This window comes from Triticum urartu, chromosome 4A (assembly GCF_056163025.1).
Source record: "Triticum urartu cultivar PI428250 chromosome 4A, HENAU_Tu73, whole genome shotgun sequence".
In the NCBI taxonomy this organism is placed as follows: Eukaryota; Viridiplantae; Streptophyta; class Magnoliopsida; order Poales; family Poaceae; genus Triticum; species Triticum urartu.
The window spans coordinates 376908174-377196531 of record NC_141876.1 but is presented as its reverse complement, the minus strand read 5'-3'; the positions used below and the strand labels follow the sequence as shown (position 1 = coordinate 377196531).

At 44.6% G+C, this 288358-nt stretch overlaps 1 long non-coding RNA gene across 1 annotated transcript; it reads right to left on the bottom strand.

Annotated features, from left to right (window-relative positions):
- Positions 1 to 240082: 240082 nt before the first annotated feature.
- LOC147975896 (uncharacterized) lies at positions 240083 to 243544 on the bottom strand. Its single transcript, XR_015602088.1, has 3 exons — positions 241504 to 243544; positions 241158 to 241392; positions 240083 to 240476 (listed from the first exon to the last, which is right to left on the bottom strand). It is a non-coding gene; the product is annotated as an uncharacterized LOC147975896 (long non-coding RNA).
- Between the last annotated feature and the right edge of the window lie 44814 nt (positions 243545 to 288358).

The following is a 288358-nucleotide window of genomic DNA, read 5'->3' as shown; positions in this document are numbered from 1 at the left end:
CTATCTACTTCAATGTTTTGGGGTGAAGTTTAGCGGTTCTTGAAACGCTTTTTGGAAAGACGTGTCTCTTGGAAGAATTGTCCTTCATATGTATCTGGGTTAATGTGAGGTTCATAATCCTCTTCCTTTGGGGGAGAAAGTCTAGCACGTGGCGGCACTTCATAAACAACATCCCAACCTTTCAGATTTGGATTAGTTTGGCAGGCCCATGGTAGATAGAATACTTGGGTCGCCTGTTGAGCCATAATATAAACATCAGGAACATCTAAATGGGTGCTTTGGTTGATTTCAACTAGCCCTATATGTTCATGAGTCCTTCTAGTCTCCTTCGGCTGAAACCAATAACATTTGAAGACTACGACATTCGGTGGGTTTTCACCATAGACAGAAGTTCATAAATTGCTTCAACTCTCCCATAATACTCGGTACCTCCTTCGCAAATAGTAGATACACAACAATTTGTAGACTTTCGGTCAACCATAGATAGCTCTTTGCCATAGGTACGAAAGCGATACCCGTTGATGTCGTACTTGTCAAATGAACGGACCTTATAGTCAAAACCATTAGCGACTTGTCTCAATTCGGCGTCCATAGACTCTGAATTAGCCTAAAAGTTTAATATGAAAGGATTGTTGCATTACGCACAAATTAGCGAATGAAATAAAATTGTCTAATATAAATTACCGTTTGTTTGAACCAAGAGATGAAACCGGGATAGCCGCCTCCTTGCTTTGCGAGAAGCTCATACTCTTCGACGAAATCCTTTTGGATCTCCGCTCCATACGAGAATATGGCAACGTATCGACTGTATGACATATCCAGGAATAAGAGCAGTTCAAAGGAAATAGAAGTTGCGAAACAATGTACCGAGAACTTACTCGATGTACGGCCGCACTTCTATCATGTTGTTGAAGATATACAACGAAATGGTCCTCCATTCTTCGTTATCCAGAGATACTGGATGTGAAACACTAGCTGGTGCGAGATTCCCTTTGAATAGCATGAGGTTGGATCCACCCTTTTTAGGGTCGTCGGCATTGTACCGAGGCTTCGGATTATGCAAATGACGATTTTTGGCTTCGTAGTGCGCTGTTACGAAGTTTGCCGCCTCCTCTGTGATGAATGCCTCAGCCATCGATGCTTCAATTCTACGTTTATTTTTACATTTTTCTCGAAGCGTCTTCTGCATCCCCTCAGTTGGGTAGCACCAACGATTTTGCACGGGCCCCCCAATCTTGCCTCGGTCGGGAGATGCAAAATCAAATGCTGCATTGGATTAAAGAAGCCCGGTGGAAAGATCTTCTCTAACTTGCAGATCAACTCCGGCGCCAACTCTTCCATTTCTTCTAGCACGCCAAGCGATAGTTCTTTCGCACAAAGAACACGGAAGAAATAGCTGAGTTCTGCCAGTACTAGCCATTCATCCTCAGGGATGAAGCCACGCAACATCACCGGCATTACCCGCTCAATCCATATGTGCCAATCATGACTCTTGAGACCAAATATCTTCAGTTTATCAAGATTCGCTCCCCTCTTTAGATTCACTCCATACCCATCGGGGAACATCAACTGCTGTTGCACCCACAAGATAATTTCCCTCATAGCTGGCCTTCCAAGATTGAACCATGCCTTTGGCTTCGTCCAGTTCTGCTTCCTTTCGGTTCTTTCATGTTTTGTAACGGCCTATCACACAGCGCCTCCAGATCGACTCTATCCTTAGTATTATCCTTTGACTTCCCATCTATGCCGAACAATGTACCAAAAAGTGCCTCGGCGATATTCTTCTCAGTGTGCATCACGTCGATGTTGTGTGGGCAAAGGAGGTCTTTGAAGTAAGACAGATCCCATAAGCATGTTTTGTGAGTCCACGCGTGCTTAGTATTATACCCCTTGAAGTACCCTGGACGTTGTGGATCTGGCTCGAGAGCGTTTAACTGATCCAGGGTCTGTTGGCCTGTCAATGCAGGTGGTGCAGAGTTTTTGACAACTCTACCCCTGATGAAGTTCTTCTTGTCTTTCCTGAACTTATGGCGAGGATCCAGGAACTGTCTATGCATGTCGAAGCAAGAAAACTTGCGACCGGCCTGAAGCCAACGAAACTCTAGAGCTCCCTTGCATGTGGGGCACGGGAACCTTCCATGCACACACCAGCCAACGAATAGCGCATACGCCGGCAAGTCATGCGTAGAGTACATGTACCAGACACGCATTATGAAGTTCCGTTTGCTAAAGGCGTCGTATGTCTTGAACCCATTATTCCAGGCTTCTTGCAATTCGTCCTTAAGCGGTTGCATGTACACATTCATATTTTCCCCGGATAGTTGGGCCCTGGAATTATCAACGTCAGGAAAATGTTCTTTCTTTGCATAATCTGTCCGGGGGGGAGATTGAGTGGAAAGACAAATACGGGCCAACAACTGTATTGGGCTGCCGTCATACCAAACACACTGAACCCATCCGTGCTGATGCCGACTCGAGGATGCCTCGGATCTGCCGCTTTGTCAGCATGTAATTCATCAAACTTTTTCCACGCAACACCATCCGATGTGTGTACCATCATCATATTCCCATCTGCATCTAGTTCGGTTCTTTTGCCTGTTTTGTGCCATGTCATCTGTCTGGCTGTCTCTTCAACCATGAAAATACGTTGAAGTCTTGGTACGATTGGCATATACCGAAGAACACTAATGGGGATTTTGGTCTGTGTCTTCTCACCCATACCGTTGTCTACCACAATATACCTGGAAGACTTGCAAATGGGACAATAGTTCAAGTCCGCATAGTCAAGCCTAAATAAGGCACATCCTTTCTCACAGGCATGTATCTTCTCATAGGGCATCTTCAGTGCACGGAGGATTTTGTCCGACTGGTATAGGTTTGCAGGCATTACATGGCCTTTGGGTAGAAAGCGTCCAAATACTGTCATAATTGCGTCATAGCATTCTCTGCCCAAGTTGAACTGAGCCTTCAGAGCCATTACTTGTGAGATGGCATCCAACTGACAAAGCTCAGTGTGCTCGTGGAGAGGACGTTTTGAAGACTCCAACATTTCATTGAAGGCCTTTGCAGATTCCTCCATCTCCTCGTCCGGATCCCGAGCATCATCATAGTCTTGCACCATGTTTTCCATCCCGGTACCATGCTCGTCGGTGCAACGACGATCCACCTCAGCTCGGTCACGTTGGGCAGACTCACCATGAAATGTCCACACCGTATAATCGGGCGTAAAACCACTCTTCTGCAGGTGTTTGCCCATTTCAGCCTCTGTCTTCTTTTCCCAATTGCCGCACCGGAAACAGGGGCACCAGGTTTTCTTCTGGCCATTTGCAAATGCGGCTTGCACAAACCCCTTGGTTTTTGTGAACCATTCAACGCTCCATTTGTTCTGACCAGTGTGACCGGTATACATCCACGCACGGTCACTCATCTTGACTTTCAGAGCTACTGGACACACAACAATTATATATGTAATTCACCATGTATATATTCATCAGTTGATCTACTTTGTCAATTTTATTACGTCCATGCAACCTACACTCTAATAGGTAATGATAGGTCCTAATCCCACTAGTGTATGTGTAGATTGGGTTCATTTTCCCATGCTATGCTCCGGATCCGACGCAAAATTTCGGCAGCACCTCCCCGCTGTTCTCCTGATACACATCTCTGCAATAAACAGAGAGGATGTGTACCCGGAGAACAACAGGGGAGGCACTGACGAAATTTATGCGTCGGATCCAGAGCAAAGCATATGGGAAAACGAACCCAATCTACACATACTCGGGCTGTCCATGGATAGCGTTGGACAATTCGAAAGAATCAAGGTTATAAATATGCAAATGCATGCATATTTATAACTATGATGCTTTCGAACGGGAGACACATATTGGTTACGCATACTGATGATTCGACACATATATAGCTAGCTATCAAGTTTCATCGGAATAGATCAAATAATTAATGGGGGAGGAGGACATGTCATTTGTGCTCACCCATGAACGAAGGGGCAGATCTCGTCAAACGCACGGCGAGGTCGTCGAACACCAAACCTCGCAGCAATGAAATAACTGCACATTTAAAACTACCCGATCAACACAATTAGATATGATGTTTTTCATAACAAAATCGAAAAATATATGACCTAACTAATAATTCACAAATATATGACCCCGTCGGCCTCTGCAAGGCCAAAGAACACCTTTTTGGGAGGTGTCGGGGGTCGGGGTGTCGTGTCGGTGTCGGGGTACCGTGTCGGGGTCGGGGTGCTGTTTCGGGGTCGGGGGGTCAGGGTGTCGTGTTGGTGTCGGGGTAGTGCCGTGTCGGGGTCGGGGTGCTGTTTCGGGGTCGGGGTGTGGTGTCGGGGTCGGGGTGTCGGGTCAGGCTCGGGGTCGATCGGGGTGTCGGGGTCGGGGTCTCGGGGTCGGGGTGTCGGGTCGGGGTGCCGGGTCGGGGTCGGGGTGCCGTGTCGGTGTCGGGGTCGGGGTGTCGGGTCAGGCTCGGGGTCGGGGTCGGGTTCTCGGGGTCAGGGTGTCGGGTCTCGGGGTGCCGGGTCGGGGTCGGGGTGCCGTGTCGGTGTCGGGGTCGGGGTGTCGGGTCAGGCTCGGGGTCGGGGTGTCGGGGTCGGGGTCGGGGTCGGGGTGTTGGGGTCGGGGTCTCGTGTCGGGGTGCCGGGTCGGGGTCGGGGTACCGTGTCGGGTCGGGTTTTCCCCCTCTTTTTTCCTTTTCTTCTTATTCCTTTTCTTCCTTTTTTTTCCTTCTTCTTCTTCTTCTTCCTCCTTTCCTTTTTCCTCTTCTTCTTCTCCTCCTCTCCTCTTTTTTCTTCTTCTTCTTCCTCTTCTTCTTTTTTCTTCTCCTCCTCCTCTTCTTCTTCCTTTCCGTTTTCCTATTCTTCTTCTCCTCCTCTCCTCTTTTTCTCTTCTTCTTCTTTCCTAAAACTAAACTAAACCTAAACCTAAAACAAAAAAAAACAAAAAAAAGGAAAAAACTAAATCTAAACCTAAACCTAAACTAAAACTAAACCTATAAACCTAAAACTAAACCTAAAACTAAAACTAAATCTAAACTAAACATATACCTAAAACTAAAAAAAACAGAAAAAAGGAGGCAGAGCTCACCTGGGGTGGAGGAGGGGGGCGGGGCGGCCTGGGGTGGCGGAGGAGGGGGGCGGGGCGGCCTGGGGCGGCGGCGCCGGGTGGCAGTGGCGACGGGGCCGAGCCCAGCCGGGGTGGTGGGGCGCGGGGGGCCGGGGCGCCGGGGCGCGGCGGCGCCCAGACGGCAGGGCGGCGGGGGCGACGGGGCGGGGGGCCGGTGGGGCGCTGGGCGGTAGTGGCGACGGGGCGGTGGGGCGGCGTGCGGGGTGGTGGGGCGACGGGGCGGCGGTGAGTGCTGGGGGCGGCGGCGCGCGTGTGAAGAAGAGAAAGAGAGAGAGAGAGAGAGAGGAGGGCGGGGTGGGGCGCGGCCGTTAACGTTAGTGGGGCCCCTCCCTCTTTGCCGTCCGCCCCCCTTTGCCGTCCACTTATTTTCTCTTTGCCGTCTGCTAGCGGACGGCAAAGAGGGGGGGCCGTTAGGTTTTTTAAGCAGCTTGTCAGTGGGGCCCCCTCCCTCTTTGCCGTCCGCTAGCAGACGGCAAAGAACTGGCTGATGGCAAATTAGGTCTTTGCCATCAGCCAGTTCTTTGCCGTCTGCTTTTTGGCAGCTGATGGCAAAGAGCTTCTTTGCCGTCCGCTAGCTGACGGCAAAGAGCTGGCAGATGGCAAAGTACCTAACTCAAGTAGTGGTTGTCTCCCAACAAGCACTTTTCTTTAATGCCTTTTAGCTAGGCATGATGATTTCAATGATGCTCGCATAAAAGATAAGAATTGAAACATAAAGAGAGCATCATGAAGCATATTACTAACACATTTAAGTCGAACCCACTTCCTATGCATAGGGATCTTGTGAGAAAACAACTTATGGGAACAATAATCAACTAGCATAGGAAGGCAAAACAAGCATAACTTCAAAACTTTTAACACATAGAGAGGAAACTTGATATTATTGCAATTCCTACAAGCATATATTCCCCCCTCATAATAATTTTTAGTAGCATCATGAATGAATTCAACAATAGAACCATAACATAAAGCATTCTTTTCATGATCTACAAGCATAGAATTTTTATTACTCTCCACATAAGCAAATTTCTTGTCATGAATAGTAGTGGGAGCAAACTCAACAAAATAACTATCATGTGAGGCATAATCCAATTGAAAGATAAAATCATGATGACAAGTTTCATGGATATCATTATTCTTTATAGCATATATGTCATCACAATAATCATCATAGATAGGAGGGATGCTTTCATCATAATAAATTTGCTCATCAAAACTTGGGGGACAAAAATATCATCTTCATCAAACATAGCATCCCCAAGCTTGTGACTTTGCATATCATTAGCATCATGGGTATTCAAAGAATTCATACTAACAACATTGCAATCATGATCATCATTCAAAGATTTAGTGCCAAACATTTTAATGCATTCTTCTTCTAACACTTTGGCACAATTATCGGAATCCTTATTTTCACGAAAGACATTAAAAAGATGAAGCATATGAGGCACCATCAATTCCATTTTTTTGTAGTTTTCTTTTATAGACTAAACTAGTGATAAAACAAAAAAAATATTCGATTGCAAGATCTAAAGATATACCTTCAAGCACTCGCCTCCCCTGCAACGACGCCATAAAAGAGCTTGACGTCTACTACACAACCTTCTTCTTATAGACGTTGTTGGGCCTCCAAGTGCAGAGGTTTGTAGGACAGTAGAAAATTTCCCTCAAGTGGATGACCTAAGGTTTATCAATCTGTGGGAGGCATAGGATGAAGATGGTCTCTCTCAAATAACCCTACAACTAAATAGCAAAGAGTCTCTTGTGTCCCCAACACACCCAATACAATGGTAAATTGTATAGGTGCACTAGTTCGGTGAAGAGATGGTGATACAAGTGCAATATGGATGGTAGATATAGGTTTTTGTAATCTTAAAAATATAAAAACAACAAGGTAACTAATGATAAAAGTGAGCACAAACGGTATTGCAATGCTTCGAAACAAGGCCTAGGGTTCATACTTTCACTGGTGCAAGTTCTCTCAACAATACTAACATAATTGGATCATAAAATTATCCCTCAACATGCAACAAAGAGTCACTCCAAAGTCACTAATAGCGGAGAACAAACAGAGAGATTATTGTAGGGTACGAAACCACCTCAAAGTTACTCTTTCCGATCAATCCATTGGGCTATTCCTATAAGTGTCACAAACAGCCCTAGAGTTCGTAGTAAAATAACACCATAAGACACAAATCAACCAAAACCCTAATGTCACCTAGATACTCCAATGTCACCTCAAGTATCCACGGGTATGATTATACGATATGCATCACACAATCTCAGATTCATCTATTCAACCAACACAAATAACTTCAAAGAGTGCCCCAAAGTTTCTACCGGAGAGTCAAGACGAAAACGTGTGCCAACCCCTATGCATAAGTTCACAAGGTCACAGAACTCGCAAGTTGACCACCAAAACATACATCAAGTGGATCACGTGAATATCCCATTGTCACCACAGATAAGCACATGCAAGACATACATCAAGTGTTCTCAAATCCTTAAAGACTCAATCTGATAAGATAACTTCAAAGGGAAAACTCAATCCATCACAAGGAGATAGAGGGGGAGAAACATCATAAGATCCAACTATAATAGCAAAGCTCGCGGTACATCAGGATCGTGCCGTATCAAGAACACGAGAGAGAGAGAGAGAGAGAGATCAAACACATAGCTACTAGTACATACCCTCAGCCTCGAGGGTGAACTACTCCCTCCTCATTATGGAGAGCGCCGGGATGATGAAGATGGCCACCGGTGATGATTCCTCCATCCGACAGGGTGCCAGAACGGGTCTAGATTGGTTTTCGGTGGCTATGGAGGCTTGCGACGACAGAACTACCGATCTAGGTTATTTTCCTGAGGTTTCTGTATTTATAGGAATTTTTGGCGTAGGTCTCACGTCAGGGGGGGGGTCTTCGAGTCGTCCACGAGATAGGGGGACGCGCCCAGGGGGTAGTGCGCGCCCTCCACCCTCGTGGACGGCTCGGGACTCTTCTGGCCCAACTCTTTTACTCCGGGGCTTCTTTTGGTCCATAAAAAATCATCAAAAATTGGCACGTCAATTGGACTCCGTTTGGTATTCTTTTTCTATAAAACTAAAAAACAAGGAAAAACAGAAACTGGCACTGGGCTCTAGGTTAATAGGCTAGTCCCAAAAATCATATAAAATAGCATATAAATGCATATAAAACATCCAAGATGGATAATATAATAGCATGGAACAATAAAAAATTATAGCTATGTTGGAGACGTATCACCCTACGAGCCGCCGAATAGGGTCGCGATCTTCATGGCTAGTACACAGCCGGCGTGTGGGGACCTCCACTCATAAGTCGAGATCACCGAATGCACGTGTATAGTGATCCCAGAGATCAATCCTCACTGTGCACACAGAAGCTGAATAACAAGAGTCTTACATCCATTCATACCATCTTACACAAATTATGACCATTATTGTCAAGTCTTACATATATAAAGCCACAGGGGTTGGACATCAAATAAACTCAAGCAGCGGAAATCTTCGTTCATAAGTAGAACCCATGCCATCTGCCTTAACCCTATAGGCATTCTAACTAGGAAACGTCCTAGTTCGCATGTTCATCACCAAAGAACTCTTCCTCGAACTCCTTCTCTTCCATGCCTGGCCAATTAAATAACCAGTGGCAAGCGAATGAGTACTTTGAATGTACTCGCAAGCAACCCATGTTTTGGATCAAGGTATAACGAGGCATGGCATAGGTAAGTTTTTGCGGAAAGCTAGTTTTGAGTGCTATGACATGTTCAACAATTTGTAAAGCATGCATCATAAGTATTCAAGTAACCATGAGGACATGTTACAGATATCAACATAAATAGAGTTGGAACCAACCCATCTTATTTATCATGTCATGTCTTTTGACTTGACCCAAGTAGTTCTTTCCATTTTCCCGTACACACTCACCGGTTTCATAAACATGTGGACGTAGCCCAAGAGTGGTTACCCAACTGTCCTTGACCGTGGACACGGCTATTCGAATAGTTTGACACTCTGCAGAGGTTGCACACTTGACCCACAAGACTCGGGGAACTTCCGTGTCAAGCCACGACTCGTTGTATATTACATACCCGAGGTAAGCACCCGAACATTATCTTTCCCTTGACAACACTAACAAAGAGTCCACTCGTTGGCCCTTGTCCTCGCGACGTACATCATACGAGACTCACTCGAGATCGTACCATCCGAGAGGGGACACAACGGTGTGCCCGGTGTTTGTAAGAACAACCATTGTCGCCCTACCTGGCACGACTCCGTATTGAGAGGGTAACTCATACTCTCCCGCCACTAATAATGCGGGCCCCCTGCTAGTATTGACCAAAGTAATCAACAAAGCCCCGTCCCATAAGGGGTATTGTGGTTGTACATGTCAGGTTGGAATAACGGTCGCAACTTAAACCAATCCATTTTCGAAAATCACACCCACACAACTTGCTCCGGTACAACACTTCTTTATCAAGTGGTTACCTAGCTCATTATCATCATCTCCCTTAGGCATTAGTGACACCCAATGGGTTTTCTGAAAAGTCCTTGAAAACAAACTTGCCTCCATCACCATGCATATACCCGTCCCCTTTGCGTAGCACTACTTAGCATTCTAGCCAATCCCACTCGCATGACCCTCATAGAAAGGTAGGGTCATGCACCATGCAAGTATCAACGGGGAAAATAACAAGGGCAATCCCACCCAAGTGGTCACCACATCATCATGACTCCGTTGCAACCAATATAAATGCCATATGACATGCATGAAAAGGGTTTCATAGACATTGTCAAAGGGTTGCTTGCCTGGCTCAGCAAAGTCTTTGGGGTCTTCAAAGTCTTCTGGTCTAACTCCTTCATTAACAACGCAATCTATCGTCGCGAAATAACAATGAGAAAAATAAGGCAATAACAAAACATAAAAAATAAAAGTGCTCTTAAAAATGTTCACTGATTTCTTATAAATATTAGGATGAAAACTAAGAATGTAAAAATTATTATTTTTGGATTTGGAGTTATAGAATAATAGAAATGGATTTTCTGAGGGGAATATAAATGCTCAAATTTGAATTTAAATTTGAATAGTACATAAAATTTTGATGGATTTGCCTCAATGTTATACCATTAAATAAGTGGGTTTTTTAGGGGAATATAGGAGTTGGAATTATTACATTTGGATACGTATTTTATCCTGTGGAATTTTTAGAAAACAGACAAAAAAGAAAAAGGGAAATGGCACTGTGCCACTGGGCCATAAAGGCCATAGTGCAGCAGGCCCAGAGGAGATTCAGCCTGCGCGAGGCTGCCACGTCGATGGCGTATTTGGGAAATGCGCTTCCAGCCGACGGGCGAACCGGTACGCATGAGTGTGTGTGTTTAAACCTGACGGGTGGGTGCCACCCGTCATTACGTGAGGCCGACGGACAGGGCCCACGGTCGTCGTCTACCTCCGTCCAGAGGCGACGGCGAGCTCGCTGGTGATGATATAGGGTGCGGATGGAGGCGTGGTGTGACACCCCAAGACCAGCGCTTCAGATGCCTTCCATGGATTTCGAGATTCGTCATGCGATTTCTTTTGTTCATTGCATTCATCATTGCACCTGTTGCATTGCATCATGTCATCATTACCAACTTAAATGTATTCTCATAAATAAATTGCATGGATCTCTTATCCATTTCAATCGAGGGATATTCACAATGGTGATTTCTCTTTATAACATATACAAAGTCTCCCGATATTATTAAGGAGCTATAATAAAATATTCCATTAATTTGAAATTAACCACAACACACTTGCATTTTAATTCCATGCCTTCCCTATTTCAGTTTTGGCCTCCAACTTTGCCCTAAATTCTTTCATCATTTTCCCGAGCTCCACCAAATTCTCAACATTTTTGGACACTTCTAATTCCTAGTCCTTGTTCAAACCATTTGAATTAAATTCAAATGACTTTGAATTTAGTTCTTGCAATCATGTCCACTCCTATTTTTCATGGACCGTGCACATTTTTGTGAGTCCAGGAAAATAATCCCCATGCCCAAGTTCTTTCCTAACCCTCTCTTTCTTTTCTTCTCTCTATTTCCTTTTCTGCTAAAGAATAAATGAGAAGGGAATAAAAGAGAGAGAAAGCCAGCCCAATTGGGCCTCCCAACCTCCCACGCCGGCCCACCTAGGCCATCTGGACCTAAAGCCTAGCCGGCGCCCCCACCAGCTCTAACCCTAGTCGCCAGGGAGCCCGTTCCCCATCTCTCGATCTCTCCCCTCGTTCCCTCATAGCGCCGCCACCCTTCGTCTTGATCCCCATCGCCACACCATCTCTCGCCCGATCCCCTTCACACCCACGCGGCCCCGCGCCTCCCCGTTGACCACATCGCCTCTGCACCTCCAGCTGGCCTCCGGAGCCCACCGCCGCCGCCGGATGAGGCTGCGCTTCGCCGGGGTCCTCCCCTGCCGCCGCCTCGGCCCTGCTGGAGCACATCTGCCCGTGATGAACAGGAGCTCCTTGCCCGAACGCCGCCGCCGGCCTTCGCCTCGCCGCGCTGCCCCAGGACGTCGCTCCCTCCTCCTCGCCCCCTGCCGTCTCCGGTGCCGCGCTGGTGAGCGCCATCGCCGGAGCTTCTCCTTTTGCCGAGCGCCAGCCCGAGCCCCAAGCGTCGCCCCTGCCTCATCGTCTGCTTCACCTTTGTGCCCGCCTTGCACTGAGCTCCACCACCGTTCGGTCTCCACCTCGCCATGGACGAGGCTGTCCCCAGCGGCCAGTTGTCTCCCTCACCTCCTGCGCCCTTGGGCCACCGCAGCACCTCCTTCCTCCGCGCCAAGTTCGCCGTTGCCGCTTCCACGCTACCTCCAGGCGCCGCCCACAGCTCCCCTGCATCGACCAACAACAGGTCGATCGCTGTGTGTCGACCAGATCCAAGTCGCTATGTAAGGCCTCCTCTGCCTCGCTGGCCTCCAGCGTTGACCAAGCACCCGTGCAACCGCATGCTTGGGCTGCTTCTGCTGCCAAGACCCCACCTCTATGATTTCTTTTCGCCAAGTACCATGAGATACGGCACCCGAACGACCACCGCACCGAACGCCAAGTACAACATGACCCGCGAAGCCCCTGGACACCATGTACCACAACCGTTGCGTTCCGTTTCATCTTTGTCAAGTACCCATGGACGCCAAGTACCACAATGTCGATGCCCCTTAAGTTCGGCTACATGGAAACGCCAAGTACCACTACGCGCGAAGACGCCAAGACCGTTTCAGGATTCACCAAGTACCGCTATCGATGACTCGAACATCTACGAAAATGTGTACCACTATCGTCGCCGAGATCGCGAGAACCTTTACCGATGACCCTGGAGCATGCGAAAACCTCTACCGACGACCTCAGAGCGTGTACGACGATCGTTGTCGAAGACCCGTACCTCTACCACTTCCCGAACATGATAGACTACTTCCACTACGACCGTCTCGAGAACGTCTACTTCCTCTACACCGCTCCGAACTTGCTCCATTCCGATAATGCACGCTTCAAAGGTATAACGTCGAGACGACGCCCGTGGACCGTATGCATGTGATGTGTTGTATGAGATGCCCATGTTTGCACCATGTTCGTATCGCCGCTTGCTCGTTCCTCGTTTTCCATGCCATCGACGTGTGGGAACCCGGTATCCGGGATCACCCCACCATCCTTGCTTAACACGCTCCCGCCACACTTCCTTTTGCACCGGTATCTCCATGAGCTACCGGAACTGATATGTTGCCGTGGTATCATTTCCGTTGTATTTGCTGTGGCACCCTTTTTGTTCCGCCACGGTGACAAATGCTTCATAACATGCTCAGGTCAATGTTTTCTTAAAAATTGCATAAAATTTGAATATGTCATCCGCATCATGATAACAACATTTAAAATGGTTAAAATTGTTGTTTGCATTAAAGTGCTATATGCACATGAGGATTTACCGAAATTGTTGTTTGATGTTTCCGTCCTCATTTAAACTTGCCTAGATAGGTAGTTTTATTATGCTTCACCTCTTGCCATGTCAACCAACATTTAATCTCGTCTTGTTCTTAAACAAGAGCAAACTAAATAAATGAATGTGGTGTTTCGTCAATATGCAACTCGTTGCATATTGAGCTCCACTTAATTTGTAGTATTGTTTGTTGCACTTTGCCATGCCATGAATCATTAAACCGGACATGCATCATACTTGATTGTGCATCATGCCATGTTTATGTGATGGTTGTTTACTATGATGTTTTCTTCTTCCCGGCTGCGCTTCGCCTTGATAGTTTCGGTTATGTTGCGATTGTGAGATTCGTTCGACTATGACCGTTCATCTTCTTCATGGACTCAGTCTTCTTCCTAGCGGGATATCAGGCAAGATGACCGTCACCTTGGATCTCACTACTATCTTTGCTATGCTAGTTGTCTTGATGCTATCGCCATGTCGCGCTACCTACCACTTGTTTATCAAGCCTCCCAAATTACCATGATAGCCTCTAACCTTTTCACCCTACCTAGCAAACCGTTGTTTGGCTATGTTACCGCTTTGCTCAGCCCCTCTTATAACGTTGCTAGTTGCAGGTGCAGCTGCATGTTGTGCCATGTTGGGACATGGATATCATGGGATATCACAATACCTCTTATTTAATTAATGCATCTATATACTTGGTAAAGGGTGGAAGGCTCGACCTTATGCCTGGTGTTTTGTTCTACTCTTGCCGCCGTAGTTTCCGTCATACTGGTGTTATGTTCCTTAATTTTGCGTCCCTAACATGATGAGGGTTTATGGGCCCCTCTTGATAGTTTGCTTTGAATAAAACTCTTCCAGCAAGACCCAACATTGGTTTTAACATTTGCCATAATAATACTTGAACCTACTGATTAATTGGCATAGGGCGTCATGAACCCGAGGATTTTCTACATACAAGGGGGGCCAGTGCTGATGGAACTCAATTAAAATACACCAACCGCGTGCGTAGCCCTGACTATCTCTTTTCGGGTACGTTCAAGAAGAGAATATGGTTGGGTTATGTTTGAACGTAAGTAGTTCAGGATCAATTTTTGATTATTACTAGTTCGCGACCGTTGTGTAGTTTTTCATCTTACTCTTGTACTCGTGAGTTAGCCACCATACATTGCTTAGTCGCTGATGCAACCTCACCACCTTACCCTTTCCTTACCCATTAAGCTTTGCTAGTCTTGATACCCATGGTAATGGGATTGCTGAGTCCTCGTGGCTCACAGATTACTACACCAACAGTTGCAGGTACAGGTAATGCGATGATCATGACGTGAGAGCGACGGTTGCTTGTGTTGGAGTTCTTCTTCTGCTTCTTCTTTGTTCAGGGGATAGGTTCCTAGTCGGCAACCTTGGCTAGCAGGGTGGGTGTCGTTTGAGTTTCTATTTGTGTTTCATCTGTAGTCGGATGTTGTTCTATTTATGATGTATTGTTGTATTCTTGTGGCATTGTATGCCTTTTGTATGTATCCCAAATATTATGTAATGGTATGATGTAATGATATCCACCTTGCAAAAGCGTGTCAATATGCGCTTCTATCCTTGGTGGGACCTTTGAGTTCCTTTAGGATAGAGTCACATATTGGGTGTGACAAGTTGGTATCAGAGCCTCGACCAACCATAGGAGCCCCCTTGATTGATCGCTGGCGTTGCTGAGTCTAGAACAAAACTGATTTGAGTCTTAGGATTATATATATCAGAGAGTACGATTCTTTTTACTCCTCAGCCCCCTTCGTCGCTCTAGAGAGGTCTCCTAACGTAGATGTTTTGACTTTCCTCCCCTCATTTTCACTAAATTTTTTTAGGATCACGCGGGTATCTTAGGATTGTTCGGATATTCTTGTGACGAGAACATTGTTCTTGGTGCCTCCTGACATTTAGCGGTTGTCGCAGTGTCCCGGGGAGTTGAGCTCCGACGTGTTGTCGTCATAATTTTATCGTTGCAGTTTCGGTATACCTGAGTTTTCGCCGACATTGAAATTCTCTTATATGCAGTTAGTAGTGAGATAACCTCGACGCCACCTAGTACTGGGCGGGAGTTCGGGAGTATTGCCACAACTCATATATCAGATGCTTTTCGAAGGTTGAGGTACACGATTTCCGAAGTTTTCTTGGTTATGTGTTGACGGATGGATACAGTGGAGCGTAGGGCTTGCTAGTTGTGTGATATATATTGTGCCTCCCTGTATCCGCAACACCTGATTGCATAACCAAAAATTTCGGGAGTTCTTAGGTGGGAATTCAAGTATCACGTAGGATATCTTTCCAACAGACACATGATACGATATGGGGTCTATCATATGTTTATTCCGGCTTATTCTGCAAGCCAAATCCTTTGTTTTATTTTGTGTTGTGGTATTCGAGTTGCTTCGAAGTCAAATGTGGATTCCATACCTTTTCTAAATGGTGTTCTCATATTTCTATGTGGATGCTAATACTTCTTGTTTATCGGGATTGTCATGTCAATTCTTTTCCAACCGGTTCGCTTCTCGTCAAGATGATCCTATCTTTTTCCCCATTCGCAAGATCACCTCTCAGTTCTCCCAACATTGTTCGTTTCATCCGTCCTCAAGTTGCCTTTATTTTCCCGTCCTCCCACCCTTTTTCTTCAAAGATTCAGAGATATCAAATCAACTATCCATTTTATTCATGTGAAGTCTCTTCATTCTTTTCTTTCAATGTTTTACCCGGTGTTTCTTATGAAGATGCTAAGGGAGCTTCAAGTTCATCATTCTTCACTCGTTTTCTTCTCTGGTGGATTAATTTCAAGCTTCAGTGTCGATCATATCTCTTCCTTTTGTTTCACATATTTTCCCATGTGAATTTCTTATCCAAGGCTCTCTTATTTATTCACCTCTCCCAATTCATATCCGGAGTGTTGAAGATATCTCGGAAGATTCGCATTTCCATTCTCAATTCATTCATTTATTTTGAGGGTGTTATCTCATTCAAGTCATTTAATTCAATGGGTGCAATCTCTCTTCAAAATCAGTTCAACGGTGTTTCTTTTGAGTGGGCCCTAACCCACAAGTCTTTTCCCAGGATCTTACCTGACTCTTCTAATTTAGCCGGAGTGATTCCAAAATTCTTTTCTAAAGTGTGACATAAGAATGAATTATCGTCAGCCATGTGTCTTACTCTAAGATCTTCAAAATTCTTTTCATCTTTGGTTCAACCTTTCTATTCTTCATTGTTTTGGAGTGCCTCAACAATTCATGGTGGTGTTTTGTAACATCCCAAACTTTCAATTTGGAATGTTATACATCAGATCATCATGCATATCATATTTTATTTTGCATTTTGGTTGATCCTAGAAATTCTACGCAACTCAATGACCCACGGAGAGAGTTGGGGATTTCGTTATTTTCATATTTGAGTTTTCTCAAATTTTGAGAATAGGATCATTTGATTTTATTTATTTTATCATCAATTATTTCTACTACAAAAATATGAGAGAGGGAATAAAATGACTTTCCCAAAATAAAGAAATATTGAGGATTTAATAATAAAATCAAATAAGATTTTATTTCGGAGTTTTTCGGTGTTTTATTTGAATTTAGGAAAAATGTGCGTTTTTCAAAATTGCATTTAGGGCCCAAATAAATGTTCACCTTGTGCGACCTGATTTTAGAAGCCCGTGAAAATTTATTTCAAAATTTTTGAAGTCCGTTTAGTATTTATTTTTATTTTTCTTCCGAGCGGAATAATAAAAAAAAACGAACCGACTTCGGGCCGTACCCGAGCGGGACACTGCCCGGGGGCAGCCTTTAAATAGCGCCGCCCCGAGCCGCCCCAGCCCATCAGCCCCACCTCGATCCGCGCACGCCGCCGGAGCCGCCGCCGCCACCGCCGATGATCCCGCCGCCCGAGGTTCGTCGCGCCTCGTTTTCCATGCCGAAAAAGAGAGAAAAAAATTCGGCGTTCGTCGTTTTTCTTTTTCTCGGATTAAATCCGCGATTTTTCTGATCGCGATTCCTAATCCGATTTTCGTTTTAGTATAACTTTTCGCTCGTTTATCCGAATCAGGCGATTCAAGCGCCTAGGGATTCGTCTCGAAACCCTCTATCCGTTTAACCAACTTAAACAAGATTTTGCTACTGTAAAATTTGCCCTAGATCCAGATTACTAGAACGAAGTTGTTTTCTTTCGCTGTTTGTTTTTCGTTGCTTCGTTCGATTTGATTCTTTTTGCAAACCGGAGTTCTTAAGTTGAACCTTCTGGTTAGATCTCTTATTTGAGTTTTACCTGTGCATTAGATGAGTACTTATTGTATGCTTGTTTGTTTGTTTGCGATAGAGTATCCGGAGTGCGCCGCCTGTTACTTCGAATTGCTAGTTTTCACGGATCATCAGCAAGGCAAGTAACACTTTGATCATACCTTTTCTACTACCCAGTTTTATTGCATTAGATCAATCCTCACACATTGCATGATTAGGATCTAATTAAATTATGGGATGGGAAGTAGTTGAGGTAGTACCTATTACCTGTTATTATCAAACCTTTGGGAGTTACTTCTACGTTTGGTTATTATGCCATGCTATGCTAGTAGACGTGGATTGGGTGAGTGATATCCATGACAGATGTGAGATTCTTAATTAATGGTTTATCTAAGGTGGCAACTTAAACACACATCTGGGTGGATTGAGGCACTTGGGTATTCCAGGACTTGCCTGTTTTCTTTTGGACCGCCACCCAGGCTCAAAGGGATCATGAGACTATTCATACTAGAAACTTCCGTGTGCAGCCACAAGCTATTATGGGCTCTAGCATAGTTGACTAAGTCATGCGAACTCTTACAGTGGTAGACTAGCAGATGTAGGGGATGTAGGTGGTACGGTCTACCCGATCGTAAGGTGCTAGCGCTTCTGAAAGACTATGTCTCGGTCATCCGTCTTCTCAAACACCATGTAGTGCGAGAAACCAAACAGGGGTGATCGAGTCTTGTGGGGAAAAGTGCGCAAACCTCTGCAGAGTGTAATAAACTAATCATGGTTAGCCGTGTCCCCGGTTATGGATATCTTGAGTATCTAGTACTTGGATTTTCATGTGAATCTCAACATGTTACTCTAAATTAATTTTGTTGGGTTATGTTTAATGATGATGCTTAATTGGGATTGAGAATGCTGTCAACCATTCTCAATGTTTAACAACCACCATGATAGTTAAATAAATTTATTCCTTTGAAGTAGGGAAAAATTGGCTTTACGCAAAACTGTAACCATAGAGCTTTCCACCAGCCAAATATGCATATAGTAAAGCTGTTTCATTCCATTACTCTCTACGTGTTACATTGCCAGCATATTCCATGTGCTGACCCATTTTCGGGCTGCAACGTTAATGTTGCAGAATTTTCAGACGATGATTAAGGAGTTTTTAGGTCGTGGTTCTATACTCAGTGATGTCGTTGGAGTTGATGGACTCACTTATCTTCCAAGCCTTCCGCTGTTATCGTTATTAGATGGCCTTAAGCCATATTTATTGTAATAAGCTCTCTTTTGAGACACTCGATGTAATAAGTGTGTGATTGCTACTCTGTTATAAATCCTCCGAGTACTGTGTGGTGTCAGCATTACTGATCCAGGGATGACACCGGAGCATAGAGGTCAGACTATTTGAGGTCTGGTCGCTACAGAGATGGTATCAGAGCACACGCTGACTGTAGGACACGACCACTAAGCTAAAGACCTATATCACTATTCACTCTCTTCTCTTCTGACCTCTCATCTTTTCTACTCTTTAGGATGGCGGATGCAAGGAACAAGTTCACGCAACCGGATGAAGATACACCCTTTGGACGCCACTTGATGGAAGTCACTAGATACCTGAACATAGGAGTACCAAGCTTCACGGAAACCTACAACGCCACTTTACCTGAAGAAGAGCGCTGGATGATTCAAGTTCAAGTTCCAGGAAGGACGTTCATGCCAGTCACTGAGCACATAGAATTTTCTTTTGATGCACCAACTTGGAGTCTAGGAAAGAGCATGGCAGCTCACATCGCCATGGGACGCATTGGAGAAGTCTACCGCAAGGACCTCAAGGATACTATCTACCAGATTTGTGGGCGTCGAGATGAACACTGGGAGATGATCAGCACCAGGAAGGATAGATCAATCGCAGCTTTTATCTAGGAGTTAAACCAGCACATTCGACGACAGGAGAACCAGATGTGCGCCGACATGATAGATCTGAAGAAGGCAAAGACTAGAATCAAGGAACTGGAGGAAGAACTCAAGGCTACACGTGAAGATTATGAAGAGGAAATTGAAGTATTGGTGGAGAAGAATGATGACCTGATCAAGAAGATTGGGATATTTATGGGAGACCCTACGCCAGTAGATGAATACGAAGAACCCCAGGAAATTAGCCCGGAAGACTACATCATCATCGACGGCACCGACTCGGAAGCAGATAGTAGCGATGATGACTATGTTGATGAAGCTGGAGCAGATATTATGGAGTCAACAACCGAAGAATATTTCTAGTAGACCACCTCATCAGTAGTAGTAGTCCACCATGTAAATATAGTAGTCCGAGCACTTTTGCGATAGTTAGATTGATTGTATGCCTTTGTTTGATTGAATGAAGTGAATTGTTTGCTTTTGCCTCATGTGCATATGGGTAGTGTTTTCTCTTTAGACCCCCTCTATTCTTATATCTCATCTTTTCTAAACCCTAAGATGCCTCCAAGACGTGACCCCGGATTTGCCTTTCCACCGGAGCTCACCCAGTTGATCCAGCAGCAGAACACATTGATGCAGTTGCTAGTCCAGAATCAGAATCAGGGGAACAACAACAACAACCCACCACCACCACCCCCACCTGTTGACCACTTAGCCTGTTTTCTTAGGCTGAATCCGCCGGTGTTTTCCAGTAGCACCGAGCCGATAGTAGCAGATGATTGGCTCCGCAAGACAGCTAGGGAGTTGACCACAGCAGGATGCACAAATGCGGAGAAGGTGAAGTTTGCCGCACATCAGTTAGAAGGACCCGCAGCATCATGGTGGGAGAATTTCACAGCCACTTTCCCAGTTGACACTGTCACATGGGACCAGTTTCAGCAGGCTTTTCGTACTGCACACGTTTCAGCAGGAGCTATGGCCATGAAGAAGCGTGAGTTTCACAACTTGCGCCAAGGAGGAAGGACAGTTGTCCAGTATGTGGAGGAATTTAGTAAGCTAGCACATTATGCCCCAGATGACGTCGCTACGGATGCAGCTAAGCATGAGAAGTTTCTAGAAGGACTGAATGATGAGTTGAGCATGCAATTGATGGTAGCCACCTTCAACAACCACCAGGAGTTGGTAGATCGTGCTCTTATGATTGAAGGAAAGCAGTAGCAAATTGAGAATCGCAAGAGGAAGTATGGACAAGGAAAGTACAATTCAGGAGCTCAGCAGAAGCCACGTTTTACCCCTAGACCGGGAGGACATTTTCAGCATACCCATGGAGGAGGTAGCTCGCACAATCACAATGGCACCAAGAATGGTAATGGCAATGGAGGAAGCAACGGCCAGAACCGCACCAACCCATCAACCCCAGCCAAGAAGGATCTAAGCCAAGTCACTTACTTTAAATGTCAGAAGACCGGACATTATGCCAATGAATGTCCTGAATTACAAAATGGAAATAGCAATGGAAGTTCTGGGAAGAAGCCGAACCCTTTTAACAGGGGACAGGTGAACCACGTTAGCATGGAGGAGGTTGAAGCTCAGCCCGATGCAGTAATAGGTAAGTTTTTGGTTAAGTCATTTACTGCACTCGTTCTTTTTGATACTGGCGCATCACATTCATGCATCTCAAGGGGATTTGTGGATAAGTATAACCTACCAACCCAAGCCCTTAGGTCACCCATGTTAGTAACCTCGCCCGGAGCAGAGTATGTGGCTAGTCTATGGTGTGATCGGTTACCATTAAGGATTGGTAACTATGTTTTTCCCTCAGACCTAATAGTATTGGAATCTCAAGGATTGGATGTGATATTAGGCATGGATTGGTTATCAAAGTATGAAGGGAATATTGAGTGTGCTAGTAAGACAATTTTGCTTACCACCCCAGAAGGGAGAAGGATCAAGTATGTATCCCGGCATGTGCCAAAGAGGACTCAAGTAAATTGCCTAACAGGAGTTGTGCAGGAGGAAGTACCAGTGGTAAGGGATTTCCCTGATGTATTTCCAGAGGAGTTGCCAGGCATGCCACCGGATAGAGATATTGAGTTTTTGATTGAGCTATTTCCAGGCACAGGTCCAATATCAAAGAGACCATATAGGATGCCAACAAAGGATTTGGTGGAAATTAAGAAGCAGATTAAGGAGTTACTGGATAAAGGATATATTCGCCCAAGTTCTTTGCCTTGGGGATCGCCAATACTTCTAGTGGAGAAGAAGGATGGATCTTTAAGGATGGTTGTTGATTATCGAGGATTGAACGGAGTAACGATTAAGAACAAGTACCCACTACCAATGATCAATGATCTGTTTGATCGATTGCAAGGAGCTAAGGTATTTTCCAAGATCGATCTGCGATCAGGATACCACCAGTTGAAGATTCAAGAATAGGATATTCCTAAGATAGCTTTTACTACCAGGTATGGGCTGTACGATTATACCGTTGTGTCATTTGGTCTGACTAACGCACCTGCCTATTTTATGAACATGATGAACAAAGTATTTATGGATTTTTTGGATAAGTTCGTCGTAGTGTTCATTGATGATATCCTGGTTTATTCGAAGAATGAAGAGGAGCATAAGGAGCATTTGCGTTTGTTACTTGGAAAGCTCAGAGAACATCAATTATATGCCAAGTTCAGCAAATGTGAGTTTTGGTTGAAGGAAGTAGGATTCCTCAGACACGTTATATCAGGAGAAGGTATAGCAGTAGATCCCGCTAAAGTTGAAACCGTGACCAAGTGGGAAGCCCCAACAACAGTTGGAGAGATCCGGAGTTTTCTTGGACTCGCAGGATACTACCGGAGATTTATTGAGAATTTCTCAAAGAATGCGAAACCTATGACTGAGTTGTTGAAGAAAGATACCAAGTTCATATGGACAGAGGAATGTGAGGCTAGTTTCCAGGAATTGAAGAAACATTTGGTTACCTCACCAGTGTTGATTTTGCCAGACCAGACCAAAGATTATGAGGTGTATTGTGACGCTTCACGTCGAGGACTTGGAGCAGTGCTTATGCAGGAAGGAGAGTTGTTTCATATGCCTCAAGACAACTGAAGCCTCATGAGTTGAATTATGCCACGCATGATTTGGAGTTAGCAGCCGTAGTGCATGCTTTGAAAACATGGAGACATTTCCTCATTGGAAACCATTGTGAGGTGTACACGGATCATAAGAGTTTGAAATACATTTTCACACAGAAGGAGTTAAACCTCAGACAAAGGAGATGGTTGGAGCTTATCAAGGATTATGATATGAAATTGCATTATCACCCCGGAAAGGCTAATGTAGTAGCTGACGCATTAAGCCGTAAGAGCCATGTCAATACATTAATGACGGGAGGAATACCAAGGGAGTTAGCCGAAAATCTTCATGAACTATGTTTGGAAATAGTTCTGAGAGGCTATGTAGCAGCATTGGAGATTCACTCAACCTTGATGGATAAAATCAGGGAAGCTCAGAAAGCTGACAAAGAGATTGCCGCTATAAAGGAGAAACTAAGCAAAGGAAAAGCTAAAGGATTTCGTGAGGATGAGCACGACACCTTATGGTTTGAAGACCGCGTTTATGTGCCCAATGACCCGGAGATCAGGAAGTTGATTTTGCAAGAGGCACACGACTCACCGTATTCAATTCACCCAGGAAATACCAAGATGTATTTGGATTTGAAGGATATTTTCTGGTGGACCGGAATGAAGAAGGATATTGCGGAGTATGTAGCAGTTTGTGATGTATGTCAGAGAGTAAAGGCAGAGCATCAGAAGCCAGCAGGATTGTTACAACCATTGCCGATACCCGAATGGAAGTGGGATAAGCTAGGCATGGATTTTATCACGGATTACCCAGGACTCGTTCAGGCTATAACTCGATTTGGGTTGTAGTTGATCGATTGACGAAAGTAGCTCATTTCATCCCAGTAAAGACCACTTACACCAGTGCTAAGTTGGCAAAGATATACATGACCAGGATCGTATGTTTGCATGGAGTTCCAAGGAGTATCGTATCGGATAGAGGAACCCAGTTTACCTCAAAGTTCTGGAAGCAGTTGCACGAAACTTTGGGAACCAAGCTAGAATTCAGTACAGCTTTTCATCCACAGACAGATGGACAGACCGAGAGAGTCAATCAGATTTTGGAGGATATGCTGAGAGCTTGTGCGCTAGATTACGGATCTAGTTGGGACGATAATTTGCCATATGCAGAGTTCTCTTACAACAACAGTTATCAAACTAGTTTAAAGATGGCCCCTTTAGAAGCTTTGTACGGAAGGAGGTGCAGGACACCATTGTCATGGGACGAAGTTGGAGACCGCCAGTTGTTTGGTCCTGACTTGATTAAAGAGTCTGAACAGAAGGTGAAGCTGATTCGCGATAGGCTCAAGGTAGCCCAGTCCAGACAGAAAAGTTATGCAGATTCTAAACACAAGGAGAGAGTTTACGAAGTCGGAGACAGAGCTTATCTTCTAGTATCTCCACTTCGGGGAACAAAGCGTTTTGGAGTTAAAGGGAAGTTAGCACCACGATTTGTAGGACCCTATCGAGTTTTGGAGCGTATGGGAGAAGTGGCCTACAAGTTGGAATTGCCCGAAGGATTGTCAGGAGTTCATGATGTGTTCCACGTTTCTCAGTTAAAGAAATGTCACGCGGAGATGGCTCACATACCGTTGAGAGACACAGTACCCTTAGAAACTATTCAGTTGGACAACGATTTGACCTACGAGGAGAAACCAGTTAAGATTCTCGAGTTTGCCAGCCGAGTTACTCGCAGCAAGGTTATTAAGTTTTGCAAAGTTCAGTGGAGCCACCACACGAAGGATGAAGCCACCTGGGAATGAGAGGAAGATTTGCTCAAAGACCACCCTCACCTATTTTCTAGCCAACCCGAATCTCGAGGGCGAGATTCATCTTAAGGGGGGTAGGTTTGTAACATCCCAAATTTTCAATTTGGAATGATATACATCAGATCATCATGCATATCATATTTTATTTTGCATTTTTGGTTGATCCTAGAAATTCTACGCAACTCAATGACCCACGGAGAGAGTTGGGGATTTCGTTATTTTCATATTTGAGTTTTCTCAAATTTTGAGAATAGGATCATTTGATTTGATTTATTTTATCATCAATTATTTCTACTACAAAAATATGAGAGAGGGAATAAAATGACTTTCCCAAAATAAAGAAATATTGAGGATTTAATAATAAAATCAAATAAGATTTTATTTCGGAGTTTTTCGGTGTTTTATTTGAATTTAGGAAAAATGTGTGTTTTTCAAAATTGCATTTAGGGCCCAAATAAATGTTCACCTTCTGCGGCTTGATTTTAGAAGCCCGCGAAAATTTATTTCGGAATTTTTGGAGTCCATTTAGTATTTCTTTTTATTTTTCTTCCAAGCGGAATAATTAAAAAAATGAGCCAATTTCGGGCCGTACCCGAGCGGGACACCGCCCAGGGGCAGCCTTTAAATAGCGCCGCCCCGAGCCGCCCCGAGCCGCCCCAGCCCATCAGCCCCGCCTCGATCCACGCGCGCCGCCGGAGCCGCCGCCGCGGACGATCCCGCCGCCAGAGGTTCGTCGCGCCTCGTTTTCCGTGTCGAAAAAAAGAGAGAGAAAAAAATTCGGCGTTCGTCGTTTTTCTTTTTCTCGGATTAAATCCGCGATTTTTCTGATCGCGATTCCTGATCCGATTTTCGTTTTAGTATAACTTTTCGCTCGTTTATCGGAATCAGGCGATTCAAGCGCCTAGGGATTCGTCTCGAAACCCTCTATCCGTTTAACCAACTTAAACATGATTTTGCTACTGTAAAATTTGCCCTAGATCCAGATTACTAGAACGAAGTTGTTTTCTTTCGCCGTTTGTTTTTCGTTGCTTCGTTCGATTTGATTCTTTTTGCAAACTGGAGTTCTTAAGTTGAACCTTCTGGTTAGATCTCTTATTCGAGTTTTACCTGTGCATTAGATGAGTACTTATTGTATGCTTGTTTGTTTGTTTGCGATAGAGTATCCGGAGTGCGCCGCCTGTTACTTCGAATCGCTAGTTTTCGTGGATCATCAGCAAGGCAAGTAACACTTTGATCATACCTTTTCTACTACCCAGTTTTATTGCATTAGATCAATCCTCACACATTGCATGATTAGGATCTAATTAAATTGTGGGATGGGAAGTAGTTGAGGTAGTACCTATTACCTGTTATTATCAAACCTTTGGGAGTTACTTCTACGTTTGCTTATTATGCCATGCTATGCTAGTAGACGTGGATTGGGTGAGTGATATCCATGACATATGTGAGATTGTTAATTAATGGTTTATCTAAGGTGGCAACTTAAACACACATCTGGGTGGATTGAGGCACCTGGGTATTCCAGGACTTGCCTGTTTTATTTTGGACCGCCACCCAGGCTCAAAGGGATCCTGAGACTATTCATACTAGAAACTTCCGTGTGCAGCCACAAGCTATTATGGGCTCTAGCATAGTTGACTAAGTCATGCGAACTCTTATAGTGGTAGACTAGCAGATGTAGGGGATGTAGGTGGTACGGTCTACCCGATCGTAAGGTGCTAGCGCTTCTGAAAGACTATGTCTTGGTCATCCGTCTTCTCAAACACCATGTAGTGCGAGAAACCAAACAGAGGTGATCGAGTCTTGTGGGGAGAAGTGCGCAAACCTCTGCAGAGTGTAATAAACTAATCATGGTTAGACGTGTCCCCGGTTATGGATATCTTGAGTATCTAGCACTTGGATTTTCATGTGAATCTCAACATGTTACTCTAAATTAATTTTGTTGGGTTATGTCTAATGATGATGCTTAATTGGGATTGAGAATGCTGTCAACCATTCTCAATGTTTAACAACCACCATGATAGTTAAATAAATTTATTCCTTTGAAGTAGGGAAAAATTGGCTTTACGCAAAACTGTAACCATAGAGCTTTCCACCAGCCAAATATGCATATAGTATAGCTGTTTCATTCCATTACTCTCTATGTGTTACATTGCCAGCATATTCCATGTGCTGACCCGTTTTCGGGCTGCAACGTTAATGTTGTAGACTTTTCAGACGACGATTAAGGAGTTTTTAGGTCGTGGTTCTATACTCAGTGATGCCGTTGGAGTTGATGGATTCACTTATCTTCCAAGCCTTCCGCTGTTATCGTTATTAGATGGCCTTAAGCCATATTTATTGTAATAAGCTCTCTTTTGAGACACTCGATGTAATAAGTGTGTGATTGCTACTCTGTTATAAATCTTCCGAGTACTGTGTGGTGTTAGGATTACTGATCCAGGGATGACACCGGAGCACAGAGATCAGTCTGTTTGAGGTCTGGTCACTACATGTTTCTCATCGTCATTCTCAAATTTCGAAGACCGAAGAAGAGTTTCTATTAAATCCTTACCCGTTCTTCCAAATATTCATGGTTCTAGCTTTATTCCATCCTCTCATAATTGTTTTCAATTGTGAGAATTCTTTTCACCCATCTGGAGAAATTCAGGAGTCTTTTCAGTTTGATTTTCCGAAGCCCATCATCTCAGAATTATTCATTCTCAGCTTTCAGCTTTCGTTCTCCAAATCTTACCGGTACATCGCTCAAGTATTCTCTAGTCAGCTCGTGATCTCTCCATTCTCTTGGTGATACGTCTCCAACGTATCTATAATTTTTGATTGCTCCATGCTATATTATCTACAGTTTTGGAAATTATTGGGCTTTATTATCCACTTTTATATTATTTTTGGGACTAACCTATTAACCGAAGGCCCAGCCCAGAATTGCTGTTTTTTGCCTGTTTTAGGGTTTCGAAGAAAAGGAATATCAAACGAAGTCCAAACGGAATGAAACCTTCGGGAACGTGATTTTCTCAACGAACAAGACCCAGGAGACTTGGACCCTATGTCAAGACACAAAAGAGGAGGCCACGAGGTAGGGGGGTGCGCCTACCCCCCAGGCGCGCCCTCCACCCTCGTGGGCCCCCTGTTGCTCCACCGACGTACTCCTTCCTCCTATATATACCTACGTACCCCCAAATGATCATATACGGAGCCAAAACCCTAATTCCACCACTGTAACTTTCTGTATCCACGAGATCCCATCTTGGGGCCTGTTCCGGAGCTCCGTTGGAGGGGGCATCGATCACGGAGGGCTTCTACATCAACACCATAGCCCCTCCGATGAAGTGCGAGTAGTTCAACTCAGACCTACGGGTCCATAGTTAGTAGCTAGATGGCTTCTTCTCTCTTTTTGGATCTCAATACAATGTTCTCGTCCTCTCTTGTGGAGATCTATTCGATGTAATCTTCTTTTTGCGGTGTGTTTGTTGAGACCGATGAATTGTGGGTTTATGATCAAGTCTATCTATGAACAATATTTGAATCTTCTCTGAATTCTTTTATGTATGATTGGTTATCTTTGCAAGTCTCTTCGAATTATCAGTTTGGTTTGGCCTACTAGATTGATCTTTCTTGCAATGGGAGAAGTGCTTAGCTTTGGGTTCAATCTTGCGATGTCCTTTCCCAGTGACAGTAGGGGCAGCAAGGCACGTATTGTATTGTTGCCATCGAGGATAACAAGATGGGGTTTTCATCATATTGCATGAGTTTATCCCTCTACATAATGTCATCTTGCTTAAGGCGTTACTCTGTTTTCATTAACTTAATACTCTAGATGCATGCTGGATAGCGGTCGATGAGTGGAGTAATAGTAGTAGATGCAGGCAGGAGTCGGTCTAGTTGTCTCGGACGTGATGCCTATATGCATGATCATACTTAGATATTCTCATAACTATGCTCAATTCTGTCAATTGCTCAACAGTAATTTGTTCACCCATTGTAGAATACTTATGCTCTCGAGAGAAGCCACTAGTGAAACCTATGGCCCCCGGGTATATCTTCATCATATTAATCTCCCAATACTTAGTTATTTCCTTTGCTTTTACTTTGCTTTTATTTTACTTTGCATCTTTATCATAAAAATACCAAAAATATTATCTTATCATATCTATCAGATCTCACTCTCGTAAGTGACCGTGTAGGGATTGACAACCCCTTATCGCGTTGGTTGCGAGGATTTATTTGTTTTGTGCAGGTACGAGTGACTGACGCGTAGCCTCCTACTGGATTGATACATTGGTTCTCAAAAACCGAGGGAAATACTTACGCTACTTTGCTGCATCACCCCTTCCTCTTCAGGAAAAACCAACACAGTGCTCAAGAGGTAGCAAGAAGGATTTCTGGCGCCGTTGCCAGGGTGGTCTACACAAAAGTCAATATACCAAGTACCCATCTCATACCCTTATCTCCCGCATTACATTATTTGCCATTTACCTCTCGTTTTCCTCTCCCCCACTTCACCCTTGCCGTTTTATTCGTCCTCTCTCTCTATCCTCCCTTTCTTTCTCTATTTGCCTCTTTTTGCCTGCTTGCTTTTTGTTTGCTTGTGTGTTAGTTTGCTTGCTTGTCACGATGGCTCAAGATAACACTAAATTGTGTGACTTCACCAATACCAACAATAATGATTTTATTAGCACTCCGATTGCTCCTCTTACCGATGTTGAATCTTGTGAAATTAATACTGCTTTGCTGAATCTTGTCATGAAAGATCCATTTTCTGGCCCTCCTAGTGAAGATGCCGCTACCCATCTAAATAGCTTCGTTGATTTGTGTGATATGCAAAAGAAGAAAGATGTGGATAATGATATTGTTAAATTGAAGCTATTCCTTTTTTCTCTTAGAGATCGTGCTAAAGCTTGGTTTTCGTCTTTGCCTAAAAATAGTATTGATTCATGGAACAAGTGCAAAGATGCTTTTATCTCTAAGTATTTTCCTCCCGCTAAGATCATCTCTCTTAGAAACGATATTATGAATTTTAAGCAACTTGATAATGAACATGTTGCACTAGCTTGGGAGAGAATGAAACTAATGATACGTAATTGCCCTACTCATGGTTTAAATTTGTGGATGATTATACAAATTTTTTATGCCGGATTGAATTTTGCTTATAGAAATCTTTTAGATTCGGCCGCGGGAGGCACTTTTATGGAAATCACTTTAGGAGAAGCTACTAAACTACTAGATAATATTATGGTTAATTATTCTCAATGGCATACTGAAAGATCTACTAATAAAAAGGTGCATGCGATAGAAGAAATTAATGTTTTGAGTGGAAAGATGGATGAACTTATGAAAGTATTTGCTAGTAAGAGTGTTTCTTCTGATCCTAATGATACGCCCTTGTCTACTTTGATTGAGAATAATAATGAGTCTATGGATGTGAATTTTGTTGGTAGGAACAATTTTGGTAACAACGCGTATAGAGGAAATTTTAATCCTAGGCCTTATCCTTGTAATCCCTCTAATAATTATGGTAATTCCTACAACAATTCTTATGGAAATTATAATAAGATGCCCTCTGATTTTGAATCTAATATAAAGAATTTATTACTTCGCAAAAGAATTTCAATGCTTTGATTGAAGAAAAATTACTTAAGATTGATGAGTTGGCTAGGAACATTGATATAATTTCTCTTGATGTTGATTCTTTGAAACTTAGATCTATTCTACCTAAGCATGATATCAATGAGTCTCTCAAACCCATGAGAATTTCCATTGATGAGTGCAAAGAAAGAACCGCTAGGATGCGTGCTAAGAAAGATGCCTTTATAAGAGCGTGTTCTTCTAGTTCCTATGAAAATAAAGATCAAGTTCTAAAAGTTATTGATGTGTCCCCTATTAAATCTTTGTTTTGCAATATGAATCTTGATAATGATCGGACTGAATATGATCCACCTTTACCTAGAAGGCGTTCCAAGAATTCGGAATTTTTTGATCTTGATGCTAAAATTGATAAAAGTGGGATTGAAGAAATTAAAACCCTAGATGTTGCTAAACCCACTATTATGGATTTCAAGGAATTTAACTATGAAAATTTCTCTTTGATTGATTGTATTTCCTTGTTGCAATCCGTGCTAAATTCTCCTCACGCTTATAGTAAAAAATAAAGCGTTTACTAAACATATCGTTGATGCCTTGATGCAATCTTATGAGGAAAAACTTGAATTGGAAGTTTCTATCCCTAGAAAACTCTATGATGAGCGGGAAGCAACTATTGGAATTAAAATTAAAGATCATAAATGCTATGCTTTATGTGATTTGGGTGCTAGTGTTTCCACGATTTTCAAAGACTTTGTGTGATTTGTTAGGTTTCCGTGATTTTGATGATTGCTCTCTAAACTTGCACCTTGCGGATTCCACTATTAAGAAGACAATGGGAAGGATTAATGATTTTCTTATTTTTGCAAATAGGAATTATGTGCCTGTAGATTTTATTGTTCTTGACATAGATTGCAATCCTTCATGTCCTATTATTCTTGGTAGACCTTTCCTTAAAACGATTGGTGCAATTATTGATATGAAGGAAGGAAATATTAGATTGCAATTTCCATTAAGGAAAGGCATGGAACACTTTCCTATAAAGAAAATTGAATTACCTTATGAATCTATTATGAGAGCCACTTATCGATTGCCTACCAAATATGGCAATACCTAGATCTATCCTTGCTTGTTATGCCTAGCTAGGGGCGTTAAACGATAGCGCTTGTTGGGAGGCAACCGAATTTTATTTTTATTCCTTGCTTTTTGCTCCTGTTTAGTAATAAATAAATTATCCATCCTCTGTTTTGGTTGTGTTTTTTGTGTTTAATTAGTGTTTGTGCCAAGTAGAACCGTTGGGAAGACTTGGGGAAAGTCTTGTTACACTTGCTGTAAAAAACAGAAACTTTAGCGCTCACGAGAACTGCTGCCATTTTTATTTGGAAAGTTCTATTTAGTTAATTATTTTTGCAGATGATTAATATATAAATTCCTCACGTCCAGAAATTTATTTTAGAATTTTTGGTGTTCCAGATCTTGCGCTAGCTACAGATTACTACAGACTGTTCTGTTTTTGACAGATTCTGTTTTTCGTGTGTTGTTTGCTTATTTTGATGAATGTATGGCTAGTAAAATAGTTTATAAACCATAGAGAAGTTGGAATACATTAGGTTTAAGACCAATATAAATAAATAATGAGTTCATTACAGTACCTTGAAGTGGTCTTTTGTTTTCTTTCGCTAATGGAGCTCACGAGATTTTCTACTTTGAGTTTTGTGTTGTGATGTTTTGAAGTTTTGGGTAAAGATTTGATGGATTATGGAACAAGGAGTGGAAAGAGCCTAAGATTAGGGATGCCCATGGAACCCCCAAGATAATCTAAGGATACCTAAAAGCCTAAGCTTGGGGATGCCCTGGAAGGCATCCCCTCTTTCGTCTACTTCTATCGGTAACTTTACTTGGAGCTATATTTTTATTCGCCACATGATATGTGTTTTGCTTGGAGTGTCTTGTATGATTTGAATCTTTAATTTTTAGTTTACCACAATCATCCTTGCTGTACACACCTTTTGAGAGAGCCATACATGATTTGGAATTTGTTAGAATACTCTATGTGGCTCGCTTATATCTTTTGAGTTATATAGTTTTGCTCTAGTACTTCACTTATATCTTTTAGAGCACGGTGGTGGATTTGTTTTATAGAAACTATTGATCTATCATGCTTCACTTAGATTATTTTGAGAGTCTTAAATAGCATGGTAATTTGCTTAAAATCCTAATATGCTAGGTATTCAATATTAGTAAATTTTTTCTTATGAGTGTTTTGAATACTAAGAGAAGTTTGATGCTTGATGAATGTTTTGAGATATGGAGGTAATAATATCAAAGTCGTGCTAGTTGAGTAGTTGTGAAATTAAGAAATGCTTGTGTTGAAGTTTGCAAGTCCCGTAGCATGCACGTATGGTAAACGTTATGTAACAAATTTGAAACATGAGGTGTTATTTGATTGTCCTCCTTATGAGTGGCGGTTGGGGACGAGCGATGGTCTTTTCCTACCAATCTATCCCCCTAGGAGCATGCGCGTAGTGCCGAGGTTTTTGATGACTTGTAGATTTTTGCAATAAGTATGTGAGTTCTTTATGACTAATGTTGAGTCCATGGATTATACGCACTCTCACCCTTCCATCCTTGCTAGCCTCTTCGGTACCGTGCATTGCCCTTTCTCACATTGAGAGTTGGCGCAAACTTCACCGGTGCATCCAAACCCCGTGATATGATACACTCTTTCACACATAAACCTCCTTATATCTTCCTCAAAACATCCACCATACCTACCTATTATGGCATTTCCATAGCCATTCCAAGATATATTGCCATGCAACTTTCCACCATTCTGTTTATCATGACACATTCATTATTGTCATATTTCTTAGCATGATCATGTAGGTGACATAGTATTTGTGGCAAAGCCACCGTTCATAATTCTTTTATACATATCACTCTTGGTCCACTACATATCCCAGTACACCGCGGAGGCATTCATATAGAGTCATCTTTTCTTCTAGTATCGAGTTGTAATCATTGAGTTGTAAATAAATAGAAGTGTGATGATCATCATTTTCTAGAGCATTGTCCCAAGTGAGGAATTAAAAAAAAGAGAAAGGCCATAAAAGAGAAGGCCAAAAAAATGAGAGAAAAAGAGAGAAGGGACAATGTTACTATCCTTTGCCACACTTGTGCTTCAAAGTAGCACCATAATCTTCATGATAGAGAGTCTCTTGTTTTGTCACTTTCATATACTAATGGGAATTTTCATTATAGAACATGGCTTGTATATTCCAACAATGGGCCTCCTCAAGTGCCCTAGGTCTTTGTGAGCAAGCAGGTTGGATGCACACCCACTTAGTTTCTTTTGTTGAGCTTTCATACATTTATAGCTCTAGTGCATCCGTTGCATGGCAATCCCTACTCCTTGCATTAGCATCAATCGGTTGGCATCTCCATAGCCCATTGATTAGCCTCGTTGATGTGAGACTTTCTCCTTTTTGTCTTCTCCACATAAGCCCCCTCATTATATTCTATTCCACCCATAGTGCTATGTCCATGGCTCGCGCTCATATATTGCGTGAAAGTTTATAGGTTTGAGATTACTAAAGTATGAAACAATTGCTTGGCTTGTCATCGGGGTTGTGCATGATGAGAGCATTCTTGTGTGACGAAAATGGAGCATGACTAAACTATATGATTTTGTAGGGATGAACTTTCTTTGTCCATGTTATTTTGAGAAGACGTAATTGCTTAGTTAGTATGCTTGAAGTATTATTATTTTTATGTCAATATGAACTTTTGTCTTGAATCTTTCGGATCTGAATATTCGTACCACAATTAAGAAGAATTCCATTAAAATTATGCCAAGTAGGACTCCGCATCAAAAATTCTGTTTTTATCATTTACCTACTCGAGGACGAGCAAGAATTAAGCTTGGGGATGCTTGATACGTCTCCAACGTATCTATAATTTTTGATTGCTCCATGCTATATTATCTACTGTTTTGGACATTATTGGGCTTTATTATCCACTTTTATATTATTTTTGGGACTAACCTATTAACCGGAGGCCCAGCCCAGAATTGCTGTTTTTTGCCTGTTTTAGGGTTTCGAAGAAAAGGAATATCAAACGGAGTCCAAACGGAATGAAACCTTCGGGAACGTGATTTTATCAACGAACAAGACCCAGGAGACTTGGACCCTACGTCAAGACACAAAAGAGGAGGCCACGAGGTAGGGGGGCGCGCCTACCCCCCCAGGTGCGCCCTCCACCCTCGTGGCCCCCCTATTGCTCCACCGACGTACTCCTTCCTACTATATATACCTACGTACCCCCAAACGATCAGATACGGAGCCAAAACCCTAATTCCACCGCCGTAACTTTCTGTATCCATGAGATCCCATCTTGGGGCCTGTTCCGGAGCTCCGCCGGAGGGGGCATCTATCACGGAGGGCTTCTACATCAATACCATAGCCCCTCCGATGAAGTGTGAGTAGTTCACCTCAGACCTACGGGTCCATAGTTAGTAGCTAGATGGCTTCTTCTCTCTTTTTGGATCTCAATACAATGTTCTCCCCCTCTCTTGTGGAGATCTATTCGATGTAATCTTCTTTTTGCGGTGTGTTTGTTGAGACCGATGAATTGTGGGTTTATGATCAAGTCTACCTATGAACAATATTTTAATCTCCTCTGAATTCTTTTATGTATGATTGGTTATCTTTGCAAGTCTCTTCGAATTTTCAGTTTGGTTTGGCCTACTAGATTGATCTTTCTTGCATTGGGAGAAGTGCTTAGCTTTGGGTTCAATCTTGCGGTGTCCTTTCCCAGTGACAATAGGGGCAGCAAGGCACGTATTGTATTGTTGCCATCGAGGATAACAAGATGGGGTTTTCATCATATTGCATGAGTTTATCCCTCTACATCATGTCATCTTGCTTAAGGTGTTACTCTGTTTTTATTAACTTAATACTCTAGATGCATGCTAGATAGCGGTCGATGAGTGGAGTAATAGTAGTAGATGCAGGCAGGAGTCGGTCTACTTGTGTCGGACGTGATGCCTATATACATGATCATACCTAGATATTCTCATAACTATGCTCAATTCTGTCAATTGCTCAACAGTAATTTGTTCACCCACCGTAGAATACTTATGCTCTCGAGAGAAGCCACTAGTGAAACCTATGGCCCCCGGGTCTATCTTCATCATATTAATCTCCCAATACTTAGTTATTTCCTTTGCTTTTACTTTGCTTTTATTTTACTTTGCATCTTTATCATAAAAATACCAAAAATATTATCTTATCATATCTATCAGATCTCACTCTCATAAGTGGCCGTGTAGGGATTGACAACCCCTTATCGCGTTGGTTGCAAGGATTTATTTGTTTTGTCCAGGTACGAGGGATTGGCACGTAGCCTCCTACTGGATTGATACCTTGGTTCTCAAAAACCGAGGGAAATACTTACGCTACTTTGCTGCATCATCCCTTCCTCTTCGGGGAAAACCAACGCAGTGCTCAAGAGGTAGCACTTGGTTCTAAATTTTCCCAAGCATCTTCGTTCGTTTTCTAATTCTTGTCGGTGATTCATTCTGTTTTCTTCAATCGTTTTCAATTCTTACGGTGGTTTGTTCAAGATTTCTCTTCCTAAGTTCTCATATTGATTTATTCGTTGTTTCAATCCTACCGGTGGTTCATTGAAGACCTTCCAAAGTTTGGCTATATCTCTTCAATCTTTTCAAGAAGAATAAGTAGTATGCAAAATCCGTTGCCTGTCATCAATTTAAGTTGATGAAGGATAAACATACAGTAAATCTTACTCCTGTTTCCTTGAGGTGATTCAATTCTTTTCTTCCAGAGTTCGTTCATGATATCAATTTGTCAGTGCTAAGTTGTTCATCTTTTGTTTCCAGAGTTCCAAGATCTCTCAGTAAACTCGCCGCGAAGCTCCATCTAAATCATTTCAAGGCTTCATCTTATTGTTTTCAAGCTTCTTGTCTTTGCGACCATCTTTTTATCTATCCGGAGTTCTTTGAGAGTTTCTACATGGTGGTTCATCAAAGATTTAATCCATTCCCAAAGTGTTCTTCAAGATTCTTGTTGGAGCTCAAGTATTCTTCATCTTGCATTCCAAAGTGCAATTCTTTTACATTATCTTTTGAGGTGGTGTTATGTCATTTTTGACAATTCCTTCTTGTTTCATGATTCAAAAGTTGTCAGGAATAAGATATTTAAACCCTTGGAGTTATCTTGGTATAGATTTCACCTAAAGCCTTCCATTGGGAATGTTACCATTCCGGTGCTTATCTATGACCCAATTTCCGCTTCTCGTCTCGATGAAGGAGTTTTCATCTCCTTGTTGATCTTAATCCAATTGATTGATTCCGTTAGTGGCTGGTCTTCACCTCGTAATTTGGGGATGTTTTCCTTAATACCATTGGAAATCATATCTTTGCTTGTTGATTTCCAACAACTCCGTTCAACCCTTCATAAGAGTGCTCTCTCAAATTCAGTTATGAGAGATGTTGGTTTTCTCATCTCCGTTCTTTTCATTATATTCTTCGTTCGTTCCGCAGGCAGTGTGATGTTTCTCTCTTTGACCCATCATCTTATCTTGTCAAGATCATGTTCTTTTCATCATATTAAGTCTTGCATCTCTTTTCAACCGGAGTGCTATTCGAGTTTGTTCTTCCTTGTTCCTCGGTTATCTCGTTACAACTAGAGTGGTTTCAATTCCTTCTTGTCCATTGTGCTCATCATTCATAGCTTTGCATCCTACGAGGTTCACATGGTGTTCCTTGTTTCTCTTTTCTACCAGAGTGCTCTCCATTTCGTTCAACTCTGTTGTGTTCTGTCTTTTAAGTTTTCAACCTCTCAAGGTTCATTGATTTCACTCATTTGTCAACGAAGCAACTTTGTTTTACCTCTTCCTCTTCCGTTTCTCCCCGGTGCCATCCTTAGATCTCGGGTCGAGATCTCTTGTAAGTGGAGGAGAGTTGTGACGCCCCAAGACCGGCGCTCCAGATGCCTTCCATGGATTCCGAGATTCGTCGTGTGAATTGTTTGGTTCGTTGCATTCATCATCGCATCATTTGCATTGCATCATGTCATCTTGCATCCTTTTTTTAAAACTCTGCTAAATAAATTGCATAGATATTTTGATCTTTTTAAACCGAGGGAACTCACATGGTGATTTCTCTTTATAACATATCCTCCCAATATTAGGGAGCTATTATCAAATATTCCATTTTTCGGAATCACCCATAAACACACTTGCAAATTTTCCCCATGTCTTTTCTACTTCAAGTTTGACTTCAAAACCTTGCCCACAATTCTCTTCCCATTTACCAAGGTTCCTCCAAAAATTTCAAAAATTTTAGACACTTCAATAAACCAAGTCCTTGTTCAAACCTTTTGAAATAAATTCAAATGACTTTGAATTTAATTGTTGCAATCCTGCCCACTCCATTTTTCTGGGATCAAGCTCAATTTTGCGAGTCCAGGAAAATAATCCAAATGTCCAAATTATTTGTCCATCCATTTCCGTTCTCTCCTTCTTTCTTTGCTTTTCTGTTATGCCATTAGTTTTAAAAGAGAAGGGAGGGAGAGAGAGCATGCAGCCCAGCCGGCCTCCAAGCCCATTGGTCAGGCCGGCCAGTTTTCCCAAGGCCGACCTAGGCCCAGCCGCACTTACCCTAGCCCGCACCCAACACTCTATCTCTCCCGATCGACCCCCTCCTCTCAATCTCTTCCCCTACCACCGCCTCTTGCTCGATTGTAACAACCTGGATTTTGGCCCGTTTCTATTTCTTTTTGATTTATTTGTTTTTGCTCTATTTTTCTTTTTGGAGTGGTTCTGTGGCCTTGTCACCTGGGAAATCATCTCAATTTCCTCTCCCAAGTGGCTCATCACCCTAAAAACCTTTCCAAGATCATGTCACTTCATTCCTTGACCAAACCCTAAAATCTTTTTCTAGGAAATATTATTTTTTCTATTAAAGGAATAATCCTATCTGCCCTAGGTTGTGAAACAACCCATATTTTTGCCCATCCAAAAATCCCCAAATAATTCTTATAAATTGTCTGGGTCATATCTTCCTCAAATATGACAAAATATTTCATTGGCCATATTTCTCATCATGCTTAATAAATTCATTTCCTATTCTGTCCTAAATGGCACATTGTGAAGCAAGTGCTATTTATCTTTGCCCATTTTCCCCAAAAATTTTTGGGCATGATATATCATCCAAATAATTGACCCGTCCCAAAATTCAACTTTATTTTCCTAGAGGAACTTCCTCAGTGATTTTTCAAAGTTCCTGTTTGAGGGAAGCCTTTGTGAAGGAAGTGCTAGCTATGGTTATCCAAACGAGTTGAAATTTTGCATGCCTCTTATTGTGCTCATATTAACTCACTCCTACAAGTTTCAGCTCCATCCCTTTATCTATGTGAGCACAACATCAAATCTTTGATTCTGTCAATATTTTCAGGTTGTGAAGCAAGTATATTTTACATTGCTTAATTTTGCCTGAAAATTTATCAGAGCATTCTCCTACCCAAATAACTTCTCTCCACCAAATTTGGCATCAATTAATCTATCAAATATTTCTCCAGAATGTTTGCAAGATTCTGGACAGAGGGAATAGCTGTGAAGAAAGTACCATTTTGTTAAAACCAATTGGTATGAAATTTTTACAGCACCTTTATCTGGCCAAATCACTAAGCCCTGCCAAATTTTATCTCAAGTGGTTACTCTATGTGAGTGAACCATCATGATCTTGATTCTGGACCCATAATGTGAGTTAAAAAGCAACTATATTAGTTTGTGCTCCATTATGCCCCAAACCTCCAGGATCATAGTCCTTCTTAAGCTAATCATCTCAGACAAATCCATTTAGCCTAAGCACTTCCCTGTTGATCACCAGTGCCCGGTCAAATTTACTGCAGTAAACTTCAGACGACGATTACCCTTTAACCAGAGCCCTTTTCACCGAGCTACCACCGCAGTTGAGGCCTACCCTGGATGAACTACGCACTAGAAAACATGGTCAAGCCCCTCTCCCCCACTACATGCCAGTGCATGTGGTGACCGCACAGCTGGCATGCACATTTACGCGCTCTGTGTGCTGTGGCATGTCCAGAGCACCGTTTGTGCTTTGGCACTGCTCCCTCTCGTCGTCTTAGAGCTCGTGAGCATGTCCAGTGTCTGCATCTCGTCGTCGCCGTTCCCCTGGACCCCTCTCCCCCTCTGTCCGCTTCCTCACCGACGCAAGCCGCCGCGCGTCCACGGGCGAACAGTGGCGTCTTGGCTCGGTTCGTCGCCGTCGTCACCCCCCCGTGCTCCCTTGGCCGCCTCTACCCCGTGAGAGCGTCCACCGTGCCTCCCTCATCGCCTGCCTCCGAGCTCATGCACGTGGGCACGCGTCCGCGGTGACGCTAGCTCGGCCTCCTCGCCCCACGACTATATAAGACCACCCCACGGCCTCCCGAGCATCTCATCAGCCTCGCCTCACTCCCAGAAACCTCCCCAACCTCTCCTCCGAGCTTGAGATGGTCTAGAGCCCTACCATGGCCGCCTTGGCCATCGCCGGTCCCCAGCTAAATTCACTCAAAGCTTACTCCCTCACTCCGTCCCTCCACCACCCGTCTTGATGTTGAACTCTAGCGGAGCCTCTCAACTCTTTCCCTCGACTGCCGCCGACCTCTTGTCCCCTGTCCATCCATGGCCGAAGCCTCTGTCCGCCATGGCCTTGCTCCTGCTCGCTCCGGGCTTCCTCGTCGCCCGTGCACCACCGGGGCGGGTGCGCGGCGTCATCCCGAGCCCACTGGTGGTCCGAGCTCCACCAGGGGTAGCCCGAGGCGGACGATCAAGGCGGGAGGAGAGAGAAGAGATGTCGTGGCCCCCACCCATCAGCGACCCAGAGGCCGGCCCTGCACTCTGCTGACATGGAGTAAGTGGACACGTATTCCTTCTGATACGTTTTCCTTTTAGGAAAGCGCATTTTCATCTTCTTCGAGTTAAAATGCGTTTCCTTAGTTCTGAAAGTGCATTCGCTGAAATACGTTTTCTGTTTTGTCCTCCATGGGCCTGTTTGTAGAAATCTTTTTACAGAATGGTTCCTGAACTTCGTCGGGCTATAACTTTTTACCCCTAGCTCCAAATCAGGTGAATCCAAAGCCCACTTCTTCGTGTCGTCGAGTCCGTTCTGCTGTTATCATTTTCACCATGTGTTAACATTCTGAAAATGACAATTTTGCCCCTGCCCTTATTCAGCCTCTCTAAGAGAGAAAGATTTTCGATGATTCTTTCCGCGAGCTCCTCGCACTTCTTCTCGGTGATTTTTTCCACCCCAGGAAAGCCACACCCTCCATTTGCATGATTGCAAAGAAGTGACATGGTTTAAGTTAGTTGAACTTGTTTAAAATATTGCATTAGTTGTGTATGATTTGTTCATGGCATTTCTCGGAGTATTGCTTTGAAGTTGATGTTTCCACGATATTGCTTGGAGTTCTAGGACTCATATTTTAGTGATTATGTGGATGACATGTTGCCTTTGGATTCTTAGTGGCTAGTATGATTATTGTCATGATGGTATCTGTTATTATCTTGGAGCGTTACCTTGGATATCATGTGCCTTTGGATTCTTAGTGGCTAGTATGATTATTGTCATGATGGTATCCGTTATTATCTTGGAGCATTACTTTGGATATCATGTTGCCTTTGGATTATTAGTGGCTAGTGTTATTTTCATCATGATGCTAGATAATATTATGTTTTGGAGTATGATGTTGGAAATGATGCTTGCATGTGGATCATGGTTGGATAGATAGTTCTTGATATTTGAGTAGTAGTCTTATCATTCTTGGATTCATCATGATAGTAATTTTAGACCGTCCTTGGAGTATTTTGATATGACGATATTAAGCTTTGGATTATTTGTTGGATATTCTATGACTTGGATTATAGGTTGATAGATGATATCAGAGTATCAGTCATTACTATTATATTTTGGGGATAAATTCCATCATTAAGTTGGTCAGGTGCCACCGAACCAGGCTTTTTTCCAGTGTAACCACATTTTCCTTTATGGGAAGGCCCTAATGCGTCTATTGTCGTGCCTCTCGCCGGTGCCTCCAATGAGGGAATGTTATGGGCGTGCGGTACCTTGGCCCGGTAAGTAGACATAACCTTGTGTGCCCGTTGTTGTTGTTATGGATCCGGTCCCCGTGAGGGACGTTTTGGCCACGACAGTGGTCGTTGTGTCTTTGGTAGGCACGGGGCCACCCAGGACTAGCCCAGTGGGGAGTGAGTCGGAGTGGCCGGGAGAGTGTCATGGCAGTAGATCGGTTTTATCGGAACACCGTTGGTCCACCCGAATGGGAGTGCGAGGCCATGGGTTCCGTGGTGTGGGTAAAGTGCGCTACCTCTACAGAGAGTGTATTTAAACTATCGATAGCTGCGTCCTTAGTCATGGGCATGGGTTCGTACTAGGTCACACCGTTCGATCAACACTCACATGACGGAATGACTTATAGGTGATTTATATGTTGATATGTTGAGCAGTACAGATGGGCAGGATGTTGATGATGATAGACAAAGTGTTGGTCGTGGTAGTGATCGCCGGAAGGATCACCGTTTGAGACCAAGTGTTGGTCGTGGTAGTGATCACCGGAAGGATCACCGTTTGAGACCAAGTGTTGGTCATGGTTGTGATCGCCGGAATGATCACCGTTTGGTTTTGATCACGAGGTGATCGAGAGGGTATATTGCTTGGCCGGTTAGCCAAGAGAGATATGGTTATGGAGATCCGAGATGGTGATTTATTAGTATTGTATCAGTTTCACACCATGCTTAGTAGTTGTTTCATCATAATAGTTGTTAATTTAATTAACTTGTTAAATGCTATGTTATTGTCTTGCCTTGATGTTTATGGTTGTTGTGAGCTTGCAAGTACATTCAATGTACTGACCTGGCGTGTCATGCCAGATTGCAGGCGATGCCATGATTGCTTGATTTCTTGTCGATGGTTGCCGTGCGTGCGAGCTAGATCGTGTCCCAGCTAGAGTCCCTGCGGAGTGGAGTTCACCACTGAGGGAGTCCTGGATTAGGGGGTGTTCGGGTAGCCGGACTATACCTTTAGCTGGTCTCCTGGACTATGAAGATACAAGATTGAAGACTTCGTCCCGTGTCCGGATGGGACTTTCCTTGGCGTGGAAGGCAAGCTTGGCGATGCGGATATTCAAGATCTCCTACCATTGTAACCGACTCTATGTAACCCTAACCCTATCCGGTGTCTATATAAACCAAAGGGTTGTAGTCCATAGGCAATCAAGTCCATATACAACAATCATGCCATAGGCTAGCTTCTAGGGTTTAGCCTCCTTGATCTCGTGGTAGATCTACTCTTGTACTACCCATATCATCAATATTAATCAAGCAGGACGTAGGGTTTTACCTCCATCAAGAGGGCCCGAACCTGGGTAAAACATCGTGTTCCCTGCCTCCTGTTACCATCCGGCCTAGACGCACAGTTCGGGACCCACTACCCGAGATCCGCCGGTTTTGACACCGACATTGGTGCTTTCATTGAGAGTTCCTCTGTGTCGTCGCCTTTAGGCCCGATGGCTCCTTTGATCATCAACAACGATATGGTCCAGGGTGAGACTTTTCTCCCCGGACAGATCTTCGTCTTCGGCGGCTTCGCTCTGCGGGCCAATTCGCTCGGCCACCTGGAGCAGATCGAAAGCTACGCCCCTGGCCATCAAGTCAGGTTTGGAAGCTTAAACTACATGGCTGACATCCGCGGAGACTTGATCTTCGACGGGTTCGAGCCACGGCCAAGTGCACCGCACTATCTCGAGGGGCATGATCTAGCTCTGCCTCCACACAGTGTCCTGGAGGCCGCACACGCATCGGTTCCGACCCCTAACTCGGAGCCTATTGTGCCAATCGAGGATGAGCGGTTGGACGTCACCTCAGGGGCTTCGATCTCAAAGGCGATCAAGCCGAACGCTAGCCCCGCACTCTGCATGATCCGTGACTCCGAGGATCCGGACTCCTTTCCGGACTCCGAACCCCCCGCGCCCCTGCCAATCGATAATGGAGTTCATGGAGTTCACCGCCGCAGACATCTTTCAGCATTCGCCTTTCAGCGACATCCTGAATTCTCTTAAGTCTCTCTCTTTATCAGGAGAGCCCTGGCCGGACTACGGTCAGCGAGGGTGGGATACGGACGATGAGGAAATTCAAAGCCCACCCACCACCCACTTTGTAGCCACTGTCGACGATCTAACCGACATGCTTGACTTCGGCTCCGAAGACATCGACGGCATGGACGACGATGTAGGAGACGAACAGGAACCAGCACCTGTAGGGCGCTGGAAGGCCACCTCGTCATATGACATATATATGGTGGATACTCCAAAAGATGGAGATGGCGATGGAACAGTGGGGGATGACGCCCCCAAGAAACAGCCAAAGCGCCGGCGTCAGCGGCGCCGCTCTAAATCCCGCCAAAGCAAAAACGGTGATTTCGGCACGGGAGATAATACTACCCCGGATAGCGCCGAAGAACACCCACCTCAGCAAGATTCAGCACAGGAAGATGGAGAAGCCAGCCCTCATGAGAGAGCGGCAGACCGAGAGGTCGAGGATGATAACTATATGCCTCCCTCCGAAGACGAGGCAAGCCTCGATGACGAAGAATTCGTCATACCATCAGACCCCGCCGAACAAGAGCGTTTTAAACGCAGGCTTTTAGCCACGGCAAGCAGCCTCAAGAAAAAGCAGCAACAACTTAGAGCTGCCCAAGATTTGCTAGCTGACAGATGGACTGAAGTCCTTGCGGCCGAAGAGTATGAACTCGAACACCCCTCCAAGAGTTACCCAAAGCGCAGGCCGCTACCCCGATCAGAGGAGGAAGTACCTACATCACCAGCGCATGACACGGAAGACCGGCCACCTCACGGCCGCGACAGAGAGGCCTCTCGGCCCTCCACCCAAGCCATGCCCCGACGCCGCTCAACTAAGGCACGGGAAAATGCGCCAGACCTGCGAGACATACTGGAGGATAAGGCAAGACAAACAAGATCGATCTACGGATCGCGCAGGCGCCCTACGGCATGTGACAATAATCTTCACTCCGGATACAACAAATCCGGCCGGTCCGAACACAACAGACATAGCTCTTTTGAGCTGCGTCGTGATATAGCCCAGTACAGAGGCGCCGCACACCCGCTATGCTTCACGAATGAAGTAATGGATCATAAAATCCCAGAGGGTTTCAAACCCGTAAACATCGAATCATACGATGGCACAACAGATCCGGCGGTATGGATCAAGGATTATCTCCTTCACATCCACATGGCACGCGGCGATGATCTACACGCCATCAAATACCTCCCGCTCAAACTTAAAGGACCGGCCCGACATTGGCTTAACAGCTTGCCAGCAGACTCAATCGGTTCTTGGGAGGACCTGGAAGCCGCATTCCTCGACAACTTCCAGGGCACTTATGTGCGACCACTGGATGCCGACGACTTAAGCCACATAATTCAGCAGCCAGAGGAATCGGCCAGACAATTCTGGACACGGTTCCTAACAAAGAAAAACCAGATAGTCGACTGTCTGGACGCAGAGGCCCTAGCAGCCTTCAAGCATAACATCCGCGACGAATGGCTTGCCCGGCACCTGGGACAGGAAAAGCCGAAATCTATGGTAGCCCTCACGACACTCATGACCCGCTTTTGCGCGGGAGAAGACAGCTGGCTAGCTCGCAGTAACAACTTATCAAAGAACCCTGGTAATTCGGATACCAAGGACAAAAGTGGCAGGACACGTCGGAATAAGAAAAAACGCCGCGTTAGCAGCGACAGCAATGAAGACACGACAGTCAATGCCGGATTCAAAGGCTATAAATCCGGTCAGCGGAAAAAGCCATTCAAAAAGAATACTCAGGGCCCGTCCAGTTTGGACCGAATACTCGATCGCTTGTGCCATATACATGGCACCCCCGAAAGGCCAGCCAATCACACTAACAGGGATTGTTGGGTGTTCAAGCAGGCAGGCAAGTTAAGGGCCGAAAACAGAGACAAGGGGCTGCACAGCGACGACGAGGAGCCCAAGCCACCGAACAACAATGGACAGAAGGGCTTTCCCCCACAAGTGCGGACGATGAACATGATATACGCAACCCACATTCCCAAGCGGGAGCAGAAGCGTGCGCTACGGGACGTATACGCGATGGAGCCAGTTGCCCCAAAGTTCAACCCATGGTCCTCCTGCCCGATCACTTTTGATCAAAGGGACCATCCCACTAGCATCTATCATGGCGGCTTCGCCGCATTGGTTCTCGACCCAATTATCGACGGATTTCATCTCACAAGAGTCCTCATGGATGGCGGCAGTAGCCTGAACCTGCTTTATCAGGATACAGTGCGGAAAATGGGCATAGATCCCTCAAGGATTAAGCCCACAAGAACGACCTTTAAAGGCGTTATACCAGGTGTAGAAGCCAACTGTACAGGCTCAGTAACACTTGACGTGGTCTTCGGATCCCCGGACAATTTCCGAAGCGAAGAGTTAATCTTCGATATAGTCCCGTTTCGCAGTGGCTATCACGCCCTGCTCGGACGAACCGCATTCGCAAAGTTTAATGCGGTGCCGCACTATGCATATCTCAAGCTCAAGATGCCAGGCCCTCGAGGAGTAATCACGATCAACGGAAACACCGAACGCTCCCTCCGTACGGAGGAGCACACGGCGGATCTCGCAGCGGAGGTACAAAGTAGCCTTCTCAGGCAATTCTCCAGTCCGGCCATTAAAAAGCCAGACACTGCCAAGCGCGCCCGGAGTAACCCACAGCAGGACCGCCTGGCACACTCTGAGCAAGCGTAGCAATGCGGCCCCAACCCCAGCTCTCACGACATATCAAAACCAGTACCTCGCGTACATAACTTCGCCCTTGAAATACCATGGGCACAATAACGGCACGCCCAAAATACGGCTTAAAACGTACTAGGGGCTGCCAGATTCTTTTTTTAATTTTTTTCTTACTTTCAGGACTCCATACTTCGGACGACCTGTTCGGCAATTCGACTGCCGCACAAATGATGCAAGCTCCAGGGAGGCAGACAAGCCATGCCGCATTATGGAACTCCCAGGTGGTCTCTGTCACGAGCGGTATACCTGTTTTAAATACAATTCCGCGGCCTGCCCCTAGTCAAGACATACTAAATAGTCCAATATCTTTTGCTTACCGCACTATTTGTATCGTTCGGCTTTGATAAATAGCCTCTCTATAAACAATGCTTAGCTTCTTGTCTATTTTTTGCATTATCTTCTTTTCACATTTATGTTTATTAAATGGCATGATTGCACCCGTACACCATGGTACGGCAAACACGCCAGGGGCTTCAGTACCCCTCATAATGGTGTGAGAAGTCCGTACACTTTCACAAGTGCGGCACCCCGAACTTATAGCACTATATGCATCGGCTCCGAATCATGATTTGGGTCAATAGTTGGGTTTGCCCGGCTCCTATGTTTTGGTGCCTTACGTTCCGCTCTATCGGCTAAGGTAGCACTAGGAGAACCACTGCGATTGTGCCCCGGTTCAGCTGGGTTAAGCACCTCAGTGGAGAAAGCTAAAACTGACTGTCATGATGTGGCGAGAGACCGGTCGCTGTTCGAGAGGTTTTTCGAGTCCCTAAAGGCTTATGCCGCTTCGAGCGAGGAGCAGGCTTTGTCCGGCCAAGGCGTGGATAGCGCCCCGAACTCGGTCTTCCGAACTAGGGGCTTCGCCAAAATTTAAAATTATAGAGTTCTATGGCTAAGTGAGAGTGTTCAAGCATTATAGTCCGATTGCCTGGTTCGTTGTGCTGAGCGCCTCCCTTGAAGGACCCAACTATGGGAAAAAGAGCGCTCAGGTTTATCCCGAACACCCCAGCACTAGTGGCATGGGGGCAGAAGCCAATGACTGGCCATCTCTCAATTTTTGATAAACGGCCGCACAGAAAGTAATATTTTAAATTCAATAAGCATTGCTTAGCGCATATGAACAAGTTTTCAGCGCACAGGATAAACGCGAGCGAGTTCACTCAAAAATCACATCCTTGGTACATTCATCCGCCACAAGGCGGGCACCTGCAAGAACATCCTTGTAGTAGTTCTCGGGCTTGCGATGCTCCTTCCCCGGTGGCGGCCCGTCCTTCACAAGCTTCTCACCATCCAGCTTACCCCAGTGCACCTTTGCACGAGCAAGGGCCCGACGGGTACCTTCGATGCAGACAGAGCGCTTGATGACTTCGAGCCTCGGACAGGCCTCCACCAGCCGCCGCACCAGCCCGAAATAGCTCCCAGGCAGGGCCTCTCCGGGCCACAGCAGAACTATGAAGCCCTTCATGGCCTGCTCGGCCGCCTTGTGGAGCTTGACCAGCTGTTTCAGCCGGTCACTCAAGGGCACAGGGTGTCCGGCCTCAGAATACTAAGACCAGAACACCTTCTCCGTCGAGCTACCCTCTTCAGCTCGGTAGAATGCGGCGGTGTCGGATACGCTGCGGGGAAGATCTGCAAATGCCCCTGGAGAGCTCCGGATTCGGGTAAGTAACAGGTAGTTCACTTTTATATTTCTGCTTTGCATAAAGAATGCCTTACCCACTGCTATCTTCCTCATCTCCTCCAACTCTTGGAGGGCCTTTTGGGCTTCGGCCTTGGCAAACTTGGCAGCCTCTAGGGCCGTTGCAAGCTCGGATGCTTGCACCTTCGACTCCAGCTCCAAACTCTCATGTTTTTCCATGAGAGCCTGAAGCTCTTGCTGCACCTCGCCGACCTGAGCCCCAAGTCTGTCTCGCTCGGTGCGCTCCGCGGCCGTTTTCTTTTCGGCCTCAGACAACGCCTGCTTAAGGGTCGCAACCTCAATCGTGGCCCCTACAATAAGCAGTACAATCCTGTTACTCTTTTTGCAATCAAGCCTTTTTATAGGCACTTTTTCTGTGAGGTATTTCTTACCTTCTTCCTCCTCGAGCCGCCGCTTGGCAAGGCCGAGCTCTTGCTTGGTCCGCTCGAGGTCCTGCTTCAGGACACCCACCTCCGCAGTCAGTGCGGCGGTGGATAGTAGCGAAGCCTGCATACGCATATTGACTCTTTTTTAGACTCCTGCGAAATTTAATAGATCCTCTATTCGGCTTTTCTTTCCGAACGCCAAACAGAGCATCAGGGGCTACTGTCTATGCGGTAATATTTTTACAGATTTTTACTTACCTCGAAGCCTGTTAGAAGGCTAGCGCAAGCTTCAGTCAGTCCGCTCTTGGCGGACTGAACCTTCTGGATCACCGTACTCATAATAGTACGGTGCCCCTCATCGATGGAGGCGTCGTCAAGCACCTCCAGCAGATTATCCGGCACCTCCGGTTGGACGGAGGCCGCCGGCTCAGAAGGCTTGCTCCTCTTGGAAGGAGTTCGCCTACCGCGGTCCGGAACTAATTCTGGCGCGGTGTCCGGCACAAAGCCGGACTTAGAGCCCTGGGGAGCCTTATCCCCTTCACTCCTGGAGTCCGGGAGGTTGCCTTGCGGCTCCTCCGGGACCACCTCGGCATCACGGTGTCCTGCCCCGGAGCTTGTCGCGACGCCACTTCGGCATCGCCTGCAGTGCGGGGGGAGACAGTGGGCGGAACTGAGTTCACGTCCGATGAGTCCAGGGAGCCGCCCGACGATTCGTCGAATTCGGCCCGGGGCGGACTGCATAATTACATTCGACATTAGGGAAAGTTGTGCAACAAAGGAACATCATGAGTTACTCTGATATCCGAACTTACGATTTCGCCGGACGCTTGGCCCTGTTTGGCCACTCCTCTTTGCCCTCTTCGGCGTTGGGGGCGTAGTCCGACGGAGGGGTCTTCCTTTTCCTAGACCCCTTGGCCTCCCCCGTTGGGGCGTCTTTCCTCTTCTCTCCTCCCTCCGCTGGGGGGGAGAGTTTTCTTCTTCCTCCTCCTCGTTTTCGTGGGAGGAGGGCGTCTCGGACTCGTCAGATGACGAGTCCGACACCACCATGTTGTGGGCACTCTTTCGAGTCCCCGTGGTCTTCTTCTTCTTGGCCTTCTTCTCCGGCACCACATAAGGCGCCGAAACCAGCAGCTTCACTAGTAGAGCTGGGGCTGGGTCTTCGGGCAGCGGAGCCGGATAGTTAATCGGTCCGGATATCGCCCGCCAAGCCTGTCAAAGGTAAGGGAGTTTAGATCCCGCATAGAGTCAAACTATGAAAAAAGCTTAACATCCTGTAAAAGGTGTAGATGGCTTACCTCGCTAGCGTGACGCTGCGAGCTGTATCCGCGGTCCTCGGAAGCAAATGCGGGAGCCTCGGCGCCCTTGAATAGCATCTTCCAGGCGTCTTCGTACGTCATGTCGAAGAGCCTGCTGAGGGTTTGATGCTGCGCCGGGTCGAACTCCCATAGATTAAAATCCCGTTGTTGGCACGGGAGGATCCAGCGGACGAGCATAACCTAGATTACATTAACAAGCTGGACTGGCTTGCTCACCAGGGACTGGATGCATGTTTGCAATCCGGCCACCTCTTTTTTGTCACCCCACGACAGGCCCGTCTCTTTCCAGGACATAAGCCGCGTGGGGGGTCCGGATCGGAACTCGGGGGCTGTGGTCCATTTCGGATCGCGTGGCTCGGTGATATAAAACCACCCGGATTGCCATCCCTTTAGGGTCTCCACGAAAGAGCCCTCGAACCATAGGACGTTGGCCATCTTGCCCGCCATGGCGCCTCCGCACTCCGCCTGGCTGCCGCGCACCACCTTGGGCTTGACGTTGAAGGTCTTGAGCCAGAGGCCGAAATGAGGGCGGACGCGGAGAAAAGCCTCGCACACGACGATAAACGCCGAGATGTTGAGGATGAAGTTCGGGGCCAGATCGTGGAAATCCAGGCCATCGTAGAACATGAGCCCCCGGACAAATGGGTGGAGTGGAAAACCCAGTCCGCGGAGGAAGTGGGGGAGAAATACTACCCTCTCATGGGGCCTTGGGGTGGGGAGAACCTGCCCCTTTTCGGGAAGCCGGTGCGCGATGTCCTTGGACAGGTATCCGGCCTTCCTTAGCTTCTTGACTTGGCCCTCCGTGGCAGAGGAGACCATCCACTTGCCTCCCGCTCCGGACATTGCTGGAGAAGGTTGAGGTGGGAAGTGCCGGCTTGGGCGCTGGAGCTCGGGTGCGCAGGAGATGGATAGGCAAAGGAGGAAGAAGGTGTAGGTAAAAAGGTGGATCCTTGTCCCCTTATATGGGCGGATGCGGTTGTGCGTCCCCACCTGCCTAGTAAAACTCGCTTGCCTCCCAAGCGCCATGATAAGTGGCGCGGTTGGGTTACCCACGTCCGTATTGATGAGAATCCCGTAAAAGGGGGGCACACGATCTCTGCTTTGACAAGACGTGCCAAGGAAACCGCCTCGCAAAACACGCTGAGGTGGAAAAGTGAAAACGATTCAAGTAAAGGACTTGGCTGTAGTGTGATGACGCACTGCGGAATACGTCAGCAGATTTGATTTGTGTTAATATTATTCTCTCTATGGCAATATGTGGAAGCTTATTTTGCAGAGCCGGACACTACTCTTGGTGTTTACAATCTTCTATGAAGGACTTGGAGGAGGAACCCGCCTTGCAATACCGAAGACAATTTGCGTGCCGGACTCGTCGTCATTGAAGCCTGGTCCAGGGGCTACTGAGGGAGTCATGGATTAGGGGGTGTTCTGGTAGCCGGACTATACCTTCAGCCGGACTCCTGGACTATGAAGATACAAGATTGAAGACTTCATCCCGTGTCCGGATGGGACTTTCCTTGGCGTGGAAGGCAAGCTTGGCGATGCGGATATTCAAGATCTCCTACCATTGTAACCGACTCTATGTAACCCTAACCCTATCCAGTGTCTATATAAACCGGAGGGTTGTAGTCCGTAGGCAATCAACTCCATATACAACAATCATACCATAGGCTAGCTTCTAGGGTTTAGCCTCTTTGATCTCGTGGTAGATCTACTCTTGTACTACCCATATCTTCAATATTAATCAAGCAGGACATAGGGTTTTACCTCCATCAAGAGGGCCCGAACCTGGGTAAAACATCGTGTTCCCTGCCTCCTGTTACCATCCGGCCTAGACGCACAGTTTGGGACCCACTACCCGAGATCCGCCGGTTTTGACACCGACAACCACCTTCATCGTTGTTCCGCTACTAGAAGTATTCCGCTGCTACAAGTTGTTTCACTGCTAGCATAGAGCAAGTGTAGTACCGCAGGCGTAGTGTCGCCGTGCTGATGTGCTTCTTTGTAACATCAGACCCTTGTATTATTATGCTTGTAATAAGAGCTGATTTGTTCTATGTCAAGCAGTGCCGTATTTTAGAGACTTTTCCTTGATCTCTGGGCTGGAATACGGGGCGTTCTGGTTTCTCTCAGACGGGGTGCCACAGGCTTGGTATTAGAGCAAGTTTGGCTGTAGGACACCCTAGTCAGTGCGAGCGGTAGAAACCGATAGAAATCGGTAGAATAGAGTTTGGCTTGTTTATTGCATATGGTTGCTGCATTTGTTTGTTGCCAAACATGCATATAGCCTTATTATTTTGCTACTGACGATTTATCTGGTGAATGTAGATGGCATCGGTTCAGATCCACTACAGCTCAGCCTTTGCCTTTCTCCAGTTTTCTTTTCTTGCTCGTTCTTCGGTGTTCGGTGTCATTTATGCCCTAGCAGAGTGATGCCAAGTGATCCTGACACAGTTTGCAGAAATGGTGCTCAGTTATCGCGCCGAATTCCTTCCTTCGGCCCCATTTTGTTTCGGTGGTGGACATGCTTCTACCCCGGATCGTCCTTTTTTCTTGTCATGATGGCAACCCTTAATGGTCTTAGTGAGCAAGAAAGGGAATGCTAGAAGACTCAGTTTCCCCTCTATCCTTTTTTGTTAGACGAGTACTAATACATCTCCGTCGTATCTATAATTTTTGATTGTTCCATGCCAATATTATTCAACTTTCATATACTTTTTGGCAACTTTTTATATTATTTTTGGGACTAACATATTGATCCAGTGCCGAGTACCAGTTCCTGTCTGTTGCATGTTTTTGGTTTCGCACAATACCCATATCAAACAGAGTCCAAACGGGATAAAAACGGACGGAGCTTATTTTGGGAAAATATGGAAAATTCGGAAGGAAAATCAACGCGAACCAGTGCACGAGGTGGTCACGAGGCAGGGGGCGCCCCCCTTAGGGCGCGCCCCCTACCCTCGTGAGCCCACTGTAAGGCGGTTGACGCTCTTCTTTTGCCGCAAGAAAGCTAATATTCGGAAAAAATCATGGCGAAGGTTTCAGGCCAATCGGAGTTACGGATCTCCATATATATACGAAATGGTGAAACAGAGCCAGAGGAGAACGCAGAAACAAAGAGAGACAGAGAGACAGATCCAATCTCGGAGGGGCTCTCGCCCCTCCCATGCCATGGAGGCCATGGACCAGAGGGGAAACCCTTCTCCCATATAGGGAGGAGGTCAAGGAATAAGAAGAAGGAGGGGGCTCTCTCCCCCTCGCTTCCGGTGGCACCGGAGTGCCACCAGGGGCCATCATCATCACCGCGATCTTCACCAACAACTTCACCGCCATCATCACCAACTCTTCCCCCCTCTATGCAGCGGTGTAACCTCTCTCTTACCCACTGTAATCTCTACTTAAACATGGTGCTCAATGCTATATATTATTTCCCAATGATGTATGGCTATCCTATGATGTTTGAGTAGATATGGTTTGTCCTAATGGCTATTTGATGATCGTGATTGGTTTGAGTTGTATGTTTTATTATTGGTGTTGTCCTATGGTGCTCTCCGTGTCGCGCAAGCGTGAGGGATTACCGCTGTAGGGTTTGCAATATGTTTATGATTTTCTTATGGTGGGTGGCATGAGTGACAGAAGCACAGACCCGAGTAAGTAGGTTGTTTGCGTATGGGATAAAGGGGACTTGATGCTTTAATTCTATGGTTGGGTTTTTACCCTTAATGATCTTTAGTAGTTGCAGATGCTTGCTAGAGTTCCAATCATAAGTGCATATGATCCAAGTAGAGAAAGTATGTTAGCTTATGCCTCTCCCTCAAATAAAATTGCAATAATGATTACCGGTCTAGTTATCGATTGCCTAGGGACAAATAACTTTCTCGTAACAAAAAGCTCTCTACTAAAACTAATTTAGTTGTGTCTTTACCTAAACAGCCCCTAGCTTTTATTTACTCGCTCTTTACTTTCTTGCAAGCTTACCCAAAAAACTCCTACAAAGTACTTCTAGTTTCATACTTGTTTCCGGTAAAGCAAACGTCAAGTGTGCGTAGAGTTGTATCGGTGGTTGATAGAACTTGAGGGAATATTTGTTCTACCTTTAGCTCCTCGTTGGGTTCGACACTCTTACTTATCGAAAGAGGCTACAATTGATCCCCTATACTTGTGGGTTATCAAGACCTTTTTCTAGCGCCGTTGCCGGGGAGCAATAGCGTGGGGTGAATATTCTTGTTTGTGCTTGTTTGCTTTATCACTAAGTAATTTTTATTTTCTGTTCTAAGTTGTTTTCTATCTTTAGTTATGGATATGGAACGCAAAATACCAAAAAAATTAGATGTACTCGCTACTCATGGAGATGGGGTAACTCCTAAAACCCTCGATTCTCATTATGTGAAAGATATTAAGTACTACTTTGATAATCCTGAGAAAACACCATTCAACTTTATAATGGGAGACACGTTGGATCAACGTGAATACTTTAGGGATTATCGTTTGACACAAAAAGGGAAACTATTATGGGACCAATTTATTATGTTCCGTTGGTATGCTTGGCAACTATGCTTGAGATATGATATTACTTGTTGCTCTAGGATGAAGGCTCCACACCTTCCCTTTTCATGCAAATTTAATGTTAATGAAACCTTAGCTTCTTATGCTAATGGTATATATGATTACTATGATGTGTAACAAATAGAAGAATTTCTTGCTTTCAAGGCTGCTTATGAAATTGAATCTTTGTTTGAAAAGTATGAAGCTTTAGATGATGATGTTTATAGGCCTGAAAATCTTGCTGTACTTAGATATTGCTATGAAAATTATGAATACAATTACTATATTAATGCATTTATTGAGAAAGTCTCCGCTGTCCAAGAAGAGACTAATATTTTGCAGGAAGCTATGGAAGAAGAAATTGATGAAACTGTGAGCTCATTGGATGAAAAAGATGATGAGGAGAGTGAAGAACAAAAGGAGGAAGAGCGGATTGATCACCCGTTCCCACCTTCTAATGAGAGTAACTCTTCAACTCATACATTGTTTAATTCCCCTTCATGCTTACCGAAGGACGATTGCTATGATGATTGTTATGATCCCATTGATTCTCTTGAAATATCCCTTTTTGATGATTCTTGCTATGCTTGTGGCCAAGATGCCAATATGAATTATGCTTATGGAGATGAACTTGCTATAGTTCCTTATGTTAAACATGAAATTGTTGCTATTGCACCCACGCATGATAGTCCTATTATATTTTTGAGTTCTCCAAACTACACTATATCGGAGAAGTTTGCACTTATTAAGGATTACATTGATGGGTTGCCTTTTACCGATGCACATGATGATTTTGATGAGTATAATATGCATGTGCTTGCTGCTCCTACTTGCAATTATTATGAGAGAGGAACTATATCTCCACCTCTCTATGTTTCCAATATGATAGAATTGCAAGAAACTGTTTATACTATGCATTGGCCTTTACTATGTGTGCATGAATTGTTCTTTTATGACATGCCGATGCATAGGTAGAGAGTTAGAATTCGTCATTGCTTGATATATGTTACTTTGTGCTCACTACTAAATGCCAAATCATTGCTAATTAAAATTGGCTTTGATATACCTTGGGATCCGGGTGGATTCACAACTTGAGCACTATATGCCTAGCTTAACGGCTTTAAAGAAAGCGCTACCAGGGAGACAACCTGGAAGTTTTAGAGAGTCATTTATTTCTGTTGAGTGCTTTCATATAGTTTAAAAACAACAAAAATAAAGAGGGGAACCCAAAACTTTTTCAAAAAGGAAAGTGAAAGTGATAGAGACAAGCATTGTTGAAGTGGGAGCTAGCCTTGAACTTTGTTCATGCTCACGGCAACTTTGTGAATCTTGATTACAGAAACTTCTCAACAAAAATAATTACCCCCTTGTACAATTCCATTGTATTATAAAAATAATGTGCCAGGGTTTGCCTTTAGGATGTTTACGATGCTTGTTGGTTTGTGCGGTGCAGGACAGAAACTTTGGCTGTAGTGCGTGAATTTTAAATTTTTACTGGAACGTCAAATGGTTCTGATTCTTTTTGACCTGTCTTGCTGTACAAATTTTTTATTTTTCCTAAGTTTTGCAGAATTTTTCAAGTATCATAAGTATGATGAATGTTCAGATTGCTACAGACTGTTCTGTTTTAGACAGATTCTGTTTTTGATGCATAGTTTTCTTGTTTTGATGAAACTATCAATTTATATTAGTGGATTAAGCCATGAAAAGTTATATTACATTAGAAATAATGCAAAAACAAAATATGAATTGGTTTGAAATAGTACTTAGAGTAGTGATTTTCTTCATTATACTAACGGATCTTACCGAGTTTTCTGTTGAAGTTTTGTGTGGATGAAGTGTTCGATGATCGAGAAGGTCTCGATGTGAGAAGAAGGAAGAGAGGCAAGAGATCAAGCTTGGGGATGCCCGAGGCACCCCAAGTAAATATTCAAGGAGACTCAAGCGTCTAAGCTCGGGGATGCTGGGGAGGCATCCCCTCTTTCTTCAACAAATATCGGTATGTTTTCGGATTCGTTTCGTTCATGCGATATGTGCAAGTCTTGGAGCGTCTTTTGCATTTAGGTTTTTTTATGCACCATGCTAGTATGAGATGTTCCTCGGTTGATTTATAGAATGCTCTTTACACTTCACTTATATCTTTTGAGTATGGCTTTATAGAATGCTTCATGTGCTTCACTTATATCATTTGAAGTTTGGATTGCCTGTTTCTCTTCACTTAGACAACCGCCATTTGTAGAATGCTCTTTTGCTTCACTTATACTTGTTAGAGCGTGGGGATATCTTTTGTAGAAAGAATTAAACTCTCGTTCTTCACTTATATCTATTTAGAGAGATGACAGGAACTGGTCATTCACATGGTTAGTCATAAAATCGTACATAAACTTGTAGATCGCTGAATATGATATGTTTGATTCCTTGCAATAGTTTTGCGATATAAAGATGGTGATATTAGAGTCATGCTAGTCGAGTAATTGTGAAATTGAGAAATACTTGTGTTGAGATTTGCAAGTCCCGTAGCATGCACGTATGGTGAACCGTTATGTAGCGAAGTCGGAGCATGAGGTGTTTATTGATTGTCTTCCTTATGAGTGGCGGTCGGGGACGAGCGATGGTCTTTTCCTACCAATCTATCCCCCTAGGAGCATGCGCGTAGTACTTTGTTTCTATGACTAATAGATTTTTGCAATAAGTATGTGAGTTCTGTATGACTAATGTTGAGTCCATGGATTTTACGCACTCTCACCCTTCCATCATTGCTAGCCTCTTCGATACCGTGCATTGCCCTTTCTCACCTCGAGGGTTGGTGCAAACTTTTCCGGTGCATCCAAACCCCGTGATATGATACACTCTGTCACACATAAGCCTCATTATATGTTCCTCAAAACAGCCACCATACCTACCTATCATGGCATTTCCATAGCCATTCCGAGATATATTTCCATGCAACTTCCATCATCATCATATACGTGACTTGAGCATCATCGTCATATTGCTTTGCATGATCATAAGATAGCTAGCATGATGTTTTCATGGCTTGTCCGTTTTTTGATGTCATTGCTACGCTAGATCATTGCACATCCCGGTACACCGCCGGAGGAATTCATATAGAGTCATATCTTTGTTCTAGACATTGAGTTGTAATATTGAGTTGTAAGTAAATAAAAGTGTGATGATCATCATTATTAGAGCATTGCCCCAGTGAGGAAAGGATGATGGAGACTATGATTCCCCCATAAGTCGGGATGAGACTCCAGACTTTACAAAAAAATAAAAGAGGCCAAAGAAGCCCAAATAAAAAAAGAGGCCAAAGAAGCCCACCAAAAAAATAAAAAAAAAGAAAAGAAAAGAAAAAAATGAGAAAAAGAGAGAAGGGGCAGTGCTACTACCCTTTTCCCACACTTGTGCTTCAAAGTAGCACCATGTTCTTCATATAGAGAGTCTCTTGAGTTATCACTTTCATATACTAGTGGGAATTTTCATTATAGAACATGGCTTGTATATTCCAACGATGGGCTTCCTCAAATGCCCTAGGTCTTCATGAGCAAGCAAGTTGGATGCACACCCACTTAGTTTCAGTTTGAGCTTTCATATACTTATAGCTCTAGTGCATCCGTTGCATGGCAATCCCTACTCACTCACATTGATATCTATTAATGGGCATCTCCATAGCCCATTGATACGCCTAGTTGATGTGAGACTTTCTCCTTTTTTGTCTTCTCCACATAACCCCCATCATCATATTCTATTCCACCTATAAGTGCTATGTCCATGGCTCACGCTCACGTATTGCGTGAAAGTTGAAAAGGTTTGAGAACATCAAAAGTAGGAAACAATTGGTTGGCTTGTCATCAGGGTTGTGCATGATGTGAATGCTTTGTGTGATGAAGATGGAGCATAGCCAGACTATATGATTTTGTAGGGATGAGCTTTCTTTGGCTATGTTATTTCAATAAGGCATAATTGCTTGGTTGGTATGCTTGAAGTGTTATTATTTTTATGTCAAAGGATAGACTATTGCTTTGAATCACTCATGTCTTAATATTCATGCCATGATTAGACATATGATCAAGATTATGCTAGGTAGCATTCCACATCAAAAATTATCTTTTTTATCATTTACCTACTCGAGGACGAGCAGGAATTAAGCTTGGGGATGCTGATACGTCTCCATTGTATCTATAATTTTTGATTGTTCCATGCCAATATTTTTCAACTTTCATATACTTTTTGGCAACTTTTTATATTATTTTTGGGACTAACATATTGATCCAGTGCCCAGTGCCAGTTCCTGTCTGTTGCATGTTTTTGGTTTCGCAGAATACCCATATCAAACAGAGTCCAAACGGGATAAAAACGGACGGAGCTTATTTTTGGAAAATATGGAAAATTTGGAAGGAAAATCAATGCGAACCAGTGCCCGAGGTGGTCACGAGGCAGGGGGCGCCCCCCTTAGGGCGCGCCCCTACCCTCGTGAGCCCACCGTAAGGCGGTTGACGCTCTTCTTCTGCCGCAAGAAAGCTAATATTCGGAAAAAAATCACGGCGAAGGTTTCAGGCCAATCAGAGTTATGGATCTCAATATATATACGAAACGGTGAAACAGAGCCAAAGGAGAACACAGAAACAGAGAGACAGATCCAATCTCGGAGGGGCTCTCGCCCCTCCCATGCCATGGAGGCCATGGACCAGAGGGGAAACCCTTCTCCCATCTAGGGAGGAGGTCAAGGAAGAGGAAGAAGGAGGGGGGCTCTCTCCCACCGCTTCCGGTGGCACCGGAGTGCCACCAGGGGCCATCATCATCACCGCGATCCTCACCAACAACTTCACCGCCATCATCACCAACTCTTCCCCCTCTATGCAGAGGTGTAACCTCTCTCTTACCTGCTGTAATCTCTACTTAAACATGGTGCTCAATGCTATATATTATTTCCCAATGATGTATGGCTATCCTATGATGTTTGAGTAGATCTGTTTTGTCCTAATGGCTATTTGATGATCGTGATTGGTTTGAGTTGTATGTTTTATTATTGGTGTTGTCCTATGGTGCTCTCCGTGTCGCGCAAGAGTGAGGGATTCCTGCTGTAGGGTTTGCAATATGTTTATGATTTGCTTATGGTGGGTGGCGTGAGTGACAGAAGCACAGACCCGAGTAAGTAGGTTGTTTGCGTATGGGATAAAGGGGATTTGATGCTTTAATGCTATGGTTGGGTTTTTACCTTAATGATCTTTAGTAGTTGCGGATGCTTGCTAGAGTTACAATCATAAGTGCATATGATCCAAGTAGAGAAAGTATGTTAGTTTATGCCTCTCCCTCAAATAAAATTGCAATAATGATTACCGGTCTAGTTATCGATTGCCTAGGGACAAATAACTTTCTCATAACAAAAAGCTCTCTACTAAAACTAATTTAGTTGTGTCTTTACCTAAACAGCCCCTACCTTTTATTTACTCACTCTTTACTTTCTTGCAAGATTACCCAAAAAACTCCTACAAAGTACTTCTAGTTTCATACTTGTTTCCGGTAAAGCAAATGTCAAGTGTGCATAGAGTTGTATCGGTGGTCGATAGAACTTGAGGGAATATTTGTTCTACCTTTAGCTCCTCGTTGGGTTCGACACTCTTACTTATCGAAAGAGGCTACAATTGATCCCCTATACTTGTGGGTTATCAAGTACGGATATTTTCCGTCGCTTGATAATAATGTGGCAAAAATATTTGTGTCCTGCTACATGGTTACCAGGTACGTCCTCACCTCCGAGCTAGTCCAGGTTGCTACCTGACTAAGCTAGCACTTGGTGTAGCGCTTATTACATCAATTCTTCCACACATTTATTCGTCCTCGTGCACATCGTCACACATGCTAGATTGTAGAACCGGAGATTCCGCGAGATTTGTGTGCTTAAGTAGGCATGCATATTGTGTGACTAGCAGTAATATGTGACACTGATTGTGTGTGAATTGATTGTTCTTGCATGCTTGAGTTTCTTTTGCTTCTTTATTTTGGGCCCCAGTGTTACATTATTTCCCCCCTATAAAGAGTTGCTCATCAACCGACACCGGATCTGAAGAATCAACAAGGAGTTTTATTTTGAAGCTCAGCTAAACAGAATGGAATTCTCAGCCGACTGCAGTGAAATGGGGAATATCTGATCTTGAGGCTGATAATCAATTTTGCATTAGTGTGCACTCCTCACAACAGTACTGATAACTCAAGTCTGTATCAGTATAAAATCCTCACAACAGTAATGATCAGCAGTAAGACAAGTCAGGTACAAGATCCACGGTATATTTTCAGTCAAAGGTATGGAGCATATACAAAATTTTGGCTCAGCAAGGCATGATGTTTGAAATATATTGTCATCCGAAATAAAGTCAGAATGTGATATGCTCAAGGAAGACGGTTAAACGAATTTTCTCATGCAAATAATCAGCCACAAAATATTATGGGCGTGTGTGTAGATTTCATTCTACATATCAGCATGAAGTTTTGGATATAAGAAACGCAAAATTATTCCACACGCTATCGGAAGAAATTTATGAGGCAAGGCTTCTCAATTTTTCCTTAGCATGATTTGTGAACAATTTCCGGCCCATGATAACCGGTCTTACACAAGCCTGATACCTTAGTAAAAGCTTCTGACAAACGGAAATGAATTTTTCTCAACAAGCAAACCGGGGAGAAGCTTCTCAAGTATGGAAACCTGGCTTCTCCTACACAATAATCATGTCAAGCTTCATGTGTAAGCTATCAAGGCTTCTTCTGCATGCTACCCAGCCAAAGGCTTCGAGCAGAAGCTAACGAGCCTTCCTCGGGAAGCTGCATGAATGGCTTTTCTCTGAAGTGCAAGGATCATATTTGCAATAATTTTGTCAGAGATACAATGTAGTCAAAACATATGCCTACCGCAAGGATCGAGTGTTCGGTGGCATATTCTTCTTACACATATGGTGAGCATGCATCCCCAATCATATTAGTCATTCATACGAGGTACGGCAAGGATCCAATAGATATACCTAAGGAAGGTACGGATCCAACAACCTCATGAATCATGCAAAGGAAGATAAGCAGAGATACATCTCATGAATTACAAGGATCGATAAGATCTGGGGATGACATCACAGAATCACAGTGTTGACAATGGTCATCAAGGTCATTATTCCCGCACCAGACAAGGTGATATCAGAAAACCTTGTCACATTCTTGTATGATTGGCCTCAGCAATGAGCTCCGTACAGCTACAAACCCCGAGTATATGTCATATATGTGTGGACACAGGTCAGAAAAACAAGCACAAGGAATAATGTCAAAAATATTAATCACACCCATGGTCATACGAAGAATCAAGGACATGCGTGGCCAAGTTATTTCAGCAAGGTATCCTGACAAAGAAAATCATGACCGTTAAAAGGTGAGATCGACAACAAAGGTATGATGATTTTGCACGACCGTCAGGGTCCGGATACCCCAAGTCACTTGGAGGTCGTAATTACATATGGATCCACAAAGACATACTCTCAGCGGCCTACTCTGTTTTACAAGGATTTCATATCCCGATGGGAATGGTTAATATGGAAAATCCAAATAGGTACACCGACAAAATGAGAAAGTCAAAAGCTGAACAATCAGCTCAGACCCGGTATACTCACCGATGGAATCAAGTACATGGTCAGTCTGTCAGGAAAAACATTTGTCCGTTAGCCCCCTATCGGGCAAAGTCTCAAGATGTAAATATTTGAGGTATGACATAGCTATAACTCCATACACCGTTATATTGCTTCTGACAAAAGGTACTCAGATCTTTGGTACATATGTCACGCTCGAGCCAAAGAAATAAATCAAAATCAGTATCACCTTTGAGCAGTCAGATCCCGTCAGAAGATGGCCATGATTAATTCTAAGCATTTATTGAACCCAGAAGGCTTGCATTTATTTGAAGCAAGCCCATGACAGAAGTAAGAAGGTTTTCATGACCAAAAGAAAAATTAATGCTCAGACCCATTGTATATCACCGTAGGTATGAAAGAATCAACGTCAGCAAAAGGATTTGGTGTGTGAGCAAAAACCCGTCAGAATTTGTGAAAAGGTAGAGCAAACCACCCCGAGCAAAGGTAATCAAATCATATAAAATTCTTGGGGGAACAATAAATAAAGGAAAAAGGATACCCGAGCAAGAAACGGTATCCACAAGTCATACTTTTTCCTAGAGCAACTAAATCTCGAGGACGAGATTTCTTTAAGGGGGTAAGAGTTGTAACAGCCTGGATTTTGGCCCTTTTCTTTTTTCTTTTTGATTTATTGGTTTTTGCTCTGTTTTTCTTTTTGGAATGGTTATGTGGCCTTGTCACCTGGGAAATCATCTTCATTTCCTCTCCCAAGTGGCTCATCACCCTAAAAACCTTTCCAAGATCATGTCACTTCACTCCTTGACCAAACCCTAAAATCTTTTTCTAGGAAATATTCTTTTTTCTATTAAAGGAATAATCCTATCTGCCCTAGGTTGTGAAGCAACCCATATTTTTGCCCATCCGAAAATCCCCAAATAATTATTATAAATTGTTTGGGTCATATCTTCCTCAAATATGACAAAATATTTCATTGGCCATATTTCTCATCATGCTTAATAAATTCATTTCCTATTCTGTCCTAAATGGCACATTGTGAAGAAAGTGCTATTTATCTTTGCCCATTTGCCCCCAACCTTTTTGGGCATGATATATCATCCAAATAATTGACCTGTGCCAAAATTCAACTTTATTTGCCTAGCCAAACTTCCTCAGTGATTTTTCAAAGTTCCTGTCTGAGGGAAGCCTTTGTGAAGGAAGTGATAGCTAGGATTATCCAAATGAGTTGAAATTTTGCATGCCTCTTCTTGTGCTCATATTAACTCACTCCTACAAGTTTCAGCTCCATCCCTTGATCTATGTGAGCACAACATCTAATCTTTGATTTTGTCAATATTTCCAGGTTGTGAAGCAAGTATATTTTATATTGCTTCATTTTGCCTGAAAATTTACCAGAGCATTCTCCTACCCAAATAACTTCTCTCCACCAAATTTGGCATCAATTAATCTATCAAATATTTCTCTAGAATGTTTGCAAGATTCTGGACAGAGGGAATAGCTGTGAAGAAAGTACCATTTTGGTAAAACCAATTGGTATGAAATTTTTACGGCACCTTTATCTGGCCAAATCACTAAGCCCTGCCAAATTTTATCTCAAGTGGTTACTCTATGTGAGTGAACCATCATGATCTTGATTCTGGACCCATAATGTGAGTTAAAAAGCAACTATATTAGTTTGTGCTCCATTATGCCCCAAAACCTCCAGGATCATAGTCCTTCTTAAGCTAATCATTTCAGACAAATCCATTTGGCCTAAGCACATCCCAGTTGATCACCAGTGCCTGGTCAAATTTACTGCAGTAAACTTCACAGGACGATTAACCTTTAACCAAAGCCTTTTTCACCGAGCTACCACCGCAGTTGAGGCCTACGCACTAGACAACATGGTCAAGCCCCTCTCCCCCACTACATGCCAGTGTATGTGGTGACCGCGCAGCTGGCATGCACATTTACGCGCTTTGTGCGCTGTGGCGTGTCCAGAGCACCGTTTGTGCTTCGGCACCGCTCCCTCTCGTTGTCTTAGAGCTCGTGAGAATGTCTAGTGGCTGCATCTCGTCGTTGCCATTCCCCTGGACCCCTCTCCCCCTCCGTCCGCTTCCTCACCGACGCAAGCCACCACGCGTCCACGGGCGAACAGTGGTGTCTTGGCTCGGTTTGTCGCCATCGTCATCCCCCGTGCTCCCTTGGCCGCCTCTGCCCCGTGAGAGCCTCCACTCCGCCTCCCTCATGGCCTGCCTCTGAGCTCATGCGTGTGGGCACGCGTCGGCGGCGCCGGCCACGCATCCACGGCGACGCCAGCTTGGCCTCCTCGCTCCGCGGCTATATAAGACCACCCCGTGGCCTCCCGAGCATCTCATCAACCTCGCCTCACTCCCAGAAACCTCCCCAACCTCTCCTCCGAGCTCGAGATGGTCCAGAGCCCTCCCATGGCCGCCTCGGCCATCGCTGGTCCCCGGCTAAATTCACTCAAAGCTTACTCCCTCACTCCGTCCCTCCACCACCCAGCGAGATGTTGAACTCTAGCGGAGCCTCTCAACTCTTTCCCTCGACTGCCGACGACCTCTTGTCCCCTGTCCATCCATGGCCGAAGCCTCTGTCCACCATGGCCTTGCTCCTGCTCGCGCCGGGCTTCCTCGTTGCCTGTGCACCACCGGGGCGGGTGTGCGGCGTCATCCCGAGCCCACTGGTGGTCCGAGCTCCACCAGGGGTGGCCCGAGGCGCCGGGGCCAGCGCCGGACGCGCCCGGCATCGCCTTTCTGTCGCGACCGTCGTGAGGAGGACGATGAAGGCGGGAGGAGAGAGAAGAGATGCTATGGCCCCCACCCGTTAGCGACCCAGAGGCCGGCCCCGCACTCTACTGACGTGGAGTATGTGGACACGTATTCCTTCGGATACGTTTTCCTTTTAGGAAAGCACATTTTCATCTTCTTGGGGTTAAAATGCGTTTCCTCAGTTCCGAAAGCGCATTCGCTGAAATATGTTTTCTGTTTTGTCCTCCAGGGGCCTGTTTGTAGAAATCTTTCTACAGAATGGTCCCAGAATTTCGTCGGGCTATAACTTTTTACCCGTAGCTCCAAATCAGGTGAATCCAAAGCCCACTTGTTCGTGTCGTCGAGCCCGTTCTATTGGTATCATTTTCGCCATGTGTTAACATTCTGAAAATGGCCATTTCCCCTGCCCTTATTCAGCCCCTCCAAGAAAGATAGATTGCCTGCGATTCTTTCCGTGAGCTTCTCGCACTTCTTCTCGGTGATTTTTTCCACCCCAGGCAAGCCACACCTCTATTTGCATGATTGCAATGCAGTGAAGTTAGTTGAACTTGTTTAAAATATTGCATTAGCTATGTATGATTTGTTCATGGCATTTCTCGGAGTATTGCTTTGATGTTGATGTTGCCACGATATTGTTTGAAGTTCTAGGACTTATATTTTGATGATTATGTAGATGACATGTTGACTTTGGATTCTTAGTGGCTAGTATGATTATTGTCATGATGAAGATGGCCGCTCTCAAACAACACTGCAACCAAATAACAAAGAGTCTCTTATGCCCCCAACAACCCCATACAATGGTAAGTTGTATAGGTGCACTAGTTCGACAAAGAGATGGAAAAGCGTAGTATGAATGGTAGAAATATATTTTTATAATCTGAATAAATAAAAACAGCAATGTAACTAGTAACAAAAGTGAGCAAAAATGGTATTGCAATGCTTGAAAACAAGGCCTAGGGTTCATGCTTTCACTAGTGCAATCTCTCAACAATGATAACATAATTGTATCATATAACAATCCCTCAACATGTGATGACCCACAAGTATCGGGGATCTATCGTTGTCCTTTCTATAAGTAAGAGTGTCGAACCCAACGAGGAGCAGAAGGAAATGACAAGCAGTTTTCAGCAAGGTATTCTCTGCAAGCACTGAAATTATCGCTAACAGTTAGTTGTGTGATAAGATAATTCGTAACGGGTAACAAGTAACAAAAGTAACTAAGGTTCAGCAAGGTGGACCAATCCTTTTTATAGCAAACGACAAGCCTGGGCGAACTCTTATATAAAGCAAAGTGCTCCCTAGGACACATGGGAATTACTATCAAGCTAGTTTTCATCATGCTCATATGATTCGCGTTCATTACTTTGATAATTTGAAATATGGGTGGACCAGTGCTTGGGTGCTGTACTTTCTTAGACAAGCCTCCCACTTATGATTAACCCCTCTCACAAGCATCCACAACTACGAAAGAAGAATTAAGATAAATCTAATCATAGCATGAAACATATGGATCCAAATCAGCCCCTTACGAAGCAACACATAAACTAGGGTTTAAGCTTCTGTCACTCTAGCAACCCATCATCTACTTATTACTTCCCAATGCCTTCCCCTAGGCCCAAATAATGGTGAAGTGTCATGTAGTCGATGTTCACATAACACCACTAGAGGAGAGACAACATACATCTGCTACTTCTTGAGCTTGCATTGGTTTTTCCCTTGAAGAGGAAAGGGTGATGCAGCAAAGTAGAGATAAGTATTTCCCTTAGTTAAGAACCAAGGTATCAATCCAGTAGGAGACAAACGCGCAAATAACCAATACCTGCACAAACAAACAAACACTTGCACCAACACGATAAAGGGGTTGTCAATCCCTTCACGGTAACTTGCAAAGATGAGATGTGATAGAGATAGATAATTAAAACTAAATAAAAGATAAAATATTTTGGGTTTTTTTGGTTTATAGATCTGAAAATAAAAGATTGCAAAATAGTAGATCAAAAACAAATATGATGGAAAATAAACCCGGGGGCCATAGGTTTCACTAGAGGCTTCTCTCATTAAGGCAAATAATACGGTGTGTGAACAAATTACTGTCGAGCAATAGATAGAAAAGCGCAAAGTTATGACGATATCCAAGGCAATGATTATGTAATATAGGCATCATGTCCGTGTTAAGTAGACCAACTTCTGCCTGCATCTACTACTATTACTCCACACATCGACCGACTCCTACCTGCATCTAGAGTTTTAAGTTCATGAAGAACAGAGTAACGTTTTAACTAAGATGACATGATGTAGAGGAATAAACTCAAGCAATATGATGCAAACACCATATTTTTATCCTCGATGGCAACAATACAATACGTGCCTCGCTACCCCTACTTTGTCACTGGGTGAGGACACCGCAAGGTTGAACCCAAAGCGAAGCACTTCTCCCATTGCAAGAAAAACCAATCTAGTTGGCCAAACTAAACCGATAGTTCGAAGAGAATTACAAAGATATCAAATCATGCATATAAGAATTCAGAGAAGATTCAAATAATATTCATAGATAATCTGATCATAAATCCACAATTCATCAAATCTCAACAAACGCACCGCAAAAGAAGATTACATCGGATAGATCTCCAAGAACATCAAGGAAAACATTGTATTGAGAATCAAAGAGAGAGAAGAAGCCATCTAGATACTAGCTATGGCCCGTAGGTCTGAGGTAAACTACTCACGCTTCATCGAAAGGGCAATAGAGTTGATGTAGATTCCCTCCGTGATCGAATCCCCCTCTGGCAGGATGCCAGAAAAGGCCCCAAGATGGGATCTCCCAGGAATAGAAGGTTGCGGTGGTGGAAAAGTGTTTTCATGGATGCTTATGGAGGTTTGGGAATATATGTGAATATATAGGAGGAAGAACTAGGTCAGGGGGGTCACGAGGGGCCCACAAGGTAGCGAGCGCCCCCCTCCACGGCGCGCCCTCCACCCTTGTCGCCGCCTCGTGGCTCTTCTGACTTGAACTCCAAGTCTCCTGGGTGTCTTTTGGTCCAAGAAAAATCATCACAAAAGTTTTATTCCGTTTGGTCTCCATTTGATATTCCTTTTCCGCGAAGCTAAAAAACAAGGAAAAAACAAAACACTGGCACTGGGCTCTAGGTTAATAGGTTAGTCCCCAAAATAATATAAAATAGCATATTAATGCATATAAAACATCCAAAATAGATAATATAATAGCATGGAATAATAAAAAATTATAGATACATTGGAGACGTATCAAGCATCCCCAAGCTTAATTCCTGCTCATCCTTGAGTAGGTAAATGATAAAAACAGAATTTTTGATGTGGAATGCTACCTAACATATTTATCCATGTAATTTTCTTTATTTTGGCATGAATGTTTAGATCCATAAGATTGAAAACAAAAGTTTAATATTGACATAAAAACAATAATACTTCAAGCATACTAACAAGGCAATTATGTCTTCTGAAAATAACATGGCCAAATAAAGCTATCCTTATAAAATCATATAGATTTTCATCACACAAAATACTCAAATCATGCACAACCCCGATGACAAGCCAAGCAATTGTTTCATACTTTTGGTGTTCTCAAACCTTTTCAACTTTCACGCAATACATGAGCGTGAACCAAGGACATATCACTATAGGTGGAATAGAATATGGTGGTTGTGGAGAAGACAAAAAAGGGAGATAGTCTCACATCAACTAGGCGTATCAACGGGCTATGGAGATTCCCATTAATAGATATCAGTGTGAGTGAGTAGGTATTGCTGCCATGCAATGGATGCACTAGAGCTATAAGTGTATGAAAGCTCAAAAAGAAATTAAGTGGGTGTGCATACAACTTGCTTGCTCACGATGACCTAGGGAAATTTGAGGAAGCTCATCATTGGAATATACAAGCCAAGTTCTATAATGAAAAATTCCCACTAGTATATGAAAGTGACAACATAGGAGACTCTCGATCATGAAGATCATGGTGGTCCTTTCAAGCACAAGTGTGGAAAAAGGATAGTAACATTGCCCGTTCTCTCTTTTCTCTCATTTTTTGGGGGCTTCTTTGGCCTCTTTACTTTTTTGTAAAGTCTAGAGACTCATCCCAACTTGTGAGGGAATCATAGCTTCCATCATCCTTTCCACACATGGGACAAGGCTCTAGTAATGATGATCATCACACTTTTATTTACTTACAACTCAAGAATTACAACTCGATTCTAGAACAAAATATGACTCTATATGAATGACTCCGACAGTGTACCGGGATGTGCAATGACTCAAGAGCGACCTGTAAAGAAAAATGATGAATGGTGGCTTTTCTACAAATACGATGTCAACTACATGATCATGCAAAGCAATATGACAATGATGAAGTGTGTCATAATAAACTAAATGGTGGAAGTTGCATGGCAATATATCTTGGAATGGCTACGCGAATGCCATAATAGGTAGGTATGGTGGCTGTTTTGAGGAAGGTATATGGTGGGTTTAATGCACCGGCAAAAGTTGCGCGGTACTAGAGAGGCTAGCAATGGTGGAAGGGTGAGAGTGCATATAAGGACTCAACATTAGTCATAAAGAACTCACATACTTATTGCACAAACCTATTAGTTATAAAAAAAGTACTACACGCATGCTCCTAGGGGGATAGATTGGTAGGAGAAGACCATCGCTCATCCCCGACCGCCACTCATAAGGAAGACAATCACTAAATGAATCATGCTCCGACTTCATCACATAACTGTTCACCATACATGCATGCTACGGGAATCACAAACTTTAACACAAGTATTTCTACAATCCATAATTGCTCACTAGCATGACTCTAATATCACCATCTTTATATCTCAAAACAATCACAAGGAATCAAACTTCTCCTAGTATTCAATGCACTTTATATGGAAGTTTTATTATATCCCTCTTGGATGCCTATCATATTAGGACTAAATTCATAACCAAAGAAAATCACCATGCTGTTTAAAGAGCTCTCAAAATAATATAAGTGAAGCATGAGAGTTCAACAATTTCTATAAAATAAAACCACCGCTGTGCTCTGAAAAGATATAAGTGTAGTACTAGAGAAAAATTGCCTAGCTCAAAAGATATAAGTGAAGCACATAGAGTATTCTAATAAATCACGATTTATGCATGTCCCTCTCAAAAGGTGTGTACAACAAGGATGATTGTGGCAAACTAAAAAGCAAAGACTCATATCATACAAGATGCTCCAAGCAAAACACATATCATGTGGTGAATAAAAATATAGCCTCAAGTAAAGTTACCGATAGACGAAGACGAAAGAGGGGATTCCTTCCGGGGCATCCCCAAGATTAGGCTCTTGGTTTTCCTTGAATGTTACCTTGGAGTGCCTTGGGAATCCCCAAGCTTAGGCTCTTGCCACTCCTTATTCCACAGTCCATCAAATCTTTACCCAAAACATGAAAACTTCACAGCACAAAACTCAATAGACAATCTCATGAGACCCATTAGTATAAGAAAATAAATCACCACTTATGGTACTGCTGTGAACTCATTATTTATTTACATTGGTGTAATAATGTAATGCAAGAGATGAGAGTTTATGATGGGTACTTGGCGAGCTTGCCTTGGCGCAGATCTCCCCGAAAACAATGCCAGAAATTCTTCCTGGTACTACTTGAGCTTGCGTTGGTTCTTCCCTTGAAGAGGAAATGGCGATGCAGCCAAGTAGAGATAAGTATTTCCCAAGAACCAAGGTATCAATCTAGTAGGAGATGAATGCGCAAATCACCAATACCTGCACAAAGAAACAGACACTTGTCACGCCCAATATGCGACACTATCCTAAAGGGACTCGAAGGTCCCACCAAGGATAGAACCGTGTATTGACACACTCTTACATCAAACCATTACATATAGATGAGGATACAATCAAGGCATACAAATGCCGCAAGAATACATCAATACATCATACACAGAACAACATCCGACTACGGATGAAACACAAACAACAGGTCATACCACATCCACCTAGCTAGCCCAGGCCGTCGACCAGGAACCTATCCCTCGAACAAAGAATAAGCAGAACAAGAACAATAAACATCGCTCTCGCATCATGATCATCGCAGTACCTGCACCTGCAACTCTGGGTGTAGTAATCTATGAGCCACGAGGACTCAACAATCCCATTACCATGGGTATCAAGACTAGCAAAGTTTAAAGGGTATGAAAGGGGTGAAGTGATGAGGTTGCAGCAGCGACTAAGCAAAGTATGGTGGCTAACTTACGAATACAAGAGTAAGGTGAGAAACTACACAAACGGTTGCAAAACAAGTAACAATCAATAAGTGATCCTGAACTACTTACGTTCAAACATAACCCAACCGTGTTCTCTTCTCGAACATACCCGAAAAGAGACAGTCATGGCTACGCATGCGGTTGGTGTATTTTAACTGAGTTTACTTCATTTCCTCTACAACCGGATATTAACAAATTCCCATCTACCACATAACCGCGGGCACGACTCTCGAAAGTTTAAACCCTGCAGGGGTGTCCCAACTTAGCCCATGACAAGCTCACGATCCGCGGAGACAATCCTCCATGGTGGGACACCCGATCAGACTCAGAATCCTGGTGCACAAGACATTTGGACAATGGTAAAACAAAACCAGCAAGACCGCCCGAATGTGCTGACAAATCCCGATGGGAGCAGCACATATCTCGTTCTGAGGGCACACCGGATGAGACATCCTATGAGTAAAACCAACCCTCAAGTTTCCCCGAGGTGGCCCCGCAGTCTACTCGGTTCGGACTAACACTCAGAGGAGCACTGTCCCCGGGGGGGGGGGGGGCTAATAAAAATCCACGGGGGCCGGCAAGTCCCTATGCAAGTTTTAGGTGGTTTTAGGCAAATGGTAAAACCAATGTTGGGCCTTGCTAGAAGAGTTTTATTCAAAACAAACTGTCAAGAGGGTCCCATACCCCTCATCGTGTTAGGGACGCAATATCAAGGAACATAACACCGGTATGACGGAAACTAGGGCGGCAAGAGTGGAACAAAACACCAGGCATAAGGCCGAGCCTTCCACCCTTTACCAAGTATATAGATGCATTAATTAAATAAGAGATATTGTGATATCCCATGATATCCATGTGCCAGCATGGAACAACCTGCAACTGCATCTACAACTACCAACGCTATAAGAGGGGTTGAGCAAAGCGGTAACATAGCCAAACAACTGTTTGCTAGGGAGGTTGAAAAGGTTAGAGGTTTTCATGGCAATTTGGGAGGCTTGATAAACAAGTGGTAGGTAGCGCGACATAGTGATAACATCGAGACAGCTAGCATGGAAAAGATAGTAGTGAGATCCAAGGTGACGGTCATCTTGCCTGAAATCTCGCTAGGAAGAAGAACGAGTCCATGAAGAAGACGAAGCCATGTAGACGAACAAAGCATAGTCGATCGAATCCTCACAATCGCAATGAAACATGAACTAACGAGAAGGAGCACAACCAAAAAAAAGCTAACAACATGGTAAACACACAACACATAAACAAGACATAATGCTCAACCAAGTATGATGCATGACAATACCACATGATGCTACTCATGGCAAGAGATGATGCACACAAGAGCAACACATTCAAGCAAGTTTAAATGAGGTCGGAAACAACACATAACAATTCTGGTAAGTCCTCATATGAAAATTTCAAAATTGGTCCAGATATGATTACAACACAATGTTATAGCTGTTAAACATCAATTTAAAGTGCACCAAGATGATCTACACGGTTTTCTAGTCAAGTTACATATGACGTTTGTTTAATTCGGAGTTACGGCCTAGAAGATATGAGCAAAATAAGTTAAACATGACATTCATGCAAATGCAAGCAAAACAACATCACAAACACTCCAAAACATGATACAACAAGGTAACATGAAACTACATGCAAAACTAAGCAAGTTTCATATCAAGCTTGCTCAAAACGGAGCATCGGTTCAACACATACACTCAATACAAGATCCAAACACAATCTGCCCAAAACAGCAACTAAGCACTTAGCAACCAAGGAAACAACATGCTAAAAGAATCATATGGGCACAAGCTTGATGTGCACTCAAAGTACAAACAACATGCTTCAAAACATATTTAAGGTTCAGGTTCATAGGCATCAAGATTAATCTAAGATGATCAATGCAAACGGCAACTTAATAACACAGAAATAACAAGGTTCAGGTTCAGGTTCATAGGCATACATGTGAGCAAAAATAACATGTTGACATGTTGGAGGCATGAACCAATAACGATATAGTGCAAGAACATAACAAGAAAAAGCATGACATCAAAGTACATGTTAAACATGGCAAAACATTATTACTAAGCATCTCCATACAAGTCCTAGATCAATGGCAATCAACAAGACAAGATACAACAAGATATAAGATGATTCTCGGACTTAGAAGAAATCTGGGAATGCAAAACATAACATTATGATGCTGACTTTGGAGGCACATAACAACAAGCATATAAACTTAAATAATGATGAAAAATCCATGGACATATAATAGACATGATGTGCTTCAACTTAGTCCATGTGCACAAGTTCATACGAAGCATGGAGTAATCACAATGATTCATGCAAAAAGGAACATGTTGTTAACAGGATGACAGATTTAGCATGATGGCAACTTGAGAGCAAGAAAGAGGCAAGCTACAACAAGTTATAATGACAACCAAGGGCATGGCATCAAAGTACACATAACAAAGAGCAAATAACATCATATACATATCACTCATGGACTAGTGGGAACCATCAAGATAAGATTGCATATTATAATGGTTTCAACAAGTGTAAAACAACAACATCAACATAGCATGTTTGCAACATGGAACAGAGGTCATATGAAGTCCAAAATTAACAATATTGGCATTTGGACAAAGTACTCATAGCATACTTCAAAACATGTAATTGGATCAACTCCAAAAGAGGAAAAGATCAATCAATAACAAGCTCACAACATGGCATCATGAAGTTAACAGAAAACTGGAACATCATATAGGCATGTTCATGGCAATGAAAACATATGCTACCGGACATATATGAGGCATCCAAAGGCATGGCATGATAAAGAATAACATGGATATTAAAATTTGTGAACTAAACATCTCCAGATTATGCATGGAATTGATGGTAGCTTCAAGTTAACATAGCATCAGAATGTAATAGTTTCAGACTTGGTAAAAATCAGTAAGTCTCAGAAATCAGCAACATCAAGTAGCACACGTCACAATCTTGTGTTAGTCACCATAAGGCACATAAAAATACATGGATTGCACCACTATAAAAATGGCATGAATATGCTCCTAAAACATATAGACATGATGCACAAAGATGCACACACAAAATTCAACGAAAAAGACAAATCAGCAAATTATGACAAGTTTCAGCAGTTAACATCATATAGCACTCTTGCATCAGGGATTAACATGGCATAATGCATCCTAACATGCATGAAAATGACACTAATATGAAGAGCACTCTGAGATGAACATTTTTATATATCATATGCTCAATTTGGACACACATGCACACAATTATAGCAGTATCAAAATGCCTACATGATGCTGATGATGCCAGGGTCTTAGAAAAACAATGGGCCTCGGAGAGGAAGTGGATGGGGCGATGCGGGACAAGCCGGTGCAGGGCTCCCATTTGTTTGGCTGGCTCGGGGTGGATGAGCCAGATCCGAGACGAGGTGGTCCCGGCGGCGAGCTCGGGCTCCGACGAGCCCTCAGGGCACTAGCGAGGCGGAGCGAGGCGAGGGGGAGGCAGGCCCTCATCGGATCTGGGTGGACGAGAGCTCCTCCGGCAGGATCTCGCCGGAACAGGGCCGGAGCGGGCGCGGCGCGGGGTGGGACGAGCTGCAGGCGGCAGGGCGGTGGCGTTGGTGGCGCTGTGCAGCGGCGGCGCAGCCGGCGGAGCTGCATCGAGCAGCGCGGGAGGTGGCGGGCGGCGCGGGCGGCGGCACGGAGACGTGGTGGCGCTTGCGGCAGAGGCGGCGATGTGGGCGGGGCGGCGGTGCAGCGGAAGAGGCGGCGATGGCCAGAGCGCATCGCGTGGGTGGCGGGAGGCGGCGGGCCGGCGAGCGACGGAGGCGCACGGCAGGGTGGGGCGGGCCAGGCGATGGGCGCGGTCGGGCTCGCGCGGGCCCTCGGTGGGCTCGGCGGGCCACGGCCGCGGGGACGGCCGCGGGGCGACGTGGCGCGGTGGGATTGGACGAGGGGGCGGTGGCAGACATGTCCGGCTGCCGGGTGGACATGTCCAGCGGCGCGGGGAGTGGTGGATCTAGGGCTTCGCTCGAAATGGAGGGGAAGGGGACGTTTTTATAGGTAGAGGGAGCTAGGAGAGTCCAAATGAGGTGCGGTTTTCACCCACAGGATCGTGATCCAATGAAGAAGAGCATGGGGGGTAGGTGGGCTAGTGGGCTCTTATGAAGGATTGCTTGGCTGCAAAGAGAGAGGGGTTTCGCGATTACACGGTTAACCGTTGGGGCATCAAACGACCTCTAAATGGAACGAAATTTGACAGGCGTTCTACTAGTGATATACCATGGCCACTTGACAAATCTTGGCCCATTCCGAGAACGTTTGTCTCCCGCTCACGAAACGAGAACTGAGAGGTGCAACGGGTGCATGTGAGAGTGTCAGATTCTAAAACGGACAACGGAGAAAGTGATCGGATGCAAGTTTTGAAAAACATGATGTAGGATCGAAAGTATGTCTAGAGGGGGGGGTGATTAGACTACTTGACAAAATAAAAATCTAGCCTTTTCCCAATTTTAAGTCTTGGCAGATTTTAACAACTTAGCACGAGTCAAGCAATCAACCTACACATGCAAGTCTCAGAGTATAGCAGCGGAATGTAAACCATTGCACATGAAGGTAAAGGGAGGAGTTTGGAGGGAGCAAACGCAATGTAGACACAGAGATTTTTGGTGTGGTTCTATTAGGTGGTGCTATCGTACATCCACGTTGATGGAGACTTCAACCCATGAAGGGTAATGGTTGCGCGAGTGCACGGAGGGATCCACCCACTAAGGGTCCACGAAGAAGCAACCTTGTTTATCCCGCCATGGCCATCGCCCACGAAGGACTTGCCTCACTAGGGTAGATCTTCATGAAGTAGGTGATCTCCTTTCCTGTACAAACTCCTTGGTTCAACTCCACAATCTTGTTGGAGGCTCCCAAGTGACACCTAACCAATCCAGGAGACACCACTCTCCAAAAGGTAATAAATGGTGTGTTGATGATGAACTCCTTGCTCTTGTGCTTCAAATGATAGTCCCCCAACACTAAACTCTCTCTCACTGATTTGGATTTGGCGGAATGATGATTTGAGTGGAAAGCAACTTGGGGAAGGCTAGATATCAAGATTCATATGGTTGGAATGGAATATCTTGGTCTCAACACATGAGTAGGTGGTTCTCTCTCAGAAAATGAATGTTGGAAGTGTAGGCATGTTCTGATGGCTATATCCACAAGTGAAGAGTGGGTGGAGGGGTATTTATAGCCACCACACACAATCTAACCGTTACACATAATTCACCAATCTCGGTAGGACCAAATCAGAAAACTCGGTGGGACCGATTCAGTTCAAAATGTGAACGTTAGGCTTTTCGGTGGGACCGACATGTCAAATCGGTGGGACCATTTGATTAGGGTTAGGGCATAACGTAATCTCGTTGAGACCGATTACACAAACTCGGTGGGACCGATTTTGGTAATAAGCTAACCAGAGAATTGGTCAGGCTAACTCGGTGGGACCGAATCGCTCATTTTAGTGAGACCAAAACATTACGAAAGGGAAACAGAGAGTTTGCATTGTGAACTCAGTGGGACCGATCGCTCATCTCGGTTGAACCGAAATGTTACAAAGGGAAACAAAGAGTTTGCAATCCCATCTCAGTGAGACCGAGATCCCTATCGGTACGACCGATATGACTAGGGTTTCTGGCAGTGTCTATGTTAAGTGAACTCGTTGGCGCCGGATAGAACATTTCGGTGGGGCTGAGTTTGACTTTTGGTTTGGGACATATGTGGATATGAGAAAGTGGTTGAGGGTTTTTGGAGCATATCACTAAGCATTTTGAGCAAGTAAGCCATTAAGCAACACCTCATCCCCTTTTAATAGTATTGGCTTTTGCTATGGACTCAATGTGATCTTGGATCACTAAAATGAAAAAGGTAGAGTCTTGATCTTGAGCCAATATGTGTCCTTAGCATTTTGAGGGGTCGACATTCTTAATCCATGCCATGCCAATCATTGAACTTTCTAAAATGGTCATCCTAAAATAGTATTAGTTCAATGAGCTATATGTTGTTAATAATTACCAAAACCACCCAGGGATAGTTGCACTTTCAATCTCCCCCTTTTTGGTAACTGATGACAACATGTAGATCAAAGCTTCGACAAATGATAATAAGATTGAAATACATTGCCGCTTTGAGAAGTATGTGATAAGCAAGAGCTCCCCCTAAATTTGTGCACTATTTAAGATTTGCTTTAGAATGCAAATTCACAATCGATTAGGATCATGGGTCACTCTTCCATGTCACATACATCTTGGTGGAGCGCTCAAAATGATATGAATTAAAACATGCACTCATCACTAAGAAAAGTGAATGATCATATAAGGATATAAAAGATAATATCATCCAAGCAAGCATTAAGGTAGCATATGATCAAACACATGATCATACAAGTATCTCACACAAGGACATAGAGTATCAACCAAGCACACAATAAAGTTCAACCAAAAACAAGAGAGACAAAGAAGCAAAACACTCTCTCTCGAAGCTTATGATCTATACATTTCTCCCCCTTTGGCAACAAGTTACCAAAAAGACAAAAATGCATAGTGCTATGCATCTCTCAGGCTTGGTCTCCAGGATGTGGTGTAGAGCGAACTCCAAGGACGAAGGCATTAGTGGATGATATTGGAGCAGGTGGAGCAGGTGCTGGAGGTGGTACTGAAGCTGTCGCAGGTGCAGATGAAGTAGCTCTTGTATCTAATACTGGCACTGCAGCTGACCTCTGACTCCTTGGCACATGCTGAAAAGCATCCATAGTTGCCTTTCCTCTCCTCTCCTCAGCTTCCTCGTGGAGCTGCTCGACTGCCGTCTGTATCTCAGTCACCTTGAGGTCAAGATCATAGAACTTGGTTTCTACGATCCTCTCCAATCTCTCCTGATTTTGAGTCAGGGTGGCCAAGCCCTTCTCAATCCTCAATGTAGCTTGAATTAGATAACCCAATTGATCTTGTTTGCTCTTCAGGAACACCTGAGATGCTTCCTCAACAGTTGGCATCCTTGCAGCCTTTTCTGCCTTTGCCTTGGCTCTCTTCTCCTATGCTTGTGCCGATGAAGGTTCATTCTCATTCATTTCAACTTCATTATCTTCAAAATCTGGGTATAAGGCTAAATGCTCCTTATCCAACAAGTAAGTACATGTGCCCATCTTTGAGTTGATGAGCACCTGAATGTGTGGAGCATACCCACAAGATCTTTTCTGGTCAGCAGTTGTCCTCTTGATTGTCTCCAAAATCAGACTCATGACCTTGAATTTTTGTGGTACATCAAAGATTTGCAGCAAGTTGATGGAATGTCCCCTTATCATCTTGTGATCTCCAGATTTGGGTAACAGAGTATGCCTTAAGATGGTGTAGATAGTGGGCAGACCAGGCAACAAATAGTGCACATATCCAAGCTTGCGTGTCTCCAAAGATTTATCGGGGATCTCCTTGTACATATTTGCCATTGAGTTGTGGTCCTTCTTCTTCTTGGCATACACATCCAAATCATCCTCTTGCTCTTCTGTGGCATTGATCAACTTGGCCCATTCATCTACAATTGATTGGTACCTTGTATGTTCAGACATCCACACTATCCTCTCATCTGGATAGAAATGAGCAGTGGAGTAAAATTGCATGATTAGCTCATCATTCCATTTTGTGAGCTTCTGTTCAACAAACTTGTCAAATCCACAACCTTTGAAGCTTTCATGTACACCTGGGAAGTGATCCTCATTCTCATCAATAAATTCTCAATTGACCCATCTAATATCACTGACAATTGGCTTCTTGTCAAGCAGAATGGTCTCATAGAAGTCTTGTTGTTCTTTGGTGTGGAACCTATAGTCCACTGCAGTTCTCTTTCTTATAGCATATGGATCAGACTGCCTCCAAAGTCTCAATCCTGCATCCTTTCTGACGTTCATGTCCTCAGCTACTAGATGAACATCATTGTGATCTGGAATCTTGGGTTTTAGTTTTCTCAGCACTTGGGCTTCATCATCTTCTTCTTCAACTTCAGGCACTGGGCCTTGATCTTCTCGTCAGCAGGAATGTTTCTGGTGCTTCTCTTGGGCTTAGAAGGCTTTTGAGCTTGAGTTGTTGCTTTGGGAGCAGTTTTGGGCTTTGATGTTGCAGCCCCTGACTTGATTGCATCTCCCATGAGCTTCTAAGACTTGGGAGCTGGAGCAGCACCTCTTCGTCTTCATCTTCTTCTGGCTCTCTCATGATGGAGGATCTACCAAGCACTCTGGCAGTGGTCTTCTTGACCCTCTCCTTCCTCTTCTTGCCATCTCCAGCCTCTTTGGGTTCAAGAGTGAACTCCATAGTTTCTTGAGTGGAGGCTCTGGCCTTAGACATAGGAATCCTTTTTGTAGGTGCCTTCTTAAGTAACACTGGCTTGGTTGTTGTAGCAGTACCATACTCTTTCTTTAGCACCTTCTTCTTGGAGCTGACTTCCTCTTCAGTGGCCACATAGTCCTCATCTTCAGAATCTGAGGTTTTCTTCTTCCTTGACCTGGTGGCTGCCTTTGGCAAATTACTGGGAGTGCTCTTGCTGCCATCATCTAAGGTACTTGAGGGACTAGTGCCCTCACCCAATTGCACTTGCTCTTTAGATCTGTTTTGGCTGTCAATTTGGTCAGACATCTTGGCAAGCAAACTGACAGCAAACCCTATGAATAGATATAGGTGAGGTAGAATAGATGAGCATCACAAAGTGCAGAGTTTTTGGAAAACAAATGAGGCAAAAACTTAGTTTTAGTTATCCACAGAAAGCATTTCGGAGCTACCAATTTGTTAAACTCGATGATACCGAAGCAACTTTTGGACCCTAAACTAGTGAACTGGGTTAGATCGAGTCACAGTTCGGTGGCACCGAGATTGCTAGGGTTTCAAAGAGAGTCGAACTCATTCGCACTGATTTGCAATTTTCGGTCAGACCAAAAACACATGTGCAATGGCCTAAGCCAAATCGGTGAGACCGATTTCTACAACTCGGTCGGTCCGAGATGAGTTTGGTGGAAACCTAACCCTAAATTTTCAAATTAAATCTAACCTAAATGATGTTTTCTCTAGATAGATTGTTTTTATACATGGTAATGATCATGGCAAAGCAATGTGCTAGGAATCAGAGTAAGGAAATAGCACAGAGCATCGAACCCATACCCTAGTTCGGCGAGAGTTCACTATGGCTACAATGGCAGAGTAGAATTCCATTGACGATGACGGAAACCAGCGGCGGGAGGTCGTTGGCGGAGAGGAGACGATCCAGAGACCCCAAGGAGGTAGCGCAGGATATGCGCGGGTTGAGGAGGTTTTAAGAAATTTCCGAATTCTCACCCGTGGGTATATATATCCCGAGCCTGTCGGTGGGACCGAGTGGAACAACTCGGTGGCACCGAGATGCAGAATCGCAAGCGGTAACTGCAACTCGGTCTGACCGAAAAGTTCAAATCGGTTGCACCGAGATGGAAAACCTAGATCAACTTGGTGAACTCCGTGTGACCGAAGTGGATGACTCGGTCATACCGAAATGCACAAAGAGGTTTTGGAAGTTTAATCCTATGACGAATCGGGGACTCCGAGTGCTCCTCACACAGAGTGGTTCGAATCTGACTTGATCAAACTTTGTGATGTAGCATGAATAGAGTTTGAGACGAGAAAAGCATAGATAGCTAGAGGAGGTTCTTAGGCATTCTTGTCCATCCACTTGGCAAAAGAGAAAACGCCAAACAATCAAAACAACAAGTGGATGTCCTTGAATTAGTAAAATATGCAATCAACATGCTCACACAATAAAATGGCAAATGAAATATGTGGCAAAGCATGCACAAACACTCTAGCATCTATCAAGCAATTGGCGATGACTAGGTCATCTATATATGAGTATATTGACTGAGGAGTCAAATGAGAACATGTGATCGTAGGTCATACTCATCGTTTATGCACAAGTGGGGTTACTACTTTTACATAAAGCGTTGTTGTGCTCACACCTTTAGAGTTGCTTTAGCTCAATTGATTAGAGTAAAGCCCCCCTAGATGTGATATCCCCCCTAAGAGGGATGAACTAACCTTGGGTTTTGTCGATGACGACTTCATGTAGGTGTTGAAGATGTGGATGCTCTATGTTGATGTAGATCATTTGGAGCAACCCATTGGAGTGAGTTGCACTTTCAATACCTATACGGGTTAGTCCCACAAGGAACAAACAAGGATATCCATAGACATAGAGTGATGTATGATGACCCACAAGTATAGGGGATCTATCGTAGTCCTTTCGATAAGTAAGAGTGTCGAACACAACGAGGAGCAGAAGGAAATAATAAGTGGTTTCCAGCAAGGTATTCTCTCCAAGTACTGAAATAAGTGGTAACAGGTAGTTTTGTGATAGGATAATTTGTAACGAGCAACAAGCAACAAGCAACAAAAGTAAATAAAGTGCAGCAAGGTGGCCCAATCCCTTTTGTAGCAAAGGACAAGCCTGGACAAACTCTTATGTAGAGAAAAGTGCTCCCGAGGACACATGGGAATATCGTCAACCTAGTTTTCATCATGTTCATATGATTTGCATTCGGTACTTTGATAATTTGGTATGTGGGTGGACCGGTGCTTGGGTACTGTCCTTACTTGGACAAGCATCCCACTTATGATTAACCTCTATTGCAAGCATCCGCAACTACAACAAAAGTATTAAGGTAAACCTAACCATAGCATGAAACATATGGATCCAAATCAGCCCCTTACGAAGCAATGCATAAACTAGGGTTTAAGCTTCTGTCACTCTAGCAACCCATCATCTACTTATTACTTCCCAATGCCTTCCTCTAGGCCCAAATAATGGTGAAGTGTTATGTAGTTGACATTCACATAACACCACTAGAGGAGAGACAACATACATCTCATCAAAATATCGAACGAATACCAAATTCACATGACTAATAATAGCAAGACTTCTCCCATGTCCTCAGGAACAAATGTAACTACTCACCAAGCATAATCATGTTCATAATCAGAGGGGTATTAATATGCATATAGGATCTGAACATATGATCTTCCACCAAATAAACCAACTAGCATCAACTACAAGGAGTAATTAACACTACTAGCAACCTACTAACACCAATCCCAAACTTGAAGACAAGAATTGGATACAAGAGATGAACTAGGGTTCTGAGAGGAGATGGTGCTAATGAAGGTGTTGATGGAGATTGCCCTCTCTCGATGAGAGGAGCATTGTTGATGATTATGGCGATGATTTCCCCCTCCCGGTGGGAAGTTTCCCCGGTAGAACAGTTTTGCTAGAGCCCTAGATTGGTTCCGCCTCGTGGCGGCCGAGTTTCGTCCGAGGAGATGGCTTCTGATTTTTTTCTCATCGAAAGACTTCATATAGCAGAAGATGGACATCGGAGGGCCACCAGGGGGCCCACGAGGTGGGGGCGCGCCCCCACCCTCGTGGGCAGGGTGTGGCCCCTCTAGTGAACTTCTTGCGCTCAGTATTTTTTATATATTCTGAAAACATCTTCCGTGAAGTTTCAGGACTTTTGGAGCTGTGCAGAATAGGTCTCTAATATTTGCTCCTTTTCTAGCCCAGAATCCCAGTTGCCGGCATTCTCCCTCTTTATGTAAACCTTGTAAAATAAGAGAGAATAGGCATAAGTATTGTGACATAATGTGTAATAACAACCCATAATTAAATAAATATCGATATAAAAGCATGATGCAAAATGGACGTATCAACTCCCCCAAGCTTAGACCCCGCTTGTCCTCAAGCAAAAGCCGAAATCAAAAAATATGTCCACATGTTTAGAGATAGAGGTGTCGATAAAAATAAAATACGGACATGAGGGCATCATGATCATTCTTAGAACAACAACTTATATAATTCTTGTCATATGATTTCTTATGCTAGAGTAATAATTCAATCACAATTTCAAGTATGAATCATAAAATTCATTGAAAACTAACAAACTATAATCTCAGTCATTGGAGCAATTGCAATTTATCATAACATAGGAAAGAGTCAATGTATAAGAGCTTTTCAGCAGGTCCACATACTCAACTATCATATAGTCTTTCACAATTGCTGACACTCACGCAATACTTATGGGTATGGAGTTTTAATCGGACACAAAGAAAGATAGGGGCTTATAGTTTTGCCTCCCAACGTTTTACCTCAAGGGTAATGTCAACAATAATAGTTCATGAAAACTCACATCCAATTAGCCATATATACTAGGATCTTTCTAACATACTGTGCTTGCCAAAGGATAAAATGTAAAAAGGAAGGGTGAAGATCACCATGACTCTTATGCAAGGTAGGAGATAAAAGTAAAAGATAGGCCCTTCGCAGAGGGAAGCAGACATTGTCATGCGATTTTATGGTTGGATGCACAAAATCTTAATGCAAAAGAACGTCACTTTATATTGGCACTTGTGATATGGACCTTTATTATGCAGTCTGTCGCTTTTATTTCTTCCATATCTCGCGATCGTATAAAGCTTATTTTCTCCCACACTAATAAGTCATACATATTTAGAGAGCAATTTTTATTGCTTGCACCGATGACAACTTACTTGGAGGATTTTACTCAATCCATAGGTAGGTATGGTGGACTCTCACGGCAAAATTGGTTTAAGGGTATTTGGAAGCACAAGTAGTATCTCTACTTGGTGCGATGAATTTGGCTAGCATGAAGGGGAAAGGCAAACTCAACCATGTTGGATGATCCATGACAATATAATTTATCTCAGATGTAAGAAAACATAACCCATTACATTGTCTTCCTTGTCCAACGTCAACTCTTTAGCATGTCATATTTTAATGAGTGCTCACAATCATAAAAGATGTCCAAGATAGTATATTTATATGTGAAGACCTCTCTTTCTTTATTACTTCCTATTAATTGCAACGATGACCAAAACTATGTTTGTCAACTCTCAACAACTTTTATTCATCATACTTTTTCTATGTGAGCTCATTACTCTCCATAAGATTCACATGATCTCTTTGTTTCTTTTTATTTCTTTCTCTTTTCTTTTATTCCCTTAGGATCATGGAAAAATAATCAAGCCCTTGACTCAACACTAATCATTATTATATAGCTCACAGACTCGATTACATAGTAGGATCATAAAGCAAAACTCAAAACTAGATCATGCCGTAAACTTTATTCTACTAGATCAAGATATTACCAAAAGGACCGAGCTAAGAAAAATGGTAAAGATAAAAGTGATGGTGATAAGATACCGGGGCACTCCCCCAAGCTTGGCGGTTGCCAAGGGGAGTGCCCATACCAGATACTCAATTATTCTTTGTTGGTGGAGAAGGTGATGGTTTTGTTGATGGCGTAGGCTTGTCGTCCTTCTTCCAAGGCATAGGCTCACCATCATAGAAGGATGATCGAGTCTCCTGAAACCTCAAATCTACAGCCAAACTCATCCTCTTGAATCTATATTCATACTCACAATTTGATTTTGCAGGTCATAGATCTGGGCTTGGAGGTGCTCGTTTTTCTCATGAAGCTTGAAGATGGCATCCCCAATGTCCTTGACGTCCAACTTGTGGTTGTTGGTGAACTCCGTGAACTCCGTGATCATAATGTGTTTGGAATCAAGTCCACGCTCCACCATCTCCTGACACTTGAAAACTTCTTGCTCCAATGCGTCGAGCCTTGCCTCCGTGCTTCCGGTCTTCCTTGGTCCCTCAGCATCGCGGATGTGCAACAACCCCTCACGCATCTCAATGGTTTGAGGGTGTTGAAGCACTTCTGCGAGGTAGGGGTTGATGGCCTTCTCGAAGAACTAGTCCTTGGGGGCGCTTGAAGACAACATGATGACCTGGATCTATCAAAAAAACAGCTCGAAACAAAGACAGGAGATTTTTGCGTGATACGGTGGTCAAAACCTTCGGGAGGTTATATAATGAATTTTTACCGACCAAAATACGTGTCGTGTACGAAAATGGAGTCCGGAGAGCGCACGAGGTGCCCACGAGGTAGGGGGGCGTGCCCAGGGGGGTAGGGCGCGTCCTCCACCCTCGTGGATCCCTCGTGTCCTGCCCGGACTGCTTCTTATTTTTCTATTTTTCTAGATATTCCAAAACGGAGAAATATTGCCTTAAAAACTGTTTTGGAGTCGGTTTACTTACCGTACCACATACCTATTCCATTTCGGAGTCTGAAACGTTCCAAAAAGTGTCCCTTATGTATTCCTCCGGGGTTACGGTTTCAATAACATTGGTTTCAACATTTATGGGATTACCAGAGATATAATGCTTCATTCTTTGACCGTTCACCACCTTCGGATTTGTGCCTTCGAAGTTGTTGATTTTTATGGCACCGGAACGATAGACCTCCTCGATAACATAAGGACCTCCCCATTTAGAGAGAAGTTTTCCTGCAAAAAATCTTAAACGAGAGTTGTATAGCAATACATAATCACCTACATTAAACTCACGCTTTTGTATCCTTTTATCATGCCATCTTTTAACTTTTTCTTTAAACAACTTGGCATTTTCGTAGGCTTGGGTTCTCCATTCATCGAGTGAGCTAATATCAAATAACCTCTTCTCACCGTCAAGTTTAAAATCATAATTGAGCTCTTTAATAGCCCAATATGCCTTGTGTTCTAGTTCGAGAGGTAAGTGACATGCTTTTCCATAAACCATTTTATACGGAGACATACCCATAGGATTTTTATATGCAGTTCTATAGGCCCATAATGCATCATCAAGTTTCTTGGACCAATTCTTTCTAGATCTATTAACAGTCTTTTGCAAAATTAATTTGAGCTCTCTATTACTCAATTCTACTTGACCACTAGACTGAGGGTGATAAGGGGATGCAATTCTATGATTAACATCATACTTAGCAAGCATTTTACGGAAAGCACCATGAATAAAATGTGAACCACCATCAGTCATTAAATATCTAGGGACTCCAAATCTTGGAAAAATAACTTCTTTAAGCATTTTAATAGAAGTGTTATGATCAGCACTACTAGTTGGTATAGCTTCTACCCACTTAGTAACGTAATCAACAACAACTAAAATATGTATATATCCATTAGAGGAAGGAAAAGGTCCCATATAGTCAAAGCCCCAAACATCAAATGGTTCAATAACGAGTGAATAGTTCATAGGCATTTCTTGACGTCTACTAATATTACCAATTCTTTGACATTTATCACAAGATAAGACAAACTTACGAGCATCCTTGAAGAGAGTAGGCCAATAAAAACCAGATTGCAATACCTTATGTGCAGTTCTATCTCCAGCATAGTGTCCTCCATAAGCTTCGAAGTGACACTTGCGTAGGATCTGTTCCTGTTCATGCTCAGGTACACAACGTCTAATAACACCATCTACTCCTTTATAAAGATGTGGGTCATCCCAAAAGTAATGCCTCAAATCATAGAAGAACTTTTTCTTTTGCTGGTATGTGAAACTAGGTGGTATGAACTTAGCAACAATGTAATTAGCATAATCAGCATACCATGGAGCAGTATGAGAAGCATTTATGACATTTAGTTGCTCATCAGGAAAGCTATCATCAATAGGAAGTTGGTCATCAAGCACATTTTCTAACCTAGACAAGTTGTCTGCAATGGGGTTCTCTGCTCCCTTTCTATCAACAATATGCAAGTCAAATTATTGTAGCAAGAGAACCCATCTAATAAGTTTAGGTTTAGCATCTTTCTTTTCCATAAGATATTTAATAGAAGCATGATCAGTGTGAATAGTTACTTTAGAATCATCAATATAAGGTCTGAACTTATCACAAGCAAATACAACCGCTAAGAATTCTTTTTCAGTAGTAGCATAATTTCTTTGAGCATTGTCTAGGGTTTTACTAGCATATTGAATAACATTTAATTTCTTATCAACTCTTTGCCCTAGAACAACACCTACAGCACAATCACTAGCATCACAAATAATTTCAAAGGGTAAATTCCAATCAGGTGGATGAACAATAGGTGCAGAGATCAATGCTTTCTTAAGTATTTCAAATGCTTCTACACAATCATCATCAAAGACAAATGGTATATATTTTTGTAATAAATTAGTTAGAGGCCGAGAAATTTTTAAGAAGTCCTTAATGAACCTCCTATAAAATCTGGCATGACCAAGGAAACTTCTTATACCTTTGATGTCCTTGGGGCATGGCATCTTTTCAATAGCATCAACCTTGGCTTTATCAACTTCAATACCTCTTTCAGAAACTTTATGCCCCAAGACAATACCTTCATTAACCATAAAGTGGCACTTTTCCCAATTCAAGACAAGATTAGTTTCTTCACATCTCTCCAAAACTCGATCAAGGTTGCTCAAGCAATCATCAAAAGAAGATCCATAGACGGAGAAATCGTCCATGAAAACCTCACAAATCTTTTCACAAAAGTCAGAGAATATAGCCATCATGCATCTTTGAAGGTAGCAGGTGCATTACATAAACCAAAAGGCATACGTCTATAAGCAAAAGTACCAAAAGGGCAAGTAAAAGTAGTCTTTGATTGATCTTTGGCTGACACAGGTATTTGAGAGAAACCAGAATAACCATCTAGAAAGCAAAAATGTGTATGTTTGGATGATCTTTCTAGCATTTGATCGATAAAAGGTAAGGGGTAATGATCCTTTTTAGTGGCCTTATTTAATTTGCGGAAATCAATTACCATCCTATAACCTGTAATAATTCTTTGAGGAATCAGTTCATCTTTATCATTAGGAATGACAGTAATACCTCCCTTCTTAGGGACACAATGGACATGACTTACCCACTGACTATCAGCAATGGGATAAATTATACCTGCCTCAAGGAGCTTTAGTATTTCCTTTCTTACCACTTCCTTCATTTTAGGATTCAGCCGTCGTTGATGATCACGAACTGGTTTAGCATCTTCTTCCAAATTTATTTTATGTTGACATAGTGTGGGACTAATGCCCTTAAGATCATCAAGAGTATACCCAATAGCAGCACGGTGCTTCTTCAGAGTTTTCAATATTCTCTCTTCCTCATGCTCTGAAAGGTTAGCACTAATAATAACAGGATATATCTTTTTCTCATCAAGATAAGCATATTTAAGAGTATCAGGCAACAGTTTAAGCTCAAACACGGGATCACCCTTGGGTGGAGGAGGATCCTGTAGGATTTCAACAGGGAAATTGTGTTTCAGAATAGGTTCCTGTTTAAAGTATACTTCATCTATTTCCCTTCTTTCATTCATAAACATATCATTTTCATGGTCTAACAAATATTGTTCTAAAGGATCACTAGGAGGTACGTCAATAGAAGCAAGACCAATAATTTCATCCTTACTAGTAATTCTTCTTCACAGTGTTGTCTACTAAATTTAGAGAAATTAAATTCATGAGACATATCATCTAAACCGATGGTAACAACATCCTTTTTGCAATCTATCTTAGCATTAAAAGTGTTTAAGAAGGGTCTACCAAATATAATGGGACAAAAGCTATCTTGTGGGGAACCAAGAACAAGAAAATCAGCAGGATATTTAGTTTTCCCACACAAGACTTCAACATCTCTAACAATTCCCATTGGTGAAATAGTATATCTATTGGCAAGCTTAATTGTGACATCAATATCTTCTATCTCAACAGGTGCAATATAATGCATAATTTCTATGTATAAGGTGTAATGTATTGCACTAGCACTAGCACCCATATTACATAAGCCATGATAACAATGATCTCCTATTTTAACAGAAATAACAGGCATGCCTACCACATGTCTATTTTTATCTTTAGCACAAGGTTTAGCATTCTAGCAGTCTCGTCAAGGAAATGAATAACATGCCCATGAATATTATCAGACAAGAGATCTTTAACAATTGCAATATCAAGTTCAACTTTAATTTGCTCAGAAGGTGTATAAGTTTTAATATTGCTTTTACGAACCATAGTTGAAGCTTTAGCATGATCCTTTATCCTGACAGGGAAAGGTGGTTTCTCAACATAAGAAGTAGGAACAATAGGATCATTATAAGTGATAGTCTTTTCTTCAACTTTAATAGGTGCAACTACTTTTAATTCCATGGGAGGATGATATTTAAACCACTTCTCCTTGGGGAGATCAACATAAGTAGAAAAAGATTCATAGAAAGAAGCTACTATCTCAGAGTCAAGTCCATATTCAGTGCTAAATTTACGGAAAACATAGGTATCCATAAAAGATTTAACATAATCAAACCTAGGTGTCATACCTAACTCCTTACCTTTGTCGAGGTCCCAATCTTTAGAGTTGCGTTTAATTCTTTCCAATAAATCCCATTTGAATTCAATATTCTTCATCATAAAAGAGCCATCACAAGAAGTATCAAGCATGGTGCGATTGCTATCAGAAAGCCGAGCATAAATTTTTTGAATAATCATTTCTCTTGAGAGCTCATGATTGGGGCATGAATATAACATTGATTTAAGCCTCCCCAAGCTTGAGCGATGCTTTCTCCTTCACGAGGCCAAAGATTATATATATAATTGCGATCACGATGAACAAGATGCATAGGATAAAACTTCGGATGAAATTCCGATTTCAATTGTTTGTAATTCCATGACCCCGTATCATCACATAGCCTATACCATGTCGATGCATCTGCCTTCAAAGATAAAGGGAAGACCTTCGTCTTAACAACATCTCCGAGTACACCTGCAAGCTTAAATAATCCACAAACTTCATCCACATATATTAAGTGCTCATCAGGATGCTTTGTTCCATCTCCTACAAAAGGATTAGCTAGCAGTTTTTCTATCATACCCGAAGGAATTTCGAAGCAGACATTTTCATTTTCAGTAGGTTCAGTTGGTTGAGGAGCAACTCTTTGCTCTACTGGTCGGGGTGAAGATACTATATAAATTTTTCCTTACCAAATTCCACCCACCAAAGGCGCTTCACCCCCCGGCAACGGTGCCAGAAAAGAGTCTTGATGACCCACAAGTATAGGGGATCTATCTTAGTCCTTTTGATAAGTAATAGTGTCGAACCCAACGAGGAGCAGAAGGAAATAATAAGCGGTTTCCAGCAAGGTATTCTCTGCAAGTACTGAAATAAGTGGTAACAGGTAGTTTTGTGATAGGATAATTTGTAACGAGCAACAAGCAACAAAAGTAAATAAAGTGCAGCAAGGTGGCACAATCCCTTTTGTAGCAAAGCACAAGCCTGGACAAACTCTTATATAGAGAAAAGTGCTCCCGAGGACACATGGGAATATTGTCAAGCTAGTTTTCATCACGTTCATATGATTCGCGTTCGGTACTTTGATAATTTGGTATGTGGGTGGACCAGTGCTTGGGTACTGTCCTTACTTGGACAAGCATCCCACTTATGATTAACCTCTATTGCAAGCATCCGCAACTACAACAAAAGTATTAAGGTAAACCTAACCATAGCATGAAACATATGGATCCAAATCAGCCCCTTACGAAGCAACGCATAAACTAGGGTTTAAGCTTCCGTCACTCTAGCAATCCATCATCTACTTATTACTTCCCAATGCCTTCTTCTAGGCCCAAATAATGGTGAAGTGTTATGTAGTCGACGTTCACATAACACCACTAGAGGAGAGACAACATACATCTCATCAAAATATCGAACGAATACCAAATTCATATGACTACTAATAGCAAGAATTCTCCCGTGTCCTCAGGAACAAACGTAACTACTCACAAAGCATAATCATGTTCATAATCAGAGGGGTATTAATATGCATATAGGATCTGACCATATGATCTTCCACCAAATAAACCAACTAGCATCAACTAAAAGGAGTAATTAACACTACTAGCAACAATCTCGGACTTGAAGAAAAGAATTGGATACAAGAGATGAACTAGGATTTTGAGAGGAGATGGTGCTGATGAAGATGTTGAGGGAGATTGCCCTCTCCCGATGAGAGGAGCGTTGGTGATGACGATGGCGATGATTTCCCCCTCCTGGAGGGAAGTTTCCTCGGCAAAACAGCTCTGCCGAAGCCCTAGATTGGTTTCGCCAAGGTTCCGCCTCGTGGCGGTGGAGTTTCATCCGAGGAGATTGCTTCTGATTTTTTTCTCATTGAAAGACTTCATATACCAGAAGGTGGACATCGGAGGGCCACCAGGGGGGCCACGAGGTAGGGGGCACGCCCAGGGGGGTAGGGCTCCCCCACCCTCATGGGCAGGGTGTGGCCCCTCTAGCAAACTTCTTGCGCTCAATATTTTTTATATATTCTGTAAACGTCTTCCGTGAAGTTTCAGGACTTTTCGAGCTATGCAGAATAGGTCTCTAATATTTTCTCCTTTTCTATCCCAGAATCCCAGCTGCCGGCATTCTCCCTCTTTATGTAAACCTTGTAAAATAAGAGAGAATAGGCATAAGTATTGTGACATAATGTGTAATAACAGCCCATAATGCAATAAATAGCGATATAAAAGCATGATGCAAAATGGACGTATCAATGTACACACAAGATGAAGTCCATGAAAGTATTAGGTTACCTTGTCCCTTGTCTTACCAATAAATATGAGTGAAGTATGTTGGCGGAGTCACCCTCAATAACTCTCTAGTTCTTCTTCTTCTTCGGTATCCACATCATCTTGATGGGAATCCTTGGAGTTGTAGTCGTACTTGATGAAGTAGAACTTGATGTAGTCTTGGGAACCCACTTGACCAAGGCCTTAGGAGCTTCTTCAAATGCATCAATCTCCTCTTGAAGCTTGTCCTTCCCTTTTTGCTTTTGGTCTTGTGGTGGAAAATCATCTTGAGCTTGTGTCCCTTGCAAAGAAGTAGGATCATACTTCTATTGTTGAGGAACAAACTTCATCTTGGGGTATTGTTCTTCTTCCCACTCAACTCCATTGGCATTGAACTTTCATTCAAAACCAATACCTTGATTCTTCCGGTGCCTTCCTTGCTTGCGTACAATTTCCTCAAATTGCTTACTTCCGGCAAGACTCTTGTAGACACCTTTCTCTATAATTCCCTTCAATAAGCTATTTTCTTGCTCAAGTGTAACTTGGCTAAGAGAATCATTAGTGGAATCAAGAGAACTACTAGAAGCAACAATATTGGATTTAACAACATGATTGTTGTTACTACTAGAAGAAGAATCTTTCTTACTCTTATGGATAGATTTAACTTGTGTCATGTAAGTAGACAAGAGTAAACGCTTGGCAATGTAAGAAGAACTTTTCTTGCGAAGATCATCATTGATTGCCTTTAAGAAGCCATGCTCTTGCTCAAGGTTGAGCTTTTCAAAGCGTAACTTCTCATGAGTCTTTAAAAGTTCTCGATGATCTTCCAAGGTAGTTTCATGAGCTAACTTTAGAGTGTTTAGTTCTTTAGTTAGACGCTCAATCTCCTTCTTATCATGTCATTCGTTTTATCTTGATTAGCATGATTAATAGCAAGTTCATCATAGTTTTCATCACTAGAGTTGTCAACAAGTAAATCATCATCACCTAGAAAATCATCTTCATCACTATTGAAATCAACATACTCGGGGTGTGATACGTTTGGACCTTTAGCCATGAAGCATCTTCCAATTCCTTCATTTGGTGAGTCAAATATGTCGTAGGAGTTGGTTGACACAAGTGCTAGACCGACAACTCCTTCATTTTGAGTATATTCAGAGTCAGAGTGATAACTTATCTCTAAGTGATTGTCGGAGTCGGAGCCGGATACCCATTCACCAACATGAGATTGATGTCTTCATTTTGTGTAGCTCCTTGATGATTTGTCCTTCCTTTCCGAATCCTTGCTTCTTCGTGATGTTCTTCATTCATAATGGTCATCTCTACTCCTTCTCTCTCTTGGTGGTGATTCTTCTCTTCTACTTTTCCTTTTGGGTGAATCTTCTCTTCTTTTGTAGGGAGTCGTACACTCATTGGAGTAGTGTCCGGGTCTTCCACAATTGGAGAAATTACATTCACGACTCGAAGTTCTTTTGTCATTGTAGGACCTTGACTTGGAACTTCTTTCCTTGCCTCCACTACAAAAAAGACACTTCCGTGATGATACGTATTTGTCACAGTAGGTCACGTTTTCTGTCATGCATGTACATCCATGACAAATTTATGACAGAATCAAGATAGTCATACTTGTGCTATCGTAGAAGTGTTCCATGACATTACCAAAATTATCATCACGGAAGTGTCCACTTCCATGACGATAAATCACATGTCATAGAAGTGCTTTCGTCAAGGGTGACCGACACGTGGCATCCACCGTAATGGGGCGCCATTAAGCTATCAGGTCCGGTTTTGGATCCGATAACCCATTAACAACCTAGACCAATGTGAATTTTCCACGTGTAAAATTCTCATTGGCCGGAGGAAACACGTGTCCGCTCAACGTTGGGACAGATGCCATCCACTCATTGGACAGGAGGAGCCTATGATACGTTGACATGTGGCATGGCCTAACAGAGGCCCATTCCGGTGAAAAGGCCGGCCCATTTGACTTGGTCAAAAGGTAACGGGCCGGCCCATAGAAAGCCTATTAACGGCATGTTCGTATATAGCCCATTTACGACCCGCTTACTACCGGCCCGTTACGGCCTATCGGAATTAAGCCCAATAGCTTCATCTAGGCCGTCAAATATGATTCCAGCCTGTTGTAACTTTTGGCCCATGTATCGCCCATGATGTCTTTCGGCCCATATGAGGCCCTTTGTAACTCCCGGCCTATTAAAGGCCCGAGATGAAACTGGCCCATAATGAACAGTGTATCGCTTTATACCCATTAACGACCCATTATTCCATCGGCCATTTCTAGCCCGTGTTAACTTTCGGCCTTCTAAGGGCCCATTTATTCTTGGGCTCATTTCTAGAATTCGGTTAGATACGGTCCTTTACTGGCGTGTTCCGTTTGTGGGCCAAATACAGCCCGTGGTTACATTCGGCCCTATTGTGGCCCGTTAACCCGTTGGGTTGTTTTCATAGCGCTATCAAATACGGCCTATTAACGGCCCGTTATGGTCCACGAATAGTACGGCCCATGTCTGGCGAAATGATTATATGCCCCGTAGAAGGCCCATGGATCCTACGGCCCATAGAAGACCAATGGATCCTACGGCCCGTAGAAAGTCCATGGATCCTACGGCCCATAGAAGACCAATGGATCCTACGGCCCATAAAAGGCCCATGGATCATACGGCCCATAGGAAGTCCATGGATCCTACGGCCCGTAGAAGGCCCACGGATCCTACGGCCCGCAGGAGGCCCATGGTTACAACAGTCCATGTGTTGCCATGATTATTGTGGCCTAGTTACCAAAACTAGGTTATTGTGGCCACTAAAAAAGTGGAAAAAGAACTGCAGTGACTACAAGCAAACAACTAAACAAGACAATAAGGAAATAAATAAGCAAGCGACTAACGCTAGCCTATTACAACTATTACACATATTACATCCACTCGGCATCAAAGTTCACCACCAGTGCAAATATAGGGAACAAAGCAGCATATTACATACACTGGCCGTCAAACTTGGCCACCAGTGCAAATAAACGCAACAGCAAAACAAGTCCATAACTAAAACAGCTTCAGAAGAGCTCAAGAAATGTTATCCTGGATATCCACCATGCTGGCAATAATCTTAGCAAGCTTATTAGCTTTGTCCTGTTTGGCGCTAAAATCCTCCAATGCTTGCTGTTGCACCAGAAAGTATGCATCTGAATGCTCCAGGGATTTCCGCAGTCCTTCCACTTCTTGTCGCAGCACAACTGATCGATGTCTTTCAGCTTGTAGTTGAGACTGAAGAAACCGAACTAATTCAGACACTTAGTTTGAATAGCTTGTGCAAGCGGTAGTGGCCAGTAACTCGAACAATAAACCAAGACAGGACTTTGGGGTTGCCTCACTGTCTTCAAGATAGCTTTCCTTAGCTGTTTTATCAGCTTTGTTGGAGACCAAGAAGGATGTGTCACGATCCTGAACCTTATCTGCATTACTTTCTTTATCATTCCTTAATAAGGCACTCTTCCCAATATTCTGTCAGCATTCTAAAAGAAGAAACAAGCAGACACATAACATGTTTAGCATGTACTAGTATATGAAACTCATTTCGGTGAACCAGTTCATTAGTAAGGTGGACAAGATTAAACTACCAAGTCTTCTATTGCCAAGTAGTACATTATAAAAGCATCAAACAAACATATATCTATATCGTATGGTCACTGCATTGTCTTGCCAAATCAAAATAGAGACACGGTTCAAATCATATCTTTTGGGGATATGACTACCAAGTATGACCCGCCCAGGAGGGGCCGGGTCAATCACAATAGTGGGTTACTTAAAGGAAGCCCGAAGAGTATACAAGGTGACGGTTTACGATAAGGCTTGTAGTAGGCCCAAGCCCAGAGGCGGCTTAAGGCCCGTAAGTATAAACCGCCATGTATGAATAAGACTTGTAAAGTAAGGCATGTAAAAGATGTCACCGAGCCGGACACGTTGTATGAGCCAGCCGGGACTCTGTAGGCCGCAGGGCGTCAACCTGTGTATATAAGGGGACGACCCGACGGCGGCTTAGGGCAAGAAATAACCGATCGAGAGCCAAGCTAGCTTATTTTCGCTCCTTGGTCATCGAAACCTAGCAGTACCACATCAACTGGACTAGGCTTTACCTTCACCGCAAGGGGCCGAACCAGTATAAACCTCTCTTGTCCTTTGTCCCGATTAACCCCTTTAAGCTTCCTAGTTGCGATGGCTCCACAACTAAGTCTTTTCACTAGGACATCTGCCGTGATAATTCCACGACAGTTGGCGCCCACTGTGGGGCCAGCGCACGGTGGATTTGAGTTCTTGAAGGGCAGCATCGAAGGGCCCAAGGGATACGCTGTGGGTTGGATGACCAAGAGTCGTCGCGGCAAGCTCTACATCGACGACGCAGGCTGGGGCCCCGACGCCGGATCAATTGAGTATGGGTACCGGGTCCCCTTCGGCAGAATCCACGTCTTCATCGGTCGGATCGGCGAGCCGGGCCCTGAGCCGGACATCCGCACCGACCTCATCGAGATGGATCAGCGTGCGAGACCTGCCCGGACTCAGCCCGCCGTGAGGCGTGCCTTCCTGGGTTGCATCCATGGAGGGGAGTTCTCTGAAGGATCTGTGGATGGCGGTGAGACGGCTGTCTGCTCTGACGGCGAGTCGTCCACAGGTGAGACGGATTCATTGTATCAACTACAAGATGACGGGCTTGGGGGTTGTTCCGATGGCAGCAGTATTCCGGACCCATTTGAGCCGCCTAACAGAGCGGGGATCTTCATGACTGGTACACAGCCCATTCAAAACTCTACGGCTGCAGCAACAATAACCACTGGGTCGACAGCAGGTGGGTCAGGAGACCCCGCGCGACCACCGGCTCAGGTGCTGATGGATCTCATGGATAGGATGACGACCCTGTTGACCGCCGTGGTCGAACCGGCGGATAAGGCTCAACATGACGCGGAGGTGGCATAGTTACGTGGGGAGGTAGCACAAGCCAAGGAAAACTTGGTGGCCGAGGACGTCTGGATGGCTGCAGAGCGGGCGGCTTTGGATGCTCGGGCTCAGCAGCTTCAATCAGAGGCTTTTCAGCTTTCGATGAATCTGAACGCATCAAACGAGGTCATGAGGAGGAGGCACTAGAAGACTCAATCACGTCTGCCCATGATTTACGATCCTAGGAATCTCTTCCACACACCCGGGGCCGGTCCCAGTAATCCGCCAGAGGCAAACCAGATTGTAACACCCGGGGCTGGGGCGCCGGTTCAGCCGCGGGCAATGGAACCCCCTCGTGTGAATATTGCTCTGCCTCATTATACACCAACACCGTCGGGGCACTTTTCTAACCCTTTGGAGAATCTGATCGCTGCATCAGCACGCTTGGCGGCTCTCCCGATGGAAGGCGACTCTCCGATGGCGATCGAAACGCGAAGGGTCTGAGAACTTCTTCAGACGGCTCCTGCGTAGCAGGAGTCATACTCTTAAGTCGAGACAAGATTCATTCAACCCCTCGCCCAAGCCAGAGCCCCAGCTATAGCAGGCATATGGATTCAGCGGCCATGTCAAGCAATGCCCAGCGCCGTAACCAGCCGCGCAGGCATGACCCGGCGTGTGATGGAGCTCTTAACTTGGCTGACCAGGAGAGGATCTGCCAAGAGGCTGAGCGGGCGGTTCAACATGCAGCTAAGCAGGCAGTTCACCAACCTTTTCCGATTTATCCAACGACCTCTGTTGAAGCAGGTATGACCATGAGGACTGGAGGTGTCCCTTGCTTGGTGCCGGCTCTGCGTAATGAGTGCTTGCCAAAGGATTTTAAGGGGCCTCGTAAAGTGCCTAATTACACAGCTGACTTACAACCCGGGGCATGGATTGAAAGTTACGAGATGACCATGGAGTTATTGGAGGTCAGTGACGCAGCGATGGCCAAGTACATCACCATGATGTTGGACGGAACAGCTCGCACTTGGTTGAAGGGGTTGCCACCCAATTCCATCGGCTCATGGGCAGAGTTAAAAGCCCGGTTTATTGAGAACTTCAAAGATACATGCAAGCAACCCATGTCGATTGTGGACTTGACTAATTGCAAGCAAGAGGAAGGTGAATCCACGACCCATTGGGTGCACCGGGTGAAGGAAATAATACATTCATCTGATAAGATGGATGCCGGCTCCACGGTCTTAATGTTGGAGAAAAATTACCGTTTTGAACCAGCTGGGGAGGCTCAAGCGTGATTGCACTGACATGGGCCAGCTGATGGCGGCTCTGGTCAAATATGCCGACTCTGATAGTACCAAGGATCCCGCGTTTGACGAAGAGAAGACATGGAAGGGAAAGAAGAACGGCAACGGCAAAGGTCATCAACATAACCCAACAAAACAAGGAGGTAATAATAAACATAAGGCTGACGGTAGTCTGGAGTTTGTGGCTAACACCAACGCACAGGGAAACAATCAACGTCGTGAGGGGAGGCCACCTCCTCGGTTAGGCGGGTCAGGTCACACCCTCGAGCAGTTGCTAACTGAACCCTGTCCAAGACACGACACCTGGGAGAAGCCGGCCACCCATCTATGGAAAGATTGTACGATCATGAAGGCTTTCAAGAATTCTAACATGTTCGACGGTAATCATGGCCCGGGCGGCGGCTCAGGCGGTGGCGATTTTCAGGGACAAGGCCCTCAAGGCAATCAAGGCGGCTATAATAAGCAATCAGGCCAAGGTAGTCAGCAGTAGCAGCAATCCGGGTATCAGAGTAACCCAAAGCAGCTGAGCAGTGGGCAGTATCACGTATTCACCACCAGTTTATGCAAAAGGGACCAGAAACTTCATAAGAGAGCCGTGAATGCTGTTGAACCGGCGGTTCCACGTTATTTGAGATGGTCTGAGAAGCCTATTTTGTGGAGTACGGAAGATCACCCTCCCCAGGTTGATAATCCGGGTCACCTGGCCTTGGTGGTGGCCCCTCAGGTTGGTGGATATAAATTCACTAAAATACTCATGGACGGAGTCAGTAGCATCAACATCCTCTATTACGAGACATTCCATCGCATGGGGTTGACTGACAAAAGTCTTAAGCCATCCAACATTGTTTTCCATGGAGTAGTGCCTGGTAAGTCGGCATATCCAGTTGGTAAGATCAAGCTGGAAGTAGCCTTTGGAGATGAGCATGATTCTAGGGCGGAGAAGTTAACTTTTGAAGTGGTCAAAATCAAAAGCCCATATCACACCCTGTTTGGACGGCCGGCTTATGCAAAATTCATGGCACGGCCGTGTTATGTCTATCTGCAACTCAAGATGCCGGGTTATAAGGGCACTATCATAGTGCATGGAAGTCGGAAGATAGCTTTGGAATGTGAAGAAGGTGATGCCGCTTACGCCGAATCTGTTTGTGCGACAGAGGAGTTGATGTTTTACAAGGATAATGTTGACCCGGCGGACATGCCATCTTTGAAAAAGCCAACTATAGAGCATGAGCCAACGCTGAAGTTTAAGTCAGCTGACGATACCAAGATGATTGATTTTGTGCTTGGCGACTCATCCAAACAATTCATTGTCAATGCTAACTTGGATCCCAAATAGGAAGGCACGCTCATCGAGATCATCCGTGAGAACCGGGACATCTTTGCATGGAAGCCTTCTGACATGCCGGGTGTACCGAGAGAACTCGCTGAGGAAACTCTGAATATTGGTCCAAAGTTTAAGCCGGTCAGGCAGTTTCTTCGGCGGTTCAACGAGGAAAGGCGCAAGGCTATGGGAGAAGAGGTTCCCCGGCTCTTGGCGGCCGGGTTTATTGTTGAAGTTTTTCACCCAGAGTGGTTGGCTAACCCGGTGCTTGTGCTAAAAAAGAACGGCACTTGGCGTATGTGTGTGGATTACATAGATTTAAGCAAGGCTTGTCCGGCTGATCCTTTTGCTCTCCCTCGTATTGATCAAATCATTGATGCTACGGTGGTTTGTGAGTGTTTGAGTTTTCTGGAGGCTTATTCTAGCTATCATCAGATCAAGATGGCAGTAAAGGACCAGGAGAAGACGACTTTCATTACCCCGTTTGGAGCCTTCTGCTATGTATCTATGCCTTTTGGGCTTAAGTGTGCCCAGGCGACTTATCAGCGATGTGTGCAGAACTGTCTTCATAATCAGTTTGGGCGTAATGTTCATGCTTATGTAGATGATATAGTGGTGAAATCCAGAGAGAAGGAAACTCTGGTAGATGATCTGAAGGAAACCTTTGATAACCTCCGGGTCTACAAGATGATGCTTAACCCGGCCAATTGCGTTTTTGGAGTCCCAGCTGGAAAGCTTTTGGGTTTTTTTGGTGTCTAACAGGGGCATTGAAGCTAACCCAGAGAAAATTAAGGCGATTACATCTTTGGGTAAGCCGGCGTGCATCAATGACGTTCAGCGGGTGGCGGGTCGTGTCACAACTTTAAGCCGGTTCATAAGCTGGTTAGGTGAGAAGGCTATGCTGTTGTATCAAATGATGAAGAAGATGGATAATTTTGTCTGGAGTGGCGCTGCTAACTCTGCCTTTGAAGATCTGAAAAGATAGCTCGCCGAGCCGCCGGTTCTTGCTGCTCCCATTGGGAAGGAGCCACTGTTGTTATATGTGGCTGCTAACGCACGTGCTGTCAGTGCGGCCATTGTTGTAGAGCGCAAGGAGGCTGGCAAGGAACATCCGGTTCAACGGCCGGTTTATTACGTCAGTGAGGTGCTCATTGAGTCCAAGCAGAGATATCCACATTGGCAGAAGCTTGTTTATGGGGTGTTCATGGCAAGCCAGAAGCTTAAGCATTACTTTCAGGGTGATCCCATCACTGTGGTTAGCTCTGCTCCTTTAGGAGATATTATTCAAAATAGAGAAGCCACATGAAGAGTCGCCAAGTGGGCCATTGAACTTGAGTCTCATGGTTTAAAGTATGTGCCACATACTGCCATCAAATCTGAAGCACTGGTGGACTTCATTAATGATTGGACGGAGTTGCAGATACCTCAAGAGAAGCCAGACAACACATATTGGACGATTCATTTTGATGGGTCCAAACAATTGGAAGGCTCGGGGGCTGGAGTTGTTTTAACTTCTCCTCGAGGTGACAAGTTTTGTTATGTGTTTCGGTTGATGTTTCCTTGTACTAACAACACAGCTGAGTATGAGGCCGTACTCCATGGTCTTCGAATGGCTAAATAAATGACTTTAAGCCGGGTATGGTGCCTTGGCGACTCAGATTTGGTGGCTCAGCAAGTATCAGGCAAGTGGGATTCCAAGGATCCTCTCATGGCGGCTTATCACCGTGAGGTTGACGCTATTGCTGGACACTTCAAGGTTTATCAAGTGGAGCACATCGACCGCAGAAAGAACGAAGCGGCCGATGCTTTAAGCCGGTTGGGATCTCAATGTAAGCCGGTGCCGCCTAACACTTTTTTAGATGTTCTGCATAACCATTTTGTCAAGTTGCCTATAGAGGAAGATTTGGCTGTTCTAGACCCGGAGGCACAATTGGTGGCAGCTCTTCATGTCATTCCAGATTGGACAGCGCCGTATTTAGCTTATATGACCCAGGGTGAGTTGCCGGAGGATGAGACCTTGGCTAGAAAGATAACCCGGCGGTCTAAGTCAATGACAATTTCCAATGGTGAGTTGTATCATCGCAGTATCACTGGAGCATTTCAACGTTGTGTCTCTCCTGAAGAAGGTCAAGAAATTCTTCGTGAGATCCATGTAGGAGATTGTGGCCATCATGCCGGCTCAAAGTCTCTTGTGGCCAAAGCTTTCCGTCATGGTTTTTACTGGCTAACGGCTCACGCCGATGCAGAGGATATGGTCAGTAGGTGCGATGGGTGTCAAAAATTTGCACGACGAGCGCACATGCTGGCTCAAGAATTGCGGATGATTCCAATGACTTGGCCGTTTGTAGTTTGGGAGCTCGATATGGTTGGACCTTTCAAAAGATCCAAAGATAAAAAGACACATCTTTTGGTGGCCATTGACAAATTCACAAAATGGGTTGAGGCAGAGCCGGTTAGTAAGTGTGATGCAGCCATAGCGTTTCAGTTCATGAAAAAGGTGATCTTTCGTTTTGGCTTTCCACACAACATTATAACTAACAATGGTACTAATCTGTCCAAAGGTGCTATGGAGGAATTTTGTCAACGTGAGCACATCCGACTTGATGTTTCGTCAGTGGCTCACCCCCAATCTAATGGTCAAGCTGAGAGAGCAAATCAGGAAATCTTAAAAGGTCTCAAGCCCTGGCTTATGGTTCCTTTACAACGGACGCCAGGTTGTTGGGTGGAGGAGTTACCCTCGGCACTATGGAGCATCAATACCACCCCTAACAGGTCTACAGGTTATACGCCTTTCTTCATGGTTTATGGAGCAGAAGCAGTCCTGCCTAGTGACATCCGTCATGACTCACCCCGCGTGGCAGCTTACGTTGAAGCTGATAACGTGCAATCCCGACAGGATGCGCTTGACTTATTAGATGAGGAGCGAGACTTGGCAGCGGCCCGATCAGCAATTTACCAACAGGACTTGCGCCATTATCACAGCCGCCGGGTTATGTCGAGAACCTTTCAAGAAGGTGACCTGGTGCTCCAACTCATCCAGGATCAGTCTCATGCGCCCAAGCTATCCCCACCTTGGAAGGACGCTTTGTGGTCAGCAAGAACTTAAACAACGGGTCATATTACCTTATCGATGTTCGAGAGCACAAAGACTCACGTAAATCAGAGGAGGAGACCCGCCGGCCGAGGAATATAGCTCATCTTCGTCCTTACTACACTTGAGCCACTGGCTCTCATAATGTACATACTTTGCCGTTGTATATATTATGATAAGTAATAAAGCATGACCTCTGTCCTTTTCATATTCAATGGTCACATATCCTTATTATTCTAATTATTAAACGACCAGTTGGGGGCTGATCGTATTCGAATCTAGCTTAACCCTCTCGGTCCGGCTCATGATTGTATTTGAATCTAGCCGTTAAAACCTCATGGTCACCAGGGGGCTTCCTGTTCAAACATAGGTCGTATTCGAACCAAAGAGAACATAGCTGTCGTAACCCTCTTGATCGGCGCAAAGCCAAACTCTCTAGGGGGCTTCTTGATCGTATCCGAATCATAGCTTAACCCCTTTTGGGTCCGACTTGGATCGTATTCGAATCAGGGTCGTTGAAAACCTCTCAAGGTAATTTGGGGGCTTCCTGTTCAAACATAGGTCGTATTCGAACTAAAGAGAACATAGCTGTCGGTACCCTCTTGATCGGCGCAACGCCAAAACCACCGGGGGCTACATGATCGTATTCGACTCCTAGCTTAACCCCTTTGGTCCGGTTTACTGATCGTATTCGAATCAGAAGCCTCCAAATTTTTCTTAATGCTTGATTTACATTGTTTGAAAGATACTCTTTTGTTTTACTTATTTTTTGTTGTCTCGAATCTAACTGTAAATATGGTTTCAATTTAAACCGACTCAGTTATTTGACAATGAATGGCCAAGGTATAACAGTCATCAGGAATATGGAAGTATTGACTTCTAAAAAGATTGGGTTGTTACCCTTACTGTCCGGGTCACATAAACCGACAGTCCGGAATCAAAGAACACATGTATGACATTGTCGTATATAAACTGATTTATTTGTGTTTTTTCTTTAATCAAGGGCTTTCCGGCCTTATTTATCTTTACATCTAGCCCTGATTATTCCATTATGGTAATTTCATAGTTATGTATTGGATGTTTTGACCTGTCCAGCGACAAACCGCCAGGACAGTTTCTCATCTTTTACATACAGGAACAGGTTTAAATGCTACAGATATGATAAAGGATATAAAGCATATATTGACATGATGGATAAAAATAGTCGTACGCAGTATGATATGCACGATGGAATAGGCAGAACATGCAGTTTCAAGCTAGCCTATTACAAGGCATTGGGAGCCCAAAAGGTTAGAACTATTATTATCTTAAGCAGATGTTAAGCTAAGGTCGGTTCATTAAGTCTTGGCCGGATTATTTGGACGGTTATGACTCCTCCCTCGCTGGTTCATCTCCCTCCACTGGTTGGAAGCTAGGCTTGGACCAGTCAAAGCCATGAAGAGCAACGAACTTAGCTTCAACATCAATTAGACCAGCCGGGTCAATTTCTAGGGCAAAGGTGTGTTGGCGAACCAGCGGGATGAGATCTGTCACTTTATACGAAGGAGTCGCCATCTTTTTATTATCAACGTCAAGACCCGGCTGATACTTATCAATGTTGGTCTCGTCGCCAAGAATGGTAGCCTGAGGATGAAGTCCCTCACACAAGCAACAAAATCATCTTGGTCAAACGGAGTCCCTTCTTCCTTAAAGGGGGATACCCCTTAGCTACGTCCACTGGGTCTAGTTCCGGCACCCAGGCTTTGGAGCGGCTTAGAGCAGTTAGGGCTCCGGCTCTTGTACAAGACCGCTTGACCTCTTGGAATCTGGCGGGTAAGATAGATAACTTCTTCAAAACATCAATCAAGAGGTTTGGTCCTTGGTTGGCTAGGGAGATAATGGCAAGCGCACGTTGAGCTCCAGTGTATAGTTGCTCCACCAGGGTGTAAACCGCCTTGAGTTTTGTCAAGATGTTTTGGGTTAAGCAGGCGGCTTATATTTCTGGCAAAAATAGAGTTTCAATAAATAATACAATGACTCACCAAAGATTGCAGAGACCATCTGAGACACCTGGTTCTTTAAACCGGCGAGCTCCGTGGAAACCTCCTTGAGAGCCGCCTCGGCTGTTTCAGCATGCTGTATCAGCAAGGTTTTTTCATCGGCCCAAGATTTTTTCTATGCGTCAAAGCTAGTCTTCAGTTTTTCTTCTTTAGATATGCTCAACTGGAGTTTGGAGTCAGCATTTTTTGATCTCAGTCTCTTGAGCGCCAACCGGGTCTTTGCATCAGTCAGTTGAGAACCCAATTCAGTTATGGCGATCTACACACATGCACAGGTGTGTCAAAAGTTTATTTCCATAAATGTCATAGTGATTAAAATTCCCAAGCACTTTGCAAAGCAACACTACTTGGAACTTGGGGGCTAATGTCTGTCAAAGCAATTCTTAAAAGGCAGAAATAACTCTTTTAAGTACCAAGCATTTTTCAGGTAACAACGCTTGGCACATGGGGGCTAATGCATGATATTCAGAAAACTTTTTTCTCTTGAGCCAGATATAAATATTAGTTTGGACTAATTCAAGACGGCTATGAAGTTAAGTTAAGTACCGGCTCATTCATGAGGAATTAAGCCAGTCCTTGGGGACTATAGGTGCGAATTTATGCTAATCCATTGGACTTAGGGAAAATCTAAGACAAAGCATCAACCTATATCACAAGTCTATAGATCATTCATAATCCGGAGACTTGGGGGATGGTAGAGCATATGTAAACTAATGAATGCCGGAGAACATACCTCATATTTCAGTTGCAGCTACTAGACCATCTCAATTTCAGAGTCACGGCTGGAGTGCACATGACTGAGGTATCCATATAGCACGTCACTAACGCTTAGGTGAGCATAGTGAGAGACATCAAACCGCACTTTCTGCCTTTCCAAAACCTCTTGCTTAGCAGAATGACTGGCCAATACAGTTGGATTGCCCGGTTCAACAAATCTACTTCCAGTAATTAAAACATCACCATCATAAGTCGCCGACGGGTTAGCTGAGCTCGACGGTTCAATAGTAGACGGGTTGAGAGTAGTTTCATTAACAGACGGTTCAGGAGGATCTATTTGAACATTGACTGCAGGGTCTTCTGGTGCTTCAGGTTGTTCAGGAGCAGGAGTTGGTATTGCCGGTTCAGGAGCTGGGTCTTTCGGGTCTTCCGCCGGCTTAGCCACCCTGGCCTTCTTGGGCTTTGCTTCACCGCTAAGAAGAACTTTATGAGTTAGTATAATGATACAGACTTAAAGATGCAGAAGAAAGATAATTTGCTTTACCCAGGGGCAGTCTTGAAAGCCGAAAATTGAGTTTGAGAGGAATCACAAAAAGAACGAGAGACCCCCTGCAAAAGTGAAGTCACAATTCAAAAGAGCAAGGAAGTAGATTCATTGACAAAAGCAAAAATCAAAGGTGAAAGAAACATCATTCTGGCGTTTCCTAGGAGTTTTTGGTAAGCCGGAGGGCAGTTCATTATCGTCATTGGTCCGGGCCTGACGACGGCTCTCATGTTCCTGCTTTTCCAAAAGAAAATGAGGATCCAAATAAGCCAAAGGGTGTGAAAACCTTACTTTCCGGGTTACAAGTTGAGGTTTCTGTCTTGGCAAAGGTTCTGAGTCGGAGGAAATAGTTACCTCTTCTTCTACTGCATGGCTGGCCCCCGTGTCGTCCTGGCAGTAGTCAGTGTCAATAAGGTTGTTAAAAAACAGGCCAAGAGAGTCAAGGGCTACCTCCGACTTAGAGACATCATCCAGCTTGAACATATCAGAAGCAGTTCTTTTCTTCTTGGTTTTTTGGGTTGTCTTCTTGGCGGCTATGGTGGCGTCTCTAGCCTTCTTGGCAGCTTCATGATCATATTTGGCCTTCCAAAAGTCAGATTTGGCATGTAGGCCAATAATAGTTTAAAAGTCATGCAAGTACTTAACTACTGGAGGAAAAAGGGAGTCAAGGGGATTTACCTCTGGTGTCGGGTTAAGTTTGCAGAAAGGATTCAATCCGACATTACTGTAGTCCTCGTATTTACTATTTACGAGGCTGGTTGACATTTCAACAATGGCTTCTTCAGTCAGTTGTATAGAGCTATGATGCAAAGGGTCATCTGGTCCTCCGGCATAGTTATACATCAAGGAAGAGCGGCGGCTCAGAGTAATGACCCGCCATGCGATCCAACAACGGATCAAGTCAACTCCAGTTAGGCCATTTCCCAACAAGGCTTGAATCCTTTTTATGGATGGGAGGAGCTTCTTACGTTCAGCGGTAGTAAGCTTGTCAGGGAGCACAAACTGAGAGTCAAGACGCTCCGCGCGATAACCCGGCATTGGTTTTTCATAAGCTAGCGACATGTCTTTGCAATAAAACCAAGTTTGATTCCAATCCTTGGTATGGCTTGGTAAGACTACTAAGGGAAAGACAACACCCTGTCGGTGCTGAATCAAAATTCCACCAAGTTCCAAGATAAGGCCGTTGGTGCATTCATTTTGGCGGTTCAGATAGAAATACTCTCTAAAGAGTTCAATAGTAGGTTCTTCTTGAAGATAAACCTCACAGGGAAGTTGAAAACTATAGATATTGGCTACGGAGTTGGGTCCAAGATCTTGTGGATGAAGCTTGAAAAAATGCAGAACATCCCTGAAGAATTTTGAGCCGGGTGGTGAAAAACCCCGGTTCATATGATCAGTAAAGATGATGACTTCACCGTCTTTGGGCTGAGGTCGTTCTTCGGCCGGGTCAGGAGCACGATAGGACATAATTTTCTTCTCTGCTAAATATCCGATGGTGACAAAATCCTTCAAAGTGTCATCAGTGACGGTGGAAGGGACCCAGATGCAGACTGTTGGCGTCTTCGACGGCATAAAGAAAAATGACAAGCTGAAAAGAAAGTAATTTGCCGGTTCAAATTAATTGGTGGAATTACAGGTTAATGATTATAGTACAGATGAGTAATGGCGGCTTAAGTAAGGGCTAATGATATATGAAGGAAAAATGAGCCGACATGATAAGCCGCCATGGCTAAAGATATTTGAAGGTTGCCTGAGACAGAATTGGCTAAGTACTGAGATAAACAAGTTTCGCAGGCTGTTGCTACTATTTTAGATCAAGATGGTTCAAAAAAGAAAAATAAATCTAGACCTAAAAACCAGCACAGAGGAGTTCATTAGTTCTAAGGAGGCCTTTGTACAAGAAAAAGGGATCTGCTAGCATCTGGAATGGATGCAAATCAACTACCGCATGAGTTCCATACTTCTTTTAGATCAAAGGAGGATGCGGTGGAGAAACTACAAAGAATCCGTGATGAACAACGAAGAACACAGAAGGAACTCGCAAACCCTAATGCAGATCTAAGGTATGGGAAATCAAGGACTTACGGGCGCAGATCTACTGCGGAGGATCGCCGCCGTTTTCTCTGGACAAACATAGGTTGATGCAGCGGCCAAGGTTGAGGACGACGGTGAGTGCTGCGGCGGCGGTGGAGTTCGAGCGTCGAAAGTTGCGAGAGGAAGAAGACGATGAAAAGGGAGAGAATGAGAAGAAGACCGGTGACGGCTATTTATAAGGAAGGACTGATAAGTGAGCGTGAAAAACGAGGAGGCCGAAAACATGGTTATCCAGCTACCCAGGTGCCTCGATTCTCAGAAAGGCATTAAAGAAAAAGTTCCGTTAAAGATGACGTGGTGGCTGGTTTCCGAAAAATCTGGAGATGACATCATGGAGGGTTACAATTGTTGGAGATTGACAAGAACAAAGTTCAAATCAACCTGGGGCCTAATGTTGGGGATATGACTACCAGGTACGACCCGCCCAGGAGGGGCCGGGTCAATCACAATGGCGGATTACTTAAAGGAAGCCCGAAGAGTATACAAGGTGACGATTTACGATAAGGCTTGTAGTAGGCCCAAGCCCAGAGGCGGCTTAAGGCCCGTAAGTATAAACCACCATGTATGAATAAGACTTGTAAAGTAAGGCATGTAAAAGATGTCACTGAGCCGGACACGTTGTATGAGCTGGCCGGGACTCTGTAGGCTGCAGGGCGTCAACCCATGTATATAAGGGGACGACCCGGCGGCGGCTTAGGGAAAGAAACAACCGGTCGAGAGCCAAGCTAGCGTATTTCGCTCCTTGGTCATCGAAACCTAGCAATACCACATCAATTGGACTAGGATTTACCTTCACCGCAAGGGGCCGAACCAGTATAAACCTCTCATGTCATTTGTCCCGATTAACCCCTTTAAGCTTCCTAGTTGCGATGGATCCACGACTAAGTCCTTTCACTAGGACATCTGCCGTGACAATTCCATGACAATATCAGTTCAAGAGAAAGCAGCACTGAAATAATACAAAGCGTGGGAAACTAAACGACACAACAAGATTTCAGATGGGTATCACGGGTCTACATGTACAACAACACTATTGGCCCTGTTATGATGCTAGTAATGTGCATGATATAAGTAGTCAACTGTATACACAATTGAAATTGAAATCAACAGAGCTATTTATAAGAGCAAACCTATTAAAGAAACATGCGTAAACATACCTGTTGTGCCGTTGGAGTTTCCATTGGATAGTTCAATTTAAAAGTAAGCTTGTATGAGTAAATACAGTTATACAAGAGCAAAGCAGTATGCATGATAGCAATGGAATCTTAAATGAGAACAATTGTTCTCCAGGTTTAAGCACTTGTTCTACATGAACAGAGTACAGTAAGACGCAAGCATATAGTACTTAAAATAAAATGAGCTCATAGACCTTACCACATTCTTGGTTTGGGACCAGTAAACAACAAGGCGTTCCCAGTCATCGTCCAATAAATGTGTCTCAGGAGAACGTAAGGGAATTTGATGAGTTTCTTTGCCAGTGAAGTACGTTTTCTTCAGGTAATTCCGATACTGCCTCCAAGCATTCTTAAAGATAGCAGAGGTATTAACACAGGTTACCTCATCCTGAGTTTCCAAATCGGTCCTTCTCTATAGAGAAAAATGGAAATTTTTTTTGTATTATAACCATCATGGAGGTAGAATGTATGGGACAAAGCAAAGTAATTGCCATGAATAACATTACTTACACATAACTCCTGGACAAACACCTGCAACTGGCATTTTCCTTCATCTTTAGTATAATATTTCCATGATGGGAAGATACGCACATAGGATTTAACAACATCAAATGCGATAGATGCTAAACTATGAATGGCTGGTTGTGCTTCCTCCATAGGAATAGGTGTACTAACTGGTGGAGTTGGGGTTTGCCGTGGTAGTACTGGCGCTTTGGGTACTGGAGCTTCCTTACTAACTGCTCTTGTTTGGGAGCTCTGTGGTGGAGATTGTGCTGTGTCAAGAGGAACTGGGTTACTATCTACTAGGGTTGGGGTTAGATTGAGTGAAGCTGGTTCTGTGTCCATCGCAGTAGGGGTAAAATCTGCGAGAGTCTAGGTTATGTGTGGTAGGGCTGATTCTCGTGCATGTACAACCGGGATGCTATCTCCACCAAGAGGTAGCACTATTTTATTTGAAGACCGTGTTTTTACTACGCTAGATACTGCCATCACCCGCTCCAATTCAAATGGCTGATAAACAGGAAACATAATTGAATGTACATACATTGTATGAGAGACATATGCAATAGATAGTGTGGCAAAAAGAGGGCATTAAATAATTCGCGTGTATATTGTTTAACTAAAATGGATAGCATGACATAATTTCACATATATGATGTCTATCTATACTGGATAGCATAGCATAACATAATTCAAAGATATGATGACTAACTAAACAGGATCGCATGACATAATTCACATACATGTTATCTAAGTAACCATGATCGCATGATTTAATTCACATATGTGATTTATATTCTAAGCGGAGGGCATTCGCATATATGATGTCTGAACTAAGAACATGGTGTTGAATATTGTGTATATGATGTCTAAACTATGCAATGCAAGACACCATATGCATGATATGAGCAGTAGAACCGTACCAAGTTAGAGAATACACCTCGGTGGGGGAATAGGACTGGTCATGTCTCTCTGAATCCATCTCTGAGGAGCTATCGGGACCCAGCAAGAGATCTGATTCGACAGGTAGCACTGTCTGCTCTGAAGGCCTTGTTTTCACTCCAGATTTTTCCATAACCCACTCAAATGGCTGATTCACAGGAAGAGTAGTTTAATGTACAAACATTGTCGACAAATGGAAATTTAATGAAGAAAAGGATGGGCTAGATATCATTCAAATATATGATGCCTGGTTAAACAGGATGGCATTGCACATTTCACATATATTATGGCTGGCTAAAAGACATGAGACTGCATAATTCCCATATATATTGAAACTAAACAGGTGGCATTACAGAACATGTCTAAACTAAGCAGATGACATATATGATGTCGATAGTAGGCACTGCAAGGCAACATATGTATGATATGACTAACATCGCCATGCCAGGTTAGAGCAAAAACCTTGGGAGTTAATAGGAGTGGCCAACTACTTCTGAATCCGCCTCAGAACAGATATCTTCCTTTGTATTACAATCTGGAGAGGGGGGGAGGGTTTGCCATTGAACCCACCATGGAGCGATGTTTGCATGACATTGTATTGCCACGCCAAACTGTTCTCTTTTTCTCTACATGTTCAGCATGACTGTGTACAATATCTGACATGCATACAAAAAAACATAGTGAGATCATGTAAGGAGAGCATGCAGAAATCTAGAGTAATGGTAACAACCAGTGGATGGATCCAAAAATAATGATAGCAGGCTGATGATTGCTTTAATTTAATTAAAAGAAGATGATGATTGCTTTACTATTTGTTTCCCACCCAAGATGAACAACATAGGCATACCCTAGGTGAAGCAGATATTAGACATAGATACTATTCATTGCTGCCTTAATATGTGCCCCACAACTAATTTAGAACTCAAGTTTGAACATCAATTTGGACCTGACTTGGAGTCTAAGAGGTGAACAAGACAATAAAGTAGCAGGTAATATTAAGCAATGCATAACATAAGCAGAAACAAAAGAGTGCGACCTCTCTTGTGGACCCGTGTACTCCTCAGGTTCATTTGCTGAGTCGATGATGGTGATGCCGTTGCGGTGGGTGCCGACGGCACGGAGGGAGATCCGAGGCGGCAAAAGACGGTCATGAGTCATGATGTCTGGTTTTGTGGGTGCTTCTGTCGATGGAGCAACTCAGGTGAGGTGGACGACATCGCGGCAGAAGCAGGACAAACCACACAAAGTTTTCTTCGACACCTACCTGTAACTGAAGTAATTCTGTAAGGGCTCATTTGGCTTGCATGATTCTAAAAATGCAGGGATAGGAGGAAAAGAACCGGAATAGGATAGGAGTGCACCTGGGAAATAGAGCATTTGTGAACACAGGATTTCTGTCAACTTGGGTGTTTGGTTCACAGGAAAAGGAGGAGCAGAGGAATGCAAAGAAACATGGCCAAAATAAAGTGAAACCATATGAAAGCGTGTATAGTTAGAATGTTATTCTGCCACTAATGCACTTGGTCTTGTTTTCATGCATAGGATTTTGAAAAGTAGGTCCAGGTGGATGTTTTGCTCCATTCCTTTCAACAAAATGCATGAATAATTGAATAGTAGAGTGCCATAGGAAAATTTCCTATTGCTATGTTTTTCTGTTGAACCACAATAGCCCTAATGGATTGACATGAATGTAGAGTAATAAGTGGTGCGACAAGTGTACAACCTCTTTGTCGTAGCCGTGTCGACCTCAGCTTCATTGGGTTGGTTGCTGAAGAAGTTGAGGCAGAGGTGGCTGTCGGAGGTGTCCAGGGCACTGCTCTGTTGTGATGAGGAATCTGTAGACGGCGTCCAGGGCACTGCTCTATTGTGATGGATCATTCCGTCCTTGGAGCAGCTCCGGTGAGCCGTATGACGTCAAGGCTGAAGCAGCACAAGACAGACATTGTTAATCTCAACTGGGATTCTAATAGCATCTCCAATAGATGATGTAAAATCCATTATCGAGAAGTGATAGATGTAAAATTTACATCACCAAAAACCACCTGACTACAACAGATGAGGTAAAAACTGTTGACTCTGAACTTAACTGTCGAAACTGAAATTTACTATGGAATCTGAATGTTACTGTCGAAACTGAATGCAATGGTAGCAGAGAGGCACTTCACATGGGATAGTTTAGGGAGGGCCTACAGTTCATCTTCAGCCTGCAGCCCCGTGAGCCGCCAGCCACCACCGGCCGAACCCCGCGCCACCTTGCCGCCCCGAAACAACTACCCACCGCCGGTCCGCCGCCAACTCGCCGCCTCGAAACAACTCCCCACCGCTGGTCCGCCGCCGCCTCGCCGCCCCGAAAAAACTCCCCACCATCGGTCTGCCACCGCCCCGGCTAGCCCTCTAGCCCCCTCCCCGCGCCAAGCTTTTTCTCCGGCGATCCCCATGGCACCGCCCCACCACCACGCCCGCCCCACCGCCGGTGAGAAACACCTCACCCAGAACCCTAAGATAGATAGTGGGGTACCTCTCCGGTGAGCCCCCCTCCCCGCTGCGGGTGGTTCTTCCTTAACTCCGACGAGACCCACCACCCCCTGAAAATCGACTGACCCAAAAGTCGATTCAGTCGACTGAAGTGTAGCTAAATCGGAGCAGAGCAGCATCACGAGCGAGGGGGATAGTAGCAGTGCGAGCGAGCGAGATCCGAAGCAGCAGAAGCAGTGCGAGCGAACGAGCGAGAGCTGGAGCAGCAGTAGAAGTGCGAGCGACTGAGCAACAGCCGGAGCAGCAGCAGCTGATCCGGCTAGTATGGCTGCTACCGCCGAAGGGGCCTCACACGGGGAGAGCCGCCATGGAGATGTGGCCCGCGGTGATGGCTTCGAGGTAGCCGTTCCACGGGGGTGCAGGATGGAGCACTGTCGGCGCTGGGAGGTCAAGTTAAGGAGAAGGTGCGATGCAATGGGTGTACAACCTCTTTGGTGGCACCGAGTAGGCCTCGGCTTCGTCTGAGGAGTCGATGAGGATGATGCGGTTCCGGTGGAGCAGGTTAAGGCGGCGTTGTGGGGATGGAGCAGCCGCGATAGACGAGGCGATCATCGGAGCAGCTCCTTGGAGGTGGAGGACAGGGCGGCTGAACCGGCGGGACAACGGGATGGACGACGGATCCTCATCCGGGAGGCGGATGAGGGACGTCGAGCTGTTGTGGTGGACGATGTCATCGGGGAAGAGGCTCCGGCTGGGCAGCGGTGATGTGGCGGACGGAGCAGGGTGGGGTTTCGCGGCTGGAGCTGAGAGGTTATGGCCGCCAGATTTCGAATGGGGAAAAGGGGGCGATGGGAGGGGGAATCATGACTTAGGGATGTGCTTGTCCAAAATGCAGGGTGTGTTACAAAAGTACCCCCACCAATTTGAACTAACGGCCCTTTTGGCTCAGGGTTTGAAGGGGGATTTCGCGTGTCGGGATTTGGCAGCTGGAGGGAGTTTTCGCGCGCGTTGTAATTTTGGGATAGCAAGGTGCGGGTTGTGAAGGCGCCAATTTCGGGAGCCTGATATCAGAATTTTCGGGATATAACAAGGCACGGGTTGAATTAGGGACAAGCCTAATGTGTAATATTGTACTTGTACGTACCAAATCAATTCGCACTTCCCTCAACGAAAAAAAACAAAAAAAAAACTATTCACACCACACAAAGAGAGAGTCTTGTCCCGTTTTACTATACAAATGCTATTCCAAGCTACTCCCTCCTTCCATTTATATAGGGCCCAATGTGTTTTTCTAGGCTAAATTTGACCAACCAAATATTATAGCAATAATATATGACATGCAACTTACACAAAGCACACCGTTAAATTCATGTGTGAAAGGAGCTTTCAATGATATAAGTTTCACATTGTGCATGTCATGTACTATTAATCTTGTCAATAGTCAAAGGCGGTCTTAAAAAATGCATTAGGCCCTCTATAGATGGAAGGAGGGAGTATGGATCCATGTTATGTCCAATTAAATTTTTTCGCTGGCTGTATAATGCATGTAACCTACTCATGCCAACACATTAGTGCATTCCAAATGTTTATACTACCGCTGCAATTCAAACTGAATTTGAATTCGTTTCTCTATTTCAATAAGAATCTACAATCATGATTGTTGCCAACTTCGACCATCATTTATGTATTACCTTAACAACACACTACATGATTACTATAGAGATAAATATAAACTATGTGTACTATATGAACTCGAATTCAATCTTTTGAATACACTTGATGTTGATTCCAAATAATAATACATTTGTTGTACTAACTATATATTCATAATCTAAACCATGTTCCATACGTACACCGTGTTTATCACACAAAGTATAGTGCCCCGCCCCCTACATTATGACAAGTATTTAGCCCTGAGCTGCAAAAGCCACACGTTAGCCCAAATTATAATCAATGTTCTACATTATGATATCTTCTTCAAGTATCCGTATCCACTTTTTTATAATGAATTATGATCTATGTTCGTCTTTAACACATTCACGATCCTCTTCTCTTTGTAGCTAGCTTGTAACACCCACAATGCAGCTATATCTCCCACGTGTCAGGGCACGACTTAGAGGCATATCCGCATGGTAGTTTTGTCGCAAGAGGGGCAATCTTCACACAATCCCATGTACTGAATAAGAAAGGGATAAAGAGTTGGCTTACAATCGCCACTTCACACAATACATAAATAATTTATACATCATCCGAATACACTCAAAGACCGAGTACGGCCAAATCCAACAGAAAAGGAAGATAAACCCAAAAAGGTAGATCCCCGATCGTCCCAACTGGGCTCCACTACTGATCATTAGGAAACGAACATAATAACGACCCAGATCCTTGTCGAACTCCCACTTGAGTTCGGTAGAATCACCTACACTGGTATCCTCGGCACCTGCAACTGTATGGAAGTATCCGTGAGTCACGAGGACTCAGCAATCTCACACCCGCGAGATCAAGACTATTTAAGCTTATGGGTAGGAGAAGGTAGTGAGGTGGAGCTGCAGCAAGCACTAAGCATATATGGTGGCTAACATACACAAATAAGAGCGAGAAGAGAAGCAACGCAATGGTCGAGAAGCTAGAAGTGATCAAGAAGTGATCCAGAAACTACTTACGTTCAAGCATAACAAAAGACTGTGTTCTCTTCCCGGACTTCGCCAAAAAGAGACCATCACGGCTACACACGCGGTTGATGCATTTTAAATAAGTCAAGTGTCAAGATATCTACAACCAGATATTAACAAATTCCCATCTGCCACATAACCGTGGGCATGACTCACGAAAGTTTATACCCTACAGGGGTGTCCCAACTTAGCCCATTGTAACACCCCGGATGTAACTTGCCATATTTGTAACTCCGACTCTTGCCATTTCCGGCTTTAAGTTATGAGATTTCCTTAGTGGTTGGGTTTTTTCCCTTCATTTTGTCTTTTGTTCATGTCATGCATTTCATATCATGTCATCATGTGCATCGCATTTGCATACGTGTTCGTCTCATGCATCCGAGCATTTTCCCCGTTGCCCGTTTCACAATCCGACACTCCTACATGCACCCGCGCACCCCTCTTGTCTCTTTTCATGAGCGAGTGTTAAACGTTCTCGACATGGACCGAGATTTGCCAAGTGTCCTTGGTACACCAGCGGTAGACCGCCTGTCAAATTTTGTTCCATTTGGAGTCTGTTTGATGCTCCCACGGTTAACCGAGTAACCGCAAAGGCCTTTTGTGTGTTCCAGCCCAACACCCCTCCAAAACAGCCCAATAACCCATCTAAACAACTTCCATGTCCTCCGCCGTCGGACCACGATCGTGTGCGAGAAAACTACACCTCATTTGGACACTCCAAACTCCATCTACCTATAAATATGTGCCTCTCCCCCGAAATTCGGGTCCAAACCCTTGTCTTCTTCCAACTCGCGCCGCCAGACAAGTCCGTCCGCGCCGGACGTGTCCGCCGGACGCGTCACCCCGGCCAATCCACCGCCGCCACGTCAGCCGCCGCCTCCCCGCACCCAATCCACCACCACCACGTCAGCCGCCGCCACCCTCTCTCTCCTCCGCGCCCGCAGCCGGCCCGCGTGTCGCCCGCGGCCGCCCCGCGCCCGAGGCCGCCACTCCGCCGCCGCCCGTCCTCTCCCCGCCACCGTGCCACCTCACCGGCGCCGTCCGCCTCGCCCGCCGCCCCGCGCCTGGGCCACTCCACCACCGCCTCGCCGCCACGCCGGAGGCCGGAGCTCGTCGTCCGCCTCCGCCCTCTGCCGCGTCGCGCCGGATCCGGCCGGATCTCGCCGCCCCCGACCTGCCGGCGTCCTCTCCGTCCATCTCCGGCAAGTTCTCCGGCGACTACTCCGGCATGCCTCAAAAACCATGCCAAGGTAACCCTAGATCCGGAGGGTGAGAAATTCCTCTAAGTCTTGTCCTGAAATATTTTATGCCCCTGTTCATCGCATTGTATCTCGGTTACCATGACTCCGATTCATGCATATGATATATCAAATCATTCGTCTCGTTGAGCTCTCCATGGTAGAGGTATTTCCATGCATGTTACTGTCTGTTATGATGCAATTTCAATTGATGCAAGAGTGCTATAAATTGTTCACTGCTGGTACTTATCAGATTATGAGGTTTTGTCATTTTTGTTGCATTTGATGTGTGCATCATATGGGCATGAAGTCTACAAGAGTTTTTAACTACATCATGCCATCTTTATAGGGGTGCATTTATTGTATTTTTGCGATCTATGTGGTGACTAGCACAAGCATGCAAACTAGGCTACATGATATTGCTGTTTTCAAGGACTTGGGATTTTGCCAAGTCTTTGCCTGCTGTTATTTTGATGCCATGTAAACTTAATGCTACATAGTGATCCATACTTATTTTGAGATGCTTTAGTAAGGATGTTTTAAACATGTGGTTATGCTCTATCCATCCATGCCCCTGTTTGCATTTATGGAGTGCTCTAGCATGTCTTGTTCTTGCTCTACTTTTGCTATAAAATGTTCCTGGCAGAATGTTAACATGATAATCAATTTTGCCATGGTTGTTGCTAGTGATCCATGTATCCTATGACCTTGATCTTGCCATGGTTAGCTTCATGAACATGTCATCTTGCTGTTGGTATGCTAGTTTTGTCATGAAATGCTTTATGGTGAGTGGTTTGAGCTCACAAAGTTGCTATCATAATTCTGTTAATAAAACTTGCTATGTTTACATGGGTGCCATCTTATCTTCTATGCCTTTTTGGCTCATCATCAGTAAGGGACTTTTGATATATGCTTTGAGTAGAATGATGCCATCCGTTGGTTTGCTATGATATGTTCCTCTAGGATGATGTTTGCTTGCTCTAAACATTGCTTCCTGGTGTTGTTTTTGACATGTTAGTAATTTCTCTGTCTGTGAAGCTGATATCTTTTGCACTTTTGCCATGCTTGTTTGAACCTGTTCTATTGTGATTTAGCCATAGCTCAGTGTTCATGTTTTGTCAAGAATCTATTGTACATCACTGTCATATACTTTGTTGTTATGTTGGGGTATAGTAGCTTAGTTTTTTGTTGCATTCTATGTAGCATTGTGCTGTTAATCGCAGAATAGCACCATCCTTGTTTTGCTTGCCATTTGCAAACCGTACATCCGTTTCCGGTGACCTTTATATCGATTTCGACCGAAATCATCTCATCTTTCCAGTGGCACACTTGCTTTGCCAAGTTGATGCCTTGACCATTCTTTCCCTTTCGGAGCTCGCATATGCATTGCATACCTATGCCTATTGTATATTGTCATTGATAAAAATGGAAGGTTTGGGTTAACACAATGTCTTGCATATCATGCCATGTTTTGCATCATGTTGCTTGTGCATTGCACCATGATTGGTTGTTGTTCCTTTGCTTGTGTTCTTGCTTTGGGTAGAGCCGGGAGACGAGTATGTAACCGAGGAACCAGTTGAGTACGCTATCGAGGATCAAGCTTTCGACAACTCTGAGAACTTTGCAGGCAAGATGACCATACACTTGAAATCACTTCTATCTTTGCTTGCTAGTTGTTCGCTCTATTGTTATGTCTCTCTACCTAGCACTTGCTATATCATGCCTCCCATGTTGCGATGTCAAGCCTCTAACCCACCTTTCATAGCAAACCATTGTTTGGCTATGTTACCGCTTTTGCTCAGCCTCTCTTATAGCGTTGCTAGTTGCAGGTGAAGATGAGGTGTGTTCCATGTTGGAACATGGATATTGTTGGGATATCATTATTATCTCTTATTTACTTTAATGCATCTATATACTTGGTAAAGGGTGGAAGGCTCGGCCTTATGCCTGGTGTTTTGTTCCACTCTTGCCGCCCTAGTTTCTGTCATATTGGTGTTATGTTCCTTGATTTGGTGTTCCTTACGCAGTTGGGTGTTATGGGAACCCCTTGACAATTCGCCTTGAATAAAACTCCTCCATCAAGGCCCAACCTTGGTTTTACCATTTGCCTACCTACCACCATATACCTTTCCCTTGGGTTCTGCAGGCTCAAGGGTCATCTTCATTTTAAACCCCCCGGGCCAGTGCTCCTCTGAGTGTTGGTCCGAAATAGGCAACCTGCGGGGCCACCTCGGGGCAACTTGAGGGTTGGTTTTACTCGTAGCTTGACCTATCCAGTGTGCCCTGAGAATGAGATATGTGCGACTCCTATCGGGATTTGTCGGCACATCGGGCGGCTTTGCTGGTCTTGTTTTACCATTGTCGAAATGTCTTGTAACTAGGATTCCGAGACTGATCATGTCATGGAATTGTCACGGCAGATGTCCTTAGTGTCAGGACTTAGTCATGAGGCCAACGCATCTTTGTAGTAGCTTGAGAGGGGTTGAGCAGAATCGAGAGACGCAACACAAGACAAGGATTTAGACAGCTTCGGGCCCCGGGAAACATCATCTGGTAATAGCCCTACATGATGTTTGTGGCTAGATCTCATTATTCTCATGAGAGAGTCACCGCATAAGCCGGCTCCCCCTTTGTGTCTAGCCCTAGGTATTGTTTCTTGTTGCTTGTCCTTCTTTGGGGAGCCCTGCCCCTCCTTATATAAGTTGAAGGGGTGGTTTACATGACTAGTCCTAGTAGGACTAGGATTACTCTATTACAAGTGGAGTCCTAGTCTTGCTTCCTTTGTAGGAGAATATTCCTTATGTCTTCCTCTTAAGCCGGCCCACCATAACATGAGCCGGCCTTCTAGGCCTTGGGCCTTGTCATCCATCTGAAACACCCGCCGGGTCACCAATGAGTCTTCAGGCTTGTGAGTCGTCACACTAGTGAACCGCCAGACACATGAGTCGCCAATCTTCTGGCGGGTTGCCAATGATACGCTAAGTCCGGACGGGTCATATATCCCGCCGGGTCATACCGCGGGGTATATCCCCGACATTAGCCCCCAGTTTAATTTGGATTTATCCATGTTAAACTGATCCTGCAAATCAAGACCAACTTTGACAGATTATACGACGGGTCGAAGGTTCTTCTGAGCCGGCATTTGATCATCGTTAAGTCCTTGTCATTTCGTTGTTGATATGTACATGTCCATGATCTCATAGCAAATCTTCTTTAGCAGATATGTTTCAACTTTGTCAATGCAAAAAATCCAGATACTTCTTTTGAAAAGTCCAGGTCAATAGGCCAGCTTCAGAGTCAATTTGCTGACATTGGTCTCTTGTAGAAATATTGTGAAGAATAATCCGCTTGAGTCGACTTCCAAAGCGTCGGCTTAAGAAATATTGGTCTTGAAATACTCATCTGATATTCAGCCGGGTTGAAGATGTAGAACTTGCCGATTTAATATTACCAAAATTGCCAGTTTTTAAATATTGATGGCATCGAGTCATAATTGTTGCTGACGCCGGGTCATAATGATTGGTGACACCGGGTCAATCTGATTTTCTCAAAACTGAGAATTCGAAAGTATTTCTCCTTATATCCGTGTTACATGTAGCCCCCAAGTGTCGGGTTGTCATGCTTGCATCAACCTGGGACTTGTAATTGTCTTATGCTCACAAAAACTTCAACTAGTGTAGCCCCCAAGGGCCGGGTCATTTATGCAATGATGAGCAGGGACTTTGTAGCTGAAGACTTGAGCAGTGACATGTAGCCCCCAAGGGCCGGCTCAGTAAGATAATATTGAGCTAGGACTTTATATATATTTCCTTGAAAAGAATATCATATGTTGTAATCCTCTCCATGGGGCTCAAACCCATGTCCATAAGGTTAAGAGCTTTGTACTCTTCCAACTGAGTAGTGGACCTTTCAATATAATAGATTTAAAACTTGTGTACCTTGAATTGTTGACAGGAGCAATTGGTAGCCCCCAAGCGCCGGCTCATTACAATGTGATGACTCGGGTCTTCAATAAGGCCAGTAAAAATGACTTTGCATTAGCCCCCAAGTTTCATGGTGCATGCTGGCAGTGACATGGGACTTGCATATTTGATGTAATCTCAACTTGAATAATGTAGCCCCTAAGTGCCGAGTCGTAAGCCTGCAGCGACTCGGGACTATTCCTTCAATTGTAGAATAAATCATATCCATTGATAATATAATAGCCATTACTCTAAAGCGACTTTAAAAACCTCAAATGTTGATAAGTAAACCCAAAGCTTAAATACCCGGCGGCTCTTAGCCGATGAAGATTTAATACGCCTCCATTGTAAACCGGAATTTTTATAACCCAGCGGCTTATAGCCTTTGAGAAAATCAAGAATTGATAAGCCTTTTGAGACACCAATTTCAATCTTTGACGATGGGCTGGAACTTAATCATTTATGTAAGTCATAGCTCTGCAAATCCTGCATAGAGTTTAAACAACATATGCCCTGGCGACTTTACATCAAAAGCCAAGGCAGGTAACCACCCAAATGTAGTTTTATCCTACACACAAGTAGATCACAAGATCCCTTGGCGGTTTACCGCAGGGCGGGTCATAATATCCCACATATAACCATTGTGATATTGAATTTGTACTGCCGGTTTACATGACCTGTGCAGTAAGGGTGATAACCCAATCCTTACAAGCCAATACTTCTAAATATATGATGATTGTCACATGCTGGCGACTTAACGTCCAAAGCCAAGCTGGATTTAAACGAAACCACACTTATACTTAGATCTGAACAAAGAAGTCTCAAGACAAAACCAAAGATTGTTTGAAAAAACTTAAACCAAATAAAAATCGAGGTTTCTGAGTCAAATACGATCAGTAAACCGTTCCAAAGGGGTTAAGCTAGGATTCAGATACGATCATGTAGCCCCTAGTGGCTTTGGCGTTGCGCCGATCAAGAGGGTACCGACAGCTATGTTCTCTTTGGTTCGAATACGACCTATGTTTGAACAGGAAGCCCCCAAATGACCTTGAGTGGTTTTTAGCGACCCTAATTCGAATACGATCCAAGTCGGACCCAAAAGGGGTTAAGCTATGATTCGAATACGATCAATAAGCCCCCTAGTGAGTTTGTCAGTGTGCCAATCAAGAGGGTACCGACATCTATGTCCTCTTTGGTTCGAATACGACCTATGTTTGAATAGGAAGCCCCCAAGTGACCATATAAATTTTGGCATCGCGCCGATCAAGAGGGTACCGACAGCTATGCTCCATGAGCAGGAAGCCCCCAAGTGACCATAATATAGTAAGCCGTAAGGCAGGATACCCATGTTTGAACCGCGCATCATGGCAGCAAGTTCTCTTTGGCAACCTTTAATCTTCCGAGAACTCGAATCTTGCGAGAGATTAATTCTTTTTGAACCGGAACTTTAAACCGGATTTGAAAGCTTCAAAACTTTGAGGGAGACAGATTATCCTTGAGCCGGATGTTTGAACCGGATTTAAAAGCTTTGTAAGAGACAAATTTACCTTGAGCCGGATATTTGAACCGGATTTGAGAGCTTCAAAGCTTTGCGGGAGAGAGATGTTTCTTGATACGGATTTTAAACCGGAATCTTTATTTTGAACCGACAATTTTCTGACGGCCTTTAAACTGGCAATATTTACTGGGCCACGACATCATAGCCCCCGAGTCTAAAGGCGACCTGAGGAGTTGGAGTGAGATTATTCATAATTAACCGTGATATAGACCGGTTTGAATCCTGCATGGGACAACTTGCAAACCGGAGTAATTGCTCCTTTAAAGAAAGCAATATATAATATAAAAAATATGCTAGATGGATTTCACCTGATACGTCATTGCCAGTAGTTATCCACTGCGGAGTTGATGATTACCACGGTGAAGCTGAAATCAATCATAGTTGAGCCGGCCGCGGGAGCAGACAGATGAGTCGGCCGCGGAGTTGTAAGCCGGCGCGGACGGGAGAGTCGGCCGCGGTGTTGTAAGCCGGCGCGGACAAGAGAGTCGGCCACGGTGTTGGAAAAGTCACGAACGTGGGTGAGTCAGCCGTGGGCACGAACGATGAGTCAGTCGCATGTGTTGATGTAGCGGGGGCGGCGACTTGCTCACGTATCCGTCTAGCAGCATGGCACGGACAAGCGCCAGTGCAAAAATAATATTTGGCACATGACCCTTTGCAACACCTTTGTAACGAATAATGGTCCTGCGAAAAAATACCAGAGACCAGAGTAACTGTTCCCAAACAATTTAATATATGCTGATAAGATACATAGAAAGCACCTGGTGATTTGTTGGATGAACGCAGACTGATGCTTGACATAGTCAGATGAAAAAGACAACCCGTATTGATGTTTTGCTCAGCCTTCGGCGTTCAAGTATGCTGTATTACAAACTGTTGAGCCCTTCACATGTTCATCGTCACGCAGGCGGGCGTAGGGTAATTTTTCTGAATGAAACAGCTGTGCTCGGATGGACAGATCTTCATGTGCAGGAACCACATAATCCGTCGAGTCTCGGTCTTCATGATGGCCACGCACAAATAGTCTTAAAGCATGGAGACCCCTTTGTTTGGATCACCACGTGGAGGATTTAATTGGTTTCCCTTTTGGTAAATGCATCTGTGTCCATGGAGAATCCTGCCATATGCTTTGGTATTTCCTTTGATCCACATACACAGCTTGTTTTCATAATAAGTTGATGAAATAGTCTCCAAACACTCAAAGCAACATGTCATATCCTCACATCTTGAATAATAACAGAATGGGAAGCAGCTCCAGAAAAACAGGCAAAGCTGCATCAGAGGCCGCGGCGGTGTGGACTTGAGCGGCTCAAGGCAGCTTGAAACCAGCCACAACGGAAGGCTTAGAAACGGCCGTAGAGGTAGAGGTGAGCTGGCACGGAGTCCTGTGTCGGTGGAGGCAAAGCGGCTTGGAGAAGTGTTTGAAACGCAGGCGGAGGTGACGGGGTCCGGCACAGCAGGAAGCGAGGCCGGCTCTGCGTAGAGGAGGCCGGTTTGTAGACGGAGCCACGGGTCGCGACCCAGTGGTGCAGAACCACGCCCAAGGCGGATCACAGGTAGTAGGGTTGACGACGGCGGTCCAGAAGTGACGCCGGCGAAAGAAAGCAGCGCGACAAGACCGGGTCACAACCAACGGGCGGTTCGCGGCGACCGCGGGGAGGCCCGATGGCGACTTGTAAAGGAGGCCCGAGGCCACGATGTTGGGGGCGGCAAGTCGAAATGACAGGTTAGAACACCGGTGGCGGCTCAAGGCGACGGATCGAGGCCGCAGAGGCGACTCACAGTAGCCGGCGCAGCAGAGGCGGGTCACAGCACCGAAGACAGGAAGCGCTCAGGGTGAGGCCGCGGATGTCGATTTGGCAAGTACGAGCCTCCAAGTAGTATAGGCTTCCAAGTAGTATTCGCTATAGATGCAATGACCGGCCACTCATGCGAGCCATGGGCATACTCGAGGACGGCCAAGGCAGAGGCAAACACGATCGGACGAATAGTTGATTATATCTAGTACAACTTCACGTGAGAAGTAGTAGTCCTGTAGTACTTGGTCCGGTTAATTGATGGCTTGATGTGACACATCAGCAGCAGTAAAACTTTGTAATATCCCGTGAGTAGTAGCTGTAGAGACCGATTGAAAATTTCCTAATAACAAATGTGGCCTCCTCGGGACTTGAAGATAGTACATGTGGGAACGGCGGCTTAGCGGGTCGCTTCTGGTCAATCTCCACATATTAGTTGAACCAAACTGATAATTCGAAGAGACTTGCAAAGATAACCAATCATACATAAAAGATTTCAGAGAAGAATCAAATATTGTTCATAGATAGATTTGATCATAAACCCACAATTCATCAGATCTCGACAAGCACACCGCAAAAAGAGTTACATCGAATAGATCTCCAAGAAGATCGAGGAGAACTTTGTATTGTGATCCAAAGAGAGAGAAGAAGCCATCTATCTAATAACTATAGACCCAAAGGTCTAAAGTAAACTACTCACACGTCATCAGAGGGGCCATGGAGTTGATGTAGAGGCCCTCCGTGATCGATGCCCCCTCCGGCGGAGCTCTGGAAAAGTCCCCAAGATGGGATCTCTTGGTTACAAAAGGTTGCAGTGGTGGAAATAGGGTTTTGTGGTGCTCCCGGTTGTTTTTAGGGTATATGATTATATATATATGAGGAAGAAGTAGGTCGGTTGAGCCACGAGGGGCCCACGAGGGGCGAGGGCACGCCCTTGCCTCGTGGACTCCTTGTTTGTTTCTTGACATCCACTCCAAGTCCTCTGGATCATGTTGGTTCCAAAAATCATGTTCCCGAAGGTTTCATTCCATTTGGACTTCGTTTGATATTCCTTTTCTGCGAAACATTGAAATAGGCAAAAAAACAGCAATTTGCACTGGGCCTTGGGTTAATAGGTTAGTCCCAAAAATAATAGAAAAGTGTAAAATAAATCCCATTAAACATCCAAAACAGAATATATAATAGCATGGAACAATCAAAAATTATAGATATGTTGGAGACGTATCAAGCATCCCCAAGCTTAATTCCTGCTCGTCCTCGAGTAGGTAAATGATAAAAACAAATTTTTTGATGTGGAATGCTTTCTAGCATATTCTTCAATGTAATTTTCTCTATTGTGGCATGAATGTTCAGATCCGAAAGATTCAAGATAAAAGTTTAATGTTGACATAAAAGTAATAATACTCCAAGTATGCTAACCAAGCAATTATATCTTGTCAAAATAACATAGCCAAAGAAAGCTTATCCCTACAAAATCATATAGTTTGGCCATGCTTCATTTTCGTCACACAAAATGCTCTCATCATGCACAACCCAAATGAAAAGCCAAGCAATTGTTTCATACATAGCCTTTTCAGACTCTTTCATATTTTACGCAATATATGAGCGCGAGCCATGGACATAGCAGTATGGGTGGAGTAGAATATAATGATTGAGGTTGTGTGAGAAGACAAAAAGGGAGAAAGTCTCACATTGACGCGGCTAATCAATGTGCTATGGAGATTCCCACCGATTGATGTCAATGCAAGGAGTAGGGATTGCCATGCAACGGATGCACTAGAGCTATAAATATATGAGAGCTCATCAAAGAAACTAAAAGGGTGTGCATACAACTTGCTTGCTCACGAAGACCTTGGGCATTTGAGGAAGCCCATCATTGGAATATACAAGCCAAGTTCTATAATGAAAAATTCCCACTAGTATATGAAAGTGACAAAATAAGAGACTCTCTATCATGAAGATCATGGTGCTACTTTGAAGCACAAGTGTGGAAAAAGGATAGTATCATTGTCCCTTCTCTCTTTTTCTCTCATTTTTTTATTTGGGCCTTTTTTCTCTTTTTTTATGGCATCTTTTTTTCGTCCGGAGTCTCATCCCGACTTGTGGGGGAATCATGGTCTCCATCATCCTTTCCTCACATGGGACAATGCTCTAATGATGATCATCACACTTTTGTTTATTTACAACTCAAGAATTACAACTCGATACTTAGAACAAAATATGACTCTATGTGAATGCCTCCAGCGGCCGGGATTGCGATGAATCAAGAGTGACATGTATGAGAAATTAATTATGGTGGCTTTTGCCACAAATACGATGTCAACTACATGATCATGCAAAGCAATATGACAATGATGATTTGTGTCATAATAAATGGAATGGTGGAAAGTTGCATGGCAATATATCTCAGAATGGCTATGGAAATGCCATAATAGGTAGGTATGGTGGCTGTTTTGAGGAAGATATAAGGAGGCTTATGTGTGATAGAGTGTATCATATCACGGGGTTTGGATGCACCGGCGAAGTTTGCACCAACTCTCAAGGTGAGAAAGGGCAATGCACGGTACCGAAGAGGCTAGCAATGATGCAAGGGTGAGAGTGCGTATAATCCATGGACTCAACATTAGTCATAAAGTACTCATATACTTATTGCAAAAATCTACAAGTCATCAAAACCAAGCACTACGCGCATGCTCCTAGGGGGATAGATTGGTAGGAAAAGACCATCACTCGTCCACGACCGCCACTCATAAGGAAAGCAATCAAAGAACACCTCATGCTTCAAATTTGTCACATAAAGTTTACCATACGTGCATGCTACGGGACTTGCAAACTTCAACACAAGTATCTCTCAATTTCACAATTACTCAACTAGCACACTTCTAGTATTACCACATTTATATCTCAAAACAACTATCAAGCATCCAACTTCTCGTAGTATTTAAAATTTATAACCAAAGCAGATTACCATGCTGTTCTAAAGGACTCTCAAAATAATATATGTGAAGCATGAGAGATCAATTATATCTATAAAATAGAACCACCGCCATGCTCTAAAAGATATAAGCGAGGCACTAGAGCAAAATTATCGAACTCAAAAGATATAAGTGAAGCACATAGAGTATTCTAATAAATTCCAATTCATGTGTGTCTCTCCCAAAAGGTGTGTACAGAAAGGATGATAGTGATAAACTAAAAAGCAAAGAATCAAATCATACAAGACGCTCCAAGCAAAACACATATCATGTGGTGAATAAAAATATAGCTCCAAGTAAAGTTACCGCTGGACGAAGACGAAAGAGGGGATGCCTTCCGGGGATCCCGAAGCTTAGGATTTTCGTTGTCCTTGGATTTTACCTTGGGGTGCCTTGGGCATCCCCAATCTTAGGCTCTTGCCAGTCCTGGTTCCATAATCCATCAAATCTTTACCCAAAACTTGTAAACTTCACAACACAAAACTTAAAAGAAAATCTCGTGAGCTCCGTTAGTAAAATAAAACAAACCACAACTTTAAGGTACTGTAATTAACTCATTATTTATTTATATTGGTGTTAAACCTACTGTATTCCAAATTTTCTGTGGTTCATAAAATCTATTACTAGCCATAGATTCATCAAAATTAGCAAACAACACACGAAAAACAGAATCTGTCAAAAACAGAATAGTCTATAGTAATATGTAGGTTTCGAATACTTCTGGAACCCCAAAAATTCCAAACTAAATTTATGGACGTGAGGAATTTATCTATTAATCATCTTCAAAAATAATTAATTAAATATCAATCTCCAGTAAAAAATGGCAGTATATCTTGTGAGCGCTAAAGTTTCTCGTTTTTTACAGCAAGATCGCAAAGACTTTCCCCAAGTCTTCCCAAAGGTTTTACTTGGCACAAACACTAATTAAAAGCATAAAACCACATCTAAACAGAGGCTATATGAATTATTTACTACTAAACAGAATCAAAAAGCAAGGAACAAAAATAAAATTGGGTTGCCTCCCGACAAGCGCTATCGTTCAACGCCCCTAGCTAGGCATTGATAATTTTGATGATGCTCACATGAAAGACAAGAATTGAAGCACAAAGAGATCATAATAAAACATGTGAAAAACACACTTAAGTCTAACATACTTCCTATGCATAGGCATTTTATAGGCAAACAAATTATCAAGGCAAGAAAAAACTAGCATATGCATGGAAGAGGAAAGAAACAATAGCAATCTCAACATAACGAGAGGTAATTTAGTGACATGAAAATTTCTACAACCATATTTCCCTCTCTCATAATAATTACATGTAGGATCATAAGAAAAGTCAACAATATAGCTATCACAAAACATATTCTTAACACGATCCACATGTATGCAAAGTTTACACTCTTTCCGAAATAGTGGGATTAACATTAACTAAAGTCATGACCTCTCCAAACCCACTTTTATCAAAAACTTCATAAGATTGAACATTCTCCAAATATGTGGGATCTAAAGTTGACACTATTCCAAACCCACTTTCAATATTATTGCAAACATTATAATCAATCTCGTATTCATCATGAGACTTAAATAAAGTTTCAAGATCAAAAGAAGAATCACCCCAATCGTGATCATTGCAACAAGTAGTGGACATAGCAAAACTAGCATCCCCAAGCTTGAGGTTTTGAATATCATTAACACAATTGACATTAAGAGAATTTTTAATAACATCATTGCAATCATGCTTTTGATCGAAGGAACTATCAAGTATTGGGTGCAATCGCAACGATCTTATGTTTAACATAAGGAACTATAGCAAACTCATCTTCATAAATATTGGCATCATGGACACAAGAATAGCAAGCATTATGTTCATCAAGGGATATTTCAATGAAATCATCGGAATCATAGTTATCTATAGATTCATCCATATCATTATTTTCTTTCGAACCAACGGTCATTCTTTCAATAAATTCTTTGACATAGACATTATGAGAATAGTTTTCATAGCAATATTTAAGTATGTCAAAATTTTCTGATTTGTAGAGAGTAATATCATACTTTTCAATCAAAGAAGCAACTTCATAAGTACCCTTAAAAGCAACAAATTCTTCAATTTTTTCGATATCGTAGTAACTATAAACACCCTTTGCATAAGAAGATAAGATTTCATTATCATTAAACTCACATAGGTAGGGGAGGTGTTTTTAGGGTTCTTAGAGCAACAAGTAAAATCACAAATTTCACAAAGATTCCAAGCATAACACAGCAATCTGTTTATTTGATCCCATAAGAGCTCCCTTTTTCAGACAAACGGTGACGCATAAAATGAGCATGCTCATCTAAAGATTTCCCATCAACTAGGCTAGTTGGGGTTTCCACACGAGCGCATAAGGATCAAAGATGATCCAAGTAGAACACTTTAAGTGGATCCATATCAATAGATTTTTAGCACGCAAAGATGCAAGCAAATGGAAGGCACATGGAAACACAAAAAAAGATACATAGGGGAAGAAGATGAAGAAAAGGCAAAGGTTTTCGAAAATCATTTTAGAATTTGGGGAGAGGAAAACGAGAGGCAAATGGCAAATAATGTAATGCGGGGGATAAGAGTTTGTGATATGTACTTGGTATGTCTTGACTTGTGCATAGATCTCCCCGACAACGGCGCCAGAAATCCTTCTTGCTACCTCTTGAGCACTGCGTTGGTTTTCCCTTGAAGAGGAAAGGGTGATGTAGCAAAGTAGCATAAGTATTTCCCTCAGTTTTTGAGAACCAAGGTATCAATCCAGTAGGAGGCCACACGCAAGTCCCTCGTACCTACACAAACAAATAAGAACCTCACAACCAACGCGATAAAGGGGTTATCAGTCCCTTCACGGTCACTTACGAGAGTGAGATCTAATAGAGATGATAAGATAATATTTTTGGTATTTTTATGATAAAGATTGCAAAATAAAAGGTAACAGAAATAGCTTGTTGACGGAAGATTAATATGATGGAGAATAGACCCGGGGGCCATAGGTTTCACTAGTGGCTTCTCTCAAGATAGCATAAGTATTACGGTGGGTGAACAAATTACTGTCGAGCAATTGATAGAAAAGTGAATAATTATGAGAATATCTAAGCATGATCATGTATATAGGCATCACGTCCGTGACAAGTAGACTGACTCCTGCCTGCATCTACTACTATTACTCCACACATCGACCGCTATCCAACATGCATCTAGAGTATTAAGTTCATAAGAACAGAGTAACACATTAGGTAAGATGACATAATGTAGAGGGATAAACTCAAACAATATAATATAAACCCTATCTTTTTATCCTCGATGGCAACAATACAATACGTGTTGTTTCCCTTTCTGTCACTAGGATCGAGCACTGCAAGATTGAACCTAAAGCTAAGCACTTCTCCCATTGCAAGAATGATCAATCTAGTAGGCCAAACCAAACTGATAATTCGAAGAGACTTGCAAAGATAACCAATCATACATAAAATATTTTAGAGAAGAATCAAATATTGTTCATAGATAGACTTGATCATCAACCCACAATTCATCGGATCTCGACAAACACACCGCAAAAAGAGTTACATCGAATAGATCTCCAAGAAGATCGAGGAGAACTTTGTATTGAGATCCAAATAGAGAGAAGAAGGCATCTAGCTAATAACTATGGACCCGAAGGTCTAAAGTAAACTACTCACATCATCGGAGGGGCCATGGAGTTGATGTAGAGGCCCTCCGTGATCGATGCCCCTTCCGGCGGAGCTCTGGAAAAGGCCCCAAGATGGGATCTCTTGGGTACAGAAGGTTGCGGCGGTGGGAATAGGGTTTCATGGTGCTCCCGGTTGTTTTCAGGGTATATGATTATATATAGGAGGAAGAAGTAGGTCGGTTGAGCCACGAGGGGCTCACGAGGGGGAGGGCGCGCCCAGGGGGGTAGGCGCGCCCCCTGCCTCGTGGACTCCTCGTTTGTTTCTTGACGTCCACTCCAAGTCCTCTGGATCTCGTTTGTTCCAAAAATCACGTCACTGAATGTTTCATTCCATTTGGACCCCGTTTGATATTCGTTTTCTGTGAAACACTGAAATAGGCAAAAAAACAACAATTTGCACTAGGCCTTGGGTTAATAGGTTAGTCCCAAAAATAATATAAAAGTGTAAAATAAAGCCCATTAAACATCCAAAAAGAGAATATATAATAGCATGGAACAATCAAAAATTATACATACGTTGGAGACGTATTACCCTCTCAAATTCCAGTAGGCCAGCGACCCTGTATCTTTGACGTGGGCAAACAAAAATTTGATGGCACTCTTTATCGATCGCGCAGCTACACACTTCGTACCTGTTTTTGATACCATTGATATCTCATGCTGATGATCCCTCCACTCTCTTCTCGTGGATCGCTCCCTCTATATATGATATATCCATGACTCTGTTTCACACACATTGCATATGTTACGTTTTTTGTTTGAGATATCATCGACACATTGCCTCAGTTTCACACAAACCATCTCTCTCACACCCACCCATGTATGTACCTGCACCTAAAGAAGAGGTGCACCCACGACACACATACTCGCATCTCGTTCCCGGCCACATCCGTGTGGGTACATGGTGGAGTTCATTTCTGTAAGAAAAGGCAGCCCACGTGATAATTTGACGCGTGTAGCGGTTGTTTACTCGAAGGAGGGTCGGGTACCATGCCTAGATGGAACAAAGTTCGACTTGACGCGTTTGTATTAAATAAAGTTATATATTCCTCCTCAATGGCGCGTAGTACATAATATAAAACGATTGCCGTGGGGAAAATGGAAAAATCCGCTCCACTATATACAACGGAGCCTGCCTGCCGGGGTTTGTCTCTCTTCACACCATCTCACACAAGGCGGTGGTGGCCTCTCTCTCTCACCATTGGTCAGTGATCCGGCCGCATCCCGTCCGCAGGCGGAAGGGAGTATGTGCATCGCTTCTCCGTTCGACGGCGTTGAGGCAGCATGTCCCGATCTGCAGTACCCGCCGTTCTCTCTGACCAAGCTCCGGCGCGGTAGGGCCTTCGCCACTTGCTCGCTACCGCGGTATGGGCAGATCTCGGCCACCGGCGCCCTCCTAGTAACATCCCGATGACCCTTATGTACAGCTTCGTCCGGGCTTGCTCCACTGCCCATCTTCCCACGTTGCTGCATGTGGATCTTCTTTAGTTATTTGCTTAAAACGTATCTCGGCGGGCGTACTTTCCATCTTTTGCAATCTCGTCCTCAAACCATTTTTGATAAACCACCATGCTGCTATATTTCCCTTATTACATGAAATATGCTTCTTTTTTGTCGGCGTATGTGTCTTCAACTCGTGTTATTCGCCAGTAATTGTTTCCTTTCTACCTCTTTTTTGCAAACAGGGCTAGCCATTTCACCTCGTTGCTATTGCGACCTTTTGGTGAACTACACAAATCACTTTTTTTCTTAAGAGTGTTTTGTGTAGTTCTGCCAAAATGTCACATGGGCAACGTTTTTTACATTTCTATGGGACTGCAGAAAGGGAGATTGGTTTTGCTATCCTCCTCATCCAACTCCTGCCTAATCTTCTCCAACAAGTAGTTAGTCCTAAAGAGAGATCACAGAGGTGACCGGCTTCTATTTGTGTGTGTTATGTTTCATCATCTAGTTCCACTATTATTGTAATCACACTGACTGGATATCTTTGCAAACAGGGATGGTCAACTCGATTTTAGTGGAGCTGCACAAAATGATCGGATTGTGGTGTCCTCCATACACCCCCTTTTTGGCTACAGCGCTGGGTGAAACTAGCTACCAAGCAATGAACAGTGTGCCCAGGAAATGGACCCATGCCTATGAACAACATCGATCAATTATATATTTTTCTTTATTTGTACACCTTCTCACAACTTTGTCTTTAGTTGTGATGTGAATATTGGCACTGATCTGCGAACCATTGAGATGCATTAGCAGCCATGGTAGTAGTTTCATTTGTATTTGATGGAATGTTGTAACGAGATAATCTTGAGGCAAGAGGACACAAGAAACCTAAGTTGAAACCTTTTTTTCTTGCGGGAACCAAAGTTGAAACCTTCATATCATCACAGTACAATTTCATTGAAATTATGCGTACATATAAACAAATCCTGAAGGATTGATAGCAATGCCAGAAACAACTCAACTTCGTTTCGCTGACATGTGGGACATCCTTCATCCGGCTCCACCTACCATGCAACAATATTGAGTGAGCAGCTGCAGGGAAAGATTTACCCTAGTCGTTGCGCCACATTAGTAATGACTATTGAGCAGTCAAATCACAGAGCCCCACCTTCTCCATAGTAAGTTGCTCGGACGAAGCAACCATCATTTCTCTATTCCTTGAATCCGCTGGTACTCCCATATTCCCAGAGTAATAAGTTGCTCGGGCGAAGCTACCATTACTTCACCTTTCCCACAGTAAGTACCTCCTTGGTCCCACTGCAAAATCACTTCTCTCTCTCCCTGTCAATCTAACCCTGTCACCGAAACACCTCTTTGGCTACAGTTAGTTCAGGGTTAGTCATGAGTTAGTCTAACCTCTAGCTAAGTTAAAGTATCCAAACAGGAGCAGTATAGGACATGCAAGTTGCTCAAAGCATACAGTCAAATTCGTACATGAAAGGATCTTTTTTGTTTTTGAAAACAGAACGTGGAAGGATCTTCGAATGATATAAGTTTCATATTATATAAAATCTTATCAATAGTCAAAGGCATCCTCGAAGAATACATTAGGCCCGACTACCTCCGTCTTGGTGTATAAGTCACCTTACGAGAACCAAATAATCCCAAAATACTTAGGCACGGTGCATTAACTCCCACCACGTTTCTTGTTTCTTGACATATCCACCAATAAGAGATGTGGGGCGTGCATGTTTTAAATGACTTAGACTACCAAACACGACATGCAATGGTTAGATCATTGCATGCAATGCTATTAATTAGCAAATAAATATTAATTTCTCTCTTTTTCCCGTCTTCCTTGGTCACGGTGCATAATCTAAGATGACTTATTCACTAGACGGAGGGAGTATATAAAATCTTATCAATAGTCAAAACCAAGTGTTACTACTACACCAAAGAAGTTCAAAAGGAGAAAGTGGACCCACTCACGGCACAACACGCCTCTCTTGTTTGGTCCGCCGGTCAAAGCGCTTCCTCTTCTTGGCATAACAATAGAGTACATTAATTTTTTTAGAATACTCTTGGCATGTCGCTAACATATGATGAGTTAACCGACCTCAATAGACGGCAAAAACGCCAGCCCGCTGCACTTCGAGAGAGACGAGGAGCGAGAAGCGATATGGGCTGGTGGATTACTAGAGCTAGGTGTCGCACGGAGGCCAAGAAATATGGTGATAGCGTGGGTTGGCCACGTACAGTATGATGTAACTACACTGGGCTGCCGTGTTTCATACTCTTCCGGTCTACTTTGGACATGATTGGTTGATTTTATATCGCTAAATAATATAAAATACTATGAGTGCAGACGCTCCACCACGAGGTTCCTTTCTCCTTCTCGGTCGTCGGGAATCTATGTTCTTCCACTCTTTATTTACATGAGCTTTATTCATCCTTTTGCCAACACGCGGGACATCTAGCATCAAGGTGCACGTGTTATGCAAGAAAATGGAGATAAGCAGTGCGTAAGTGAGTCGTGCACTACGATGGCACCTAGTACTACGTAGTAATATTTTTCCTCCTCGATGACACGTGAATACTGCACGTAATCAATGACGGAGCATGGGATGGTAGCCATGCACTGATGGACATGGTCGGCCCTTTTTGGAGAGAGTACTGAATACGTATTAAATTTGATGTGTCCTGTCAACTCGCAGAATGACGAGAAGCACACATTGAATGACAGAGCACGGGATGGTAGCCATGAACATGGTCAACCCTTTTTGGAGACAATGCACTACTTTTGATGTGTCCGGTCTACTCGCAAACGAGGAGAAGATTTGCTTACTAGTAGTACACTATCGACTGTAGTGCCATCATGATTGTTCGACTTTCGGAAGAGACAAGAGAACTTAATGTTTATTTGCTAATTAATACCATTCCATGCAATGAACTAACCACTGCATGTTGTGTTTGCTAGTCTCAAGTCATTAAAGGCATGTACACCCACATCTCTTTGGTTGATATGTCAAGAAACAAGAAATGAGGTAGAAGTTAATGCACTGCGCCTAAGTATTTTGGGATTATTTGGTTTTCATAGGATGACACCTAGACGGAGGGAGTATTATACTTGAAGGCTACAAGGTTGGCTATAGATGATGTGGCAGTGTCATGTAGCCATCAACTGGTTATACTATTAACCATGCTCTTATAATACTCCTATATTTAGGAACGGAGGGAGTAGTTGGCATGCATGATACTACCTATAATACTCCCATTACAACCAGCCTGGTAGAATTAAAATACCTAATCTAAATGGTCGCCGCCCAATCTCTTTGTCCTCCTCCAGCATCCGACAGAAGAAGAATTGAGCAAGACACCGGCTGTATTCGCCGGCGTCGCCTCGGCGGTGGCCTTCATGGGATACAATCGGCGGCGGCCTCCCGTATTCTACTTTTCCTCGATGATGGCAGCGGGCGGGGACGTGCTGCCCGTCACCTTGTCCACATCCGCGTAGCCGCATCACCTCATCGACATCCGCAGCGGCTTCTTTCTCTGCCTGCATGTCGCGGCTACGTGCGCATCGACGGCGGATGGCGCAGTCGCAGACACTGGAGGCGTTGTACGACGCGGCGGCGTCGAGGGAAGTGATGATGCCCGTGCCGCCGTGCTCCCCGACAAGCCGGCGTGGAACAAGTCTACACTCTTCCTCGAGCTGTATTGGAGAGGCCAGCTGCGGAACCGCGGGCTGGCTTAGTGCGGCAACTACCTCCGACGGGCTAGGCTAGGTAGGTGGAGAAGCAAGATGCCAGGCTCGGCGAGCCACCCAGATGGCTTTTATGCCGGAGAACCGCTCTTCCTGCTCGTCGGATGCCGCCGAAAGAGTGGACAAAATGGTGGAAGGAGGAGCTTGGCCGGCATCCTGCTCCTGAACGGACGTGTGTGGCCGGAGTTGTTTTCTCGCATTCCACGCGGGTTTCTATATCTATATCTATACTACTATATATATCTATATTACTATATATATATACTATTCTATACTATATAGTGTACCAATAATATGACATAAGAACCGTTGGATCTTTTCAATCGGACGGCTGTAGTTAAATGCTTCTAACTGGATTAGACGTGGCTGCACAAGGGCCATTAGATCTGACAATCCTACGGCCAATAGCCCAGGGATTCGCTTTGGGAAACCATTCTCCTCTCATCAGCCATGTGATGCGAAGTTTTGTTCAGAACACGTGAGGACCTTTACGCTGTGAGCTGGCCATGTAGCATACGCGAGTACATTCTAGAATTGCCTACAGAAGTGTCGATGCCGAAGCTACCTAGCAGCCAATAGTACCACAGTAGCGCAATATACTATTTATTCTTTAACATAGTAGAAACATTGTTTCCTCAAAAGAAGTAGTACACCGTAGAAAAGAGTAGCACATGGCAGTATTGCTGGTTTTGAAAGAAATATCAACCAGCTGGTAGAAAATTAAGATGAAGTTTTTTGTACATGATGTTATTTTACTTGAAACACTTACCCGCAAAAAAAGTTCACCTGAAACACCATGAGGTCGAGGGCGCATGAATGAAATGAAAATGATGACAAAACTCGGACTTAAAGGTATGAGAAGGTGAATTATTTACATCAAACTAATTTTCTTCATATTTCAAATTTTTTAAAAACAACTCCCTCATTCTCATAAGATAACATGTTATTACAACCAATATTTGTGCTACTGTGATTTCAAGTGAAGAGCAAAAAAATTCCACTAGAAAGCGGAAATATCCTTTTCAAAATTAGATGATAATTTTATCAAACATAGGTTCTTTAATTTTAATTTAATGAATTAGTATTGTGATTATACATAAAAATATCACGTGCAAAGCACGTACAAATTACTAGTACTATATAGTGTACCAATTTTAAGTAGGACTAAGAACATCAATCATAACTGTTGATCTTCTAAATCCAGTGACCAAAATCAGTAGGATTTACGTGAACAGTACACTGCTGCTACCTCACCTGTGTTCTAGAACAATCAAGACGGAGGGATGTGATGGTTGATTGTCCATTTATTTTACCAGGCCACTTATTAGTGGTTGGGTTCTGTGATATGACGGCTTTACTGCCGCACGACTCGCACGCAGCACCGCCCTCTACACTAGTACTACATCGGTCGTGGTTTATTAGTCCCCCATTGAATTTGACTGAAAATTTAACTGACAAAACGTTAGTGCATGTCAACAGAAACTATATCGTTGGATTAGTATTTGAACATAGTTTTCAATGATATAATTTTAGGTGACATGCATCAACATTTATCATACTATATATAATATTAGTTCAATTTTTCGTCGTACTAATCTATAGTAAGGTGCCCGTGCGTTGCATGGAACAGTGAAATGCATTGATGGGGGAGTTGTTTATTTTTACAAAGGATGTGGTGGTCATCTCATGTGTAACGGGTATCGATAGGTTTCTTTGAAGGGTGTGGCTTGGTCTCAGTCCAAGTCTCAGTCAAATGATATAGTATAAGAAGAAAAATAAAAAAAACTGATTTGTACTTATGTCCATGCAAAATCAAAGGACTATATCATCGACTGAAACATAAGAAATTCTTAGTCAACTGAGACATGGCAAAACTGTTCTTCGAATATTATTTCATCTCTAGAGCTCACAAACATCCGGGTGAAATAGATAAAAAAGTATCTTTTGCAAACAAAAGTGTTCAACTATTCAACCTGCATCCAATCTTGTGAAGAAATAACACTTATTGTGCTTTGCAAGAAATGATCTTTAAGAATTAGTTTTTGAGTATCGATTTTTATACATGTTGGCTACATATGACATGGCACTTTCTTATAGTAAACAATTGGCTATACTATTAAGGATTAACCATGACCTTATACACCTAGACAGAGGGATTAAATAAAGATGACTTGGAAGGGGGCAGAGGAGATGTAAGAAATGGTTCATCATAAGTCTTTCACCAGTACTGTAGTAAAAATTTCATACATGGAAGATTCTAGACTAAACCATAAGTGGATACACTTTTATTCATGCGCGATACTCCAATAGAGCAAGATCATGCATGGAAGTCTCCACATGCTTAGACAGCGGATTACATTGAGCGAAGACTAATAATCAACATTAAACTTGGTAATGCATATGTCCACGTGAACCTCCTTGGAGTCCCCGTGCACCTCGTTGGGGGGCCAAATCATACCATGCGTCTTCCATGTCCACATCGGCGGGAAGGTCCCATCTCTGCACAGTCCTAGTCAGCTTGATGTAGCCAGCCCAGCCAGTGTTGCCGCCCACGTACCTCTGGGGGGTAGTAACTCTGAGCATGCACCCGTACATCGGCCTCGTCTCAGTGTCAGCGTCAGCGGCGTCGCCCCTGACACACACTATAGAGATGGGGCGATGACCTGCGCGGGCCTCGCTGGTGCCGTCCTCCTTCGAGACTAGCAAGCGGCGGTGATCCTCCAGCGACTCCGACATGGTGAACGGGTAACACGTCTCGTACTTGATGTTCTCCGCCACGGGCCAGTAGTGATCATCGCACGCCTACGTGAGGTGATGCACGATGTCCGCCGGCGGTCCCCAAAATGGCATCGGGCACTCAAAGCAGTAGACAAAGGGCTCTTTGGAAGCATCGACCAGGCCGTCCATGAAACGGGAGTGGCTGTGGGGGACGTTGCGCCAGTTGAATATATGAGCAAGTTACTAAGAGATTTAGTCTGAATAAGCACAAAATAAATCATGACTGCTATAACGGAGATTAAACTAATCATGTTGACTAGCATAGTAGATGAAAAGATTGAATCTAGGACACATACTAGAAACATGAATTCTACCACAATTTTGAACAAGAAGGAAAGAAACACATACGGTGCAATGGGAGCAGCACCGTTGGCATTGAGGTTTTCACCATGTCGTTGAGGAAGAGGTTGCCGAGGTCGGGGAAGAAGTCGTCGTTGCCAGCAGTCGCGAGAGTGCGCTCCCCAAATTTCAGCAGCGCCCGCCGAATGGAGCGCAAGAGGGAGTGGTTGTAGGTGACATTGCGGCTACCGGATGGAGCGTAGGAGTAGCCCACGAAGCAGTATATGGTGCTCCTCCCTAGTCTCTACTCTTATCTCTATCTCTACCACTCTTCTTTGTTTTTTATAATATACTAGTAGTAGCTGTCAAACCGAATAGTACTGCGCCGTTCGCTGCACGCCGGGCTGAACACGCCTCCTCGCCTCCATCAAACCCCTCTGTTAAACCCGCATAACTAGCTCATAACTAGCTCCAATGGGCTGTGTTGCCACATGACTACTAGATGGTTTGTTTGAGCCCAGTCGAGATGGTTTAGTAGGATTATGTGGATATTTCTCAAAAAAAGAACACGTGGAAAAAGTGAAGCAACGCACAGTTTTATGGCATGAATACTACTTCCCTCTTTTACAATATTGAACTAATATCGACATTTATACATCAGTATAATTTCTTTTTCTTTGAATCTATTAGCACATATATTACTTCTTTTACCTTTTTCCAAAATCACTCTATTATATTAAGACGTTCCTTGCATGTGTATACATACTAGTAAATGTAAGGTTTTTGAATGCGGCGAGGAGGCGGGTACAACTGGGAGTGCAGCGGGCGGCGCCCTGGGCCGGCGTGCCACTTCAAATGGCGGATGCAGTGAGAGGTCGTGTCCGCCCTGACCCCCTTGACGGCACACATCACCTTGTGTCTAGATCTGAGATGCCACGTGTACCAGATGAATAACTCCAAGCTCGACCACCGTGATGCAAGAGGTGCGAGCCGAGGAACGCTGTTGGATACACCCTCCTCGTCATCATCTGAGTCCTAGAAGATCTCACCCACATCATCATTAGGCATGCAGCCACCTTCATAGACAACGTGCGCAGATGGAGTAGAGGCGACTGGGGACGTACCGCATCATGGGCACTCCGTACGTGCTTGTGTGCGTGCAGCGGGTGTGCCTTTCCATCGGTGCTAGCTCTAGGGCCGAGGCTGCGGTCGTCTTCGACTCTGGCAAGTCAATTAGCAAGGACAACAAAGAGGTGCTGCAAGAGATGCATAGGCGCCGTTGTGTGCGAGCTTCGCCGTAGCACGACGAACCGGACGTCACCGCAGATGGCGCACGCCTCCATGCAGCCGAGTGTGTGCGCATGCATGTGTTATTCACGTGCATTCTGCGACCGAGTGTGTGTGCATGCATCTGTTGTGTACGTGCGTTGTGTGCTCCATGTTGTGCGTGTTTGTGCATGAGTTGGATTGGCATGAGTTAGTGCGTTGGCGTGTGTACATGCGTGGCTGCACGCATCCTGTACATGCATGGCTTCTTGTGTGGTTATCAACATAAACTAATAAAATCTCTTCAACTTAGCATCCCGATGTATCGTCTCTAGTTGTTAGCGAAGAGTTCATGTTCTTTTATTTCTTTATAGGCAGGCAGGAGGCAAAAAACAGGGGAAAATGCGCAAGGTTCCTTGCTCCTTCTCGGTCGTCGCGAATCTATGTTCTTCCACTCTTTTTTACATGAGCTTTGTTCATCCTTTTGCCAACACGCGAGACATCCAACATCAAGGTGCACGTGTCATGCAAGAAAATGGAGATAATAAGATAAGCAGTGCGTAAGTGAGTCATGCACTTCGATGGCACCTACTCAACGACGGAGCACGGGATGGTAGCCATGACATGGTCAACCCTTTTTTGGAGAGAGTATGTACTACTAAATAACTTTGATGTGTCCCGTCAACTCGCAGAACGACAAGAAGCTTGCTTACTATGCCTTCTCCCTCGCCAATGCCTGCACGGTGGCTCTCAGCACGAGGAGAAACTTCTGCTTACAAGTGGTGGACGTGCAGCAGTTCATTTGGTGTCATATTGCCAGAAGTACTACTATAGTACCACCATTATTGTTCGACTTCCGGAAGAGGTGAAGAGCCAAGCGCAAGGCTAGCCATAGTGGGAGTAACATAAGTAGGAGCACCTCCTTTTTTTATTCTAGAAACAACCACATGTAAATATTGGACGGTAGCAGCACAACAACTGAATCAAATCGAAACCTTCTCGCCCGGCGCCAGCTGAGCCCGCCGCTCCACATTGATGGCAAGTCAGGGCGACACGACCTCTCACTTCTTCCACTGTTGAAGAGGCGCACCGACCGAGGGCACCACCCGCTGCACGCCCGACATTTCAGACTACACATACTTTGTGAGACAAAGGTGGGGTCATTATTAATGATATAGTATTATACTAAAGGGACTGGCTATTGTAAGCAGGCTACGTATTAGGTTGGTTCTAGATGATGTGTCAACTTCATATAGCCGGATGTTGGCTATACTATTAACCATGCTCTAAGTGTGGTGTGAGTCAGAAAATTTATTAAGTCATTAATTAATAATTAACAGATGCCTTAATTACTCAGCCATTTCTGATTCTTTTGGATAGTAGGCCTATTATTGACTTGCACGTGGGGTTTGGGCCAAAGGCCTACTATTATACAGTACTTGGTCTTACTCGCACGGCCAACATGACAGGCTCTACCCTAGCCGCCGATGTATCATATGGTTTCGCATGTTCCAGATCTTAGGGCTGCCACACAATTCTGCTCCATCCCTCCTTTCGGCGTGCACTGCGAGCAGGGACAGCAGTCCTCTGAACCCCACCTTTTGTGATCCTGTACGGGAGAGGGGTGATCAGGTTTTTGGGGAGCACACTCCTGTGACTACTGCCAGCGATGACTTCCTCAACGGCAGCCTTCATCCCCGACCTCGGTAACCTCTTCATCAACGACATGTGTGACAACATCAACCACAGCGGTTCTGTTCCCACTGTACAGTATGTGATTCTGTCCTCCGGGTTTAGTCAGCATAATTACTTTGATCTTTGCAATTGTCGTCATGATCTATTTACTGTTGATTCAGATTACATCTCATAGTAAATTGCTCATATATTCAACAATCCAATCCAAAAACCTGATTATAGGCAATTTACTCCGAGTGGTTTTGCTGCGCTTTTGAAGCCGCTTACTTTTAAGGGGGTGCAATATTAAAGGTGGCACACAAGAGCAGTATATTGGTTTCAAATCATGTAGTACTATGATGCCACTAAGGGTAAGCCTGAGGGCAATCTTAATCCTACACAACAGGAAGCTTTTGAGAACATGCATACCCTCTTCAAAGCCGCCCTCCTGAGTGTTTTTGACGATTCCATTGTGGATTCATATATGTTGTTTGACAGTGGCAAAGACATGTGGGCTGTGCTCAAGGCCACGTTTGGGGCCTTGGGTGCTAGCAACGAGTTGTACGTCATGGAGCAATTCTATGACTACAAGATGACTGATGAGCGCTCTGTTGTTCAGCAGACTCATGAGATACAGTCACTCGCTAAGGAACTTGCGTACTTCAAGTGTGTGTTGCCGTACAAATTTGTTGCTGGGACCATCATTTCCAAGCTTCCACCTTTGTGGAATGATTTTGCTACTTCTCTAAAAAACAAGAGACATGAGTTTTTCGTTTTGGATCTCATTAGCACTCTTCATTTTGAAGAGAAGGCGAGAGCAAAAGACACACGTGCTTGGTCACTGAGGGAGCTTCTAGTGCCCACATGGTACACGAGAAAAACTTCCAGCCCAACCAGCCCCAAAACAACAAGAACAAATCTCAGGGGAAAGGCAAGTTTGATGCAAAGAACAAGTCGTCACATTCTACCAACTTCAAGAAGAATACTCACAACGGAAAGGGATACAAACCTCAATTTTGGTAGCACCGCACAAAACTTATATGGCTGCATCTACCTGCTGTCAGCTAACCTCATGGTGCTCCAGGTATTCCTACATTATTACTAGGTACAATCACTACCGCAAGATGAAATATGCTTATTCGTACGTTGACTTGCTGATTGCAGTGTGGAATGATCCTGTCATGTGTGGAATAGCAAACAAGCAGTGCAGCCAAAGGTGGAAATCCACCAAGGACTTATGAAATTATATATAATCTTCCTCAGGCAGGTCAGTATCCCCTTCGTCCAGATGATCATGTTTTGTCATGCCGAGCTATTGATATGTGCTACTGTTTTGCAACACCGTTTAAGTGTAGCTATTGTTTTCCTATCTTTTCATATTCAGGACGATGAAAATGATTTCAGGGGAATGACAAAATATGGACTCATGTTGAGTCATCTCTATTGCCTCATGTGTTTGATGCAAATATGTCAACATCAATTGCAAGGTGATGCAGCTAGCTAGCCGTGGAGTTGCCAACATGCTCAAAGTGCTCGCAACATTGAAAAGAAACAAGCATGCCCAAGAAATTAAGGAAATTAATGCATGCACAGGGAGGCTGAAAGGATCGAGAAGAGGTGTCTAGAGGGGGGGGGTGATTAGACACTAAGTGCCAAAAGTTGCAGTTTTTAATATTCTTAAGTTTAAGTGGAGTTTAAGCACAAGTTTAACAAACACAATACATATCAAGCAAGCACGCAATGAGTATATGAGCAGCGGAAAGTAAAGCATGCAACTTGCAAGAATGTAAAGAGAAGGGTTTGGAGTATTCAAACGCAATTGGAGACACGGATGTTTTTGTCGTGGTTCCGATAGGTGGTGCTATCGTACATCCACGTTGATGGAGACTTCAACCCACGAAGGGTAACGGTTGCGCGAGTCCACGGAGGGCTCCACCCACGAAGGGTCCACGAAGAAGCAACCTTGTCTATTCCATCACGGCCGTCGCCCACAAAGGACTTGCCTCACTAGAGGTAGATCTTCACGAAGTAGGCGATCTCCTTGCCCTTACAAACTCCTTGGTTCAACTCCACAATCTTGTCAGAGGCTCCCAAGTGACACCTAGCCAATCTAGGAGACACCACTCTCCCAGAAGTAACAAATGGTGTGTTGATGATGAACTCCTTGCTCTTGTGCTTCAAATGATAGTCTCCCCAACACTCAACTCTCTCTCATAGGATTTGGATTTTGTGGAAAGAAGATTTGAGTGGAAAGCAACTTGGGGAAGGCTAGAGATCAAGATTCATATGGTTGGAATGGAATATCTTGACCACAACACAAGTGTAGGTGATTCTTTCTCAAAAAATGTGTATTGGAAGTGTAGGTATGTTCTGATGGATCTCTCCACAAATGAAGAGTGGGTGGAGGGGTATATATAGCCTCCACACAAAATCTAACCGTTACACACAATTTGCCAAACTCGGTGGGGCCGAATGGTTAAACTCGGTCGGACCGATTCAGCAAACCTAGTGACCGTTAGGATTTTCAGTGGGACTGAGATGCAACTCAGTAGGACCGATATGGTTAGGGTTAGGGGATAACGTAATCTCAGTGTGACCGATTACACAATCTCGGTGGGACCGATTTTGGTAATAAGCTAACTAGAGAGTTGGTCAGGCAAACTCGGTGAGACCGATTACACAAATTCAGTGAGACCGATTACACAAACTCGGTGGGACCGATTTTGGTAATATGCTAACCAGAGGGTTTGCATTGTAATCTCAGTAGTACCGATTGCTCAAACTCGGTGAGACCGATTTTGGTAATGGACATACACAGAGAGATTACAATCCCATCTCGGTGAGACAGAGATCCCTATCGGTGAAACCGATTTGCTAGGGTTTGTGGCAGTGGCTATGACATCTGAAACCCGGTGGCGCCGGATAGATAGAATCGGTGGGGCCGAGTTTGACTTTTGGTTTAGGTCATATGTGGATGTGGGAAGGTAGTTGAGGGTTTTGAAGCATATCACTAAGCACTTTGAGAAAGCAAGCCATTAAGCAACACCTCATCCCCTCTTGATAGTATTGGCTTTTCCTATAGACTCAATGTGATCTTGGATCACTAAAATAGAAAATGTAGAGTCTTGATCTTGAAGCTTGAGCCAATCCTTTGTCCTTTACATCTTGAAGGGGTTCCACATCCTCTAGTCCATGCCACTCCATTGTTGAACTTATCTGAAACATACTAGGTAAAAGTGTTAGTCCAACAAGAGATATGTTGACATTAATTACCAAAACCACCCAGGGAGCACTTGTGCTTTCAATCTCCCCCTTTTTGGTAATTGATGACAACATACATCAAAGCTTTCGATAAAGATATAGAGAATAGCAAGTAAAGCTTTGGAAAAACATGTAACATGCATAGGCTCCCCCTACATGTATGCAATCATGTGAATATTGAATATAGGAGCATGTGAATGCGTAAACATGACAGAGTAATCAATGTGTTACATGTATCTTGGATATATGCATCAGAGCAAATGATGTGAATGTGAGAAATGTACCTTCATGCTCATGAGTCCTTCTTGCAAACAGTATGTACATCAGCAAGAACTTCTCATTCACATGACTGTGATGCATATACTTACCTTGTGGTCTTGAGTTGGCTTAGGATGGGATGAACCTGCACAAACAAGGTTAAATAACACAGATACACCTACTGACCAGAGCAAGCAAGAGAAACCACAAGAGAACCAAGACTGGGATGACATGTAGAGTGAGTACTAAGTACCACATTGGATATAGACATGTCCCCAAAGGTAAAGATATGCAATAAAATCAGAGATTTCCTTCCCTTAGATGTCTTGCTCCCCATGAATCTGCATGGGATATTGGGAGAAGATAGGGAACAGAAAATCAGAGCAATAAAAAAGGAAACAACAGAGCTTGAGCTAAAGCAAGCAACCAAACATGTCTTTCCCCTCTTAAAGACATGTGACAGCTCTCCTCTTGAACACCAAGCATCTGGGGTCTTTGATGATATTACTTTCTCCTAGTTGATAAACTCTCCCCCCTTGATTATTCTCTCTTTCTCCCCCTATAGGAAGGATTAAGCTTTGATGTGATCTCTCTCTCTCCCCCTTTGACATCAATTTACAAGAAGGGCTCTTCTGGACATGTGATACAAATGGGTTGATCCTCGAGTCATAGAGCAAAGCAGCATGTCTAATATGATACTGGTAGAGGACAATAATCATTGAGTGGAGCTGGAGCAAACAGAAATCAGGAATAAGTGAAAAGTTGGTTTTCCTGTGGTGGAATTGGTGACTCCGAGTTGTGTGCTTCGGTTGCACCGAAAGATTTCGGTTGGGCCGAAGAGAACAAACCGGTGTGACCGAGTTCATTATAGTGAAACCACTTGTCACCTCAGCTCACTAGACAAGTACGATCTCACAAGGATATGCAAGGAATTTACTGAAAGATTTGCAATGAATTGGATGCAGAACAAAAAGGAAAGAAAAGAAACTAAAAGTTCTAGATGAAGTTTTTTTGAAAGGGGAAACAAATATGCAAGAGACAAAAGCACGGAGAGACACACGAGAACTTCATCTAGAGATGGTCGGCGACAAGGTCACCTATGTTAGAGTATATTGACTTAGGGTCAAGTGAGAGCACTTGATCATAGGTCATACTCATTGTTTAAGCTCAAAATGGTGTTACCATTTTTCGTTTAATCCTTTTGATGTATTCACATCTTGTCGAGTTGCTTTGACTCATAACTTGGAGTAAAGCTTCTCTAAGATGGAATAACATACCTTGGGTGGTGGTGTTGATCTTGCTCATGTAGTTGAACTTGTGTGGGTTGCTCAAGGTTGATGTAGTTCATCAAGGGTTGGGAGCACCACTTGTAGTTTGAGTTCATCTACCTACAAGGGTTAGCTTTGCAAGGAAGAGCACTTGTGTATCCAAAATGACAATCATGAGACTCAACATAGAATTTGCCAAAGGATATGTTTGAATGGTTTCGTGCTTCCTTGTCTTCAACCACCATTGTATATAGACTTGGTGATGTAGAGATTGCTCAAGATGTGAGTGAGTTGCAATCTCATAGATTTAGATTCAACCAAGTACCTACACGGGTTAGATAACATGCAAGGTACAAATATATCCAAGACATATGAATAGCATCATTAGAGAAATATCGAGGATTAGTCATAGGCTCATGCCCCGCATGTATCAAATGGAGTTCCTACTCCAAGTTTGAAGCATCAATGATGTTCAATTCACCTCTCAACCTGCAAAACACTTTCTCATCAAGTGGTTTAGTGAATATATCCGCCAATTGCTTACTAGTGCGAACATGCTTAAGGTTAATGTCCCCTTTTGCAACATGATCTCGAATGAAATGATGACGAACTTCAATATGCTTAGTTCGAGAATGTTGCACGGGATTGTGAGCAATCTTAATAGCACTTTAATTTTCACATAGCAATGGAACATGTTTCACATATATCCCATAATCTTTAAGAGTTTGGGCCATCCAAAGTAATTGAGAACAACATGAGCCAGCGGCAATGTATTCCGCTTCGGCGGTGGATAAGGATACCGAGTTTTGTTTCTTGGTAGACCAAGATACAAGAGATCTACCAAGGAATTGACAAGTACCCGAAGTGGATTTTCTATCAACCTTGTCTCCGGCATAGTCCGAATTGGAGTAGCCAACAAGATCAAAAGAGGACCTCTTAGGATACCGAATGCCAAAATTTCGTGTATGGATTAGGTATCTCACTATCCTTTTCACAGCCTTAAGATGACACTCTTTAGGAGAAGCTTGATATCGTCCACACATGCACACACTTAGCATAATATCGGGACGAGCGGCACATAGATATAACAATGAACCAATCATAGAGCGATAAACCTTTTGATCAACCGGTTCACCATCTTTGGTCAAATCAAGATGTCCACTAGTAGGCATGGTTGTAGTCATACCTTTGCATTCTTGCATATTGAACTTCTTTAATAAGTCCTTGGTGTACTTCATTTGAGAGACAAAGGTACCTTCCTTAGTTTGCTTGATTTGCAAACTGAGAAAGAATTTGAGTTCACTCCTCATAGACATCTCAAACTTCTCCGACATTAGCTTTCCAAACTTCTCACTAAAATGAGGGTTAGTTGAACCAAATATGATATCATCAACATAAATTTGGCACACAAATAGTTCTCCATTAACCCTTTTAGTAAAAAGAGTAGAATCAATTTTACCAATTTCAAAGCCTTTTTCAATAAGGAACTTGGTCAAGCATTTATACCATGCTCTAGGAGCTTGTTTAAGACCATAAAGGGCTTTGTGAAGTTTGTAAACATGATTAGGTTTCTTAGGATTGACGAAGCCGGGAGGTTGCTTAACATAAACTTCCTCCTCAATTTTGCCATTTAGAAAAGCACTTTTAATGTCCATTTGGTACAAGGTGATATCATGGTGATTAGCATAAGCAAGTAAGATGCGAATGGACTCAAGTCTAGCAACGGGAGCATATGTCTCACCATAGTCCATACCTTCAACTTGTGTGTAGCCTTGGGCGACGAGACGTGCTTTGTTGTGAACCACTTGTCCATCTTCATCTTGCTTGTTGCGAAACACCCATTTGGTACCAATGATGTTGTGGTTGTTGTCGGGCTTCTCGACCAATGTCCACACTTGATTTACCTCAAAGTTGTCTAGCTCTTCATGCATAGCGTTTATCCAGTCCGGATCCTCCAATGCTTCTTCAACCTTCATAGGTTCAATGCTAGAGATGAATGAGTAATGTTCACAAAAGTTAGCTAAACGAGTTTTAGAGCGAGTGATTCTCCCGGTTTGGATATCATTGTAGATTTGCTCGACGGGATGATCCTTAGCAATTCTTGCTCGAACTCGTGAAAGCTTTTGCTTAGGTCAGGGTGGAACATCCTCTTCATCTCGTGCTTCTTCTTGGCCTTCTTCATTGTTGACATTGTCGTTCTCTTGTCATGGTGGAGAAGGAGGCTGTTGATGTTCATCTTGGTGCGCTTCCTTGTTTTCTTCATCTTGGCGTGTCCCACTTTTGGATGCTTCCGTATCAACTCTTGGTTCACCTTGTCGTGAGGTAGAAGCTTCCACTTGGACGGACGAGGTACTCTCCTTCACTTCCGTTGGACGAATCTTGCCAATGGACAAGTCTTGAATTGCTTCCGAAGGGTCTTTATCTCCTACATCAATTGGCAATTGCTCTACTTGCGAGCCATTAGATTCATCAAACTTCACATCTACCACCTCTTCAACCTTTCGGGTGAAATTGTTGTAGACTCGGTAAGTGTGAGGGTTTGAGCCATAACCAAGTAGGAAACCTTCATGAGATTTAGGAGCAAAATTAGAACGACGATGCTTATCAAGAATGTAGCACTTTGAGCCGAATACTCGAAAGTATTCAACTTGGGGTTTGTTACCGGTGAGGAGCTCGTATGCCGTCTTGCCGAGTAGCTTGTGAAGATACAAGCGATTTGTTGCATGACAAGCTGTCTCAACCGCTTCCGCCCAAAAGTTCTTTGGCGTTTTATACTCATCGAGCATCGTTCTTGCCATCTCGATAAGAGTCCGGTTCTTCCTTTCAACATCTCCATTTTGTTGAGGTGTGTACGTAGCCGAGAACTCGTGTGAAATCCCTTCTTTGTCAAGAAAGGTGTCCACATTTGCGTTCTTGAACTCCGTTCCGTTGTCGCTCCGAATCTTCTTGATCTTCACGTCAAACTGATTTTGGGCCTTCCTAGCGAAGTTTTTGAAGATCTTTTGGACCTGCGATTTGTCATCAAGAAAGAACACCCACGTAAATCTTGAAAAATCATCAACTATGACTAGACAAAATGAGTTACCACCGAGACTCTTGTAGGCATTTGGACCAAAGAGATCCATGTGAAGTAGCTCGAGTGGTCTTCTTGTGGTCATGATGTTCTTCGTGTGGTGACTTCCTCCAACTTGTTTCCCTGCTTGACAAGCACTACAAAGTCTATCCTTGTCAAATATGACATCTTTTATTCCAAGGATATGATCACCTTTAATAAGCTTATCAAGATTTCGCATACCAACATGACCTAGTCTTCTATGCCACAACCAGCCTTTAGAAGATTTGGTAATTAAGCAAGTTCTAGGCTGAGCTTTTTTTAGTGAAATCAACAATGTAAAGATCTCCTCTATGTATACCGGTAAAGACCATTTTATGATTGTCTCTACGAAACACTTGGCAATCTACTTCAGTGATTAAGACATTGAAACCCAAATCCGCAAGTCTAGAAACTGAAAGTAAATTGTATCCAAGGGATTCAACGAGCAGGACATTTTGTATGGAGCTATCATGTGAGATGGCCACCTTGCCAAGGCCAACCACCTTACCCTTTGAATTATCACCAAAAGTGACATATTTTCGAGGGCCGTCGTTTTCAACAAGCTCACAGAACATATCTTTATCTCCGGTTATATGATCAGTACATCCACTATCAAGGATCCATTCCTTTCCTCCAGCCATGTAGCCGCAAAGATTTGCCATAAGACCAAAATGCCTCATTGCATCATCAAGATCATAGTCACTATCATCATCTTCATCATAGTATCCATGTTCAACATCATCTTCTGATTGATCAATTCCTAGAGAGGGTAATTCATTAGATAAATGATCATCACAATGGTCACCTTTATGAATTCTAATAGCTTCGGATATGATATCGCTAATGATTCCAACATTTCCTTCAGCACGCATGAGATTGGTAAGCTCAAATAGACAATCACCAAAGATAGGATCACTAGAGTTCATCTTACTCAAGGCAATAGACTTATGGAGAATTTTGTCTGAATTTTTCAAGGAATAATCTGGAAATCGTTCCTCAAGAAATCTCCATATGGTGTAGGCACACTTGAGAGTAGGCAAACATCTAATCAAGTTTCTAGGCAAGCCTCTAATGATGAGCTCAATAGTTCTAAGATTGCGAATCATGTCAATATCTTCATCTAGGGTAGGGTGCAAAGGATCAACATGAGGTGCACAAGGGCTAGTAATGTACTTGTTCAAATGATATTCATTGAAAATCTCAAGCATTTCATTTTTCCACTCATGAAAATACTCTCCATCAAGAATAGGCACTCTATGTCTAAGACTCCCCAAAGTAGACACATCCATCTTCCTCCAATGGTGTTTAAACCAAGGCAATGGAGACCAAAGCTCTGATACCAATTGAAAGGATCGAGAAGAGGTGTCTAGAGGGGGGGGGGGGTGATTAGACACTAAGTGCCAAAAGTTGCAGTTTTTAATATTCTTAAGTTTCAGTGGAGTTTAAGCACAAGTTTAACAAACACAGTACATATCAAGCAAGCATGCAATGAGTATATGAGCAACGGAAAGTAAAGCATGCAACTTGCAAGAATGTAAAGAGAAGGGTTTGGAGTATTCAAACGCAATTGGAGACACGGATGTTTTTGTCGTGGTTCTGATAGGTGGTGCTATCGTACATCCACGTTGATGGAGACTTCAACCCACGGAGGGTAATGGTTGCGCGAGTCCACGGAGGGCTCCACCCACGAAGGGTCCATGAAGAAGCAACCTTGTCTATTCCATCACGGCCGTCGCCCACGAAGGACTTGCCTCACTAGTGATAGATCTTCACGAAGTAGGCGATCTCCTTTCCCTTACAAACTCCTTGGTTCAACTCCACAATCTTGTCGGAGGCTCCCAAGTGACACCTAGCCAATCTAGGAGACACCACTCTCCAAGAAGTAACAAATGGTGTGTTGATGATGAAATCCTTGCTCTTTTGCTTCAAATGATAGTCTCCCCAACACTCAACTCTCTCTCACAGGATTTGGATTTGGTGGAAAGAAGATTTGAGTGGAAAGCAACTTGGGGAAGGCTAGAGATCAAGATTCATATGGTTGGAATGGAATATCTTGACCTCACCACAAGTGTAGGTGGTTCTCTCTCAGAAAATGTGTACTGGAAGTGTAGGTATGTTCTGATGGCTCTCTCCACAAATGAAGAGTGGGTGGAGGGGTATATATAGCCTCCACACAAAATCTAACCGTTACACACAATTTGCCAAACTCGATGGGACCGAATGGTTAAACTCGGTCAGACCGATTCAGCAAACCTAGTGACCGTTAGGATTTTCGGTGGGACTGAGATGCAACTCGGTAGGACTGATGTGGTTAGGGTTAGGGCACAACGTAATCTCGGTGTGACCGATTACACAAACTCGGTGGGACCGATTTTGGTAATAAGCTAACCAGAGAGTTGGTCAGGCAAACTCGGTGAGACCGATTACACAAACTCGGTGGGACTGATTTTGGTAATAAGCTAACCAGAGGGTTTGCATTGTAATCTCGGTAGTACCGATTGCTCAAACTCGGTGAGATCGATTTTGGTAATGGACATACATAGAGAGATTACAATCCCATCTCGGTGAGACCGAGATCCCTATCGGTGAAACCGATTTTCTAGGGTTTGTGGTAGTGGCTATGACATCTGAAACTCGGTGGCTCCGGATAGATAGAATTGGTGGGGCCGAGTTTGACTTTTGGTTTAGGTCATATGTCGATGTGGGAAGGTAGTTGAGGGTTTTGGAGCATATCACTAAGCACTTTGGGCAAGCAAGCCATTAAGCAACACCTCATCCTCTCTTGATAGTATTGGCTTTTCCTATAGACTCAATGTGATCTTGGAGCACTAAAATAGAAAATGTAGAGTCTTGATCTTGAAGCTTGAGCCAATCCTTTGTCCTTAGCATCTTTAAGGGGTTCCACATCCTCTAGTCCATGCCACTCCATTGTTGAACTTATCTGAAACATACTAGGTAAAAGTGTTAGTCCAACAAGAGATATGTTGACATTAATTACCAAAACCACCCAGGGAGCAATTGTGCTTCCAGAGGCCCTTTGCTCAGAGATGCATCGACCAATTTTCTTTATTTCCACACCTTCTCTTAGTTTTGTATTGGTTATAGTATGCTGAATCATTGAGATGCATAAACATGCTGAACATTTGTTCTTCTGAATGTTAGTATGCAGGCCGTATCTTCTAAAAGCTTAGTTTAATGTAAATGTTGACTAGCCTGTGAACCTTCAGAATCTAGTAAGTACATTGTAGGCCTGCTATTTGACACCTCACTTTGCCGTGCTACGCGACCAGTGTCAGTGTCTACATCCAGTACCGCATCCTCTAATTTGGCGGATGCCAAGTTGAAAAAGGTTACCGATGAGTAGCCATAAGGTGGAGGCGTCTCTTTTTTTCTTTCGAATTGGCAAGAAGCTAGAGAGTGTGTCGGGCTGCCTCTAGTTTTAAGGCCCTCCAGTACAAAACACAGGCAACCGACTGGGCCGATACGAAAGCCTATCCATCTTAATGCCCATTTGTTTTTGTTTTTTGCGAGGAGAAGCCCATATTTCATGAAGAGGGGGCGATCCCAAAAAAACCCTCCTTCCTCCTCACTTCCACTTATACTACAGCTCACTGGACTCTCCCGCTTTCGTCGCCCCCCAATTCCCCCCGCTCCCCATCTTCCTCACTCGTCCAGAAAACCCCTGCTCACCTTCTTCCTCACTAGTACAGAAAACACCTGCTCCTCTTGTTCTACTCCTACAGAAAACCCCAGCCCTCCTTCTTCCCCACTCGCACTGCCACTAGGCTCATCTTTGGCTACTCTGCTCAAACCCGTGAGCTCGGCGCAATGCCCATAAGGAAATGGAGTCGGCTGGCCCCAGCGCCAAGAAGATGAGGCTCCCGCCAGTGGCGACGCTGGTTGTAGATCCCGCACCCGGCAGCGCGGGGAGAAGCGGCGAGCTCCCCTACCCGGATCTAAGGAACCGGTAGAATCTCTGGTGGACTGCATGAGCAATCTCCCGGACATCATCCTTGAGGAGATCATCTCGCTTCTCCCCACCATGGATTGCTGCCGCACACAAGTCCTCTCAACTCGGTGGCCCCCTCTATGGCGCACCGCACCCCTCAATCTCGACTTTCGTTAGATATCTGTCCTTCCTGAATTTGATCTCCTCAGAGCCATCACCTCCTCTCGCCAGCAGGGCCCCATTCAACGCCTCTGCATCCCGACATGCTACCTGCTGTCCATACCCGGCATGATGGACGCTTGGCTGACATCCCCTGAATTGGGAAAACTCCAGTAGTTTGAGTTCTACCATTACCACGAAAGTTTCATACCACGAACACACCAAGAATTTGTGCCCACACCACCGTTGTCCAACTCGCGGTTTTCCTCCTCTCTCCACACCGCCACCTTCGCCCGGTACAAATGCTTCGACTCCCACTGCTAAAAAAACCTTTCACTTGTGGTGGTTTATCTATCAGAGGCCTCACTGCACAACATCATCCACTCCAGTTGCCCTGCCCCGGAGCGCTTGCTGATTGTTTCGGGAATATAAACCCCTATCAGTTGCTCAAAATAAAGTCGCCTCACCTTAAAAGCATTGGAATTTGTTTTGAAGGACAGTAGCTCATCATCGAAGATGCCCCTTCACTTCAAAGGTTGCTCCTTCATAATTGTTCTAGACCTTCGCAAATAACTGTTGTCTCTGCGCCCAAACAGGAGACCTTGGGTGTAATTCGTGATCCGTTTGATGATCACAACAAGTTGGTGTTTCGCTCCATAGTTTTTCAGGTACCCTAAATTATCATCTACACATCTGTAATCATAAGTTGCATTTTTCGTTTGTGCGCATAAGTTTTATATCATCTTGGTGTACACTTTGGGTACTAATATTATGTTATATGCTCAATGAAGAGTTCGTCCACGGATAACCTATCAATGCTGCTAGATTCTGTCAAATCTTATATATCAGAATGTTTAGTTTTGATATGAACATATTTATTGGCTTGATGCGATGCTTTCGGTCTCTAGTGAATTTATATATAAAGGTGATGATTTCATGCACATTGAAAGACCGTATATATTGTACTAGAATTAACCGTTCAACCGTTTCTCTTTCGACATACTCTTTTTTCAGACCTTTACTATTTTCAAATCTTCATGTCTACTTAGGTACTGCAACCACATGGAGAAAAACGTATAACCAATCGGTGGTGTAATAAGCACCAAGATTTTCTCAGTTCTCATGACATTCATTTGAGGACAATAATGATGGAAAGATATGCATCCAACCAGGCAAACAGAAGCTTTGTCACATTCTTCCTTTTGAATGTGAGGTTACTATTGTCCATGAGGCTTAAGTCTTACAGCAAGAGATTTCTCATGGACGGACATGTTGAACAGCAAAAAAGAAGTTTCAGGTGGACAAATGGGCTTCTAAACGTGCTCGGCTTCTATTTACAACAAGTTGTAGTCATCCTAAAATAATTTTTTGCACAGGATGTTGATTTTATGGATCAAAGTGATCCATTTGTTTGTGACTACAAAAAAGAGTGGTTGGGTTAGATGTTACTGCCATGTTCAATCTGGGTTTTGTCTAAAAATTTGAAGAACAATTAATCCTTGGGCTTTTTGTACCGTTTGTAAGCTTAAGTTGCATGTTGTTGCCCTCGTACTCCCCTCCACATGCCACTACACTGCCGCATCTTCCACGGCTGTTGTTTGTTCCAGTCTGAGGCCTTGTCGTCGTTCTCCGCCTTGGTTCCCTTGTTGTGCCCGCCGCCGTCTGACATTGTCAACATGGTCAACAACCAAGAGGAATCAGGAGATGACTCTACGTGGAGAGGCTGACAGTAGGGACCCACCAGGGTCATTGCATTACGGAAGCAGGTGCCTCGTTATTACAAGCCAAAAAATACTTCCTCCTAATTGTTTGAAAACTAGGTCCCACGCCATTTTCAATGTAGTCAATAAACGAGAAAATTACACAACGAGCGGATAACACCAAGGACCCAGCACCTCGCCCAGTTCTTTTCCACTTTCAGAGATGGAGCTCAACTGTGCGCTGTGCGGGGGCTGTGGCCAGTCTAGCCCACGCTTACGCTTTTATTTAAGCACATGGCAAGCCCAGTTGATATCTTTTTTATTTCTGAAAATGGCTAGCCCAGTTCTTTTTTTTGGAGAATACCAAAACCGAGGCTTACTTGCTTTTCTCAGCCCTGCTGGGTTGCAAATCTTTCAAGACGAGGAGGGATGTAAGTAGTAAGAAATGGGCTTCCCCAGAAAATGGGCTATAAGTTGTAAGAAATGGGCTGTAAAATTTTTAACCAAAGCCAACCGGCAATTACATTAAATATCATTTTTATGGATTTCTCTACTCTTATAAAAACCAAAGCCAACTCGCAATTACATTAAAATATCATCTTTTCTCCCACAAGATAATCTACTCATACAAATGCATCTTCATGTTCCGTGCAACGCACGGGCATCTTGCTAGTTAAGATTTGAAATTTCATTCATTTTTTCTATGGATAATTGTTTTTTGATTTTTATTTTGATATAATTTTGAAAAAAATTATTTTTAACATGACTCGAAATTTCGTGATTAAAAGAGTTTGGACCCCACCAAAATATGCAAAATTTCGTTGAATTTTTTAGCAGTTCCCAGAATATATGGTCTGTAATGCTAATAAAAATAATATGGGCTTCAAATATCCTTAAGAATTAGCAAATGGGCTGTAAATTATTGAAAATAATGGAAAATTGGCTAACTTCTGGGCCTACTAGGATGACGATGACGTTGTCCTAATTTTTTTGACGCATACGCAAGGTTTTGTCAACTTAGTCAACACAAAGCAGTGATTGTTGGATGTCCATCCAACGGTTGCTATGCTTCTTCTATCTCTGATCTTCCTGCTCCAGCCGCCCAAACCAAGGCCGGCGGGACTGCCTGCTCCCTCCTCCTGTGGCTGGTTGTGCTGCCGCCAGGCCATCCTTCTACCCACCCGCACATCCTGTTATTTTCCGGCGACGTCAGCCTCACCCCGCAGCCGACCAGTTAGCGCTCGTACTCCCCTCAGTGTGGGCATCCACTGCGGTGGCTTCGCCGACTCCGGGTCATTCCCTTCCTTGGCCTCACCCTCGTCCACCGTGTTTGTGTTCTCGGCGTGGCGAGGTCAACATGGTCAACATACAACAACCATTGGAAGAGGCTGACAGTAGGGGCCCACACAGGGAAATGCCTCCTTATTACACGCAAAATAATGATTCCTCCACCTCACAGCTGGGACCCACCGAAAGGGCCTCTGTATTTCGCAAAAAAATGTTCCCCCCGCTGACAGCTCGGACCCGCAAGCTATATCTTCGCATGCAAGGAAGTGCCTCCTTATTACGCACAAAAAATGAATATTCCCCCTGCTAGCTAGGACCCACCATAGTGTGAGGCTAACTTGTGGGCCTACTAAGTTGACAGGGATGCATGGCTTTGTCAACTTAGTCAATATGAACGATTCTAGCTCCAGTGACCGTACAATGTCCAGCCAACAGCCGTAGTGCTTCTTCAACCTTTGGTCTTCTTGCTCCAGCCGCCCAGAGCAGCGTCGATCGTGCCGTCTACTCCTGCCTCCCGTGGCCGGCTGTGCCGTCGCAAAGGCCTCACTGCCCCTTACTACTCCCACCGCTGGCCAGGCCCTGCGGCGTCGGCAGCCTCACACTACAGCTGAACCAGTGAACCCTCGTACTCCTCTCTGCGTGGGCTTCCACTGCCGCGTCTTCCCCTGCGCCAGGTCGCCCCCTTCCTAGGCCTCACCGTCGTCCACCGCTGTGGTGCTCTCGGCGCGGCATGGTCAACGTGGTCAAGGAACGACTTCCATCGGAAGAGTACTGTACGTGGAGATGCTAACAGTTGGGTCCACGGCCGCAGCAAGTAAGTGCCTCCTTATTACGCGCAAAATAATGATTCCTCCAGCTGACAGCAGGGACTCACCGGACGGGCCACCGTATTTCGTGAAAAAAACATTTCCCCCCTGACTGCTAGGACCCACCAGCTACATCTTCGCACGCAAGGAAGTGTGCCCATATTACGAGAAAAAATGATTCGCCCCTAACTGCTGGGACCCACTAGCTACATCTTTGCACGCAAGGAAGTGCCTGACAGTCGGGACCCACCCGATGGAAGCGTACGTAGTGTTGTCATTCTAGTTGCAAACGTGTACGTACATACTGGTCGATGTAGATGTGCGCACGTGTGGTAGTAGAGGCGCGCATGTGTGGTAGTAGAGGCGGCACGTAGCATGTACACGTACGTAAAGTGGCTAGGGTGCAAGGAAGAAAATACGGCCACGTATGTACATATGGGCGGGGTCTCGAACGCCTACTCGCGCATACGTACGGCCAGGGCTCGTGTACATGGCTGTGGCTGGGTCGGAACGGAGAAACTGCGTCATTGTCGTGTTCATGGGGAGGCAACGAAACATGTCGTGTTCATTGGGAGGCAATGGAACGCGTGCTGTTCATTGGGAGCCAACCGGCTTGGATGGAATAGCCGAGGGAAACGAGGCCTGGCGTATCGCAGAATGGAGGAAACGGCCTTGTGTTCGAGCGGCCACGGTGGAAACAGGATCATGTTCATCGGGAGGGGTCTGGCGTACCGCAAAACGGAGGAAACAGACCTCCTACGATCGAAACGGGGTCCTGTTGATCGAGAGGGGTGCGACATACCGCAAAACAGAGGAAACGAACTTGTGTTGTAGCGCTACGGTCGAAACGGGGGTCATGTTCATCAGGAGGGGTGTGGCGTACCACAAAATGAGACTTCATGGGATACTGTTCATCTGCACTGTCGACCTCCTCCAGCCTCCACGGCTGCTATTCATCCATCCTCGACCTCCTCCAGCCTCCACCTGCGACTGGTCATCCACGGGCTCCTGTTCATCCAGCCTCCACCACGCGCTCCTCCACCAGCTACTGTTCAACCAGCCCTCTCCACGGGGGTCCTATTCAACCACCCCTGCACGGACTACTGTTCATCCAGCCCACCACCGGCTATTGTTCAGCCAGCCCTCCATCGGCTACTGTTCAACCAGCCCTCCACGTGGTCCTGTTCATCCAGCCCTCCACAGGGTTCTGTTCATCCACCGGCTCGATTGATCGAGGTACTATTCATCCAGCGGCAACGAGCTCTACTACCACGGGGTCCTATTCATCCAACCCCCACCGGGAACTGTTCATCCAAACCCACCAACAACACTCACTGTTCATCAAGGGAAGGAGGCAGCAGTGTTCGATCGGCTTCAGTTAGCAGCAGTAGCGAAGGAATCACTCGGGTTCAGTTAACAGCAAGGGATCGATCGATCGCTCGCGTAACCTGCAGTGCAATCGCTCGGGTTCAGGTAGAGACCAACGCCTCGCTCGGGTTCAGTTAGAGCGCAATGCCTCGCACACATGTGCATACGTACGAGAGAAACATGCATCGCTCGGCCCCCGACCACCCACCGTAACTAGGAATTCCCTCGATATTTTCCTCGCCCTCGCTTCTACCACGGTTTTCTCCGTCATGAACGCCCCAAAGAATGTCACATAGCTGCGGCTCCGGCCCGCCCAGGACAAAAACCCCATTTTCTATCATGACTTTTTGTCATAGAATTAGGACCCCACTACATCTATGATGTACCGGGTTTTGTCACAATTATCGGCATAGAAGTGTCATAAGTATGACAGAAAAAAATTTTGTTCGGCCCAAAATGTCAGGAATGTGTCTTTTTTTTGTATTGTTCTACTCTTGTAGAACTTGTTCAAGTTCTTCACCATTAGGCTCAATTCTTCATTGAAGGCTTGTTTCTCACTTGATCATGTAGGAGCATCGCATGAGGCTTTGTAAGCACCACTTGACTTGTTGTGAAGCTCTTCCTTATCCTTGAGTGACATCTCATGAGCAACAATTCTTCCATTGACTTCTATTGGGTTGAAATCTTTGTAATTGGGCATCATATGAATCAATGTACACACAGTATAATATTTTCCATCCAAGGCTCTTAGGATCTTCTTGATGATGAATCTATCGGTCATCTCTTCACTTCCTAAGCCGGTAATCTCATTTGTGATGAGAGCCAGCCTAGAGTACATTTCAGCAACACCTTCACCATCCCTCATTTCGAACTTTTCAAGTTGACTTTGAAGCACATCCAATTTGGATTCCTTGACGGAGTCCATACCATCATGCATATCAATCAAAGTATCCCAAATTTCCTTTGCATTCTCAAGACGGCTGATTTTGTTGAATTCTTCGTGGCATAATCCATTGAAGAGGATATCGCAAGCTTGAGCATTGTATTGCAGCATCTTCAACTCTTTCGCGGTAGCTTCACGGTTTGGTTCTCTGCCATCAAAGAACTCACCTTGCAAGCCAATACACACAATAGCCCAAACGGCGGGGTTATGTCCAAGAATATGCATTTTCATCTTATGCTTCCAACTGGAAAAATTAGTACCATCAAAGTAAGGACTTCTACGGTCGTAATTTCCCTCGCTCGATGCCATACTCTCCTAGGTTGTTAAACCAAGGCTATGATCACCAAACGCTATGGAAATCAAGGAAAATGGAGACCAAAGCTCTCATACCACTTGTAGGATTGAAAGTATGTCTAGAGGGGGGTGATTAGACTACTTGACCAAATAAAAATCTAGCCTTTTCCCAATTTTAAGTCTTGGCAAATTTTAACAACTTAGCACAAGTCAAGCAATCAACCCACACATGCAATTCTAAGAGTATAGCAGCGGAATGTAAAACATTGCACATGAAGGTAAAGGGAGGAGTTTGGAGGGAGCAAATGCAATGTAGACACAGAGATTTTTGGCGTGGTTCCGATAGGTGGTGCTATCATACATCCACGTTGAAGGGTCCACAAAGAAGCAACCTTGTCTATCCCACCATGGCCATCGCCCACGAAGGACTTGCCTCACTAGGATAGATCTTCACGAAGTAGGCGATCTCCTTGCCCATACAAACTCGTTGGTTCAACTCCACAATTTTGTTGGAGGCTCCCAAGTGACACCTAACCAATCTAGGAGACACCACTCTCCAAAAGGTAATAAATGGTGTGTTGATGATGAACTCTTGCTTTTGTGCTTCAAATGATAGTCCCCCTAACACTCAACTCTCTCTCACTGATTTGGATTTGGTGGAAAGATGATTTGAGTGGAAAGCAACTTGGGGAAGGCTAGAGATCAAGATTCATATGGTTGGAATGGAATATCTTGGTCTCAACACATGAGTAGGTAGTTCTCTCTCAAAAAATGAATGTTGGAAGTGTAGGCATGTCCTGATGGCTCTCTCCACAAGTGAAGAGTGGGTGGAGGGGTATTTATAGCCTCCACACAAAATCTAACCGTTACACACTCGGTAGGACTGAATCAGAAAACTTGGTGGTACCGATTCAGTTCAAAATGTGAAAGTTAGGATTTTCGATGGAACCGACATGTCAACTCGGTGGGACCGATTTGATTAGGGTTAGGGCATAACGTAATCTCGGTGAGACCGATTACACAAACTCGGTGGGACCGATTTTGGTAATAAGCTAATAAGAGAGTTGGTTAGGCTAACTCGCTGGGACCGAATCACTAATTTCGGTGAGACAGAAAAGTTACGAAAGGGAAACAAAGAGTTTGCATTGCGAATTCGGTGGGACCGATCGCTCATCTCGGTTGAACTGAAATATTATGAAGGGAAACAGAGAGTTTGCAATCCCATCTCCACTAGTAGGAAAAGGGCTATAGCTAATATGGACATTAATGGCGCACCATATATGTGGCGCGCCACTACTATATAGCAGTGGTGCACCGGATACAGGTGCGCCATTAGTGTCCTCATTACTAATGGCGCACCACACACACGGTGCGCCATTACTAACAATTTTTTTCCAAAACTACTAATGGCGCACCAAGGAAGAGTGTGCCATTACTAGTTTTAACTAGTAATGGCGCACCACACACTCCATGCGCCACTACTAACAATTTTTTTTTACTTTTTTTTTCAAAACTAGTAATGGCGCACCGGGGTAGAGTGCGCCATTACTAGTTCAAACTAGTAATGGCGCACCACAACCAAGGTGCGCCACTACTAACAATTATATTTTTTTGCAAAAATAGTAACAACGCAACACCTAATAATGCACCATTAGTAACCAGGGTTACTAATGGCGCACCACCTGAGACCAGCTAGATATTTTGGACAGCCACCTACCACACTCACTTTCCCCACTTCATTCTCTCCACCTCCTCCTCCAATCTTGTCTCGGCTGCCTCCTCCTCCTCACATCATTTGCACCATAGATTCACCCAAATTAAGTGGTTATATTTCCTTTTTTTGATAGGTAAGTAAGGGAAAGCTTCTTTATGTTGTAGATATACTCTTTTTTCCCTCCAACAACGTGCACATGCACTTTTTATGGCCTAGATCTACATATGTTTGTGGTGTTGCATATGTTTGTGGTGATGCATATGTTTGTGTTTGCAGGTACCTGTATTTGAAATGCGATAGTTGCCAATATTTTGCCGGAATGTTGATTCATTTCTGTTTCGGCTAGAATTTGGCACTGTGCATTCTTTTTGGTCCTATTTTTAGGCAAAGTCATGCCAAATTTTTTTGGTTCTAAAATATCGTTTTGCTCTACCCCACAGGCGACCATGATCTGCACGATGACCGAAGGCATCGTGAATAGGTTTTTGAGCTCCGCGAAGGCCGAGATGCTTCAAAAGAACGAGACGGATATAAGACGTCTGTGTTGAAGATGCAAGCTGAGGAGCCTTATGGACCCGGATTCCGTACAGGTGCGGGACCACCTGCTCTTGCGTGGTTTCAAGGATGGCTATCAGTGGCAAGGTGATGAAGATGATTATGAAGTCGTCCATGGGGGACGGGCAAGAAATGTGGAAGGGCAGCAAGACAACAGCGGCGAGGGCGGGCGAGAAGTCGAAGAATCTCTAGGACATGATCACAAAGTAGATGCAGTACACAGTCATCATGTAGAAGATGTCGGACATGATGACGAGGAAGATGCCGGAGCAGACGAAGGGCATGATCATGAAGGTGAAGATGGCAGAGCAGACAACGATGGACCATCGATGGGATGGGTGCAGGACCCTCATATTCAAGAGCTGCTTCTCAAGCAGACGGATAATGCAAGAGCTGCCGCCGGAGAGAAAGCCAAGCTGGATCAACTGGAGATAGACGCGGTTACTCCATTGTATGAAGGATACAGGCCCGAGGATACCCACCTGAAAGTAACGCTCATGGCTCTGGAGATGAAGGTAAAACACAAAATGACTAACGCATGCTTTGATGAGAACATGTCATTCTGGCACGAACATCTTCCCAAGGGGAACAAGTACCCGACCAGTTTCGAGGAGGCAAAGAAAATTGTGTGTCCTCTGGATTTACCGCACGTGAAATACCATGTGTGCATGAACAATTGCATCATTTATCGGGACGAGCACACGGAGTCTACCATATGTCCGGTGTGCGGCGTCACTCGATACAAGAAGAGGAAGAAAGCTCCTCGAAAAGTGGTGTGGTACTTTCTGATCACTCCACGTCTGCAGCGGTATTTCGTGGACCCTAAGCTAGCAAAGCTCCTGCGTTGGCACGCGGATAGGGAGGAGAAGAAGCAAGAAGATGACGGAAATGATCCGGAGGTAAATAAAAAAGACAAGATGCTGAGTCACCCTAAGGATGCGAGCCAGTGGCAAGCGTTGAACTTCAAACACCCAGAATTTGGGGACGATCCAAGGAACATCGTGCTGGGCGCGAGCACCGATGGAGTCAATCCGTTTGGCAGCCAAAGAAGCACACATAACACTTGGCCTGTGTTTGTGTGGATGTACAACCTTCCCCCTGGTTGTGCATGAAGAGGAAGTACATTCACATGAGTATGCTAATTGAAGGGCCGAAACAACCAGGGAACGACATCAATATGTATCTGGGACAGCTGAAAGAGGAGCTAGACACGCTGTGGAAAACGCCAGCCAATACGTGGGACACTGCAAAGAAAGAATATTTCCCTATGAGAGCCGCACTGCTCACGACGGTGCATGACTATCTCGGTTACGGATATGTCGCGGGGCAGGTGGTCCATGGATTTTATGGATGCGTCAGGTGCATGGATGACACAATGTATCGCTGGCTAGATAGAGATCCCGGGAGTTCGAAAACCGTGTCCATGGGACATCGAAGGTGGCTTCGCGATGATGACCCATGGAGAAAATGCAAGGATCTGTTCGATGATGAAACCGAACCCCTAAGACGCCCGCGTACGAGGAGCGACGAGGAAATAGACGAGCTGTTGAAAAATTGGAAAGAGCGCCCGGAGCCGGGAAAGAAGCGAAAGGTGCCAGAGCCACTGCTGATTGTATGGAAAACGAGGTCTGTTTTTTGGGACTTGCCATACTGGAAGATCCTTCGTGTGCCTCGTAGCCTTGATGTCATGCATATCAAGAAGAATGTGTGCGAGAGTCTGCTTGGTACCCTGCTCAACATGCCAAAGAGGACCAAAGATGGGCCGAAAGCAAGGGCAGCCATGAAATCAATGAGCATCAGGGAGGAGCTTCACGCTAATGATGATGATGATGAGGTGAAGGAGGACATGGAAAGTCCTCGCAAAGGCAAAAAAGGCCAAGAAGACCGGAAATGACTACCCTCCCGCGTGCTTCACTCTAAGTCAGGAGGAGATCGAGCAGTTTTTCACCTGCCTCATAGGAGTAAAACTTCCTTACGGTTACGCAGGGAAGTTAAGCAGATACCTAGACTCAGCGAAGCAGAAGTTCAGCGGGATGAAGTCTCACGACTGTCATGTGCTGATGACACAGATACTACCAGTTGCAATCTGTGGGATCATGGACGCGCACGTCCGTGAAACGCTATTTGGCGTATGCAACTTTTTCGACATCATCTCTTGGAAGTCGGTTGGCGTGAGGCAACTCAGAAGGCTACAGGAAGAGATCATGGTGATACTATGCGAGCTTGAGATGTACTTCCCGCCCGCATTCTTCGATGTTATGGTGCATCTGCTGGTCCATATCATGGAGGATATCATCCAACTCGGGCTGATGTTCCTGCATAGCATGATGCCGTTTGAAAGGATGAATGGTGTCATCAAAGGATACGTTCGCAACATGTCACGTCCAGAGGGAAGCATAGCTAGGGGCTTTCTGACCGAAGAGTGCATCTCCTACTACACGAATTATCTAGGCATCGAGAACCCCGTTGGTCTGCCCATCAACAGGCACCTCGGCAGGCTCGCTGGATGGGGTCACCGCAATGGTCGCCGCGAAATGCATGTCGACTTCGAGGGTCGACTCGCCGACTTTGAAAGAGCAAACCTAGTCGCGCTACAACACATACACGTGGTCGATCCTTGGCTGGTAGAGCACAAAACCTTTATTGAGAAGACGTACAATGACCGAGGCCAACAGAGGACAGACGGAGATATAATCAAAGAGCACAACTCATGTTTCTCACGTTGGTTCAAGGATAATCTTCTGTCATACCCTTCACATGAGGATTCTTTCGCGGAACAAAAACTCATATTCGCCTTGTCACAGGCGCCGAGCACAACCTGATGACCTATGAGGCGTACGATATCAACGGCTACACATTCTACACCGAGGACAAGGACATGAAGAGCGATGGTTATTAGATCTCTGGGGTAACGATGGAATCCTACACCGGTAACGACAAGGACAAATACTACGGAAGGATCGAGGAGATCTGGGAGCTGAGCTACGCGGGAGAGAAGGTCCCGATGATCCGTCTTAGATGGGCCAAGGGCGTCATAAAAGAAGACCGGCATTTCACCACCATGGTTATACCCGAAGCCAAATCCAAGACCGCGGGTGCAAACGTCACCGCGAAAAATGAGCCATGGATACTGGCTTCCCAAGTGGACCAATGCTTCTTCATTACCGACCCGTCAAAGCCCAGTCGTGTTGTCGTGAGGAGAGGCAAAAGGAAGATCATCGGAATGGATCGAGTCGCCAATGAGCAAGACTTCGACAAGTACGGTGACCCGAAGATGGAACATGACGACGACCATGAAGTTCCATACACCACAAGAAGAAGCAGGACCACCCTACCTAAAGGACGTCCGTTCAATAGAAGAACTCCATTTGCGAGAAAGAAGGGCAAGAAGAATCTGAAAAGATAGCTAGATCGATTGTATTTAAATCGTAGTCTTCATTTCTCGATTGTATTTCGACATATGGAAATGGGCGGCACTTTTTGAATTCATGAAGATTTTGAAATCTGATGATATTTTTTTATATTCATAAATGTTTTCTAAAAAATATTAGATGCAACTAAAAATCGAAAAATAATAATTCAAATAACAAATTGGATGATATTTTTTCATATTCATAAATGTTTTCATATTCATATTTTTTCATAAATGTTTTGAAATCTGATGATATTTTTCCACATTCATAAATGTTTTCAAATTTGATCATCATTTTCTAAAAAATTATTAGATGCAACTAAAAATCCAAGAAAAAAACAGTTAGTAATGGCGCACCAGGGGAGGGTGCGCCATTGCTATGAAGGTATTTGTGGCGCACCCGAATGAGGTGCGCCATTGATATACAAATTTTTATTTATATTTATTCTTGTATTTTATTTTTCGGTGTTCCTTTTCCTGCTTAAATTTCATGGGAACTTTTTGAATTCATGAATATTTTTTCAAATTTGATGATATTTTTCCATATTCATAAATGTTTTACCAATTCACAAATGAATGCAACTAAAAATCAATTTTTTTTACTAATGGCGCATCGCTAGGTGGTGCGCCATTGCTATCCAAACAAATTACTAATGGCGCACCGCTAGGTGGTGCGCCATTGCTATCCAAAAAAATACTAATGGTGCACCGCTAGGTGGTGCGCCATTGCTATCCCTCCCCCCACTAAAATCCCCAATCCCCGATCCCCAATCTCACATCGATCTCTCTCAGCCCCCCCACTGCGCGCCGCTGCCCCGACCCACTGCGCCGCCACCCCTACATGTGCCGCACCCGCGCCCCCGCCACCCCTACATGCACCGCCGCCACCGCGCCCACGCCCCCGCCGCCCCTACGTGCGCCACCACCCCCGCGCCCCCGCCGCCTCTACGTGCGCCTCCCTCTCCCCATCCTCCCCTTCCTCCCCACCCCGACGCGTCTCCATCTCCACGCCGTCGAGCACCGAAGCAGGTCGAAGAAGTCTAGCATGAGCATCTATGTCGTCTTCGTCGGATACGTCGACGAACCGGACCGGAGGCGAGCCAAGGAGCACCGCGAACCCGCCACCGAGCCCTTCTTCCACCTCGGATTCCGCCGCCTCTCCTTCAAGTCCGGCCGGCCTGTTGCTCCTAATCCGCCGCCGGGCCTTCATGTGCCTCCGCGGTGAGCTCCCCTACTGGAAGCACGACCACGGCGACGGTGGCACCAACAAGTTCCTCCTCTTCGCCTCCGATGACAAAGATAATCTGGTAACAATCCATCCCCTCTCTCTCTCTCTCTCTCTCTCTCTTCTGCTCTCGTCGGTCGATGGATTCAGTTTCCTCTGTACATTTCGAGGATGAAGGGTCCGATTTTAGAGTTTTTGTTGGGGGTGCTCAAGATTCCGCTGAAAAAATGCTTAATTTCATCAGAATGTTGTTGTGTGATGGATGCTAAAATCTGCCTGGGATAAGTTTGTTTCACAACATATATGTATGAAGAATACGTACTGCAAGTGAAAACGAAAAATGCTTCCAATGCTGCTAAGGTTTCCTAGAAAGGGGTTTTCAGGATTTGGGGGTGTTTATTAATAATTTCACTGGAAAGAATGTTTAATTTCATTCTTTGCTTTGTCGTGTGCCTGGAATAGAATTGCTTCGGGATATTTTGCTTGGAAGAACCGACTCACAACATATCAAGAGGCAGCAGGAAAACTATCTGTACATGTGTGTCAAACTAGTACTTAGTTCATACTGCAACTCTTATGGAGATTGAGAATTAGTAAAATGTTGCCTGTGTCTGAAGCTCTTATGGAGATAATTACGATTCCCATATCTTCCTGCTGCAATTGATAGTGTAATTCGAATTTTACAGCAGTATCTGCTACTACAACCTGAGGGCTTTCTTAGCTAAATTAGGCTATGTTCATTTTGTGTCAGCTCCTTGCTGTCCATGTTAACTTCTTTTCATGGTACCCATAGATTTGACTTTCAGTGTTGGTGATTCTGCAGTTGCTGTAGACTACTATAGTGATGAGTGTCTAGCTTTTGTAATCTACACTTCTTGCATAAGGATTTGCATGTGCCTTTGTACCATGAGTAATTTTGGGACTTGGGAGTTGGTTCTTTATTACTACAGTCTTGCTGCTATTGTATGGCTCCGTTCTTGGTGGAGGTTTCGTTACTTGTTTTTTGTGGCTTAGGTTATATTTCAGTGGAATTTGTGTGATATGTTTGGCTGGACTCTGCTCTTTTCACAGTTATACTGTTGTAACTTTACAACTTGCATGCTTCCCATACCAGACCATTAGTGTTCCGCTGTTATGATAAACTGTTCAATTCTTTGTATGGTTCTTTCTTTTTTCTATGATGGCAAGGGACACTGGTTGTTTATGCACTGAGTTGGGTTTATGCGTCAAACAATCCATTTTGACAAGGCTCATTGATGGGTACTTTTTTTATTGGGTGCATTTATTTATATTATATCATATTGCTTCTGTATCTGATCCACCATTGCTTGTACTAGTTTGTCAAGAATACATGTCTGTATAGCACAGAGAGCACCACAAGTTAAACACCTCAATCTGTTAGTATTTGTTTGCATTTTCTCACATTCTTCTTCTATCTGATCCAGTATTGCTTGTAGTGGTTTGTCCAAAATGTTGAATGATACTGCCTGGAGATGCATATATTATTTCACCCCTTCACAGGCCAATGTGTTTTCCATGTTGTGATGGAGGCCTTTTTTTTAACACTGGGCTTTGCCACCTGTTGTTTGTCTTGTAAATAGCATTCACCAGAGATTTAAGCAAGTAGCACATTACCTTGTCCACCTGGGATAATGATTTTGCTGGTACCCCGAGAGGCCCTTGAGTTTGCCGGAATGTCAATTAACTTTCGTTCCGGCAAATTCGGGTACTCCATATGTACTATTTTCAGCAAAGGTCATGCTAAAATTTTCCATGAATTTTAGCATGAATTTGCTAAAAATAGGACATATGGGGTACTTGCGACTAATGCATGGGCCGGGGTATCTTAGTACTTAATTAAGTAGGATCAACTACCTCTTGTGTTATACATATAGAAGTGTGATATCAACTCATACTTATTACTAATGTCAGTTGCTCGTCATCGATAAACCCTAATCTGGTAGGATGACCTACTAAAAAGCCCATACCACATATTCTATTTGGATGGCCTCGGCATCGATAAAACCTTAGCTTTCAGGGTGCCTCGGCATCGATAAACCATAAATGATGAAAACTTAACTTAGCATTTAGGGTGCCTCAGCGTCGACAAACCCTAAATGATAAAAGCTTAGCTTTTAGGATGCCTCGGTGTCGATAAACCCTAAATGATGAGACCATGGTAATTCCTCACAAACTGACCCTTAAATAACACTGAGCTATTATGCCGTCACCCTTGAAGCCTTGAGGGCATTTGCAGCCCTTAGCTTGTTCATTTTGTAGATTTCCAAAATTTAGTTTTGTACCGCACACCGAAGCCAACTTTTTGGCGACATTCCTCGAGAATTAGGTTATTTGGTCAACTTAGAGATCTTGTTCCTTGACAATAACCAACTTTTTGACCAAACTTTTTTCCTATTTAGAGCGAAACATGGCCCACAACGATGAGCCCGGTGGTTCGGGCTAGCCATTCTGGGAGCTGTCCCAGGAGATGGAGGAAGAACCTCACCACTATGAGGACGCCGCGGAAGACACTGATCCTGACTACACAACCCCTAGTGGCGTTTGGGATGACACCACTGATGGTGCCGCCGAGGATGCCACCACTGATCATGGCAGCGCACGCACAGATGGAAGCCAACCGAAGAGGCAACGGAAGGACTGGCTCTCGAACATGCTCGACACCGTCAAGGAGGAATTTACTGAAGTGTCCTCCGAGGGGCATCCAATGGCGCCCAAAGAAATAATCAAGGGGTATGCGGGACAGCTCGGGTGCATTCTCCGAAGCACCATCTCGATCAACACTGAGAACCTAAGGCATCGTGACCGAGGGAATTTGCGCAACCTCCTCTTCACGAAGATGCATGAACGATACAAGTTCCCCGATGACTTCGCAAAGACAAGCCTCGGAGGGAATAAAGTGAACAGTGCCGCCCTCACCAAGATGAGCACGACCCTGGCTACTTGGAGAGCCGCGGTGAAGAGAATGATTGAAAAAGGTGATAGTTATGAGAAGATCAAGGAGAAACATCCTTTGATCAGCGAAGATGACTACCTGGAGTTCAAGATCAAGTGCGAGAGCGACACAACCGTGGAATCAAGTCAGTGGGGGAAAGAGATGCGGGACTTGAACTTAGGGGTCCACAAACTCGGTCCCGGCGGTTACAGAGTGGCGGAACCTATATGGGACAAGGAGGACGCTGAGCGTGCCGAGCAAGGCCTACCGCCCCTCTTCGAGAAATACCGTGACAAGTAGACCAGGAACTATGTTAGGGCCCAGTACAAGGTGGACCCGGTAACCAAGGAGCTTACCACGGATCCAAAGACCAAGGCGCTTGAGCGTGTTCTGGTAAGGAATACACCCCCACGTAATTAGCTCCATATGGTTGCATTCTAATTAATGAAGCCAATTTTCTAAATGGTTCACGTTGCTTCTGCAGGACACCGAAAGCAGTAGTGGGTGGTCATCTTAGAGCTCCCCTTTCGACACCCCTTTAAATAGGGCGTTGAACATAATGAAAAACAAGGATAAGCTCAGTAAGCCGTCGTCAGCTGGTCGTGTCGCCAGCAAAGGCTTGTCCATGAAATGGTCGGAGTACTATACCGCTGGGCGAAAGGAGAGAAAGACCAGCTCGGAAAGCCAGGAGCGCGAGGTTCAACAGCTCAAGGAACAAGTGGCGCGGATTTCGGAGATCGTCGAAGAGCAAGTGCGAGATCAACCGGGAGTGACAATCACCGCCATTATGCCTACCTTTGTTTCTGGGATGCAGGCGTGGATTGCGGGCGGCCAACAGGGGCCGCCCCCAATTCCCAGCTTCAGGGGCAGCAAGCCGCGCAACGCGCTGGCAGCGCCATTGGTGTCTCCGGCGGAGGCGTCATTGTTGTCTTCCGCGGCGGTGCCGGCATTGCAGCTTAATGCACCCGGGTGTGGGAAGAATACGTCGGCGGGCACCTCGGCAGTAAGCGGCCCCTCCGTCACTTGCACACCCACCGTTGGCGGTGCCTCGACATTAGCCGAGCTCGACGCCATCACGCTAACTAATTAAGCCTCTCGGCCGATGACTTCATCTCCTTGCCTTTGACTGGGCATCCCTAACACCCTACATGTTTTCGCAGGGCGCTGCCGACGTTCCGTGCACTCTCCTGCACTTCGTGAACGACGAGTTGGTTGATGTCGCCAAGGGCAGAATCGTTCAACTGGGCAGCCGTGTGTTCCATGGTAATCAGATGCCACCACCGTTTATAGGTTCAACTGGTTCGGGTGCTGCCGGGCTTCGACAACATGTTACCTCCATATCGAACCCATGGGGCCGACAAAGATGATTTGATGACCCTCAGTGCTTGCATAAGCTGGCCCATGCTTTGGCCAAAGAGCCAGATTCATTTGGGGGCGGGGGACACCACCCCACAGACAACACCACCAGTCGTCTCGACGCCAAGCCATGGCAAGAACCCTGCAACGCTACCGGACATGCCGGACATGGATATGGCACAGGATCTGGACATGCATATGGCACAGGATCCGGATGACGACGACGACAGTACTCTTACCAACGTCGATAAGTACTTCAACGAACATGGGTACGGTGATGAATTCTTGGGGCCTCCTTCTCAAGAACCCAACCCTACAAAAGACGTTCTAGCTGGTACCGCGGAGAAACCCAGTTGCAATAGGCGTCGTCTAGCGTTCAGTTCTCAGGAGACGCCTCCAGCTGCCGCCTTCACCGAGCCTCATATAGCCGAGGTGCGAAATATTATCAGCACCAACAGACTCAACAAGGCTGTCTGTGAGTAGAACTCGATCCCATTACAGTAGAAGAAGAAGGGACGGAAAAGAAAGAGTAACAAGGGTGTGAGCCAGCCGACACCGAGTACGATCCATGCTCAGGATGGGCCACCTTCACCTAAGGATATCTCGAGGAGGGTGCATGTGGCGGGTAGGCCGATGCTACCGACTAATCTTCTCAATGCTGCAACCGGTGCTATGCGGAGTCTGCATGACAGTGTTCTTTCTTTGGAGAAGCGGCATCTCCGAGAGAATGATGTGGCATACCCGGTTTTCATGGCGAAGGTGCTAGAGGGCAAGGGCTTTGTGGATAGCGCCATCAGGGGTATGATCGTCATGCGGTTTGATGACATTTTCGCTATGTTTAACCTTCATCTGCTGCACTACACCTTCGTTCGGCTATTTTCGCTGAGTATGGAGATGCGTATCATTAGAGACAAGACCCCGGACATCGTGATAGTCGACCCCTTCTACATGCGTGCCAAGATCTTGGGCTGCCCTGGGGACTGGCAAGTCGCGAGTTCATACCTCGAAGGCGTCATTCTGGAAAACCCAGATAAGGATAACTTCCTCGTGCCTTACTTTCCCGAGTAAGTCATCCCCTCACCGCCCCGTAACATATGATTTCTTAGATTTCGGTCGCTCTTTTTTTTCTAACATTCCGTGTTTTGTGCAGTGAGACACATTGCACACTCATCCTCTTAAGCCCTAAATATTCCATGGCCACATATTTTGACTCGGACCGTCAGTCGAAGAAAGACTACACAAATATCAAGAAAGTTCTTGATGATGTTCTCCCCGGCTACACCAGATCTGGAGGCACCTTCAGCAGGCCAATTCATAGGCACAACAAGCACGTGTTCAGCCACAATACGACGTTCCCCTGTGTCAAGCAGCCACCTGGCGGTCAGAAGGATGCCTACTACGCCCTCCATCACATGCGGGCGATTGTACGAGACCATAATCACCTTCTGCTACCAAATAATCTCAAAGATTGAGCCGCAAGCTTATCAGCAATCCAGGATGCGGACATCAGACAAGAATTCCTTCGCATCCAGTTAGATTTTGCGGAAATCATCCATCAATATGTCCTTCATACCTCGTGGCAGTTCTACCTCAGATATCAACCATCCAAAAGTGGGATACAAACAACGCTACAAATGCAGGCTGACAACGCCCGCGATTTCATGACCATCACGACAGACGGCGGCTTCATCCATGCTCTGGTCCCTGAGTCGAGTCGAAAGTAGTGATGCTATGTGTAGTTCTGAAATATCGATTAGCTCATGTTGTAATTAAACTTTAATGAACTTGTATGTCTCTTTGTTTGGACAGTCGTTCAACTTATATGTAATCGATGCTATTTATTAGTAGGACCATGAATCGTGCTATTCATGTCTTGATTTTCTCTTTCGGTCCTTTTGTTGCATACTTATATATTGCTTATGTATTGTCTGTGAATTGCTACTAACATTTTGTTTGGCTAGTGCATAGAGATGCCGTCGTATGTCGTGTACAAGGGTAAGGTTCCCGGAGTCTACAATGATTGGGAGGAGTGTCAGAGACAGGTTCACCAATTCAACGATAGCAGTTACAAAGGGTACACCACTAGGGCGGAGGCAGAAGCTAGATACACACGCTATCTAGCGAGAGAGAGGAGGGAGCAGAGGAGGAACCGGATGAAGACCAGTTTCATCGCGATGATGCTCGTCGTGATGACCGCAACTCTCTTCTATGTGATGGTAGTTTAGATGATCGATATCGACTTGTAATGTGAAGACAAACTCGCTACTCGCGGTCTCGAGACTTGTAATGTTCTAACTTTGTTCGGTCTTTTGAATTCGGAGACTAATATGATGAATTGTATTCGGAGACTAATCTTCTATTGTATTCGATGAATCTGCTGTTTATATGTTGTGCTGTCTATATTATGTGCAGTAATATATTTTGTAACCTGTGCAAATATCGGAAAAGAAAAAAAAATAATTCCTAATATTCATACTAGTGGCGCACCACACTGCACTTTAGTGGCGCACTGCAATAAACACTAGTGGCGCACTACCTGGAAGTGCGCCATTAGTAACCTAAAGCACAAGGTAAATATGGCCCCCTGGGAGGCATAGTAATGGAGCACCATTTGACATACTAATGGCGCACTCCCTGGTGCGCCACTATTGTCTGGTATACTAATGGCGCACTAGGGGTACTAGTGGCGTGATGATAGTAGCGCACCTGTAGTGCGCCATTAATGGCCAAAACATGTGCACCACTAATTAGCCTTTTCCTAGTAGTGCTCGGTAAGACCGAGATCCCTATCGGTACGACCGATATGACTAGGGTTTCCGGCAGTGGCTATGTCAAGTGAACTCGGTGGCGCTGGATAGAACATTTCGGTGGGGCCGAGTTTGACTTTTGGTTTGGGACATATGTGGATATGATAAAGTGGTTGAGGGTTTTTGGAGCATATCACTAAGCATTTTGAGCTAGTAAGATATTAAGCAACACCTCATCCCCTTTTAATAGTATTGGCTTTTCCTATGGACTCAATGTGATCTTGGGTCACTAAAATGAAAAAGGTAAGAGTCTTGAGCTTGAGCCAATATGTGTCCTTAGCAATTTGAGGGGTCCACATTCTTAATCCATGCCACGCCAATCATTGAACTTTCTGAAATGATCACCTTGAAATAGTATTGGTTCAATGAGCTATATGTTGTTAATAATTACGAAAAACCCCCAAGGATAGTTGCACTTTCACATGATGATGCCATGCACATGATGACATGGCAAAGATGCAACACGCAAGCAAATGACATGGGAATGATGGCGAATAACTGGAAGACAACTAGCGGATCGGACACGGGGTGTTACATGTTGTCAATCCCTTCACAGTCACTTGCAAAGGGGAGATCTGATAGAGATATTTAATTAAAACTAAATAAAAGATAAACTATTTTTGGGTTTTTTGGTTTATAGATCTGGAAATAAAAGATTGCAAAATAGTAGATCAAAAACTAATATGATGGAAAATAGACCCGGGGGCCATAGGTTTCACTAGAGGCTTCTCTCATTGAGGCAAATAATATGGTGGGTGAACAAATTACTGTCGAGCAATTGATAGAAAATCGCAAAGTATAGGCATCACGTCCGTGTCAAGTAGACCGACTCCTGCCTGCATCTACTACTATTACTCCACACATTGACCGACTCCTGCCTGCATCTAGAGTATTAAGTTCATTAAGAATGGAGTAATGCTTTAAGTAAGATGACATGATGTAGAGGAATAAACTCAACCAATATGATGTAAACCCCATTTTTTATCGTCGATGGTAACAATACAATACATGCCTCGCTACCCCTACTTGGTCACTTGGTGAGGACACCACAAGATTGAACCCAAAGCTAAGCACTTCTCCCATTGCAAGAAAACCAATCCAGTTGGCCAAAATAAACCGATAGTTCCAAGAGAATTAAAAAGATATCAAATCATGCATATAAGAATTCAGAGAAGATTCAAATAATATTCATTGATAATCTGATCATAAATCCACAATTTATTGGATCTCGACAAACACACCGCAAAATAAGATTACATCAGATAGATCTCCAAGAACATCGAGGAGAACATGATATTGAGAATCAAAGAGAGAGAAGAAGCCATGTAGCTACTAGCTATGGACCCATAGGTCTGAGGTAAACTACTCACACTTCATCAGAAGGGCAACAGAGTTGATGTAGATGCCCTCTGTGATCGAATTCCCCTCCGGCAGGATGCTAGAAAAGGCCCCAAGATGGGATCTCACAGGAACAAAAGGTTGCGGCGGTGGAAAGCTGTTTTCGTGGATGCTTCTGGAGGTTTGGGAATATATGTGAACATATAGGAGGCAGAACCATGTCAGGGGGTCACGAGGGGCCCACAAGGTAGGGGGCGCCCCCTAGGGCACGCCCTCCACCCTTGTTGCCGCCTCATGGCTCTTCTGACTTGAACTCCAAGTCTCTTGGGTGTCTTTTGGTCCAAGAAAAATCATCACGAAAGTTTTATTTCGTTTGGACTCCGTTTGACAAAAGAGAAACTGGCACTAGGCTCTAGGTTAATAGGTTAGTCCCAAAAATAATATAAAATAACATATTAATGCATATAAAGCATCCAAAACAGATAATATAATAGCATGGAACAATCAAAAATATCAAAAATTATAGATATGTTGGAGACGTATCAACATCTCATCAAAATATCGAACGAATACCAAATTCACATGATTACTTATAATAAGACTTCTCCCATGTCCTCAGGAACAAACATAACTACTCACAAAGCATATTCATGTTTGTAATCAGAGGAGTAATAATTATCATTAAGGATCCGAACATATGATCTTCCATCGAATAAACCAACTAGCATCAACTACAAGGAGTAATCAAGACTACTAGCAACCCAAACATACCAATCTGACATTTTGAGACAAAGATCGGATACAAGAGATAAACTAGGGTTTGAGAGGAGAAGGTGCTGGTGAAGATGTTGATGGATATTGACCCCATCTCAATGGGAGGAGTTGGTCATGACGATGGCTTTGATTCCCCCCTCCGGGAGGGAGGTTTCCCCGGCAGAACAGCCCCGCCGAAGCCCTAGATTGGTTCTTCCCAAGTTCCGCCATGAGATGGCGGTGCTTCATCCCGAAAGCTTCCTCTCTAGTTTTTCCAGGTAAAAACCCTTCATATAGAAAAAGATGTGCACCGGGGGCCTGCCAGGTGGGCGGCAAGGCAGCAGTGCGCGCCCAGGGGGTAGGGCGCGCCCCCACCCTTGTGGCTGCCTGGTGGGTCCCCTCAGGTGCTTTCTTCGCCAAATATTTTTTATATATTCCAAACAATTCTCTGTGAAGTTTCAGGACTTTTGGAGTTGTGCAAAATAGGTCTCTAGGATTTGCTCCTTTTCCAGTCCAGAATTTCAGCTGCCGACATTCTCCCTCTTCATGTAAACCTTCTAAAATAAGGGAGAAAAGGGGTAAATATTGTACCATAATGTGTAATAACATCCCATAATGCAATAAATATCAATATAAAAGCATGATCCAAAATGGACGTACCAACTCCCCCAAGCTTAGACCTTGCTTGTTCTCAAGCGAAAGCCGAAGTCGATAAATATGTCCACATGTTTAGAGATAGAGGTGTTGATAAAATAAAATATGGACATGAGGGCATCATGATCATCTTTAGAACAACAACATATATTGTCATATAATTTCTTATTCTAAAGTAACAATTCGTTCACAAGGTAAAGTATGAATTAGAAACTTTATTGAAGACTAACAAACTATGATCTCAGTCATTAAAGCAATTGCATTTTATCATAACTTCAGAAAGAGTCAATACAAGAGTTTTTTAGCAAGTCCACATACTCAACTATCATTTAGTCTTTCACAATTGTTAACACTCACGAGATACTTATGGGTTCAAAGCTTTAATCAGACATAGAGAAAGATAGGGGCTTATAGTTTCAGATCCCAACCTTTTACATCAAGGGTAATGTCAACAATAATACTTTATGAAAACATACATCTGAGTGGATATATATATATCTGGATCTTTCTCCAACACATAGTGCTTGCAAAAATAAAATCGTAAAAAGGAAAGGTGAATATCACAACCTCTTGTATAAGGGTAGAAGATAAAAGTAAAAGATAAGCCCTTAGCAGAGGGAAGCAGAGGTTGTCATGCGCTTTTATGGTTGGATGCACAAAATCTTAATGCAAAAGAACGTCAAAATCTTGTGATAAAGAACTTTATTTTGCAGACCGTCGCTTTCATTTCTTCCATGTCACAAGTTCATATAAAGGTTATTTTCTTCACACTAATAGATCATACATATTTACAGAGCAATTTTTATTGCTTGCACCGATGAGAACTTACTTGAAGGATCTTACTCAATCCATAGGTAGGTATGGTGGACTCTCATGGCAAAACTAGTTTAATGGATGTTTGGAAGCACAAGTAGTATCTTTATTGGTGCGAAGGATCTGACTAGCATAGGAGAGAAAAGGAAAGCTCAACATGTTGGAGGATCCATGACAATATAACTTATTTTCGGATATAAGAAAACATAACCCATTATGTTGTCTTCCTTGTCCAACATCAACTTTTTAGCATGCCATATTTTAATGAGTGCTCACAATTAGAAAAGATGTCCAAGATAGTATATGTATATGTGAAGCCTCTCTTCCTTTATTACTTCCTATTAAATGCAACAATGACAAAAACTATGTTTGTCAACTTCCAATAAATTTTATTCATCATACTTCTTATATGTGAAGTCATCACTCTCCATAAGATCACTATATGATCTTTTTATTTTCTTTTATTCTTTATCTTATTCTTGTACCCTCAAGATCATAGCAAGAAAGCAAAGCCCTCAACTCAAAACTACTCTTTATTATATAAATCTCAACCTCGATTACATAGATAGAGATCAAAACAAAATTCAAAGCTAGACCATACAGAAAACTTTATTCTACTAGATCAAGATATAACCAAAAGGATCGAACTAAGAAAAACGATAAAGGTAAAGATGTGATGGTAATACGATACCGGGGTGTCAGATTCGGGGCTCCGCACACCCAAGATAGATTCGAACTCTAGGGTGTGTGCGAAGAACTCAGCCTCCCAGGTCTGTCAACTCGTCGATCTCACGGCCTAGCTCGATCAACTGAGGAAGAAGGGGACAAGGAAGTTTACCCAGGTCCGGGCCACCTTGCGGTGTAATACCCTACTCCCGCTTTGTGGTGGATTAGCCTCGAGGTGGGCTGAGGATGAACTAGTACAGTGGAAGAACAACCTCAGGAGGTGTGTTCTTGTGTTTGTCTGAGCTGGTGAGGGTGTGGATGTTCTGGATCCTCCGTCCGTATGGTGGTGGCTAGGCTATACTTATAGTGGCCTTGGTCCTCTTCCCAAAATGAAGGCAGGAAGGGAGACAACCACTACATCTTATCTTGACGAAAGGTGGTCTGTTCCTGAAACGCTTCTTGTTGTGACATCGTGGTGGGCTTAGTGATGACCTCTGTCCTACCTTCCTGGCGGTCTTGGTCTTGTAGCATGGAAATGGAAACCTTTGGTCGATTCCTCGGGACTCTGCGCCTGCACTTGCCTCTTTATCACCAAAGAGGAAATCTGTTGTATTGTGCCCGCTGGCGCCCGCCTGGCGTTGGTCGTCATGGCTTGCGTCATTAAACCACATGAGGTGAGGGATCGCATGGAAATCTCCGCTCCTTAGGAGCCAGCCTAAGGAGGCCACTCCTTTTGGAGGTCTTGGCGTCGTCCGCCTCGCAAGGCTCAGCCCCTCACGAGGGTCTTGTGTTGTTGGTGCTGAAGATGGGCCATACCAGGCCGTCGATGGAGCCACGCTGTAACACCCTCGATGCGGCTATATCTCCCACGTGTTGAAGCACGACTTAGAGGCATAACCACATTGAAAGCAATATCGCAAGTGAGGTAATCTTCACACAAACCATGTAATACAATAAGGGAAAAGATACATAGTTGGCTTACAATCGCCACTTCACAAAAATAGATGAATAAAGCATTACATCAACCAGATACAATCAAGGTTCGACTACGGAACCAAAATAAAAGAAGACCACCCCAAAAGCTACACAGATCCCCGATCGACCCCAACTGGGCTCCACTACTGATCAATTTGAAACGTAACAACAAGAAGGACAAGGTCTTCAATGAACTCCTACTTGAGCTTGGTTGTGTCACCTGCAAGCTATCATCGGCACCTGCAAACTGGTTTTGGAAGTATCTGTGAGTCACGGGGACTCAGAAATCTCACACCCTCGTGATCAAGACTATTTAAGCTTATGGGTAAGGTAAAGGTATGATGTGGAGCTGCAGCAAGCGACTAGCATATATGGTGGCTACATACGCAAATGAGAGCGAGAAAAGAAGGCAAAGCACGGTCGAGAAACTATGATCAAGAAGTGATCCTAGAACAACCTACGTCAAGCATTACTCCAACCCCGTGTTCTCTTCCCGGACCCCGCCGAGAAGAGACCATCACGGTTACACACGTAGTTGATGTATTTTAATTGATATCAACTTCAGGTTTTCTACAACCGGACATTAACAAATTCCCATCTGCCCATAACCGCGGGCATGGCTTTCGAAAGTTCAAATCCCTGCAGGGGTGTCCCAACTTAGCCCATCACAAGCTCTCACGGTCAACCAAGGATATTCCTTCTCCCAAGACAATTGATCAGGCTCGGAATCCAGGTTACAAGACATTTCGACAATGGTAAAACAAGACCAGCAACACCGCCCGAATGTGCCGACAAATCCCGATAGGAGCTGCACATATCTCGTTCTCAGAGCACACTCAGATGAGACTAGCTACGAGTAAAACCAACCCTCAAGTTTCCCCGAGGTGGCCCCGCAGGCAGCTCAGTTTGGACCAACACTCAGAGGAGCACTGGCCCGGGGGGCGGGGGGGTTAAATAAAGATGACCCTTGAGTCTGCAGAACCCAAGGGAAAAAGAGGCTAGGTGGCGAATGGTAAAACCAAGGTTGGGCATTGCTGGAGGAGTTTAATTCAAGGCGAACTGTCAAGGGGTTCCCATTATAACCCAACCGCGTAAGGAACGCAAAATCCGGGAACATAACACCGATATGACGGAAACTAGGGTGGCAAGAGTGGAACCAAACACCAGGCATAAGGCCGAGCCTTCCACCCTTTACCAAGTATATAGATGCATTAATTAAATAAGAGATATTGTGATATCCCAACAAAATATACATGTTCCAACATGGAACAAGCTACAATCTTCCCCTGCAACTAACAACGCTCTAAGAGGGGCTGAGCAAAGCGGTAACATAGCCAAATAACGGTTTGCTAGGACAAGGTGGGTTAGAGGCTTGGTTGAACAATATAGGAGGCATGATAAGCAAGTGGTAGGTATCGCAGCATAGGCATAGCAAAAGAGCGAGTATCTAGCATGCTAAGATAGAAGTGATTTCGAGGGTATGGTCATCTTGCCTGAAATCCCGCAAGGAAGAAGAACGAGTCCATGAAGAAGACAAATGGACGTAGTCGAATGGGTCCTCACAAACGCGACGTTATCAGAACCAACCCGAAGAAGCAACACCGGAAAGAAGCACACAACATAGTAAACAACCAACACACGAACATGGTATGATATGCGGGATGTGGTATGTGGTGCATATGCATGATTTGGAAAGGAATGATTGAACTTGGACTCAACTTTGAAATCCAAGAGTGCCACTAGCAAGGTGAGTTGATTTCGGTCGAAATCGATATAAAGATCACCGGAATCGGATGCACGGTTTGGAAATGGCAAGCAAAACAAATATGGCATCGGTCTGCGATAAACAGCAAGTAGCCAACTAAATGCATCAAGATAATTATGCTACAACACTCAAACATGGCAACCAAATACATGGGAGGGATCCACTCATGAAGCTCGACAAAAGATGAACACTGAGCTATAGCTAAATCATTAATTAACAGGTTCAAACAAGCATGGCAAAGGAGCAAATGATAACAGGTTTCAGACTTAGTGAAATTAACACAAGTCTGGAATTTAACATTAGGAAGCAAACTTTAGAGCATGAAAACTACATGCTACAGGAACATAACATGGCAAAGAAAGGCATGGCATGAAGCTACTCTAAGCACATAACAAAAGTCCCTTAGTGACCATAAGCCAAAAGGGATCAGAAAATACAATTGCAAGCATGTGAACATAGCAAAAACATAAGCAGATTCAGACTTGGTGAAAAACGGGAGCATGCAAAACAGATTAACAAGTAGGCATGTTTACGAGCTCGATGCACTCACTACAGAGCATGGCATGACAAACTAAGCATACACCCATCAAGAAGACATGGCATAGGAGCTAGACATGGCAAGAACAACAACATAGCATGCACGGACCAATAGCAACATCCTCGGCAAAATCACTAAACATGTCAATAATCTGCCAGGATTATTTTATAGCAAAAGTAGAGCTCGCTTGACTCAATCTAGGGTGCTCCATAAATGCAAACAAAGGCATGGATGGATAGAGCACCACAATATAAGCAAAACATCCTTACTGATCATCCTCAAAAGAGGCACGGATCACTAGGAAACAACATGAACATATGGCATAACAACAAAATCAGGACAAGGACTTAATGAAATTCTAAGTCCCTGAAATCAGCATCAACGATTATGTTACTTTGTATTCTTGTGCTAGTCACCTCAAACATCACAAAAATACATGGCAAGCACCTCTGTAAGGATGGCATCACATATAACAAAACACATGTAGAGCTCAGGATCATAGCATGCACACATTAATCATGGCAAAAATGACAAAATGCAATTTGCTGAAACAGATCGGACAAATTCCTCACATAGCCCTCTTCCAACAGCATTACGGGCATCAAGATGTGCTCAAATGAAAATAATGCAATGAGATGAAATGATGTACTCGTCGAGGCGAACATTTTGATATGCTACACGCACGAATCGGAGCTACGGATGCAAAGTTATGGCACTACAAATTATGCAAAAAAACGGTTAGGGACGAAAAAGTCAACCCGATCCGAATCTGGATCTGGATCTGGCCGGCACGCGGATCGAGGATCGTCGGAGTTCGTCGCCGAAGACGATGCCGGAGCTCGGGGAAGAGGGAGGAGAGGTCACCGGAGCTCGGAGGTCGAGGAGGAGCTCGCCGGGGCGGTGGAGGCGCCGGGCGGCGAGGGAGCCGTGGTGGAGGATGGCGGCCGACACGGTGGTGCGGCGAACCGGCGCGGCGAGCCGGCACGGTGGCGTAGCGCGGCAGGGAGGCAGTGCCGGATGCGGGTGGCGGCGCGAAGGGCATGGCGGCGGCCGGCGAGCGTCACGGCGGCGGCGGAGCATGGCGCGGCGGCGGAGGAGCAGCGGCGCGGCGGCGGAGATCCGGTGGCGGCGCACTCCGGTGAAGGGCGGCGCGGGCGCGTGGGATCGGGCGGCGGGGATCCCAGGCGCGCGGGGCGGTGAACGGGCCTCGGGCGCCCGGTTTGGTCCTCCCGGGCCGGCGGCGGAGAGAGGTCCGGCGGGACATGTGTCACGTGTGGTTTGGCGCGGGGCGGCGGCGGACGTTGTCCGGTGCGGCGCGAGGAGATTTCTAGGGTTTCATCTGCGCGAAAAATCCGGGAGGCACACCTATTTATAGGTAGAGGAAGCTAGGAGACTCCAAATGAGGTGCGGTTTTCGGCCACGCGATCGTGATCAAACGACCAAGATGATGGAGGGGGTTTAGGTGGGTTTTGGGCCACTTTGGAGGGGTGTTGGGCTGCAACACACACGAGCCCTTTTCGGTCCCTCGGTTAACCGTTGGAGTATCAAACGAAGTCCAAATGGCATGAAACTTGACAGGCGGTCTACCGGTAGTAAACCAAGGCCGCATGACAAGTCTCGGTCCAATCCGAGAACGTTTAACACCCACGCACGAAAAGATGTAGAAAGGGACACCGGATGACATAGGAGTGCAGGATTGCAAAACGGACAACGGGGAAAATGCTTGGATGCATGAGACGAACATGTATGCAAATGAAATGCACATGATGACATGATATGACATGCATGACACGCAAGAAATGACTAGGCAATAACAACGAATAACTGAAGGACACCTGGCACATCGGTCTCGGGGCGGTACAACACTCCACCACTACGAGAGGATCTCGTCCCGAGATCTAGGATGGCACCGGAGGTCAAAACGGAGGAGGAAGATAAGCGGTAAAACTAAGTTGCTTCTTTGACAAATGAGTTAAACCAAAGAACCTTGCGTGGTTGAGAAAATTGAAAGAAAGAAAGCAACGAAAAAGAACAAAGTTGAAAGCACTCCGGTTGAAAAGTGATATGAAACTTGATAAGATGAAAAGAACTTGAGCAGAGGACACAACACTCCGGTTAAATGAATAAGCATGAAAAGGACATGATCTTAGACAACACGAGATGACAGTTGAAAAGAACAACATCGCAATGCCTCCGGAACGAAAGAATAGAAGATAGATAATTGAAATAGGAGAATTTAGAAGAAAATGCCAACTTCTGCCATAAAAGAGCTTGAAAAGGCATCTTTAGGAGAAGGGTCGAACGGAGTTGTTGGAAAACCCACAACAAAAGATATGATTTCCAATGGTCTTAAGGAAAACATCCCCAAATTATGAGGTGAAGACCAGCCACTAACGAAATCAATCAGTTGGATTGAGAAGAACACAGAGATGAAAACTCCTTCATCGAGATGAGAAGCGTAAATTGGATCATAGATAAGCACCATAATGGCAACATTACCAATGGAAGGCTTTAGGTGAAATCTATTGAAGATAACTCTAATGAAGAGATTTATGGATTTAAGATACCTCATTCTTAACAACATGTGAATCATGAAACATGAACTCAAGTTATGAAGAATGACATAGCACCACCTCAAATGATACGGTAGAAAGAATTGCACTCCGAATAGCAAGATGAAGAATGTTTGAACTCCTCTGAAAAGAAACTTGATGAACACTTTGAGAAGGAATTAAATCCTTGATGAACCATCATGTAGAGCCTCCATGAAGAATTCCGGTAACAAAAGGATGATCAAACGAAAGGAAGGAGAAATTGAAAACACAAGGTGAAGTCTTGCGATGATTTAGAAGGAGCTTCATGAAGAGACAATGCCGAAAGGCTTGGAACTCCGGAAAAGAAAGATGAACAAAAGAACTCAAGAATTTGATGAGCCTCCTAAATAGGAAATTAATCACTTGGATGAAACGAAATAAGAATTATGTTATGCGTATCCTTCATCAATTAAATTGATGATAAACAATGGATTTGGCACACTACTTATTCCCGTTGCAAAGGATTGAAGAGAGATATAGCATAAACTTGGGAAGGTCTTCAATGAACCGTTGGTAGGATTGAAACAACGAATGAATTGATATGATAAACGAAGGAAGAGGAACTCTTGAACGAACCTCCGTAAGAATTGAAAATGAACGAAGAGAAGATAAAGAAACACCGGGAAGAATTATAAAATGAACGAAGATGCTTGAGAGAATTTAGATACATGAGAACGAAGAGATCACGAGCCGATTAGAGATCACTTGAACAAAGCACCGGTAAGATTGGAGAATGATAACTGAAAGCTCAGAATGAATAAACCTGAATTGATGGACTCCAGATAGGTGAGAGGAATTCTCACAATCAAAACAATTATGAGAGGATGGCCTTGAACTAGAACCACGAATCTTGAAGAGAATGGAGCAAGATTGAGAGAAAATTCTTCTTCGGTCTTCAAAATCTGAGAATTACGATGAGAAACACCACCATGAATTGTTGAGACACTCCGGAATGAAGAATGGAAAGGTTGAGCGAATGGTGAAAAGAATTTGAGAGATCTTGGAGAAAGAAATTTGACTGATGATAAATCATTCTTACATCAAACTTTACAAAAGAATTTGAGAAGCTCTGGAAAAATAAGAAGAGTCAGGTAAGATCCTGGGAAAACACCTGTGGGTTAGGGCCCACTCAAGAGAAAACACCGTTAGAATGATTAAAAAGAGAGATTGCACCGGTTGAATTAAATGGCTTGAATGAGATAACAACCTCGAAAGATCTTGAATGAATGCAGAGTGGAAAACACGAATCTTAGAGATATCTTGAGCAATCCGGAACAATTAAATAGCGAAAAGTGAATGAATATAAGGTGCACCGGCATGAGAAGGTATTTGAAACAAGGAAAAAGGATATGATCAACACCAAAGCTTGAGAAAACGAGTGAAGAGTGACGAACTTGAAGCTCCGTTAGAATTGTCATGAGAATCACCGGGTAAGAACATGAAGGAAAAGAATGGAGAGACTTCACATGAATCAAAGGATACTTGATTAAGAAATCTGAGTCCTTGAAGAAACAAGGGTGGGAGGGTGGGAAAACAAAGACAACTTGGAACGAATGAAGCAAACACCGTTGAGAAGAACTGATAATTGATCTTGCGAATGTTGAAGTGATCGGATCCACTAGAAGAGAAACACACCGGTTGAAAAGGATTGACATGACACTCTCGATTATCATGAAGTATTAGTATCCACATAGGAATATGAGAACACCACTTAGGAAAAGGCATGGAATCAACATTTGACTTCGAAGCAACTCGAATACCACAACTCAAAAACAAAACAAGGATTGGCTTGCAGAATGAGCCAGAACAAACATATGATGGAGATTTCGTCCGAAGTTTTCATGGTGGGGCCTACACGGGCTCGATCGTACAACACCATCATGTACAAGGCAGTGCAGATGACATACGAAGCATCCCCGAGTCGGCATAGCCAAGGACTCTTTAAGACACAACGTGACCACTGTAAAACCAACCGTGGATAGGCGGACCACTAGACGTTAAACCCCAATTTCATATCATACATCTGTCGAAAGATATCCTAAGAGCTACTTGAATTCCCACTTATAAACTCCCGAAATTTTCCAGTTATGCAATCAGGTGTTGGGGATACAGGGGATGCATAATATCTCACCCAAAACTAGCAAATCCTACATCCAGCTGTATCCATCCTTCAACACATAACCAAGAAACCTTCAGAATTCGTTTACCTCAACCTTCGAAAAGCATCCGTTATACGAGTTATGGCGATACTCCCGAACTCCCGCCCCAGTACTAGGTGACGTTGAGGTTATCTCACCAACAACTGCATAAAAGAGATTTTCGATGTCGGCGAAACTAAACTCAGGTATTCCAGAACTGCAACGATAAAATTGTGATGACAACACCTCGGAGCTCAACTCCCCAGGACACTACCACAACCCCTAAATGTCAGGAGGCACCAAGAACGAAGTTCTCGTCACAAAACCATCAGAACGATTCCAAGATACCCGCGTGATCCTAAATTTTTTTAGTGAAATTTGAGAAGAGAAGAGTCAATCTCTACGTCAAGATGCCTTACCAGAGCGACGAAGGGACTGAGGAGTAAAAAGAATTCCTAACTCTCCGATATATATAATTCCTAAATGACTCAAAACATTTTTCTAGACTCAACAACGCCAACGATTCGATCAATCAGGGGGCTCCTAAGTCGGGGAAGGCTCTGATACCAACTTGTAACGCTCTCGATGCGGCTATATCTCCCACGTGTCGAAGCACGACTTAGAGGCATAACCGCATTGAAAGCAATGTCGCAAGTGAGGTAATCTTCACACAAACCATGTAATACAATAAGGGAAAAGATACATAGTTGGCTTACAATCGCCACTTCACACAAATACATGAATAAAGCATTACATCAACCAGATACAATCAAGGTCCGACTATGGAACCAAAATAAAAGAAGACTACCCCAAAAGCTACACAGATCCCCGATCGACCCCAACTGGGCTCCACTACTGATCAACTGGAAACGGAACAACAAGAAGGACAAGATCTTCAATGAACTCCTGCTTGAGCTTGGTTGCATCACCTGCAAGCTATCATCGGCACCTGCAAACTTGTTTTGGAAGTATCCGTGAGTCACGAGGACTCAGCAATCTCACACCCTCACGGTCAAGACTATTTAAGCTTATGGGTAAGGTAAGGTATGATGTGGAGCTGCAGCAAGCGACTAGCGTATATGGTGGCTACATACGCAAATGAGAGCAAGAAGAGAAGGCAAAGCACGGTCGAGAAACTATGATCAAGAAGTGATCCTAGAACAACCTACATCCACTCCAACCCTGTGTTCACTTCCCGGACTCCGCCGAGAAGAGACCATCACGGTACACATGCGGTTGATGTATTTTAATTAATATCAACTTCAGGTTTTCTACAATCGGACATTAACAAATTCCCATCTGCCCATAACCATGGTCACGGCTTTCGGAAGTTCAAATCCCTGCAGTGGTGTCCCAACTTAGCCCATCACAAGCTCTCACGGTCAACGAAGGATATTCCTTCTCCCAAGACAATCCGATCAGGCTCGGCATCCAGGTTACAAGACATATCGACAATGGTAAAACAAGACTAGCAACACCGCCCGAATGTGCCGACAAATCCCGATAGGAGCTGCACATATCTCGTTCTCAGGGCACACTCAGATGAGACTAGCTACGAGTAAAGCCAACCCTCAAGTTTCCCTGAGGTGGCCCCGCAGGCAGCTCAGTTTGGACCAACACTCAGAGGAGCACTGGCCCGGGGGGGGGTGGTTAAATAAAGATGACCCTTGAGTCTGCAGAACCCAAGGGAAAAAGAGGCTAGGTGGCGAATGGTAAAACCAAGGTTGGGCATTGCTGGAGGAGTTTAATTCAAGGCGAACTGTCAAGGGGTTCCCATTAAAACCTAACCGCGTAAGGAACGCAAAATCCGGGAACATAACACCGATATGACGGAAACTAGGGCGGCAAGAGTGGAACAAAACACCAGGCATAAGGCCGAGCCTTCCACCCTTTACCAAGTATATAGATGCATTAATTAAATAAGAGATATTGTGATATCCCAACAAAATATCCATGTTCCAACATGGAACAAGCTCCAATCTTCACCTGCAACTAACAATGCTATAAGAGGGGCTGAGCAAAGCGGTAACATAGCCAAACAAGGGTTTGCTAGGACAAGGTGGGTTAGAGGCTTGGTTCAACAATATAGGAGGCATGGTAAGAAAGTGGTAGGTATCGCAGCATAGGCATAGCAAAAGAGCAAGCATCTAGCAAGCAAAGATAGAAGTGATTTCGAGGGTATGGTCATCTTGCCTGAAATCCCGCAAGGAAGAAGAACGAGTCCATGAAGAAGAAAAATGGACGTAGTCAAAAGGGTCCTCACAAACGTGACATTATCGGAACCAACCCGAAGAAGCAACACCGGAAAGAAGCACACAACATAGTAAACAACCAACACACGAACATGGTATGATATGCGGGATGCGGTATGTAGTGCATATGCATGATTTGGAAAGGAATGATTGAACTTGGCTTCAACATGGAAATCGAAGAGTGCCACTGTAAAGGTGAGTTGATTTCGGTCGAAATCGATATAAAGATGACCGGAATCGGATGCACGGTTTGGAAATGGCAAGCAAAACAAATATGGCACCGGTCTGCGATAAACAGCAAGTAGCCAACTAAATGCATCAAGATAATTATGCTACAGCACTCAAACATGGCAACCAAATACATGGCAGGGATCCACTCATGAAGCTTGAAAAAAGATGAACACTGAGCTACGGCTAAATCATCAATTAACAGGTTCAAACAAGCATGGCAAAAGAGCAAATGATAACAGGTTTCAGAGTTGGTGAAATTAACACAAGTCTGGAATTTAACATTAGGAAGCAAACTTTAGAGCACGAAAACTACATGCTATAGGAACATAACATGGCAAAGAAAGGCATGGCATGAAGCTACTCTAAGCACATAACAAAAGTCCCTTGGTGACCATAAGCCAAAAGGGATCAGAAAATACAATTGCAAGCATGTGAACATAGAAAAAACATAAACAGATTCATACTTGGTGAAAAACGGGAGCATGCAAAACAGATTAACAAGTAGGCATGTTTACAAGCTCGATGCACTCACTACAGAGCATGGCATGACAAACTAAGCATACACCCATCAAGAAGACATGGCAAGAACAACAACATAGCATGCACGGATCAATAGCAACATCCTCGGCAAAATCACTAAACATGTCAACAATCTGCGAGGATTATTTTATAGGAAAAGTAGAGCTCGCTTGACTCAATCTAGGGTGCTCCATAAATGCAAACAAAGACATGGATGGATAGAGCACCACAATATAAACAAAACATCCTTATTGATCATCCTCGAAAGAGGCACGGATCACTAGGAAACAACATGAACATATGGCATAACAACAAAATCAAGACAAGGACTTAGTGAAATTCTAAGTCCCTGAAATCACCATCAACGATTACGTTACTTTGCATGCTTGTTCTAGTCACCTGAAACATCACAAAAATACATGGCAAGCACCTCTGTAAAGATGGCATGGCATATAACAAAACACATGTAGAGCTCAGGATCATAGCATGCACACATTAATCATGGCAAAAATGACAAAATACCATTTGCTGAAATAGATCGGACAAATTCCTCACATAGCCCTCTTCCAACAACATTTCGGGCATCAATATGAGCTCAAATGAAAATGATGCAATGATATGAAATGATGTACTCGTTGAGGCGAACATTTTGATATGCTACACGCACGAATCGGAGCTACGGATGCAGAGTTATGGCATGACAAAGTATGCAAAAAAAGGGTTAGGGACAAAAAAGTCAACCCGATCCGAATTTGGATCTAGATCTGGCCGGTGCGCGGATTGAGGATCGTCGGAGTTCGCCGCTGGAGACGATGCCGGAGCTCGGGGAAGAGGGAGGAGAGGTCACCGGAGCTCGGAGGTCGAGGAGGAGCTCGCCCGGCCGGTGGCGGCGCCGGGCGGCGAGCGAGCCGCGGTGGAGGACGGCGGCCGACGCGGTGGTGCGGCGAACCGGCGCGGCGAGCCGGCGTGGTGGCATGGCACGGCAGGGAGGCGGCGCCGGATGCGGGCGGCGGCGGCGGCGTTTCGAGGTGGCGGGGGAGCAAGGCGCAGCGGCGGAGGAAGGCACGGCGGCGGAGGAGCAGCGGCGCGGCGGCGGAGATCCGGTGGCGGCGCACTCCGGTGAAGGGCGGCGCGGGCGCATGGGATCGGGCGGCGGGGATCCCAGGCATGCGCGGCGGTGAACGGGCCTCGGGGGCCCGGTTTGGGCCTCCCGGGCCGGCGGCGGAGAGAGGTCCGACGGGACACGTGTCACCGTGTGGTTGGGCGCAGGGCGGCGGCGGACGTTGTCCGGCCGGAACGAACACGTCCGGAGCGGCGCGAGGAGATTTCTAGGGTTTCATCTGCGCGAAAAATCCGGGAGGCACAGCTATTTATAGGTAGAGGGAGCTAGGAGACTCCAAATGAGGTGCGGTTTTCGGCTACGCGATCGTGATCGAACGACCGAGATGCTGGAGGGGGTTTAGATGGGTTTTGGGCCACTTTGGAGGAGTGTTGGGCTGCAACACACACGAGGCCTTTTCGGTCCCTCGGTTAACCATTGGAGTATCAAACGAAGTCCAAATGGCACGAAACTTGACAGGCCGCATGACAAGTCTCGGTCCAATCCGAGAATGTTTAACACACGCATACGAAAAGAGGTAGAAAGGGACACCGGATGACATAGGAGCGCCGGATTGCAAAACGGACAACGGGGAAAATGCTCGGATGCATGAATCGAACATGTATGCAAATGAAATGCACATGATGACATGATATGACATGCATGACACGCAAGCATTGACAAGGAAACAACAACGAATAACTGAAGGATACCTGGCACATCGGTCTCAGGGCGTTACACACGCCGTGGGTCGCAGGTAGGCAAGTTTGGGTACCCCGGTTCATAGAACTTCGACAGTAGGCCCTGGGCCCAATGTACGCTCTGCTACCTCTTGAGCACTGCGTTGGTTTTCCCCGAAGAGGAAGGGATGATGCAGCAAAGTAGCGTAAGTATTTCCCTTAGTTTTTGAGAACCAAGGTATCAATCCAGTAGGAGGCTACGCGTGAGTCCCTCGCACCTGCACAAAACAAATAAATCCTCGCAACCAACGCAAATAGGGGTTGTCAGTCCCCATAAGGCAACTTACGAGAGTGAGATCTGATAGATATGATAAGATAATATTTTTGGTATTTTTATGATAAATATGCAAAGTAAAATAAAGGCAAAGTAAATAGCAAAGGAAATAACTAAGTAGTAGGAGATTAATATGATGAAGATAGACCCAGGGGCCATAGGTTTCACTAGTGGCTTTTCTCGAGAGCATAAGTATTCTACGGTGGGTGAACAAATTACTGTTGAGCAATTGAGAGAATTGAGCATAGTTATGAGAATATCTAGGTATGATCATGTATATAGGCATCACGTCCGAGACAAGTAGACCTACTCCTGCCTGCATCTACTACTATTACTCCACTCATCGACCGCTATCCAGCATGCATCTACAGTATTAAGTTAAAAATAGAGTAACTCCTTAAGCAAGATGACATGATGTAGAGGGATAGACTCATGCAATATGAAGAAAACCCCATCTTGTTATCCTCGATGGCAACAATACAATACGTGCCTTGCTGCCCTTGCTGTCATCGGGAAAGGACACCACAAGATTGAACCCAAAGCTAAGCACTTCTCCCATTGCAAGAAAGATCAATCTAGTAGGCCAAACCAAACTGATAATTCGAAGAGACTCGCAAAGATAACCAATCATACATAAAAGAATTCAGAGAAGATTCAAATATTATTCATAGATAGACTTGATCATAAACCCACAATTCATCGGTCTCAACAAACACACCGCGAAAAGAAGATTACATCGAATAGATCTCCACAAGAGAGGGGGAGAACATTGTATTGAGATACAAAAAGAGAGAAGAAGCCATCTAGCTACTAACTATGGACCCGTAGGTCTGAGGTAAACTACTCACACTTCATCGGAGGGGCTATGTTGTTCATGTAGAAGACCTCCGTGATCGATGGCCCCTCTGGCGGAGCTCCAGAACAGGCCCGAAGATGGGATCTCGTGGATATAGAAAGTTGCGGCGGTGGAATTAGCTTTTTGGCTCCATATCTGATCGTTTGGGGGTACGTAGGTATATATAGGAGGAAGGAGTACGTCGGTGGAGCAACAGGGGGCCCACGAGGGTGGAGGGCGCACCTGGTGGGGGTGGGCGCGCCCCCTACCTCTTGGCCTCCTGTTTCCTTTCTTGACGTAGGGTCCAAGTCTCCCTGGTCTTGTTCGTTGAGAAAATCACGTTCCCAAAGGTTTCATTCCGTTTGGACTCCGTTTGATATTCCTTTTCTTTGAAACCCTAAAACAGGCAAAAAACAGCAATTCTGGGCTGGGCCTCAGGTTAATAGGTTAGTCCCAAAAATAATATAAAAGTGGATAATAAAGCCCAATAATGTCCAAAATAGTAGATAATATAGCATGGAGCAATTAAAAATTATAGATACGTTGGAGACGTATCAAGTATCCCCAAGCTTAATTCCTGCTCGTCCTCAAGTAGGTAAATGATAAAAACAGAATTTTGATGCGGAGTGCTACTTGGCATAATTTTAATGTAATTCTTCTTAATTGTGGTATGAATATTCAGATCCGAAAGATTCAAGACAAAAGTTCATATTGACATAAAAAATACTTCAAGCATACTAACAAAGCAATTATGTCTTCTCAAAATAACATGGCTAAAGAAAGTTATCCCTACAAAATCATGTAGTCTGGCTATGCTCTATCTTCACCACACAAAATATTTAAATCATGCACAACCCCGATGACAAGCCAAGTAATTGTTTCATACTTTTGACATTCTCATAACTTTTTCAATCTTCATGCAATACATGAGCGTGAGCCATGGATATAGCATTATAGGTGGAATAGAGTGGTGGTTGTGGAGAAGACAAAAAGGGAGAAGATAGTCTCACATCAACTAGGCGTATCAACGGGCTATGGAGATTCCCATCAATAGATATCAATGTGAGTGAGTAGGGATTGCCATACAACGGATGCACTAGAGCTATAAGTATATGAAAGCTCAAAAAGAAACTAAGTGGGTGTGCATCCAACTTGCTTGCTCATGAAGACCTAGGGCAATTTGAGGAAGCCCATCATTAGAATATACAAGCCAAGTTCTATAATGAAAGATTCCCACTAGTATATGAAAGTGATAACATGAGAGACTCTCTACTATGAAGATCATGGTGCCACTTTGAAGCACAAGTGTGGTAAAAGGATAGTAACATTGTGCCTTCTCTCTTTTTCTCTCATATTTTTTTATCTGGGCCTTTTCTCCTTTTTATGGCCTCTTTTCTTTCTCATTTTTTTGGGCTTCTTTGGCCTCTTTTATTTATTTTTCGTCCAGAGTCTCATCCCGACTTGTGGGGGAATCATAGTCTCCATCATCCTTTCCTCACTGGGACAATGCTCTAATAATGATGATCATCACACTTTTATTTTTCTTACAACTCAACAATTACAACTCGATACTTAGAACAAAATATGACTCTATGTGAATGCCTCCGGCGGTGTACCGGGATATGCAATGAATCAAGAGTGACATGTATGAAAGAATTATGAATGGTGGCTTTGCCACAAATACGATGTCCACTACATGATCATGCTAAGCAATATGACAATGATGGAGTGTGTCATAATAAACGGAATGGTGGAAAGTTGCATGGCAATATATCTCGGAATGGCTATGGAAATGCCATAATAGGTAGGTATGGTGGCTGTTTTGAGGAAGGTATAAGGTGGGTGTATGATACCGACGAAAGGTGTGCGGTATTAGAGAGGCTAGCAAAGGTGGAATGGTGAGAGTGCGTATAATCCATGGACTCAACATTAGTCATAAAGAACTCATATACTTATTGCAAAAGTCTATTAGCTATCGAAACAGAGTACTATGTGCATGCTCCTAGGGGGATAGATTGGTAGGAAAAGACCATCGCTCATCCCTGACCGCCACTCATAAGGAAGACAATCAAAAAATAAATCATGCTCCGACTTCATCACATAACGGTTCACCATATGTGCATGCTATGGGAATCACAAGCTTCAACGCAAGTATTTCTCAAACTCACAACTTCTCAACTAGCATGACTTTAATATCACCATCTATATATCTCAAAACAATTTTCAAATATCAAACTTATCATAGTGTTCAACACACTCATAAGAAAGTTTTATTATTAATCTTGTATACCAAGCATATTAGGATTTTAAGAAAATTACCATGATATTAAGATTCTCAAAATAATCTAAGTGAAGCATGCTAGATCAATATTTTCTATAAAACAAATCCACCACCATGCTCTAAAAGATATAAGTGAAGTACTAGAGCAAAATTATATAACTCAAAAGATATAAGTGAAGCACATAGAGTATTCTAACAAATTCCAAATCATGTATGGCTCTCCCAAAATGTGTGTACAGAAAGGATGATTGTGGTAAACTAACAAGCAAAGACTCAAATCATACAAGACGCTCCAAGCAAAACACATATCATGTGCCGAATAAAAATATAGCTCCAAGTAAAGTTACCGATAGAAGTAGATCAAAGAGGGGATGCCTTCCGGGGCATCCCCAAGCTTTGGCTTTTAGGTGTCCTTAGATTATCTTGGGGGTGCCATGGGCATCCCCAAGCTTAGGCTCTAGACACTCCTTGTTCCATAATCCATCAAATCTTTACCCAAAACTTGAAAACTTCACAACACAAAACTTAAAGTAGAAAATCTCATGAGCTCCGTTAGCGAAAGAAAATAAAGGACCACTTCAACGTACTGTAATTAACTCATTCTTTATTTATATTGATGTTATACCTACTGTATTCCAACTTCTCTGTGGTTTATAAACTACTTTACTAGCCATAGATTCATCAAAATAAGCAATCAACACAAGAAAAACAGAATCTGTCAAAAACAGAACAGTCTGTAGTAATCTGTAGCTAGCGCAAGATATGGAACCCCAAAAATTCTAAAACAAATTTCTGGACGTGAGGAATTTATCTATTAATCATATTCAAAAATAATTAACTAAATAGAACTTTCCAAATAATAATGACAGCAGTTCTTGTGAGCGCTAAAGTTTCTGTTTTTTACAGCAAGTTCAACAAGACTTTCCCCAAGTCTTCCCAGTGGTTCTACTTGGTACAAACACTAATTAAACACAAAAACACAACCAAAACAGAGGCTAGATAAATTATTTATTACTAAACAGGAGAAAAAATCAAGGAATAAAAATAAAATTGGGTTGCCTCCCAACAAGCGCTATCGTTTAACGCCCCTAGCTAGGCATAACAAGCAAAAATAGATCTAGGTATTGCCATCTTTGGTAGGCAATCCATAAGTGGCTCTCATAATAGATTCATAAGGTAATTTAATTTTCTTTCTAGGGAAGTGTTCCATGCCTTTCCTTAACGGAAATTGGAATCTAATATTCCTTCCTTCATATCAATAATTGCACCAATCGTTCTAAGGAAAGGTCTACCAAGAATAATACGACATGAAGGATTGCAATCCATGTGAAGAACAATAATCTATGGGAACATAGTTCCTATTTGCAACAACAAGAACATCATTAATTCTTCCCATATGTTTCTTAATAGTGGAATCTGCAAGGTGCAAGTTTAAAGAGCAATCATCAAACTCACGGAAACCTAACAAATCACACAAAGTCTTTGGAATCGTGGAAACACTAGCACCAAAATCACACAAAGAATATCATTCATGATCTTTAATTTTAATTTTAATAGTTGGTTCCCACTCATCATAAAGTTTTCTAGGGATAGAAACTTCAAATTCAAGTTTTTCTTCATAAGATTACATCAGGGCATCAACAATATGTTTAGTAAATGCTTTATTTTGACTATAAGCATGAGGAGAATTTAGCACGGATTGCAACAAGGAAATACAATCAATCAAAGAGCAATTTTCATAGTTAAATTCCTTGAAATCCATAATGGTGGGTTTAGCAACATCTAGGGTTTTAATTTCTTCAATCCCACTTTTATCAAATTTAGCATCAAGATCAACAAATTCCGAATTCTTGGAACGCCTTCTAGGTAAAGGTGGATCATATTCAGTCCCATCATTATCAAGATTCATATTGCAAAACAAAGATTTAATAGGGGACACACCAATAACTTTTAGATCTTCATCTTTATTTTCATAGGAACTAGAAGAACATGCTCTTATAAAGGCATCTTTCTTAGCATGCATCCTAGTGGTTCTTTCTTTGCACTCATCAATGGAAATTCTCATGGCTTTGAGAGACTCATTGATATCATGCTTAGGTGGAATATATCTAAGTTTCAAAGAATCAACATCAAGAGCAATTCTATCAACGTTCCTAGCCAAATCATCAATCTTAAGCAATTTTTCTTAAATCATAGCATTAAAATTCTTTTGCGAAGTAATAAATTCTTTAATATTAGATTCAAAATCAGAGGGCGTCTTATTATAATTTCCATAAGAATTGTTGTAGGAATTACCATAATTATTAGAGGGATTACTAGGATAAGGCCTAGGATTGAAATTTCCTCTATACGCGTTGTTACCAAAATTGTTCCTACCAACAAAATTCACATACATAGATTCATTATTATTCTCAATCAAAGTAGACAAGGGCATATCATTAGGATCAGAAGAAACACTCTTATTAGCAAATAATTTCATAAGTTCATCCATCTTTCCACTCAAAACATTAATTTCTTCTATCGCATGCACCTTTTTATTAGTAGATCTTTCAGTATGCCATTGAGAATAATTAACCATAATAATATCTAGGAGTTTAGTAGATTCTCCTAAAGTGATTTCCATAAAAGTGCCTACCGCGGCCGAATCTAAAAGATTTCTAGAAGCAAAATTAAATCTGGCATAAATTTTTTGTATAATCATCCACAAATTTAAACCATGAGTAGGGAAATTACGTATCATTAGTTTCATTCTCTCCCAAGCTTGTGCAACATGTTCATGATCAAGTTGCTTAAAATTCATAATATCGTTTCTAAGAGAGATGATCTTAGTGGGAGGAAAATACTTAGAGATAAAAGCATCTTTGCACTTGTTCCATGAATCAATACTATTTTTAGGCAAAGACGAAAAACAAGCTTTAGCATGATCTCTAAGCGAAAAAGGAAAGAGATTCAATTTAACAATATCATTATCCACATCTTTCTTCTTTTGCATGTCACACAAATCAACGAAGCTATTTAGATGGGTAGCGGCATCTTCACTAGGAAGGCCGGAAAATGGATCTTTCATGAAAAGATTCAGCAAAGCAGTATTAATTTCACAAGATTCAGCATCGGTAAGAGGAGCAATCGGAGTGCTAATAAAATAATTATTGTTGGTATTGGTGAAGTCACACAATTTAGTATTATCTTGAGCCATCGTGACAAGCAAGCAAACTAACATGCAAGCAAACAAAAATCAAGCGGACAAAAAGAGGCAAATAGAGAGGGAGAGGGAGGATAGAGAGAGAGAGGGCGAATAAGGGTGAAGTGGGGGGAGAGGAAAACAAGAGGAAAATGGCAAATAAAGTAATGCGGAAGATAAGGGTATGTGATGGGTACTTGGTATGTTGACTTTTGCATAGACCTCCCCGGCAACGGCGCCAGAAATCCTTCTTGCTACCTCTTGAGCACTGCGTTGGTTTTCCCCGAAGAGGAAGGGATGATGCAGCAAAGTAGCGTAAGTATTTCCCTCAGATTTTGAGAACCAAGGTATCAATCCAGTAGGAGGCTACGCGCGAGTCCCTCGCGCCTGCACAAAACAAATAAATCCTCGCAACCAACGCAAATAGGGGTTGTTAGTCCCTATAAGGCCACTTACGAGAGTGAGATCTGATAGATATGATAAGATAATATTTTTGGTATTTTTATGATAAATATGCAAAGTAAAATAAAGGCAAAGTAAATAGTAAAGGAAATAACTAAGTAGTAGGAGATTAATATGATGAAGATAGACCCGGGAGCCATAGGTTTCACTAGTGGCTTCTCACGAGAGCATAAGTATTCTACGGTGGGTGGACAAATTACTGTTGAGCAATTGACAGAATTGAGCATAGTTATGAGAATATCTAGGTATGATCATGTATATAGGCATCATGTCCGAGACAAGTAGACCGACTCCTGCCTGCATCTACTACTATTACTCCACTCATCGACCGCTATCCAGCATGCATCTGGAGTATTAAGTTAAAAACAGAGTAACGCCTTAAGCAAGATGACATGATGTAGAGGAATAGATTCATGCAATATGAAGAAAACCCCATCTTGTTATCCTCGATGGAAACAATACAATACGTGCCTTGCTGCCCTTACTGTCACCGGGAAAGGACGCCGCAAGATTGAACCCAAAGCTAAGCACTTCTCCCATTGCAAAAAAGATCAATCTAGTAGGCCAGACCAAACTGATAATTCGAAGAGACTTGCAAAGATAACCAATCATACATAAAAGAATTCAGAGAAGATTCAAATATTATTCATAGATAGACTTGATCATAAACCCACAATTCATCGGTCTCAACAAACACACCGCAAAAAGAAGATTACATCGAATAGATCTCCACAAGAGAGGGGGAGAACATTGTATTGAGATCCAAAAAGAGAGAAGAAGCCATCTAGCTTCTAACTATGGACCCATAGGTTTGAGGTAAACTACTCACACTTCATCGGAGGGGCTATGGTGTTGATGTAGAAGCCCTCCGTGATCGATGCCCCCTCCGGCGGAGCTCCGAAACAGGCCCCAAGATGGGATCTCGTGGATACAGAAAGTTGCGGCTGTGGAATTAGGTTGTTGGCTCTGTATCTGATCGTTTGGGGGTACGTAGGTATATATAGGAGGAAGGAGTACGTTGGTGGAGCAACAGGGGGCCCACGAGGGTGGAGGGTGCTCCTGGTGGGGGTGGGCGCGCCCCCCTACCTCGTGGCCTCTTGTTTCCTTTCTTGACGTAGGGTCCAAGTCTCCCTGGTCTTGTTCGTTCAGAAAATCACGTTCCCGAAGGTTTCATTCCGTTTGGACTCCATTTGATATTCCTTTTCTTCGAAACCCTAAAACAGGCAAAAAACAGCAATTCTGGGCTGGGCCTCCGGTTAATAGGTTAGTCCCAAAAATAATATAAAAGTGGATAAGAAATCCCAATAATGTCCAAAACAATAGATTATAGCATGGAGCAATCAAAAATTATAGATACGTTGGAGACGTATCACGCTCGGACTTGGCTTCAAAGCAAAGCCAAAGGGCAAGGGCGAAGCGCTGCAGGCCCCAACCTCCTGCGGACCCGGTCGACGCGTGGCGCTTGATGGAACGTGGGTGTCTCCGCTTCCCTATGCTGCCTCGGCAATCATTTGACTTGACAAGAGCCTGCTGCATGCAGAAAGATCTTCATTATCGGGTGTCGGTGTCAAAACCGGCGGATCTCGGGTAGGGGTTCCCGAACTGTGCGTCTAAGGCGGATGGTAACAGGAGGCAGGGGACACGATGTTTACCCAGGTTTGGGCCCTCTTGATGGAGGTAATACCCTATGTCCTGCTTGATTGTTCTTGATGATATGAGTATTACAAGAGTTGATCTACCACGAGATCGAAGAGGCTAAACCCTAAAAGCTAGCTTATGGTATGATTGTCTGTTGTCCTATGGACTAAAACCCTCCGGTTTATATAGACACAAGGTCGGTTACAAAGGAGGAGATATACATATCCGTATTGCCTAGCTTGCCTTCCATGCCAAGTAGAGTCCCATCCGGACACGGGACGAAGTCTTCAATCTCGTACCTTCATAGTCCAACAGTCCGGCCAAAGGATATAGTCCGGCTGTCCGGAGACCCCCTAATCCAGGACTCCCTCAGTAGCCCCTGAACTAGGCTTCAATGACGATGAGTCCGGAGCGCAGTATTGTGTTCGGCATTGCAAGGCGGGTTCCTCCTCCGAATACACCATGGAAGAGTTTGAAATACAAGGACAGTGTCCGACCCTGCGAAATAAGTTCCACATACCACCGTAGAAAGAATAATATTTCCAAAAATCTAATCTGCTGACTCGTTTTGACAGCATGACATCATGCCATGGCCCAATCATTATTCGAACCATTTTTCTTAACCAGCTCCGCACATAACGCGAGGCGGTTTCCTTGACACGTCTTGTCAAAGCAGAGATCGTGTCCCCCTTATCACGGGATTCTCATCAATACAAACGTGGGTAACCCAACCGTGCCTGTTGGTATGATTCCTAGATCTTAGGTAAGTCCCAAACGGCCATGAGGAGGACGCCTGATATTCACCCTCTTTATAAAGGGGGGCAAGGCTTTTTCTTTTTTCCCACCCGCGCTCAATCGAATCCTTCCCCCGCCTCGAGTTCTAACACCCAAAGCTCAGGTCAGGTGCTTCAGACCTTCAACTATGTCCGGATCCAACCTTCAAGGTCGGTGGATGCCTTCCTCCGTCACAGAGGAGGACATCAAGAAGTTGAGAGAGGCCAGATATCTGACCGCCGAAATTTCGCATAGGTTGCCCGCCCGAGGGCTGGTCGTCCCTACTCCCGAACCCAACGAGAGCGTTGTGTTCATCTCCCACTTCCTCCGAGGACTTATGTTCTATTACGGGCTGGATTTTCACAATCTAGCCTCGGATTCCCTTCTTCACATCTCGTTATTTATTGTCGTATGTGAGGCCTTCCTCCGCATTACCCCTCACTTCGATGTGAAGCCGAAGATGATCGAGGGGCAGCACGCAGCGTGTGGAGGTGCTTTAATAAGCAAAATCACTAACGCTCCATGGCCAGAGGGTTCCTTCCCAGAGGTGTCCGGATTGTGGCACCGGGAGTGGTTTTACGTCACAGCTCCCCGAAGTGCCAAGTGGGTAGCTGCCCCCACCTTTCGCTCAGGCCCCCCACCACAACTAATGTCATGGATCAGCAGGGGGCTGAGCTGGGGTCCAGCCAAGGATGTGCCAATACTGCAAAGCCATATCCGAGATCTCTTTGAGAGAGATTTTAGTCCGTTATGGTAATGCAAGTTATGCTAGTTCGTCGAGTCCAGCCTTGCAAATGTCGGCCCCTCTGCATGTGGGAATTCAACCCGGAAGGACCGCGTGCTATTCAGCATTTCCTCGGCATGATGCACAAAGAGATGTATAAATCATTCTTCGGACCCCAAATAGAGTGTTCGGACACCACCGAGGACGTGGGCCTGAGCTGCAACCGCCCCGCTACCCAAGTAAGTAATCCCATGCCGAACCTGCTGTCCTTTTATTTATCATGGCATCATTCTAAAGAGCCGCCTTTTGACCAGGACTGGATAACAAAGGCGATGATGATCAGGTGTTCGCCCCCCCCTTCCCGAGGGCTTGGACAATCCGGTACTGGACAAGATGCTCGAGCCGGCGCCTTATCCAGTGTCCTCAAAGGAAGATGATGGGGGGAATAAAGAGGGCAAAAGCGGGCCTCACTCGCTACTTATTCCAGCCGGGGGAATGAGCACCTCCGTGAGGGAGGACAATCAAAGGGAAGAATCTGACATTCTCTCTCCCCGGGGAAGGAAGAGGACTACCTCTGAAGATCCGGAAACTAAGGTTTCCAAACGGGAGAAGAAATCTTCATCAGAGGGTCCTGCCTCGGAGGGTATTCTTGCCGCACAATGTCCGCGCGGGGATCATCCCTCTACCGAGTTGTAAGCAATCGAAAAGTACTTAATAGTGAAAACATCATACCTTACTTCCGAAGACAATAACTGATGCTTATAAATTGTAGTCTGGATCGTAGCCCTTCTCGACAGAGTTCATCTTCGGGGGATCATCTTCCGGAGATGATGGAGAGCGAAATGCCTCCCCTGGACACCCCGCCTCAAGAAGCGGGCGACCTTGAAGTGTCGTCGCAAAGGGTATCTCCGGATCCACTAGGGCCAGAGGATAACCCTTTGGCTACCCGAAATCCCCAGTATCCAGCTCCTAAGGAGAGCGACAGCAAGGGTCCGTACAGTGTGCGGTCGGATGCACTGAAGGATCTTCTAGGACAAGCAGCCGTCTCGGAAGCGCATCATACGCTAATAGGTACGGTAATTGAAAGGATTTCATCCGCTGAAAGCGGTTTGCATGAAGCCTTTTATGAGTCTGCTGAAAGGCTTCGAGGGACGTGAAATAATGTATGTTTTTAACAGTAGCGCATATGCTAGGTATGCCCTATGCAAATAGTAACCCCTGAGACTCTGATTGTTGTTGAAAACGGCGGCAAACAGAGGATCATAGTCCCAGGTATTAACCAAACCACCTTTATGTGCAGGTGGCTGAAGCTCCGGTGGCTAGCCGGACTGATGGGTTTGCCAAGCTAAAGCGGCAACTTGATGCGGCAGATGCCAACATCGTGCTTGTCAACAAGCGGCTTGACGAGGCACAGGGTGAGTGATTTTTCTGGTGATCGTCACATAATAAGAGTAGCATGATGCCAGTATCTTTAATATGTTGTGACTGCAGATGGAGCTGCCACCGTGGAGACCCTTCGGGTGGAGCTTGCCCGAGTTAAGGAGCAAGCAAGGAGTAGCAATGCGGCCGCTCTAAAGGCGGCCGAAGAGTTAAGGGCCGAACAGGTCGCGCATTGCGAGAGCAAGGAAAAAATAGCCAAGATGGTTGTAGAGTTAAAAGATGCCGCTGACCGTTACCAGCTTCTTGAAGAAGAAAACCGGGCGAAGGCAACGGACCTAGAGAAGGCCCTGGTGGCTGCCAAGGAAGCCCGCTCCAAAATTAGAGCGACGAAGGAGGAGCTGAATCAAGATGCACATATCATGTCTGGGAAGCCCTTCTTGTTGTGGACTAAGTTCGGAGATCCGAAGTATGCTCCTCTGGACCGGCTATGGAGTTCTGCGGACGCGTACATGGATTTGGCTGCAAGTGCTGCTGATGCGGCCGAGTACTTCAAGGATAAGAAAGGTCCCGAAGTGGAAAAGCTGTCCTGGTCACAGTTTCACGCTCCAGTCCATCCGCTGTTGTTGAATGAGCGATTGCCGAGTGGGCCGAGCTCCATAGGTTGTCTGGACTTGCCATGAGGTCTGTTGTGGATCACCTGTGGCCGGGAGGGCCAAGGCCGAATAGCCACTTTAGCTTTGTGCAACAATTATTTGGTGCTGTGCCACGCATCGATGCTGTAAAGAGATCAGCGTGCATAGAGGGTGCGTGGATGGCCCTTGCCCGTGTCAAGACATACTGTGCAGAGATGGAGGCCACCACTTTTGCGACACAGGGTTCGACCGTAGGGCGAGTGGCTGCCGAGAACTACTTCGAAGAAGTTCTTGAAGGTGCTTGTTCGATAGAGGCTCAGTGCTCGAAGAATATTATGTTCTAGTGACATGTATTCCCATTGTACAAACAATGTTTTACTGAATTATCAAGGCTGCATTTATACTTTTGCCCGAAAGTACTATGATGCCTCCTGTGCGGCCGTTTATGTATATATGTATATAACCTGAAAGTTTGCAGTCGTCGGCTTCCGCCCCCACGCATATAATGCTGGGGTGTTCGCAAAAGATGCATATCCACACTTGATCCAATGTCTTGGTCCATTAAGGAGGTGATAGCGCAGCGAACGAGGCAATCAAACTATATTGCTTTAACACTTTCACTTAGCCATAGGAGTTTGACAGTGGGGCTACTATATAGCCCCTGGTACTTCTGCGCTTGTCCGAATACGGGGCGCGTACGTACATGACCGGGAAATGACCCTTTGTTAATGCGGAGGAATCCTGAAGATTCTGACGAGTCATCGAGTGGTTGACCAGTCTCTCGCTATATCACGACAGTCAGTTTTCGGCTTTCTCTACTGAGGTGCTCATCCGGATGAACCAGGGCACAATCGCAGTAGTTCTCCCAGTGCTACCTTAGCCGATATAATGGAACGTAAGGTACCAAAACATGGGAGCCAGGCAAACCCAACATTTGACCGAAGACATGATTCGGAGCTGATACATATAGGGCCAAACTCGCGACGCCGAACACTCCCTAAGGTGTTCGGTCTTTATAACATATACCGGGCTAAACAATGCCCTTAATAAGAAACCCCATGTGTCCAGGTACGTGCAAAATCCTGGCGTGGCCACATGCCAATAACGCCTGCATCCTTCTCGGTTGTCTAGAGTATCCGGAGGATGTGAGCAACAAGAGACAGTAAAAAAGGTTTACGCGGGGTCTTAATCTAAAAAGAAACCATTGGGCGGGTCCCTGCTGCACGTATGCGCCTGTGTCTCCGTTGTGCCGTGTCCTGGACGGGTGTAGCATGATTGTCATCTGCAAAAGGAAAGAACTTAGGTGAAAGTTGTCATGCCAAAAAGAAGAGTTGGTTATTATCAATGAACTATCAAAATTCAAGAGAAGCCAAGTTGAGCCGGGCTGGCCCTGATTACACGCGGGAAGCCCCTGGTATCGTTTATGAGGGTTTGATCATCAAACCAATCTCATGTATATATAGTGGAACGCCGGATTCGTTTGACCGTGTCCGTGGTCTTGACGACCTGCCATTTTTCTGGTTGGTGAGGCCGTCTAGTTTGCGGCTGCTAGAGCCGCCGCATCCTCCTCCATACGTGGGAAACGTTTGGTATTTCTGCTAACTGAGATGATGCCACGTGGACCGGGCATCTTAAGCTTGAGAAAAGCATAATGCGATATTGCGTTAAAATGAGCGAAAGTCGTTCTTCCGAGTAGTGCTTGATAGCCACTTCGGAATGGGGTAATGTGAAAAGTTAACCTTTCGCTTCTGAAGTTATCGGGAGAACTGAATACCACCTCTAGTAGTAGAGAGCCCATACAGCGGGCTCTTGGCCTGGTATTACTCCCTTGAAGGTAGTATTACTCTGGCTTATTTGTGTCGGGTCAATCCCCATTTTGCGGACTGTGTCCTGATATATCAGATTTAGATCACTCCCGCCGTCCATGAGGACTCGTGTGAAATGGTACCCATTTATTATTGGGTCTAACACCAAGGCCGTCAGTCCTTCGTGCCGGATATTTATCTCGTGATCCCTATGATTAAAAGTGATCGGGCAGGCTAACCAGGGGTTGAACCTAGGGTGACGGGCTCTATGGCGCGTGTGCCTTGGAGTGCATGCTTGCTTCTCCTCTTTGTCACATGGATCACCTTTACTGTTTTAACCTCTGGTGGGAACTTTTTTTGTCCTCCGGCGCTTTGCTAGCGAGGCTCGTCCTCGTCTTCGCTTGGTGTCTCTTCCCCTTTGTGTTCGGCGTTTAGCTTACCGGCCTGCTTGAAGACCCAACATTCTCGGTGGGTATGATTTGCAGGTTTGTCTGGGGTGCCATGAATCTGACAGAGTTTGTCAAGTATTTTGTTTAGGACAGATTGTCCTTCTCTGCTGCCTTTGAAAGGCTTTTTCCGCTGACCTGGTCGGGAGCCCCTGAATCCGGCGTTTACCGCCGTGTTATCTGGGCTACCTTCTTTAATTCGACGCTTGTTTTCGTTGCGTCGTGGTTTACCATTGCCATCCCTGACTTCGGATGTGCTTGGGTCACTGGTGCTGCTACGGGCCAACCAGCTGTCCTCGCCCGCACAAAAGCGGGTCATGAGGCTTGTTAGGGCGGCCATTGTTCTCAGTTTTTCTTGACCGAGGTGTCTGGCGAGCCATTCGTCTCGGACGCTGTGTTTAAAAGCTGCTAAGGCTTCGGCGTCCGGACAGTCGATGATTTGGTTCTTCTTGGTGAGGAACCTATTCCAAAGCTTTCGGGCGGACTCGCCGGACTGTTGGATTATATGACTTAAATCGTCTGCATCTGGAGGTCGGACATAAGTCCCTTGAAAATTGGCCCGAAAAGCGTCCACGAGCTCCTCCCAACTTCCAATTGAGTTTTCAGGGAGGCTTTTCAGCCAGTGCCGAGCTGGCCCTTTAAGCTTTAGGGGCAAGTATTTAATGGCATGGAGATGGTCTCCACGAGCCATATGAATATGGAGGATGAAGTCATCTATCCAGACTCCAGGGTCTGTGGTTTTGTCGTACGCCTCTATGTTCACCGGTTTGAATCCCTCTAGGAATTCGTGATCCAGCACCTCATCAATGAAACATAAGGGGTGTGCGGCACCCCTGTATCGGGTGCGCCATGGTGTTCGGACGGTTGTAGTATTCGGTGTTGGTTTTGTACCGTAGCACGCTTCCTAGATCCATAGATAGATCTGGTCGTGCCAGATTTTTGATGCAAGTTCTCACGTAGATCGTGTGTTGACTTATGCGTGACTTTGTTAGCCTCTCTCTCGTGTTCACAAGGTGGTGGATCCGGCCGGTTGGCCGTATCACTTTTCGGCTGTATGGGCTCTAAGGCGTCATCGTCGAATTCCGGTAATAGCTTGTGCTTTGGATAGCTATTTTTATGGTAACTTCCACCATACTTTGTTACTTTGTTCCACTTGTTGTTGAGCGTATCTTGTGCGACCTTGAGCCTTTGCTTCTGTTTCTTCAGGCTCCTCGCTGTGGCAATAAGCCTTCTGCGGAGGTTTTCTTGCTCCAAGTGCGTTTTCGCGATGATGTGTGCATCTTCGTCTGGACTGTTTTCTTCCCCAGATGGGGTTTGATGAGGCTTATCCTTGGCGCCGTCGTGGTCGGATGTCGGATCCGTACTATGTTTGTAGTTTGTATCTTGATCGTGCTCTGCCACCAGGGTGGTGCAGTCATCGTTTCTTCTAGAGTCGACTGGACTGTTATTTCCTCTTGCGTTGTTATCACTGTTTTTGCTATGGCGGGACATAGAGCGGCGCCGCTGACGTCGGCATCGGGGTTGCTTGGAGGGGGCGTCCTCCGCTGTCTCTTTGCCATTGCCCTCTCTGGGTGTATCCACCATGTATACGTCATGTGATGAAGTGACGGTCCAGCGCCCTATGGGCAGTGGTTCCTGTTCGTCTCCTGCATCATCATCCATGCCGTCGATGTCTTCGGATTCGAAGTCGAGCATGTCGGTTAAGTCGTCAACAGTGGCTACTAAGTGGGTGGTGGGTGGGCAGCAAATTTCTTTGTCGTTCGCATCCCATTCTAGCCGGACATACTTTGGCCAAGGTTCTCCTGACAGGGAGAGAGACCTTCATGAATTTAGCACATCTCCGAAAGGTGAGTGCTGGAAGATATCCGCGGAGGTGAACTCCATGATCGGCGCCCCGTCGGATTCGATAGGCACGGATGTAGGCGGCTCGGTGTCCGTGGCCGGGGATAAATCCAGTAGTTCAGCGACGCGGCTCTCGAAAGGGGTGAAGTCAGTATCTGGCTCTATCGCCACTGAGAGTGCAGCCTCCACGGCGGGTTCTATACCTCCGCTCTCGGATGGCGCGATTTGCTCCGGATTAACGGCCGGAGTAGCTGCGGATGCGATCTCCTGAACACTGTCCGACGGCAGAGTTACGTCTTGCTCGTCGCGACTGTGCGGCGCGTCCGGCATGGGCTCGAATCCGTCGAAGATCAAGTCTCCGCGGATGTCGGCCGTGTAGTTCAAGTTTCCAAATCTGACCTGATGGCCAGGGGCGTAGCTTTCGATCTGCTCCAGATGGCCAAGCGAATTGGCCCGCAGTGCGAAGCGGCCGAATACAAAGATATGTCCGAGGAGGAAAGCCTCACCCTGGACCACATCGCTAGCGATGATCGAAGGAGCGATCAAGCCTTATGGTGACGACATAGTGGAACTCTTAATGAAAGTACCAATGTTGGTGTCAAAACCGGTGGATCTCGGGTAGGGGGTCCCGAACTGTGCGTCTAAAGCGGATGGTAACAGGAGGCAGGGGACACGATGTTTACCCAGGTTCAGGCCCTCTTGATGGAGGTATTACCCTACGTCCTGCTTGATTGTTCTTGATGATATGAGTATTACAAGAGTTGATCTACCACGAGATCGAAGAGGCTAAACCCTAGAAGCTAGCCTATGGTATGATTGTCTGTTGTCGTATGGACTAAAACCCTCCGGTTTATATAGACACCGGAGGGGCTAGGGTTACACAAGGTCGGTTACAAAGGAGGATATATACATATCCGTATTGCCTAGCTTGCCTTCCACGCCAAGTAGAGTCCCATCCGGACACGGGATGAAGTCTTCAATCTCGTATCTTCATAGTCCAACAGTCCAGCCAAAGGATATAGTCCAGATGTTCAGAGACCCCCTAATCCAGGACTCCCCCATCGGGGATCATGGAGGCCGGTGGTTGGCCTCCCGCTGGCTATACATGAGGGGAAGGGCGGAGCCCCCTGCTCATCGCCATCTTCTCGCTGCTCGCTCTTTCCTCTTCTTCCTTATCTTTCCGTCTTGCCAAAGCATCAATGGCGCCAATACAGAGGTTTTCCACGACGGAGAAGGGGAAAGCTACTCAAGAGGAGCTTGGGCCACTCCCGTCGAAGAAAAGGCTTGGCCACTCCTGCGACGCCGGCGAGGGGTCGGAGGTGACGCGGCCTTGGCACGAGCAGCCTCCGCCCGGCTTCCTGATCCCCCTGTACACCCGCGTGCAGAGCTCTGGGTAGGGAGGCAACGCCAAACGTTACGCTGGTCGGGGTCGTGGAGGACAAGATGTGGCTACACGGCTAGCCGGCTGGCGAACTCACACCGAAGGCTCATCATGTGAGTTCATGGTGTGGGAGGCAATGCCGCCGTGCACGTGGATCCATCTCCCAAGGTTCTTTGCCGAGGAGATACCGCCGAGGGGGCTCGCCGAGCTGTGGTTGCATCACGCCGGCTGCTGCAGCCAAGCTACTGAAGAGAAGGTTGAGGTCACACCCCTGGGCGACGTCTTCATGACTCGAGGATGGGGTGAGATCGCCCGGGCCTGCTGTCCGGAAGGGACCCTCGCCGTCCACTTTGAATATGACAAAGCCTCCATGGTTTTCTTCAAGGTCTTCGGCGAAGACAGCCAGCGCCTGGAGTGCTCCTCCAGAAGAGGCGATCCACGCGGCGGAGCCACGGGTGCTGAACTTGCCCTTGGCCTTGCCAGCAGCTCCTCCAGCAGTAGCAGCGACTCCCCGGAGTCCAGTGACTCTCGGGAGTCCAGCGATGACGATAGCTACAAGGCGGCGAGCTCTCGCCATGCCCGGAGCACAGCAGCGGCGTCCGCCAAGTGTCATCGGTGACGCCCTATGGCCGGGGTTCTTCAAGGTCCTCTTCTTTTGTTTCCCCATGCGGAATCACGATGGGCCCCATGGGGGCATGTAGGAAACTGTAATGCTTTTGCCTCGATGTTATTATTCCAAGTTTGGTGTTGTGATTTCATATCTCGCTTGGGCACGGTGCTCCTTTTCGTTCTTGCGGTAGCTTAGCGCTCTACCCTGACAGGACCCGGTCCGCAGGCAGGCTTCAGCCATTGCTGGTATGCCAGGTTGCGATGCCGTGGTCAAGGCCAGGAAGTGAGCGGCCCAAGGTCCGGTAAGAGCCTCTGTGGTGCAATGCTCAGGAGGTCCCCCTTAGCGTGCAAGAAGCTCCCTAATGGCCGAAAAGGAAAGCGGCATTGCTCGAGTGAGATTGCAAGGGTCAGAATACTGGGTTAGGAGGTTTACACCGTCATGTATGTGGTGACTTATCTTGACAATCTCGCGGTGGTCCCTTGACACGACGTCTGACCATGTCCTGGTGGTGGTGCTTCTAGGCGGGGCTCACGCCGATCCCCCTTTTTCTTGCTCATCTAGATGCTCTACGTCCTCAGGTCCCGGCCCTCAAGCGAGGCTCAGCCGCCTCTGGTATGCCAGGTCACGGTGCCGTGGTCAAGGCCAGGGGGTGATGGCTCGAAAGCCAGTAGGAGCCCCTAAGGCATGATGCTTAGGAAACCCCCTTTAACGTGCAAGCGAATTGCGTGAAAAAGGGAGTGGCCGACGGGTCCGCTTGTAGCTTGGCTTCGGAGGTTCCTACGAGTTAGTCGGAGAAAGAGATCATAACACATAGCCGTGCTTGTTGCCCCTTCATTCATCTTTCCGCAAGAAGGTGAAGGCACTGAGGACCCGGTGAGGTGACGTGTGTGTTGGGGAATGCAGTATTTCAAGAAATTTCCTACGATCACGCAAGATCTATCTGGGAGATGCATAGCAATGAGAGGGGAGAGTGTGTCTACGTACCCTCGTAAACCAAAAGCGGAAGCGTTAAGTAACGCGGTTGATGTAGTCGAACATCTTCGCGATCCAACCGATCAAGTACCGAACGCACGGCACCTCCGCGATCTTCACACGTTCAACTTAGTGACGTCCCTCGTACTCTTGATCCAACTGAGGCCAAGGGTGAGTTCCGTTAGGACGACGACATGTTGACGGTGATGATGAAGTTACCGAAGCAGGGCTTCGCCTAAGCACTACGACAATATGACCAAGGTGGAAAACTGTGGAGGGGGCACCGCACACGGCTAAAGATCAACTTGAGTGTCTATAGGGTGCCCCCTCTCCCATATATAAAGGAAGGGAGGAGGAGGCCAGCCGGCCACAAGGGGCGCGCCAAGGGGGGAGGAATCCTACTCCTAGTAGGAGAAGGTTTCCCCCTTTCCTAATCCAAGAAGGAGAAGAAGGGAAAGAGGAGAGAATAGAAGGAAGGAGGGGGCGCCCCCTTCCCCTTGTCCAATTCGGACTGGGCAAGGGGGGGCGCCACCTCTGGCTGGACCTCTCTCTTCTCCACTAAGGCCCATTGTGGCCCATTAATCCCCCGGGGGGTTCCGGTAACCTCCTAGTACTCCGAAAAATACCCGATACACTTCGGAACCATTCCGGTGTCCGAATATAAACTTCCAGTATATCAATCTTTATGTCTCAACCATTTCGAGACTCCTCGTCATGTCCGTGATCTCATCCGGGACTCCGAACAACCTTCGGTACATAAAATCACATAACTCATAATACATATCGTCATCTAACATTAAGCGTGCGGACCCTACGGGTTCGAGAACTATGTAGACATGACGGAGACATATCTCTGGTCAATAACCAATAGCGGAACCTGGATGCTCATATTGGTTCCTACATATTCTACAAAGATCTTTATTGGTCAGACCGCACAACAACATACGTTGTACCCTTTGTCATCGGTATGTTACTTGCCCCAGATTCGATCGTCGGTATCATCATACATAGTTCAATCTCGTTACTGGCAAGTCTCTTTACTCGTTCAGTAATGCATCATCCCTCAACTAACTCATTAGTCACATTTCTTGCAAGGCTTATAGTGATGTGCATTACCGAGAGGGCCCAAAGATACCTCTCCGACAATCGGAGTGAAAAATCCTAATATCGATCTATGCCAAATCAACAAACACCATCGGAGACACCTATAGAGCATCTTTATAATCACCCAGTTATGTTGTGACGTTTGATAGAACACTAGTGTTCCTCCGGTATTCGGGAGTAGCATAATCTCATAGTCATAGGAACATGTATAAGTCATGAAGAAAGCAATAGCAATAAACTAAACGATCATAGTGCTAAGCTAACAGATGGGTCTAGTCCATCACATCATTCTCTAATGATGTGATCCCGTTCATCAAATGACAACACATGTCCATGGCTAGGAAACTTTAACCATCTTTGATTAACGAGCTACTCAAGTAGAGGCATATATACATGTAGTCACACATTTATTCACACATGTACTATATTTCTGGTTAATACAATTCTTGCATGAATAATAAACATTTATCATGATATGAGGAAATATAAATAACAACTTTATTATTGCCTCTAGGGCATATTTCCTTCAGTCTCCCACTTGCACTAGAGTCAATAATCTAGTTCACATCATCATGTGATTTCACACTACTACTTCACATCGTTATGTGATTACTTCACATCTTCATTTGACTAATACCCAAAGGGTTTACTAGAGTCAATAATCTAGTTCACATCGCTATGTGATTAACACCCAAAGAGTGATTGTGTTTTGCTTGTGAGAGAAGTTTAGTCTACGGGTCTGCAACATTCAGATCCGTATGTATTTTGCAATTTTCTATGTCTACAATACTCTGCACGGAGCTACTCTAGCTAATTGCCCCACTTTCAATATGTATCTAGTTCGATACTTAGATTCATCTAGATCGGTGTCAAAAGCTTGCATCGATGTAACTCTTTACGACGAACTCGTTTATCACCTCCATAACCGAGAAATATTTCCTTAGTCCTCTAAGGATAATTTTGACTTCTGTCCAGTAATCTATTCCTAGATCACCATTGTACTCCCTTGCCAAAATCATGCTAAGGTATACAATAGGTTTGGTACATAGCATAGCATACTTTATAGAACCTATGACTTAGGCATAGGGAATGACTTTTCATTCTCTTTCTATTTTCTACCGTGGTCGGGTTTTGAGTCTTTACTCAACTTCACACCTTGCAACACAGACAAGAACTCCTTCTTTGACTGATCCATTTTGAACTCCTTCAAAATCTTGTCAATGTATGTACTCATTGAAAAAACTTATCAAGCGTCTTGATCTATATCTATAGTTCTTGATGCTCAATATGTAAGCATCTTTACCGAGGTCTTTCTTTGAAAAACTCCTTTCAAACACTCCTTTATGCTTTCTAGAAAATTCTACATCATTTCTGATCAACAATATGTCATTCACATATACTTATCAGCAAGGTTGTAGTTCTCCCACTCACTTTCTTGTAAATACAGGCTTCACCGCAAGTCTGTATAAAACTATATGCTTTGATCAACTCATCAAAGTATATATTCCAACTCCGAGATGCTTGCACCAGTCCATAGATGGATCGTTGGAGCTTGCACACTTTGTTAGCATCTTTAGGATTGACAAAACCTTCTGGTTGCATCATATACAACTCTTCTTTAATAAATCCATTGAGGAATGTAGTTTTGATATCCATTTGCCAGATTTCATAAAATGCAGCAACTACTAACATGATTTGAACAGACTTTTAAGCATCGATACGAGTGAGAAAAACTCATCGTAATCAACACCTTGAACTTGTCAAAAACCTTTTGCGACAATTCAAGCTTTGTAGATAGTAACACTACTATGAGCATACGTCTTCCTCTCGAAGATCCATTTATTTTGAATGGCTCACCAATTATCGGGCAAGTCCACCAAAGTCCACACTTTGTTCTCACACAAGGATTCGATCTCAGATTTCATGGCCTCAAGCCATCTGTCGGAATCTGGGCTCATCATCGCTTCCTCATAGTTCGTTGGTTCATCATGGTCAAGCTACATGACTACCAGAATAGGATTACTGTACCACTCTGGTGCGGATCGTACTCTGGTTGACCTACGAGCTTCGGTAGTAACTTGACCTGAAGTTTCATGATCATCATCATTAACTTCCTCACTAATTGGTGCAGACATCACTGGAATTGATTTCAGTGATGAGCTACTTTCCAATTTGAGAGAAGGTACAATTATCTCATCAAGTTCTACTTTCCTCCCACTCACTTCTTTCGAGAGAAACTCCTCTAGAAAGGATCCACTCTTAGCAACAAAGATCTTGCCTTCGGATCTGTGATAGAAGGTGTAGCCAACAGTTTCTTTTGGGTATCCTATGAAGACGCACTTCTCCGATTAAGGTTTGAGCTTATCATGCTGAAACTTTTTCACATAAGCATCGCAACCCCAAACTTTAAGAAACGACAGCTTAGGTTTCTTGCTAAACCACAGTTCATACGGTGTCGTCTCAACAGATTTTTAGACGGTGCCCTATTTAACGTGAATGCAGTTGTCTCTAATGCATAACCACGAAACGATAGTGGTAAATCAGTAAGAGACATCATAGATCGCACCATATCTAATAAAGTATGGTCACGACGTTCGGACACACCATTACGATGTGGTGTTCCAGGTGGCGTGAGTTGCGAAACTATTCCACATTGTTTCAAATGAAGACCAAACTCATAACTCAAATATTCACCTCCATGATCAGATCGTAGAAACTTTATTTTCTTGTTACGATGATTTTCCACTTAACTCTGAAATTCTTTGAACTTTTCAAATGTTTCATACTTGTGTTTCATTAAGTAGATATACTCATATCTGCTCAAATCATCTGTGAAGGTCAAAAAATAATGATACCCGCCACGAGCCTCAACACACATTGGATGGCATACATCAGTATGTATTATTTCTAATAAGTCTGTTGCTCGCTCCATTGTTCTGGAGAACGGAGTCTTAGTCATCTTGCCCATGAGGCATGGTTCGCAAGCATCAAGTGATTCATAATCAAGTGATTCAAAAAGCCCATCAGCATGGAGTTTCTTCATGCGCTTTACACCAATATGACCTAAACGACAGTGCCACAAATAAGTTGCACTATCATTATAAACCTTGCATCTTTTGGCTTCAATATTATGAATATGTGTACCACTAAAATCGAGATTCAATAAACCATTCACCTTGGGCGTATAACCACAGAAGGTTTTATTCATGTAAACAGAATAACTATTCTTTGACTTAAATGAATAACCATATTGCAATAACATGATCCAATCATATTATGCTCAATGCATACACCAAATAACATTTATTTTAGGTTCAACACTAATTCCGAAGGTAAAGGAAGTGTGCGATGGTGATCTTATCAACCTTGGAATTACTTCCAACACACATCATCGCCTCGCCCTCAACTAGTCTCTGTTCATTTCGTAACTCCTTTTTCAAGATACTAATCATAGCAACTGAACCAGTATCAAATACCCAGGGGATACTATGAACACTAGTAAAGTACACATCAATAACATGTATATCATATTTAATTTTGTTCACTTTGCCATCCTTCTTATCCGCCAAGTATTTGGGGCAGTTCCGCTTCCAGTGACCATTTCCTTTGCAGTTGAAGCACTCAGTTTCAGGCTTAGGTCCAGACTTGGGCTTCTTCACTTGAGCAGCAATTTGCTTGCCGTTCTTCTTGAAGTTCCCCTTCTTGCCTTTGCCCTTCTTCTTGAAACTAGTGGTCTTGTTGACCTTCAACACTTGATGCTCCTTCTTGATTTATACCTCCGCAGCCTTTAGCATTGCGAAGAACTTGGAAATTGTCTTATCCATCCCTTGCATATTATAGTCCATCACGAAGATTTTTTAGCTTGGTGGCAGTGATTGAAGAATTCTGTCAATGACACTATCATTAGGAAGATTAACTCCCAATTGAGTCAAGTGGTTGTGGTACCCGGACATTCCGAGTATATGTTCACTGACAGAACTATTCTCCTCCATCTTCCAGCTATAGTACTTATTGGAGACTTCATATCTCTCAATTCGGGCATTTGCTTGAAATATTAACTTCAACGCCTGGAACATCTCATATGATCCATGATGTTCAAAACATCGTTGAAGTCCCGATTCAAAGCCGTAAAGCATGGCACACTGAACTAATGAGTAGTCATCAGCTTTGCTCTGCCAGATGTTCATAACATCTGGTGTTGCTCCTGCAGCGGGCTTGGGACCTAGCGGTGCTTCCAGGACATAATTCTTCTATGCAACAATGAGCATAATCCTCAAGTTACGCACCCAGTCTGTGTAGTTTCTACCATCATCTTTCAACATAGTTTTCTCTAGGAACATATCATAAATAAAATGGGGAAGCTATACGCGAGCAATTGATCTACAACATAGATATGCAAATACTATCAGGACAAAGTTCATGATAAATTTAAGTTCAATTAATGATATTACTTAAGAACTCCCACTTAGATATACATCCCTCTAATCATCTAAGTGATCACGTGATCCATATCAACTAAACCATGTCCGATCATCACGTGAGATGGAGTAGTTTTCAATGGTGAACATCACTATGATGATCAAATCTACAATATGATTCATGCTCGACCTTTCGGTCTCACTGTTCCGAGGCCATATCTGCATATGCTAGGCTTCTCAAGTTTAACCCGAGTATTCTGCTTGTGCAAAACTGGCTTGCACCCATTGTATGTGAACTAGAGCTTATCGCACCCGATCATCACATGGTGTCTCGACATGATGAACTATAGCAACGGTGCATACTCAGGGAGAACACTTATACCTTGAAATTTAGTGAAAGATCATCTTATAATGCTACCGCCGAACTTAGCAAAATAAGATGCACAAAAGATAAACATCACATGCAATCAATATAAGTTATATGATATGGACATCATCATCTTGTGCCTTTGATCTCCATCTCCAAAGCACCGTCATGATCACCATCGTCACCAGCTTGACACCTTGATCTCCATCATAGCATCATTATTATCTCGCCAACTATTGCTTCCATGACTATTGCTACCGCTTAGTGATAAAGTAAAGCAATTACATGGTGATTGCATTTCATTCAATAAAGCGACAACCATATGGCTCGTGCCAGTTGTCGATAACTTTGTTACAAAACATGATCATCTCATACAACAATTTATATAATCACGTCTTGACCATATCACATCACAACATGCCTTGCAAAAACAAGTTAGATGTCCTCTACTTTGTTATTGCAAGTTTTATGTGGCTGCTACGGGCTTAGCAAGAACCGTTCTTACCTACACATCAAAACCACAACGATTTTTCGTCAAGTGTGTTGTTTTAACCTTCAACAAGGACCGGGCATAGTCACACTCAATTCAACTAAAGCTGGAGAAATAGACACCCACTAGCCACCTATGTGCGAAGCACGTCAGTAGAACTAGTCTCCTGAACGCGGTCATGTAATGTCGGTCTGGGCCGCTTCATCCAACAATACCGCAGAATCAAAGTATGACATGCTGGTAAGCAGTATGACTATTATCGCCCACAACTCTTTGTGTTCTACTCGTGCATATAACATCTATGCATAAACCTGGCTCGGATGCCACTGTTGGGGAACGCAGTATTTCAAAAAATTTCCTACGATCACGCAATATCTATCTAGCAGATGCGTAGATTCGAGAGGGGAGAGTGTGTTTACGTACCCTCATAGACCGAAAGCGGAAGTGTTAAGTAACGCGGATGTTGTAGTCGAACGTCTTCGCGATACAACCGATCAAGTACCGAACGCACCGCACCTCCGCGATCTGCACACGTTCAGATCGGTGACGTCCCTCGTACTCTTGATCCAGCTGAGGCCGAGGGTGACTTCTGTCAGCACGACGGCGTGTTGACGGTGATGATTAAGTTACCAATGCAGGGCTTCGCCTAAGCACTACGACAATATGACCGAGGTGGAAAACTATGGAGGGGGCACCCGCACACAGCTAAAGATCAACTTGTGTGTCTATGGGGTGCCCCCACCCCCGTATATAAAGGAGGGGAGGAGGAGGCCGGCCGGCCACAAGGGGCGCGCCAAGGGGGGAGGAATCCTACTCCTAGTAGGAGTAGGTTTCCCCCTTTCCTAGTCTAAGAAGGAGAAGAAAGGAAAGAGGAGAGAAGAGAGAAGAGAAGGAAGGAGGGGGGCGTCCCCTTCCCCTTTTCCAATTCAGACTGGGCAAGGGGAGGCGCCACCTCTATCCGGCCCTCTATTTTCTCCACTAAGTCCCATTGTGGCCCATTAATCTCCCGGGGGGTTCCGGTAACCTCCCGGTACTCCGAAAAATACTCGATACACTTTGGAACCATTCTAGTGTCCGAATATAACCTTCCAATATATCAATCATTATGTCTCGACCATTTTGAGACTCCTCGTCATGTCCGTGATCTCATCCGGGACTCTGAAAAACCTTCGGTACATCTAATCACATAACTCATAATACATATCGTCATCGAACGTTAAGCGTGTGGACCATATGGGTTCGAGAACTATGTAGACATACCCGAGACATCTCCGGTCAATAACCAATAGCGGAACCTAGATGCTCATATTGGTTCCTACATATTCTACAAAGATCTTTATCGGTCCAACCGCACAAACAACATATGTTGTTCCCTTTGTCATCGGTATGTTACTTGCCTGAGATTCGATCGTCGGTATCATCAAACCTAGTTCAATTTCGTTACTGGCAAGTCTCTTTACTCATTTCGTAATGCATCATCCCGCAACTAACTCATTAGTCACATTGCTTGCAAGGATTATAGTGATGTGCATTACCGAGAGGGCCCAGAGATACCTCTCCGACAATCGGAGTGACAAATCCTAATCTCGATCTATGCCAACTCAACAAACACCATCGGAGACACCTATAGAGCATCTTTATAATCACCCAGTTACATTCTGATGTTTGATAGCACACTAAGTGTTCCTCCGGTATTTGGGAGCTCCATAATCTCATACTCATAGGAACATGTATAAGTCATGAAGAAAGCAAGTATGACTATCTCATACTCATACAACACCTGGAGCCAGTAGAACGTCTCGACGGAGAGGACATTGAGTCCCGCGCCACCATCGATGAGTGTCTTGGTGATGAGGACGTTGCTGATGGTAGGCGAGTAGAGCATTGGGAGGGCGCAGGCAGTGGCGGTGCATTTGATCTGATTTGTAGAGTCGAAGGTGATGGCGTACTTGGACCACCTGAGTGGACGCGTCGCCTCGACCTAGGGGAGGGCCGCGTTCACCTTGCGAGCGAACTGCTTGATGATGCGATGGGAGGTAGGGCCCTGAGCGCCGCCTAAGATGCAAGCGATGGCACGAGGCTCTTGGAAGCCCTAGGCCCCATCATCTTGGGGATGGTCTATGTTCCTCCTTGGTGGTGGTGGCAGTGGAGGAAGGCCAGCGTTGCCCTGAGGACGGTCCTCACGAGGTTGATCCCTCCAGGGGCCCTTGCGAGGCTGGCCCTGCCAGCGGTCCTCATGAGGCTGATCGCGCCAGTCCTGGTGAGGGTCGTGGTTGTCCCAGCGTCCCCCACCTCGGCCTCCTCCATGGTCATAGCCTCGGTCATTGCGCTCGGGGATACGACCAAGGCGCCTGTCGCGGATGGCCCTGAGCTCTTGGCAGTCATTGCTGTTGTGGCTATGCACGTTGTGGAAGACGCAGCACGGGCGGCTACCCTTGGATGACTCTGAGTAGTCGCGGCCGCGCTTCATCTCGGGTTCGGCCTCGAGCACAGCTGGACCCTTGTGCTTCATGTCCTTGGCCTTAGCCTTCTTGTCTTCTGGGTCAGCCTCCGGGAGCTCCAGAAGGGAGAGGCGACCTTCCTCCACCCTTGCGCACCTGATTGCCATGTTGAACATCTCCAGAGCCGAGCAGAGGTCCTCGTGTATGGCGAGCACTTCCTTCATCTTGACATCCTGGATGCCATTGGTGAACGCCGAAATGATGGCTTCATCCAACACCTTGGGAATCTTGAGGTGAACGTTGGTGAAGCGCTGGATGTACTTGTGTAGGATCTCTTCTGGCTGCTGCTTGATGCGCCGCTGGTCACCCATAGCCGGGCGCGGTCGCGAGTGCGCTGGAAGTTGGCGATGAAACGCTCACGCATCTCATCCCAGGAGGAGATCGATCTCGCGGGGAGGTTCAGGAGCCATGAGCGCGCGCCGTCCTTGAAGGCCATGGGAAACCAGTTTGCCATGACCTTCTCATCGCCGTTGGCTGCCTCGATGCTCAGTTCGTAGAGTTGGAGGAACTCGGAAGGGTCGGGGGTGCCGTCATAGCGTGGAGGCAGGTCTGGCTTGAACTTCCTAGGCTAAAAGACGCGGAGAAGCTCCGGGGTGAACGCATGGTGGCCCTCCGCACTCACCAGAGCGCGTCGTGGTGGTGAGGCCTGATCCTGGCGCTCGCGCACCACCGCCTCAGGCGGCACGCGGTCTTGACATGCCGGTGCTGGGAGCGCACACACTTCTCCTTGGGCCACTGCACCACTTGGCAGCTTTCTTCATCACGCACCGGTGCCCTGCGCGGCGGGTCGTGCCGAGGAGCCTCACACATTGGCTCGAGGACGACGTCTTGCCCGAGAGGTTGAGGAGGCACACCGTGGGCCACATCACCCGCAAGAGGCGGCGGGGGAGGCAACGAGCGGGGCGGCGCAGGGGACTCTCCCGTTGTGCTCACGAGCTCGGAGATGCGGTCCGGCCAGTCCTCGTAGAGGTCATCGGTCGGGCGATAGCGGAGGAGCTCGTGTGCCATGAGCAAGGCAGTCCACGCGTTCACCGGCCATGACGGGCATGGGAAGACGAAGCAGCCGCTTGAGTCAGCGATGGAGTGGCGGTGCGTCCATCACGCTGCCCAGAAAGCTGCAGCCACGAAGCCTGCTGCTCGTGGGCCACTCGGACGGTGGCGGCTTTTGCTGCCGGCGATGGGGAACGATAGGGAGCCTCGTCGCCTATAGGCACTGTTGGGCGACACGGGCGGTGAGGGCTGCCTTACTCTCAACATGAACTCGACGAGCATCAGCCATGTGAACGGCGAAATGGTGATGAATCGCCCGGAGGATGAGAGGCTCCAACGCACCCCTACATGGCGTGCCAAATATCGGATTCAGTGCTCCGCAGACCCATGATAGATTCAAACTCTGGGGTGCCTGTGAAGAACTCAGCATGCTCGGTCTGCCAACTCATCGATCTCACGTCCTAGCTCAATGAACTGAGGAAGAACGAGACAAGGAAGTTTACCCAGGTTCGGGCCACCTTGAAGTGTAATACCGTACTCCTGCGTTGTGGTGGATTAGCCTCGAGGTGCGCTGGGGATGAACTAGTACAGCGGAAGAACAACCTCAGGAGGAGTGTTCTTGTGTTTGTGTGAGCTGGTGAGGGTGTGGATGGTATGGATCCTCCGTCCCTATGGTGGTGGCTAGGCTATACTTATAGTGGCCTTGGTCCTCCTCCCAAGAAGAAGGCGAGAAGGGATCCCATAACGGCCAAATTTGAAGGGAGATAGCTAGTACATCTTATCCTGACGAAAGGTGATCTGCGCCTGCAAAGCTTCTGGTTGTGACGTCGTGGTGGGATCGGCGATGACCTCCGTCCTCCCATCCTGGCGGTCTTGGTCTTGTAGCAAGGAAATGGAAACCTTTGGTTGATTGCTCGTGACTCCGCGCCTGCACTTGCCTCTTTAGCACGAAAGAGGAAATTTGTTGTATTGCGCCCGATGGCGCCCACCTGGCCTTGGTCATCATGGCTTGCATCATCTGAACCTCACGAGGTGAGTGCTCGCATGGAAATCTCCACTCCTCAGGAGCCAGACTAAGGAGGCGACTCCTTTTGGAGGTCTTGGCGTCATCCGCCTCACGAGGCTCGGCACCTCGCGAGGGTCTTGTCCTATTGGTGCTGAAGATGGATCATACTAGGCCGTCGATGGAGCCATGCCGTGAGCTGCAAGCAGGAAAGTCTGGGTACCCCGATTCCTAGAACGCCGACACGGGGCACCTCCCCCAAGCTTGGCACAAGCCAAGGGGAGTGCACATACCCATGTATTTATGTCTCTTTCTTCGGAAGTGGTGATGATGGAGTTGTTGATGTAGTGTCTTTCTTCCTCAGCTTATGCTTGAGGATAGAGTTTTCCTCCCTTAAGTCATCGATCTCCTACTCAAGCCTTAATATCTTTTTACATGGCTCATGTTTATTTTCCTGCAAGAGACAAAAAGGGATAAACTCAATCTTAGGTTTCTTTGCTTTATTTGGGAGACTTGACTTTTTGAACTCCACGTGCATGTCCGCAGGTTGGGGTAGTGGGGCTTGATCTTCATCTGAGCTTGTCCCCTCCTTTCCCTTTGGATATTAGTCTCCTTCTTCTTCTGTGGTCCAACCATAATGCTCCACATCCTCGTAAGCCTTTGGGGTTTTGATATAATCCTCTATATAGCTTTCTCCTCTGAACCTTGGGACGACACATTTTCAGATCTGCCAGGCAAAACAACAAGAAGCAAGAACAAAGGATTCTGCCATGGTATAGTGGTCAAAACCTTCGGGAGATTATATAATGAATTTTTCCCGACCGAAAGAAGTATTGTGCAAGAAAACTGAGTCCGAAGGGCACACGAGGTGGCAGCAAGGGTGGGGGCGCGCCCAGGGGGTAGGGCACGCCCTCCTGCCTTGCCGCCTCCTTGTGCGCTCTTCGGACTACTTTTAATTTTCCTAATTTCTTAAATTTTCCAAAATGGAGAAAGTTTGCCATTGGAAACATTTTGGAGTTGGTTCACTTACCGTACCACATACTTATTCCTTTTTGGAGTCTGAAACATTCTGGAAAGTATCCCTTATGTACTCCTCCAGTGTTATGGTATTAATTATATTTGTCTCAACGTTTATGGGAGTACCTGAAATATAATGTTTGATTCTTTGACTGTTTACCACCTTCGGGTAAGTGCCTTTGGCGTTATTTATTTGGATGGCACCGGAACGGTAAACCTCCTCGATGATGTAGGGGCCTTCCCATTTAGAGAGAAGCTTTCCCGCCAAAAATCTTAAACGAGAGTTGTATAGCATAACATGATCACCTACATTAAAATCACACTTTTGTATCCTTTTTTAATGCCATCTTTTAACTTTTTCTTTAAACAACTTGGCATTTTCATAGGCTTGGGTTCTCCACTCATCAAGCGAGCTTACGTCAAATAACCCCTTCTCACCGGCAAGTTTGAAGTCATAGTTGAGCTCTTTGATTGCCCAATAAGCTTTATGCTATAGTTCAAGAGGTAAGTGACATGCTTTTCCATAAACCATTTTATACGGAGACATACCCATAGGGTTCTTATAAGCAGTCCTATAAGCCCATAAAACATCATCAAGTTTCTTTGGCCAATTCTTTCTAGATCTATTGACAGTCTTTTGTAAGATCAATTTAATTTCCCTATTTCTCAGTTCGACTTGACCACTAGACTGAGGGTGATAAGGAGATGCAATTCTATGATTAACATCATATTTAGCAAGCAATTTACAGAAAGCACCATAAATTAAATGTGAACCACCATCAACCATCAAATATCTAGGGACTCCAAACCTCAACTTCTTTAAGCATCTTAATAGAAGTGTTATGATTAGCACTACTAGTTGGAATAGCTTCTACCCACTTAGTAATGTAATCAACATCAACTAAAATATGTGTATACCCATTAGAGGAAGGAAAAGGTCCCATATAATCAAAGCTCCAAACATCAAATGGTTCATTAACAAGTGAATAATTCATAGACATTTCCTGACGTCTACTAATATTGCCAATTCTTTGACATTCATCACAAGACAAGAAAAACTTACGAGCATCCTTGAAGAGAGTAGGCCAATAAAAACCGGATTGCAATACCTTATGTACAATTTTATCTCCAGCATGGTGTCCCCCGTAAGACACGGAGTGGCACTTGCGTAGGATCTGTTCCTGTTCATGCTTAGGTACACAACGTCTAATAACACCATCCACTCCTTATTTATAAAGGTGTGGGTCATCCCAAAAGTAATTTCTTAAATCATAGAAAACCTTTTTCTTTTGCTAGTATGTGAAACTGGGTAGTATAAATTTAGCGACAATGTGATTAGGATAATCAGCATACCATGGAGTATTACGAGAAGCATTTATGAGAGCCAATTGCTCATTAGGAAAGCTGTCATCAACAGGCAGTGGGTCATCAAGAACATTTTCTAACCTAGACAAGTTGTCTGCAACGGGGTTCTCAGGTCCCTTTCTATCAACAATATGCAAGTAAAATTCTTTTAACAAGAGAACCCACCTAATAAGTCTCGGTTTAGCATCTTTCTTTTCCATAAGATATTTAATAGCATCATGATCAGTGTGAACAGTTACTTTAGAATCAACAATATAAGATCTGAACTTATCACAAGCAAAAACAACTGCTAAGAATTCTTTTTCAGTAGTAGCATAATTTCTCTAGGCATTGTCTAAAGTTTCACTAGCATAATGAATAACATTCAACTTCTTATCAACTCTTTGTCCTAGAACAACACCAATAGCATAGTCACTGGCATCACACATAATTTCAAAGGGTATATTCCAATCAGGTGGTTGAACAATAGGTGCAGAAATCAAGGCTTTCTTAAGTATTTCAAATGCTTCTACACAATCACCATCAAAAACAAAAGGAACATCTTTTTGCAAGAGATTAGTGAGAGGCCTAGACATTTTAGAGAAGTCTTTAATAAACCTCCTATAGAAACCAACATGACCAAGGAAACTTCTTATACCATTGATATCTTTAAGACACAACATCTTTTCAATAACATCTACTTTAGCTTTATCAACATCAATACATCTTTCAGAAATTTTATACCCCAAGACAATACCTTCATTAACCATAAAGTGGCACTTCTCCCAATTTAAAACAAGATTAGTTTCTTCATATCTCTGCAAAACTCGATCAAGGTTTCTTAAGAAATCATCAAAAGAAGTTCCATAAACAGAGAAATCATCCATGAAATTCTCAACAATCTTTTCACAAATTCAGAGAATATAGCAGTCATACATCTTTGAAAGGTAGCAGGTGCATTGCATAAACCAAAAGGCATACATCTATAAGCAAAAGTACCGAACGGGCAAGTAAAAGTGGTCTTTTCTTGATCCTCGTTTGACACAGGTATTTGAGAAAAACTAGAATAGCCATCTAGAAAGCAAAAATGTGTATGTTTGGATAATATTTCTAGCATTTGATCAATAAAAGGTAGAGGGTAATGATCTTTTCTAGTAGCTTTGTTTAATTTGTGAAACTCGAGTACCATTCTATAACTTTTAACAATACTTTGTGGAATCAATTCATTCTTATCATTAGTAACAAAATCAATACCCCCCTTCTTAGGGACACAATGAATGAGACTTACCCATCTACTATCAGCAATAGGATAAATTATACCTGCCTCTAGAAGCTTTAGTATTTCATTTCTTACCACTTCTTTCATTTTTGGATTTAACCGCCGTTCGTGATCAATAACTGGTTTAACATCAGGCTCCATATTAATTTTGTGCTAACATAGAGTGGGACTAATGCCCTTAAGATCATCAAGAGTATATCCAATAGTGGCACTGTGCTTCTTCAAAGTTTTAAATAATCTCCTTTCTTCATGCTCTAAAAGGTTAGCACTAATAATAACAGGATATATCTTCTTTACATCAAGATAAGCATATTTCAAAGTATCAGATAATTGTTTAAGCTCAAACATGGGATCACCATTGGGTGGAGGAGGATCCCCAAGGATTTCAACAGGCCAAATGTGTTTCAAAACAGGCATTTGATTAAAGAATATTTCATCTAATTCCTTCCCCTCATTCATAAACTTATCATTTTCATGGTCTAGCAAATATTGTTCTAAAGGATCAGTAGGAGGCATGGCAATAGAAGCAAGACCAAACAATTTCATCCTTACTAGGCAATTCTTTATCCTGGGGTTGTCTACAAAGTTTAGAGAAATTAAAATCATGAGACACATCCCCAAAACCGACAGTAACAATATCTTTCTCGCAGTCTAACTTAGCATTAACAGTGTTCAATAAAGGTCTACCAAATATGATGGGGCAAAAGTCATCTTGTGGGGAAACAAGAACAAGAAAATCAGTAGGGTATTTTATTTTCCCACACAAGACTGCCACAACTCTAACAATCCCAATTGGTGATATAGTATCTCCATTGGCAAGCTTAATAGTAACATCAATATCTTCTATCTCAGCAGGTGCAATATCATTCATAATTTCTTGATATAAAGTAAAAGGAATTGCACACATACTAGCACCCACATCATATAAGCCATGATAACAATGATCTCCTATTTTAACAGAAACAACGGGCATGCCAACAACATGTGTATGCTTATCTTTATCATCAGGTTTGGCAATTCTAGCAGCTTCATCATAGAACTAATAACATGCCCATCAATATTATCAACCAAGAGATCCTTAACCATAGCAATACTAGGTTCAACTTTAATTTATTCAGGGGTGTAGGTGTTCTAGTATAACTGTTACAAACCACAGCTAAAGCTTTAGCATGATCCTTTATCCTAACAGGAAAAGGTGGTTTCTCAATATTAGCAGTAGGAACAACAAGATCATAATTATAAGTAATAGTTTCTTCTTCGACTTTAATAGGTTCTACTACTTTTACTATTGGAGGATGATATTTAAACCACTTCTCCTTGGGGAGATCAACATGACTAGCAAAAGATTCAGCACACTATATAAATGTTTCCTTACCAAATTCTAGTTACCAAAGGCGCTTCACTACCCAGGAGCGGCGCCATAAAAGAGTCTTGGTGGCCCAAAAATATAGGGGATCTATAGTAGTCCTTTTGATAAGTAAGAGTGTAGAACTCAACGAGGAGCATAAGGAAATGACAAGCGGTTTTCAACAAGGTATTCTCTGCAAGTACTGAAAATATCGGTAACAGATAGTTGTGTGATAAGATAATTCGTAACGGGTAACAAGTAACAAAAGTAACTAAGGTGAAGCAAGGTGGCCCAGTCCTTTTTGTGGCAAAGAACTAGCCTGGACGAACTCTTATATAAAGCAAAGCGCTCCCGAGGACACATGGGAATTACTGTCAAGCTAGTTTTCATCATGCTCATATGATTCGCGTTCGTTACTTTGATAATTTGATATGTGGGTGGATTGGTGCTTGGGTACTGTCCTTTCTTGGACTAGACTCCCACTTATGATTAACCCCTCTCGCAAGCATCGGCAACTATGAAATAAGAATTAAGATAAATCTAACCATAGCATGAAGCATATGGATCCAAATGAGCCCCTTACGAAGCAACACATAAATTAGAGTTTAAGCTTCTGTCACTCTAGCAACCCATCATCTACTTATTACTTCCCAATGCCATCCCCTAGGTCCAAACAATGGTGAAGTGTTATGTAGTTGACGTTCACATAACACCACTAGAGGAGAGACACCATACATCTCATCAATATATCGAACGATTACCAAATTCACATGATTACTTATAACAAGACTTCTCCCATGTCCTCAGGAACAAACAGAACTACTCACAAATAATATTCATGTTCGTAATCATAGGAGCAATAATTATCATTAAGGTTCTGAACATATGATTTCCACCAAATAAACCCAGTAGCATCGACTACAAGGAGTAATCAACACTACTAGCAACCCACACGTACCAATCTGAGGTTTTGAGACAAAGATTGGATACAAGAGATGAACTAGGGTTTGAGAGGAGATGGTGCTGGTGAAGATATTGATGGAGATTGACCCCCTCTCGATGAGAGGATCATTGGTGATGACGATGGCTTCGATTTCCCCCTATGGGAGGGAAGTTTCCCTGACAGAACAGCTCCGCCGGAGCCCTAGATTGGTTCTACCCAAGTTCCACCTCGAGACGGCAGCGCTTCGTTCCGAAAGCTTTCTCTCTATTTTTTCCAGGTAAAAACCCTTTAGATAGCAAAAGATGGGCACCGAGGCCCTGCCAGGTGGGCGGCAAGGCAAGGGGGCGCGCTGGGGGGGGGGGGGGGGAGGGTAGGGCGCGCCCCCCACCCGTGTGGCTGCATGTTGGGTCCCCCCAGGTGCTTTCTTCGCCCAATATTTTTATATATTCCAAAATAGATCTCCGTGAAGTTTCTAGACTTTTGGAGTTGTGCAGAATAGGTCTCTCAGATTTGCTCCTTTTGAAGTCCAGAATTCCAGCTGCCGGCATTCTCCCTCTTCATGTAAACCTTGTAAAATAAGGGAGAAAAGGCATAAGTATTGTACCATAATGTGTAATAACAGCTCACAATGCAATAAATATCAATATAATGGCATGATGCAAAATGGACGTATCAACGTGCAACAAAGAATCACTCCAAAGTTCTATCACGGAGAACATAAGATGAAATTGTTTGTAGAGTACAAAACCACCTCAATGTTATTCTTTCTGATCAATCTTTTGAGCTATTCCTATAAGTGTCACAAACAACCCTAGAGTTTGTATTAAAATAACACCATATGATACACATCAACCAACTCTAATGTGACCTATATATTCCGATATCACCACAAGTATTCATGAGTTGATTATACTATATGTATCAAACAACTTCAGATTCATAATATACAAACAAACACAAAGAACTTCAAAGAGTACGGAAAAATTTCTATCGGAGAAAGGAATATGAAAACGCGTATCAACCCGTATGCATAGATTACCCCAATGTCACCATGGAAATCCGCCAGTTGATAACCGAAACATACATCTAGTGAATAAATAGAACATCCCATCGTCAACATGAATATCCCATCGCAAGACATACATCAAGTGCTCTCACATCCAAAATATTCAATCTGACATAAGAAAACCTCAGAGGAAAAGATTCAATTCATCAAAATAAGGTAGAGAGAGAAGAACACCATAAGATCCGGCTATATAAATAAAGTGCGTGGTACATCAAGATCGTGCCAAATCGGGAACACGGGAGAGAGAGAGAGAGAGAGAGAGAGAGATCAAACACATAGCTACGGGTACATACCCTCAGCCCCGAGGTTCAACTACTTCCTCCTCATCATGTTGGATGTCGGGATGATGAAGATGGCCTCCGGTGATGATTTCCCCCTCCAGCAGGGTGCCAGAACAGGGTCCCGATTGAGTTTTCGTGGATACAGAGGCTTGCGGCGGTGGGACTTCTCATCTGAGTGGCCCACAAGCTCAGGGGGCGCACCCTAGGGGGTGGGCGCGCCCCCAGGCTTGTGGCTCCCTCGTCCACTTATGGCCCAGCTCTGGTTATTCGGGGGTCTCTTTTGGTCCATAAAAAATCATCGTATATTTTCAGCCCATTCCGAGAACTTTTTTTTGCACAAAAAAAGACACCACGGTAGTTCTGCTGAAAACATCGTTAGCCCGGGTTAGTTCTAATCAAATCATACCTAAACCATATAAAATTATTGTAAACATGGCATGAATACTTGATAAATTATAGATACTTTGGATACGTATCAATCATCCGTGTAACCATCATATACACATCAATATAATCAAGGGGGACGTAGAGTTTTACCTATTCGAGAGGGCCCGAACCTGGGTAAATATTGTCCCTATGTTCACTGTTCCCCATTATTCCAAGATCCGTACCTTGGGACCCCCTACGCGAGATCTGCCGGTTTTAACACCGACATTGGTGCTCTCATTGAGAGTTCTGTTGTAGGATCGCCAAAGGATCAATGGCTCACCTAGTCATAAGCAATTGCATCTACAACAGGGATGTCTTCGTCCTCGGACGACTCTTGGCATTCGGCAGCATCATGCTGCACACTGACCCAACCGGCCACCTCGGCTAGGTCGGAAGTTTCATTCCCTGTCAGGAGATCAGGTTCGGGAACCTAGAGTTCATCGTCGACTCCCGGGGAGTCCTTATTCTGGCAAGGTTCTCAGCTTTGCTTGGAGAGCTTGCAAACCCCGAGGCTTTGACTTTGGACGTGGTGTACCCCGCCCCTTGGGCTGCCTCCATAATGGATCCGGCCTTGAGCCCAGATCCAGTCAATACGCCTAGACCAGCTTCAGTCGAACACTGCCCCGACAAAATCTTGAATGCCCCCGGAGAAGCTATGCTGCAGTTCGATCATGAGTACTCCAGGTGGACCCGACATATCTCTCATCATTAAATGAGTTACTAGACCTAATCCAAGCCATGGGGATGTTCGACGGCCAATAATCGGTCTATGATCAGATCAGGCTTAAACCCGACGATAGGGAAATCTACGTCCCGCCTATCACACATTTGGTCACCACTATTGAGGACTTGGCTAAAGGCTCGCCCTTACGACCACCGGAGCTAAGACAGATTATGTTCGGGTTTCCAATCATCAGGTTCGGTCCTCTAGCTCGGAATCCGACCTTCGTCCCGGAAAGAATTTAGGATCGAACTCCGATTCAACGCATGACCTAGAGTCCAGGCGACTGTGCCTGGTTGACAATCTGGACCCCGAGTCTGGCGCGCTGGATTCCGCGATGGTGTAGGACACCGCCGCCAAAGCTCCAGACTCACAACCTATTGGTATACAAAGTTTTTTCCCGACCCAACATCGAGTACTCTCCAAGCAACTCAGGGAAGCTCGACATATGGGATCTAATGTACATAAAACAACAGCCCGGAGAAATGGTCCAACACTTCTGGGCTAGATTCCTCCTTGTCAAAAACAAGATATCGGACTGCAGCGGCCAGGAAATTGTAGCGACCTTCTGGCATAACTGTTGTGGCGAAGGAATTCTAAACTCCCTCACCTACCGTCACGTTCAAAACTTCGCCGAGCTATCAGATCTGGTACGCAAATAATGTGGCATGGAAAGCGCCTAGCAGGCGCAGCAGATGAACATAGAGTCAATCATGCTGAGGAACCTAGAAGAGCTCAGGCGAAGCGCGTGCCCCCACTACGATCAGCAGAATACGAGCCGGTAGAGACAGAAGAAGAAACCCCTTACAGGATCTAGAACAGTCCTAGACGAGCTACTAGACAAGCCATGCCCCATTTCTACTCGTGAGCTGCATTGGGATTTCCTCGAAGAGGAGGGGATGATGCAGTATAGTAGAGATAAGTATATCCCTCAGTTATGAAACTAAGGTTATCAATCCAGTAGGAGAAGCAAGCAACACTATGTAAACAACGCCCGTGCACAAACAACAAATACTTGCAACCCAACGCTTACAGGGATTGTCAATCCCTCAACAGTATTGAGATAGATTAAATTGTATAGGATTTGATAAATAGGTCTAACTAGAACACAAAAAATTGTAGCAAGGTATTTTTATGATTTTTATATGATAAAAGATAGACCCTAGGGCCATAGTTTTCACTAGAGGCTTCTCTCGAGAAAATAGCATACGGTGGGTAAACAAATTACTATTGGGAAACTCATAGAAAAGCAAATAATTATGACGATATCCAAGGAAATGATCATGTATATAGGCATCACGCCCATGATTAGTAGACCGAAACGATTCTGCATCTACAACTATTACTCCACACATCGACCGTTATCAAGCATGCATCTAGTGTATTAAGTTCATGGAATACGGAGTAATGCATTAGGCAAGATGACATGATGTAGACAAGATAAACTCACGTATGAATAAACCCCATCTTGTTACCCTTAATAACAATGATACATGCGTGTCATGTCTCTTTCTGTCACTGAGATTGAGCACCGCAAGATCGAACCCATCAAAAAGCACCTCTTCCCATGGCAAGATAAATCGATCTAGTTGGCCAAACAAAACCAATAAATCGGAGAAGAAATACAAGGAAATAACAATCATGCATAAAAGAGTTTAGAGAAAAATCAAATAATATTCATGGATAGATCTGACCATAAACTCACAATCCATCGGATCCCAACAAACACACCACAAAAAGTCATTACATCAAATAGATCTCCAAGAACATCAAGGAAAACATTGTATTGAAGATCAAAAAGAGAGAAGAAGCCATCTAGCTACTAACTATGAACCTGTAGGTCGATGGTAAACAACTCACGCATCATCGGAGGGGCGGCAAGGATGATGAAGAACCCATTCGTGATTGTTGCCCCCTCCGTCAGAGTGCCGACAAAGGCCTCTAGAGTGTATATCGTGGTTCTGGAACTTGCGGTGGCGGAAAAAGTATTTCGTCGACTCCCCTAGGATTTTTGAGATTTTAGAGTACTTATAGAGGCAGAGGTAGGTCAAGACGGTGCCCATGGGCCCCACTACTCACCAGGGTGCGCTAGTGGCCCCTGGCATGCGCTGGTTCCTAGTGGGCCCTACGAGCCTCTTCTTGTGTGCTCGAGAAACTTCCAGGGTCTCTTATCACCAGAAAAAATCTCCAAAAAGTTTCGTGGAATTTGGACTTCGTTTGGTATTGATATTCTACAAAGTTTCGTTGCATTTGGACTTCGTGGCACGCCAAAAGGAACCATGGCACGCTAGGGGCCTCTAGCGCGCCCTGATGGGTAGTCGGGCCCACATCCACCTTCTTGACCTACCTCCACCTCTATAAATACTCTAAAATCAAAACCCTAGGGGAGTTGACGAAATACTTTTTCCACCACCACAAGTTCCAGAACCACGAGATCCAATCTAGAAGCCTTTTCCAGCACTCTACCAGAGGGGACAACAATCACGGAGGGGTTCTTCATCATCCTTGCTGCTCCTCCGATGATGCATGAGTAGTTTATCATAGACCCACAGGTCTGTAGTTAGTAGCTTGATGGCTTTTTCTCTCTTTTTTATTTTCAATACAATGTTCTCCTTGATGTTCTTGGAGATCTATTTGATGTAACTCTTTTTGTGGTGTGTTTATCGGGATCTGATGAATTGTGAGTTTATGATCAGATCTATCCTTGAATATTATTTGAGTTTTCTTTGAACTCTTTTATGCATGACTGTTATAGCCTCATATTTCTTCTCCAATTTATTGGTTTGTTTTGGCCAACTAGATTGATTTATCTTTCCATGGGAAGATCAGCTTTGTGATGCGTTCGATCTTGCGGTGCTCAATCTCAGTGAGAGGAAGATACATGACACGTATGTATCATTGCTATTAAGGGTAACATGATGGGGTTTATTCATATGTGAGTTTATCTTGTCTACATCATGTCATCTTGCCTAATGCATTACTCTGTTTTCCATGAACTTAATACATTAGATGCATGCTAGATAGCGGTCGATGTGTGGAGTAATAGTAGTAGATGCAGAATCGGTCTACTAATCTTGGATGCCTATATACATGATCATTGCCTTGGATATCGTCATAATTATTTGCTGTGCTATCAATTGGCCAACAATAATTTGTTTACCCACCGTATGCTATTTTCAAGAGAGAAGCCTCTAATGAAAATTATGACCACTAGGTCTATTTTCTATCATACATTAAAACAAAAAATGCATTGCTGCAATTTTATTTTATTTATTTTATTTTGTGTTTTAGTTAGATCTATTTATCAAATATTATACAATTTAATTGCGGTGACCCAGCATACCAATGCATGGTGTAGTTCGCCCGTCGTTGATATAACGCCCATAAGACACCGTCTCATGAACCTTATATCCCTCAAAGTGTACAACAGAAACATAACGGGTCCAAACCATCATTATAATTACAACCTTTATTCAAACAAAGATCCAACATTGAAATGACTCAAACTACTGGTACCTAAATGCAGGGTACCACTATTGATCATGCGATCACTTATTTGCTTTAGATCATGTCACACATGATCAAGCTGGTTGGTACTACCATTCTACACTATTCTTGTTGCTGTTGTTGCTCTGATCCTTCTCCTCCGTTGTCGGCTCCATAGGCGATGATGTAGTTGAATCCTTCGACTCTACCAGAAAGGTCTGGCTCTTCGTAGAAGTACTTTCCATCAACATTGAGATCCTCCAGCAGCTCCTCCAAATAATCACAGTCTAGAGGGGAAATAGTACAAGCGATGAGTATTCGAGGCAGTCAACAAGTTCATTGATATTGTGGTGGAGATGCACTATAGCTACTACCGATTCCAAATAGGTCTCAGCAATGATTTTGGAAAAATATTTGTAGCAATAAGTTTTACTTATAACATTTAGTCATCAGACTTCATGGGTGTCGGTGTCAAAACTGGCAGATCTCGGGTAGGGGGTCCCAAACTGTGCATCTAAGGATCAATGGTAACAGGAGACAGGGGACACGATGTTTACCCAGGTTCGGGCCCTCTTGATGGAGGTAATACCCTACTTCCTGCTTGATTGACTTTGATGAGTATAGGGGTTACAAGAGTTGATCTACCTCGAGATCGTATGTTGTGGTCTAAATCCTATAGGTATGATGAGTAATGTCATAATCATCTATTGACTAGCCTGGCCTCGGCTTATATAACATACCATAGGCCTAGGATAACAAGAGTCCTAGCCGAATACGTCGATGGAGAGGAGTCCCTGTCTTGATCACCAAGTCTTGTAGAATCTTCCTCGTATATGTCTTCGGCTGTCCAAACTAGCCCATGAGTAAACGGCCATGGGGGTCCTCGACCCAATCCAACTGATCGGGAGATGATGTGGTGAGTACCCCCTTGTCCAGGACACCGTCAATGGGTTGTTAGAATCTCCTATAGGCTCCTTTCCCGCCGCATTCGTAGATCTTTCCCAGGTCAAGGAGTGACAAGCCACAATTCATTACACTATGCAGAGGTGCGCTACTTTACCCACGAACGATTAACTTAGCCCTTTTGCCTGGTGTGTTACCTTGCACATCCGTGATGCTTGGCCGCGTCTAAGATCGAAGTCTTTCACTCTCTCATGTTTACCAATGCCCCTGCCCCTGGCTCGAGAGGTATTCCCTCTTTTACCCAAAATCTGCTACAAGTAGGGTCTATACGGCCCCATGACCGATGATCATTTATGCCGCCCTGGCGATAAAGGATTGACGACCCTCTGCTGATAGGGTATTTATGGCACCCATAGCCGACACGATATATCGACTCCCTGGGCTGGTTATACGAGTTTACTCCCCACGGCGACCGTTTGCGAGGGCACATTGGTATGAGGAAAAGTTATTTACTCGCCAGTCCCATTCCAGGCTCCGTGGTCAATGCTATCGATATGGTGCCGGAATGTCTGCTGATTTTGGTTGTTAAGACCGGTGCTATGGAACTCTACCACCGTGTTACCATCCCGAGTTCCACCACCCACCAATGAATTGATAGTACTGAATATAATTTTATTTAATGCAATGAATAGATTATGCAAGTAGAGAATTTTGTAAAGATGCTTTTACGAAATCATAAACAGAAGGCATGCAAGGTATGAACTTGGCTGGTGATTGATAGATAGTGAACTCGAGGCTTCGAGATTCGCAGTTGCCTTGGGTTCTGAAATGACATATAGTCCTGTGAGGAATAATGTTGCAACAAAATCTGCAAGATGCTATTATGCATAGGATGACATGGCTTTTCTCCCCCTCTAACCCTCCAAGGTTTTATTAGTGCATTTCTTTCAATTTCTTTTATTAGATTACTATTGTCAACTCTTATTTCCATACTATATATTTATAATTAAGTGTTTATTTATTTATTATTATTATTATTAATATTATTATTATTATTGGTAATTTGAGACACCTTGATAGTAGGTAAAAAGGAATCGGATGTTTTTATAAATCAATTAGTTTGAGTCATATCTGGTATTCAATTCTATGATTTTATGTGGATTATTAATTTTTGCTTTATTTCTTAACTAAAAATTATATTAATTTTAATTAACATAGTTGAAATACTTGATTTTAAGATTGTATTAAATATTTTTAGATGTGAATTTGCACCTTGTCTATTTTCTATGTAATCTAGGCTGAGATACAATTTTCAAGTAATGTGCAAGAGATTTTTTTGCATGGTAATACATGTTTCATTCATATCAGAAAGAACAAAGTACAAGTCACGTAAATACCGACATGACAAAATTGAAAAGATAGCAGAACATCTCCGAGTTTGACACCAACACCCGTCATCTGCCTCCGGCACCAGGACAACAGCCACCGAAGAACAGAATGATGAATCACCTCGTCACCCGAGCTCGAAGCGGCTCCATTGCTGATATGCAGCTTTGCGGACCTCCAAGGTGGCTCACCAAAAATGAAGCCCTTGCCGTTGAACGAATCAGACCGGGACAACACCCCGGACACGCCATTGAACTCTAGATCTAGCACCCCACCATGACTAAGAAGCCAAAGGAGGAAACCATACCTACCATCCACGAACCACGAGCCCAACACGTGTTGTGTCTTTCAGATGTCGTCGATGCAGACCACAATCTGCATCTGCTCCTGGACTACCTCAAAAGCTCCACACTGACCCTGGAGCAAACATCGTAGCAATGGCGGAGCCCGAGGACACAGGTCCACCAGAAGGATGCCGTCGTCACTATATCATCCTTACTTGAACAGACTGGTTTCCAAATTCATTCCCAACCATAGGACTGATGGGCTCGTCAGGGAAGGATGCGGAGAATCTTTATTCGGTGCCGTCATCGTCGCTGTCGAAGCAAAGACGATGGACAATCTAAAAACCTAGACTACGAGGGAATACAAAAGATCTACACGCGTGGATCCTGCGAACCCCTCACCACCGACGACCGAGGTCGCCGGTGGAGGTGAGCCGCCGAAGGACGGCGCCAAAATATCGGCCTCTCCTAGCGGCGGCTAGGGTTATAGCTGCCAGGGACGAGGAAAATAGTGATTGTGCTTTTTTTCCTGAGAGTTTTGTTTAATGTGCAAGAGATTAGTCATGCGCAAGTGCTAAACTAGTAGATGGACTAGTGTACAGAGTAATTGAAATACGCGTTTTTATTTCTGGTGGGCTTACTTTAACACACGGTGGGTCATTAGTGTGGTACACTCACGTACATGCTAAACTAGGTGTGGCCTTGGGGCAACGCTATTTCTCGCGTTCAGCGAGTCGTGCGTTCCGACTCGCTCAAGCCAACGAGCATATGTGCCGGCCCACATGCGCAGGTAAGCAACTACTGTTTCATGTTTCAGTTTTTCACGTTTTTTTCCTTTTTGCTTTCTTTCTTACTTTTGTTTATAATTTAAAATATTCTAAATACATATATTACAAAAACACTCTCCGAAAAACACATTTGAAAAAATGTTGAATATGGATTGAAAAATGTTGAATAAGAATTTGAAAAATGTTGAACATGTTTTTAAAAATGTTGAATAATTATTAAAAATGTTGAACATGTATTTGGAAAATGTTGAATAAGTACTAAAAATGTTGAACGGGTATATGAAAAATGTTGAACAAGTATTTAAAAATGTTAAATGAGTATTTGAAAAATGTTGAATAAGTATTTGAAAAAACATAAAACAAATATTTGAAAAGATGTTGAACAAAGTATTTGAAAAAATGTTGATCTTGTATATAAAAATTTTGAACTATTATTTCAGAAATGTTGAACAAATATTTGAAAATGTAGAACAAGTACTTGAAAAATGTTGAACAAGTATTTGAAAAAAAGATTGATCATGTATATAAGAAATGTTGAAGAAATATTTGCGAAATGTTGAACAAGTATTAAAAAATGTTGAACAAGTATGTGAAAAAAATATTGATCATGTATAAAAGAATGTAGAATGAAAAACAAAAAGAAACAAAGAAAAAACCAAAAAGTGAAAAAATCAGAAGAAAAAAGAAAACGAAAGAAAACGAAAAAACTAAGAAAAAACAGAGAAAACCGGCTCCGGTCTCCTCTAGTTGGACGCGATCCTACTTTTAATTAGTTATGGTATAAGCTGGCGCGGTTGTTAGCTCTGCTTGTGCTCAACCTCATGACCAGGGTTCAAATCTTAGGTGCGCTACTTTTCTTTCCCTATTTTCTCAGTCAGGGCGCGCTAAAATGGGCCGGCCCAACAATATTTACTTCAACGCGATCGCTTCCTATGGACTCGCTTAAGGTGAGAAATAGTTGCCGCGGTGGCCTTGGGACAACGCACCCAACACACATGTACGCTATGGGCAAACCAGAGCCCCTGCGCCCATGCTAGCATGCATCGCTCATCTCTCTCTCGTACAACACACTCTCTCTCTCTCTCGATCCCCTCACGTCGGCTGATTTCGGGTATCTCCGACGGTCTCGGGCGCGTCCTAGCACATCCCCGAGCTATGGCGCATCTGCTCTACTTCCTCCACCGCGTCGATCCGACGCTCGCGTCGTCCTCTGCCACCCATGGTTAACCCTAGCTGCCACAGTTGCTGGTGCACGGCGTCACCATGGTCTCTGGCATGACGTATGTCTCTTTGTGTGATATTCTTCGATGTCTCCCGCGCCTCCTCCTCTCAGCAAACTCTTCTTCTGAAGTTCTGATTGCTTGAAACTCTTCTCAGCAAACTCTTTAATTGCCATGCATCACACAAAGTAGTACACCATTTAATATGACATGGTATCATGATATGATACCACATCCTCTCTTTCCTCATTTAATTGTGTGCCATATTATCCATAAAGTCTAGTTGGCATGCATGATACCGCTTATGATACTACCATTACAACCAGCCTAAATCGGAAAGGAGGGAGTAATACTAGCTAGTCTATGATATACTAGCTACCTCACTAAGAGCATGATTAATAATACAACCAAGGGTCGGCTATAAGAAGTTGCCATGTCATATACAGCCAACCTCTTAGCGGGCATGTACAATAATAAATTTCAAATACGTACTAGTTTATCAATAGTTGACCCACGTTACATCCTCACAAAGTGTCATTGGTCTCGTGTTGCAGCTGGCTCTACTAACTAAGAGCCCGCTTCTCTTCTCTATCCTCTTCTCTTTCCTCCAACTAAAGCACATATATAGAGAGGCTATAAGAATTCTATTCCTTATAGCTTGCTTAGACTACCCACAGTGGGAGTAACATATATAGGTAGTAACATCACACATATCTAAATAAAATAGATGATGTGGCAAGCAATAAATGAAGAAAGAGAGGAAAGTGGTAACATAGCTAATTACTAGTAGTATGAGTAACAGCACACATCTCAAGGCAAGATGAGTCTATAGCCTAATAAATGAAGTGTTGCATGTTACTACACATATGTTACTCCCCACTATAGAGGTAGTAACATACACTAGTAACATTCTATGTTACTACCCATTGTGGCTACTCTTATGTCACTCTATTATACTTGCTATAATGCATAGTATCATATAGTAGCTAGTATCATATGTAGTACTTTATTTATATTGTCATGCATGACACATAGTAGCATAGCATTTATTATGATACAGTTTCATGATATGATACTTAACCCTCTCTTTCTTCATTTAAATAATTGTATGACAACTCAACAAAATTTCCTAGTTGGCATGCATGATATTAACTATGATACCCCCTTACTATCAGCTTAGCAAAGAAGGTGTACAGATCATTTGTGCGTCGCTTTGTGAGTTTTCATCCGTTTGTTCAAGAAGAAGGGAGAAGTTTCAAACATTTCAGCCGTGAGGTGCGGCCACTGGCATAGGCCTAGTTGGTATTTTAATTACAGGAAATTCAGAAGGAGTTTGGCCATCATCAAAATCTATGTGCGTGCTCTCATGACCCCATGGAAAAAAATTGGTAAAGTTTGGCACAAGTTTTGATGACCACTCCTTCCAAACCGGAGTATCTCACATGAATGATCATGGTTTTCCAAAAGGAGATGTCTCAATTCGAACTCATGTGGCCGGTGACTTCATCGTTTGGCCTCATAAACATTTCCATGGTACACAATCACCATTATACCACGGGTTTGATTTTCTGACGTATTTCAGGTATTGTTAGATATATTTAAGACATTTTTTGAGATTAATGTGCATTTCGTGCATAAAAATAAAATTACAACCGGAACTGCATGTGCTGTCGAAAGGGATGAGGATCGTCGTTCGATCTGAGAGCATCCAATGGTGCAGACGTAAGATCCGTGGGGTTTGGGTTCTGGCCAATCAGAAAGCACGACTCAGATCATGGGCGGGGCAGTGGGGTTTGGTCGGCACACGGCTTTCATCAAAGAACTGTGTGCTATTCGCAAACCAGATTGCATATTTTTGTTCACACATACTGTAATGAGGTCAATTGAGTGTGCTACCCCTATGATATAATAATAATAATAATAATAATAATAATAATAATAATAATAATAATAATAAACAGTTCATATTCATTGCATGAGCTGACAGCCTATCAAGGTCAACATATGAACGGTTCTTACATCAACAGAAAACCGGGCATAACTCACAAATTCAGTACACGCGACAGTTCTAAATTGAATGAATTAAGTTGGAGGGTAGGCATGAAGACTAGTTTTACGGCTTAATTCCCATGTACATGTGGGAACTGTGATCATTAAGTTGACCCCGGATGAACTTGGGGTTTTTGATGATTTTACGCTGCTCTGTTAGACGGGTGCGTGATCCCTTGGCTGGCAACTGATCAAATTCATCGTACTCGTCCTCATCGGCAACATCGTCGACACCCAGTCCCCTTATCTTCACATGCATCACTAAATGGCAGTTCTTATGCAAAGGGTCTTCCACAAAGAAAATTTGGGTAGCATTGGATCGGGCCTACTATGACGAGACAAAAAATGTCATCGAATAGCTAATAACGTCACAAATTACCCCTAAGTGACGTTTTATGGGCGTCACAAGGATCGTCACGGAATCCCTGTCATAGATTACTCCCGGTGACGGCGCGTGCAAAATAACGTCACTAGATATAGGACCTTCAGTGACGTTCTCTAGAACATCATCAAGTTGTTACTTTTGTGATAGTCGAATAATGTCACACGCTATGAGAAAAAATTGCCATATTGCACCATATTCAGTGATGTAGCAACATCACTAAATTCATGCCATGTCAACTCCCAAGCAGACTATCCCACTGCTAGCATCATTAGTTTCATTATTGGTGAAGATGACACCACATATATTTGATTTATTTTGAATTTAAATTATGACAATTGATTAAATCCACCATAATCCAAATTCATATGACAATAATTATTTAATTCATATGAGATTATATAAATATAAGTTAAGATCCAAATCACATCATAAATTTATGATATTATATCTTTAATCATCTCATCCAATTCGTCCTCTTGTGTTTCATAGTAAAAATTAACACTGACTCAGGAGTTTGACAGAAGAATAAACAATTTGAAAAGCAATATTTAGATAAGTAAAGACCACATGTGTTATCCTGATGATTGCAATGTATGATTCAACAACTATCTTTCCATCGCAAAAGGATGGCCTTCATGCACCATTAAGTTTGGATTAGGACTGCTAAGTTGTTTGCTGAGTTGCTTGAGCCCTTAAGAGAAAACCAATCAGGTTATCCGTCTCTTGTTGCTTCTTTTGCCAGGCTTCATTCTTCTCTTGCTCGATCTTCTTCACATCTTCCAATTCTTCGTGTTGCTTCCTCTACACCTCTTCAAATGCTCTCGCTTATGCTTCAAGTATCACCACTAACTCCTCTCAGTGCCTATAAATTGACAAAACATAACAATGTTGCATCTTGATGAGATGAAAACAAACAAGATAAAAAGGTGAGAGTACCACTAAGAAGCTTACAATCTATCAAAATGTGAATGTAAAATAAAGAGGTACATTATTAAATGTGAAGGCAAACATATGCATGGGCAAATGAAACAGTAAACTGAAGAATAACTTATAATGGTAAAAAACATGCATAACTAAGAGATAAATTTCATTTATCATTCTGAAAAGGAGCAAGCATCACCGATAAGATATCAAGTTAGTAACCTAGGCAAGAAGCAACTATGCTTGGACAACAACTTTTTAGATCAAACTTAACCAACCTATATCATTCTACTAAAAAGCAAACATATAAACCAATCAACAAATCATACTAGATTTCAGGATCAGAAACCATGCATTACAATCTTATTCTCATGCCTTTGTGTTGTAGCAGCAAAAACCATGTATTTCTCATTACAAGAATTTATTATTTTTATGTTACTTGGATTATTGGATTTGGATCAAACCATATATAAACATCGAATCACTCCTTAGTTTGTTACAAGAACTGAAGACAACTGTCTTATTCACAAGTATTTGTGTATGCATTTTCTTACTATCATGAGGGCACTGTGCACGGGCATAAAAGCATGAAAAAAGAAACAACAAGAAACAAGACAAGTACCTGTTATTTGCATCTCTTGCCTCTCTATCATTTTGCTCAATTCTTTCTTCTAGAACTCAAATCCTTGCTGATGAATTAGAGTTCCCATATCTCCCGGATCTTGATGCATAACTCATGCTGGAAAGGAAGGTGCTATGGGTGTTTTCTTTCTTTAGAACTTCAGCCACAATCATTGAATCAAACACCGGTTCGTCACTTCTGATTGTGTTTCCCTTTTCTTTTCCATTGCATTCTACTGTATAAAGGAAAACATTGATGCTCAAGTAAGGCAAAGTTCATATGACGGATACACTCGATCAATATGAGAATCATTTAAAGTCAAAAACAATAAAGGAAGAAATCTTACATAAGCTAGATGTATCGGCTCGCTCATGCTGTTAGTATGGGTCTCTTTGAAAAACTCAATGGGACTTGGCTCCTGATTATTGTACTTGTGTTTTTCCTATATATGAAAATCTAACGTTACCACTCCATATATAATGACAAGATGTGATAGACATAGGACTAGAAGTAAGGTATTTGGAATTCTTACAATTTTGCTGAAAGTGGAAACATAAGACCTAATAAAAGCCAGTGAATGCACACTGATTTACACATTATTCAAGATGTAAGTCCGCATGATATATTACTATTGCTTTGGACATAGCAAGAGTGGATTCCTCTTCATCTCTCAAAGCCCCTTCCTGGAGCTTACATGAATATAATAAAGTAGATAAGTTAGGATGCAAGCATGGGATGCACTAATATCGTGTATAACTAATTGTTATAGTGAAATTAATGGAAAGCATTTAATATTGCTTGCACTATGAGTAAGCATATGGATGGAGGAGTACTTGTAACGTAACTGACTGATTTAGCTATTACAAGTTGGCTTCGCATTGGTGGTAGAAAAAAGAAACTACATTGTGTAAAACAGTCATAACTCGTAAGCAGGAAGCAGTGCCAACAAGAAGTTCATGTTAGAATGTATAAATACAAAATGAAGATCTCACGCATTGGATCTAACAAGCAAAGAAATCAACATGCATGATGCAGCTGGGTCATAGTCTGGGAGAAGCAGCCAGGAAGCCAAGAAAAACAAGACCAGAATGTTCAGAATAAAAAACAGCAAAAATATATGATTACCGGAGCTACTGACACAGTTTAGAAACCAGAAAGTTTACTACTATTTCAGAATTAAGGTTCGATGGATGGTGTTGTATGTTTGCAAAGTAGGACCAGGTTGACTTTACCCAGCTTAGTATGTCAGAATATAGTAAAAAACTAAAGTTTACCATGTATCTGCTTTTATCAAGTTCAGGGTGTGCTGAAAATGCTTGTGTGCTTCAGACGCTTAACATCTTGGGTAGCTAAATTAGGAGAGGCATGTCAAAGATTAATTTTAGTTCTCTTTTGACTAGTACTGTAGACAAAAGTACACTGATACAGAGCTATACATCTCCTTAAGGAGTCAAAATCAAGTGCAGTCTCAGTCTTTATTCAGTTTTGACAACACTAGTTAAGGACTATTTATGGGACAACACAACCACAAACATAGAATTCATTTTCACGTTTTAACATAGATAAAGTGGTTGCATCAAGAAGCTAGTTTATCCGGACATGTAGATACAGGGATACAAGGATGCACTGCTTCCTGCTTGTAATTAGTTCTCCTTTTATATGTTGCATACTTTAGTTCATGTGTTTATGTTCATCTAATTATGACACCATACAGCGATCAAGAGCATCTAGTTTTATTCATTATAGCAGGGTACAACCACCAGATGGTTAACATACAATTTTCTTCTGAATGCAAGAGTAGCCATACAAGCACATGGAAGCAAAAGAAACCTCCCAGCTAAGGCCACACATCTCATACCTAACTGAACTTTTCCATAACGGCTAACAGTGCTATAGTAGCATATATTCAGGTTCATCCATTTTGACAATAGCAGGCTATAATAAATGCAAAACCATGGTCACTATTGCGGTTTTGCACACGGACCTATTAATAGGATATCAAGAAAAGTTATCTAGCAGGAGGTTCAGGCTTTTTACCATCGCAGGCTGTAGCAAATCCTAATTGCAGAGAAGGGTGGGATGAGTAGTACTAGTATGCATGAACCCTAATCATTGAACGCCAAGGGGGGGCTGGATGAGGAGGGCGACATGAGGAAATCATCGAAAAAGTCGTTGGTCACTGGGGAAAAGAGAGCCGGGTGTTCGCTGGGCGGGTTGATGCGGTGGGTCCAACCTCAGCGGCGGGGTAGCCTCCTTCAATATGGCGTCACGGGTCGCTGCAATTGGGGGAGAAGAGGGCCGGGTGTTCGCGGGGCTGGATGTTTGGGTGGATCCGAGCTCGGCCTGTAGGGCAACCTCCCCCGATCTGCCGCCGCCAGTCATTCCAATCGGGGCAGTAATCTTGGGGAGAAGAGAGCCGGTTGAATCGGGGCAGAAGAAAGATGCGGGGTAGGCGGTGGCTCTTCGCGGGTGAAAAGGAGGTATTTGACTGGGTCCTTGACGAGTGGGGACACAGTGTACATGAGGAATGATTTATTTTCAGGATTTATCTTCCACTTTAGTACCATGTAATTCATTTACTTCCAAATAAATATCAAATGATTATTAGAAAAAAGGAAATCTTATATAAGCATTATGATTCGGTATTTTCCATGTAGTTTTTTACATGATTGTAAATAAATATGCCGAAACTTGTACATAATGGTCTTAACTATGTTTTTCTCGCCCACAAGGATTCCTGCGGCATCGATCCCGACCACAACGGAACTAGTGGTTTGATTTCGATCAGAATCTAGCGAGAAAGAAATCATTTGTATCTGTTGTAGAACTGGATGGTTCGTCATATAGATAAATTATTTAAAGAATTTAGATAGAACAAAACAACGTCACCTCACGCATGCCCCATTCAAGTTGTTTGCCCAACAACTATCTATTTACATATAAGAATAAAAATAAGATTTTCCATCTACACTCGTCTTTCCATTTTAATTTTTTACATAGAGCGAAACAACATTAGCTCATGAGCACCCAATTGAACTTTTGAACACATCCACTACCTATTTATTCCAGATATAAGAACAAAATAGCTATGTTAAAACTATATGTTTTTTCCATTGCCCGTTCACTCTCTTATTTCCATTTCTATTTTGAGATAAACAACATCAGATCACAAATGCCCGATTAAAGTTTCTTGCCGAGTCACTACCTATTTATATTAGAAAGAACAAAATAACCATCTCAGAAAAAATAGAAAACAGACCAAGGTTTTCAATTTATAAAAAATAATAAAATATGTCTTTTATGGCTACTACCTACTTATATTTTTTGCGGGATACTACCTACTTATATTAGATAGAACAAAATAATTACATTGCTCAATGGCCTTTGGAAAATTATGGAGAGTACCACTACCAAAACTAATGCATGGGTCCTACATCTCAATAACCCTTCGACTAGCTATGGCAGGTCCCACTTCTAGACGTTACATGACAAAAAAATGATCACCACACATTTGTAGTATTCGGTGACACTGGAAAATCCGTGATGAAAATAACAAACTACCACAGAAATTGGCAGCCATGTGTGCTCAGAGACCGAGGCAATTAGGTGACGTTTATCGTCACCGATTTGCGGTAATCGGTGACATTGTCCACCATCGTCATGAGGCTTTTCGTCACAGTATGTCAATTTTGTTGTAGTGGCTGGCAACGTTGAATGGGTCCGCGTGATATGCCATCGTTGTCCTGTTAACACAGGTCTTCCTGTACTCATCAATCCTTACCTAACCAAGAGGGATCCATGTGCACCTGAATAATGCCACCTTAACTTTCACATATGGTCTGGGGCACCACGAAGAAGGACTCCCTGGTCGAACTCGCCTCGGCCATCATCGAACCCTACTACCAAAAGATGAAGTAGGATGCCTAGAGAACAAGCCCCCTATCCTGGCACAGGGCCTGGATGCGGCAACTGGATGAACCTCACCTCAGGTTCGGGGCCAAGAGCGTGTACACATGCTACGAGATGCACAGGAGGATCATTGACATGAGGAAGTGTCTCGTTACCCAAATCGATGAGCCCGGATGGAGCCACAAGCAGAGCAAGCGTCACAAGAAGTAGATGATCATCAGATGATCGTTTAAGCTAGTTAATCATGCATGTAATATATAGTTTACTTTATTGGTGTGTGGAAATGTCATGTGTGTAGTAGCCATCTATGTAATTATGCATGTAATAGTTTACTTTGGTGTGTTCAAATGCCATGCTTGTAGTATCCACCTATGTAAGTGGATGTTTAATTTGGTTATGCAAGCATGTCCTTATAAGTGTGTGTGTGTGTGTATGTTTTTGTTCTGTATGCAATCCCATCGCACAACACACACATCTTATTAGCAGCAACCGTCTGTGTTATTATCGGTATTCACACACATTTCTGATTGCAGACCTGTTTGCCGCATATCACACACATCTTGTTCATTTGAACCATTTCTGTTCGCATGTCTCAACGCAAACAGTTCATCTGAGTGAACCACATGCCGTATATCGCACACACCTTTGATCTGGCTGACCATTTCCATTCAGTTGCCTAATCACAAACAGTTCATCCGAGTGAACCATATGCTGTAAATCGCACACACCTCCATCTGGCTACCCGTTTCTTTTGTTCCTCCTCATCGCAAATAGTTAATTGAGATGAACTTTATGCCCTACATCACACACACAACTAAAATCTGAACCGTGTTTGATGCATCCTCCATCGCAAACGTTTTGCACATTTTGACGTTTTTTTACACCACCGTTTCGATTATGGCATCGCACACAGTATCGTGGAAGGGTCTCTGGTCGGAGTGTCGCGTTAGCAGCATCCTGCATTAGTGTATATAATCCCGAGACTCAATTTTTTATTCTAGACTCAACAACGGTAGCGGTTCGATCAATCAAGGGGGCTCCTAAGGTTGGTAAGGCTCTGATACCAACTTGTAGCGCCCAAGATGTGATTCTATCCCAATCACGTGATGAACTCATGATTGGGGCACAACCGCATTTCAAGCGCATAGCAAGGTGGATATCATTACAACATACCATGTACTGAATAGATGAGAATACAAGATAAAGGCTCACACTCGCCACAAGCTACAACATAATACAACAGTACATCAATACATAGCAATTATCATACAGAAGAACAAGATCCGACTACGAATGAAATCAAACGAAAAAGAAGAATGACAACCACCCTCCTAGCCCAGGCTCCCCGACCCGGAAACTATCCCTTGATCGAAGAAGAAGCAGAAGAACTCCAAAACATTTGAGCATCGCTCCCACGTCAGACCATCGCATTACATGTACCTACAACTATTGTTGTAGTAATTTGTGAGCCACGAGGACTCAGCAATCCCATTACCATGGGTATAAGGGACTAGCAAATCTTAATGGGTATGGAAAGGATAAGTGGTGAGGTTGCAGCAAGCAACTAAGCATAGTATGGTGGCTAACTTACGAGTACAAGAATGAGATGAGAAACTACGCAACGGTTGCAAACTAGTAATGATCAAGAAGTGATCATGAACTACTTATGTTCAAACATAACCCCACCGTGTTCTCTTCTCGAACTCACTAGAAAAGAGACGGTCAAGGTTACACACGCTGTTGGTGTATTTTTATTCAGATCTGGTGTCAAGTTCTCTACAACCGAATATTAACAAATTCAAATCTGCCACATAACCGCATGCACGGCTCTCGAAAGTTTAAAACCTGCAGGGGTGTCCCAGCTTAGCCCATGACAAGCTCACGATCCGCGGAGACAATCCTCCATCGCGGGACCCTCCGATCAGACTCGGAATCCTGGTGCATAAGACATTTCGACAATGGTAAAACTAGTCCAGCAAGACCTCCCGATGCACCGACCTAGCCTGATAGGAGTTGCGCGATCTCATTCTCAGGGTACACTGGATAGGACAAGCCATGAGTAAAACCAGCCCTCAAGTTTCCCCGAGGTGGCCCCGTAGGCTGCCCGTTCGGGACCAACACCATCAGCACTGGCCCCCCTGTATTAGGTTGAATAACGAACCTCGGGTAGCGCTAACTCCCTATGCATCAAATTTATTATCATGTTTAGTTATTATGTTGAGCAAATGGTAAAACCAATGTTGGCCCTTGCTGGAAGAGTTTTATTCAAAGCGAACTGTCAAGAGGGGCCCATAAACCCTCATCGTGTTAGGGACGCAAAATAAAGGAACATAACACCGGTATGATGGAAACTAGGGCGGCAAGAGTGGAACAAAACACCAAGCAAAAGGCTGATCCTTTCACCCTTTACCAAGTATATAGGTGTATTAATTAAATAAGAGATATTGTGATATCCCATGATATCCATGTCCCAACATGGAACAACCTGAAACTGCACCTGCAACTAGCAACGCTATAAGAGGGGCTGAGCAAAGCGGTAACATAGCCAACCAACAGTTTGCTAGGAAGGGTAAAAAGGTTAGAGGCTATCACGGCAATTTGAGAGGCTTGATAAACAAGTGGTAGGTGGCGCGACATAGCATAGCATCAAGACAGCTAGCATAGCAAAGTTAGTAGTGAGATCCAAGGTGACGGTCATCTTGCCTGAAATCCCGCTAGGAAGAAGAACGAGTCCATGAAGAAGATGAGCCAACGTAGTCGAACGGATCCTCACAATCGCAACGTAACCAGACGAGAAGAAGCACAACCGGAAAGAAGCAAATAACATAGTAAACAACCATCACATAAACATGGAATGATGCACAACCAAGTATGATGCATGTCCAATTCAATTAGTCATGGCATGGCAAAGTGCAAGAAACAATACTACAAATTAAGTGGATCTCAATATGCAAGGAACTGCGTATTGACAAAACACCACATACATTTATTTAGTTCGCTCTTGTTTATGAACAAGACAAGATTAAATGTTGGTTAACATGGCAAGAGGTGAAACATCAGTAAACCAACTATTTAGCAAATAACAATTTTGGAAAATACCAAATAACAATTCTGGAAAATCCCCATATGCATTTAGCAATTTAATGCAAACACCAATTTTAAACATTTTAAATGTTGTTAGCATGATGCGGATTACATACAAGTTTTATGCAATTTTTATGAAAATGTTGACATGAGCATATTATGATGCATTTGTCACTGTGGTGGAAAGAAAGTGTGCCACGACAATGAATCCGAAAATGATGCCATGGAAACATATCAGTTCCGGTAGCTCATGGAGATACTGGTGCAAAAGGAAGTGTGGTGGGAGCATGTCATGCAAGGATGGTGGGGTGATCCCAGATACCGGGTTCCTACGGATCGATGGCATGGAAAATGAGGAACAAGCAAGCGGCGATTCGAACATGGTGCAAACATGGGCATCTCATACAACACATCACATGCATACGGTCCACGGGCATCGTTCCGGCGGTTATACCTTCGAAGCATGCGTGTGGCGGATGGGTTTGATGCGGTGTAGAAGTTCATGGGTCGTAGTGGAAGTAGTGGTTCATGCGACAGTAGTCGAACTTGCTGCTTGTGGTACACGGGTTTTCAGCGACGGTAGTGGTACACGTTGTAGTCATTGTAGTCGAACTTGACGGGACATGGGTGTCATAGTACTTGTCGCGTTATGGAACCGACGTGGTACTTGGCAATATCTGGGACGGTCTTGGAGTTTCGGTGCGGTGTAGTGGTACATGTGAACGGTCATCGTGGTACTTCGTTCCAGTCCTGTAGTCGTACTAGGCATCGGTGGACCTTTGAGGGACATGCGTATCCGAAGGGGTATTTGGTGCTTGTGGTCCAAATCTAAGGTCATAGATGTGTAGTCGAACTTGGTGATCCAGAGAGGGTTCTTGGCGCTATTCCCTGTTCGGTTGTCGAACTTGGTGTCAATAGCAACAACAAGTGGAGGTGCATGATGACAATGGGGCATCGCGGTCGTCCACTACGGCGGACAAGGCATGCAGGTCGTGGTGGTAATTGTCGGTCTCGGTCACGACATTCCTAGTCTTGAGGAGGTCCCCGAAAGAGAGCTTGGCATCCACGGGGACATGAAGCTGCGGTATTGCCATCGGGTAGGGGATCGAAACCTTGAAGGCCAACGTGGGTTGCATGCGACAGTGCTGCAGGAGAGGCCGGAGTTGGGCGGACGGCAAAGTCGTTCCCGACAGCGGTGTGGGAAGCCGGCGGTGGCTTGAGGCATTGGTGAAGGAGGTACTACCTCTTTAGCACTGCGTTGGTTTTCCCTTGAAGGGGAAAGGGTGATGCAGCAAAGTAGCGTAAGTATTTCCCTTAGTTTTTGAGAACCAAGGTATCAATCCAGTAGGAGATCACGCTCAAGTCCCACACACCTACACAAACAAATAAGAACCTCGCAACCAATGCGATAAAGGGGTTGTCAATCCCTTCACGGCCACTTACGAGAGTGAGATCTGATAGATATCAAAAGATAATATTTTTGGTATTTTTATGATAAATATGCAAAGTAAAATAAACGGCAAAAGAAATAACTAAGTATTGGAAGATTAATATGATGGAAGATAGACCCGAGGGCCATAGGTTTCACTAGTGGCTTCTCTCAAGAGCATAAGTATTACGGTGGGTAAACAAATTACTGTCGAGCAATTGATAGAATTGAGCATAGTTATGAGAATATCTAGGTATGATCATGTATATAGGCATCACGTCCGCGACAAGTAGTCCGAAACGATTCTGCATCTACTACTATTACTCCACACATCGACCGCTATCCAGCATGCATCTAGAGTATTAAGTTCATAAGAACATAGTCATGCTTTAAGGAAGATGACATGATGTAGAGGGATAAACTCATGCAATATGATATAAACCCCATCTTTTTATCCTCGATGGCAACAATACAATACGTGCCTTGCTGCCCCTGCTGTCACTGGGAAAGGACACCACAAGATTGAACCCAAAGCTAAGCATTTCTCTGTCGGTGCACAAAAAGAGGGGTACGCTTTTTGTACCCCTATAACTGTGCACGGGCAGTCTGAGCCACGGGCACCACCACATTGAGTAAGGCAAGGGAGGGAACCAAGGTAAGGCCGAAGCTCGGGAGAATCAGAACGACGCCAAGACCCAGACCACAAAGAGCAAAGGGGACGAAGTGGACCCCCCCGGCAAGATCCTTGCCGGGAGGCGGTTTTAGCAAAACCGGCAAGACCCTTGCCGTGGCGGCTCGCCCCACACCTATGGAGTGAGTCACCCTTGAGTCCACTGCCCCCATGGGGCAAGGATTCGGGAGACATCCCCGTGGTGGCATGCAGATCTTTGTGAAGACATTCAAGATCAGATACACCCTTTAGAAGATGATGATCCTTGGCGGGATCCTAGCCAAGGAGGACCACAAGGCCCCCGGCAAGAGCCTTGCCGGGGATGACAGCAGGCGCCACAGCAAGACCCTTGCCGGAGCCCCGGCAAGGCCCTTGCCAAGAACACCCGTAAGGCCACCATCAGGCCCATGCCAGTTAAACCTCCACCGCCGTTCGCATGCAGCTGCCGACCCAACCAGCTGGGCAGGCACCTGCGTGGCGGCATGCGGATCTTCATGGAGGCCCACCACTGTGCCACCTCAGCTGCCTGCCTGCCTACATGGCACCGCGGGCGCCGCTGGCCAGGGCGCGTGTCGGCACGAGAGGGGGCGGTGACGGACGAGATAGGGCTCTCCCCCGTCCCCGATAAAGCAAGGACACCTGGGCAAGACGCATTAAATGCGCCTTGTCATGGACTGCGAGGGATAACCTCACATCACTGTACCCTTTCCACCTCCTGTGTGCCACTTGGGCAACCCCCTTTCCTATAAAAGGAGGCCCGAGGCGACCAGGAGGAGGATTCGGCTTTTTGGAGCTCCTCACACCCCATAGCTAGCTCAAGAACACAGATATACAATCCACCAAAGCAGGAGTTGGGTTTTACGCATCCCCGCGGCCTGAACCTGGATAAACGAACCGTGTGCTATCTGTTTGATCCGCTCTTCTCACGACCCCGCGCCCCGCAACCGTAGTAGGGATTCTTGTGATCCCATAGGTGTTGTTCCCACTGACATCTTTGGCGCGCCAGGTAGGGGGCGCAGTTGTGAGAATCGGCTCTAGCAGTTAGCCCGACACTCCTTCATCTTCGTGACCCTTGAAGAAGAAAGGAGGCTAGAAGATCGACACTCGAGCGATCGCAAACAGAAGCTAAGTTGCACTGAACCCTTAATTGTGCTACCCTTCTTATTTGAGGTTATTCCCCCCAGAGATATTTGCTTTGTATGAGAAACTTGCACGCCAGGGGGCTCCACCACGATCGGCAACGCCCTTGCCCTGTTTCGAGTCCGCTCAACAGCTCAAGTGGCTGCGTTGAGAATGGAAGACTAGCCTTCCGCGATCTGCAACGCCCCCGATTCTGACTCGAGTCAAGCTCGACAGTGCGAGCGGCCGCGTTCAGAACGGAAAGGTGGCTCGTCCGGCAGCACGCGTACCCGGCTGGCCATGGGCATCCGTCCCCAAAACGCCGCTAGGGGCATCCGCGCCGGCAAGCCTTCCCGATCGACGTAGGGCACGCATACAAAGAGGAATCGAATGGGGAAATAACATGCATGAAAATTAAGAGTACTTCAAAGTTATATTACATCACATCATAGCTGCGGTTCTAACTAAAGATAAAATTTGTCTTGGTCGGGAACCCGCAGCGGCGAAGAAGAACGGGATGCCTAATCCCGGCGCTGGCCTTCCACCCTCTTGATTTCGTCGATGCAGTCGGTGATGGGCTTGATGCGCTCCTTGAGCACCGTGAGGTCAGCTCCATCCGGCAAGCTCTTCATCGCGGCCGCGAAGTCAAGATCGGGATTCCAGTACGCCGTCTTGGTGAGGACCTTGGTCACGACCCTCCCGCAAAGTCGCCGGGCCTCCTCGACCAGCATGGCCGTCCAGTTGGAGTGAAGATACGCCAAGGCTCCGAGGACGCCCTCGAAGAACAGGGTCAACTTGGTGTTGACGGTCCCGCTGCACTCAGGGGCGTACCTCACGTGTGGCATCCCCATGGTGGCCAACTGCGAGGTGACCCTGCCGGCGACCTCCTCCAGGCGGCTGATCCATCTGTTCTCGCCCGCCACGTAATCCTGGTGGGATGCGGCCTCGTTCGCCCGCAGCTGCTTCTCCTCCTCCAGGCTCCTGGTCAAGGTCTCCTCCGGAGCCCTGCTCTCCGACAGCATCTTCTCGAGATACTCCAGCTTCAGCTTGAGGTCTCTGACGGAGTTTTGCGCTTCGGAGAGCTCCCCAGCCCTGCTGATGACCGCTCCTTGCGCCTCCACCAAGGCGCTGTTGAGCGTGCTCTTCTCGTTGGACAGCTTGAGGGCCTGCTCCTTCAGCTCGTCCTGCGCCACCTCCAGCTCCCTTACCTTGTCGGCATGGGCCAGGGCCTGGGCATCGAGTGCCTCCTTGTGCCTCTGCTCCAGCTCGCGAGTCCGCCACGCGACCAGGGCCTCGAGCTCCTCATCCTTGCCACGGAGCGCTGCGGCAAGCTTCGCCTCACGCGCGGTGAGGTCCTCTTCCTGGGAATTCAAGGTGGCTTGATGCTGGTTCCGGGCGGCCTCGGCTGTGGCTGCCAAGTTCGCCGCCTTTTCCTGGGCCTTCTTGATGTCGGCCATCTTCATGGTGAGCTCCACATCGCGCTCGGCCAATTTCTCCTGAAAGGCCCTCTGCTCCTCGCAAGCCTGGTGGAACCAGGTCTGCGTCTCGGCAACACGCGCCTTGAAGTCCACCTCCGCGTTGTCCACCGTTGCCATCCTGGACTTGACCTTGTCCAGGAGAGCATGGTAGAGCACTTGGAGCTTCCGGAAATTGGTCCCCGTGGCACGGAAAAGCTGCTCTTCTGGAGAACCGTTGCCACCAACGCCCGGCTCATCAACCACCTCGAGCCCGGTGGCGGCAAGCACCTCGCCGTCAAAAACTTCCCCTTCGGCAGGCCCCCGGCTTGACGCCCCTAGGAGGTGGACAAAGAGATCGTCGCCCACCTTTAGATATCTGCCGGGGCCCGAGGTTGAGGAGGAGGGAGGCTGGTCACCCACCACCTTTTCCTCGGCGGAGGCCTTGCCGGCCTCACCGGCAGATCCACCGCTGGCGCCATCGGCAGAAGCCTCGCCGGTCGCCTTGGCGGCCCCCGCCGCGGGGTCCTCGGCAGCATCCTTGGCGGCCTCCTCAGCAATGTTCCCAGCAACGGTATCCACGTCCTCCATACCTGTTGAAGGAGGGCCTAGGCAGCAACGGGAGCAATGAAGCCAAGAAAAGAATAAGGGAAAAATAGAGACGAAGGACAGGCGACTCACCAGTGCCAGGCTGAGAAGCAGAAGTCCCCTCTCCGCCAGCATTTGGCGCCGTGGCAGAGCCACCAGCGCCCAAGTTCCCCTCTTCCTCCATGGGTGTGGTCTCCGTGCCTGATGCCCTTGCCGGGGACGCCCCCCGCGGCGGCGTAGTCGATGGGGGTGGTGTGTTAGGAGTAGCCCTCTGTGGCTCCTCCTGCTGCCGCTCCCCTCCTGCAAACCCGGCAAGGTCAGCATCATAGCATCGAGCACCTACCGCATGTCGAGTAAGAAGAGGGTGACGAACTTATGCTGGGGGCTGCGCCGGGGGCTGCTGTCCGGGCTGCTCAGCACCACCAGTGGTGTCTTTGAAGCCCTAGCCGGGGGCTGGCTGCTCGCCGAGGTCCTCGCCCTCTTCACCCTCTTGGCCAACATCTCTGTCTCCCTACGGAAGCAAAAATGGATCAAGACAAGTGACCCAATTCAAGGAAATGGAAATGACAGTAAGAAACGGAGAACTTACTCGTCATCCGTCTCCTCCTCTTCCACCAGTTTCCTTTTCCTCTCCGGGCTGAGAGGCTCGAGATCAAAAGGGAGCTCCGCATCATCATCCGAGTCGACGCCTGCCGGAGGAGGCGAAGGAGGTGGCGGGGTTTGTGCGCGCCCGGATGAGGAAGGGGCTGTTGTTTTCTTCTTCTCAGCGGCCTTCGTCAGCCTCTTGGCTGCCGTGGCCCTCGTGTGGCGCCCAGACCCCTCCAGGGTCAATTGAGGCCTGCAGCCCTGCCTGGCCGGACCGGCTCACTGGAGCCAGCCCGCACGGGACTCGCCCTCTTCCCCTGGTTGGCGTCGAGCCCGCCGCCGCCTCCTCCTCCTCCCCCGACGACTCGTCGGCCGCGTCTTCGACGAGCGGAGATCCAGTGTTGGCGCTGCTGACCTCCCCGGAGGCCACCGCCCACCAGGACAGCTCCTCTTCCTCCGCCGCCGTTGCGGCCATGTCCTCCACACCCCCGGAGCTGCCGGCCTCCATGGCAAGCTGTGCCTCCCTCGCCCTAGTGGCGATGTAGTCCAGCTCTGCCTGGGTGGTGTCCATGATAAGCCACCGCTCAGCGTCGGCATTGACGTACACCTCGATCATGGTGTCGAAGAATTGCTGCACATCCTCGACCTTCGGCTCCTTCCAGCTCAGGACAGGGCCGTGCGCATTATAGTCCGGCATCATGGCAATGATCTCGGACCGACGCGAATTGTTGCACAACGGGACCACCCCTGCTGGCAGCTTGAAAAATGGCCCCTTGAGGGCCTTGTCAACCTTTGCGGCAGCCCTCGCGGCCTTGCCGGTCCGCTCGACCTCGCCATCGCGACACACATCAAGCTGGAAAAGCCGCTGGCAGAAGTGGGCATGCTCCAGCACTGTGAAGTTGTGATCGAGGCTGGGGCGGAGTAGCATAATGTCAGCCGGGTTCGTGAAGAGCCAAGCTGGCCTACCCTTGCTGTGCAGCGGGGCGATCCGGCGGCGAATGAAGTCTGCCTCGATCATCTCAAGGGTGAGTCTGGCCTGGATGAGCCGGAGAATCCTGGTGGTGGTGACGGTGAGCCTCCCATCGGCGGCGTCGACATCGCTCCAGTCGCTGTCGCGGACCGACGGCACTCGGCGGACCTTGCAGAATTCCGGCGGGTTTTCATCTTCAATCCAGCACCACCGGCCACGCCATTCCTCCCACCTGTCCTTCACGGCACCGTCCGGGTACGCCCCCTTGGATCTTGGGATCCAGGTGACGCAACTGGAGACGGCTCCTCCCGGCTGGATTCGAGGGAAGAAGTAATGGCGGAAGAGCGTCGTGTTGGGCTGCACCCCGGCAAAGCCTTCACAAAGATGTGCGAAGAAAGCCATGCACGCCACTGCATTCGGAGTAAAATCCAAGAGGCGAAAGCCGAAGGTGCGCATAACATCGCAGAAGAAATCGGAGAAAGGAGGGCATAACCCGCAAGAAAACTAATCAACGAAGAAGGGGTACCGATTTGAGGCAGGATCAGCGCAAGCAGCAGGAATGATGCGCGTCGCCGGGTGTCCCGAATCCTTTCCCCCCGTCTTCACTCCCCATAGGGGCTTGAAGGAGGCCCGGAGCTCTTGAACATTAGCCGTCGAGGGGAAGAAGAAGGCGGACTTCGTCCGGTCCCCCGACAGCACGCTCTCCGGCGGCTCCACCGTCCCGGCGCCCTTAGCCACCCCCTTGCCTTGGCGAATTTGGGAGCCATGGCGACCAAGAAGTTCAGAGGGCTGAGGAAGGGGGATGGCAAAGCAGCGGCGGCGAGCGACAGCGAAAGCTTAGGAAGGAAGGAAGAAAGGGAACATCGGCTCTGGGATCAGAAAAGGCACGAGGGAAGAGGAGAAAGTGTGAGCGCGCCCACGATTATTCCTTCTTATGGGGGAAAAACACGGGCCGCCTCCTTTCACATTAACTGTGATGTGACGCATGCCCGCGGGAAGCAACCCCACGCATGCCGCCCACGTCACACACGCCTCCCCACGCCGCCCCACACGTGGGAAGCATGGGAAGCGCAGCGCGCGAAGAGACTTACCGCGGTAAAACCGCCCCGCCTGCCCGCACACCGTTTTTGGGCCTAGCCCAACGACCCGATTGCTCTTACGTGTGGCCCAGGCCCGGGGGCTCCTGTCGGTGTACAAAAAGAGGGGTACGCTTTTTGTACCCCTATAACTGTGAACGGGCTGTCTGAGCCACGGGCACCACCACACTGAGTAAGGCAAGGGAGGTGAGCCAAGGTAAGGCCGAAGCTCAGGACAAGCAGAACAACGCCAAGACCAAGACCACAAAGAGCAAAGGGGACGAAGCGGACTCCCCCCGGCAAGATCCTTGCCAGGAGGCGGTTTTAAAAAAACCCGACAAGACCCTTGCCGTGGCGGCTCGCCCCACACCTATGGAGTGAGTCACCCTTGAGTCCACTACCCCCATGGGGCAAGGATTCAAGAGACATCCCCGTGGTGGCATGCAGATCTTTGTGAAGACATTCAAGATCAGATACACCCTTTAGAAGATGATGATCCTTGGCGGGATCCCAGCCAAGGAGGACCACAAGGCCCCTGGCAAGAGCCTTGCCGGGGATGACAGCAGGCGCCATGGCAAGACCCATGCCGGGCCCCCGGCAAGGCCTTGCCAAGAATACCCGTAAGGCCACCATCAGGCCCACGCCAGTCAAACCTCCACCGCCATTCGCATGCAGCTGCCGACCCAACCAGCTGGGCAGGCACCTGCGTGGAGGCATGCGGATCTTCGTGGAGACCCACCACTGCGCCACCTCAGCTGCCTGCCTGCCTACATGGCACCGCGGGCGCCGCTGGCCAGGGCGCGTGTCGACACGAGAGGGAGCGGCGACGGACGAGACAGGGCTCTCCCCCATCCCCGATAAAGCAAGGACACCTGGGCAAGACGCATTAAATGCGCCTTGTCACATCACTGTACCCTTTCCACCTCCTGTGTGCCACTGTGGCAACCCCCTTTCCTATAAAAGGAGGCCCGAGGCGACCAAGAGGAGGATTCGGCTTTTTCGAGCTCCTCATGCCCCATAGCTAGCTCAAGAACACAGATATACAGTCCACCAAAGCAGGAGTAGGGTTTTATGCATCCCCGCGGCCCGAACCTGGATAAACGAACCGTGTGCTATCTGTTTGATCCGCTCTTATCACGACCCCGCGCCCCACAACCGTAGTAAGGATTCTTGTGATCCCATAGGTGTCATTCCCACCGACATTCTCCCATTGCAAGAAAGATCAATCTAGTAGGCCAAACCAAACTGATAATTCGAAGAGACTTGCAAAGATAAACCAATCATACATAAAAGAATTCAGAGAAGAATCAAATATTGTTCATGGATAAACTGTATCATAAACCGACAATTCATCGGATCTCGACAAACACACCGCAAAAGAAGATTACATCGAATAGATATCCAAGAAGATCGAGGAGAACTTTGTATTGAGATCCAAAGAGAGAGAAGAAGCCATCTAGATAATAACTATGGACCCGTAGATCTGAAATAAACTACTCACACATCACCGGAGAGGCCATGGAGATGATGTAGAGGCCCTCCGTGATCAATGCCCCCTCCGGCCGAGCTCCAGAAAAGGCCCCGAGATGGGATCTCTCGGGTACAGAAGGTTGTGGCGGTGGAATTAGGTCTTCGTGGTGCTCCTGGATGTTTGGGGGGGGTACGTGGACTTATATAGGACGAAGAAGTACGTCGGTGGAGCAACGAGGGTCCCACGAGGGTGGAGGGCGCGCCTAGGGGGTAGGCGTGCCCCCCTGCCTTGTGCCCTCCTCGATCGTTTCTTGACGCACACTCCAAGTCTCCTGGATCACGTTTGTTGAGAAAATCACGTTCCCGAAGGTTTCATTCCGTTTGGACTCCGTTTGATATTCCTTTTTCTTCGAAACCCTAAAATAGTCAAAAACAACAATTTGGGCTGGGCCTCCGGTTAGTAGGGTAGTCCCAAAAATGATATAAAACTGTAAATAAAGCCCATTAACATCCAAAATAGAGAATATAATAGCATGGAGCAATCAAAAATTATAGATACGTTGGAGACGTATCAAGCATCCCCAAGCTTAATTCCTGCCCGTCCTCGAGTAGGTAAATGATAAAAGAAGAATTTTTGATGTGGAATGCTTTCTAACATATTTCTCAATGTAATTTTTCTTTATTGTGGCATGAATGTTCAGATCCGAAAGATTCAAGATAAAAGTTTAATATTGACATAAAAATAATAATACTTCAAGCATACTAACTAAGCAAGCATGTCTTCTCAAAATAACATGGCGAAAGAAAGTTATCCCTAAAAAATCATATAGTCTGGGTATGCTCTATCTTCACCACACAAAATATTTAAATCATGCACAACCCCGATGACAACCAAGCAATTGTTTCATACTTTTGATGTTCTCAAACTTTTTCAATCTTCACGCAATATATGAGCATGAGCCATGGATATAGCACTATATGTGGAATAGAATGGTGGTTGTGGAGAAGACGAAAAAGGAGAAGATAGTCTCGCATCAACTAGGCGTATCAATGGGCTATGGAGGTGCCCATCAATAGATATCAATGTGAGTGAGTAGGGATTGCCATGCAACGGATGCACTAGAGCTATAAGTATATGAAAGCTCACCAAAAGAAACTAAGTGGGTGTGCATCCAACTTGCTTGCTCATGAAGACCTAGGGCATTTTGAGGAAGCCCATCATTGGAATGTACAAGCCAAGTTCTATAATGAAAAATTCCCACTAGTATATGAAAGTGATATCATAGGAGACTCTCTATCATGAAGATCATGGTGCTACTTTGAAGCACAAGTGTGGAAAAAGGATAGTAGCATTGTCCCTTCTCTCTTTTTCTCTCACTTTTTTGGGCCTTCTTCTTTTTTTATGGCCTTTTTTTTTTGTCCGGAGTCTCATCCCGACTTGTGGGGGAATCATAGTCTCCATCATCCTTTCCTCACTGGGACAATGCTCTAATAATGAAGATTATCACACTTTATTTACTCACAACTCAAGAATTACAACTCGATACTTAGAACAAAAATATGACTCTATGTGAATGTCTCCGGCGGTGTACCGGGATGTGCAATGATGCATGAGTGACATGTACGAAGAATTATGAACGGTGGCTTTGCCACAAATACGATGTCAACTACATGATCATGCAAGAAATATGACAATGATGAAGCATGTCATAATAATGGAACGGTGGAAATTTGCATGGCAATATATCTCGGAATGGCTATGGAAATGCCATAATAGGTAGGTATGGTGGCTGTTTGAGGAAGGTATATGGTGGGTTTATGGTACCGGCGAAGTTGCACGATACTAGAGAGGCTAGTAATGGTGGAAGGGTGAGAGTGTGTATAATCCATGGACTCAACATTAGTCATAAAGAACTCACATACTTATTGCAAAAATCTATTAGTTATCGAAACAAAGTATTACGCGCATGCTCCTAGGGGGATAGATTGGTAGGAAAAGACCATCGCTCGTCCCCGACCGCCACTCATAAGGAAGTCAATCAATAAATAAATCATGCTCCGACTTCATCACATAACGGTTCACCATACATGCATGCTACGGGAATCACAAACTTCAACACAAGTATTTCTCAAATTCACAACTACTCAACTAGCATGACTCTAATATCACCATCTCCATATCTCAAAACAATTATCAAGTATCAAACTTCTCATAGTATTCAATGCACTTCTATGAAGGTTTTTATATTATAGCAAATTTCCATGTTGTTCTAAAGGACTCTCAAAATAATATAAGTGAAGCATGAGAGAACAATAGTTTCTATAAAACAAATCCACCTCCGTGCTCTAAAAGATATAAGTGAAGCACTAGAGCAAAATCTATATTGCTCAAAAGATATAAGTGAAGCACATATAGTATTCTAATAAATTTCAAATCATGTGAGTCTATCTCAAAAGGTGTGTACAGCAAGGATGATTGTGGTAAACTAAAAAAGAAAAGACTCAAATCATACAAGACGCTCCGAGCAAAACACATATAATGTGGTGAATAAAAATATAGCTCCAAGTAAAGTTATTGATAGACGAAGACGGAAGAGGGGATGCCTTTCGGGGCATACCCAAGCTTAGGCTTTTTGGTGTCCTTAAATTTTACCTTGGGGTGCCATGGGCATCCCCAAGCTTTGGCTCTTGCCACTCCTTGTTCCATAATCCATAAAATATTTACCCAAAACATGAAAACTTCACAACACAAAACTCAAAATAGAAAATCTCATGAGCTCCGTTAGCGAAACAAAACAAAACACCACTTCAAGGTACTGTAATGAACTCATTCTTGATTTATATTGGTGTTAAACCTACTGTATTCCAACTTCTCTATGGTTTACAAACTCTTTTAGTATCCATAGATTCATCAAAATAAGCAAACAACACACGAAAAACAGAATCTGTCAAAAACAGAACAGTCTGTAGTAATCTGTAGCTAACGCAAACTCTGGAACCCCAAAAATTCCAAAATAAATTTATGGACATGAGGAATTTATCTATTAATCATCTGCAAAAAGAATTAACTAAATACCACTTTAAAAATAAAAATGGAGGCAATTCTCGTGAGCGCTAAAGTTTATGTTTTTAAAGCAAGATCAAAAAGACTTTCCCCGAGTCTTCCCAACGGTTCTACTTGGCACAAACACTAATTAAACACAAAAAACACAAACAAAACAGAGGATAGATAAATTATTTATTTAATAACAGCAAGGAAAAAAATGAGTTGCCTCCCAACAAGCACTTTTCTTTAAAGCCTTATAGCCAGGCATAAGATTTCAACGATGCTCACATGAAAGACAAGAATTGAAGCACAAACAGAGCATCATAAAACACGTGACAAACACATCTAAGTCTAACATACTTCCTATGCATAGGCATCTTATAGGCAAACAAATTATCAAGGAAAGCAAAAACTAACATATGCAAGGAAGCGGAAAGAAACAATAGCAATCTCAACATAACGAGAGGTAATTTAGTAACATGAAAAATTCTACCACCATATTTTCCTCTCTCATAATAATTAAATGTAGGATCATAATCAAATTCAACAATGTATCTATCACAAAACATATTCTTAACACGATCCACATGTATGCAAAGTTGACACTCTTCCGAAATAGTGGGATTAACATTAACTGAAGTCATGACCTCTCCAAACCCACTTTTATCATAAACTTCATAAGATTTAACATTCTCCAAATGTGTGGGATCTAAAGTTGACACTCTTCCAAACCCACTTTCAATATTATTACAAAAATTATAATCAATCTCATATTCATCATGGGGCTTAAATAAATTTTCAAGATCATAAGAAGAATCACCCCAATCATGATCATTGCAACAAGTAGTGGACAAAGCAAAACTAGCATCGCCAAGCTTAGGGTTTTGCATATTATTAGAACAATTGAGATCAATAGAATTTATAGTAACATCAGTGCAATCACGCTTTTCATTGAAAGAACTATAGCAAACTCATCTTCACAAATATTGGCATCATGGCCACAAGAATAGAAATCATCATGTTCATCAAGGGATGTTTCAATCAAATCATCAGAATCATAATTATCTATAGATTCATGCATATCATTATTTTCTTCCGAAGCAACGGTCATTCTTTCAATAAATTCTTTGACATACACATTATGAGCACAATTTTCATAGCAATATTTAAGTGTGTCCAAATTTTCAGATTCGTAGAGAGTAATATCATACTTTTCAAACAAAGAAGCAACTTCATAAGCACCCTTAAAAGCAACAAATTCTTCAATTTGTTCGATATCGTAGTAACTATAAACAGCCTTTGCATAAGAATATAAGATTTCGTTATCATTAAACTCACATAGGTAGGGGAGGTGTTTTTAGGGTTCTTAGAGCAACAAGTAAGATCAATACTTTCACAAAGATTCCAAGCATAACTTAGCAATCTGTTTATTTGATTCCATAAGAGTCTCCCTTTTTCAGACAAACGGTGATGCACAAAATGAGCATGCTCATCTAAAGATTTCCCATCAACTAGGCTAGTTGGGGTTTCAGCACGAGCGCATAAGGATCGAAGATGATCCAAGTAGAATACTTTAAGCGCATAAGGATCAAAGATGATCCAAGTAGAATACTTTAAGTGGATCCATATCAATAGATTTTTAGCAAGCAAAGATGCAAGCAAATAGAAGGCACATCGAAACACAAAGAAAGATACATACGGGAAGAAGGCGAACGGAAAAAGGGGCGAATAAAACGGCAAGGGTGAAGTGGGGGAGAGGAAAACAAGAGGCAAATGGCAAATAATGGAATGCGAGGATAAGAGTTTGTGATGGGTACTTGGTATGTCTTGACTTGTGTGTAGACTCCGACAACGGCGCCAGGAATGGCTCGTTGTCAGGAGTCAAATCTTGGCATGACTTGGAGCGAATCTCCCCGACAACGGAGCCAGAAATCCTTCTTGCTACCTCTTGAGCACTGCGTTGGTTTTCCCTTGAAGAGGAAAGGGTGATGCAGCAAAGTAGCGTAAGTATTTCCCTCTATTTTTGAGAACCAAGGTATCAATCCAGTAGGAGATCACGCTCAAGTCCCACGCACCTACGCAAACAAATAAGAACCTCGCAACCAACGCGATAAAGGGGTTGTCAATCCCTTCATGGTCACTTACGAGAGTGAGATCTGATAGATATGATAAGATAATATTTTTGGTATTTTTATGATAAAGATGCAAAGTAAAATAAACGTCAAAAGAAATAACTAAGTATTGGGGGCCGTAGGTTTCACTAGTGGCTTCACTCAAGAGCATAAGTATTATGGTCGGTAAACGAATTACTGGTGAGCAATTGATAGAATTGAGCATAGTTATGAGAATATCTAGGTATGAGCATGTATATAGGCATCACGTCTGCGACAAGCAGACCGAAATGATTCTGCATCTACTACTATTACTCCACACATCGACAGCTATCCAGCATGCATCTAGAGTATTAAGTTCATAAGAACAGAGTAATGCTTTAAGGAAGATGACATGATGTAGAGGGATAAACTCATCCAATATGATGTAAACCCCATCTTTTTATCCTCGATGGTAACAATACAATACATGCCTTGCTGCCCCTGCTGTCACTAGGAAAGGACACCGCAAGATTGAACCCAAAGCTAAGCACTTCTCCCATTGCAAGAAAGATCAATCTAGTAGGCCAAACCAAACTATTAATTCGAAGAGACTTGCAAAGATAAACCAATCATACATAAAAGAATTCAGAGAAGAATCAAATATTGTTCATCGATAAACTGGATCATAAACCCACAATTCATCGGATCTCGGCAAACACACCGCAAAAGAAGATTACATTGAATAGATCTCCAAGAAGATCAAGGAGAACTTTGTATTGAGATCCAAAGAGAGAGAAGAAGCCATCTAGCTAATAACTATGGACCCGTAGGTCTAAAATAAACTACTCACACATCACCGGAGAGGCCATGAAGTTGATGTAGAGGCCCTCCGTGATCAATGCCCCCTCCGGCGGAGCTCCGGAAAAGGCCCCAAGATGGTACCTCTCGGGTACAGAAGGTTGCGGCTATGGAATTATGTTTTCGTGGTGCACCTGGATGTTTGGGGGATATGCGGACTTATATAGGAGGAAGAAGTATGTCGGTGGAGCAACGAGGGGCCCACGAGGGTGAAGGGCGTCCCCAGGGGGGTAGGCGCGCCCCCTGCCTCGTGCCCTCCTCGATCGTTTCTTGAGCACACTCCTAGTCTACTGGATCACGTTTGTTGAGAAAATCACGTTCCCGAAGGTTTCATTCCGTTGGGACTCCGTGTGATATTCCTTTTCTTCGAAACCCTAAATAGGCAAAAAAAACAACAATTTGGGCTGGGCCTCTGGTTAGTAGCTTAGTCCCAAAAATGGTATAAAGGTGTAAAATAAAGCCCATTAGCATCCAAAATAGATAATATAATAGCATGGAGCAATCAAAAATTATATATACGTTGGAGACGTATCAGGAGGCGGCTCCCATGGCAGGTTAAAGAGTGGTCAGGCGATGCAGGACGAGCACGTGCACGAAGCAGAGGGCTCCCGACACGGCTCAGGGGAAGAAGAGGCAATGGCGACGAGGCTCGAGCAGCTTGCTCACCGGAAACGGCTGAAGGCGGAGGTCGCCGGCGCATGGAGGCGGCGCGGGTTGGTGGCTCGGGTAGAAGGCCATGGAGGGGCACGTCTGGCCAGGAGGGTGCGAGCAGAAGGGAGGCTGGCGGGTGAAGCTCAAGGTAGGGGCAGCATGCAAGGTGGTCGGCAAAGGGGGATGGTGGCAGAGCTCGAGGCAAGGGGCGACGCCATAGAATGGGTTCGAGGGAGATCGAGGAGAGGGATGAGGGGCTCGAGGGAGAGGGGCTCCCTTGGCAGCGCTGTCGGGAGGAGGACGAGGGGGATCGAGAGAGATATGTGGACCGGGGCTGCATGCGAGGGATCGGGCAAGTGGCGGCAGACAGAGGGAACAAGGGAGTGGGATCGAGAGGAGGGGTCGGGCCTAGGGTTTAGACGGGGCACCGGCTGGTTGGGCCTTGGGCCTTTGGAGAAAAGTTGAATGCGCCGGCTTGGGGGGCTGAGGGGAGCAGGGGGGCTGGCTGTGCTGCGCTCTCTCCCTCCAAATTCTTTCCTTTTTAATTTTTTAGAATAGGAAAAACTGAGAGGAAAAGAATGGAAGGGTAGGAGTGGAATTCCAACACATGACATATTTTCCCGGAGATAGAAAAATATAGAGGATTTAAAGAAAAAATGGTTGGAGAGAGTTTAGAATATACAAATTCAAATAAGTTTGAATAAAACTCAAACTATTTGAATTTGGAAGAAATTTACATGGAGACCAAAAGAGATGAGATAAGAACTCTAGAATCTGGAAATGGAAGAGATTTGAAATGCAACTTTGTTTGGGTTGATTCCATATGAATTGAATATTTATTGTAGCTCCCTAAAATATTAGGAGCATATGTTATAAAGAGAAATCACCACATGCATTCCCTCGATTTAAATGGATCGAAGATCCATGCAAATTATTTGGTTGAGTTTTAAAAATTAAATGACATGATGGCATGATGACATGATGCAATGCACAAATAAATAAATAAAATAGAGCAAGCAAAAGAAACACATGGTAACATCAAAATGTATGGAAGTCTTTTGGAGCATCGGTCTTGGGGTGTCACAACTCTCCTACACTCAAAGAGGATCTCGACCCAAGATCCTAGGGATGGCAATGGAGAGAAACGGAAAAAAGGAAGAGGTAAAACAAAGTTGCTTCTTTGACAAACAAGTGAAACCAATGAACCTTGAGAGGTTGAAAACTTGAAAGAAAGAACACAATTGAGTTGAACGAAATTGAGAGCACTCCGGCAGAAAAGAGAAACAAGGAACACCATGTGTACCTTGGATGTTGAAAAGCTATGAATTACGAGCACAACGGACAAGAAGGAATTGAAACCACTCTGGTTGAAACGAGATAACCAAGGAACAAGGAAGAACAAATTCGAAAAGCACCCCCGTTAAAAAGAGATGCAAGAATTGATAAGGTGCAAGGAACATGAATGAAAACACAACACTCTGTTAGATAGATAAGCAAGGAAAAGAAAAGAACATGATCTTGGCAAAACTAGATGATGCGACGGAGAGAGCAACATCACAATGCCTTCGGGACAAATGAAAGAGTGGAATGAAAGGAATGGAGAAGAAAACAACATGTTCTACCTAAATGAATTTAAGAGAGCATCCTTAAGAAGAAGGATTGAACGGAGTTGTTGGAAAACCAACAACGAAAAGAATAAGCTTGTAGTGGGCTTACGGAAAACATCTCAAAATTATGAGGTGACAACGAGCCACTAACGGAATCAATTAATTTAATTGAGACACCAAAGAGATGAAAAACTTCTTCCACCAAGATGATAAAGAGATAACTTGGATCATTGTTAAGCACCCCAATTAGTAACAATCATTAGGGAAGGATTTAGGTGAAATCTATAGCAAGATACTCCAACAAAGTAATTAATGGATTCAAATATCTCATTCCTTACAACTTGTGAATCATGAAACATGAAGGAAATTGTCAAGAGTGACATAACACCACCTCAAAGATAAGGTAGAAAGAATTGCACTTCGGAATGCAAGATGAAGAATGCTTGAGTTCCTCCAACAAGAATCTTGATGAACACTTCAAGAATGAAAGAAATCCTTGATGAATCACCGTGTTGAGCCTCCATGAAGGACTCCGGATAGGAAACGATAACATAAAAGAATTGAAGGTTGAAGCGAACAAGATTGAAGCCTTGCAATGAATGGATGGAGCTTCGCAATGATATAACCGAGAAAACATGGAACTCTGGAAAAGAAAGATGAAACAATTGAAACCGAGAATTTTGATGAACCTCCGGAATAAGGAGATGAATTTACTCAATGAAACAAGGATAAGAATTACATTATGCTTATCCTTCATCAATTAAATTTATGACCCACAATGGATTTGGCATAATACTCATTCTCGTTGAAAAGGATTAAGGAGAGATATTGCACAAACTTGGTAAGGTCTTCAACAAACCACCGGTAGGACTTGAAAAGAACATATGAATTGATACTAACACAATGGAAGAGAAATCTTCAACGCACCGCCGTAAGAATTGAAAATGAACGTAGCAAACGCACAATTCACCAGGAAGAATTAGAAAATGAATAAAGATACTTGACAGAATTTCGATACATGAGAACGAAGAGATAACGAGCTGACTAGAGAATACTTGAACGATGCACCGGAACAATTGGGGAATGAGACCTGAACATTGAGAATCAATAAACCCGAAATGATGGCCTTCGTCGGAATATGGAAAGAACTCATGAAATGCTTCGGATGGGTATGAAAAGAATTCTCATGATTGGAAATCATTTGAGAGGATGGCATGATGCTAGAACCACGAATCCTCAAGAGAACGGCCAAGGATTTAAGAGAAACTCTTCTTCGGTCTTCAACGTTGAGAATGATGACAAGAAACACCACCAAAATTATTGAGACACTCCAGAACAATGAAAAATATTAATGTTGAACCAAAGATGAAAATAATTTGAAAGCGATATCGGCGAAGGCAATTGACTAATCAAAATTCATTCTTACATCAAACTATGAAAAGAATTTGAGAATAGCTCCAGAAAAATTAGAAGAGTCAGGTAAGATCCTGAGGAAAAAACCTGTGGGTTATGGACCCACTCAAAAGAAACACCATTGAAAAAATTTTAAAGAGAGGCTACACAGTTGAATTAAATGGCTTGAATGAGATAACAACCACGAAATGGAACGAGCGAATCATGAATCTTCTAAGATGTCTTCAGTACTCCAGAACAAATGAATAGCGAGAAGTGAATGATTAAAAGGTCACTACTGCAGGATGCTGCAAACACGACACTACGATCAAAGACCCCTCGACGAAACTGTGTGTGATGCCATAATCGCAGATGGTGGTGTAAAAAACCCGTCAAAAAAGGTGCAAAACGTTTGCGATGGAGGATGCATCAAACACAGTTTAGATTTTAGTTGCGTGTGCGATGGAGGGCATACAGTTCAGTTCAATTAACAGTTTGCGATGAGGAGGAACAAAAGAAACAGGCAGGCAGATGGAGGTGTGTGCGATATACAACATACGGTTCACTCAGATGAACTGTTTGTGATTAGCCAACACAAAAGAAACAGTCAGCCAGATCAAGGTGTGTGCGATATACGACATGTGGTTCACTCGGATGAACTGTTTGCGTTGAGACATGAAAACATAAACGGTTCAACTTAACAAGATGTGTGTGATACGCGGCAAACAGGTCTCTAATCAGAAATGTGCGTGAAGACCAATAATAACACAGACGGTTCCTACTAATAAGACGTGTGTGTTGAGCGATGGGATTGCATACAGAACAACAAAATATATACATACACACTTATAAGGACATGCTTGCATAACCAAATTAAGCATCCACTTACATAGGTGGCTACTACAACCATGGCATTTGCACACACAAAAGTAAACTATTACATGCATAATTACATAGGTGGCTACTACACACATGACATTTCCACACACCAATAAAGTAAACTATATATTACATGCATGATTAACTAGCATAAACGATCATCTGATAATCATCTACTTCTTGTGACGCTTGCTCTGCTTGTGGCTTGATCCGGGCTCGTCGATTTTGGAAACGAGGCACTTCCTCATGTCAACGATCCGCCTATGCATCTCGTAGAATGTGTACACGCTCTTGGCCGTGAACCTGAGGTGAGGTTCATCCAGCTGTCGCATCCCGGCCCTATGCCAGGATTGACTTGTTCTCTGGGCATCCTGCTTCATCTTTTCGTAGTAGGGGTCGATGATGGCCGAGGCGGGTTCAACCAGGGAGTCGTTCTTAGTGTTGCCCTACACCCTGTAGTGGTCACAGATTTCGACAAGGTTCTTGCAGGCCAAGCCCGTAACACTGAGCGCATTTACATCGTCTTTTGTTTCCACCATGGAGAACTTGTAGTCGGTGCTGTTGACAAACCTGTTGAAACGGCCGCAAGGCTCTGTGGCCATGTAGTAGTGGTAGATGAGCACATGATGGCGCACGCACAACTGGGTGACGGCAACCTTCTGATCTATGCCGGGACGACTGGTGGTGTACTGGAGGTCGATGTTGACCACCTTGTACTTGTCTCTAGCAAGCAACTGCCCAACGCTGTTGATGCAGTCATCCACCATGGCCGGGTCGATGGTGTACACCACCGAGAGATCTGTCTCCCTCGCGTGGGTCTCCACTCTATGCTCGCAGAACTCCATTGGAGCGCGGTTGGACACCCCTCTTTATGTGTCGTCGTGGGTGTGCTTGTTGTGTTGTGGGGCGTGATCGAAAGGTTGAAGAGACTAAGGTTATAATGGCCACGGGAATTAAAGGGGAAGCCGGACGGCCAGGAATATCGGCAGGCCCTGATGGCAGTTCTAATTTGCAGCACATAACTCCATCGTGTTGCACGTAACTGCATCGCGTGGCAACGCATGGGGCACAACCGCATGCATACCGGGCCCCCGCCGTGATCGTGCGCACGCCGAACCGTTGGTAGAGCGCGCGCGGAGGGACGTGAGCAGAGCGCTCCTGGGTCGCCTCAACGGTGAGCAACCATATATATATATATGCGTATAGCAATTGAACACGCAAGGAAAAGCTGTCCACAAGCCGAGCGCGCCGACGAACGCAAGCAGAGCGTGCCATGGTGCCTAACGGCGAGCATAGCGCGTTGCGGCACCTAACGGCGGGATAGACCTTCTTTCAACCCAATCGAAATAAGATTGGAACGGACATATCTGTATTGAGCAAAGGGATCACACATGTCTGTATTGACTGGAACGAGAATGCAATAGTAAAATAAGAATTAAGGCCACGATGATGTGATCGTAGTGGTGGTTATATAGGAGGCAAGAAGAAAGATGCATCCATCAACGTACAACCTCCTCCTTCTCAACTCAATGCGCCGGCCGGGCCACCGACCGGTGGCTAAGGAGCGGAGGATTTTGTGGCGAGGTCAAGGTGCTTCTCAGCAAAGGCATCCAAGGCTTCCAGCCAGCTGAAGAAGGCCAACGTCGTAGCATCCTCACTGGCCTTATAGATACCTATGTTGTAGCGATCCGACCTCAGACGGTCAAGTCTCTGTGCTTCAGTGTCATCCCTGGATCGGTAATGCTGACACACACGGTACTTTGAAGGATTTATAACAGAGTAGCATTCACACACATATTACATCGAATGTCTCAAAAGAGAACTTATTACAATAAGTATGGCCTAAGGCCATGTAATTACGATAACAATGGAAGGCTTGGAATATAAAGTGAGTCCATCAACTCCAACGACATAGCTGAGTGCATGAAAAATGACCTATGACATCTTACTCGTCGTCTGAAAAGTCTGCAACATGATACATTGCAGCTCGAAAATGGGTCAGCACATGGAATATGCTGGCAAAATAACACAAGAGCAATGAACAGATAAATATCACTACATGCCTATATGGCTGGGGACGCTCTATGGTTATATTTTTTTGCGAAAAGCCAATTTTTTCCTACAACAAAGGAATATATTTTATTTAACAATCATGGTAGTTGAAACATCATTGAGAAGATTGCTCCAACTCAATCCCAATTAAATTAGTCATTAACATCCCAACAAATTTATTTAGAGTGTTGAGATAAAATCAATAATTGAAGTACCAGATACTCAAGATGTCCATAACTGGGGACACGGCTAACCATGATTAGTTTATACACTCTACAGAGGTTTGTGCACTTTTCCCCACAAGACTCGATCTCCTCCGTTGGATTTCTCGCACTATAAGGTGTTTGAAAAATGGATGTCTGAGACACAGTCTTTCAGAATCATTAACTCTTTACTCTGGGTGGACCGTTACACCTACTTTCCCCTACATCTGCTAGCCCACCACTGAAAGAGGTCACACGACATACTCAACTATGCCAGAGCCCATACTGGCTTGTGGCTGCACACGGAAGTTTCTAGCATGAATTATCTTATGATCCCTTTGAGCCTGGGTGGCGGACCATAGGATGATCACACGGGTACTCCGGGATACCCTTGGACAACACTAGATTCTCCAGGTGCCCACAAGCAATCCACCCAGATATGTATTAAAGTTGCCACCTTAAGTTGAGCCATTAATTAACAACTCACATCTATCATGGATACACTCAAACCCAAACCACGTCTACGAGCATAGCATAGCAATATAGGCATAACGTAGAAGTAACTCACAGGGGTTTGATAATAAAACCGTTAATAGGTTCTACCTCATCATCTACTTCCCAGACCCACATGTTAAGAGATCCTACTCATGCAATGTGTGAGGGTTGAAACTAATGCATAAAAACTGGGTGATAAAGGGGTATGATCAAAGTGTTACTTGCCTTGCTAACGTTCTGCAAATCCTAAAGACTCGTAGTAGCACGCTTCGCACTCCGAGTGTTCTATTGCAAACAAACAATAACATACATAAGAAATCAAGCAAAGATGCACGGGTAAAACTCAAATAAGAAGACCCAACCAGAAAGTTCAACTGAAGAACTCCGGTTTGCAAAAAGAATCAAATCAAGCGGAGCAATGAAACTCAAACTACGAAAGAAACAAGATCCGATTACTAATCGGGACTAAAGTCAAATTTTACAGTACCAAAATATTGTTCAAGTTGGCTAAACGGAAAGAGGGCTTCGAGACGAAGATCTAGGCGCTTGTTTCACCTGATTCGGATAAACGAGCGAAAAGCTATACTAGATCGAAGATTAGGGCAGAAATCGCGATCGAAAATAATCGTGGAAAAACCCTGGAAAAAAAACTGACGAACAGGCTAACGAACGAACGTTCGCTATCTGCGACTAACGTATGAACATCGTTCATTAAAAAGAACGTACGGACGAACGTCCGCGATTTAACTAAACCGAGAAAAACCGATCTAAAAAACGAACTAGGGTTTCGAAAAAACTGAACGGTTTTCTTGTGAAGGCCGGCAGCGGCGGCTACCTCGGCGAGGTCGGCGGCATGTGGCGGCGGCGGCGGACGGCGGCACGGCGATGCAGCGGCGGCGGCAAGGTGCGGCGGTGTGCGGCGGCGGCGCGACGGATCGTGCGGCGGCTTAGGGTTAGGGCAGGGGCGCGGCTTGGGCTGGCCTCGGGGTCGCGGGCTCGGCTTATAAGGCCGGCCGGGTCAAGTGTCCAGGTCGGACACGGCCCGGTAGGTCGGTTACCTTTTTTTTTAAAAAAATCCTGACACAGAAAAACAATTAAAAGAAATACTAAACGGACTCCAAAAATCCTGAAATAAATTTTCGTGGTCCTCTAATAATATTGCGGACAAAGTGAACATTTAATTTGACCTCTAATGGAATTTTAAAAAACGCCTATTTTTCATAATTCAAATAAAATCACAATAAAACCCAAATAAAATAACTTATTCGATATTAATATTTTTCCTCTAATATTTCATTTATTTTGGAGAAGTCATATTATCTCCTCTCATATATTTTAATATGAAATATTTGGGGGGGGATAATTAAAACCAAATGATCCTACTTTCAAAATTTGAGAAAACTCAAATATGAAAATAACGAAATTCCTAACTCTCTTCGTAGGTCCTTGAGTTGCTTAGAATTTCGAGGATCACAGAGCAAAAATGCAATAAAATATTATATGCATGAATGACCTATGTATAACATTCCAAATTGAAAATTTGGGATGTTACAAACCTACCCCCCTTAAGATGAATCTCCTCCTCGAGATTCGAGTTGGCTAGAAAATAGGTGTGAGTGGTCCTTGCATAGATCATCCTCTCGATCCCAGGTGGCTTCATCCCCGGTATGGTGACTCCACTGAACTTTGCAAAACTTGATAGCCTTGCTGCGAGTAACTCGGCTGGCAAACTCGAGAATCTTTACAGGTTTCTCCTCATATGTCAAATCACTATCCAACTGAATTGCTTCCAGGGGCACCGTATCTCTCAGAGGGATATTGCCCATCTCAACATGACACTTCTTCAACTGGGAAACGTGAAACACATCATGTACTCTTGACAATCCTTTGGGTAATTTCAACTTGTAGGCAACCTCTCCCATGCGTTCCAAGACATGGTACAGTCCTACAAATCTTGGGTCTAACTTTCCCTTAACTCCAAAACGTTTAATTCCTCGCAGAGGTGACACTCGCAGATATGCTCTACCTCCGATTTCATAGACTACCTCCTTGCATTTTGAATCTACATAACTCTTCTGTCGGGACTGAGATACCTTCAGTCTATCTCGTATCAGTTTAACCTTCTCTTCGGACTCCTTAATCAAATCTGGTCCAAACAACTGACGGTCTCCAACTTCATGCCACATTAACGGTGTTCTGCACCTTCATCCATACAGAGCTTCGAACAGTGCCAACTTCAAACTGGCCTGGTAACTATTGTTGTAGGAGAAATCCGCGTAGGTCAAGTTGTCATCCCAACTAGACTCGTAGTCTGGCGCATAAGCTCTCAACATGTCCTCCAGAATCTGATTTACTCTCTCAGTCTGTCCACCTGTCTGTGGATGAAATGCGGTACTGAACTCTAGCCTGGTTCCCAAAGTTTGGTGCATCTAGTGCCAAAACTTTGAGGTAAACTGCGTTCCTCTATCTAATACTATGCTCCTCAGAACTCCATGCAGACATACGATCCTGGTCATATATATCTTGGCCAACTTTGCACTAGTATAGGTGCTCTTCACGGGGATAAAGTGAGCTACTTTGGTCAAGCGGTCCACTACTACCCAGATAGAATCATATCCCGATCAGGTCCTGGGTAATCTGGTGATGAAATCCATGCCAAGCTTATCCCACTTCCATTCGGGTATCGGCATAGGCTGTAGTAATCCTACTGGCTTCTGATGTTCTGCCTTCACTCTCTGACATACATCACATACGGCTACACACTCGGCAATATCCTTCTTCATTCCGGTCCACCATAAACGCTCCTTCAAATCCAAATACATCTTGGTGTTTCCGGGGTGTATCGAGTATGGCGAGTCATGAGCTCCCTGTAATACCAACTTCCTGATCTCTGCATTATTAGGCACAAATATACGGTCCTCAAACCACAGGGTGTCGTGCTCATCCTCACAAAAACCTTTGGCTTTTCCTTAAGCCACCTTCTCCTTTATATCGACAATTTCTTTGTCATCCTTCTGAGCTTCTCAAATCTTTCCCAACAATGTCTACTGAACTTCCATGGTTGTAACAAAACCTCTAGGAACAATCTCGAAACGAAGCTCCCTAAGATCTTCTGCTAACTCCTTTGGCAATCCTTTACTTAAGGAGGTATTGGCATAATTCTTTAGGCTCAAAGCGTCTGCTACGACATTGGCCTTTCCTGGATTATAGTGCAACTTCATATCGTAATCCTTGATAAGCTCCAACCATCTCCTTTTCCTGAGGTTCAACTTCTTCTGTGTGAAAATGTACTTCAAACTCTTATGATCCGTGCACACATAATAATGGTTCCCAATAAGAAAATGTCTCCAGGTCTTGAGTGCATGCACTACCGCTGCCAACTCCAAGTCATGTGTGGCATAATTTAACTCATGCGGTCGAAGTTGCTGTGAGGCATACGATACAACTCTTCCGTCTTGCATAAGTACTCCTCCAAGACCTAAGCAAGAGGCGTCGCAATACACATGGAAATCCTTGCGTATATCCGATAGAATCAGCAGTGGGGTCGTAGTCAACCGTTTCTTCAACTCCTGGAAACTTGCTTCACATTCTTCAGTCCAATGGAACTTGGTGTCCTTCTTCAACAATGTCATCATGGGCTTCGCAATCTTGGAAATATTCTCAGTGAATCTCCGATAGTATCCCGCGAGTCCAAGAAAACTACGGATCTCTCCAACCGAGGTGGGTGCCAACCACTCAGTGACTGATTTAACCTTGGTATTATCCACTGCTATACCTTCTCCTGATATAACATGTCCAAGAAATCCAACTTCCTTCAACAAAAACTCACTTTTGCTAAACTTGACATATAACTGATGTTCCCTGAGTTTCTCAAGAACCAAACGCAAATGCTCCTTGTGTTCCTTTTCATCCTTCGAGTATACCAAGATATCATCAATGAACACCACAACAAACTTATCCAAGAATTCCATGAACACATTATTCATCATAGTCATTAAATAGGCAGGGGCGTTAGTCAATCCAAATTACATAACCGTATACTCATCTAGCCCATACCTTGTGATGAAAGTTGTCTTAGGTATATCCTTTTCTCGAATCTTCAGTTGGTGGTATCCTGGTCGCAGGTCGATCTTAGAAAACACTTTAGCTCCTTGCAGCTGGTCAAATAGATCATTGATCATCGGCAGTGGGTACTTGTCCTTGATTGTTACTTCATTCAATGCCTGATAATCTACAACCATTATCAGAGACTTATCCTTCTTCTCAACCAAGAGCACTGGGGATCCCAATGGTGTTGAACTCTGTCAAATATAATCTTTCTCCAATAACTCCTTGATCTGCTTCTTAATCTCCTCTAGATCATTTGCGAGCATCTAGTATGGTCTCTTCGATATCAGTCCGGTGCCTAGCAATAACTCTATCAAAAACTCAATGTCTCGACCGGGGGCATGCCTGGTAATTCCTCTAGAAATACATCCGGGTAATCCTTCACTACAGGCACTTCTTCTTGAACAACTCCCGTGAGAGAATTTACGTGAGTACTCCTAGGAGTATGCCAGGATACATACTTGATCCTTTTTCCCTCCGGGGTGGTGAGTAAAATTGACTTACTGGCGCAATCAATGTTTCATCCAAACATCGGTAGCCAATCCATACAGAGTATCACATCCAATCCTTGGGATTCCAAAATTATCAAGTCCGAGGGGAAAACATGCCTACCCATGGTCAATGGCATCTAAAAACATCCCTGACTAGCCATATACACCGCTCCTGGTGAGCTTACTAACATGGGTGTCCTAAGTACCTTGGTGGGCAACTTATATTTATCCACGAATCCCGTTGAAATGTATGAATGTGATGCACCAGTATCAAAAAGAACTATTGCGGTAAATGACTTAACCAAAAACTTATCGATAACTTCATCAAGCTGCTCTTCAACCTCCTCCACGTTCACGTGGTTCACTTGTCCCTTGTTGAATGGGTTGGGTTTATTCCCATCGTTTCCAGTGCCATTCCCATTCTTTGCTTCAGAACACTCGGTGGCGTAGTGTCCAGTCTTCCCGCACTTGAAACAAGTAATGTGACTCAGGTCCTTCTTGGCGGGCGTTGCTGGATTAGAGAGGTTCTGATTGCTGCCTGCTCCATTCCCATTTCCATTCCTAGGTCCATGATGGTTATGCGGAATTCCTCCATTGTGGTTATGGCCTCCATGGTTATGGGTAAATCCTCCCGGGTTTAGGGTGAGATGGGGTTTCTGCTGAGCTCCTGAGTTGTACTTCCCTTGACCATACTTCCTCTTGCGACTCTCAATCTGTTGCTGCTTCCCTTCAATCATAAGAGCCTTATCTACCAACTCCTGGTAGTTGTTGAATGCTGCCCCCATCAACTGCATGCTCATCTCATCATTCAGCCCTTCCATAAACTTCTCCTTCTTCGCGGCATCGGTGGCCACATCATCTGGGGCATAGGGAGATAACTTACTAAACTCCTCTACGTACTGACCTACAGTACGATTCCCCTGGCGTAAATTGTGAAACTCACGCTTCTTCATGCTCATAGATCGAGTTTAGACATGTGTTGTGTGGAAAGCTTGCTGAAACTGCTCCCAAGTGACATTGGCTATGGGAAAAGTGGCTGTGTAATTCTCTCACCACGCGACTGCGGGTCCATCCAGTTGGTGTGCGGCAAAATGCACCTTCTCTACATCTGTGCAACCGGCGGTGGTTAACTCTGTTCCAATCCTGCATAGCCGGTCATCCGCAACTATGGGCTCAGTGCCACTGGAAAACACCAGCGGCTGTAACCTCAGAAAATGGGCTAAGTTTTCAACTGGAGGTGGTGGCGGAGGGTTGTTGTTATTGTTGTTGTTGTTGTTGCCCTGATTCTGAACTAGCAACTGCATCAGTGTATTCTGCTGCTGGATCAACTGAGTGAGCTCCGATGGGAAAGCAAATCCGAGGTCACGTCTCGGAGGCATCTGATGGGTTTAGAGGGGAGAGATTAGAATAGAATGAGTTCTAATGAGAAAGCACTACCCATATGCACATGAGATAAACACAATCATAACATATCACTCAATCAATCAAGTAAGGGCATACAATCGATCTAACTATCGTTACAGTGCTCGGACTACTAATATTTACATGGGGGAATACTACTAATCATTTGTTGGTCTACTAGAAATTTTGATCGGTGGAAGACTCCATGATATCCGCTCCAGCTTCGTCTTCAGAGTCATAATCACTACTATCGGGGTCGGAGTTGATGTCGTCGATGATGATGTAGTCTTCAGAACGAATCTCCTTAGGTTCATCATCTTCACCTCCTGGCGCGGGGTCTCCCATGAAAACTCCTAGCTTCCTTGTCATGTCGTCATTCTTCTCCACAAGTATCATCATTTCCTCCTGATATCCATCGCGTGTAGACTTAAGCTCCTCTTCTAGCTCTATGATCCTGGTCATCACCTTCCTCAAATCTATCATGCTTGTGCACATCTGGTTCTCCTGGCGACATATGTGATGGTTTAACTCCTGGATGAATGCTGCAATGGACCTGTCCTTCCTGGTGCTGATAATCTCCCATTGCTCATCTCGGCGCCCACATATCTGGTAGATAGCGTCCTTAAGCTCCTTGTGGTAAACTTCGCCGATGCGTCCTATGGCAATATGGGCTACCATGCTCTTGCCTAGACTCCAGATTGGGGCGTCAAAGGAAAACTCTATGGGTTTAGTGACTGGCATGAATGTCCTTCCTGGAACTTGAACTCGAATCAACCAATGCTCCTCTTCTGGTAAAGTGGCGGTGTAGGTCCCGGTGAAGCTTGGTATTCCGATGTTCAGGTACTTAGTGACTTCCTTCAAGTGTCGTCCAAATGGGGTGTCTTCATCCGGCTGTGTAAACTTGTTCCTTGAGTCCGCCATCCTAAAGAGTAGAATATGGAGAGGAATCAGAAATGAGTAGAGAATAGTGATCTATGGCTCATCTTAGTGGTTGTGTCCTACATTCAGCGAGTGCTCTGATACCATCTTGTAGCGACGCGACCTCAGACGGTCAAGTCGCTGTCCTTCAGTGTCATCCCTGGATCGGTAATGCTGACACACACAGTACTTCGAAGGATTTATAACAGACTAGAAATCACACACTTGCTACATCGAATGTCTCAAAAGAGAACTTATTCCAATAAGTATGGCCTAAGGCCATCTAATTACGATAACAGCGGAAGGCTTGTAAGATAAAGTGAGTCCATCAACTCCAACGGCATAGCTGAGTGCATGACAAACGACCTACGGCATCTTACTCGTCGTCTGAAAAGTCTGCAACATGATACGTTGCAGCCCGAAAACGGGTCAGTACATGGAATATGCCGGAAAAATAACACAAGATCAATGAACAGATAAATGCTATCACTACAAGCATATATGGCCGGTGGAGGCTCTATGGCTATATTGTTTTTGCGAAAAGGCAATTTTTTCCTACAACAAAGGAATATATTTTTATTTAACTATCATGGTACTTGAAACATCATTGAGAAGGTTGCTCCAACTCAGTCCCAATTAAATTAGTAATTAACATCCCAACAAATTTATTTAGAGTGTTGAGATAAAATCAATAATTCAAGTACCAGATACTCAAGATGTCCATAACCGGGGACACGGCTAACCATGATTAGTTTATACACTCTGCAAAGGTTTGCGTACTTTTCCCCACAAGACTCGATCTCCTCCGTTGAATTTATCGCACTACAGGGTGTTTGAGAAATGGATGACCGAGACACAGTCTTTCAGAAGCATGAACTCTTTACTCTGGGTGGACCGTTACACCTACTTTCCCCTACATCTGCTAGCCCACCACTAAAGAGGTCACACAACATACTCAACTATGCCAGAGCCCATAATGGCTTGTGGATGCACACGGAAGTTTCTAGCATGAATAATCCCATGATCCCTTTGATCCTAGGTGGCGGACCGTAGGATGATCACACGGGTACTACGGGATATCCTTGGACAACACTGGATTCTCCAGGTGCCCACTAGCAATCCACCCAGATGTGTATTAAAGTTGCCACCTTAAGTTGAACCATTAATTAACAACTCACATCTGTCATGGATACACTCAAACCCAAACCACGTCTACGAGCATAGCATAGCAATATAAGCATAACGTAGAAGAAACTCCCAGACCCGCATGTTAAGAGATCCTACTCATGCAATGTGTGAGGGTCGAAACTAATGTATAAAAATTGGGTCATATAGGGCTATGATCAAAGTGTTACTTGCCTTGCTGATGATCTGCAAATCCTAAAGACTAGTAGTAGCATGCTTCGCACTCCGGGTGTTCTATCGCAAACAAATAATAACATACATAAGCAATCAAGAAAAGATGCACAGGTAAAACTCAAATAAGAAGACCCAACCAGAAAGTCCAACTGAAGAACTCCGGTTTGCAAAAAGAATCAAATCAAACGGAGCAACAAAACTCAAACTATGAAAGAAACAAGACCCGATTACTAATCTGGACTAATGTCAAATTTTACAGTACCAAAATCTTTCTCAAGTTGGTTAAATGGTAAGAGGGCTACGAGATGAAGATCTAGGCGCTTATTTCACCTGATTCGGATAAACGAGCGAAAAGATATACTAGATCAAAGATTAGGGCAGAAATTTCGATCAAAAATAATCGCGGAAAAACCCTGGAAAAAGAAAAATGACGAACAGGCTAACGAATGAACATTCGCTGTCAGCGACTAACGGATGAACATCGTTCGTTAGAACGAACGTACGGACAAACGTCAGTGATTTAACTAAACCAAGAAAAACCGAAAACAAACCGATCTAAAAAAACGAACTAGGGTTTCGAAAAAATGAACGGTTTTGTTGCGAAAACCGGTGGCGGCAGCGGCTACCTCCGCGAGGTCGGTGGCGTGCGGCGGCGGAGGGCGGCATGGCGATGTGGCGGTGGCGGCAAGGTGCGGCGGTGGCGACGCGATGGATCGGGCGGCACGGGCGGCGGCTTAGGGTTAGGGCAGGGGCGCGGCTTGGGCTGGCCTCTGGGTCGCGGGCTCGGCTCATAAGGCCGGCTGGGTCAAGTGTCCACGTCGGACACGGCCCGGTAGATCGGTTACCTTTTAAAAAAAAACCTGACGCGGAAAAACAATTAAAAGAAATACTAAACGGACTCCAAAAATCCTGAAATAAATTTTCATGGTCCTTTAATAATATTGCGGAGAAAGTGAACATTTATTTAGACCTCTAATGCAATTTTTAAAAACGAATATTTTTCCTAATACAAATAAAATCGCAATAAAACCGAAATAAAATAACTTATTTGATTTTAATATTTTTCCTCCAATATTTCATTTATTTTGGAGAAGTCATATTATCTCCTCTCATATATTTTAATATGAAATATTTTAGGGGGAAAAATAATTAAAACCAAATGATCCTATTTTCAAAATTTGAGAAAACTCAAATATGAAAATCACGAAATTCCCAACTCTCTCCGTAGGTCCTTGAGTTGCTTAGAATTTCGAGGATCGCAGAGCAAAAATGCAATAAAATATAATATGCATGAATGACCTATGTATAACATTCCAAATTGAAAATTTGGGATGTTACATATGTACACGATTCGCTCGTACACATGGATGTGTAGGTCGACGGTTTCTTGCAGGGCGAGGCGCATCGCGGCAAGCATGACCTCCAGGTGGACATTCTTCGTGGCATCGACGGGTAGTCGCAGGGCCACTAGTGCTTGAAAGAGGTTCCGACCATGGAGGCCGATTAGGGTGGCAGGCAATGAGGAGCCCGGGCACACGGGCTGGAGGAGTATGGCAATGTCGTCCGCGAGCTTCTTGACGACGGTGAACCTATTGGTGGTGCGAATGATCATCTGGTCCAACTGAGAGTCGTAAATGGCATCGACGGCTGCCATCCACCAGCTGGTCGCCAACACCGTATGGAGACAATCCACGGTGCCATGCCGCAGGCCGGCGTCGTGGACCATCTGGCACAGCCATTGGCTGCTCGCGCGCATCGCCGCCATGGGTCTGGAGTGGGCACTTTTGTGCTTATTAGTGTAGGTGCTTAGGCAAATGCTTAGCTAGGTGCGTACGATGTGGTAGATGCATTGGAATGGAGGGGCGCCTTTATATGAGTGCAAACTGCGTTGCATTCACATCGTGCTGCCTCTTTTACCGGTCCTCCCATTACTTCCCTCATGCATTCACATGATGCTAATTGAAGGAGGATGCATCATTGGCCGTTCAACATTTCGGGAACCGCTACCCTCTCCCTCGTCTACATTAAAGCCGTATCGGGAACTACGCCGCCCGCCGTCAAATTGAATAGTACTACGCTGCCCGCTGCACGCCTGGCTAAACACGCCTCCTCCCTCCATCTATGCTTAATTACTGAATTTTAGTTGCAAAAATTAGATACTACTAGTGATTTTTAGCTTCATATTATGACAAATCGCAGTGTTACAAGGTTGGCAAATGGCAATGTTACTAGATCAACAAATGGCAATCTTTCTAGTTTGACAAATGGCAACATATCCAATATGACAGATGCAAATCGCACCAAATTGTTTCTAAGTGGTTGACACGGTTCATCCAAAAGAACCGTTTGTGTTCAAGAGATGCACAAATCCTGCTCTCACTTTGCATATGGGTGTTCTATCTGATACCATCATGCTTATTGTGAGAATCTCTGGTTCGTGAGAAGCATATACCCAAACCTGCCCCAAATGGGACAAAAAATTTACCACGCCATGTTGATGCCGCTCCATGATAGCATGCCAAGTTTCATGAATTTCAAACGAGTTTTGGAGTTACTACAATTCAAAAACCAGGTATATCAATGTTTGCGGCCAAGTGACGGTGGCAAAGTGTTTGACATTCATTCCCATTTCTTGCATGGGACCTAAGCATCCACCCAAGGACAAAGATTTGATTTTTTTAACCAATTTATATGCACTGGAGCATGTGCATGTAGTTCAAATTTGAATTATGCACATAAATGCATTGAAAACTCTCACCTAATGCATAAAAATGTCCAAACGAACCCCGAAAAATCACAAAAAATAACACAACACTACTATTGTTCTATGTTGACACGATAAAAAAATTGAAAGCAATAAGAGGCAATGGATATCGTTTCGCCCCCAAAGTTGGAGCGTTCCCTACCGAAACCATCATGCCCGTTGCGAGAAGCTCTGGTTTGTGAGAAGCATATACCCAAACTTGCCCCAAATGGGAAAAAACATTTACCACACCATGTTGATGCCGCTCCATGATAGCATGCCATGTTTCATGAATTTCAGACAAGTTTTGGATTTACGAGAATTTAAAAACTAGGTATCTCAATGTTTGCTGCCGAGTGATGGTGGCAGGGTGTTTGACATTCATTCCCATTTCTTGCATGGGACCTAAGCATGCACCCAAGGGCAAAGATTTGATTTTTCAACCAATTTATATGCACTGGAGCATGTGCATGTAGTTCAAATTTGAATCATGCACATAAATGCATTGAACACTCACTTAATGCATAAAAATGTCCAAACGAACCCCGAAAAATCACAAAAAATAATACACCACTACTATTGTTCTATGTTGACACAAGAAAGAAATTGAAAGCAATAAGAGGCAATGGATATCTTTTTGCACCCAAAGTTGGGGCGTTCCCTACCGAAACCATCATGCTTGCTGTCAGAAGCTCTAGTTTGTGAGAAGCATATGACCAAACCTGCCCCAAATGGGACAAAAATTTACCACGGCATGTTGATGTCGCTCCATGATAGCATGCCAAGTTTCATGAATTTGAGATGAGTTTTGGATTTACTAGACTTTAAAAACCAGGTATCTCAATGTTTGCAGCCGAGTGACAGTGGCATGGTGTTTGACATTTATTCACATTTCTTGCATGGGATCTAAGCACGCACCCAAGGACAAAGATTTGATTTTTCAACCAATTTATATGAACTGGAGCACGTGCATGTAGTTCAAATTTGAATTATGCTCATAAATGCATTGACAACTCACTTAATGCATAAAAATGTCCAAATGAGCCCTAAAAAATCACAAAAATAACACAACACTCCTGTTGTTCTTTGTTTACACGAGAAAAAAATTGAAAGCAATAAGAGGCAATGGATATCATTCGCCCCCAAAGTTGGGGCGTTCCCTACCGAAACCATCATGCTAGTTGTGGGAAGCTCTGGTTTGTGAGAAGCATATACCAAAACCTGCCCCAAATGGGACAAAAAATTTACCATGTCATGTTGATGACGCTCCATGATAGCATGCGAAGTTTCATGAATTTCAGATGAGATTTGGATTTACTAGAATTTAAAAACCAGGTATCTCAATGTTTGCGGCCGAGTGACGGTGGCAGGGAGTGTTTGACATTCATTCCCATTTCTTGCATGGGATCTAAGCATGCACCTAAGGACAAAGATTTCATTTTAACCAATTTATATGCACTAGAGCATGTGCATGTAGTTCAAATTTGAATTATGCACATAAATGCATTGAGAACTCACTTAATGCATAAAAATCTTGAAATGGACCCTGAATAATTCCAATTCTTTTATGATCACTGTGGATAAAAGGTCTAGCAATTCAAACACCGTCCATGGCCGTTGTGACCCCATTATGTAATTCAAATAAAGATGAAAAATGAAGTAGATCCCACATAGTTTATTATAACCAACCGTGTGAGATGCAGCACAAAATATATTGGAGCACCACCGGAGTATAGTACGCATACGGCTTACTCAAGAAGGTGTGACGGCTACAGTCCACAACCCGCTCTGAATAAGGGACTGTGTCTGATGACACTCTGTGCGCCAGTTTTTTGGCTGAAGTGATTCCAAATTTTCGGCTACCGCGGAAATATCTACCTCCCCGCCGCCTCCCCCTTACCAAAAGCCACATTTCCCCTGTTTCCGCCTTCCTTTCCAAGTTGAAACCTCGCTCCTTGCTTGCAGTGCCGCCGCCTCCTCTCCGGCGACCCCCCTTCACGCTGCTCGGCCTCGCCTATCTAGGCAGGTAATCCACACCTGACCCCCATCCTCCTCCTCCCACATCCCACATGCCCCAACCACTAGTGTGAGCGCGACACCATACACCCAAATCACCGACCCCTCCACCAAATAAGCACCTGCCTAGCCATGGTGCATGTAGTATAGCCAAGACCTCAAGGAGCATTTGGCAGCGGAGAAGCAAATCGCGGTTGCCAACGCGGATGAGGTCGTGATGGCTGCCATTCGTGCCGACCCCCAGATCTTGGAGGAGCACCTCACCGTCAAGGCCACTGTTGACGCCTCGTGCGCCGACACCGCGACGCGGTTGGCTACTTTAAACGACAGTTTGTCGTGTTTTCTCTAGGCCACCATCGGTGCCTTCAATGAAGACTACGAGGTGTTTTCTCAGCGTGCACGTGCTTACCTCATCACGAGAGCCAGCAGGTTGGTGCCCGGAGCGGCTCAGGCAACTCACCACTACAACGAGGGCACCCACGATGCGAAGGCCTAGCCCTCTTCCATGTCGAAGGAGCCAATCGTCATTAACATCTTCGACAATGAGGAGTAGCTTGTCTTATTAGCTGACTATAAGGACCGATGTTCAGTTTGCTAGCTACTATCTTTCCTTCACAAATTCTAGTGAATTGTGTTATCAACTTTTACCATGCAATCCTCTTCTATAGTGTATATGTTCTATCTGTCATGCAATGTGGTGTTCACTTAACTGCTTGGTTCAATTATGCAAATGTGATGTTCAATTCTTCAGGGTGCAATATTTACAAGTTGTTAAGCATGCTTGGTTTGGTTAACTGTCTGTTCTTCTATTAGGAGTATGTTATATTGTGCAATGTGGTGCTCAGTTAACGTTTGGTTTATTTTTTGTGGTGTTTAGTTTTCTTGGTTCAATTCTGCAATGCGATGTTCAATTGCTATGGCTGCATTCTCTTATTGTATACCACGTGAGGAATAAATCGAATTTGGCTGCACTTAATACATGAGAAACATATACAAGTGCTATATTTCCTTGTTCTTAATCATGCTTGGTTTGGATAAATGGGTTTTCCATGTGGCTTGAATTAATATGCTGAATATGCAATGTGCTTATTTTTCATCAACATATTTTACTGATAGCATGCGAACCCTTACATAACCTGATGACTAACTACCTTATATGTGTTGCCGGGAAACAATGGGAAGCACTGAGGTTTACAAGATGGTACTGACTATTATACCTAGCCTTTTTGTATTCCTTTGCCCCATTACCAATATAGAGAAGATATTTATGCACATTGAGGGAGTCCTAGATTAGGGGGTGTTCGGATAGCCGAACTATACCTTCAGCCGGACTCCTGGACTATGAAGATACGAGATTGAAGACTTCGTCCCGTGTCTAGAAGGGACTTTCCTTGGCGTGGAAGGCAAGCTTGGCGATATGGATATTCAGATCTCCTACCATTGTAACCCTAACCCTATCCGGTGTCTATATAAACCGGAGGGTTTTAGTCCGTAGGACAACATATACATCAACAATCATACCATAGGCTAGCTTCTAGGGTTTAGCCTCTCTGATCTCGTGGTAGATCTACTCTTGTACTACCCATATCATCAATATTAATCAAGTAGGACGTAGGGTTTTACCTCCATTGAGAGGGCCCGAACCTGGGTAAAGCTTCGTGTCCCTTGCCTCCTGTTACCATCCGTCCTAGACGCACAGTTCGGGACCCCCTACCCGAGATCCGTCGGTTTTGACACCGACATTGGTGCTTTCACTAAGAGTTCCTCTGTGCCGTCGCCGTCAGGCCCGATGGCTCCTACGATCATCAATGGCGATGCAGTACAGGGTGAGACCTTCCTCCCCAGACAGATCTTCGTCTTTGGCGGCTTCGCACTGCGGGCCAATTCACTTGGCCATCTAGAGCAGATCGAAAGCTACGCCCCTGGCCGTTAGGTCAGATTTGGAAGTTTAAACTACACGACTGACATCCGCGGGGACTTGATCTTCGATGGATTCGAACCACTGCCGGGCGCGCCACACTGTCACGACGAGCATGATCTAGCTCTGCCGCCGAACAGTGCCGTGGGGGCCGCACCCGCATCGGCTCCGACCCTTAGTTCGGAGCCGACCGTGCCGATCGAGGATGGGCGGTTGGACGCCACCTCGGGGGCTGCGTTCCAAACGGCGATTGAGCCGAACACCAGCCCCATACTCTGTGAGGCTTGTGACTTCAAGGAGCCGGACTCCTCTCTAGACTCTGAACCCCCCGCGCTCCTGCCAGTCGAATCCGATTGGGCGGAGTTCACTGCCGCAGACATCTTTGAGCACTCGCCTTTCGGCGATATCCTGAAGTCACTAAAGTCTCTCTCTTTATCAGGAGAGCCCTGGCCGGACTACGGTCAGCAAGGTTGTGGTACGAACGATGAAGAAATTCAAAACCCACCCACCACCCACTTTGTAGCCACTGTCGATGACTTAACCGACATGCTCGACTTCGACTCCGAAGACATCGATGGTATGGATGCCGATGAAGGAGATGATGAAGAACCAACACCTACTAGGCCCTGGAAAGCCACCTCGTCATATGAGATATACATGGAGGACACCCCAAAAGAGGGAGAGGGCGATGGAACAGCAGAGGATGACCCCTCCAAGAAACAACCCAAGCGCCGGCATCAGCGGCGCCGCTCAAAATCCCGCCAACACAAAAACGGTGATTCCAGCACGGGAGATAATAATACTCCGGAGAGTGCCGAAGAAAACCCCCTCCAGCAAGGTTTAGCACAGGAGGATGGAGAAGCCATCCCTCATGAGAGAGCGGCAGACAGAGAGGTCGAGGACGATAATTATATGCCTCCCTCCGAAGACGAGGCAAGCCTCGACGACGACGAATTCGTCATGCCAGAGGATCCCGTTGAGCAAAACCGTTTCCAACGCAGGCTTATGGCCACGGCAAGAAGCCTCAAGAAAAAACAGCAACAGCTGAGAGCTGATCAAGATTTGCTAGTTGACAGATGGACTGAAGTCCTTGCGGCCGAAGAGCTTAAACTCGAACGCCCCTCCAAGAGCTACCTGAAGCGCAGGTTGCTACCCCGATTAGAGGAGGAAGCACTTGATGCGGCCGAACGGCCACCTCGTGGCCGCAACAGAGAGGCCTCCCGGCCCTCCACTCAAGACGCACCCCGTACCAAGGCACGGGAATATGCGCCGGACTTACGAGACATGTTGGAGGACAAGGCAGGGCAAACACGATCGATCTACGGATCGCATGGGCACCCCATGGCTCGAGACGGTAACCATCACGCCGGCCACAAATTCGGTAGGCCCGAACACAGCAGACAAAGCTCATTGGAGCTACGTCATGATATCGCCCAGTATAGAGGCGCCGCACACCCACTGTGCTTTACAGACAAAATAATGGATCATCAAATCCCCGAGGGTTTCAAACCTGTAAACATCGAATCATATGATGGCACAACAGACCCCGCGGTATGGATCAAGGATTATCTCCTTCATATCCACATGGCCCGCGGCGACGATTTTCACGCCATCAAATACCTCACACTCAAGCTTAAAGGACCAGCTCGGCATTGGCTCAACAGCTTGCAAATAGGATCAATCAGTTGTTGGGAGGACCTAGAAGCCGCATTCCTCGACAATTTCCAGGGCACTTATGTGCGACCCCCAGACGCCGATGACCTAAGTCACGTAATCCAGCAGCCAGAGGAATCGGCCGGACAATTCTGGACACGGTTCCTAACAAAGAAAAATCAAATAGTCAACTGTCCGGACGCTGAGGCCCTAGCAGCCTTCAAGCACAATATCCGTGACGAGTGGCTGGCCCGGCACCTCAGACAGGAAAAGCCGAAATCTATGGCAGCACTCACGACACTCATGACCCGCTTTTGCGTGGGAGAAGATAGCTGGCTCGCTCGTAGCAACAATATGACCAAGAACCCTGATAGTTCGGACACCAGGGACATTAGTGGCAGGTCACATCGCAACAAGCAAAAGCCCCGCATTAACGGTGACAATGCTGAGGATACAGCAGTTAATGCTGGATTCAGAGGCTCTAAATCCGGTCAGCGGAAGAAGCCATTCAAAAGGAATCCTAGGGTCCCGTCCAGCTTGGACCGAATACTCGACCGCTTGTGCCAAATACATGGCACCCCCGAAAAGCCGGCCAATCACACAAACAGGGATTGTTGGGTGTTCAAGCAGGCAAGCAAGCTAAGCGCCAACAACGAAGACAAGGGGCTGCATAGCGATGACGACAAGGAGCCCCGGCTGCCGAACAACAATGGACAGAAGGGTTTTCCCCCAGAAGAGCGGACGGTGAACATGATATACGCCACCCACATCTCCAAAAGGGAGCGGAAGCTCGCGTTAAGGGACGTATACGCAGTAGAGCCAGTCGCCCCAAAGTTCAACCCATGGTCCTCCTGCCCGATCACCTTTGATTAAAGAGACCATCCCACTAGCATCCGTCATGGTGGATTTACCGCATTGGTTCTAGACCCAATTATTGACGGATTTCATCTCACTAGAGTCCTCAT